General features: G+C 37.9%; 3 protein-coding genes across 7 annotated transcripts; all 3 read left to right on the top strand.

Moving 5' to 3' along the window:
- Positions 1 to 24,618: 24,618 nt before the first annotated feature.
- LCP1 (lymphocyte cytosolic protein 1) lies at positions 24,619 to 79,321 on the top strand. Its single transcript, XM_061171254.1, has 16 exons — positions 24,619 to 24,673; positions 43,536 to 43,623; positions 44,231 to 44,394; positions 44,563 to 44,692; positions 46,619 to 46,751; positions 49,035 to 49,116; positions 50,975 to 51,140; positions 52,485 to 52,627; positions 55,368 to 55,463; positions 60,929 to 61,124; positions 63,194 to 63,272; positions 63,854 to 63,968; positions 65,211 to 65,344; positions 72,699 to 72,822; positions 76,108 to 76,232; positions 78,987 to 79,321. The coding sequence occupies exons 2-16, from the start codon at positions 43,560 to 43,562 to the stop codon at positions 79,117 to 79,119; spliced, it is 1,884 nt and encodes a 627-aa protein (XP_061027237.1). The 5' UTR covers positions 24,619 to 24,673; positions 43,536 to 43,559; the 3' UTR covers positions 79,120 to 79,321.
- Positions 79,322 to 95,950: 16,629 nt separating this feature from the next.
- On the top strand, positions 95,951 to 138,041 carry CPB2 (carboxypeptidase B2). The gene is made up of 11 exons (XM_061170918.1): positions 95,951 to 96,060; positions 103,992 to 104,067; positions 105,685 to 105,809; positions 107,316 to 107,424; positions 110,783 to 110,884; positions 113,193 to 113,297; positions 122,521 to 122,631; positions 125,092 to 125,185; positions 130,795 to 130,997; positions 133,723 to 133,810; positions 137,793 to 138,041. Exons 1-11 carry the CDS (start codon positions 95,951 to 95,953, stop codon positions 137,975 to 137,977), a joined length of 1,308 nt encoding a protein of 435 aa, XP_061026901.1. The 3' UTR covers positions 137,978 to 138,041.
- A 748-nt stretch (positions 138,042 to 138,789) lies between these two features.
- Positions 138,790 to 225,801, top strand: ZC3H13 (zinc finger CCCH-type containing 13). Of its 5 annotated transcripts, none has more exons than XM_061170983.1 (20): positions 138,790 to 139,143; positions 145,118 to 145,240; positions 145,573 to 145,682; positions 148,363 to 148,474; positions 166,539 to 166,647; positions 175,696 to 175,835; positions 176,420 to 176,580; positions 181,862 to 182,059; positions 192,909 to 193,219; positions 195,876 to 196,340; positions 202,018 to 202,209; positions 206,252 to 206,335; positions 206,688 to 207,240; positions 211,665 to 211,768; positions 212,117 to 213,298; positions 213,972 to 214,490; positions 216,772 to 216,924; positions 218,658 to 218,858; positions 223,425 to 223,588; positions 224,998 to 225,801. In XM_061170983.1, the coding sequence occupies exons 2-20, from the start codon at positions 145,124 to 145,126 to the stop codon at positions 225,166 to 225,168; spliced, it is 5,046 nt and encodes a 1,681-aa protein (XP_061026966.1). In that variant the 5' UTR covers positions 138,790 to 139,143; positions 145,118 to 145,123; the 3' UTR covers positions 225,169 to 225,801. The 5 variants fall into 5 exon arrangements, with proteins under 5 accessions (XP_061026966.1, XP_061026967.1, XP_061026965.1 ...); XM_061170984.1 differs by having other exon boundaries at positions 145,115 to 145,240; positions 216,775 to 216,924; XM_061170982.1 differs by having other exon boundaries at positions 145,115 to 145,240.
- The last annotated feature ends 33,887 nt before the right edge of the window (positions 225,802 to 259,688 follow it).

The following is a 259,688-nucleotide window of genomic DNA, read 5'->3' as shown; positions in this document are numbered from 1 at the left end:
ATGGAAATGATGTACAAGTGCAGGCCGGATTTAGAAAGTACACATCACATTCAATTTGGATTCTTTTATTATTTTTATTTAATTTATTAATTTTTAAATTTGGGGGGGAAATATTGCTACCTCAATCTCCTTTTCTTTTTTAAAAATAATCATGTCTCTTTAAATAATACAACTCCCTCTGATTTTAAGGGTCTCCACCTGATATACAGTACAGTCAGCCTTTTTGTTTGTCGCATTAGCTGTGTGATGAAGCTTGTCAAACTGAACCACAGCACTTTTAGCAGATTGTATTAAGGATGCCACAGTAATGGTGAACGCCAAGGTTGTGTACATTCTGCGGTGTTTTTTTTTGTTTTTTTTTAATGTTGCTAAAATGAGATAAAAGCCTTATGCACAAGCAACCCTACCCACCCTGCAGGTAATGCTATTGATTTTCCTAACGAGTGGGGAGTACTTGGGGAATCTCAGATTTGCTATTGGTGAAAGGACACAGCTCTGTTGGAATGGTGTAGAAACTGTTGCTGGAAATCTTCACTATTTTCTATATACCGCTCTGTTTGTTTTCCTTTTAAGCAAGATGGAGGTTTACAAAATAGTTTGGTCAGTGTAGATTTACTTTAGCATTTTACTTTATGGAAATAACTGCAGTGATCTGTATTTTTGTGCTCATATTAGTTTTTAGGAGTTCTTTTAAAAAAATAGTTATTTTTGAGAGCATATTGAATAAACTGTTGAGTCCCCAGGGCAAACCAAGGCACAAAAAGCTTTTGAGAAAGAGGTATTTTCTTGATCTGAGTTTACCTGTTTTCTTATATATATACTGAGAAATGTCTTTACTCTTCACCAGTCACAGTGGCTTAAATGTATACTTTTATTTCATGTGTTTTCATGCTGCTGCATAGAGAACAATTTTATATTTCCTTAAATGTTAATAAAGATATTTTGAAGAAGCTGCTTTTCTTTTTACCTCTCCTATCTCATTGCAAAGGCAAAAACTTCGTTTCTGTTCTTAATTATTTTGGGGCCGGTTATTTAGTTTTTTCTTTTTGTCTTTCAGGATGATAGTCCTGGGATTTTTTTCAGAAAAATCATTGTTAATAAGGAAAGGTCATGCAACCTGCATCATAGAATTAAGAAAAATTCCCATAGTGAAAGAACAATGTCTATCTGTTATAAAAGCATATTCATGAATTCAGCCATTCATTCCAGAATGATTTATTGGAACCTGTGTGTAAGGCTCTTTGCTAGGTGCTAAACTTTAAACTTTATTAAAACAACATGTAATGATTCATTTGAGGCTTTATAATTTTAGACATTAAAATGAAATTTTAAATCTTTTCAAAGTCTTTATCTATAATTATGGCTACTTGAGGTTTTTAAATTTTTTAACATTTTTTTATTATGTTGCTCGGGTAGAATACTGTTATTTATTCACACTACCCTGAATACTTAGGAACAGTTCTGTATTTCCTTAGTTTCAGTGATTGTTTTAGACTGTCTGCGCCCAGCTGATACTAGATATCTGTGTATATTGTATGATTGTGTCCTTCACCAAAAAAGGGTAAATAATACTTGTTTCCTTAATGTTAGGTTGACTAAGCAACATTGCCTTTCATGCTGTGAGTGATGAAATGTCAATGGTGGTTACTTACCATGTGGAAGGCACTGGTCTAAGTGTTGATTTTATGTTTTATCTTACTCCACAGTTCTCATGTTAACTGAAAATTCTATTACCTGCATGATATGTTAATCAAAGGCAGCATAGCTCAGCTCGGCTGGGTTCAAATCCCTGGCCGCTACTTGATAGCTCTGTGCCCTTGGACCAGCTACTCAACCTATTAAAGCCCCTGTGGTTTCTTCACCTGTAAAACTGGGGTAAAATGGTACCTGACTCAGGATGTTGTGAGGATTTAGAGAGAGAATCTAGGTCAAGGACTTAGGTTCATGCTGGGTACAGATGAGTCCTCATTAGATGCTAGCTGTTAAAAACAAATAGCTCCGATTTCCTATCTGCGTTGTCCCTGCTTTATGTGATTATAGTTGATGTTAACCAAAGTTTTTGGAGGATTGAAGGGTGAATCCTGGGCATTTATCCATAAAGTATCACACTTGGTTTGCTAACGTCTCTGGTATGTTGGTGAAAGAGGTCTGCACCTCTCAGATTGTGAACAAATGCCGCGCATACTCCAGGGCAGGTCCCTACATTCTGTCACTGGTGCTTATACCCCTCTGGGCCGCACAGGAGCCATAGGACAGCTCATGCATGAAAATGTCCAAGTGCAGTGATGTGAGTAAAGAGACCTTGACCTGTGTCATTCACGTGAGTTGAGTCCGTGAGCTGCTGTCAGCATTGATTGAGCTGGACCGAATCCATGATGAATGTCAACCTGTGTCCCAAGGATGAAAGCTGCCTTGTTCTCGGTGTCCTCCAGGTCAGCTGGTGAGGCAAACAAGTGGAAAAGGCCAAAAGGCTGCAGTGTGACCCTCCTCGGAATTGGTAGAGGGAAAGATGTTCTGAAAGCATATAATTTTTCTCAGGTTTTTTCTAAAGTGCTCACTGGACTTTGGTAGAATAATCTACTGAGTCCTTGGGACCGGCTAGGATTTAGTCCTAAACTTACAAGGAGCATGTGCCATACCCATGAGGTGTAGGGGCTGCATGCCCTCTTTTGTTCAGTCCTCAAAAAAGACCTGTAGCATTTAGAACCATAGGTGAGCAGAAATGCTCTGTAATGACTTACTCTTCATTCTAAGGCAAATAGCAATTTATGATCTTAAACAGTAAATATGGTGGATTTGCTTTTCAAACTTATTCTGCTTTATGCTTACAGTCCTAAGTGTAATGAGGCCGAAATGGTGCCTGGGGATGGCAGGTGGGGAAGAGCACAGGTTGCCCGCCCATGTCATGGTGCTTTATATTCTCCGTGTTGGTGAAGAACTCACATTTCTTACACCACAACCGGACTAACAGAACCATCACTTTTGTTTCAGTGTCACACAGTGAGTTTAGTATGCTTTTGACAGTTCTTCAAGAGTTACAACAATCTCAATCCCCCCCCCCTTATGTTTTGATGTTGGAGATTATATCAGGATTGAACTTAGTAAATCCCAGGACACTGTTTCTTTTCTCACCCTGTTCCTTCATTTCCTCTGCCAGTTATTCCAGGTGAAGTAGTACCCTCCAATGGAAGAGATAATGGTGTCCAGCTCTGTTCAGGAGCCATGGGGAAGACAGATTATGGGGCTTTGCTCTTCCTTCCACCGCAATTCCAAGTAGAGCAACTACGCTTTTATCTGTTTGACATATTAATATGGCTCTGCTTAAGACTTGCTTTAAAGAAGAGGTTCGGTAACTACAAGAGATTTGCATGCAAACCACCAAATAGCATGAGAGTAAGTCTGTGCTCCTGCTTTTCATCAGATGGTACCTCGTCCTGAATCATGGAGACTTTGCATGCCATTGCTGGTGGGGTACCTTCCTTGCACCCACGAACCCCACACTACCCACCCACCCGAATCAGACCCATAAGGAGATACCTCTAGTCACCCCTTCTTTCAGTAGGAGCTAAGGAAACCAGACCATCCCCTTCTTCCCCAACACCCACTTCCCAAACCCAGACTCCTGGCATTGAAAAGGATTTGCACCCAGAGGATTTGTACCTTCTCGTATCACTTTGCCCAGGTGATCCCTTTTGGGAGGAGAAAAAGCATCTTATCCTCACGCTCTCTGCTTCTACTCAGTACATGGTTGTGAGGCACTTGATGTCCCCAGTGAATGGAAAAGGGACTTATGGGGTCAGTGAGGAGCTAAACTGATAGACCACAGTGACTGAAAGTGGAACCACAAGTATAACAAATCCGGCTTGTCACCATTTGCTTAGTAGGAATTATTTAGTTAGGAACCAGAACGGCCGGTTTTGCTAATCTTGTAGTGTAAGACGAGCTGTAATGAATTAGAGCAGCTGTGATTTTTAGACCCACACCTGAGGACTAGACTTGATCCAGAGTGGTTTTTTTTGTTTGTTTTTTTAAATATCCTCAAGGTTTTATTTATTTATTTATTTTTGGCTGCATTGGGTCTTCGGTGCTGCGTGCGGGCTTTCTCTAGTTGCGGCGAGTGGGGTCTACTCTTCGTTGCGGTGCGCAGGCTTCTTATTGTGGTAGCTTCTCTTGTTGTGGAGCACGGGCTCTAGGCGCGTGGGCTTCAGTAGTTGTGGCACATAGACTCAGTAGTTGTGGCTCGCGGGCTCTAGAGCGCAGCCTCAGTAGTTGTGGTGCACGGGCTTAGTTGCTCCGCGGCATGTGGAATCTTCCCGGACCAGGGCTCGAACCCGTGTCCCCTGCATTGTCAGGTGGATTCTTAACCACTGTGCCACCAGGGAAGTCCCCCTATTTTTCTTCTAGAAATCCTGATTTAAGCCCCTATCAGCTGTGTGTAAGAGTGTTTATTTCCCTTCATTCTAACTGATCCTGGGAATTAGTCAATTTTTTAAGCTTTGCTATTCTAATAGGTGGGAAATAACATCTTATTTTAATTAGCATTTGATTATTAATGAGCTTAAACATCTTTTCCTCTGTTTATTACTGAATGTTTTCTATTATAAATGACTTATTCTAGTCTCTTGCCTATTTTTACATTTTAGTATTTATTATTCCCCCTGGTGATTTTGAAAGGAATCTTTGTATAGGATAGATACCTAATATACCCAGTTTGTCTACCTCAGCTATTTAAGATGAGACATAAAGTGGTTACATATTTGGGCCCTAAAACCAAACAGGCGTGGTTTGAGTACTGTCTCCACCATTTACTAGTTGTAAGACTTTGGTCAAGTTTCTCAACCCTCTAACTATTAATGTCCACATCTGTAAAATTGGGACAGTAATGGTGCTTACCCTACATAGAATTGTTGTGAAAATTAAATGAGAATGTCCTCAAAAGTGCTTTAATATAGTGCTTGGAGTATTGAAAATGCTCAATAAATGTCAACTATCATTTTTTCCCAATGATAATTCCAGAATCTAATAGTATAAAGAAAAGGCTACACTCCTGACCATTATTATTATAATTACATATAACAGTGACTTTCTTTGTCACTAAATTAAACTGAAATGGAACTTGTGCCCTTCCCAAAAATTATATACATATATATATATATATATATATATATATATATTCATAAAGTTATTTTATGCTTGAGCATGTGTAGTTTGTTTAGTTGGTTAGAAATCGGTGCTAGGACTTTCAGTCTATGTGGCTATTAGTGCTGATGTGGACAGCCTTCTACCCACCTCAAGTACATAGAAATGTAAGATAAAATATGTATGAGATGAACAGAAAGGAAGATCCCAGGTGTTGATACAAAAAAATTTAATGGCAGTGAAGTAAGGTCGAGGTGAAGCCATGGTACTCCACGGGGGTATCCGACATGGAGTTTTAGGGGCAAGGCACTGGGATTGTACCACTGACACAGGAAGTAAAGATGAGCTCTCTAGTCTGAAGTGGGCAGAGAACTGAGTCAAAACACCCTGAATAAAGTTGAGAGCCTCAAAACTGAGACCCATCCTCTGGAGCTAGAAAATCTACACCTTAGCCAGTGAAGTGTCAAGGAAGTTGACCATAAGGCTGGGCAAGAAATATACAAATATTGGACAAAGTAGGCTCTCATGGACTTATTTTTTAAGGATGCAAGGAAATGATTCATCAAGATGACATGCCAACATGAGACTGTCTGCACCTAACAACGTAACTTCTAAATACATGAAACAAAAATGGACAAAATTACAAGGAGATGTTATTGATACATTCATTTCTAAAATGGGGATTTTTTAAAAACACGTCTCTTGGGCTTCCCTGGTGGCGCAGTGGTTGAGAATCTGCCTACCAATGCAGGGGACACGGGTTCAAGCCCTGGTCTGGGAAGATCCCACATGCCGTGGAGCAACTGGGCCCGTGAGCCACAACTGCTGAGCCTGCGCGTCTGGAGCCTGTGCTCCGCAACAAGAGAGTCCGCGATAGTGAGAGGCCCGCGCACAGCAATGAAGAGTGGCCCCCGCTCGCCGCAACTAGAGGAAGCCCTCGCACAGAAACAAAGACCCAACACGCTAAAAATAAATAAATAAATTTATTAAAAAAAAAAACAAAACACGTCTCTCAGTAACTAAGAGATCAAGCAAACAAAATATTACTAAGGATATAGAAAAGTTGAATAACCCAACTGATAAGTTTGATCTGATAGACGTATATAGATAACTGTATCCAATAACCAGAGAACACACATTCTCTTCAGTACACAAGAAATATTGACCAAGATTGATGCTTACTTGGCCATAAAGAAAATCTCAGCAAATTCTAAAAGAATATTTTGCAAGTGTCTTTGTCTGTTCTGGCTGCTATAACAAAATTACCATAGACTGGTGCCTAATAAACATTTATTTCTCACAGTTCTGGGAGCTAGGAAGTCTTAAGTTCAAGGCACCAGCAGATTCGATGTCTGGTGAGGCCCGTTTCCTGTTCGATAGATGGCTGTCTTCTGCTGTGTCCTTACATGATGGAAGGGGGAAGGGAGCTCTCTGGGATCTCTTTTAAAAGGGCACTAATCCCATTCATGAGAGCTCCACCCAAAGGCCTCACCTCCAGATACCATCACCCTGGGGATTAGGTTTTAACATATGAGTTTTGAAGGGACACAGACAGTCTATGGCAAAAGGTATCCTAGTTCGACTAGAGAGAAGATGGGTAGGTAAGGCTGCTAATGTAAGTCTGGGAGAGACTTAAACATCAGGATTTTGACAGGCAGAGAGCTACTGAAAGATTTGGAGCTGGGAATCCACGGGGATCTGCATTAAGAGATGTATCTAGAATTGAGGCCAACTTCCTCCCTTAATTTTCAAGAGCTAATGAAAAAGAACCAGCTCCAAGTAATTCATGAGTTCATGCAAAGTGAAGGCCAAATGATGTCACTGAAGCCTGCAGTTGTTCAAAGAAAGCAAAGTGGGAGAACTGAGCAGAACACAGTAGACAACATGGGCAGTGGACACAGAAGAACTCGCACGGCGGGGGATCAGCGCCATGTTCACGAGGCGATTTAATTCCAGAAAATCACCAGTATCCTCATTAAAATAACTTAATTTGGTTTTGTTGTTATTGTTGTTTTGAATTTAACCTGATTTTGGATTTATACTTAGGCTCTGATGGCATTAGCAGTTTATGCCAATTTTTATGTTTGCTCATGTAATAGAAATAAAGACAACTTTGGACGTTTGGGATAATTTTTCCAGATATTTATTCATGTTCGAGAAATTCTGGTCTAGCTGATGCCCCTCATTTTACAGTTATGTAAAACGAAGCACAGAATGGTGACTAATAATAATAGTAACTATAATAAAAATTATTAAATATGACTTACTTTGGTTCATATCTTGTATATTGGTCATTATGCTAAGTGCTCTCCATGCATCACTTCCTGTATACCTTGTAACTATGCTAGGCTGTGAGTGCTGTTTACTTTTCCCGTTGTGATGAAAAAACAGGCTTACAGGGATTCAGAAGTTTGTCCAAAGGCACAAAGACAATAAACCTAGGAACCAAGTTAGGAACCCAAACCTTTGTAACTCCAGAGCATGTGCTCTTAATCACCTAGCTATACCAGCTTCATCTGGCCACACAAGTTGAAACAGCCAAATTTCAATCCAGGATCTCTTGACTTGTGGTCTGGTATATTTTCCACCTCACCCCAGGCCTCCATTTCTTTGAGAGTATATAGGTGAAGCCACAGAGTAGTTCAAGATCCTATTGCAAGAAAAATGTTTAATTAGGCATATCTACTGTGTCAGAAGTTTAGAATATTTAATCATATTTTTAATTTCATTTGGGAAAATCTTTGACTTTTCATGGAGCCTCTGGAATGTTTTAATCAGATATTTGACACATCTTTTGTTTTCTCTGTCACCTGTAGCACAAGCCAAGTATTCAGGTTTTGGACCAGATATTGGTCTAATAAGTATTTGTTGGATGGATGAATGAAAATCTAGAACCTCTTTTGTACTTATGAACAGGTTAGATTTCAGAAGGCTGTTTTCAAGTACACTTGTATATAAGTCTATAATGACAAAAGTGGATTGAAGAAGTATTTCCCAAAAGTCCCCAGAAGTATTTCCAGTAAAGCTGGGTGTAAATCAACCAGTCCTGGAAAACTTTAAAATCAGGTCTATTTATCTCCTTTGATAATCAGTCTATCAAACATCTTTTCTATAACTGATTGTCTTGGTCTACTTTGAAAGTCTTTTGAGGCAGTTAACCCTTCTCTTTGATGATATCTACAACTGTTTTAGTTATACCTTGGTTGAGATCCTCACTTGATAAACCACAATATTAAATCAACCCTCCACCTACTCAGTACCTGCACCAGTGGAGATGAATGGGGTGGGGAAAAACCATATGGAATGCTTGTATTTTAAAATCCATGATCACTGTATTATTAATTATAAAGGAAATAGTACCTTTACAGAGGAGGACCCTGGCAGAGATCACATGCCCCATGATGTGATGCACTAAAAACATCACTTTTGTGATATTCTTGCCAAAAATATGTGCCTGATTTAAATTGTGAGGAAACAGACAAGCCCGAACTGAGGGACATTCTATGACTAGCCTTTTCTAAGGTGTCAAGGTAATGAAAGACAGACTGAAGAACTGTCCCAGATTACAGGAGACTAAGAAGACAACACAACTAAATAGAATATGAGATCATGGATTGGATGAAAAGAAAAAGAACATTCATAGGACAGTTGGCTAAAATTGAAAAAGGTCTAGTTTAGTGAAGAGTGGTGGATCAGTGATAACTTTCTGATAGGGACAGTTATACTGTGATTATATAAGATGTTAACATTTGGGGAAGTTGAGTGAAGTGCACATGGGAAGTCTTTGAACTATTTTTGCGTCTTTTTGTAGTTCTGAAATGATTTCAAGATGAAAAGTTAAGAAATGAAAAGAAAAATATTTTTAAACTGTAATCACTAGCCTTGGATGTTGCTCAGCCATCATACCCTCTGCCCCTAAAGCATTCACTCTTCCAACCTCCTCAACAGTTATTTCATACACTCTCCTTTCTCTTTAGCCCTTCCATAGCTTCCCCCAAATCCTTCACTGTGAATACAGAGGCAATCAGAAGAATTTCCACAGCCCAACCTCCCAGCACCTGTGACCATTTACTCAGCTCTGTCTCCTATCTTTGTGGATGAACCGTCCCTGCTCCTAGCCAAGGCTGAGCCCTACTGCTGTTCACTAGAGCTGATCTTCTCTTATCCATACGAGAAAATTGTCCCAGCTAATCTTCCCCCTGTCTCTTGCATTACTTTTATCTTTCTCTCTGCTGGATAATTCCTGGAATCATAGAAACATACTGTTATTTCTCCTGTCTTAAAAAAAAAAAAAATCTCTTGAGCCCACTTCCCCCTTGAACAAGCTTCCACAACATTTCTCTTCTTCCCTTTATAATAAATCTTTTGAAATTTGTTTATAGTTGCTATCTCCAATTCCTTCCCTCCCGTTCTTTTAGGGAACCTCTCCAATGGGACTTTTGCCCCACTCCTCCACCAGACTGCTCTTACATGACTGCTAACGGCCTCCATGTTTCTGTATCCAGTGGTCAGTAGCTGTCCATCCTTAAATGACCACCAGTGGCTTTTCAGAGGTTGAGCCTTCTCCCCAACTTGAGATATATCTTCCCTAGGCCTCCAAGTCATTACCATCACCTGATTTATCTCCTACCTCACTGAGAGTTCCTTCTTAGTATGCTTTGCTGGTCCCTCTTCATTTTCCTAACCTTTTATGTTGGAGTGCCCCCAAAGCTCAGAGCTTGGTCCATTTCTCTTCTTTATCTGTATTCACCCTCCAGGTCGTCTCATCCAGTCTCACAGTTTTAAATACCAAATATATGCTGATGACTTCAAATTTAAACCTACAGTGTGGACCTCCAGACACTATATCCAACTGCCTACTCCGCATCTCCTGATTGGATCCCCAGTAGGCTTAATGGGTCTAAAACTGAACTCTTGCTGTTCTCCACCCCCAAGCCTGCTTTCCTCTAGTCTCCTCCACATCAATTAATGCCAGCTTCATCCTTCCAGTGGCTCAGGCCAAAGGCCTTGGAGTCGTCCTTGCCTCTTCATTTTCTCATATGCCGCAAAGAATGTCAGCAAATCCTTCCAGCGCTACAATAAAAATATACACAGAATCTGATGCCTTCTTGCTATCTCCATTGCTAAGACCTTAGTCCAAGCCATCATTGTCTCTCACCTAGATTATTGAAACAGCCTCCCAACTGGTCTCACTGCCCCTGGCTTTGCTCTCTTTTGGTTCAATCATGACAGCAGTCAGAGGATCCTTTTAAAACATATGTCAAATCCTGTAACTCCTTTGATTAGACCACCTTCCCTGCAATGATTTCCTGTACCACTGATGGTAAAAGCCAGCCCTCTGTGTGATCAGGCCACCCTGACCTCATCTGCTACTGCTCTGCCCCTAGTTCTTGGATTTATCATGTTGCTCTTGAAAGTGACACATGCACCTTTCCCTCGGGACCTTTGCACTTGTTCCTTCTGCCTGGACTTTTCTTACCCCAGATATCTCAAGGCTTGCTCCACTTCCACTCCCTCACTGTCAGCCCTCACCTCCCTCATGTGTCTATGCAAATGTTTCTTTCTCAGTAAGGCCTTTCCTGGTCCCCTTATTTAGAATTTCAAATCCTCTTCACCCTTCTCCCTGCAAAAGGATGCACACATACTACACAAAAACAAACTTCTATTCCCCTTTCCTGATTTAATTTTTCCCCCTAAGACGTATCAGTATGTAATATAGAATATACTTATTTATATTGTATATTGTCTGTCTCTCTTAACTGGAATGTCAACTCCAAAAGGTCAGGAACTTTTGTCTGATTCATGCACTATTGTATCTCCAGTGCCTCTGATGGCACCTGGCACATAGTAAGTGCTCAATAAATATTTGTTGAATGAATGGATGGATGCATGAATCTGTACTGGAACCTCCACACAAGCCTTAGTGAAACAGGCTTTGAACCAATAGACTTATCCACGCCTTGCAACAACTTGGAGCAGTAATTTGCCACAGTATGTTATTACTCAAATTCTTAGCTTTCTTCCTCTAAATTAACATTAGACATCCAACATTTATCACACCAAAGATTTTTCCCTAGTTTCTTGCAGATGATGATGTTAATGATGATGATGATGATGATAATGATTACATAGGTAAAGCCTGTTTCAACATTTTGCATCGATTTGTTATCAACCTTTCAGTATCACCTTTACTGTCAAATCTTCATCCAATATGCACTAGTAATGGTCATTATTTTCTCATTCTTAAGTTTTAAATTTTTCTCTTTTTTCATTTCAATTATAATTGCATGCCTCTTCCTTTAGGTTATTTCAGCATTCTTAAGTCTTTTGCACTGATTGCATGTGCTAAGGTTAATCATATTTGTAAACCTGTGATGAGTTCCATGTTTCTGCGCAAACACAGCAAACTTGCCATAGACCAGAGGTTGTAAATTAATGACCTCTGGATGAATCAGTTACAGAGTAACCAATATGACAGTTAATATTTTTAAATTCATTGCCAGTATTTTTAAAAATCAGATGATTTCCAAAAAAAATCAGATTTTTGGTTTCTCTTGAACAATCAAATTTGCCTTCCTTCTGCTACTACCTTTAGACAAGACATACATTTTCCAGTGTGTGTCAGTTTCTGCCACCTACACTTGGCCCATTTAGCCCAGTTTAGTTACCTGCCTGGTCCCTGGAGGTATTTGAGATGGACTCAAACCATAGGCAGGGAAATGGCTTAGAGATTAAAACAACCCTGTGTGCTCACTGTTGCCACCTGCTACAGTAGGCAGAGTTGTATACTTACTCTGAAGCTTTGCTTCCTCTCTCTCAACACTTACAAAATGAAAATTTATAAATTCAGTAGCTTCAGTGACTCTACCACTGGAAGTAGTTTTGGAGAAGTTCATTCATTCTGGTACTTGTTTCTTTTTTATTCTTAATTTAAAAATATATATTTTTTGTTTATCTTTCATTTACCCTTCATTTCTTTCGATTTACATGGGAAGGAGCAATGAGATGAGAAAGGAGATGAGATGGCAAAGGATTCTTCTCCCTCCCATGTTCTCATTCCTCTGACTGGAGTCATAAAGGACTAGGAGGCCTCTGTAAGGCCCAAACCTCACTGTGTTGACAACTGACACAGCCCTCTGGAGTGGTAACAGGAACCACAAGTTCCTGTTAAACTACTCAGGTTAAAATGTGTAACCACTGGGGCATATATATTTGTCACATTTTCTGGCTACTCTATAATTCATTTAAAAGAAGACTTCTACTTGCTGGTTAACAAACACTCAGCCTTCATCTGTAAAAAGTACATGGTCAGGGACTTCCCTGGTGGCGCAGTGGTTAAGAATCCACCTGCCAGTGCAGGGGACACAGGTTCGATCCCTGGTCCGGGAAGATCCCACATGCTGTGGAGCAACTGAGCCCGTGTGCCACAACTACTGGGCACGCGTGCCACAACTACTGAAGCCCACGCGCCTAGAGCCTGTGCTCTGCAACAAGAGAAGCCACCGCAATGAGAAGCCCGTGCACCACAACAAAGAGTAGCCCCTGCTCACCCCAACTGGAGAAAGCCCGCGTGCAGCAACGAAGACCCAATGCAGCCAAAAATAAATAAATAAATTTTTAAAAATGAAGAAGTACGTGGCCAAAGGACAATGGGAAAAGTCACTGAAGTTCAATCCTGATTGCTTTGGATTAGAAGCAAAGAGGCAGGATATGAATTGTTGTGGGCTAGACTATGAACTACACAAGAACAGAGAGTGTGTCCGTCTTATCCACCACTGTCCTCTCAGTGTCTGGCTGAGCACCTTGCAGAAAGTAGGATGAATGAGGAAAATAGTGAATGAATTTGGATGTTGGGATCACTGAAGGCAGAAGCTGGGCACTTTCATGATCTTGCTGATGGAAACAGATCTTACACATTGGTGTAAATGGAAATGGATTCTAAATATTCCTATTTGGTTGAAGGGACTTCATTTTCAGCCATAATTTCCTTTCCCTGAATATGATTCTTCTCAAAATGGACAGAATTGAAAGTGTATGTGCCTTCTCTTTTGTTGATACTTAACCTTTACTGGGCACAGAAAAACAGGAATAAGATATAGTCCTTTATTAGCTCATCTAATTTAAAATAATATGAATGCTAAAATAATATTATCTAAATATATTCCAGTACATGCCAAAAATTGATCAAATTGGCTCTTCTTCTTTCTCCCTCTCTTAATGTTAGATGTCAGTCCTTGAACTTCTGATCACATGCTTCTAAGCGCTTCCCACTCCTAGAGAGTTGACTCCATCCCATGGCTTTAGTTATCTCCATGGTGATGAGGCTCAAATCTGTATCTTCTGCCTTGATCTAGCCTCACACTCCAGTTACACAGCTTGCATTTTGCACAGGTGAGCTCTCCTGAGCCTTTTCCGTGTGGCCCTAATCTCATTGTGGTCAGGTGGAGTTCATCCTTGTCCTCCCTAAATGCCACATGTCCATCCAGGAGATCACTCTTCCCTCAGCTGACTGACCTCAAAGTCATCCTTGACTCATCTTCTCATTTATTTTCTATAGACAGTTAGCCTCAGAAACATCTCTTAGGTTTGTCTCTTGCCCCAATGCCCACTGCCACCATCTAGACCCGACAGTTATTGCCTCATACCTTGTCAGTAGCCATGGCTTCCTAACCCTTCTCCCTGTTTCCAATCATTTCCCATCCGTCCCATTTCTCTGCCACCAGACTAATCTAAAATCGTCTATTTCATTGTTTTACTTTCTATTGTGTATGTTTCCTAAGATGCTGTTTACCTGGGTCTGTTTTGTGTCTTCCTTGGCACTTCATTGTACACCGTAAATACTTGCTTAATAAGTGAGTGATTGAAATCTGGAAACTGTCATATGAATTCACTGAAACTCTGCTGACTATCCTTTGGCCTAATACGCAGAGAATTAACGGGTGATTCATATCTCTATTTAAAGAATGGAGAACTTGACCAGAAATATTTTCATATTGCAGCTGCAGATAAACAGAAAAGACAAAAACTTTTCATCTGGGCCTCAGTTCCTTTACTTTAGAATAGAGTGAATGCCACTTATATCATGGGTTTTTTGGAGGTATTCAATGTGATGCATTACGGCCCCCAGCTCAGGGCAGTAGTAGATGTAAAATCAATTCCAATTGAATCTTACTAAAAAACAAGATTGATTGATGGAATGAATTTGAATCAATATAATGAAATATTTAGGTATTTTATATAAATCACAATTTACAAATTCAGATTCACCTAAAATTTGGCACTAACTAGGACCACGGTGTTGGGTGTGTTAGCATATATCATCTCGTTTAATTTTCAAAGTAACCCTATGATATAGGTGGTATTTTCTCTAATGTACATGTAAGTTCAGCTAAGGAAAGGGAAAATGCCTCACTCAAGATCTGTTAGCGTATGCTGGAATCAGGATTTGTCTCTAAAATTTTTAATTTCAGGTCTTTTGCTTTTCCTGTGTACCATCCTCAAAGAGTTTTCTTATTAGTTTTTAAATTTTTATTATTTTTAGGTTTGCATTGTTAAAAGGCTTATGACTTTACATTTTAATACTTGATTCACACTCTTTTTCTTTTATTGTTTTCTATATGCTTATTTAAAAATCCTTGTCCTTGTATTCTTGGTGGTTGGGAGTGTCTCAAACATGGTCTCAGCTGCAGCAGCAGCATGTCTATTTACAAAAGTTGAGAAAACATTGTATTTCCAGTGTAAGTTGAATGTAAGTAGTGTACATTTGAAGTTGAATGTAAGTAGCGTACATTTCAGCCTGCATCTGTTTTAATGACTCTGTTAGTGCAAATGGGTTATTAAATGTCAGTGAATATCTAGGGAGTTGTTATAAACCGAAGATGTGCAGATGCTCTACTTCTGAAATGGTCATAGACCACATACTGTGCTGGATTCAACTTTTTAATACTTAGAAATATTGCAGAGATAACATTTTTATGTCCTTGACATTTTGTGAAAATAAAATTTGCAGCTATGAACAGCCCTCTTCCTTTTATAATCTACCTGGCAATAATAGCTATAATTAGCTTTCATTGCACCATTATCAGAAAGGGAAAGTAAAATTAGCATTAAACATGTGTGAAAGTCGGTCTTTATATGGCAGCTGCATATATAAATTCTCTGGGAGAACTATCATGCTTAGAGAATGAATTTTAGAGGTATATTTAAAACATCTAATTACTTTTGCTCTTTGGTTTAACCTTTAAATGCCATATTGTTCATAGAATCAATTTGCCTTCTCAACTAACCAAATATTTATTGCATTTGTACTGTGAACAATGAATTGTGTTAGGTGCTAGGAGAGGGTGCAATTCCTGTCCTCCAGAAGCTGACATTTTAGTTGGGAGATGCCCACACTGTACATATGCTGGTCCCTCTATCTGAAATGCCCTTTATCACTCTCTTTCCCATCCTTTGCCTGACCAGCTTCTAAGCATTTTGGAGATTCAGCTACACATCTTCTAAGACGCCTTCCTGCCTGCTTCCCCACTCCCCTGTCATTGGTACACTGGGCATCTCTCTATCACAGTGTTTGTCACAGGGGATGATAATTGTTAGTGTGTTTGATAACCTCCCAGATTGTGAACTCCTCGAGTTTATGAGACTGAATCTTTTGGGTTTTTTTTCTGAGGGCTTGGAACATAGTATGTTCCTAATAAGAGCTTGATGAATGAACAAAGATGCTGCAAACACATAGATAGCTAGTCATAGAGATTAATTGACAAAGAAAGGTAGCATGCAGTCAATGTAAAGAATAGCTTATAAACAAACACTGTAGGTTTTAGGAGGAGAAGAAAGACTAGATTGATGGTCAAGGGAGGATTCTTGACTGGGGGCTCCTCCGTGGGCGTGTGGCATTTGCCACGCGGGGCCCTGTGCTCAGAAGGGCTCTGCACTTGGCTTAATGTTCTGCTGTCAGGGTCTGAAAATTCTTAATCATTTTTGAACAAAGAATCCCATTTTTTCATTTTGCCAGCAACCACCAGAAGCTGGGAGAAGGGCATGGAACAGATTGTCCCTCACAGCCCTCAGAAGGAACCAACCCTGCTGCCATCTTGATTTCGGACTTCTAGCCTCCAGAACCATGAGACCATACGTTTCTGTTATTTTAAACTACCCAATCTCTGGCACTTTGTTACAGTAGCCCTAGAGCACTAATACAGACCCTAAAAGAGCTCCCCATTGGTTGCTGGGTAAAGCCCAAAGTGCTTAACACAGCTAGAAGACCCACCACCATCTGGTCTCTGCTGCATTCTCCAGCCTTTCCTCTTTCTTTGCATCCTCCCCCACCCCACCCCCACCCCCAGCTGCCTTGCACTCTTGACTGCAGGAGTGCTCCGCTGTATCAGGTTCTAGATGTTGCTTGCTTTCTGTCACCTACGATCTTCACATGCCAGTCCCTTGTGGTCAGAGTACATTTCTGCCTTTCCATTCCATCTCATCCTTCAAGTCTCAGCTCAGTCCTCTTCATTTATTTATTCAACAGATCTTTTCGAAATGCCAGGTATAGTATTTAGAAGTTAACAAAACAAACACAGCCCTTGGCCTCATGGGATTCCCAGTCTCGCAGGAGAGACCAACGTCAAATGAGGCAACCGTGGACGAGCAACGCCTGCAGAATGTTGGAGGCCATTGAATAGGTGGACTGTGGACAGTGCCCAAGCACACACGACAGAGCCGGACCCCAAACCTGTGATGAGGGAAGGCAACACGCAGCAATTCAAAGCCCACCATAGACTCTCAGCAAAGCTCAGACCTCTGAGATACCACATATCTTTGAAGGCAGGGGTGCAGGATAGAGCTATCAAACAGAAGCGTTGGTAGAAAGCTTATATAAGGAGCACAAGATGTTCCTAACCCCATCCTGACCCCTACCTTGCTATAAAAAAGGGAGATTCATAGAAAAAGAAAGAGCTTTGGGTTATTTTAAAAAATGATAAAAGAAATAAAATGTTCAATAGAAGTTTTGAAGAAAAGGTTAAAAATCTTCCCTGACAGTAGAACAGGAAGGTCAAGAGGCAGAAAATTAGAAGATCAATTCGGGAAGCCCAACATCCAAATAAATCTAATCTCAAGGAAAAAGAACATTAAAAAAAATAAGGAAAGGAAATAAGAGAGAAAAACGGAGAGAAAACTTACCAGAACTGAAATATTTGAATTTCCAAATTAAGAGACCACTGAGTCCCTAGCACAGTGGATGGAAACAGGCCCACTTTAAGACATATCATAAAATTTTGGAATGTCAGGCATATAGTAAAAACCCTAAATATTTCCAGAAAGAAAAAGTGACATGCAAGGGACCATAAGTCAGGACCATAGGTCAGCAGATCTCTCAACAACAACACTGGAACAATTTCTTCAGAATTTTGAAAGAAAATGATTGTGTGGACTTCCAAGAATGAAGGTAGACTATGTATGTTTTCAGCTATAAAACGTCTCAAGAAGCTTCTATCCCATGCAGTCTTTCTCAGGAATCTACTGGAGGATATGCTTGTTAAGACAAGGAAGTAGACCAAGAAAGTGGAAGGTCTGTGGTCCAGAAACAGAAGATCCAACCCACAGGGAGAAGGGGATTCCTAGGATGATGGTGAAGGGAAGCTTCTAGATGGCAGCTGGAAAGCAGGACCAGGCAGCAGGATGGAGGACTCTGGGAAGGACCTCTCCAGGAGGAAAAGAGAGGAATGGATTCATTTCCTGGTTTTTCAAATTGCATTTTAGCTCTGTTGGAGAGTTTGGTACAGAATTAGTAATATGCACATAGAAACCTAACAAATGAAGAAAGCAAGATACGAAAAAGGAAGTATAAACATTGTGCTCTGCATAACTCAGCTATGAATATTTACATAGTCATTGTCAAAACTGCATGTTGGTTTAAAGGTATTATAACCTGTTTTAGAGGATGGTGGGAGGGCTGGTGTGTACACACTGGGGGAGGGAGAGGGTCAAATCTTCACCTCCCAAGTAAGAAGTTAAAAAAAAATTGAACCTGAACGATCAAGACATAGTATAAGCATAGCCTCTAGAAATATGAAGTAGCAGAAGAAATAGCTAAACTGTTGAAAATAATGGTTTCTGGGGAATGGGAATCAGAGGTAGAGAAGAAGTGTGTCAGGAGACCGGTGTTTCATTATAAACCCGGAGGTAACGTTTGACTTCTAAAACGATGCACATGTATTACTTTATTAAAAAATTCAAATGTGTGTCCACACAAAGTGTGTGCACAAACGTCCATAGCAACATTATTCATAATACCCAAATGGTGGAAACAACTCAGATGTTTATCAGTTAATGAATGGATAAATAAAATGTGGTGTATCTGTAGAGTGGCTATTATTCTCCCATAGGAAGGAATGAAGTACTCATACATGTTACAACATTAATGAGCCTTAAAAACATTCTGCTAAGTAAAAGAAGCTAGACACTAAAGACCACATATTGTACAGTTCCATTCATATGATATGTCCATAAACAAGAAATCTGTAGGGACAAAAAATGCAATAGTGGCTGAGGGTTTGGGAGGTTGGGGGTCAAATGGAGAGTAACTGCTGGTGCTTTCTTTTGAGGGGTGATGAAAATGTTCTGGAATTACATAGTATGATGGTTGCCCAACTCTGTCAGTATACTAAAAGCACTAAATTTCACTTTTAAAAGGTGAATTTTATGGTATGTGAATCATATCTCAATAAAGCCATTATTAAAAAAATAAAGGGGAAGTGGGTTGCCAGAGGATAGAGTTGGAAGATAATATTTTTATGAAATAATTCATTGCATCTTTTGAATTTTGAGCCATGTGCATATATTATTAATCAAGAAATTAATTTTTAAATTTAAATGAGTAGTATTTAAAACATGATGAAAGAGAATATCATAATCAACACTCATGTATCCAACACTTATTTTTGCCAAATCTCAACATTTTGCTGTGGACATAGTTGAATTCTTCTGTCTACCTTCCCACTACCTCCCTAACTTGCCAGAGTAACTGTGTTCTTGAATTGGTATTTATCATTTCTCAGACATATTTTTATTATAAACACACACATGTACAGACATATCCATAAACCACACTATAATAGTTCTTTAAAATGTATACAAATATACTAGTATTATTCTGCAACTTTTGCTTTACACCAACTTTATATTTTCAAAGTTTACTCTTACTTAGTCAATCTAGTTCTAGTTCACTCATTTTAACTTCTAGATACTGTACTGAACCACAGTTTATATATTCATTCTCCTGTTATTTTCATATTTTTGCTGTCAAGCAAAATTGCAGTAAACATTCATTCACTCATTCATGCCATTCCATAACTGGGCACTGGTACTGCTCCAAGAGCCAGTAAAGACCTGCCCAAAGTTGAGCTTATTTTTGGGAGGAGACAGTAAACTTGATCTTTAACATGTATGTTAGAAGGTGTTAAATCTGTGGAAGAACAGAGTGAGGATGATTGGAAACGACAGGAGTAGGAGTACAGTTTTAAATAGCTGGTCGTGGCAGGGGAAGTACAAGTCATCTGTTTCTGTGATACTGCTGCCTCGTAAACAACCCTGAATCTCAATTGTTTACAACAACGAACCTAGATGCCTGCATCAGCTGGGATGGCTCTGCTTCAGAACATGGGCGAGCTGGAGTTGGCCTGGGCTGTGGGTTGGTTTCAGGTTGGCTTCATGCATCTCCTCATTCCCTTTGAACAAAGATGTGATTTTCTCATGGTAAATGTACTCAGAAGTCCAGGAGACCAAGTTGAATCATGTAGGCATATTCAAGACCTCTGTTTGTGTCCTGTCTGCTAACATTCCAAAGCTCAAGCAAGTCGCATGAAATAAGCTCAGGTAGGAGGAGAACCACACTCCACCTGCCTGAGTGGGAGGTCCTGAGCCACCTCACAGCAAGGATGTCAGTGTATAATTCTATAGTGGAGAAGTAGTGTAGAATTGGAAACTATAATTTTTAAAAATTGAAGGAAGAAAATAAAAATAATACCTAATTCATAGGATTATTGTGAAGAATAAATAAAATAATGTATGTGAACAGTCTAGTCCAGAGCCTGGTATAAATCTTAAAAGACTAGTTAACACATATAGCATTTACTATGTGCCACACACTCTTCCAAGTTCTCTACATGTATCAGTTGACCTGACCCTCACAACAGCGTAGAAAACAGACACTGTTCTTATCCCCATTTTCTAGATGAAGGAACTTAGGCCAGTGAAATCAAATAATTTGCCCAAGGTCACACAACTAATACAGTAGTAGAGATGAGGTTTGATAACCAGACAAGTGGCCCAGCATCTTTACTCTTAATCACTCTGCTATGATCCCCCTGCATGCCTCCCAGACCCCAAGTCTGGGTTAATGCTGTGTGTTCTCACGGGCACCCAGCTTTCCTTTTGTCATGGTTCCGAGTACCACTGTGAGGTCACTTGTCTGCATCCTTGAATACAGTGGACATTCTGCAAAGGCGGAGATTGTGCTCACCTTAATTACTCTCATTCCCTGCCCATCAAATATCAGGGGGAGGGGATGGGCAGTAGAGTGAGGCAGAGGCATTTTCCCCTTTGAACAAAACCCACAGTGCATGAAGGGGAAGTGGGGAGCGTATAAGCCATTAAAGATGCTAGAAAAACACGAGCTAATTGATGGAGCAAGGTATCTAAGTAAGTAGAAGATATAAGATTAAGATTAAAATGAGGAACTATTGACCTTGAGAAGATAGAAGAACACCTTCTCTTTTAAGAGTGAAAGGGAAGGAAAAGATGGGTCTTTTAATTTTTTTAATATTCCATAGGAAAACAAGTTGTCCCATTTATTGAAGAACTGGTCCTCATTTATTTTAATGCTTCCTTATTGCCAAGTTCACACGTACACAGGGAATTGTTTTTGATCCATTCCCTTAACCAGTACATACTCTTTGTAGTATTTCTACTATAGCTCTGTAATATATTTTAATTCCTAGTACCCTTCTTGATATATTTCAAAACTGTATTTGGTTATTCTCATGCATTTATTCTTCCTTACATATTTTAGATTTAATATTTCAAGGGCCGTAGAATCTGTTGGCATTTTAATTGGAAATGAATTGAATTAATAGACTAAAATGGGGAAATTCAACATTTTCAAGAAAATGGCCATGTCTATCCATATATTTTTCTATTTTTTGGTCAATTATTTTATGTCCATGTATAAAATTTTATAACTTTTTCCATATAGGTTTTGCCTATATATGTATTACAAATGCTACTACTACTACACAAATTGAGCCAGATATCATTTTAGGTAATTTGCAAGTATTATTTAATTTAATCTGTACATTAACCCTCTGAGAAAAGTGGCAATTATTATTCCCATTGAAAAGATGGGTCTTGTGAGAGTTGAGGAGGCTAGAGAAGGAAGCTCACACCAGATGACTCGGATCATCTCGATAAACAAGGGGCAGGAATATTGGGCCAGGAAAGGATGCAGGCTGGTAGAGAGGGAGACAGAGGCAAGAGGAGAGAGTTTGGAATAAATGTCTAACTTTTGGGTTCTGTGATCTCTTTAATACCATGATAAATAGTATGGTGGACCCAGAAAAAAGCACATACACACAAAATCATGCATAAAGTGTTAGGGGTCCATGGACCCCAGGTTGAGAATACCTGTTCTCAGGAATTAATGAAATTGAATAAAATCATTTCTAAGAAGTAATTTGAAGGCAAACAGCTTGAATTTATAGCATTTCAAGTCTATGTTTCTGGCACTTTCTTCAGCAACATTCAGTAGCCGGGAAGTAGCAGCTGATGCAGTTTTAGGGATTGAGGCTGTGAGCTCCATAGCCGCCCAGGGTGGGATAAAGTAAGGAGGGCAGTAGGGGTAGAGGGAAGGCAAAGTACAGGCCAGTTAAGAGGCAGAGGTGGCAGTAGAGGCATGTGGATGGTGGGGTAGGAAGTGGGAGAGGTCCTCTCTGGGTGTAGGCCATCAGGGGGGCATGACCTATAGAGGACGTAAGAATAATAAAACCAAAGTCAGTCTGCTGTTTGTTATCATGATGCACAAGCAATTCTAAACACTGACAGTGATAAAGTATTCCTCTCCAAACAAGCGTTGGTCTAAGACCTAAACAATTGACTGCCGCCTGCCTCCGGGTAGCCTTGTGCCACTTGAGGCAGATAGAGAGATTACGATGGAGGGAGTGGTCCAGGATGTGGGTGAGGCAGTGGTGGGTGGCTGAGGTGGGGACCACAGCTGAGCGGGTGCTAGAGAGGAGGGTTCCTTCAGGTGGGTGTTTGCAAGCAGCACAATTCAATGGCTTTCATCTCCTAGAATCTAGATGTTGACTGGAATCCGACGAGCTTTTTTTTTTTTTTTGACTTGAATCCGCTGCTAGGCATAACTGCACGTTTCACCCTCTTCAGACATCAGCTCTGTTCACATCTGCATCTGCCTCAATGTTCCAGTGCCTTTTTCACCCCTTTTTACAGCAGATGGCATTTATTTACTTACATGCTTTTCTCCTCTACAGACTATGTGCTCCTTAAGAGCAGCGATTGTGTCTTACTCATTTCTGAATCACCAGTGCCTCCAGACAGGCACTCAAACACCTACTGAACCCATGCACAAGTGTATTTTGCTCTTGTTTTAGATTCCTCAGATGTCCAATGACCAGGCACCAGTAGACATCATGCTGCTGCTCTCCTCCCAGGTAAACGAAATGAGTCTCTGTTCTTCTTTAGAAGTGTTCCTGCCACACCTCCATTCCATCCTGAAACCACAGGGATGCAATTAGGGAGATCCACAGTATCTCGCATATTTTCATCCTTAAGACCATCAAGACAGTATCTGTGCTGCTGCAGAGTCCTGACTGATGATTATTCTCCCCAGAGTGAAAACCACCAGCATTTGGCTGCTTTGTAGTGTGATCAGCCCTGTCACAGTGATACACGGATGTGTCTCTGGTGTCCTGAAAGGACTTAGGTGCCTCTTGAACCCCACCCCCTGCAATGAATTACTTGGGAGTAATTATGCAATGGAGAAAACGGGGTCCAATTCACCCCCTCAGTCTTCCCTGGGGAGTCACAAGAGAGTTGACAGTTCTCTGTGAGGTGAACCACTTCTAGAACGGACTGAATCTCCACCATCTATTCCTATTCTTCTGCCCACCCTCTCCACCAAGATGGCCCCTGTAGGGTTCTGACCAAGACACTGCCACACTGCTGACTAATGAAGTAGAGAAACCAGAACAGCTTGGTCTGATGTTTGAGGTTGGAAGCAGGAACTTTCTAGAGGAGAAATCAAAGAAGCAAAAGGAGTATAAGAGCAGTCCCCCAACCATAGTACCCACTGGTGGGGTCCCAGGCCCCTCACAAATACGGAAGTGTATTGAACAATCAAGCATCTTCAACTCACCATCAGAGCTGGAGCATAGCCTCAGATTCTCATTCCTCAATAGCAGGCTGGCCGCTGGAGCTGCACACAGGCTCTGGGCAACACGGAGACAGACTATGTGTAATGTTTGGTCAACATTACTCAGGATACTATCCAACCTTCACATCCTCTGTTAGGCTGTGAGCGCTTGAGCACTTCCATTTGAAGATGAGAATTAGCCCTCAGGACGAGCATTCGGGGTTTGGGCATAGAACTGAGATATTTGAATTCTCTTGCTAATTTTATAAAACGTGCATTCAAAAAATAAGTGTGGTCTGTAGGAAGGAATTTAGCAGCATTGGACTCTAGCAGCTGCCTAAGTGATCCGCTGGTGCTCTTTGTAGGAAGCGTCTAAATAATTGAAATCTTTAATTGGGTTAAAGAGATCCCTAGTACATAGGTGCTCTATAAATAAAAGAATGAGTAAATAATATGGTGACCTTCCCTTTCGGGCCCTTCCCCTTAAAGAGATCATTTTGTTTTGTTTGCACCAATAAGATCACTGTTCAGGGACTCTTGAGAGGGGTTTGGTTTCACCTGGGGTGGGGCTTTCCCAAGGAACTCCCTTTTAGCTTATTTCAGGGGCACTGCCACCTCTTCCCTTGGCTCTTTCGTTAGAAATGAATAATTTGTTTATCTTTGCTGTAAGTAGCTAGGCACCAGAGCATTGCGTTGGCAATTAGGGGCAGAGCAAGAAGTCAAGGTAGCAGGCTGACCTTGCCTCCTTATCTGAAATCAACAGGTTTAAGTAGCCCAGTGCCTACAGGACAGCTAGAGGGGAAAGAAAGGGAAGGAGAGAGAAAAATGCTTATAAAGAGGAAGTGGTAAGAGGCTTCTGAATTTCAGTGTGACCTGTCAGGTGATTTTTGCAGGGGAGGGGACATGAGAAAAAAAAAAAAAAAAAAAAGACACGTTAAGTAAAAATGTCCTTATAAAGACAAAATCTATTTCTTTTCTGGCTGATGATTTGTCATTCTAGTCACTTCCTGCCTTGTGACCACACACCCGGGGTTGACAAAGTTGTTCTCCAGATCAGAAAGAAGGGGGTTTCTGGTCACATACCAGTACCACTGAGAACAGTTTTGCTACCAGGTAAATTTCCTTTGTCTTTTTGTCATTTCTAAATGCTTATGATGTTTTGCTTGTTGGGCGGCTCTGGTTCTGTGGATTGTGGATTTTGCCCCCAGGGGGCTAGAGATCTGAGCACCTGTCGCCCTTGTCCGCTATGAGCCGCGGCGCCGTTTAACTGCCCAGCGAAGCTCCAGCCACATCTCGTGGCCGCCCAGAGTGGGACCCTCCCCTCCGCTCTCTGGGGTGGCTTCTTCTCCAGTTATCTGCAGTTATCACCCCCCCCCCAAAAAACTATGATTTTTGTTTCCTTTTTAAACCAAACCGTGTTCTGATTTATTTCTATTGCTTTATTTCAGGGAGGCTATTTACTGTGATTTGATCTACTTTCAGATGTTCTCAGGAAAGTGGTTATTGATCGTTTAGATGGTGCTGCTTATTGGCCTAATAGGGATAGTTTAACTTTAGCTCCTGTGGTTCTGGTTTTCTAAAGAACTCCTATACAGTACTTTAGTGGATATACTAACATCTTGAGTCGTATGTTACTGAGTGTGATACTGGTTATTTGAGTGATTTTGGGTACCGACGGTTTTTAATGGGTGTGCTTAATAACCACGTGGAATTAGAGGCTGCCTCTTCTCCATTTATTCTCTAAAAATAAAAGCAATTTGTGTTGCTTAATTGTACTGTTTTGTAGAATTGTCTGAATTGTCTGATTTGATATCCTTAGGATCATACAAATGACCATTAAGTTATGGAAGAAAGGCTCCAGTCTATAATCGAAATTCTTATAAAGTTGATATGGGATATTTATTCCAGAAACTTTATTGAAACATAGACTTTGAAACTTGTAGCATCAGCCTTTATTAATTACCATTATTCAACAATATTTAGTACCATTGACAGATGATAAACATAAAAGCCACCCGGACTGGAAATGGATTCATTTATCCGCACACTTATCAAAACCCAATTTTTCTTAATCAAGTATAGCAACTTGTTTTCTAAAATTACCTCCTCAGGACAACTTAAAAAAAAAAAACTGTCGTTAAACAAAGGTGATTTATCCACACGTCTTGATTTTGAATTTACGTAATTTATCATAATTGGTTTCTAGTAAATAAAATGGTTTAAAGAACATCTACACAGGCAAATTTCAATGGAATTAACTGCTTACCTATAAATGTGAATTTCTGAAGTTGTAAAATGTGATCATCAATATTGTTTGACGCATCTCACCTGAATAGTTTTAAACTAGCAAAAATGTGGAGTTGAGGGAGCAGGACCTGGACCCCTAAAAATAACAGATTAAAAATATGCTATGTCTTATTTTAAGTAAAAATATTGGTGAGAATAAAATGAATTAGGATGCAAAGATATGTCAGTATTTTCCTTACATTGGGAGGAAATAAAAATGGAATCAAGTTTAGATTGTTAAAGCATCAACCTGATGTGTTATAAAATATCCATTTCTCTTCATTCTTGTTCACTCCCAGCAACATCAGGGAAGAATCTTCTGGGTCTTGCCCTTTGAACAAGCACTGCTGAGGTGGGACATTTCATTAGCTATCCCAGGGATGCTTTCTTTTGTCACATTTGAAATTTTGTCTCCTTCATAAATTGTGCCTTGAAACAATCGGTAATTTGGGAAACAATTTCCCTGTTTTAAGGCCATTTCTAATTATTTTGCTGAACCCTTTGGGGAATGGGAGGCCAACAAGTAACTTTCTCATTCAAATGTATCTATTTAAATTAGGACAGAACAAGTAGTAATAACACTTAATATTGATACGTACTTACTATGTAAGCCACTCTTCATGCATGACCTCATTTAATCCTCCCAACTACCTTTAGAGATGAGGAATGGACTTAGATGGTTGAAGGACACGGCCCAAGGTCACTGGGTGAGGGGCAAGGGCGGTAGGTAGCCAGGATTTCAGGCTCCATTCTTCCTCTCTGTAAGCGTCTGTCTATTCCAGAGCCTGTCTTCCCCACGAGCATCTTTTTCCCAGATGTACATCGTTATAGGCTTTTTGTTCTGAAGCTGACTGAAGAGATCTTAGCATTCATGATTTGAAGAGAGAAAGAAAGAAGACAACAATTTGCAATAAACCCAGGAACTTTTTTATAAATAAGAGGTATCATTGTGGGTTTCATATAATAATAGAATGAAGTGTTTTCTTTTAAGTAATGCATAATTTTACTCAAGAATTGTGTGCCTTCACAAACCTGCCGCAGCCACTTTCCCAACCTTGTTTCTTGTCACTTCCTTCTGCTCTAGCTGCCACCTCCAGCCCCTCCCCCTCCCCCCTCCACTTCCCCACATGCCAAGTGCACAAGCCCACAAACCACCAGAAAGTTCCATGCTCTTTCACTTCTTTTCGCTCCAACTGTCTTTCCAAGTGTTTTCTTCTTTATCTGTGAAACTTCTGGTCATTTTTTAAGGCTTATTTCAAGAAACCTGTCCTTTTGCAGGTCTTTCCTACTGGTTCTTGCCTCCACTGATTCTTCCGTGTGTGTTTGCTTAATGCTTTGAGTTTAGAGTAAGTAGAGCAGTAATCATATTGTTTTCCTTTCAAGTCCTTAATTTGCTGACAGCCTGAGCTCCTTCTCTGTCTCTCCTGGCATGTAGTAGGTGCTCATGATATTTATTGAATTTTTTCTCAGTTCCTTAGATATGCATAGAAGTCTTTTTTTAATTTCACTTGTTAACCTAATATTTACTGAGTTCCCCCAGTGACTGCTATGAACGGAGATATAACACTAGTACAGTATTTTGCTTTCTAACATGCTTCCTTTTTGTCAAAGCACTATTCTTCATTTTAGTCTCAAAGCACTAAATAGACATTGACTTCAAGGAATTTAAGAAATTGTCCAATGACCATAGCCAGCAGGCAAAATTAATCTTATTATTTTAGTTTAAATACATTAATTGAGCTAAAACTTAGCTACCCTTACCAAAATTATGTACCTGATAATAAGCATCTTGGATGACCAAGAGCCCAGGAACAGATACCGTTAACTTTTACTTATTCACTTTGCACCCTTCTCAGAAAATTCTCAAGTCAACTTCTCCTTGTTACCAAAAAAGTGAAGGCTCCTCTGCGTATACGGGAGAGATGGCAAATGAATTCTAAAATCAAGTTAGGTAAAATAAAACCAAGAAATTTTCTCCTAAGGTTATATTTATGAAGAGTCAAAACTTTATAAAGTAAAATTATAAAATCTGATGACTTTATGACTAATAGATTTTATAGCAAAGTGACATTATTTAGATTCATCTAATTGTCTTCTTAGGATATTTTTTGTTTGCTAGTTTTCCAACTCACAGATATCATCAAATGAAATGATTCTATTCCATCTGCGTATGAACCCTGCAGAAATAAACATTAGAATTAGAGTCCACCAAAATATAAAACTAATCAGTGTCAGCAGACTCCAAGAGTTTCAAGTTTCCCTGTTTTGCCAGATGGCAATGCACTTCTTAAATCAAAAGAGTTCATGTTTCACATTGTTTTCATTTTGAAGTGTAAGAAGTTACCACCCAATCAGATATTCATCTTCTAGGAGCATCTCCCTACAGCTGCTGTGACCACTGGGCTCCCCAGATGGCAATTCCCCGTTGCTTTCCTCAGTTGCCTCCTGATTGAACTTCCTTATGCTATTGACTGTTCCCGTTGTTTTGTGTGTCAATTTCAGTCATTACATCAGTTTTCCCAGCAATTTCATAGTCACTCCATCTTGTAAGATACTGTAAGCGGCAAATGGGGAACAAAGAATTTCAATTCATCATCCTAATAATAACAGCTTAGCCTTCTATACTACTATTTTGAATTGAGTGTTTTTCTAAGTGTTTTGACCATATTAATGCATTGAGTCATCACAACAGTCCTGTGAGGTAGGTATTGGTGTTATCTTCATGTTTGAAGGCAAGTTAATCCATTCAAGTATTTTATTACTTTAATTTTCTACAATTGAATCAATTTTATATTAACTACTGAATTCCAGGGGAAACCTCCTGGAATAAACAGGCATCAGGCCATGGTGTTTATTTGTACCTAGACCCTTGAAGTTGCATGCAGATAATAATAATTTATCCGAAATAAATGCATCTGTATCGTTAATGGCTTTTATTAAAGACTATTCTTTGTCAACATCATCATCATCAGTATTTACTCAGCCCCTCTGCCCTTGACTATTTGGTTTTTACCAACTTATAGGCCTGTGCATAGGTCACAAAACATGATTTCTACCCTCAAAAGCTTTGAAAAGTTCTCAGTCATAGAAGATTAGAATACTTGAGTCAAGTGGCATTCCCATTTTCTAACTGTTGTGATTGATAGACACGAATAAATTAAACGATTTAGTATTTATACCCAAGCACACATCTCTATAATTACATAGTAATGGCCAAATATAGGTGTCCTAAAAACTGTGAAAGAATGAAAGATTGTTTTAATTGTGAGCTGAAGAATAGAGGTAAAAAGTGACCCACTTAACTGAGTTAAAATAAGTTTTGCTCGACTTCAGAGCCACGCCTGCCTCAGCCCCACTTTAAGTTATAAGGAGGCTTGTTTCTCAAATATGGTTGGTTGTTTTTTCTGGCGGAAGGAAAAGCTAAGATATTAAATTGAGGAACTTGCAAAGAAAGCCACAGTTTTGTGGTTGCAGCATTGATTCTTGTTTTAGTCTAGCACCAGTTCCACGGACAGATGGACACACTTGCATGCTCCCTCCATCTCTTTGTGTGTCTCCCTCTCCCTCTCTCTCTCTCTCTCTCTCTCTCTCTCTCTCTCTCCCCCCACCTCTCTCTCTCTCTCTTTCACACACACACACACACACACACACACACACACACACACACATCCTCTTGACTGGCTGAGCTAAAATGGAAAAGAGATTACATTCTCCACAGGCAGAAAAGCCAAGATGCCAAATTTGGTCGGCAAATTAATGTTGCGTGTGAATTGCAATCTCGAAGATAATTTCTTTTCCTTTTTTCTCTGGTTGCACTTTCAAGAGGGAGGTGAATGAATGGACTAATTACTTTACAATTAAATAATACCCTGCATTTTGATTCCTCAGTCTGGTAGTTGTCTCCAGTATTTTTCCAAACTGTGTATCTGAATGAATGAAGTAAAGAGGCGCACAAATGCATCTGTGTAAAATTTGCATCCTCTTCCTTTTTGCCGTTCCTCAGGCAAAATTTAGAATTAGAACTGCATCTTTGTTAACCTCAGGTGTCACATTTTAAGATGTGGATCCTTTGCACCTCCTTGATGTCATGGGCTCACATTACCTTCACCAGGAGGGCCAGATTAAGAAAGAAGAGTGGGAAATACATTCCTTATGGAGAAAGCTACGTAATAGATGCAAAGAGAAAGTAAGAGAAAATGAGGAACATGTATGCAGTTTTGCATTATTGAGCCCCGTTTTCTTCATCTCAAAGATGTAAATGAACTTTCCCTTCATTTCCAATGCTTTATAACATTAAATTTTTTTTTCCCTTTGGAAAGATGGAATATCATGAGCACCTTTGATGACGTTTTTCAGATTTTTTTCCCTTCCCTCATTGTCTTTCAAGTTGAGATTTTTCATCAGAATATCCCTGATGCTCTGTTTCTTTCCTGTGACCACAGAGGAGGACGGTTGGGACTCTTAAGCTGTCTGGTGATTGAATATAATGTATATAATATAAAATGTATTAAATATCATATATAATGTCAGTTTTTAAAGCTTGTGGGTCTGAGTGTCTGCAGTTTCTGTGCATGAGACAAACAGGTATGGTATAAAGAAAAGAGCAAATATGGAGGCAAATTTGGATTCCTTTTCTAGCCTTTTACTAATCTTGGAGCCCAAGCAAGTCTCTTAAGCCTCCTGACGCTCAGTTAGTTCCCTCATCTCTGAAATAGGGAAAAGTACTATCTATCCGCTGGGTCTGCTCTTGGGTCCATTTCCCCTCCCGTTTCCCCATTTCATCAGTCTGTGTGTGTATCTCACTCTGCTATACTCACCATCGCTGCTGACTTATTGAGCCCTCACTATTTGCTAGGCATTGTGCTAAGCTCTTGACATACATTTGCTCTTATATTTCCACACAAAAGCTGCATGAGGTTGATGTTGTCATCTTCTTAGAATAGGTGATCAAACTGAGGTTCAGGGAGGGTTAAGTCCAAGGTTACAGAGCTAGTCAGAGCCGAGATTCACACCTTGCCTCTTTTCCATTTTAATATTCACAGTTTCTTAAACATGTAAACCATGTCTGTTTTCATTGCATTGTATTTCCTAACATGATCCACTGGCTACTTTCTAATAAGTCTAAATATTCTTTTCTGAGATTGAATATTCAATGATTATTCCTAATTTTCCATCAGGCGGAGATCCCAACTCTGCTTTTGATGGGTCTGCTGCTATACCAAACAAATAAATGCTTGAGGATATTATGGTACAGAGTTCTTAAGGGTTATGAAGCGTTTAGGCTATTTAGTTATTTAAAATTTTGACAAAAGAAATGTCATAGCATATCCCATTATTAAATTGGTATTGGTAAATATTTGCCAGCCAAACTGTGGCTTCCAAGAAAGTGTAGATAAATCTAGTCCATCAAATGAATACAAATTCCTGCCTCAGTTTATCTGTAACTGCTCATTTTGTTTTTTATGAGAATGAGCTTGTCCTTAGAAATTCTAAAAGAACTACCCCAAGGAGCCCATAGAAAATGAGGTCACATTATTGAGAGTAAATAGAAGCTTCTGTTGTCATTGCTAGTATACAGATGTCAGCTGCATGTTGTCTTAGTGTTTTTCCACCAGCTCAGACCACAGCAGAGAAAATGCCTGGAGAATTCCGGAGTGGGTAAGAGAGGCAGAGAAGAGGCCAGCAGACTCAGTCCCCAAGCATTGGTGTGCCTGAGAGCAAGGAGACACATAGCCCAATGGTCTTCATCACAGATACCCAAGATCTTTTTTCATTTCATGTCTCACAATGAATGTGCAGGCTTTTCTTAAGATTGCTGTACATTTTCCCACTCTGGCCACACTTCCTCAACTGTCAGAAGGTACTTTCCACGATAAGTATTTCAGGCAAGACTAAGCCCAGAGCCCCTTGACCACTCAGCATGAGATCAGCCAATACCGATGCTGTTGGCTTCTAGTTGGTATCATCTTCTAATTCCGCAATTGCTTTTGAAACTGACTTCAGGGACTCTGGAGGAGAGATGTGGTACAAGAGCCAGAGCAACCAAGCTAAGATCATTTGAAGATAAAGCATAGGTGTGAAATCTAGATTTACACCCACCCACACATGTAACATACATACAATTAAGTGTGAATTTTAGACAGTGACTCTATATAATATTTCATAAAGTTTATAGTGGAAATTGGGTTTGTTTCCCAAGATAATTTTGTAAAAGTTCTGGTTCTTTTTTATTTTCTCCTTCCTTCCTTCTTCCCTCCCTCCCTCCCTCCCTTCCTTCCTTCCTTCCTTCCCCAAGCACTGTTGCATGCAATTTAAACACTTTATCTAATTTCATTCTAACACAACTCTTATGGAGTGAGCACTGTGATTGCATTATTAATATCCCCTTTGTACATATGAAGAAACTGAGGCTCAGAAATTTTAAGTAACGTGTACTCAAGCACATAGCAAGAAGCTGTTGCATCAGAAAATCCAGCATCTTTTCACCATACCATGTTGCTTCCTAGTTCATTCTTTTTTATGTATATAGCAAGCTTAATTTCATAAAGGAAGATAAGATCGTTAACGTACAAATGAGGTTTGTGAGACGCCTATGATGCCTTTTCACGCTTGCTTAGACTGGGAGAAAGTGGGTCGTGTTCTAGCACAGGTGAAGCTGTAAACTAAGCCTGTGCTGTTCTTAAAACGAGTGGAAGAAACTCCTCCCCTTATTCTCTCCATCCACATATTGAAGATGTAAAGTACATTTCATGGACTGTGCATCTCAGGGGTTTTTTTAACCTTTAAGTTGTTTAAATGTTCATTGACTTGTGTTTTTTCCCATACTATGGTTACACCAAACTAAGATTCCGGAAGCTCCACTCCTCTTTTCTGACGAGTCACTGACTCACTTTGAGACTTTGGGGAGCAACTTCACTTTTCAGGACTCCCATTTTCCCGTTTTCTCACGTGGCAGCGCCATATTGTCTGAGGCTTCCCCAGTTCAGGGCAACGTAACCCTGGGCCAGTTACTTATATCTCAGTTCTCTCATCTATAAAGAGGAAATCATCATAACGCTCCATAGAGCTGTGGGGGAATGAAATGTGATAACGCGTATAAAACACTTAGCATTGGGTAACCACTCAGTAAACATTAGTTCGTCTTCCATTGTCCTTTAGCTATTGTTTTCTCTGGCTCCAACATAGATAAACTTTCTGTGGAGAGAATATGGGTTCATCATTCTACATGAATAAGGAAAAGACTGACTGATCTTTAAGCTGTCTCCTCCTCATCTGTGGAAACCCAGGTCACATGTCACTTCTCCCCGGGGCACCACGCGTGGCTCCCCAGGGGAGAGCTGTTTTCCCCATTCCTGTGGATCTAAAAAGTCTCCCTGTATTCTAGTGACTGGTGTCTCTCTCCCCTACTAAACACGCCAGGACCACATCTTATGTTTGCGTCGCCAGCATCTAACCCACGACCTAGCATATAGTAGGTACTTACTTGGCAGATGTTTAGTGAAAGAAGAAATGTACAAATAAATATATGAATCCGCTTAGTGGTGGACACTTAGAATTACCAGAGGATGAATTTCATAGCCCAGATAGTGATATGCAAATTACATTCAAGTGAACTCTAACACCCATTCCTAATTCTTTCCTGTGCGTTCCTGGTACATTGAGTTTGTGTATCTCAGCTGATTTTACCCTCCTTTCCGTCCTGCTCTGTCTCCACACCACAGCCCCGTTCCTCCCAGCAGGACTCAGCTCCAAGTCAGACACTGTACACTTAGGTAGAGAGACCTGAGCATCAGCCGCGGCCAGCAGGGTTTACAGAAACTGCCCAGCCCCAGGTTTTGTTACCTCAGCCAGAACCCTCTGGTGGCTGGAGGGTGGGGACCAGGGGGCATCCCCAGCCTAGTTCAAAGACTGCCAGGGGACACTTGCAAAGTCATTTTTCCTGCAAAGTGGTTTCATATAAACTTGATGCATCCACTTGCCTTGTTCTGTTGTTTGTATCTTTCAGTGGGAGGGATATGATAAGTATGTACACAAGAATATTATTGTTAAACTCCTCAAAGAAGGTGATAGTAGACTTCTTTTTTTTAATGTTTTTTTATTGTGGTAAAAGTCACATAATATAAAACATACTATTTTAACCATATCTAACTCTACAGTGGCACTAAGTACATTCACATGGTTGTACAACTCTCACCATCATCCATCTCCCGAATTTTTCACCTTCCTAAGCTGAAGCTCTGTCCCCTTTAAACACTAACTCCCCATTCCCCCCACCCCCTGGCCCTTGGCATCTACCAATGTGCTTTCTGACTCTATGAATTTGACTATTCTAGGTACCTCGTATAAGTGGAATCAAACAGTATTTGTCTGCACCTAATGTATATTGGAATGCATTTTTAAGGTTAACTTAATGTATGTCCTGCAAACAGATTGTACCTTCCTTTTTTTCCCCCTGTGCTCTACAGTAGGCCCTCACCAGCCATCTACTTCATACACAGTAGTGTACATACGTCAATCCCAATCTCCCAATCCATCCTACCCGCCCTCCCACCCTGGTGTCCATACGTTCGTTCTCGATAGTAGACTTCTGAAGCCCTGTATACCGTTGGTCTATGGGTTTGTTTGTTCATGGCTACAACTGACTTCCTACGTACTTATACTGCGTGCCAGCCAGGAGGCAGTGCTGTGAGATGATCTCATATAGTTTGTGATCTCATAATCTGCTGGAAGAAATGGAGATGTGGACATGGGGGTATGAACCAAAGCTCAGAGGAGGAAGGACTCACAGAGCCCCACCCAACCAACAGAGGACAGAATGTCTGAAACCTTGCTGATCTCAGAAGTCTAGGGGTATCATTTTCATATTCATCTATGAATTTGGTGCTTTGTCTTAAGAACATTGTGCCTCTGCGTGAGTTATTTTAATGTGGTTTGCTTTTTGGTTGCTAAGAAATATCAGAGGTCCTTCCTGCAAAGTCAGAAATGAATGTACAGATGAATACAGAGGACGTTCACCTTGCCTCGGTCATTGTAACCCTGAAGGTGCCAATAGGATATGTACGTAGTATTGGGCACGTGTTGTTTGTAGCCCAGACCTGGATGCTGCCTTCTCAATACCTCGATTAAGTTCTTCTTCACGTGTAGGAAACATACATGAAATTATATTCATAAGATATTTGAAATCATGGGGGAATTATACTTTACCCTATGTTGAGCAGGTCTTATTTAAAGAACAACATTCCCTCTTAGGTTTGAAAACTTATTATAAAGGAAAGAGGAGAAATAAGGAGCCTTGGACTCCAGTCCCAATGAGCTCGGTGACATTGGTCACATCCTCTAACCTGGGTGTTATTTCACTCCTCTGTGACAGGAAGAGAGTGGCCAGATAGAAAATCTGGTGCCTTTACCTCTACATTCTGTGACTCTGTTTTTCTTGTGTTATCATTTAAGGAACTTGACATAGATGCAGAAGATAGCAAAGGAAACTGTTAAAGATTTGGAGAAAAAAGAGCCTCCCAAAGCAGGTTAAAAGAATTTTTTTGAAGGCCCAGTGGCTATCAACAAGGCATGTGACAGAATTTTTATGAATTGAGCAGCTTCTGTAATTCCCTCTGAGAATAGCCCGAGAGAGGGAGCTTTAATCGTATCAGAAAAGATTTAGGTTACAGGGTTGGGATATAAGACACCAGAGAGGTTGTAGGGTTTCCTTATTTGGATATTTTTGAGAAAATAGTAGATGGCTCTCTTTCTGGGGCAGTTTGCATGCGGTCTTGCCTAGAAACTAGGAGTGAACTGGAGCAGCGGGACTTAAGATGTACGCAGTGACATCCCAGAACGCAGATCTCACGTGCCGTTCTGGAAACTTCCCTGCTCTGTGCTGAGCAGTCAAGCAGCTGAGCAGTGGGCATCTGCCTTGGTCAGTGAGGAGAATGCATGAGGACAGAGCTTTACCTGCTGCTGAGGTAAGAGCAGGAACAAGGTGGGGCTGGGAGATGCTGGGTCCACTTCCGAGGAGGTATCTCCCCGGAAGCTGCTTCAGGCCATGGTCACAGCTCCTGATGGCCCCTGACCCTATTTCTAGGCTCATTTGAAATACACCTTACCCTGGCTCTAACTTGTACATACACTTGTCAGCTAGTGAACAGACTTTTGGAACTTTGAACATGGAAGAGACTTCATCTCTCAATTTACAGATGAGGAAACTGAGACCCAGAGAGGCTAAGTGGAGTCTGATGTTACATAGACAGGCAGCATCCTGGGTCTCCCGACCCCCAGGCTCTCTCTTCCGCCCCCTGCTCATTATTTGATTCTGATTTCCTTGGAGATGTCCATGTGTATAAATGATCTGATTACTTGTATTGCATGGGCTGACTGAGTTGTTTGATATTTTACTTTTTGATAAACTTCTGTGCTAATTTCCTACTCTTATCTAATCTCTTCCCTGCCCCTCCTCCCACCGCTGCCCTGTGTTTAGCCTTTCCACTTGTTCATTTTTGATCTTCAGAACTCTCTTCACTCTATTAACCATTTCGCAGTAAGTGAGCTGTAATCTCTGTGTTGCATTTGAAACTTGACGTTTAACGGTGGGTGTCATGAAGCCTCAGTCTTCGTGGCCCCCTTGCTTGTAGCCCAGCAACTAGGGCAGTGCTTTGCACTTAGTCTTCTAGGTGGAGTGAATGAATGAATGACATCTGATATTGAGGTAATGGTGTCACAGTGGATAATCAACTAGCCCATAATAATATTCAGCTTTTTGAAAAGATTATTTTCAAATAATCTTTGGGGTCCCCTGAGCTGTCAGTAGGGGAAGTCTGGATCTTAAGTCCTTGTGGCTGCATGTGAAATGAAGGGTAGCTGTGGATCTTCTAGACATGAACGCCAGGAGTATCACTGGGAAGGAGAGAGAGGCCAAGGCAATGAGGGCCTCCCCAACCCCAGCGTGGAGCATCCCCTTTGCTTGCAAGAGGTTTGCTCTGTGTCCCATCCTTAATGGGGTTGGACAGCTTGGTAGAAAACAGACATCAGGGGGGTGCTGGGGGAGGAAGTGGGGAGCTGGACACTCCTTAGTTGGGGACAGAGTAGGGCTCTGTGTGCCATGCTAACACAGCTTCAGAAGCCCCTCAACTGAGTGATCAAACCACAGAGACCCCCAGAGAAACATCAGGTTCATCAGGTTTGGAGTAATCAGGGCTGCTGGCTTCCCCGGGGGGGTGTTTTCATCCCCTGAGATAGACAGCGAGCCTCTGAGCCTGTGCTGGGAATAGCCTTCCAAGACTGCAGAGAGAAGAATTCTGCTCTCTGCAGCAGCCTTGGGAGAATCAGTGTATCTGCAGGGAGAGAAAAGACAATCTAAGAGAGATTTTGACTTGACAAAAGAATTCATAAGAGCCCCCTTAAGTGGCCATCTGTATTTGAGGACATTTATAATTATTTGGTTCTTAAAAACAAAGGCACTTTTAAAATACATTTTGAGAATCGTCCCTTGTGTGAAAGTTTGGAATATCTGTATCCACAGAGAAATTGTATCCCCAGCATACATAGTAAGCTATCACCACCACCACCCCGCCCCTGCACAGTGTTCTACTTTGTAAAAGAAAGCGGACAGAATTAAGTGAAAGCAAAACTCCTTCCTTATCTAACTGTAGTATGATAGCTTTTAAAAAAATTTATGGGGATTTTATTTTGCTTCGGAATCCTAAGTATTTTATGTTTCACTTCTTTAATCATCAGAGTCTAACGCTAAAGATTACGGGATTAATGATGTTCTGGATGACATGTTGTTTTGGGTTACTCACTACTCAGTGAGGTGTTCGGAAGTTGTACAATTTTCCCCTGGATACGTACTGAACTTATGAGGTAAAGGTGGGAATCTGGGTCCTGAGTTTCCAGTTTTACTTTCCCCACTGTGTCAAGTTGCAGGAAAAGTAGGGCACATTCAAAAGAGTCCCTTGGCAATGTGATGCCATGTTACAGATGCCGCTCTGATCCTGGCAGTTATATAAGTGGGTGTCAATCTATCGAATCAAAATACCAACCCACACAGTATTACCTCCTTTCAGAAATGAAGCCAGCCCAGGAGCCATTTCACTTTGCCAGGTCACCTTTTATCAACTTTTCTACTTCTTTTCATTATCCGTTAGGAAACTCAGAGAAAATTCAGCTTACATTTTTACATTTATTTTAAAGAACGCATTTCCTTCTGTAAATTCTACAGCACTGTGTTCTATAGTAAACTCCTACAACTTGTTTCTACATTCAGATTTCAGGGAACTTGAGTCAGGTACTTTTATTATAAGAAGTCATTCTCAGAAATTCTCTTTCACTACCCATCTGGAAAATACCAGCCTCCTTGAAACAGAGACTCAGAACTGGCTGACCTAAAGGAATGAACAGATTTGGTGGCTTTTGCAGTTTGGGGTGGTGGTTATTTGATTTTCTTATGACTTTAAAAATAATCTTATAAAAAAGAACAACTGGTACTTTCTTTGGCCAAATGTCCTGGGATTTTATAATTATTGATTTAATAAATGTAAGTGCTTACAGAGAAACTAGCCAGACGTGACTTAGATGAATGATTTGAGATGTGTCTTCTTAGATTTCTGACTTGGGCAGTGATTCAGAAATGGGGTTCCAAAATTCACCACTGATTTGCAAAAAACCTTAAGATGGTTCTTGGCAAGTCATAGTTAGATGGTGCAGTCATTGAAAAGGGCCACACTTAGTGCAGGAGCAGTAGAGCAGAGCCCAAGAAACTGCTCATTCATGCCCTGAAAGGGACATGCCTTCCTCAGCCACTTCTTTTAAGCTCCAAATGGGAGCATCCAAAAGCCACAGCCCATCCCATTACTGCAGTGACCTCTCTAGAGTCAGCTGCCAATATGGTGCCAGTAATTTGCAAACAAACCCTTGTCAATTCTCCTTAAGAATCTTAGTCATATTATAACCCAAACCATCAAACATGCATGAATTAAGATGGGTGTTTTTTTCAGGTAAACGTATTAATAGACTGTGTAAAGTACCTAATATTTGATTCTAACCCCAGCCATGTCCTTCTTAGAAATGGTCTGATCTGCATGTTTTTCCATCAGTTACCTCCTCTTCCTGCTTCTCTGCTTTGTGAAAATGCTGTTGTTTGCACATTCAGTTTAATTAAAGAGTCTGTGCTCAGTTCTGGATCTTAATGGCCCTATTAATGGTCACTCCATCCTTTTCCTGCCTTGCTCTTTCAGCTCTGCATTTACAAACTCTAGCCTGGCAGTGCTTTGAGAACTTGTACATAGACAAAGCATTTCATCTCATTGGACCTTAAATCTCTTTATTTATAAAATGAGGGAGTTGTACTAAATTATTTCTTAGCTTGCTCTGTCTCTAAAGGTTGGGTTGTGTTTCCAGGACTTACAGCTCACTCTGATGGTAAAAGAGATTCTCTCTCCATATCTATTTGTGTTTGGGCGCAACAAACAACAAACGGTATCAGAGTAATTCAGGCTGGTGACGCCTTCTTCTCCAATTCACCTCTTAAATTAATTCAATCTATTCTCTTTTCCTTTAGCTGTTAAATCACTGGAGGGTTTTGGATTTTTTTAATTTGAAGGCTGTCTCACTATTTGGCTTCTCCCAGTTGATCCTCCGCTTTTATGTAAATCTCTTACAAAAATGTGGTTTACCAGATGCTCAAGGTTTTTCATCTTGTCCTACCTGCCATGGTTTAAAAATCACATGGTTTTAAAATAACCCTATTTTCCCTTCCTAGGTCTTTTATTTGAATGGGCCCTGCAATTTTTATCCTAAAATATTTCCTCTGCTTTTTTACTGTACCATGATCTTGAGATTTTCTTTCTTACCCAACACTGTAATTCTTTCCTTTCTTCCTTGGCCCTGCCCTTGATCCTTAAAATACAGTCTCATTCCCTGCCTTTACATATATTTCTCACCAGTATCTCACAGTGCTCTCAGATCTAAAACTCTTACGTCAAAGGATAGGCCAAGTTTAGGTTCAGAGATCCCATTCATTCTCTTGACCTTTAACATTGGTTCATGTTTTCACGGTAACTAGGGCAGTGTAGGCCCGCCCCACCTGAAATGAAGAACAGTGCCTGGCTTGTAGTAGGCTTTCATAAATATTTGTAAGTGAATCAATTTGTCTCATAATCCCGTGAACATCTGTGAACCAAGAAATAAGACCCCCACAAAATAAGAAAGGCAAGCCTTTACCAAAGGCCTTTAAAATATGTTGGGGGAGAGCCTTCTCTTAATGCATCCATGGCGTATTGGTAGAGGGTATAAAGAAGAGTCAAGCCAAATTAGTCACAAGAATTTAGTAAAGTATACAAAGTTATATACTGATTTCTTACGACAGAAGCCTTGATTTCTTTTTTTTAATAAATTTAGTTATTTATCTTTGGCTGCGTTGGGTCTTCGTTGCTGTGCGTGGGCGTTCTCCAGTTGCAGCGAGCGGGGGCTACTCTTCGTTGTGGTGTGCGGGCTTCTCATTGCGGTGGCTTCTCTTGTTGCGGAGCACAGGCTCTAGGTGCGCTGGCTTCAGTAGTTGTGGCACGTGGGCTCAGTAGTTGTGGCTCGCGGGCTCTAGAGCACAGGCTCAGTAGTTGTGGCGCACGGGCTTAGTTGCTCCGCGGTATGTGGGATCTTCCTGGATCAGGGCTCAAACCTGTGTCCCCTGCATTGGCAGGCGGATTCCTAACCACTGCACCACCAGGGAAGTCCCAAGCCTTGATTTCTTAACACATGAAAGCGAAAACTTCCTAAGCTAGAACACCTGGATAGACACTTCATATTATAGTTTTTTAAATCTCCCATAGGCTAGGCATATTATATACTTAATGAATAATTGCTGAATGAATAAATGAATGGGTGGACGGAATGAGTGTCTAACAGAAATGCAAAGCAGCATAAATAGACAGCATGGGAGAGGAGAAAAGATTTGAGAACTGGAATCTTGCTGCTCCTCTACCTGGCTGTGTGATCTGAAAGATGAATCTTCTCTGAGCTTCTGGTTCCTGCTGTATAAAGTAGGGCTACATGTACCTATGCCATCAGCCTTCCTTGAGGAACATTATAAGAAACATAAAACTTACGTTTACTACATCCCACAAGTGTCCTCTTCTCCAGGCCTAGGTGAAGATATTGCTCTCAGACCTCAGTTCTCCTGCCCTAAGAAAAGTGGTCTGTCTTATGTAAATAGAGTGAATAATGTAACTGATATGTCCTTTCTTCATTGAGCATCTAGAGAACTCAGAGCTAGATTTTCAGCGTACTTCTAGCAAAACGTTCAGTCCTAACCATGTGTTTGAAATATGAAAGCTCTTGCTTGCTGTCGTCTTATTTCGCCTCAGCTAATTACTCCTTCTCCCTGATCTCATGATTTTATTGGTTTACTTCTTAGGTTTGGTTAGATCTTTGTAACTGGGCTCAGATTGTTTTCGGAACAAGGCTTGATTTTAAAAAAAGAAAGAAAGGAAACAAACAAACAAAAAAACAAAGAAAGAAATGAAGGAAGGAAAGAAGAGAGGAGGGAAGGGGGGAGGGAGAGAGACAGAGAGAAACAGACAGACAAAAAAGGAAGGAAAGGAAGTGAAGGCAAGAAAGTCAGAAAGCCAGTAGCTGTCTCTGAGGGTTATTGTGATGTGTGAGACTGTGTCTCCTTACGCAGTTAAGCCCTCGACAGTTTCTACCTTCCATCAGAGAACCCAATGGACCAGTACATTTTTAGATATAAGGTAAATAATAATACAATAAATCTTTATTGATAATAAAAGGTATTTTAAAGGAATTGAAATAATAACAATATATGTAATTCCACGATTTTTAAATCATGCTCCCTGGAGTTCCCACCGTGCATAGATGACAAGGAGGTGGGATAGTGGAGGTAAGGTGATCTTCAGGGTCTTTTTCAACCAAAGGCTTTCAGAGTTGGTTTTTTTTTTAAATTGAAGTATAGTTGATTTACAATGTTGTATTAGTTTCAGATGTACAGCAAAATGATTCAGTTATACATATATAAATATCCATCCTTTTTCAGATTCTTTTCCATTATAGGTTATTACAAGATACTGAATATAGTTCCCTGTGCTATACAGTAGGTCCTTGTTGTTTATCTATTTTATATATAGTAGTATGTATCTGTTAATCCCAAACTCCTAATTTATCCCTCCCCAGAGTTATTTTTATTTGTTCACTGTTATTTACATGTAAGGTTTCTATTCACAGAGCGTTGCTTAGGAAAACAAAAGTTTGAAACTACTGATACATGTGATAAATGGTATGTGACAGGATAGTGAGTTGGTGGATAATGGATGAGGATTTGCAAATTTGAGCATAATGCATATTTGGCCAACAGGTTTAAGTGCTAAAACTGTTCCCTTTCTTGTGTGGTTGTTCGTTGTCACTGAGAACAAGTACAGCACTGTAAAATGATGTGCAAATATAGAAAAGGAAATCCATTTAAAACAACATCCAGTCACAAATTTTAAATATTTTTAAAAATCAGTAATTTCACGAAAATGCCCCAAATATAATTATACATAGAAGTACCCCTTCTCCCACACTCTCACCCCACTTATCCCTTCCCCATCAGGAAATCCCATAAGCTTTAATGGAGCTCCTATTTGAAACATGGGCGTGTGAATTAGCTAGAGACGAGAATATAATCCATTTTCTGTTGCATTCTCTTTCTACCCACTAGAGGGCAGCAGTAAGGCACAGGAAAAGGGAAAATACTCCATCATTAGCATTAAGTTTCTCAGCCAACACTAGCCTTTCTGAGAACACCTAAAAAGTCCCTCAAATTCCCATATATGAATTATTAGCGTGTCCGATTCCCTTCCTCTTTTCTTAAATATTTATAGAACTTTGATAACTCCCTTTGAAGTTATAAAATTTATCTGTTGGCTTGGCCAAACATATTCATTTGAAGTATGAACGTGAAGATATCTCTTAAAAAGACATTTATATAAAAGTTGTGTTTTAGTTGTATATTTCTGTGTTACAAACTACTCCAAAATGTGATTTTAAACAACCATCATTTTACCATCTCTCAGTTCTGTTGGTATCAGAATTCTGGGCAATTCTGCTTCATGTGATGTTGGCTGAGACTGTGTTCATCCGGGGGCTCAAGTGGGCTGGAATGTCCAAAATGGCCCACTCCGCTGGCTGGCAGTTGATGCTGGCTGTCAGCTGGGGGCACAGCAGGGACTGTTAACCAGAGCATCCAGTTTTCGTACTTCATGTGGCTTCTTCCTGTGGCTTAGACATCTCACAGCACAGCAGTTATGTTCCAAGAGGGAACAGCCCAAGGATGAGCATTCCAAAAGGAGGGAGCATTCCGAAAGGCAGGAAGCAGAAGTGTCCAGCCCCAGACATGGCTTCTCCAGCCTTCTAAATGGTCAAAGCAGTCGCAGGATCAGCCCAGATTCAAGGAGAGGGAAATAAGCTCCATCTCCTGATGCGAGGAGAGAATCAAAGGGAGGAGAAAAATTGGTGCAGACCATCTTTGGAGACCACCACATTGAGGGTTAAGAAAAAGGCTATTTCTTACATTTTGGGAAGATAATTATAAGTCATGATGGATGCAGAGGAATATTTCTTTACTTAACAAATGAGAATTGCTTCTCAGTGTTGTATTTTAAGAAGATACACATCAACCACTCCCTATGTTGTCCCCTCTCTGCAGATCTGTTGCCTAAAGCAATAAAAAATGGCCAGAGGATCAGTATCCGATGAAGAAATGATGGAGCTCAGAGAAGCTTTTGCCAAAGTTGGTAAGTAAACCTGATACCTCAAGTCACACAATTCTCTTCTTTTTTAGTAGCTTTAGGACAGATTCAGTGAATGGTAACATGAGCAAAATAGCAGAAGGGACAAGAATACAATGGTATTGGTTAGAGGAGCTGGGAAACATTTTTGAAAGCTGTTCTTCAAGACAATTACTTCTTTCTCTATCTAAACATGGAATATGGGCCCTTTGTCACCTGTAGCCTTTCCTGGTAATGGCCAACTAAGTCTCGTCTTTCATAGCTTGTCTGCTTTCTTTGGTTTCCTTTGTTTTCCTAGTATTCCATACTTTTTCTTACTCTGTAGCCCCAAACCTGTGATTTATTTTCCCATCTCTTTCTATGAGAGTCTCTTCAGATTCAGCTGCAGAACCTCTGTTTTGAAATGATGACTCTTGGATGTTGGAAGTGATGCTAATGCCCATATCCAATAGCAACAGGCCTCTTGTGAGATTCTGACTTTGCATGGGGTCAGGCCACAACCCCTGAATGACTGCCTCTCCTGCCCGCTCCCCTCCAATCCAGCCTACTCTCACCTTTCTTCATGCTGTGACCCAAATCGCCCCAAACCTTCAGCTCCCCGTTTGCCTTACAGATTCTGATGGCAATGGGTACATCAGCTGCAATGAGCTGAATGATTTGTTCAAGGCTGCCTGCTTGCCTCTGCCTGGGTACAGAGTGAGAGAAATTACAGAAAACCTGATGGCTACAGGTGACCTGGACCAGGATGGGAAGATCAGCTTTGATGAGTTTATCAAGGTGAGTATGACGCAGACTCCAAGGAGATGCATTTGAAATGTGGGAGTTCAATTCGGAAAACGTCCAGAAATACATTCCCACCCTCCTTGCTTCAACATTGCTTATTCTTTCCTTTATGGTTTTCTCAATCACAGATTGGGTTTCTAAAGATAAATTATGTTTTTGCAGGTTTTTCATGGCCTGAAAAGCACAGAGGTTGCCAAGACCTTTAGAAAAGCAATCAATAAGAAGGAAGGGATTTGTGCGATCGGGGGCACTTCAGAGCAATCTAGTGTTGGGACCCAACACTCCTATTCAGGTAGGTGTACCAGTGTGGGGCGGGGAAGCCGAGGTGGAGAGAGTGTTGGGCTGAGCTGAGGGCGGAGGGAGAGAGAACCATGTCAGAAGGATCCACGTCTTCTAGGGTTACAGATTCCAAACTCAGTATTCAAACCTAAGGGGTGCAAAGAAAGACAGATGTTAACATGAGTTTATTGACTACTGCCTATTTTCCTATGTATAAGTGGGCCAGCAGTTCTGGCTCCACATAGGGTCCGATACCAAATAATCGGATCAGCATTTAAAAAGTACATTGAAGGCTGCCAAAATTCCTTTGTAAATCTTCTGGACAAAAAGAGCTACTCAAGCTTCTACCTCCAAAATTCATGCTCCAAAATGCCTGCTGAGCGGTCCAAAAAAATTGTGTTTTCATTGATTTGGAGGAAAGTTGTATATTTATTCTGAAGTCTGCCATCCAGCAGCCTTCGTGGAAACTTCTCCAGAACAGTACAGTAATCCAATAATTCCCAAACTGAGGTCTTCAAAACATTAGTTGATCTTAAAGATCAGCTCATGGTTAAGTTCAATTCTTAATGGCGAAGAAAATTTCATAGCGTTTTACTATGTAAACGTGCATTAGGAATCTTCAAGACAATAATATGCTGTGTGATGTTTCCCAAACTTTTGTGACTTAGGATTCTTCTGAGGGACTCTTTTTTTCAGTGACATGCAATTTGGGAAACACGGTGCTGGGCTGTAAGGCATAACTTGAGGCTTTATGAAAATTTCTAAAATCAACTTCTGGCAGCTTTACTGATAGGAAAGAAATAACGTATCACAAATGATTTCATTTCATCGCAATTTCATTATACAGTTTTCCCCTGCTACCTGAAAGTAGAGTGTTCCTATGAAACCTTTCATAAGCTGAAATGGCGTAAAGCAAAGAAGCAGTTACCTTAGGACATATCTTGCTAACAGGTGCACAGAATAAGTTGAGATGAGACAGATGCTCACAGACACAGCTCAAAACAATGGCCGCTTGATGCTGAGGTGTGGAGTGTAGTTCCCGGGGAAGGAGCTGGGCAGGGCCACTCTCCCTGCTAGGGGTGCCCACCGCCTCTGTAAAACAAACACTGCAAAACAAACACGGAGAGCTATTTTTACTTTTAACCTTTTCTCGTAAAAGCAAAAATCCTCTTCGGATTTCTTTTGGTTAACGGAAACAGGTACCAATGTAGGTCTTTTGTAAAACTGAAGTGGCATACAGTAAGTTTCAAAAAGTGGGGTTACCTGTAATTGTATAAAGAAGCTCAGAGATATTGCAGAGATTGCCTGTGATCATCCCACATTTAAATCAGCAGAGCTAGAGCTAAGCATTAAACCACATTCACATTTAAATTGTATATAAATATAAATAAACATTTAATTATTTATATATATTTACATGTATAAAATACAGATATGTATATATTTACTTCTTTTTTTTAATATATGTCTTTATTTTTTTAATATTTATTTATTTGGTTGTGCCGGGTCTTAGTTGCGGCAGGTGGGCTCCTTAGTTGCGGCACGTGGGCTCCTTAGTTGTGGCATGCATGTGGGATCTAGTTCCCTGACCAGGTATCGAACCTGGGCCCCCTGCATTGGGAGCACAGAGTCTTAACCACTGTGCCACCAGGGAAGTCCCTATATATTTACTTCTAAATATAATATATTTGCATATATGTAGCTTCTAAATCTGCTTGCTATATATATGTTTTATGATTGGAGTGAACAGAGATTCTGTGCCTATTTCCCAAATCATGTGAGATTTTTAAATGTCAATAAATGTGAGATGATAGGATAATGGACAAGATCAGCCTCACAATGTCTCTCCTGGGCACAAGAATCTAAGATCCATGTGTATAATTTTGTTTGTATCAGATTTTCACTTTGCAAATAAGTCATTTTAATCATTTACTTGCAGAGGAAGAGAAGTATGCCTTTGTCAACTGGATAAACAAAGCCCTGGAAAATGACCCCGATTGTCGGCATGTCATCCCAATGAATCCAAACACCAATGATCTCTTCAGTGCTGTTGGAGATGGCATTGTCCTTTGGTAAATAACACTACCTTCTTGGCTTCTGAAGGTTTCCCTAGAATTTTCTGGAATACCAACAATTCACTGCGTTTATCTTTAGGCTCACTTCCTTTGGTACTCAGCTGGATCTGAAATGCTTTTCCAGACTTTCAGGTGGCAGGTTCAGGAGAGCAAACTGATTTCAAAAGCAGCTTATAATGAGAAATGTAAAACTACCATCACTTGGGTGGAGGAGAGGGATGCACAGTACAGCGACAAACATGAACATAGAGATATAGTAACACAAGGTCAAAATCAATTATTTTTGGAATATACGCCATTTTGCTTCATCTGAGCATGGCCCGCTGTGAGAGTACATAGAACTGAATGATAATAGCAGCATGATAATTGAAGCATCCAATGCAAATCCTCAAGCAAAAGAACTATTATGTTGAGCTATTATTATGAACTAAATATATGTTGTGTGGAAAAAAAAAAAGAAGAACTATTGAGTGGTGCACAAATGCTGCAGGCGCCTGGAAAAGGAGGGATGTATTCTATGCACGGGAGCCCTCTCAGCACGGTTGGGCAATTCAGGATGGTGCCTTTGAAAATGCCTCTGTGACTCTTGCTTTGGCAGCCTCTTCTGTCATTGTAAGATGTGGCGTGAATGAGGAGGCTTGAAAGGCCCAATCTCAGGTGGGCTCGGGAATTGAAGGGAAAGATGTGTGGGCAAGACTTTGAGCTTCCTACCCCTCCCCTGCTCTGACCAGAGCAATTCCACTTTCAGTATTTTGTTTATCAGAGCTCACCATGAGATTTCATTTTTAAAAAGTTCAACGGCTGAAAAAAGACATCAGAAACCTAGCCTGCATGTTCAGGTCCTGACTCTTTAGGTCCTGACTCTTTAAGACCACCCCCTGGTCTTCCTTCAGTCTCTTTCTAGTTGTACCTCCCAAGACCCCCATGACTCAGGCACCCAGCCCAGGGTACGAGTGAAGGGTTGTATGAATGATTGGATGCCTCAGCAGCCATACTCACTCTTCCCCATACACGCCCTGCTTACAACTTGCAACTCTGGCTTTGCCTTTTATTTTCCTTTTTAAGAATGTCCTTCCCCACCCTCTCCTCCTACACAAATCCATTTACTGTAAAATTTTCTGGTTCTTCCAACTCTTACTGATCTCTCCCTTCACTGAATTCTTAAAGCACATATTGTTTGTAGGACTTTGGGAGCCATTATCATGTTCTGCTTTGGACTGTTATGTAAATTTTCATATCCATATATTTTGTCTCTGTAATTTGACTCTAAGCTTTTCAAGGGCAAGGATATCGTATACTTTTTTAAGCCACCCCTCTCTCCTACTGTTTCCCAGAGCTTCTAGTTCACTAGAGTTTCATATATTTCAAATAATGATTTAGGGGTTTGTTTGGCCTAAATTGCAGTAAAGTGCCTTTTATTTCAATATATGTACACACATACACACACACAGAGAGCAAAGTTGTGGAAATACATCTTTATTTAAGCATCTATATGCTTAAAAATTGTTAGAAAAAAAGTTAATGTTGATTTCTCTTATTAAAAAAAGAAATAGTCACATTCAAGTTTATTATTCTTTGATTTTGTTGTTGTTCCTTTGGATTTTTTTCCCAACTTCCTTTCTTTAAATAAGATGGAAGTGACCTAAGGAAATTTATTTTTAATGACCCATTGGAGGTTAAACCAAAGCTAAGTGGGTAAAATAAGTTTTTCATAAATAATAGCTGCTTATTTTGGATGTCTGACCAATGTGTTAGATACTTAAGTGGGAGACATTTCTAAAGTACTGATAACGATAATGCCTACAGGAGAACGTAAAACATTTTATTATATGATCAGTTGAAGGTATAGAGTTTGACCAGCTGTCAAATAGAAATGTAGACATTATATAAGCTCAAAAGTGTATAGATAATCTTTTATATAGTGGAGCAATTTTCATGGCTGAGAAAGTGAAGTACTCATAGAGAATTTGCCTTGGCTATCCACCCACAATTTCCTAATGTGCTAAGGGAACCAGAATAATCTTCCAGCTTTTTAGGTGAGTGAATGAAGTAGGATTCTTATTTCCTGCCTCAATATACTGTATGACTTCAAGGAAAATTAACCTTTCCCACAGATAGTTTGAATCTAGTCGAAATTGCAAAAGTGATTTTATATCTGAACACTGGGTAGCACCAATGATGTTGCTGTCCTGTTTGCTTATGGCATTGCTAGAATTTAAATTCAGTGTCACTGGGCTCTTTTATTTAGAAGCCTGCTTTCTTTAATTGTTTCTCTTTCAGTAAAATGATCAACCTATCAGTGCCGGACACAATTGATGAAAGAGCAATCAACAAAAAGAAACTCACCCCTTTCACCATTCAGGTGTGTCTTCCCTGTGTTACCTTAATGTAGGATTGTGCTTTGAAGAAATGAGTCGCTGTGACTGCTGAGCCGGCCTTTTTCAGGTGCTCAGACATTATTTCCAAAGCCCAGGCTTTGGGCTGGTGATCTGTCATGACTAGTAGGGAGAGGGGGACACATTTCTATTTTGTCTTGTATTAATATAGTGGGGGGAGAGTGAGGGAAGTTAGTGAGTATTAGTAGTTGGGATAGACTTTGTTTGTTTTGGCCACGTATGAATAAAATTCACATTGGCTAAAATTTAACTCAAACTTTCCCTGGCAATTTATCTTGGAGCTGATGCCGACTACACAATATTTTATCTGAAAAGATCAGCCTTTCTAAGAAGTGAGGGGGTAAAAAACGGGAAGTGCTCTGGCAGCCTTCACGGTGGTATTGGCCACAGACACCAATGTGATAACTATAACTTGCTTTTATGCCTTCAGTTTGTTGATTAACTGGAACAGTGACCGGTGGTAAGTAAGCTGCATTTCTGTCTTATGTTCCAGCATTTTCACATTATTGTAATCTTCTTGCTCAGAAACCACATCTCACTTCTTAAATCATGAGCAATATATTATGTCCTGTTTGGATTTAAGCAACCCTGTGTTCTTCAAAAATGGAAGCCGTGATCAAAGCAAGAACTGTGATTAAATGTACATGAAGGCACTTAACGTCATATTTAATCTTGATGTTAAGTTTTAGTCTTGGCCGTAAGTGGACATGATATTTTTTACTTGTCATTTTGAGCTCTACATTAGGGTAAAAACCCAGTTTTCTTCTGATAGTCCCCTTCCCAATTCACTGATGGCCTACGTTTTTTAAATTTATCATAAGAACAAGTTCTGTACATCTTTGACTCTGATATCTCCTTCTTTGTGGACTCAAAAATAATAGTACAGTTGACCCTTGAACCATGGGGGGAAGGGGGTGTGTCAGCCCTCCGCTCGGTCCAAAATCCAAATATAATTTACAGTCTGCCCTTCCTGTACTTGGTTCCTCCATAACCACGGTTCTGCGTCCATGGTGTCAACCAACCGTGGATCATGTAGTACTGTAGTATTTACTATCGAAAAAACCCTACATATAAGTGGATCCGGCAGTTCAAACCCGTGCTGTTCAAGGGTCAACTGTAGAAAGACCCTGGACTGATAATTTCACTGACCCTATTCCAACTGTATATGAGTTACCTTACATACATTGTTGTTAGTTATAAGAACAAATGATCTGTATGTATGTGGATATGCGTGTGTGTGTTTGTGTATGTGTGTGTGTACTCAAGGTCCCTAGATATTATAGATACTCAATAAATTGTCCTAGTAAAAACCCCTCTGTCTTTTCCAAGAATTTCATTTGAATCTTTTTCATTCCTTCAATATCCAATCTGAATGTCAAAAAGATATTTTGTTACTCTCTTTCATGACCTTGATTTACATTAACAACTGGGTTATTGACAATAGCCAGTGACAAGACAGTGACTGCCCTCAAATGTGCCCCTTCATTGCTGGCTGATGGAGATGCTGAGAGTGGAGGCTCCATCACAGAGCAGTATGGAAAAAGAAGACTCGTTAGTTTCATCCTGACCAGGATGAGCCTTCAACTCAGGGCTCTGGCTTGATGGACTAAGCACTGCCTGAGCCCAGTGTCTGGGTTACTGGATTTTACTCCAGTAAAATCCAGGTGTTACTCCCTGCTTTTTTCCAATGTTAAAAATCTAGTGAAGACAATGCCTCTAGACCTATGAACTTTCTAGAAGCAAAACGTTGCTGCTGCCGATCAAGAATGATCATTTGGCATCTGCAAAGTCAAAAACAAAACTTGCATACTTTTTCTCCTTCAGGAGAATCTGAACCTGGCTCTGAACTCTGCCTCAGCCATCGGCTGCCACGTGGTTAATATCGGGGCTGAGGACTTAAAGGAGGGGAAGCCTTACCTGGTCCTGGGACTGCTGTGGCAGGTCATCAAGATTGGGTTATTTGCCGACATCGAACTCAGCAGAAACGAAGGTACCAGCAAAGCCTCCAACGTTAATAATGGCATGACTTTTTGTTAGTGCATGTGTTGGGGGCTGTGAGAGGAAGACGTCAGGAGTTGTCAAACTCAGAATCCTCAGTTTTTGAAACTACCGTTATATCCAATCCATTGTATTAATGTAACACATTCTATCCACACTGCCCAGACTTTTTAAAACAACAGAGCAAAAGCTTTTTTAAGACCACAGACTACTAATAATGCTTGTTTAGAACCTGTAGCTCAGTCTAGCTGTCTGGGACCCCAACCTCAAGAGCGTTTCTGGGTTCACTTTGCCTTTAGACACTTTGTAACAAATTAGGCTATTTTAAATTTGGATTTTACAAAGTGATTCACATTTATATACTGCAGTGATAGCACCCGAGTAGAAACTCAGTCTCTTTCTTACCAACATTATAGGAAATTACATTTAGAGTTTCAGAGTTCTCAGCTAAATATTGTAGCTGTCAGTCTTATTCCATCAGCTGTCAGCGTCCTAAGCATTTAAACAATTCAGCCTGTCCTTTAGACAGTAATAGGAGACCTTGATAAATATCATACAAAACACACTGCTACCTTTCATTTTTCCTGTACAGATCCTACTAATATGAAATCTGTAGCCAAATTCTAACCTTTTTTTAATATATATTTATATTTTATTTACATGTCCAAATCAAAGTAACCAGTGAAGAATCCTGGGGTACCATTTGAAAACAAGTATATTAAACAGAATATAAAGAAGAAAAAAGCAAATAAGGAACTCAGAACACATTAGAAAGAATATTGATTTGCAAATAATGACCTCAGCTAAATTTAAACCTTCTAGCTGAGCAAAAATGACTTAATTCATCTGGGAAACAGAGGAAAGAGTTAATTACACTTTTTGAGATGCTATAATTATGCAGGTAAGCATTTGAAATATAAAACACCTATGGGAATAAACAAGAGGACATTGTCATTATTACAAAATAGATTTCTTAAAAGCAGAAATGTCATATCATATCAAACGTGCTCTGACAGACCCAGCAGAGTATTCTGAGTCAATAGTCTTGGTTATTTCCATGGCTCTGTTCCTGTATTCTTAGGCATAGCACTGATATTCATTGGTGCCTGTCTTCTCCACCCGAAAAATGGGGATAATAAATAGGTTTACAATGCCTTACACCTCTTTTTAGGGAATAATAATAAAGTGTTTATTCCATGGGAAAGGCTATATGTCCCTCTATCCCAGAGAGATAACGTGGTATCTTTGACTTCCCAGCAGGGCTCAGTTTAATTTGTAAATAACCCCCCCAAATATCCCCTGCATTTATTTTTCTTCGGTTTTTGCGCTTCTTCAGCACTGGCCGCTCTTTTGAGAGAAGGGGAGAGTCTGGAGGATTTGATGAAACTCTCCCCTGAGGAGCTCCTGCTGAGATGGGCTAATTACCACCTGGAAAATTCAGGCTGCAACAAAATCAGCAACTTCAGCAGTGACATCAAGGTAGGAGGAGTGTACTTTGTACACGACTAACCACAAGGGTGAAGGGAATTTGGGCATTAACAGAGACGAGACAAAGATAAAGACAAAGGGCTTCATCTCTTCGGAAGTTCTGGTGTTAGTTAGAGTGGCCGGCGCTGTTTTGGAGCCCATGCTGTTCTCGAGTCCATTTGCAGCTCCAGCTCAGGGCCACGTACAGACCTGCCCAAGGCCCTAGCAACCGCACCGCATCAAACGAGATGGGTGTCCCCTGGAGTTTCAACATCAGAACGTAGAGGGATGAGGGTGAGATAGAGGAAGAGCAAGAGGTAAGACTGATTTTTAGGTAAAGAGAGTCTGTGTAGGATTCTAATGTCTTTCTGATTTTATCAACGGGAGCATCAGATGGGGATTCCTTTTAAAAAAATTAAACCAGGATTACTCTTCTAATTATCCTAATCATAGCAAACAGTATGTACTGCATGCCAGGCACTGTTCTAACTGCTTTATGCATGTATTGACTCATTTAATCCTCACAACAAATCTTTGAGATAAGGATTATTATTTGCTCATTTTGCAGATAAGGAAACCGAGGTAAAGAGAATATAAGTAACTTGTTCGAGTTCACATAGCTGGGGGAATGGGGTCAGGACTCAAACTGAGCAGTTGACCTCCATGGTACTTGACCACCATACATACTGCTCCTCTAAAACAATTCATAAATTTCTTGAAAGCTTATTATTTGTAGAAACCAGAGTGATGTTTAAAAGATAATGATTCTGGAAACCATCTGCAATGAGAATTAACCCCAGAAAATGTAGAAGACACAGTTAGTCCTACAACAGCGATCCAAAGGGGGAAAGGCTGAGGGAAGCATGCACTGTAGTTTTCAAGTCTGTGAAAAGTTCCATGCCAAGATGAAAGGAGCAGCTTGTTAACATTGATAACAGATGGACCGACACAGAAAGAGCTTAAGGAGCGGGAAGGAATGTCAGTCCCAGTAGGAAATGGTATGAGATGCTGGAATGCAACATGAGAAAAACATTTCAGTCTCCACTTTCTCAAAAGTTACAGACATTTTCTCCAAAGAGGAAGAGTCAGAGGAAAGGTCACATGACTCACCAAGTCAACCCAGGCTTGTAATTCTTGAGTGACAACTTCCCCCTGCTGTGGACTTAATGGCTTTTAGAACTCAAGGTCTGCCAGGCACAGTACCAATTAGAGTGAAGCTTCTAGATGGAAAGTCCCCCGTTCCTTAGGACATAAGCTAATAATGCCAAATTTATTTTTTCTAACTACACAACTTTCATTGCTTATTAACATTGTTCTTGCACCACCAGCCAAACTGGGATTAAACAGGAATTGGACAACATTATCTCCCTTTGTGCTCAACACTTAGGCTCTGCAATTATTTCAGCCAAAATTCTCAAACTTTTCAGATAAAATTAGGATGCTTGGTTGGAGCCATAAATTTACCTGATTTCCTATGACTGAAAGGCTGTGTTCTTTAGAATATGAGATAGGAACTGGCAGGCTGAGCACTTATACAGTGGTTGTGCCTGTTCTCCGGGAGTAGCTGCCTCACCACCAACGCCAGTGCTGTGACATGTAAGGCTGAGCACGTGGCAACTTTGGGAGGTGTCCTTAAATCACACAAAGTCAGCAAAGGAGGGGAGAACCCCCAAAGTACAATGAATGAGACAAGTTTCTTAGGGTCTGGTGAAATGAGGTGACTCTTAACAAAGCTAAACAGATGTGACACATGATGTGCAGATTTTATTCATGCCTAACCCTGCATGGAACTTTCACTGGCTTCGAAATACCTACAGCAAAAAGTAAGAGAAAGGAGAAGGTAGAGAGAAGAGGTGAAAATCAGTTTCCCAGGTGCAGCATCCATGGCCGGTGCTCTCTCTTCTCATCTTTCTAATGTCACAAGAGGTGAGCATACCTCTGCTATCCCTGGGCTCTACCCAGTTTTTAAAAACAAACAGAGCGACAGCTGATTTTTCAGTCTTCAAGAGAAATTAAGATGTCTTTAAATGATTTAAATAAATTACCTGAAAATCTGTATGCTTTCATTGAATGAGAATAAACTTATAATTTTAAGACTATGATTCAGAAAATTTTTTGTCAATAAGCCTATTTCCAGAATCTAAGAAAACATGAGAATTCAATATCCATAGCTACTCTGCAATAGCTAAACTAAACCACTTTTTCTAGCTTCTTGATAAATAGTAAATGCACTTACCTTAATATTGCTCCCTTTACATAAAGACTGCTTGTGAATGCTTCAATATTCTGTCTTCGAAATCTTTTTCTTTTGCTGATTGTCCATTTAAATGTGTTTTTAAACTCTGCCTTAAACTTCTGCTTCCTTTTTCTGTCACTTTTTTTTTTTTTAATTAAACCTTAGCTGGCTGACTTCTACAGCAATATAAAGGTATATATATTTTCCTGTATACAATTTAATACATGTAAACAATTATTTTTCTTCCCTAATATCAATAGAATAGCATTTGCCTTTTATGTATGTCCTGTATTTTTAACTGTTATACTCCTTTTAAAAAGAAAGGCAAATATAATATATAAAGAGACAAATAGAAAATTCAAATTAGTGAATGTTCCCAGCTTTATTAATTAAGTTGCATTGTTGAATGATAGTTGGATGAGAAATGAAATATGTTTGCTTTTGGGAAATTATTGTCGTGCTAAGTATGTAATTAGCTGTGCCATTTTGAAATTGTAATTTCCTCATTTCTCACAGGACTCAAAAGCTTATTACCACCTGCTTGAACAGGTGGCTCCAAAAGGAGATGAAGAAGGTATTCCTGCTGTTGTTATTGACATGTCAGGACTGAGGGTAAGGCCATGCCCCAAGTCGTGTTAGATGTGATGATTCCTCTGCATTGGCTGTTCCATTGCCCTGTGTGATGCTGGCTCCAGAGTTCCATGAGTGGACATCTCTGCTTAGAGCCATGTTAAATTGTTAAAAACTGTTAACAGTTTCGGGTTGTAACTGTGGAAAATTGAATCTGGAACTAAAATTAAGGAAAGAGAGGAATGATAATGAAATGCCATACACCATCGGAGGCACTTCTGCATGTTCCCATCATTTAATAGGCCCTACAACACCAAGAAGGATTATTTTTTCCATTTTTAGGTACCTGAATATTATTTCTAGAAATAGACAGGATATTTACACAAATAAATAAATTCCCACTATCACAGTGAAAAACAAAATGAGATTCAGAAGAGTTCATTAATATGTCCAAGATCATATGACAGATTATTGGAAGTCATGTGATCCGAGACTGGGGCTCTTTTCCTCTCTTAATAATAATAAGAGGAAACCCCACTTGCTAGGTTCTTCCTATGTGCCAGGTATTATGCTGGGCATGTTGCTTACACTGCCCCTAATCCTTGCAAACATCACTAAAGTAAGTGCTAATAACTCTGTTGTATAATTGAGAAAACTGAAGGTCAGAAAAGTTAATAATCACCTCATGGCCACAGAGCCAGTATGTGGCATAGCAAGGATTTAAGCCCAGGATGGCTCCAAAATCCACTCAGCCACAGCCCTGCCTCACTACACCATTGAGGGTAACGGGAGAAAGGGCTGGACAAGATCGTCTAAGTTTTTAGAGGTGTCTGGTATGAGGACTCATTGAAAACAAAGTGGACAACCTGGAAGAAATGGACAAATTCTTAGAAAGGTATAACCTTCCAAGACTGAACCAGGAAGAAACAGAAAATATGAACAGACCAATCACAAGTAATGAAATTGAAACTGTGATTAAAAATCTTCCAACAAACAAAAGTCCAGGACCAGATGGCTTCACAGGTGAATTCTATCAAACATTGAGAGAAGAGCTAACACCCATCCTTTTCAAACTCTTCCAAAAAAATGCAGAGGAAGGAACACTCCCAAACTCATTCTATGAGGCCACCATCACCCTGATACCAAAACCAGACAAAGATACTACAAAAAAAGACAATTACAGACCAATATCACTAATGAATATAGATGCAAAAATCCTCAACAAAATACTAGCAAACAGAATCCAACAACACATTAAAAGGATCATACACCATGATCAAGTGGGATTTATCCCAGGGATGCAAGGATTCTTCAATATACGCAAATCAATCAATGTGATACACCATATTAACAAATTGAAGAATAAAAACCATATGATCATCTCAATAGATGCAGAAAAAGCTTTTGACAAAATTCAACACCCATTTATGATAAAAACTCTCCAGAAAGTGGGCACAGAGGGAACCTATTTCAACATAATAAAGGCCATATACGACAAACCCACAGCAAACATCATTCTCAATGGTGAAAAACTGAAAGCATTTCCTCTAAGATCAGGAATGAGACAAGGATGTCCACTCTCACCACTATTATTCAACATAGTTTTGGAAGTCCTAGCCACAGCAATCAGAGAAGAAAAAGAAATAAAAGGAATACAAATTGGAAAAGAAGAAGTAAAATTGTCACTGTTTGCAGATGACATGATACTATGCATAGAGAATCCTAAAAATGCCACCAGAAAACTAGAGTTAACCAATGAATTTGGTAAAGTTGCAGGATACAAAATTAATGCACAGAAATCTCTTGCATTCCTATACACTAATGATGAAAAATCTGAAAGAGAAATTATGGAAACACTCCCATTTACCACTGCAACAAAAAGAATAAAATACCTAGGAACAAACCTACCTAGGGAGACAAAAGACCTGTATGCAGAAAACTATAAGACACTGATGAAAGAAATTAAAGATGATACCAACAGATGGAGAGATATACCATGTTCTTGGATTGGAAGAATCTATATTGTGAAAATGACTATACTACCCAAAGCAATCTACAGATTCAATGCAATCCCTATCAAATTACCAATGGCATTTTTAACGGAACTAGAACAAATCATCTTAAAATTTGTATGGAGACACAAAACACCCCGAATAGCCAAAGCAGTCTTGAGGGAAAAAAATGGAGCTGGAGGAATCAGACTCCCTGACTTCAGACTATACTACAAAGCTACAGTAATCAAGACAATATGGTACTGGCACAAAAACAGAAACATAGATCAATGGAACAAGATAGAAAGCCCAGAGATAAACCCAGGCACCTATGGTCAACTAATCTATGACAAAGGAGGCAAAGATATACAATGGAGAAAAGACAGTCTCTTCAATAAGTGGTGCTGGGAAAACTGGACAGCTACATGTAAAAGAATGAAATTAGAACACTCCCTAACACCAGACACAAAAATAAACTCAAAATGGATTCGAGACCAAAATGTAAGACCAGACACTATAAAACTCTTAGAGGAAAACATAGGAAGAACACTCTTTGACATAAATCACAGCAAGATCTTTTTTGATCCACCTCCTAGAGTCATGGAAATAAAAACAAAAATCAACAAATGGAACCTAATGAAACTTCAAAGCTTTTGCACAGCAAAGGAAACCATAAACAAGACGAAAAGACAACTCTCAGAATGGGAGAAAATATTTGCAAACGAATCAACGGACAAAGGATTAATCTCCAAAATATATAAACAGCTCATGCAGCTCAATATTAAAGAAACAAACAACCCAATCCAAAAATGGGCAGAAGACCTAAATAGACATTTCTCCAAAGAAGACATACAGATGGCCAAGAAGCACATGAAAAGATGCTCAACATCACTAATGATTAGAGAAATGCAAATCAAAACTACAATGAGGTATCACCTCACACCAGTTAGAATGGGCATCATCAGAAAAGCTACAAACAACAAATGCTGGCGAGGGTGTGGAGAAAGGGGAACCCTCCTGCACTGTTGGTGGGAATGTAAATTGATACAGCCACTATGGAGAACAGTATGGAGGTTCCTTAAAAAACTAAAAATAGAGTTACCATATGATCCAGCAATCTCACTACTGGGCATATACCCAGAGAAAACCATAATTCAAAAAGACACACGCACCCCAATGTTCACTGCAGCACTATTTACAATAGCCAGGTCATGGAAGCAACCTAAATGTCCATCGACAGACGAATGGATAAAGAAGTTGTGGTACATATATGCAATGGAATAGTACTCAGCCATAAAAAGGAACGAAATTGAGTCATTTGTTGAGGCATGGATGGATCTAGAGACTGTCATACAGAGTGAAGTAAGTCAGAAAGAGAAAAACAAATATCATATATTAACGCATGTATGTGGAACCTAGAAAAATGGTACAGATGAACCGGTTTGCAGGGCAGAAGTTGAGACACAGATGTAGAGAACAAACGTATGGACACCAAGGGGGGAAAACCGCGGTGGGGTGGGGATGGTGGTGTGCTGAATTGGGCGATTGGGATTGACATGTATACACTGATGTGTATAAAATTGATGACTAATAAGAACCTGCAGTATAAAAAAACAAACAAACAAAAAACAACTAATACTAAACTTTCTTTGGGTTATTTGTATGGAAATATGTTAATATAAATGTTTCAGACATTACATGCAATTTCTAAAAATCTTATATGTTCTGGTATAATGTTATAAGTCATAATTCTAGTTATTACTTTAAAATGTATATCTCACAAATAACTAAATTTCCTTGTCAATTGCATTATTATGAACTTTCATCAAATCTTTAACCATGGTCATTTTTAAGTCTTTTGTCATTTACGGACAGTTCTGGGTGTAATCTGATGCTTTTGCAAATATGTTCCTATAAAAGGGTTTCATCTTCAAGGAATTCGTGGAAAAGACTCTGACAAGTACAGGTTTCTGGTAACTGACTATACTGCTGAACTGAATGAAGAAGCATTTTCAGAACTCTAATGGAAAACTGATGAATTCATAAAAGTGCTAACAAAAGATCAAGATGAAAAAAAAATTAATTACATGGGACTGAGTAAACTGATGAAGATGATTATAATTTTTGTGACTTTCTGTTTGAGTAAAAAAGAAAAAATCCCACAAGGACTCAGAGGCAAAAAATATACAAATCAATTTTCACTGCAAAGTAAAGGAGCTGTTACAGTGGAGGATTACTGGACTGAATGTCAATATTATGACATAGTATGAGTGTGTTTCGTGTTTGGTAATTGCAATCATTGTTGCTTTTGTTGTGGTCATCCAAAAAAAAAAAATTTATTCTTACAGTTGTCTCATCTGTTGTTCAGCCACATTATCTGACACAGGTAGGATTTAGAGAGAATAATCTTAGAAAATCAGTATGGTTGAAATCCTCCAGAAAAAAAATCCTGTGGGTCAATCCAAAAGAAAATCTTGATGGAATGTTTTTATCTTATTTAGAAAAGCAACTTTGGGAAGAAAATAAAAGATTTTGACAAAAAAATAAATAGAACCATACAGTATAAAAAAAAAAAAGAAAAAGAAAACAAAGGGCACAACAAGGGTCTGATTAAAACTTCAGTTTTGCCAGCACTTTAGTATTGATATAGAGAAGTTGCCTTACCATTCTTGTGCCTCATTTCGTATCATTAGAGTTAAATCCAATGAGTTAATATTAAAGTTAACTCATTCCTGCATGAGAAGTAGAGCTCCTGAAATGTATAGTGTTATCTAGCAAAGCGTCGTATTAAGAGATAATTCTAGTTTTAATAAGTTCCAGTTGTCTGAAAATTTGTGGTTTCATACACTTTTAAGAGCATTAAAGGACAATGGACCATATTTCAACAAAACTTTAGTCTTCTGATAAGAGTCTGTTTACAAATGATTGGAGATTCTCTAGAACTATTTGAATAGACTTTTAATATATTAAGGGGGTGATCCTCAATCTGAAGTCTGCAAAAGCCAAATAGATATTACATATTTATCAATGATACTGTGTAGCTTAAATTTATTTTGTCTGAGCTGCAAGTTCACCAACTCAGTGTGGGTAAGGCGGTTAAACTAATCAGAATTTATTACTTAATAAATGAACATTTTTCATGAGGTCTATGCAAAAAGATAATAAAAAGGAAACCTAATGGTTGAAAATAATTAAGATGAACTTAAACGATAAAACTGTAGAATCTACTGAATCTCTTTAAAAGCAAGACAACCAACTATTCATCTGAAATGGTTCCGTTCTGTATAAAGATGGAAGGACTTGATTACTTAACTTTTGAGATTCCTTTTACTTGTGACTTTCTGATTTTGGTTCAGGCAAATACAAGTGATAATTTGCTGTTATTAAGTGTCTATCTGAGGTTGAATACTAAGGGTTTCAATAAGATTTCCATCTCTTTTTCATGTTATCCATGTCTACTTTGTGCCTAGAGAGGCTTTGACCCAGCCTTGAGACGTCCGTCCTTTTTCATTGCAGGAGAAGGATGACATCCAGAGGGCAGAGTGCATGTTGCAGCAGGCGGAGAGGCTGGGCTGCCGGCAGTTTGTCACAGCTACAGATGTTGTCCGAGGGAACCCCAAGTTGAACTTGGCTTTTATTGCCAACCTCTTTAACAAATACCCTGCCCTGCACAAACCAGAGAACCAGGACATCGACTGGGGGGCTCTTGAAGGTAACTGGAAATTGGTTGCTTAAATGTTCGGAAAAGCAGTCACAATTCTAATTCAAGGGCAATTCAAAATCACCTCCTAAGCATACATAAGCCCCTCACATGGAAGATTTGCAAACAGGTCATCAATTCTCTGGTACATAACAAAGAGAATAAATAGATTAATCAAGTCAATTACAGACAAACAGGAATAATCAAATACCATTATCTCACATCCATTATACATAGGCTTCATCCATTATCAGAATTAAATGTTTTAGGGAAGACAATGCATCTAATTATCAGATGAAATAAATCCTGAGTTCCAAAAACCTAACTTATGTACTTAATGGACTGAGTGTTAATTCCTAGAGGCAAGAAATTGCAGCCACTCATCATTTAAAAATGATATTTAACTTATGTTAAGAGGTACTGATATTTTTGTTTTGCTTCTTTGATTTGGATAATGGGGGCCACAAAATAATATTTTGAGGCAGAATCCATGACCATTATATTTAGGGGGTTAAAGCCCTAAGACTGGACAAAAAATCACACAGCTTTAGTCAAGTTCTAATAGGTGATAGTGCCGGAGATGTTTTTCTTTTTTTCATCATGAATTGTCCCGATATTGAGACAGAAAATCAATACAAAAGTAATAATAAATGAATATCACCAAAGAAAGAAAATCCAGATTTAAAGAATTGGTTGATCCTTTTCTGCAACGCTTTACTCTAGCTGGAAGTGCAAAATCAATCTGTGTTCCAACACTGCTGCATTTGTATGATTTGATAAACAGTGGTCAGGGGTCTGTGCATTCTGTTGACTACCAAATATATATATCAGGCCCTCTAATCACCCAATTCCAGCTGCCTCTAGATCATCCAGATTTGGGTCCATCACTATCGCTTGAAATTCAGCATATACAAGACAGAATTGATCATTTCCCCTTCCCCCATTGCCTCTCTACCCCCTGCCCCCATCCCATCCACTCTCCTTTAGAAATTCTCCATTTTCATTAATCATACCATTTTTTTTCTTCAGTTACCAAAACTCTGGGTTCCACTTTGATATCTTCCTCTCCTTCACCCCAAAATCTCTTGAATCAACAAATACTAATAATTCTTCCCACAGAATGACCTTTAGATTGTTATTTTTCCTTTCGGCTCTTCCGGACTCTTATTAAATCATACACCAACTATTTCACTAGGTCTTAGGGGCCTACTCCTCCATCCATCAAGCACTTGAATGTGCCCACGTGCTGGCGTCAAACACTATCCCCTCTGTGTGTTTAATTTAAATGCATATTGCCTTTCAGTAATTCTGCACACTGCTGCCAAGCACATCACAGTGCTGCTTTCATTATCTCTCTGCCTTGCTCAAGAATTTATTATAGTAATAAAAAAAAGAACCCATAATGACTGTCATTGTCTAATGTATCAACCAAAATGTGCTACCTGGCATCCAAAGATCCCTGATTCTGGTTCCAGCCACTAAACAGCCTTGTCTCTGTGGACTATACAACACAGATCCCTGAAAAATCAGTTCCGAATGGTTTTAAGACAGACCCTGCCTATCACTCCCTTTGTGTTTATATTTACACAATCTCCTACTTCCACTCCTTACTTATCCCCCCAAATCCTCTCCTCTTTCCTCTTCACTATCCAGATTTTACTAACCCTCTAAGGTAAAGCTCAAATTGCACTCCCTCCAAATTTAGCCCATAAAATTCTCTCCTTTATCTCAACTCAAATATAAATATCTACCTCATATGTTAGCCCTCTAGCTTGCATGATCCCTCTTTGATGCCTAAAATACTTGTTTTTCCAGAAAGGATGTAAGCCTTTGAGGGACAGCCCTGAAGGGTTTCCCCACACAGGATCTTGGGCACTACTAATAGACGCTCTAGAGATACTCATTGAATTGAAATGGAAAAAAAAATTAACACGGAATAGCAACCCTCATCCAAATCCATTAGGGTTTTTATTTTTTTCTACTTTCAGTGTTTATTACAGCCTCTTTAGTTAAACTTTGATCATTAAAAAAAAGGCATATTTTCTAGGTACGTGAAAGATAACTGGTCTTCATTCATTTAGGTGAGACAAGAGAAGAGCGGACATTTAGGAACTGGATGAATTCCTTGGGTGTAAACCCTCGAGTCAACCATTTGTACAGGTAAGAATATTGGGAGACTCTTCCTTAATATGAGGTACCAAGACCTGGAAAGATCCCCAAGATTTCAAATACCACTGTGGTGTGCAATTCTCTTTACAAAGTGTGTGCACCTCGGTGAGAAGGGGGAAATGCCTCATTGAGCAGCAGATGTTAAGAAACTCACTTCCATACACCAACCTTGCTGTGTATTTAGTACAAAAATCATAACCCAGCAGCAAAAGGACAAATGGAATCCCTGTTGTAAACCCAAGATCTGCTCAGAAGCAGGCCAAACAGTAAATGTTCACCTAAACACGTTGTATCTCCTATGCCATTTGTTAGAGCCGTATTTCTTTTTCTGGAGGCTGCGTGTTTCTGCTGAAGGGGCAAAGGTGGTCACACCTGGGGGAGACCTCCAGTAAATTCCCTCCCTTTCTCTGAGTCGAGGTTTCTTCACCTCTAAAGATGGAGCTACTGATGCCAGTGTTGCCAAGTTGCTGGGAATGTTCCTTGAGCTAATATATAAGGAATTGCCTGGCCCGCTGCAGGAGCTTCATAAATGCTGAGTATCTGAGAATTCTTTTGTGTTTGTTGTTGTTCAGTGACTTATCAGATGCCCTGGTCATCTTCCAGCTCTATGAAAAGATTAAAGTCCCTGTTGATTGGAACAGAGTAAACAAACCACCATACCCCAAACTGGGGGGCAATATGAAGAAGGTAAACAATGACTCTTTTTTTTTATTTGGTCACGTTGGGTCTTCGTTGCTGCGTGCGGGCTTTCTCTAGTTGCATCAAGTGGGGGCTACTCTTCATTGCGTTGCGTGGGCTTCTCATTGCAGTGGTTTCTCTTGTTGCGGAGCTCGGGCTTTAGGTGCACGGGCTTCAGTAGTTGTGGCACATGGGCTCAGTAGTTGTGGCTCGTGGGCTCTAGAGCGCAGGCTCAGTAGTTGTGGCGCACAGGCTTAGTTGCTCCGCGGCATGTGGCATCTTCCCGGACCAGGGCTCGAACCTGTGTCCCCTGCATTGGCAGGTGGATTCTTAACCACTGCGCCACCAGGGAAGTCCCAAACAATGACTCTTCTGATGTTCTGGTAGGCAGGTGAAGTCATAAGCCTGCAAGAGTACCTTGTGTATACTTTATCAGGAGGCCAAACTTAGATAACTGTTTATCCATGGATTAAATTAGAGTACTGCAATCAGAAACCTGAATGGTTTTATTAAAGTGAGTTCATTATTTCAGTTGATTACTTATTTATAATTCCATGTTGGATGTCTTTAAACTTTATGATGTAAAAATTCTAATTAAGATAATTAGAGCAAGCAGAGCTGCAGGGTTGCTTTTCCCCCAGCAAGATCATCATTCTAATTTTCTAAAGAATCGAAGCCTTGTACTAACTGTTTGACTTGTACAAATAGTATATCTAGTGTCAACGTAATGGGAACACATTGTTTTGTAAAAGCAGCCACGGGGTTGGCACGAACATTTCCCACCATTTCTCGTGCCTGGGATCCAATGATCCATGAGTCATAGCCACACGAATACCTGTCCCACATGTCGGTCCACCATGTGCGTGTAGGATGGAGAATTCAGATGTTCTATGTCAATCTCTATGAATTCAGCTATTTTAGGAATATTATAGACAGGTTACTTAGTATGGCTCTCTAGTTCTGTAGTGTGATATAGCCATGAAAATGTTCATCATAATAATTCATTTTGGTTTTGCACTTAAAGTACACTATGAATATTTTTTTGTTGGGAGTGAGGGGTTCGATTTAAGAAAAGATAGAAAATTATTTGACTAACTTAGAATCCTAGAATGGCAGAACCAGGCAAGGCTTGAGAGATCAATCAATCTTACCTTATTATTTCATTTTGTGTCTTTATTATCTTATTTTCTCGGGTATTTATCATCATAGAGATGATGACATTAGATTGTTTCCCTTCCTGCTCATTAACAGCTTGAGAACTGTAATTATGCAGTGGAACTGGGGAAGAATCAAGCGAAATTTTCTCTGGTTGGCATTGGTGGACAAGATCTCAATGAAGGAAACCGCACCCTGACATTGGCCTTGGTCTGGCAGTTAATGAGAAGGTAATGCAACTCAGGGGAATGGCATTTTATTGAATGTATTCTTTATCTAGAAAAATACTTGCAAATTTCAGGGATGTGATTTAATTTAATAAAACTATCTTTTAAGCTAAACTTAAAACCAAAGGAATGTTGGCGGGGCAGTCCTGTTTTTTTTTTTATTTCCGTTCAGTTCTGACATTTTTGTTTCAGGTACTTTGAAACTCTGTTATTAGGTTCGTCAGTGTTTTAGATTGTTATGTTCTCTTAATGAATCACCCTTTTTCATTATGGAGTGACCCTGTTTATGCCTGGTAATATTCTTTTCTCTAAAACCTATTTTTCCTGATATTAATACAGCCACTCCTGCTTCTTCTTGATTAGTTTAGCTTGGCACATTTTTTTTTCCATCCTTTAACTTTTAACTGATTTGTGTAAATACAGTCACTTATCTTTTAAAGGGACTTTCAGAATAAGGGGGGAAATATGCTATATTACCTACATATCTGTCATTTCAGGTGCTCTTCTTCCCATGGTGTAGATCCAGATTTCGATCTGATATCATTTGCCTTCTACTTGAAATATTTCTAGCAGTGTGCATCTGTTGGTGAGGACTTGTTTCAGCTTCTGTCTGTCTGAGAAAATCTTTATTATATTTTCATTTTTGAAAGGTATTTTATCTGAGTGTAGAATTCTAGGTTGATAGTTTTTTCTTTCACTATTTTGAAGATGTGTTCACTGTCTTCTAGCTTGCATCATTTCCAATGATAAATCTGTTGTCATTCCTGTCTTTGTTCCTCTGTATGTAATATGTCTTTTTTCCTCTGGCTTCTTTTAAGATTTTCTCTTTATCACTCATTTTAAGTAATTTGGTTATGATGCGCTTTGGTGTTTCTTGTGCTTGAGGTTTGTTGAGCTTCTTGAATCTGTGGGCTTACAGTTTTCATCAAGTTTGGAAAAATATTGGCCTCTATTTCTTCAAATATGACTCCTGTACCCACCCTCTAGTTTTTTGGGAACTCCAGGTACACATTTATTTGGTCATTTGAAGTTGTCCCAAAATTCACTGATGCTCAAATCATCTTTTTCCTTTACATTTCATTTTTTCCTCTCTCTGTTTCATTTGGGATAATTTCTATTGCCTTGTCTTAAATTCACCACTCTCTTCTTCTACAATGTCTACCATTAATTCCATTTGGTGTATACTTTTTTTATCTCAGACGTAATAGTTTTCATGTACAGAAATTTGATTTGGGTCTTTTTGACATCTCCTCTATTTCTTTCCTTAACCTTCTTGAACATATAGAATATAATTATAATGACTGTTATTTCTGGGTCTGTTTCTATTAACTTATTTTTATCTTCATTATGGGTCATATTTTTCTGCTTCTTTGCATGCCTACTGATTTCTCATAGTATGTGAGGCACTGTGAATTTTACCTTGCTGTGTGCTAGATATTTCTGTATTCCTTTAAATATTCTTGAATTTTGTCCGGGGATGCAGTTAAGTTACTTAAGCACAATTTGATCCTTTGGGGGCTTACTTAAAATCTTAATAATCTCGAGCTAATTTTGTCTCTCAATACTGAGGTAATCTCTTCTGAGTACTTTACCTGATGCTCCATATATCATGAGATTTTTCCACTCTGATTGGTGGGAACCAAATTTATGCCAGCCCTGTGTGAACTCCAAGGATTGTTCTGCCCATTCATTTCTGAAAGTTCTTTTCCCAGCCTCTGGTAATTTCCTCACGTGAATGCTCCAAGTAGCACTCAGCTGAACACTTGAGGCAAACCCTCTGAAGATCTCTGGAGCTTTCTTTCTAGATGACTGTCCTCTCCAGGCAGCTCTCTTCTCTCTGCTATTCTGCCCCACACATTCTAGCACCCTGGCTTCCTTGAGTTCTCAACCCTGTCCGCTTGGCTCAGGGTCACTGTCATGCTCTGTTTGAGTTCTCTCTCCCTGCACTGCAGCCTGGAAACTCTCCATGCAATAATCTGGGACAATCTTAGGGTTTTACCACATTTGTTTTCCTTCTCTCAGGGACCACTGTTTTGTGCTTCCTGTCATCCAATGTCTGAACAACATCGTTTCATATTTTTTCATTGTGTTTTATGTGTTTAAGGCAGAAAGGTAAACTGGTCCCTGTTATTCCATCATGACCAAAAGCAGAATTTCCTGCTACTTCCTTAACAGAGAACTTCAGATACCTTTTAGAGTCAAACATAAAATTGATTAATGTGAGAGTTATGTGGCTATATTATTTAAGCAATAGTAGAATATAATAAGATATACAAATAGAAAATAAATGGTGAGAAAAGTAAACAATTTTTGGTACAAAAGCATGAGCCTGGGAAGAATTCTAGACAGCAAATCTGTAAGCATGAACTGGCTTACTTTTACATGCTTTGCTCTTTCCCCCTTTACTGATAGCTCTGACCAGGCAGGAGTCTTCCGTTCCTTAATTAGAACCTATGTTAGTGTGACTTAATTCATTTTTCTACCTGGAAGGAAGCCCAAGAAACCATATGTCACATTACATTATGTCTAACAAGGTAATGGCAGAGACAAGGTTTGTCCCTAAGCACTGCCGCTTTATTCCCAGGCCACTGTCTGCAAATCCTAATATTTATAATGGTCCTTGGAGTAATCATGTCAGTGTCTCCAGGTGATGTAGGGTGATCAGAAATGATCATAATCAATTTAACTACCTGATTTACATTTGCTTTATCAAGTATGATGCTCCATTACTCCTTTCTCAACTGGGATCTCTGTAATGATTGAAGGCAGATGTCATAAGGCTTCTCTGGCACAGAAAACTCCAGAGCTAAAGAAACTTTAGCCTCTATTTTACTGCATGTATCTAGAACATCACTCAAAGTTCCTAAGGGCCGTTCTCACTGGTGTATTTTCAGAAACGATTTCTGAACTACTCTCTATTTTCTTTCACATGTGTTTTTAATTCTTAACAGACTGGCTTTTGGTACTGATTGCTTTAAAAACCAAAGCAACAGTCTTTTTAGTTGCAACAGTTAAATTGACTCATAGGTTTGAAGATGAAATTATCTTTGATATTTTCTATTTCAGTGACTTAAAAAGAAAACTCAGTCCAACTCTATTCTATTTTGAATTTCATAATATCGGAAAATCACCTTGTAATATGATCTTCGTTCTGGAAGTTTTATAAAAATGTGACCCAACATCATAGTTTAAGGCTAGTATATATATGATAAGGGCTAGTTTGCTGCTGTGTCTCTACCTGGTAAATAAGTCATATTTCTCATGAGTCTTTACTATATAAGAATTGTGCCTATAAGAAAATGGACAGAGAAATACATTACTGTGAAAGGCGATGAAATGACTGATAATTATGTAAATGCCACCAGAAGGGTATTTTTTTTTCTCTGTGTGCCACACATTAACAGATCTAATAAATTTAGAGCCAGTTCTAGCTGGACTTTATTTCATTGGATTTCACAGATGTGCTAATTTGGTCATTTATCTGGACAATAAATGGCATGTCATTTTTCCCTCTAAAAACAAATGAAAGCTTAAACCTCCCTTTCCCCTTCAGTAGCCTGGAAATCGTTCTCAGATTGGAAAGCTGGCAAATTGCACGTGTCTAAGTTTGGAGACAAAAGCCTGAGGCAAGTAGGCTGCCGGCAGACAGCCACAATAGTTAGACTCCAACAGACGAATCAAGAGTCTGAGGCAGGCAAAGGAGGGAATTCTCCCCAGATCAAACAGGCTGTGGATAGTGAACTGGGGATAGGTCCTTGAAAAACAAAACACTGAGGTATGTCCCTCTGGGTCACATGTTAAATAAATAACACAAGTGTTTGATGGCAGGAAAGCACACAAGTCATAATCACAGCCCCTCCAGCCCCACACCCCATCCATCGTCTGCTGTTGGATGAGGCCCTGGCTTAAGCTGGAGCTCACGGGGCCATTTCATTTTGACAGAGGGCTTCTCAGCACCGCGTGGTGTGCAAACACCAGGGATACTGGGATCTTGTCTGGAGGGTTCCATTTAATAATAGCACAGTCCCCCCAAAACATGTTTCATGATAAGGAGCGATTATCTCACAAGGAAAATCCCAGGAAGACACAAGCCAAATTGATTTTTGTTTTCAATTTTGAATCTACATTTGGTGCTTCATGGACTTTCTAGACTGGAGTCTCCAACCTAAATTTTTGCCGTTCTTCCCTTTGTTTTCCTGATGTCCTTACAAGCAGGTGTCTGATTCCGCTGAAACCTCCGCATCTCCCTTGAGGTGGCAGAAGGACAACTGTGTGCTCACTAGCACGGTGTGCCACCACGAGGGGCTGTTCTCAGACCCCTGAATGCAGTCAGCTGCCTCCAGGGTGTTCTGCGTCTAAGTTCCCCTGTCCCTTTGTGGCCTTTTGTATTTGCACGAATAGACTTTTGTATAAAGGTGAGCTTCTCCTCTGCACCATTTTCTTCCCTCACTCAAGGAGTGGCTTGAAGGCACCGCTCCTATCCACTGGAGAGAGTCAACAAAGCAGGCTGGGCCTCCTGGCAAAGGGAAGTGAGAGTTCGGTCCTGAGATGAGTGAGGCTGCTGGAAGATTAAACCTAGTCTGTTTCTCAGGTTATTTATGGACGTGACCTGATGAAACAAACACTAACCCACCATCTCTTAATGAGTGGACTAGGCAGAAATTCTTACATGGTATAGTAAATGCTGGTAACTTCATGCACATGCTGTTCGGAAACAAGCCGGTTATGACATAAATGATATGATCAAACCTCAGGCCTTTTTCCAAACTAGTAATATTTTGAAAATCTAACTGGAACTTATCCCATTTGTACTCGTTATTCCTTAGCATTTTGGTCCCATCTCTGGGCCCAGACTAAGCATTTCTCATCTTGACTTTCTCCTTGCTTTTCCTGGGAGAAAATCATTCTGTTCATTTCATCTACTACTCTACTCTTTCATTTGCTAGATGCGCAGTATGTACTGGGCACTCTGCTAACCCCTGAAAGCACTGAGATGAATATGGTCTATGGACTCTGCCCAAGGGCACGAGGTAGGCAGAGAGACATGCATATCAACTCCATCAAAAGCTCTGGGAAACAGGTTGGAAGCAAGTGTAGCAATAATGATTAATATACGGCATGGGTCAGAAAAATGATGCTTGAACTGGGACTTGTTCTCAGGATTAGAAATTCACTAGAGAGGAAGGCCATCCAAGGCAGAGTGCGCATCTGAGTCATGGAAGCAGGAGGCAGGAGGACGCGTGGTGCGGTCGGCGAGCTGCCGATGGTTCTGTGCAGCGGGAAGAACATGAGTGTGTGTGACCATAAAGCCTTGAAGAAGGAGGGGAAGGAGGAAATGAGAGAGGCGCTGAAAAGGGACACTCAGGTCAAATTGTGAAAGGACTCGTGTGCCATTCTAAGGAATTTGATCTGTGTTCTTTGGGCCTCGGAGAGTCACTTTAAATGACATGACCGGAACAGTAGTTTAGAAAAGGCAGAATGAAGAGGAACCAGCTGATGTGAGGGAGTCTGGGGAGGTGTCATTGAGAGGACTTGGATGCCAGATTGGTCCACATGATTTTATTGTTTTGATAAAGAAAAGTTGCAGAAACACATTTCCTCCCCATCGCCAATGATAGGAAAGCGCTTTCACCTGAAGGAAGCAGGGCATTGCTCCTGTTTCCGAGATTACACTTGGAAACCATGTGGGAGATTGTGGAAGAACTGTGTTTAGCACAGAAGCAGTAACTGGAGGAAGATACCCGATGGATTATGTAATAAGCAAAACCCTGGGCACCCAAGTGGAGGGTGACCTCATTTAGGGAGGCCCTCCAGACAGGACTCAATGGCAGGATACTTGAGTTTCATTTTGGACAACACACACTGAAATTCTGGTCTTTCGTGGGTAATTTGACTCTCCCCCCCTTACAAGACTGAACCGTGAGGCCAGCAGACCTGCCCACCTGCTCTACTGCTTGGCTCTCTCCCTGTGTTTACCCTTTGAGAGAGATTAGCTTGGGGAGTGGTGAGTCTTCTCTGCTCCATGGAATTTTAAGAGCTTGAAGCATCTTCTTAATGTTTCCCCTGCAAAACCCACTTCTCATAGCAGTATGTATCTAAGGCAATTCTTACCCTCAAACTAGAGATTAACTAGAGATTAATGTGTATTCCCAATATTTCTACTTCTGTGATACACAGAGGAAACTCATATTTTTTCTTTATTATGTTGGCTGCCTGAGCTTTGAAGTATAGCTGATTTACAATGTGGTGTTAGTTTCTGCTGTACAGCAAAGTGATTCAGTTATACATATATATATATATATATATACATTCTTTTTCATATTCTTTTCCATTATGGTTTATCACAGGATACTGAATATAGTTCCCTGTGCTATACAGTCGGACCTTGTTGTTTATCCATTCTATACATAATAGTTTGCATCTCCTAACCCCAAACTCCCAATCCATCCCTCAGCCACCCTCTTCCCCCTTGGCAACCACAAGTCTGTTCTCTATGTCTGAGAGTCTGTTTCTGTTTCATAGATACGTTCATTTGTGTCATATTTTAGATTCCGCACATAAGTGATATCATATGATATTTGTCTTTCTCTGTCTGACTTACTTCACTTAGTATGATAATCTCTAAGTCCATCCATGTTGCTGCAAATAGCATTATTTCATTCTTTTTATGGCTGAGTAATATTCCATTGTATATATGCCATGTCTTCTTTATCCATTCATCTGTCGATGGACATTTAGGTTGTTTCCATGTCTTGGCTAATGTGAATAGTGCTGCTATGAACATTGGGGTACATGTAGCTTTTTGAGTTATAGTTTTTTCTGGATATATGTGCTTGGGCTTTTCTGACATTGAATTGTTCCTTGATTTTCATAGTTCCTTTAAGAAAAGTGTCACTGGTTCAAATCCTTCATTTCATTTTCCTTTCCCTGCTTCTCTTCTGCTTTCTCTCTGTACAATGACCGTGGTATTTGCTCTGCAACTCACTCTAAGTATAAAGTTCTATTTTGTTATTCTAAAAGGGACTAATGTCATTACATATTCTTTTTTCCTCAGATGTAATGGTGTTCAGGCCATCTTCTGTGATAGGAAAAAAAAAAACTTTTCTATGCTGGCGACTCTCTGTGAATAGTGAATTCTTTTTTTAAAAATTTTTATTGGAGTATAGTTGATTTAAAATGTTGTGTTACTTTCTGCTGTACAGCAACGTGAATCACTTATACACATACATATACCCACTCTTTTTTAGATTATTTTCCCATATAGGTCATTACAGAGTATTGAATACAGTTCCCTGTGCTATACAATAGTGAATTCTTTAGCAACTTTTCTCCAGAAATCATTCTTGATTTTGTTCAGGTACACACTGAATATTCTTGAAGAACTTGGAGGTGGGCAGAAGGTCAACGATGACACTATTGTCAACTGGGTGAATGAAACATTAAAGGAAGCGGAGAAAAGTTCATCCATCTCCAGTTTCAAGGTAACATGCTTGTCTCCTGCTCGCGGCCACCTGAGCATTATGCTTATCTTTATTGCTTCCGCTCTGTTTTCAAGAGTGACCTTCAGTGTGAGGTCTTGGAGGCTCCCCCTCCCGTTTTGATTTTGCTTGAATGACCCATTATTGTTTTGACGTTCATAGGCCCTGTCATTGACAAATTTCTTGTCGTTTTCTCCCGTAATAATTAATTTTAAAAACCCAATCGTTTTTTACACGGGATTTTAGACGTTGTTCTTCCAAAGTAATGTAAAATATAATGTTTTTTAAATGTGCATAGCTCCATGGTTCAGATTGTTAACATAATGAGGGTGAAATGTAAAATGCTAAAAGATCTCCCATGGGATTTTTTTTTTTGGAAAAAAAAGCAGTTGTTTACTTGTATCCAAATCCCATTTTTATCAATAACAGCATGATATTTTATTACATTTCTTCACTCATGTTTTATACATTAGCTGGATCCTTCCTCAAGGGCCCTGCACACTTGATCGACAGTATAATGTCTGCGTCATATCTTAACTACATCTTCCTGACTTAAAGGTCAAGATGGCGGAGGGGGACCCCTTCAGAGTTATATTAACAGGGCGGGTGAGGCAGTTCGTCATGCTATCAATCCTCTGCTTCAAAATCAAGAAAAAAATGAAAATCTCTCCCCTCCCAGAAGGGGCAGAAGGTATATCTCTAGGCTGGGCTCTACCAGCAGTGCCCAGTCGCTGTGAGCTCAGCACAGGAAACGGCCAGCTCTGTCCCCACTCTGCTTACAATCCGTTTGGTCTGGAGGTAGAAGTGGAGGCTGGTGACAGATGTGAGCAAGTCCTTCCAGAAAGAGATTTGGGAAGGCAGTGGCGAACAGCACAGTAGAGGGGTGCTCGAGGATGGAGCACGGTCTGAGCACTAGGGGCTCCTTGTTTGTAACAGGGGGCTCGTCATTTCCTCTTCACAGACATTATGAAGACAGCTTTACCATTTTCCTGAGTCTTTTCTTATTTTGGCTGCTTCGGGCGGCACGCGGGATCTTAGTTCCCTGACCTGGGATCCCACCCGCGGCCCCTGCAGTGGAAGCGTGGAGTCTTAACCACTGAAGCACCAGGGAAGTCCCACCATTTTCCTGATTTTATAGTGAGGAAACTGCGGGCTCATTTAACTCCTGAGGTTACAGCTAGTAATTGCAGGTGGTGTCCATCAGGGAGGGGAAAGCACCTTTCACCTGCGAGGTGAGGTTATAGAGCGGAGAGTATCTATAGGTCACTTGATGACCATGGCTATGAAGTGAAGAGCCCCGGGCGTGCGTCTCTCTGTAAAACAGCTGCCACTTTACAGGAATGCATCCCATTTCGTTACCCAGCAGCTTCTGGGTGGTCCTGTGGGGATTCACTCTTGGGAATGTTTGGCAATTTTTTGCTCCTTGTGATGCTCTGGGCTAATTTTCTCCTGTCTTCTCACTGAGTCATTGCGGAATTGATTAGGTCAAAAGGACCACAAAAGGAAAATGTCAAATTAGCCCCACACTGCTTTTAAGTGAAATCCTTCAAAAACTGAGCACAGCGCACCCCGATTAACCATTGCAGAAACAGTCCTGGGCCCTCCTCACCTATGAATGCTGCCAGGTGCTGGCCATCTCGCTGCCTGTCAGCCCACCAAGACTGTGGGAAGAAAGTAGGAAAGAAGGTGAAACTCAAATCTCTCCATTTTGCTTCCGTTGTGCTTCTTTACCAAAAAATTCTATGGAGATAGAAGCTCAGGCTAATGGTGGAAATTAGATTATGATTATATGTATATTGATCTTAATTTTGTGGTGGTTCTTATATAACCCAGAAGTAAATAAAAATGGACCCATTCTATTTTTTAAAATAGTATTCTACCTCTACAGAGGGCCAGTGCTGGAGATCTAGCATCTTGCAGGGGTCCTGTGTCTTGTTTCTTTGTTAGAATTGGTTGTGATTTGGACCCGCAAGGTATGAGGTGTTTGAACTTGACTATGCTCAGATGGTGACACACAGTTGCCTCGGCATGTCTGTACTCACAGGTGCAGAGTTTTGTGCATTTACACCTTAAAAGCATTCACAGGGAGTTCCCTGGTGGCACAGTGGTTAAGAATCCGCCTGCAAACACAGGGGACACAGGCTTGATCCCTGGTCTGGGAAGATCCCACATGCCGCGGAGCAACTAAGCCCATGAGCCACAACTACTGAGCCTGCGCTCTAGAGCCCGCGAGCCACAACTACTGAGCCTGGAGCCACAACTACTGAGCCTGCGCGCCTAGAGCCTGTGCTCCGCAACAAGAGAAGTCACCACAATGAGAAAACCGCGCACCGCAACGAAGAGTAGCCCCCGCTCGCCGCAACTAGAGAAAGCCCGCGCTCAGCAATGAAGACCCAACGCAGCCAAAAAAAATAAATAAATAATGTTCCTTTTAAAAAAAAATCAGGTAGAACCTTTAAAAAGAAAAAAAAAGCGTTCACAGCTTTGCGTGTGTCCATCAAACTGTTTACAGACGCCAAAGAAAGAGCCCAGGATTTTAAGTCAGAATACCTGGGTTCAGATCCCAGCCCCACCACTTATTAGCAAGCCACTTAACCTCAGAAACTCCCTTTGCTTGCTGTAAATTAAGATTAGATGCCTCCATCCAAGGCTTGTGGCAATAAGTGAGATAACCTATAAAAAGTGCTGAGCAAACTGTGAGTCACCAATGGATATTAGTTGCAGTCATTGCATTTGATCACATAATTGCTGTCACTGTCTACCTGGACCTATGGACCCTTTTCTTTCCCTAAGGTCCCCAGGAGAGGAGCATTCACTGAATCCCATACAACTGAACCCGCATCACTCTCCCTGCCTGTCACCTCTGGGATGTCCCCTGAAAATGAAGCGGGGCTCCTCTTAATGTCTTTAGTCTCTCTTTTCTGATGGTTTCTTTTTCAAATCATCCCTTCCTCTACTAATAACCAGTACTTGAATGAAACATACTATATATCAACCTCTCTGCTTTTCTCTAGTTGCTCTAACTTCCTTCCATTCACTATTTGGGAATGACTCCCTGCCTGTTGGCAGACAATGGATTTCCTCCACTTAGTGAACCACCAGGAAGCTACTAGTGATGCCCCTACAGAAATGACCACTGGTTTGAAACACCATGTGCGACACTGTGGCATTTCCCACACCAGGATGTATATATTCGTATTGAAGAGGAAAGAACCACTCACTTTCCTTGAGCCAAATAGAAGTAACTTGGGAGCATATTGTTAAAACCCATGCTTTCTCTCTCTGCAGGACCCAAAGATTAGTACAAGTCTGCCCGTCCTGGATCTCATTGATGCCATTCAACCAGGTTCCATTAACTATGACCTCCTGAAGACAGAAAACCTGAATGATGAAGAGAAACTCAACAATGCAAAGTACGTAAATAAACCTGAGGTCGGGGAGGAAAGGATGAGCCGGCATCTGGGCAGCTGTGAACTCTAGTGCCTGTGCCTTCGTGCAAACACTTTTAGGTTCACTGTTGATGCTTTTTCTTCTCATGACGTACTGTGTCCCATCTTCATTATTTTCAGTACTGGGCAATAGCAGTTTAAGGCTCCAGGTGTTAGAGGGAACAAGACAAAAACGATTGATAACAATTGAAACAATTGACATTGAAAACAGTTGACTTCTGATTGATAAGCAAGCCTGTAATTTCATAAAACCAATTTTTCATAATCATAATCATAATCTATGGGAGGCTTCCTGAATAGAGCTTGTACACAGTGCGTGCAAATATAAACATTCTATTTGTGAATATCTGTGGATATGCATGGGCAGGGGTGGCGTTCAAGACCAGAGTCTTCACCAGCTTGAGGGCAACTGCCATTTGCTTTACTTGTAGAATGAGGGTCAGCAGAACCCAAATTTGGTCTGTTGTCAGCTTTTATAAATCAGGTTTTATTTACATAGTTTCTAGAGCTCCTTCCCTGATACAATAGCAGAGTTGAATAGTTGTGACAAAGCCCACAGAGTCTGAAATATTTGCTATCTGGTCTTTATGGAAAGCTTGCCTTCCTAGAGAGGTGCCTTTCTACCCTAAAGAGGTGCGTTTCTCAGAGCAGGCTGTATTAGTTCCTAGGGCTGTCATAACAAAATACCACAAACAAGGTGACTTCAAACAACAGAAATTTCTTCTCTCACTGTTGTGGAGGCTAGAAGTCCAAGATCAAGGTGTCGGCAGGGTTGGTTCCTCCTGAGGGCTTTGATGGAGAATCTGTCCCACACCTCCCTCATCCTTGGGCTTATAGATGCACCACTCCAGTCTCCACCCCTGTCTTCACGTGGCCTTCCCTGTGTTTCTGTGACTTCACGTAGCTGTCTTCTCTGTGTGTGTGTATGTCTGTATCTCTTCTCCCTCTCTTATAAGGACATCAATCGTACTGGATTAGGGCTCCAACCTACCCCAGCATGACCTCATCTTAACTAACTATACCTTAAATAACACTTTTTCCAAATAACATCACCATCTGAGGTACCAGGGGTTAGGGCTTCTGCATACGTTTTTGGGGGGGCAGTATTCAACCCATAACACAAGTCCAGGGTTAACGAATGACTAGTGCCCAGCAGCCCTGCTGTGTATCTAATCCCAGCAGCGCCCATCTCTCTGTGCCCAGTTTGGGAAAGTGGGGACGTGTGTTCCTGGTATGCTGATGTTTAGCACAATCTAATGGAGAGAAGAGAAGTAATTCAACAGCAGTTACAGTAGAGTGTGAGGGATGGTATGGAAGGAGGATCCCAGGGTGCTGTGGAGGGGGCAGGAAGGGAACTGAAGCTCTACCAAATAACATCTAAGCTGGGACGGATTGAAAGGACAAGTAAGAAGGAGCTGGACGGGTGAAAGAGCTAAGAAGAATATTCCAGCAGAGGGAAGAACATGGATGAAGACCCAGAAATTTAAAAAAAAAAAAAAAAGGCCTTGAACCTATAGATGTTCAAGAGGGATGTGATTAAGTTTAAGGAACTCTCCCAGGGTTTTACAATTATCAAGTGGTTCAACTGAAATTCAAAGTCTGACTTCAGAGCCCAGGCTCCTAAGCACTGTCCTGTAAGGGCAAGATACAAAATTACTTAGAAAAATGGGTAAAAAGAATTATATAGAATCCTAAAGGTGGCTATGGTGGCAGGATTGTGCATGGTTTGTTTGGTTTTTGAAGCTCTATTTTCTAACTTTTTAATAATTTTTCCTCTATTTTATAATGGAAAAATTAATTTTATTTCATTAATAATTAATATAGAGGAAGTGATTGAGAGATGGACAAAGAGAAAGAATGGGGATGCTCTGGCCCAATGCTCTTAAATTAATTTGATCAATAAAGTAAGAGTAAAGTTATTTCAGGAGAGCAAAGGGAGTAATGGGGCTTTGGGTGGAATGGAGAATCTCTGGAGTAGCCACTGCAAGAAGTTACTAGATAATGAATGAGGAGAAGAAAAGAACTGCCAGGTAATAGTGTGGGCTCATTTGAAAATAGACTACAACTAATAAAAATTATCTTCATATAACTATAAACAGAGCAAAAATATTCTGCTACACCTATGATAATCTTATGTGAAAAATGTGTAATATAAAACTCTGGTTATTCTACTATTATAGTATCATAAATAAATACACATACATGTAGGCGAGGATTAGAATGGAACAAGGAAGAAAGGACTTGATGGGTAAGGTCGAGGTATTACAGATGCATTTCCCCTTTTTTCTGCCTTATAAAAATGTTTCTGTAGTTGAAATGGTGTCTGCAGACTTTCCCTAGCACACACTCTTGTTCAGTTCTATGACTTTTTCTGCCACTGTACAGCCCAAGGGAATAAGCATGCTGTAGGCACCAAAAGTGGTGCTAGCTAGGAAGCTCTCTAAGGACAAATAATAAATTTGGTAATTATCACGAGGCTGGACAGCAAGTTTGACAGAGTCAGGAGCTTTGTCAGGCCAGCATTTGCCCTCAAATCTTGGGAGGAACCCAGTGATTGGCTCCAGCCATACCAGGAATGAGCTCTGTATAGTAGATAGTTTATAGTGCAGAGTAGAGAGTATATAGTATAGATTATATAGAATGACCATAACTATGATCCTCAGGGGTCCCCTTCATACTTGCTTAGGCTCCCCTCATTCTTCCTCTTTTCTCTTTTAGGTATGCCATCTCTATGGCCCGAAAAATTGGAGCAAGAGTATATGCCCTTCCAGAAGACTTGGTTGAAGTGAACCCCAAGATGGTCATGACAGTGTTTGCTTGCCTCATGGGGAAAGGAATGAAGAGGGTGTAAGGCCCAGCGGGCAGGACTGGAGGCGCACATGCGTTTCTGACTGCTCAGCACTGGGTGCTCCCAGGAAACACGGGGACAAGTCAAACCATTCCAACGTTTTCAACTTGGTGACATTATACAAGGTTCCAAACAAAATGTGTATCTGTTCAGCCAAGTAGCCTTCGTGTATTTAACAAAAAGTGCTTTATTCTTTGCAAAAGACCCAGTCTCTTACACATTTTTTTTTAATTATTGAATTGATTGCTTTGAAAATCTAGAGACAAAAAGAACTTATTTTCCAGGCACCCTTTCTGCTTTTGCCACTATAGTCAAGTATAGAAGCTGTAGTGTTGTTAATTTTAACATAATCTTTCAAACCAGCTTAAATCGGCTGCTTTCTTGTTTAGGGTGAGAACCAGGAGGGGAGAATCATCAAACCAGCCCTAAAACCGACTTCTGGAGGCCAGCGTTTGGTCTGTTACGAGCCTCCTTCGTGTAGCCCCTCTGCACCCTGTCTCCCTGTGACTTTGCTCTCCACGCTCTCAGAACTCTGCCTTCTCTGTGGCCAACCTCTGCCAGCCATCCTCCTCTTGGGGCCATTGGGATCATCTGACAAATCAGTCAGGCTGTTGGGATCTCCAAAAGTCTCTGGTAACCTGAAGACCTAAGACTCATCATCAGAGCCTTTTCTCAGAACTAGGGTCCCAAATGTCATCAGATTTTATTTTTTCAGCCAATAGGAAGCCCTCTGTTTTTAACCCTACGATTTGGGCTCTGACCAGATCTAACATCTTGAATACTGTGCCTTCAAATAGATTCTTACTTAACTCTTGGTGGAAGGTTCTATCCAATGAGGGTGTCATTGAGCAGCAAGACACTAGGGGGCAGTGCAGAGCCATAACAAAGCATCTGTTGTTGGGTGCTGCCTCTCCGTGTATTTAGCTCTGTGTGTTAGATCTAGTTATTGTGGTATGGCTGAATATCTGGTGACTGGGAACCATCTTGCTCTGATTTCATTTGCTCTTAGGTCATAGTGCACGTGATTGCTGCCAGGCCATAGGTTCGATGTTTACTTTTTTGGTACCCTCAAGCTCCCAGGGGCCATATGTGCCAATGACCAGTGACCCCCACCTAACCCCCGTACCCCAACACACACACACACACTCACACACACACACAAACACTCACATACACACATACCTAGCCACATGTCAAGCTGGGTAAGAACTGGCTGCATTGCTTTGCAAAGAGCTAATGACTGGATAGTTAAGGAATTCCAAAATAAAACCAGAGGAACAGTGTGAATTTGAGCAGTTCTAATAGACTATGCAATTTCCTTGAAAACTTGCCAAAGGCTAAATAGCAACAGAGCACTGGGCACCAACACTAGACCCCCTCTGTCGTGGTGGAAGGGCTCATCAATGAGGTATCTTCTTTAGGGGTGGTATGTAGTGGAACTTAGCCATTTTTCAAAGCAATTGAAATGCATCGCCCCAGACCTGCTCCTTGGCAGTGGGCTCAGGAAGCCGACATGTTGGCTTCTCCCGGCCCATAACCTGTGTTTCTGCTGCATCTGAATGCAAAGTGGCTGGCTTTGTCTTAATCTGCCCTTCATGTAGCCTCAGACAATTCTCCCCCATCTGCCTCCAGGAAGAATGTTACTGCCTTAAAGGACAATGAAGATAAAGTAATGCTCAAGTTCTCTCCAAATAAAATGTTCCCTGTATTGGACGTCTTCTGAAGGGTTCGTAAGAGTGTACTCTAACTTATTCATTCATTCAGCCAACACGCACTGAGGGCTGAAATGTGCCAGGCACTGTGCACGGTTTTGGGAAAACACCTGTAAATAAGGCAGGCATTGCGCTCAGCTGATCAGGAAAGACTGATGATAAACAACTCCACTGACAGCTGTGATGAGCGATTGATGCCGGCAGGGTGAGACAGGCTTACAACAGAGGAAGCCATCTAAGGAGAAATATTTTAGCTGAAAGCTGAAGAGTAAGTTGAAGGGAGTTGGACGAAGAGGAGGCTAAAATGAAAGGTTTAAGACACAAACTCTCAGACACACATTGAACCCAGTCATGAACAAAAGCCAGACTTGGGAATTGGTGTGAAACGGCTTCTAGAATGATTCGAGGAGGAATCTTTAGGGCTGGCGGTGCCTGGGGGTCTCCTCTCTAGCCTGGCTGGGCCTCACTTTGGCTGGCACGGGGTGGGAGGCAAGGTGTTTGCTGAGGAATTCTGCTGCAGCCGGCTCCCGCGGGTGGGCTGCTGGGAACAGAAAAGCATCTGTTTGGCAGGGTCACATCCTGCGCTGCACAGGTGTCACTCGCCCACACAGCTGCTGGGAAGCTGGGCTTTTGTGCTTAAGCTGTGCGTCCTGGCTTCACCAGCAGCAGCTCTTTGGAGATGGCTCCTTCCTGGCCTGACATTCCTACAGCTTCTACACTCAGGAGGTAGCGGCCTGCCCTACATATCAAGAGGTTACCAATATTAAGTGTGTTTTTGTGTGTATAAGACTGCACTGATAGGTCCTGACCAGAAAGACTGAACAGGTACAGGAAAGCAGAATACTATCAAGGGAAGAAAACTAAAACTCTTGGAGACGAGAAGGCTAAAGGAGTACAGCCATCTGAACACGATAATTTTTCTAAATTTAAAAGTTTGCTGTTACATTTTAGCCCATCCAAGTATGACATCAGAAAGTAAAATTGTACCAAAGGGTCTACAGTGGAAAGCAGGCCACCTTCCCACCCTCGTGTCTAGTGACGTGCTTTGAAGCCAGCTCATATTGGCTCCACCTGGCTCCAATGTTAAACCATTGTTATCTTGAAATTGGCCATGGTGGGCGTATTTACACCATAGAAATAATCAAACTCTACAAATAGGGGTTTTTATCCCCAGAGATCTGGTTTACCAACCCACCACTACCTCTGTCCCAAAACCTCAGTTCCCCCGTCAGTGACCACTGTTACCAACTTCTTTTGTATCTTTCTAGAAATAGTCTATGCACATGTTACACACACACACCTTTTTATTGCAAATATTAGCGTACCATACACTTCATTCTGCATCCCATTTTCTTCACACCAAACCTTGGAGACTGTTCCACGTTGCCAAATATAGACCTGCCTCAATCTTTTCAACAGGTGCACAGTATTCTGTTGAATGGATGTGCCAACCTGTATTTAACCAGTGGCCTATAAATGGATATTTAGGTTGTTTCAATCCTTTGCTACAGCATATAAAGCCACAATGAATATTATGTCCACTTCTTGTGCTCAGAATGTTCATTTTAATGTGACAGGTACTTCAGTTTCTGCTCTAGCAAAGGTATTAAACACTGTAGAGTCACACATCAGTCCTCCTCTGAAGTTTCCTTGAAGTATTTGACAAAGAGCCCTGAGCTGGGATGGGCCCTTGAGCCCCTCCCATCTTCTCCATTTCACGTCCAAAGTATGTTAATCCAGTGGGGAGATAATGGGCACATGCAAAATGTACTCAAAAGCAGGATGTGATAAATGCTATAACAAATTTGTCAATAAAGTATGGGAGCTCAGGGGAAAGATGAATTCTGAAGGAAGGGTTAGCAACATTTTGCAGAAGATCTGAGCCCCGACTAATGAGAAGTGGGCAGGAATCATGCCTCACCATGTTGATGTCTCCAGCAGTGCCAAGCACTTTCTCAATTATTAAGGAGAGCTGGGTAACTGAAAAATCGATTTGCGTTAGACATGAACAAATGTTTCCTGACTGTGGGAGATGCCAGAGAGAAGTCATTGTGAGAAAAGTTGTGAAAGAGACCTACCTGCAGAGTTTTTAGAAGGGGATGGATTCCTGTTTGTTTGGAAATTATGCCATTGGAGCCTGTCTTGAGACAATGCATAGGACTCGATGGGCTTTTCAAGTCTCAGCCAATCTAGTGATTTTATCCACCTAAACGCACACGCACAATCTAGTCTGTCCCTTGGAGCACAACGGTGGTCTCGATTATAAAAAGTATGGAAAGTCAGCCCACCTTGCAGCAGCCCATCTCAGACTGATGCTTAATGCACGAGAGACATTCCCCTGTGCTCCCAGTGTCCCTGGGCGGCTCCCGAGGCCCCACTTCCCTGCAGTTACTGTACCTGTTGTCATTCAGCAGCTGCCGAGATATCATCGACTTTGCCGTCTGTCCCCCACAACCCCCCAGTGTACCAGTGCACTTGGATGAAATGCTGGCAGGGCCCTCTTAGTGAGCTTGACATGGCACGTCTCTGCCGGCCTCACGATCCAGTAACCAGAGCTGATGCTGAGCACAAGTCAGCAGCGCCGACTGACCCTCTTGTGAAACCTAGTTCCTTTGACAGTTTCCTAATAAAATTCCAGGAATTAAACTCTCAGCTGCCAAGGACTGCTCTTTCCACGGTGTCCTCGCCCCCTATTTTCCAGAAGGCAGAGTTTACCAACTGAGGCTGTGTGTAGGTGACCAAAAAAAAAAAAAAAAGGAAAAGGAAAATTGTGTAAATGTTTTCTCATGTCGAAAGTCTACATATACTTAATAACCCACCTTAGGTCAGACACAAAAGCACGGGTAAGCTAGTCAGTACCCACCATCTCACCTTTAACAACTCAGAGAGAGGTCGGTGAAATGGCAGGGATTTTTGTATTATCTGGCATGTCAAAATTGGGGAGTCCCATTTCAATAAGTATTTTGGTTAATAAAGAGCTACCGTGTATAATTTTTGGAATAGTAATTTTTAGAGGATTAGAATGCATGCAAATATTTAATTCTAAAGCTCTGAGCAATACAACGTAAAAGTTAATGATTCAGCAGGCATTTTTGGATTGGACCAGACCACGGGCCCACTGTTAAGAGTCGGAATGTTCAAACCTCCTTGCTCTAAGTTTGGGGCTAAGACCAGGGGCACTTGGAAGCTGCTTAGAAATGCAGAATCTCAGCCTCACCCCAGACCTACTGAATCAGAATCTGCAGTTTAATGAGATCAGCACTTAATTCATGTGCACATTAAAGTTTGAGAAGCACTGTCCTAAAAGAAGATCTGCAGTTGATAGTCAGTTGCATTTGAACCAACTTTAAATTAGATTACACTTTGCCAGTAACAGTGCACTTGAGAGATTGAAAAAACCCTCCACTAACATTTCCTCATCATCATTGTTCATTTGAGGTAGCCAAAATGGGTCTGCCCTCCATCTGGGTATATCCCCCATCACCCAGCCTTGTCCTTTGCTGTCCCTCTCCCCCATGGCCCCTCTCTTCCCTGTGGCACCCACTGCCAGCCACAGGCCCCAAAAGCTTCATGTCCCTGGTCCTGCTGGGTAACTTAAGGTGTCTCTTGGCACTGCCTTCTCTTACCTGCTGCCCAGGGCTGCTGCTTTCATGCATCTGACCCAGTGGGTGCCACAGCACTTAAGTCTTCTCTCTTGTTCCTTCAATACCTCCATCAAACCTACTGACTTTTCTCCCACCATCTCTGGAACAACCTCTCTATGACTTCCAGTGACAGCTAGCTGACTTAGTAAACCAAACTGTCCCGGGGGAGGGGATTGTGGCCCTTCAGTGCCTACTCTTTTCTCCTCCAAAACATGCACTTTACAATGACTTTCCAGGGCTATAGCTTCATCATTGTTATCTTTGCCAATTTCCTAATGGCAAAGAGAGAGCAAAGTGCCTTCCAGATAAACAGCTATAATATGCAAAGGTCCAGAGGATGGAAGAAGATGGTTATCTTCGAGGAACTGAAAGACTAGTATGGCTGAAGGAAAGGGAAAATTGCCATATCATGAGAAACAGATGGGCTAGAGAAAGGTTTAGAGCTGATTCTCAGACTCAGGAGTGCTTGAGAATCACCTGGGGAAGTTCTTAAAACACAGACTTTCCAGATCCCACCTTGAGATTCAGTGCTTAGAGGGCTGGTTGGTCCAGGAGTCTGCATTTTCCACAAATACTCTCAGAGATTCTGGGACTCACAGGCCACCCCTGGAGAAGCACTAGTCCAACCCAGCTGTTCTCAGCCCTGGCTGCACAATGGAATCATCTCAGGAGATTCACAAGAAGCTGGTGTCTATGCCCCGCCCTCTGAGGTTTTGATATAATTGATCTGATGTGTGGCCAGGGCAGCTGGAGATTTAAAAGATGCACAGGTGACTCTAATTACCAGTCAAGTTTGAGAACCAATGGGATACAGCCTGGGGTGCTCTTCAAAGGGGCGGCCTGGGTGGAGCATCTTAAAAAGCGGATAGACCGATAAGAGGGAGTAATGGTTAGAAACGGGGAATGAAGGCATGGAAGTGTTTCAAGGACAAACCCTGCTTTCTTCACAATTTAACCATCCAGCCGACAAGCATTTGCCTCTCTGGGTGCCTAGTAACCCTCCTGGTGCCACGACTCCCTGGCTCAGTATTTGTAGCCAAAGCGAGGGCATGAGAACCTGGAATGGAGTTCTCTGCCTTCGAGCCTCAAATCCCCCTCTTCAATGACTCCCAAGATGGCATCATCTTTCCTCCCCTCCTCAGAAACACAGGGGGCTGGATACGCCAACCCTTTGTGCAAATTCTAAAACTGCTTCGCTCTGCATGAATAAACGTGAGAGAGAGTGTGTGGAGGGAAAACACATTTATCAATTATGTGTCCTCCAAACCTCCCAAGATTATGCAGCTTTAATGGCTGAAAGATTTTGAAAGGAAAACTTGTAAATTGAGCTGCACCTAAACTCATGACAAAATGCTATGAAATTGACTGACTCTCTCAGTGCTTACCTTACAGTAAGCCTGAGCTGCATATCCAAGTCCCGGCCAGTCCAGATCACGGTGGCGTTGCCCTTATCCTCAGCCCGCTCCGATCGAGAGAAGGCAAAGCAGCCACTATTCACAGGGGAGGTTATCTTTTTAGGCACCGTCTTAATAAAGGCAGAGGGTTACGGCTCTTGAAGAAACTCTTGCCATCTTATTTTTGCCACCTAATGTTCCAAATTGACTGGAGAGCAAATGTACAAATTAGCTGGTCCCCAGGGGGCATGATTCAGTGAGATCGATCCCCCAGGACCAGATTGGCTTCTGGGGCAGTGACTCATCCCCTAACTCTTTGGGAGTAGCAGAAGGAGAGGACAGCTGTCACCAAGGTCACCTGACCTGGGTAAGCCTCCGGGAAGAGAACACATTGGCCCCTCTCAGCTCCCTTCCTGGTTTATCTTTCTTTTTAATGAATGGGACATACTGAACACCTGTTTTGCCAGTCACTTTCAGCTGCTATCCCATTGAATTCCCACAACAGCTCTCAGAGGTAGGTTATCATTAACATCATTTTTCTGCAGGGGAAACTGCACCTCCGAGAAGCTAAGAGATTTGCCTGTGAGCCAGGGGGGAGTCCATCTGACCAAGCTGTTGTGTTCTTCTCTCTCTCTCTTCATGCAATAAATTCAACTTAAGAGTTCAGTTTGAGGAATTTTGCCTGTACACAGTGTAACTACCACCACAATCAAAACAGAGAATTTTCCCACCACTCCAAAAATTTCTCCTGTACCTCTTTGTAGGTTAATCCCTTCCTCCCCAGCCTCAGGCCCTGGCAACAACTAACCTATTTTCTGTATCTGTAATTTTGCCTTTTATTGTGTCATATAGATGTTCAGAGTATAAAAATACCTCCTACAAATCAGTAATAAGACAAACCATCTGATTAAAAATCAGGCAAACAATTGGAACACACATACACACACATATACTTATGGCCAATTAGCACAGAAAAGGTTCTCAACATTATTAGCCATCTCAGACATTTAAATGAAAGCCAAATTAGACACCACCATACACTTACTAGAATGGCTAAAATGAAAAAGACTGCATCAGATAACAAGGATGTGGACCAACTAGAACTTTAATATATTGTTGGTGGGCATATAAAATGATACAACCACCTTGAGAAAAAGGCACAGGAGTTGCTTATAAAACTAAATATCTCTATGACCTAGCAATTCCATTCCTAGATATCTACCCAAGAGAAACAAAAATGTTTGTCCATCAAAAAAGCCTTGTAAAAGTATATTCATAGCAGCTCTATTCATAGTGGTCCCAAACTGAAAACATCCCAGATGTTCATTAATAGGATAATGGATAAAAAAATAGTATTATATTACTCAGCAATAAATAGGAATGAATTGCTGGCATATGCAGCAACATGAAAGAATTTTAAAAACATACTGGGCTTCCCTGGTGGTGCAGTGGTTAAGAATCCGCCTGCCAGTACAGGGGAAACGGGTTCGCCCATGTGCCACAACTACTGAAGCCTGCATGTCTAGAGCTCGTGCTCTGCAACCAGAGAAGCCACCGCAATGAGAAGCCCGTGCACGGCAACAAAGAGTAACCCCCCTCACCGCAACTAGAGAAAGCCTGTGTGCAGCAACAAAGACCCAATGCAGCCAAAAATAAAAATTAAAGAAAATTAAAAAAAAAAAAACATGCTGAGTAAAAAATGCCTGACACAAAAGAGTACATGTTATATGCCGTAGACAAAATGTTTGTGTCCTCCACCCCATCTGCCCCTCATTTATTTGTTGGAACCTAATCCCCAATGTGATGATATTTGGAAGTGGGGCCCTTAGGAGGTGATTAAGTCGTGATGGTGGATCCCTCATGAATGGGATTAGTGCCCTTATAAAAGAGACCCCAGAGAGCTCTCCAGCTTTCTTTCCGCCATGTGAGGCTACAGTAAGAAGGGGGCCATCTTCGCACCAGGAAACAGGTCCTCACCAGATATTGAATCTGTGCCTTGATCTTGGACTCCTCACCTTCCAGAACTGTGAGAAATAAGTATTTGTTGTTTAAGCCACCCAGGCTATGGTATTTTTGTTTTAGTAGCCCGAACTGACTAGGATGACATGTGAAGTTCTAGATCAGGCAAAATTAATCTGTGGTAATAAAATCAGAGCAGCTGCTGTTGGAGTTGGAGGGACCTGATTGGAAGGGACATGCAGAAATTTTCTGGAGTGATGAAAATTTTCTATACCTGGATAGAAGTGTGGGATACTCAAGTATACATATTTTTGGAACTCATCTAGCTGTGTACTTAATACCTGTGCATTTCATTGTATGTATCTCAATTTTGAAAAGACACTGCCCACAGCTGCCTAGGACTGGTTTATAATAGCTGCTGGTCTGTAGGAGACAAAGGAGTAACTAAACCAGAAATAACTAAACCAGTAACTAAGTCAAGTCATCTGACTGGTGACTGGATCTTTGAAGGCCACAGTGTTATCATGGCATAGAAACTCTGAAAACCAGAGTAAGACAACGTTCTGGACTGGAAGCCCAGGGGCTGCTTGAAGCCTTGTGCAAAACGGAGAGAAGTGAGCGAAGAGGTAGAAAGATAGAAAAGGAAAACAAAAGGCTTCCCAATGAGCTTACAAACCCAGGTTCCAAAACACAGAAGAAATCAAATGCTGAGAAAGGCAGCCAATAAAACCAAAGCTCAGTGCATAAAATCACCCCAAATACAATTAAACTTCTAGAGCAGCCTGGCACGGACTTTATAAATAAGTGTTCTGAGGATTCTCAGCAAGAGCTCTGAAGAAACAATACTCTTAAAAAATGAAACAATAAAATATTTTAAATGATATTTTAAAATATGGATATGAAAACAACATGGATAAATGTGAAAAAGTGCCAGTTGCAAATGTTGGAAAATATTTATATAGTTATTGAAACAATAACAAAAAAATACCCACCTCAACTGACTATGTAGTCTAAACAAGACACAAAGAATGAATTAGTGTATTTGAAGATAATGCTGAGAAACGCACCCAGAACTCAGCATACAGAGACAAAGGTTATGGTTTTTAAAAACATGAAAGGACAGTTACAAGACATGGAGGGCAGATCAAGGATCTCCAAAGGGACTAGCAGAGATCCATCCAACAGCTGAGGAAACAATAAAGTGAGTTTCCAAAACTGAAGAAATATCTAAATCCTCAGATCAAAACTACATTCTGTGTACCAAGCAAGATAATTAAAAATAATTCCACATCTATACCAGAGTAATGGATCTGAGGAGCATCAAAAATAAAGATAATCCCTTAAAAGACATTGAATAGAAAGGACAGCTGACCTGCTGGGAAACAACAGTTCCTGGACGGCCAATTTCAACCACACAACAGTAGATGCCAAAACACAACAGAAGACCTGTCACATTAGAATATTACATTCAACTAAACTAGTCTTTGAAAGTGATGGCCAAATAAAGTTATTGTTAGATGTACAGAGCATAATAGAATTTACCACCGTTGGATCTTAACTAAAGGAGCCTTTAAAAGATTGCTTCAGCAAGAAGAAATGGTTTTAAATCCAGAGGGAAAACCATAGGATACAAAATAAATAGAGAGCACAAAAACTGATAAAGTTTGTCAATAAATTTTAACTGTTACTTTAAAATTACTTTTTGTAATTTTAAAGTTATTTTAAAGTTACTTTTTGTGTTAAAAAAGTTCACTTTGGTTAGTTTTTCCCCCTCTCCACTTCAGTGTGGTTATGTTATTTATTTGAAACACAATTACATTCATTTGGTTTGGTTTGTATTCATTTTATTTACTTGACTGGTTGTTTTGAGTATGTGAAAAATTAACACGGTTCTAAAATTCAGAGGTATTCAAAAAGTTTTACTCGAAGAAATGTCCCTCCCCCCATCTCTTCTACCCGGTTCTTATTCCCTCTTCTACCCCCTTCTTATTCCCACTGTTTTTCACTCACCTACTGGAGGTAACCTATCTCATTGATTTCTGGTCTATCTTTCCTGTGTTTCTTTCTCCACAAACGAGCAGAAACACATGTATTTTCTTTGTCTCCTTCTTTCTTATATAAAATGTATTGGGTTGGCCAGAAAGCTCGTTCGGGTTTTTCCATAAGATGTTATGGAATGGAAAAACATGAACAAGCTTTCTGGCCAACCCAGTAGTTTCAGTGGTGGTCACCTCGATCCATTAAATATGTTTCAATACCTTTGAATCCCAGAGAGAGATTTGAACTCTCAACCCTTTCCTTCTCAGAAGTCCACTGAAGGGAGGATGATTTATTTTGCAAATTTGCCTGCCCTGACCTCAAGGGCATTCAAATGCACTTACCAGTGGGAATGTAGGGAGGGGACCAGGGTCCCTCCACTTACAGAGGTTAGATGTGGCCTCACACCAGACAAAATGTTATATGGTGCTACCTTCAGAATGACGTGTGGTGGGCTTTGATTTAGACTGTTATGGCGTTATGGCTGTTATGGTGACCTTCCCTAAATAAACATGATTCACAATGACCTGATTTTTTTACTTCTCAAAAGAGCTCCCCACACATAGCATTCCTATTCTTTTATGGGTGGACCCATCATTCCACATGGACAAGGAAAACTCTCTTTGAATGGAGATCCTATAATCCTCCACATAAGCTCTCCTTCTCAGCCATAAATTTGAAAAACTCACCTTTTATGTCTTCATCTAAGTTAAAAATGTTGAAAAAGAGAAAAGCAAGGGAAGACCTAATGAGTTAGTACTCCACAGGAGACCTGCCTCAGCATGGGCTGAGATCCATGGGTCAACACACTATGGCTATGGTTCTTCAACAAACAAGACACATTTCCACTGTATTACTATCCTTTTATTCTTGGCCTCATCTTCCCTGAAGAGTTAAATATTTTCTAGATAGTCTACAATGAGAATAACAACTCTCATCATACTTTCTTTTTGAGGGTGGGAATGGAAGCGAAGTCGATTGAGCACGGAAACGACAGGGAACATGCCATTATATTTTAACCAGTGTGTAAAGAAGGCTCTTAAGTAATCAGCTATCTGGACCCTTCTCTTCAGAGAGTTTTGTTTTATAGCAAATCGCTGTGGGGATGAAGCTTTATAGCTTTGGAGTCCTTGTGGCCACCATCCTGTTCTGTGAGCAGCATGCCTTCGCATTTCAGAGGTAACCTGCTAGAATCCTAGATGGTGGTGGGTCGTTTCCCCCTTGCCCCTCATGGAATCCAGTCAGTGCATTGGACTGGGGAGCAAAACATTCAAGTCTGAAGGTCAGCTCTTTCTGAAACTTTCCATGTTGCCCTTCCAAATCGTAGATGTCAGTATAATAAGGATCTCACTAGATCTAGGGTCTTTTTTTCTTTTCTGGCTCTAGTTTTATTACTGAGAAAACTCTGGATGATATGTATATTCAGTAGTTATGAAAATTAAAGAAATACACTCTTGACTTTTTAAAATATGTAATTATTTACACCTTAACACTTCACGTGATTTATGTTTTTCTTGTCTTCGCATATACTATGCACTGACTATGGATAATTTATTTTTTTCTTGTACATAGAACATGGGAGGGAGAAGAGGATAAAGGTATCAAACAGGAGGTTTGGGTTGTGATGGGTGTTCAGCATGGAATAGGAAAGGAAGAATAGTTGTGTTATAAAGAACACACACATGAACATATCTAGTTCTTATTTTGCTTGGTAGAGTGAATCCCTTAGGATTTTCTACTATAAATCACTTGACAAAATACAAACAAACTCATGCCCTAGCATATATAAAACATGGTGTAAATAGTTTTGAGGCTATATGTATTATTGTAATTGATTAGTCAACTTTTAGGCTTTTCAAAATTGATATTATTTCCTTTGGAATTATCTTTTTTTCCTGTTGTTTTTTTCTATGATCCTTTTCTCCTCCAGTTGCCTCTGAGATGTATTCCTCTCCTCAGTGAATGGCAAAGAGGGAAGGGACATACCAGGGGCAGGGAAAATTCTGCCAAAGAAACTGAGTCATAAAGAGCCATAGGACAGCATTTAAGAAAATAGAGTTTGGGAATTTCCTGGCGGTCCAGTGGTTAGGACTCGGCACTTTCACTGCCGAGGGCCCGAGTTCAATTCCCAGTCGGGGAACTAAGATCCCACAAGCTGCACAGCGCGGCCACAAAAAAAAGTTTGACTTGTGAGTCGGAAGCTGTGTTTGCCCATCATTACTGAACTAAGTATAGTTGGTTGATTCTTTTTTGTTGAATATAATCGCCAAGTATCAAGTAACAAATTTCATCACCAAATGATTGTTACTGAAATTGACATGGGAGTCAAATTGCTAGGAGAATTGGTGACTTATGTCTCTATGTATTGTCAATAAATCAGATGGCTATAATTTCTAAGGTTCTTGCTAGTTCTAATATCCAATTACTTGGCAGTTGGCTTTAATTAAGGGTAAAGGAGAGGGAAGGAGAAAAACTGCTCTCAACAAGTCCAACCTGGACACTGTAGGCAATGGCAGTGTCATTGCCAGAGAGGGAAAGGGGAGGAAGTGAGCGATTATTTAGCATCTGTGTTGTCCCAGGCACTGGGATAGGCACTTAGAAATGTTAACCTGTTAAGTGCCCACAATCCTCCATTCGTTTTTACTGACATTTTACAGAGGAGGAAAATAAGCCTCAGGGAAAATAACACTGGCTCCAAATCAAACAACAAATGTTGAGTTTGTATTCAACCCCATTTTCACCTCATTTCTACTCTTTTCACTGCCTCTAAAAATTATAGAAATTAGGAAGAGAGCCAATTTGAAGGGAGGTCAGATTTAGTCACAGTGAATTGGCAGAGACAGGCAGTCTGGAAGGTAGCCTGGAAGAGAGGCCGGGGCTACAAGTCCGGTCTAAAGGTCCTCACTACGGCAGGTCTAAAGGTGGCCTCAGCAGCAGCCAGGCACAAGCATCGTCACAGCTGGCTGTGGCAGAGGTTAGCAGGCTCACCTACAGACCACCATCTGCATCTAGTAAACTAAAATCCTTGATAAGACAACCACTAGCAAGATATACCAAAGCTTGACCATGTTGCTGCAAAACGAATAAGCTTATAACAGTTCAGTGGGACTAGACATTACGCAAATAAAGGAAATACACAGAAAGAAAATAGTAAGAAATGAATGAGAAAAATTCCCTCATGCATGGCTCTTCTTACTATGTTTTGCTTCAGCATATGCTTTGAAGTCTGATCGATACCTATGCTTGAAGAGAGGGGTGAGACTATGACTATATTTTAATCAAATAATATCATGTTGGAAATATTTAATACTTTGTACCTATCGTAATGGTCCCCATGTACTGGGGGAGGGGAACTGCAGCTTTGTGGGCAGATGCATATCTGATTCCTGGGTCCCATTCCTCCACTAGAAATAAAATCGTAAACTCTGCTTTCTGTGAGTAAAAATAATTTTTTTTTTTTACCAAATGTTTCTGAGCATTGTTTTTCCACAAATTGCCTATTACCCAGGCTAAAAGAAAAATCTAATTTTATTCAGGGCGACAGACTTTGATGAATTATTTCTGGGGGTAAAAAATATAACCCCTCCTAAAAAGAGCTAAGGGTCTGGCTTTTTTTTTTTTTTTTTAAATTATTAGCACCTTTAATTATTACTTATTTATTTATTTTTGGCTGTGCTGGGTCTTCGTTTCTGTGCGAGGGCTTTCTCCAGTTGCGGCAAGTGGGGGCCACTCTTCATCGCGGTGCGCGGGCCTCTCACTATCGCGGCCTCTCTTGTTGCGGAGCACAGGCTCCAGACGCGCAGGCTCAGGAATTGTGGCTCACGGGCCCAGTTGCTCCGCGGCATGTGGGCTCTTCCCAGACCAGGGCTCGAACCCGTGTCCCCTGCATTGGCAGGCAGATTCTCAACCACTGCGCCACCAGGGAAGCCTGGTCTGGCTTTTTTTAAAGCTGCTCTTTGTTATTGTTTTCTTGTCATGATCATTTTCCTAACAGCACTTTGTGTTCAGACAATCAATAGCTGATCTGCAGTTGCATTTTGATAAATCTCATCAGTAAAATGCTCTGGAATGAAAACAAAAAAAGTTTTAAAGGCATAAATACCATATGTCAAAGAGAAAGACAGCCCAAAAAAAAAAAAAAAAGTCTCCATGTTCACTTGATTTTAAAGGCCAAACACTATAAAGGGTAAAAATAAAATACTAGCAAGAATCTTGTAAACAGTCATTAATTGCATTGTGCTCTGATTACCTGTGTGGCCAGTCAGCTGAGGCTATTTATTTGGAAAGAAGATGAAATAGGAAGAAAAGAAGGAAAAGGAGTTGGAGAGTGGAGGAGGCTTGAGGAGAGTGGGGGAGGCCTTTGAATTATTAATAGACCACAGGAAGTGTTCCTTTTGTTGACTTCATATACTGTCTGCCACCTGGAGACCAGCTTGTTCTCTTTCACTTAGCTCCTACTGATATATTATTTTCATCTTAGAGAACAGGGCACTAGTGGCTTTAAAATGCTGTAATGCATAAAACAAAATTGCAGCCTTGGGCTATATTCCATTGTTCAGAGCCATCTCACCAGCTTTTTAAATTCAAAAATAATCTTTCAGAGCTATGGCAAGTGTGAATCATCCCTGTAAACCATAGCAGGGAACAGACCTTGAGGAGCACAGTCCTATTCTTAGAGGGGAAGCAGCAGAGGAAATGTTGCCTAGGTATTAAAAGCTCAGGAGCTGGAGAGTTGAGTTGAAACCTCAGGTCTGCTACTTACGAGTCATGCAGTCTTGAACAATTTGAGCCCTCCTTGAGCCTCGTTTTACTTTTTGTGTAAAGTGACCTGTTATTTCACTGTGCTTGTATTTTTAACTTTATTTTTGGTGCAAGCCTTTTTGTTTCCTAAATGGTTATTGGTTACATCTGTAACTGTATCCCTTCAGAGTCATCATCAAAACACATCTTTACAAAACAGAAATAGATACAGATATAGAAAACAAACTTATGGTTGGGGGGGAAGGGGGGAGGGATAAATTGGGAAATTGGGATTGACATATACACACTACTATATATAAAATAGATAACTAATAAGGACCTACTGTATAGCACAGGGAAGTCTACTCAATACTCCGTAATGACCTATATGGAAAAAGAATCTAAAAAAGAGTGGATATATGTATATATATATAACTGATTCACTTTGCTGTACACCTGAAACGAACACAACATTGTAAATCAACTTTACTCCAATAAAAATTAAAACAAACAAAAAAACCCACGCCTTTATTTTTCATCTCCCATTGCCCCAATATATTCTATGTGGCAGAGTAATCTTTCCCCGCCCTTGCACGGAAAGTTAGAAAATTCTATGGCTTTTTAGCCCACTCTTAAGTAATTGGTAGCCCTTGGGTCATGTTGAAATGCAAACCTCAATTCAGAAACTGGAATGTACTCCAACCAAGGCATTATTCAAATATCTCAATCTTTGTAGGAAAACAACTCCTCACCCCTCTCCACACACACACACCTGACTCCTTTTCTCATTAGTCCTTTTCATGGGTTTTAACTTCTTAGAGATTTCTGAGATTCCCTTGCTGGGGAATTCTGCAGACCGGGATAGAAGCAGCTGTTTCTAGGCAGCCACTTGTGACTCCCATCTTTCATTCTAAGAATTTTGCCTTCTGTATTTTTATTTCTCTGGTTAATGACTCTATCCTCCTCACCCTAGAATAAAAGGAGTGTGAGAGCAAGAAAAAAAAAAAAAAAAAAAAAAGAATTTTGCCTTCACCTCCAGGTTCTTGCTGCTGTGAACTCTCCACCCCTTTAGGTGGCGCTATTGGACGGCATCTGAGCCATAACGAATACATAACATGAAGTGCCTTTTCTTCTGGTATTAATGGCTAATCTAGTCAACTGGAGGCCAGCCCATGCAGGTTTAGCTTTCTCAGGAGCAAGTCAGGCACCGGTGCTTGTGTCAGTAAACTTGAGGAAACATGCTTAGACTCACCCATCCTCCTCCCCACTAGGCTGAGTTGAAGGAAGTAACATCCCCAAACTTCATCCCCTTTGGGAGAGTGGGGATTCACAGAATCGCAACAATTTGATGCAAAGAAATATACTCACAAATTCTCCCCCTGTCTCCCCTCTGACCACTTTTCACGTCCTCTCTCTGACTACGGGGGCACGGAGCCAGGAAACTGATTTGAAAAAATGGTAAGCTCGACATAAGGTGATCTTGTTATCGAATGAGATGTGAGGCCCCCCCTCTTGGGGCCCCGGCTGAACCGAAGTCCCCCTGGCTGGGTCAGGGAGCTCTTTCCGTTTCAAGTTTGTGCTGCCAATGATGAAACTGTTTGGTGCGAGCAAGACAGGCTTTTACTCAATGGCCAGAGAATGGAGAAGGGGAGCTCGAGCTCTAAAGGCATCTTCTCCCAGAAGGGAGGGCAGTAAGGGAATTTTAAGGGTTAGGGGGCAGAGAGGTCATCAGGGCTCGAGGAAGGGGGCGGAGACTTCCGGGGGCGGAGACTTCCAGGGGCAGCCAGGCATGCGCAGTCTTCCATGGTCCTTTGCACACGGCACAAATTGTGCCAGCTGAGTACAAATCCCCCTCTTAGGGCGGAGATCTAAGCATGGTGATGAAGCAAAGCGCATTCTCTGACACCTCCAGGTTTCATCTACGTAGGTGTGTTCCTGTGGTCAAGTCAGAGCCGGTTCGGGGCGGTTGACCGTTGTATATCTCTCAAAGTACAGCTGCAAAACATCTCTGCCGAACACCAGGTACTTTTGAAACAAACACAGAGATAAATCAAGTTCAGGAAAGCAGTGACCTTTAGCCTATTTTGCCCTCTATCTAGGATCTAACTGGTTCAGTCTGGTTTTGTTGTGGGCCTTTGCAGCATCCTGTTGATAAAACCCAACTAGCCTGTGTGGTTAAAACTAGTTTCTATGCCTGGGCTGCATAGCGTCTGACTGACCCCATCTCATTATTTGATTCTGTTGTGTTGGCACTTTTGTCAAACTTGAGATAGGAAGAGTCCAGCTCACCACAATTTGAACTTGGACATATTAATATATTTTATGGTAAATTTATATCCCCATAATTTTACTCCTCCACATTTCCTAATTTATTTTTTATATTTCCTTAATTTTCTTTTCTCCTTAAGAAAGAGACCCATTTAGATAACACATTTTTTACCTTTACATTTTCTTTCTCCTTCTGTTGACTAACTCTGTTACTTTCTTGTCTTCTAATACATTTGAAAAATGCCCAAGCATCTTATCTTCTAGTCAACACAAAATTTCCTTTATGTGGAATTGAAATTCAGCCTCTATTTTTTTAACTTTTTATTTTATATTGGAGTATAATTGATTAGCAATGCTGTGTTAGTTTCAGGTGTACAGCAAAGTGATTCAGTTATACATATACATGTATCTATTCTTTTTCAAATTCCTTTCCCATTTAGGTTGTTACATAATATTGAGCAGCGTTCCCTGTGCTATACAGTAGGTCCTTGTTGATTATTCATTTTTTTAAATAGATCTTTGTTGGAGTATAATTGCTTCACAATACCGTGTTAGCTTCTGTTGCACAACAAAGCGAATCAGCCATATGCATACACATGTCCCCATATACCCTTCCTCTTGAACCTCCCTCCCATCCTCCGTATCCCACCCCTCTAAGTCATCGCAAAGTACCGAGCCGATCTCTCTGTGCTGTGCTGCAGCTTCCCACCAGCCAACTATTTTACATTCGGTAGTATATATACATCAATGCTACTCTCACTTCGTGCCAGCTTCACCCTCCCACCCCATGTCATCAAGTCCATTCTCTATGCCTACCTCTATGCCCTGCCACTAGGTTTATCAGTACCATTTTTTTTTTCTTTTTAGATTCCATATATATGCGTTAGCATATGGTATTTGTTTTTCTCTTTCTGACTTAACTTCCCTCTGTATGACAGACTCTAGGTCCATCCACCTCACTACAAATAACTCAATTTCGTTTCTTTTTATGGCTGAGTAATATTCCATTGTATATATGTGCCACATCTTCTTTATCCATTCATCTGTCGATGGACACTTAGATTGGTTCCATGTCCTGGCTATTGTAAATAGTGCTGCAATGAACATTGTGGTACGTGTCTCTTTTTGAATTATGGTTTTCTCAGGGTATATGCCCAGTAGTGGGATTGCTGGGTCATAGGGTAGTTCTATTTTTAGGTTTTTAAGGAACCTCCATACTGTTTTCCATAGTGGTTGTATCAATTTACATTCCCACCAACAGTGCAGGAGGGTTCCCTTTTCACCACACCCTTTCCAGCATTTATTGTTTCTAGCTTTTTTGATAATGGCCATTCTGACTGGTGTGAGGTGATACCTCATTGTGGTTTTGATTTGCATTTCTATAATAATTAGTGATGTTGAGCATCTTTTCATGTGCCTCTTGGCCATCTGTATGTCTTCCTTGGTGAAATGTCTATTTAGGTCTTCTGCCCATTTTTTAACTGGATTGTTTGTTTTTTTGATATTGAGCTCCATGAGCTGTTTGTATATTTTGGAGATTAATCCTTTGTCTGTTGTTTCATTTGCAAATACTTTCTCCCATTCTGAGGGTTGTCTTTTTGTCTTGTTTATGGTTTCCTTTGCTGTGCAAAAGGTTTTAGGTTTAATTAAGTCCCATTTGTTTATTTTTGCTTTTATTTCTGTTACTCTAGGAGGTGAGTCAAAAAAGATCTTGCTGTGGTTTATGTCAGAGTGTTATTCCTATGTTTCCTCTAAAAGTTTTATATTGTCTGGTCTTACATTTAAGGCTTTATTTAATCCATTTGGAGTTTACTTTTGTGTATGGTGTTAGGTAGTGTTCTAATTTCATTCTTTTACATGTAGCTGTCCAGTTTTCCCAGCACCACTTATTGAAGAGGCTGTCTTTTCTCCATTGTATGTTCTTGCCTCCTTTGTCATAAATTAGGTGCCCCTATGTGCGTGGGTTTATCTCTGGGCATTCTATCCTGTACCATTGATCTATATTTCTGTTTTTGTGCCAGTACCACACTGTCTTGATTACTGTAACTCTGTGGTATAGTTTGAAGTCAGGGAGCCTGACTCCTCCAACTCCATTTTCTTTCTCAAGATTGCTTTGGCTATTTAGGGTCTTTTGTGTTTCCATATGAATTGTAAGATTTTTTGCTCTAATTCTGTGAAGAAATGCCATTGGTAGTTTGATAGGGATTGCATTGAATCTGTAGATTGCTTTGGGTAGTATAGTCATTTTCACAAAATTGATTCTTCCAGTCCAAAAACATGGTATATTTCTCCATCTGTTTATGTCATCTTTGATTTCTTTCATCAGTGTTTTATAGTTTTCTGAGTACAAGTCTTTCGCCTCCTTAGGCAGGTTTATTCCTAGGTATTTTATTCTTTTTGTTGTAATGATAAGTGGAGTGTTTCCTTAATTTCTCTTTCTGATTTTTTCTTGTTGCTGTATAGGAATGCCAGAGATTTCTGTGCATTAATTTTGTATCCTGCAACTTTACCAAATTCATTGATTAGCTCTAGTAGTTTTCTGGTGGCATCTTTAGGATTTTCTATGTATAGCATCATGTCATCGGCAAATAGTGACAGCTTTACTTCTTCTTTTCCAATTTGTATTCCTTTTCTTTCTTTTTCTTCTCTGATTGCTGTGGCTAACACTTCCAAAACTATGTTGAATAAGAGTGGTGAGAGTGGACATCTTTGTCTTGTTCCTGATCCCAGTGGAAATGCTTTCAGTTTTTCACCATTGAGTATGATGCTTGCTGTGGGTTTGTCATATATGGCCTTATTATGTTGAGGTAGGTTCCCTCTATGCCCATTTTCTGGAGAGTTTTTATCATAAGTGGGTGTTGAATTTTCTCAAAAGCTTTTTCTGCATCTATTGAGATGATCATATGGTTTTTCTCCTTCAATTTGTTAATATGTTGTAGCACATTGATTGATTTGCGTATATTGAAGAATCCTTGCATCCCTGGGATAAATCCCACTTGATCGTGGTGTATGATCCTTTTAATGTGTTGTTGGATTCTGTTTGCTAGTATTTTGTTCAGGATTTTTGCATCTCTGTTCATCAGTGATATTGGTCTATAATTTTCTTTTTTTGTGATATCTTTTTCTGGTTTTTGTATCAGGGTGATGGCGGCTTCATAGAATGAATTTTGGAGTGTTTCTCCCTCAGCAATTTTCTGGAAGAATTTGAGAACGATCGGTGTTAGCTCTTCTCTAAATGTTCGATAGAATTTGCCTGTGAAGCCATCTGGTCCTGGACTTTTGTTTGTTGGAAAATTTTTAATTACGGTTTCAATTTCGTTACTCATGTTAGGTCTGTTTATATTTTCTAATTCTTCCTGGTTCAGTCTTGGAAAATAGTACCTTTCCAAGAATTTGTCTATTTCTTCGTGGTTGTCCATTTTATTGGCATATAGTTGTTTGTAGTAGTCTCTTATAATCCCTTATAATCCTTTGTATTTCTGCAGTGTCAGTTGTGATTTCTCATTTTTCATTTCTAATTTTATTGAGTTACGTCCTCTCCCTTTTTTTCTTCATGAGTCTTGCTAAGGGTTTATCAATTTTGTTTATCTTCTCAAAGAACCAGCTTTTAGTTTTATTGGTCTTTGCTATTGTTTTCTTTGTTTCTATTTAATTTATTTCTGCTCTGATCTTTATGATTTCTTTCCTTCTACTGACTTTGAGTTTTCTTTGTTCTTCTTCCTCTAGTTGTTTTAAGTGTAGGGTAGATTGTTTATTTGAGATTTTTCTTGTTTCTTGAGGTGAGATTGAATTGCTATAAACTTCCCTCTTAGAACTGCTTTTGCTGTGTCCCATAGGTTTTGGGTCGTCGTGTTTTCATTGTCATTTGTTCTGTGTGTTTTTTAATTTCTTCTTTGATTTCTTCAGTGATCTCTTGGTTATTTAGTAGCACACTGTTTAGCCTCCATGTAGTTGTGTTTTATACAGTTTTTTCCTGTAATTGATTTCCAACCTCGTAGTGTTGTGGTCAGAAAAGAAGCTTGATACAATTTCAATTTTCTTGAATTTTCTGAGGCTTGATTTGTGACCCAAGATGTGATCTATCCTGGAGAATATTCCATGTGCACTTGAGAAGAAAGTGTAATCTGCTGTTTTTGAATGGAATGTCCTATAAATATCAATTAAATCTATCTGGTCTATTGTGTCATTTAAAGCTTGTGTTTCCTTATTTTCTGTTTGGATGATCTGTCCACTGGTGTAAGTGGGGTGTTAAAGACCCCTGCTATTATTGTGTTACTGTCGATTTCCTGTTTTATAGCTGTTAGCAGTTGCCTTATGTATTGAGGTGCTCCTATGTTGGGTACATATATATTTATAATTGTTATATCTTCTTCTTGGATTGATCCCTTGATCATTAAGTAGTGTCCTTCCTTGTCTCTTGTAACATTCTTTATTTTAAAGTCTATTTTATCTGGTATGATTATTGCTACTCCAGCTTTCTTTTGATTTCCATTTGCATGGAATATCTTTTTCCATCCCTTCACTTTCAGTCTGTATGTGTCCCTAGGTCTGAAGTGGGTCTCTTGTAGACAGCATATAGATGGGTCTTGTTTTTGTATCCATTCAACGAGCCTGTGTCTTTTGGTTGGAGCATTTAATCCATTCACGTTTAAGGTAATTATCAATATGTATGTTCCTATTACCATTTTCTTAATTGTTTTGGGTTTGTTTTTGTACGTCCTTATCTTCTCTTGTGTTTCCCACTTAGAGAAGCTCCTTTAGCGTTTGTTGTAGAGCTGGTTTGGTGGTGCTGAATTCTCTTAGCTTTTGCTTGTCTGTAAAGCTTTTGATTTCTCCATCGAATCTGAATGAGATCCTTGCTCGGTCGAGTAATCTTGGTTGTAAGTTCTTCCCTTTCATCACTTTAAGTATATCATGCCACTCCTTTCTGGCTTGTAGAGTTTCTGCTGAGAAATCAGCTGTTAACCTTATGGGAGTTCCCTTGTATGTTATTTGTCGTTTTTCCCTTGCTGCTTTCAATAATTTTTCTTTGTCTTTAGTTTTTACCAATCTGATTACTATGTGTCTCGGCGTGTTTCTCCTTGGGTTTATCCTGTGTGGGACTCTGTGTGCTTCCTGGACTTGGGTGGTTATTTCTGTTCCCATATTAGGGAAGTTTTCGACTCTAATCTCTTCAAATGTTTTCTCGGGTCCTTTCTCTCTCTCTTCTCCTTCTGGGACCCCTATAATACGAATATTGTTGCATTTAATGTTGTCCCAGAGGTCTCTTAGGCTGTCTTCATTTATTTTCATTCTTTTTTCTTTATTCTGTTCCACAGCAGTGAATTCCACCATTCTGTCTTCCAGGTCACTTATCCGTTCTTCTGCCTCAGTTATTCTGCTATTGATTCCTTCTAGTGTATTTTTCGTTTCAGTTACTGTATTGTTCATCTCTGTTTGTTTTTTCTTTAATTCTTCTAGGTTTTTGTTAAACATTTCTTGCATCTTCTCGATCTTTGCCTCCATTCTTTTTCTGAGGTCCTGGATCATCTTCACTATCATTACTCTGAATTCTTTTTCTGGAAGGTTGCCTATCTCCACTTCATTTAGTTGTTTTTCTGGGGTTTTATCTTGTGCCTTCATCTGGTACATAGTCCTCTGCCTTTTCATCTTGTCTATCTTTCTGTGAATGTGGGTTTTGTTCCACAGGCTGCAGGATTGTAGTTCTTCTTGTGTCTGCTGTCTGCTCTCTCGTGGATGAGGCTGTTTTCTCCTGCTTTTAACACTTATAAGTTTCCTTTTTCTTTCTAACTTATTTTTTTACAAAAATGAGATAATATTTCTTACAATTCTCTGCTCACTTCTTGCTTCTCTCTCTTAATGCATCATGTAAATCTCCCCCAAGTTAACTATTTTAACTAACTCTTTCTTTATAATGGCTACAAAACATTCTAGAATGTGGAGACATCACCAACATTCAACAATGCTGTTACTGATAAGTGCTCATGTGGTTTCCAGTTATTGTTACTATGAATCATCTTGTGATACATATCCTTGGACATATGTCATTTATCACTGGTTGAATAGTTTACGCTTAAATGTACCAATGATTGGCACCAAATCTCTGAATCTATTGTTTCTGGGAGCTTCTCTTTCTCTCTTTTGATAATCAAGTCTCCATAGGCTTATTTCCAGAGTTTAGAATCTTTTAATCAGGCTTTCCAAAATAAACCATCCTCCACCCTGGCGTCAAAATTATTCTTATAAATCACAAGTCAAATGATGTCACTTTCTTAACTCCTAATTGCCTACTAGATAAAGGCCAAATTTCTCAGCGTGCATTGGAAAACGTCTCTAGGGGAGAACTAACATAAGTTTCCAAACTCACTTCTGTTTGACTACCATTCTTCTCTTGCCCTAAACACCTAAATCCTACACTTGGCCAAAATAAACAGCTTGCCGTTTTCCCAACAATGCCCTTTTGTCTCCTGCCAGTCTGCCGTTACACTGCTTACTTACCCAGTTACCTCTTCCATGAAGCCTTTGCTCATAATGACAAGCAGAAATTATCATAACCTTTTGTGCTTCTGGAGTTCTCAGTACATGTTTTTGTTTTATTTTTTAAATAAAATTTTATTTGAAATATTTTTAGATTTACAGAAAAGTTGCAAAGATATTACAGAGAGTTTCTCTATACCGTGCACCCAGTTTCGCCTGTTGTTAGCATTTTATATTATCATGGTATATTTGTTAAAACTAAGAAACCAACATTGGTACACTACTCTTAACAAAACTGCAGGCTTTCTATAGATTACACCAGTTTTTCCACGATTCTGTTCCAAGACCCAATCCAGGATACAGTGTTTCATCATATTGCGGATGTTCAATTTCTTGAGTGACATTCTTTTATATACATTGTCCAGTGTTCTATTTGTTTCAGGCAGGAGGGTAAACTTGGTCCCTGTTTCTCCATCTTGACTGGAAGCAAAATCTAAGGTTATTTTAAAATCTGTGGTGAGATCCTCTTTTCTTTCAACATTTTGTTTCCTTTTTACAATTTCCTAGAAGCCCCTCCCAATATAATTTATCTTATTTTCACTTTTTATTTAATATCAAAATCCTGTTTTATTTTTTTCCCCCAGTGGCCAGGTTTTATCTGCTCTTCCTAGAACCTCCAGGCAAGTTCAAATTCTACAGAATACTACTACAGCATACGAGGTAACTTCTCCCTCATTTATCTTCTTATTGTTTATATTTTATACAAGTCTGGTGTGCCATGTTCTCTCCTATATGTCGTCTGACTTATATACAGCTGGTATAAACCCCTCTCCTTGTAGCCTTCTCCTCCTTCCCATAATCACATGATTTTACTGGTTCCCCAAATCAAACTTTCTTCATTTGTGCTATTGGCTTTTCAGCCAATTACATGACAGTACCTAGGCATTGAAAGTGTGAACTTACTGGTTCATTCCTGGGTTTCAGCACCCAAAAAAAGGGGGGGGGGTACTTACAAAGATGCTACAGTAACAGAAATCCAGTAGATCTTTGTTTAAAAAGCAATAATACTTAACCAAGGTGTAAGCATAAAAAACACAAAGAAAAATTTATTAAAATTTTCATGCCTGGGACTCAACTCCCCAGAAAATAGAAAACTGATACATTACAAAATATCCTGATAGAATACTGATGGTTGTTGGGTTAGGGCTCTCTGAGAAGCAGAGGTCAAAACTATATTAGAGATGTGAGAGACTTGTTAGGGGGGCTGCTTGTGAAGGATGAAGAGGAGGGAGCTGGAGGTGGCAGGGAGTACCCACAGACCATCGAGCAGCTCTGACATGTGTGCAGAAAGGAGAGTTGTGTGTGGACAACCTCTAGACCGCAGGGCAGTCCGTATGAAGGTTTGGCTGGACCATGATAAGTCCTTAAGCCAAAGACATCTGTAAGAGGAAACCCTAATCTAGCAGGAACGGGGCTGCAATAATACACCCGCAGTGCTCTGTCATTGGCTGGCTGCAGCCCTGGAGAAGCCAGGGAGGAATCAAGAGGGACAACAGCGGGGAAGGTTAGTGAACTAAGCCTCTCCCAACAGAAGAGCTGTCCGGCGCGTCCTCACAGCCACTACACCGTGGACAGAGGAAATACTGCCAGAGGAAGCATCCGAGATTCAGGACTTAGATCTTGTTCTGCCACTTCTTGGTGTGTGATTTTAGGCGACTTAGCTTCGAGCCTTAATTTCTTCATCTGAACAATGAAAATAATAACACCTGCTTAGTTTATGGCAAAATGTTATTATAATGATCAAAGGCAATGAGTGTGAAAGTGCTTTAAAAAAAGCTCAGTAAAATAGAAAAGAAATGTAAATATTATGTATAGGAAGACATTTCCCAAAGGCAATTAGATTAAAGAAAAGGGACACTAACATCATAATAGTATCAAGGATATGGAATTTTTATTTAAAAAAAGCAACATTTAATCGACTTTCTTTCTAGACCAACTTTCATTTCTCTTTAAACATTTGACATACACATCCAGTTCTACAGTTGGGCCATAAATATATTCATTCATGAATTCATTCATTAGTTCATTGCCTCGCCAAATATTTATTGAGTACCTAGTAAGTTCCAGGCCCTCTTTAGCTACTGGGGTTACAGAAAAGAATAAAACAAGCCCCCTGTAAAAGAAATGTTTACACTACCACATGTGTAAATGGGGACCAGTGACCAGGAAAGTCTTTTTTATTTCCCTTATAAAAACCCTTTTATGGCTTTAGCTACAGATGAGAATGATGTGAAAAACTGTCTTTGTTTTTATCAATTTTCCCCCTTGAAACTGCAGATTGTCCTCTGGCAGCCAGTAACAGCTGAATTTATTGCGAAGGGAAAAGAAGTCCATTTTTTTGTGAATGCGTCTGATGTAAGCAACGTGAAAGCCCATTTAAATGAGAGCAGAATTCCGTTCAGGTAGGCATGATTCCATATTTACTGAGCAGCTATTCTAAGCACCTATGATGCATTTTACTAGTGGATGGTGTCATTGCTTCCTGGAAAAATAAATACTTACATTAAACATGGCAACATGGAAATCTCTGGAACGGATTGGTGATGAAGCCCAAGGGGCTAGCTCTGTGACCCTGGACAAGCGGTTTACCTCTTGTGACCTTGGTCCCTTATCTGAAAAGGACTCTTACCGTTCCTCCCGGTTCCTTCCTTCTTATAGTTCCTCTACTCTGTGCCTGGACTCGGGGAGCAAAATTGTCATTCACTTTAGTAGGCTTTGTGGTATCTCTTGAAAAAGCAGCTGCTGAAGGAGATTTTGCTTCCTTCACAAGGTCAGTGAACATTCTGGAATGTCTGGCCCTAAACTAAAATTTGCATTAGGTATGATTTCTGTTCAGAGTTCATGCCTTCTTCCTTTTGGAGTCTCCTTTCTGTATCCATTGCCCAAGTGCCAGTGTCCCTCTGCTGCCCTGACACTTCCTGGAGGCCATGCTCTCTTCTGTGTATCAATGGGCAACCTTTGGATAATACACTATGATTATTATTAATAATATGTTATTGGTGTTTTCTGCCTTCCAGGAAAGGTGCTGAGCCTTTCTATACATTGTATCATTTAATCTTTATTTAATCCTGTGAGGTAAATACTATCCTCATTGTGTGTATGAAAAAAATTTTCAGATTTTCAAAGGAATTTCTCAAGGTCAGCCAGCTAGAATGTGGCAGAGCTAGGAGTCATACTCAGACCTTTCTGATGTCAAAGCCTTGGCTTTTAGCCCCTGACCTAAGTAAAAGTAAAGAAAGCTTTATTAGAATGACAGCTAACTTTCAATTGTTCATCCCAGGTGACAGAATGGCTTCAGTCTGTCTTAATTAAGATGTTTGTGCCTAGTTAACTGTGTGATCCTTTGCAAGAGAAATTAAATGAGATCACTTTCCTGTACCTTCCCTATTCCTGTGCTCTTATTTCTCTAGAGATTTGACCAACTTTGGCCTTGCAGAACCTATACATGCGTATATATACCTATACATGCATCTGGTGTAGGTCAGTGACTCACAGGGAAAAATAAAAAGAAAAGGCTTTCTGCTTCTCCTCGGTCCTTAACTGAAAACAGAATAATACAGTGTTCCTCTGGATTGAAAAACATTGTCCATTAACCTGTATGTTCACCTAAAACACACTAATGAGTCACATTCGAGAAATGTTCATAATGTTGGAGAAGGGGTGAGATTTTGGAGGCCCTGAAAACATACCCCATAGGAGCCACTATCCCTCCAATGCCCATGAGGCTTTACCCAGAGGGCTTGTGTATTTCAGCTTATCATAATGTTAGCTGGTGGTGTTTTCACCTTGTGCTTATTAGATTTCTTAGTTACTTTTCCCCCTTGCTCACCTGTTGTGCCTGCAATGGGCCATGCAGGAAAATCAGAGCCCTCTTTGGAAACCAGCTCACGCCCTGTTTCATAACCCAGGGTCTTGTTGGAAAATGTGGAAGATCTTATCCGGCAGCAGACTTCCAATGACACCATCAGCCCCCGGGCCTCCTCCTCCTACTATGAACAGTATCACTCACTAAATGAGGTAAGCTGTCACGTTTCTCTTGAAAATTCCTATTTTCGTTTAACGAGCGTTGCCATTTCAGCCATGGGAAATTATTAGAGAATCATAATTGGTGGAAGAGGGTGAAAAAAAAATCACAATTAGGTTGATTATACAGAAGTAATTCATCCTTTTGTAGATATCTTCCCTGGGAAGATTGTGTCATATTTTGGAAATTGCCTCTAAGCAGCCTGTTTGTCCATAGCTAAGAGTATCTCTGTTAGGAGTAACACTGCATTCTAAGGAACAACAGGAAATTGAAAATAGGGCCTTTCTATTGACACTGCCACAAAAAAATTAACAGTCCAATTAATCATGTCTCCTTAGACCATTATCCTAATTGTACTCTTACTGAATAATCGCCATATTATCTCACTGAATTAAAGGCATTTAGTCACTTATATTTAGTACGCAATAAAGTGTTTAAGTGCATTTTATTCCTCTCAGAAGGAACCTATTTAAATAATAATAGTAATAATAATAATGTTGATAATGCCTGTGTTTTAATATTTAAGAAATGGGTTTTTTTCCTATTAGTACTTATAGGTTCTGATTTTTCTAGAGGGAACCTAAGCAAGATATCCACGTTCAGTTGGCCTCAGTAAGCTTTCGCATCATACTCTAAGAGCCATTTCCCCATATTTGTTAGTTGAACCCCTTGGAGCACTTTCTTTTCAATATAATATACTCCAAGTAGTACAAATCCCTTGATACCTTCTAGTCTTTCATAGGAGTCTGCTGCTATATTCCTTAATATAAGTATTTTTATCATCTTTGGCTAGGTGCCCAGAAACTGTTAAGAGCCATATCCATATTTTTAAGACATCTAAGGCTTAAGTAATAAGAAAGTTTTCTATTGAATCTTCAAAAGCATCTGTCCTTTTCCAGTTAGTTAAACCAGAACTCAGTGTGCTTCTAGAATCGATGTACCTGGCTGGTTGACGGGGATCTTAAAATTGCAGCCCTCTCCTTTCTCTCTCCTACCTTGCCTCTGTCTATTCTACCTAGACCACCTCCCTCCAGCCTCCTACATCAGCCCTGCATGAGTAAACTTGAGGTCCAGAGTGGAGAGGCTGGGTAGGCACAGTTTGCAAATGGAGAACCTAACTGTGTCAATGCTGTGTTGGGTTTGGTGGAAAGAGTGGAATGCCTTAAACAGAGGTATTTAAAAATATTTTTCTGGGAATTCCCTGGCAGTCCAGTGGTTAGGACTCTGTGCTTTCACTGCCGAGGACCCACATTCAATCCCTGGCTGCGGAACTAATATCCTACAAGCCGCACGGTGTAGCCTAAATAAATAAATAAAGGATATGAACATTAAAAAAATTTTTTTTTCTGGTATATTTTAAATACTTTGTTCAAAGGGCTTATTTTTTTCTTACCCTCATCCCAGGAAAGAGTTGGAAAGACATGGGAGGAAAAAAGTATCAGTTTGCCATACACTGTTATTAGTCGGTCATAACAAAATGACATATACTGAGTGGCTTAAACAACAGAAGTTTACTCTCTCACAGTTCTGGAGGCTGGAAGTCCAAGGTCAAGGTGTCAGCAGGGCTGGTTTCTTCTGAGGCCTCTCTCCTTGACCTGCAGATGGCTACCTCCTTGCTGTGTCCTCACACGGCCATTTCTGTGTGTGTGCACATCCCTGGCGTCTCTCTGTCCATGCTAATCTCCACTTCTTATAAGAACACCAGTCAGGTTGGATTAGGGTCCACACCAACAGCCTCATTTCAACTTAATTACCTCTTTAAAGGCCCTATCTCCAAATGCAGTCACATGCTAAGGTACTGGAGGTTAAGGCTTCAACATATGAATTTGAGGGGGAACACAATTCATCTCATTACAATGACGTTCCAGAAAACAGTTTGGACCTCTCCTCGCTCCCACGCCCAATCCTTTCTAAGAGGTTTGTAGGAACCATGGCAATCTTGCTCCCCGGAAATCCTGCCAAGTCCTTTCTTCCCCTTCAACACTGATCTCTCCTTCAGTCCTCACCACACGTTCGCTTGAGGGGCAAGAGGGGTTTCTTTTGTCATTGACTCTCACTAGGAAATTTTAAGTGATCCCCTGCAGGGGAGAAAAACAAATGACTGAAAAACATCACTTAAAACAAATGGCAAAAGAAGAGAGTTATTCAAAGGATGTGACCATCATTACCGCAGATTGTGAAATGAATAAAGTTTTCCGTAAAGCTGCCTTTATATAACACAGCCTCCCTGTTGGAGGAAATCTACTGAACCATCAATGCTGTAACACAAAATAGTTTGATGTAGTAGTTCTCTCAGGTGTATGCATGCCTTAAAGGAGTAACACAGTAAACAGAGGCCCAGTGAGGAGATCCCTGATGGTTAAATTTCCGGCACCTCAGACACTGACAGCAGTGGTACTTGGCAGCAGGTAGGCCTTCCAGGAGCATCTGAACTCTCGGCACGAGACAACCACTCCCACACACCACTCACCCTAGTTATGTTCCTCTAAGAGGATCCAAGGGTAAATGGTGCTCCCGTTCCCATCAGCTAGGATTGCTATTTGAAATTACCTCTAGAAAAGTTCCCAGAGATAAGGCCATGGGTTGGTCATTCCCACTGCAGAAGGTGTAAAAGTTTAAAAATGGCCCCTGAGAAGTTGGTCTACATTAAAACATGGCCAGGCTCCATCATTCAATGCCTGCTTTCAGGTGGGCACTAGCCTAAAGTCAGACCCAGAAATTTTTGTTTTTTCTTTCTATTATAATCTTGACAGAATCACAGGCCACTAGACTTCCACCCAGGAGAGAGGTCCAGAATCAAACTCCTTCCCTGGGTAGAAGAGAAGTTTTTTTTTCTCCAGATTGTTTTCCCCTTTGCTTCTCATCATTTCACAGATTTTGTTGTGAGTCCACAGGTCTTCAGTAAGAAATAATGGCACCTCGATTGATCCTGTTCAAAGACAGTGCCCAGAACTTCCTTAGGTTACTCTTGAAAAGTGAATATTTAAAAAAAAATCTCATATAGAAATGAACTCTTGAATGGTAAAGAGGATTTCATACACAGAGGCAGGGATTCAATGTGATGAGCCTTTAAAAATAACTTAAGGAGCGCTGCTTTGAAGATTATCTTTTCCTACTTTGTCGTAAGTTTCTTAGTACTTTTTCCCTAAACCTTGATATTTTTCAAAACTTTAGCTTTATTGATTTTTCTAAACAGCAGAAGAAACACCCTGCCTCAAGTGTTTTCGTTCCTCATTCTCTCCACATACAAGTGTTTTCGAGGGATTGCCCTTCCTCGAAGAAGTGGTCTGTTTCCTTTGTCAGGAAAATGCTTTGAACTTGCTCTGTGACTGCTGGTTTCTGCTCTGATAGATCTATTCTTGGATAGAAGTTATGACTGAGTGGTATCCTGATATGGTTGAAAAAATCCACATTGGATCCTCATATGAGAAGTACCCACTTTATGTTTTAAAGGTATGTTGTGGGAAGAGTCGTTGACCTTTCAACTTTGGGGGATGTGTTAATTCTCCAGCAGTGCTTGTTATTACTTGGATTTTTTTTTTTTTTGAGTTCTGGAAATATGTGTATTATAAGTGTTCCTCAACTTTAATATCCAGCTATTTAGAGATTGGTTATTACCTTTAAATGTTTTTCCTTTACTAATGTAGTGTTGGTCTAAGAGTATCAACTCTGTGATATAGATAAGCCATTTAACCTTCCTGGGCTTTAATGCCTACCTTCATAAAATGAGGGGAGTGGTCTAGATTAAATTTCAAATCCTGTTTTATTAACACCACCACCTCCGACTAACTGACTTAGGCAAAAAAAAAAAGAGTAGGGGAATCTGTGATTGAACAAATATTGACATTGATACAGTTTTTAGAACCAAAGAAAGAGTTGAACAGCAAAACTTAGGAAAGGATAGGAACCAGGGCAATGCTGGGATTTTGGGCAGCACGGCTGATATGATAGCTTTTGCTTCAGTCACCACCTGTCTGGTTCTTTATTTTCAGTTGAATAAATTGGCCTTAGTAAAGTCAGTGAATGTGGCCGCAGGAAGAATATTGGGAGCCATGAAACCAAACTAATTCCTGCCTGTTAATTTCTAATTTTGCAGTTCTGTTTTTTTAACCACTCTTTCCCCTAAAGAAAAAAAAATAAAAAATAAAATAAAATAAATTAAAAAGAAGCTCTGGAAAAAATTTAATCATTGGAAAAATACATCCGATTTAGGAACATTTAATTTATACATAGTTTCCCAACATTATCTAAATTGTGATAGGTGGGCCTCTTCGATCATCCAAAGATAAGATTTTGACTCAGGATTTCTGGGTTTTCATCTGTTCTGACAAGAACTTGCAGTGCAAACTCAAGGCAGACGTAGGAAAATTGGGTCCTCTTGGCAGCCGAGTTGGTCAACCAGACTGGATCCATGTAGTCATGGCCTACCCACCCATGCCATTTACTTTCAGCCGTGTTGTGTGTCCTCTTTGGAACTTGTGTTTCCGGGACCTAATGTACATGTCGGAAAACCATGCTTTCCGCATGCATCACTCCCAATCGTACTCAACAAAGGATGTGCACATCACGTGAGTCTCTGGGATTCCTCCATCTTCCCAGGGTCAGGACCGGCACCAAGAGAATTTGCTCAGCACAGTTAAACAGAAGGTCGAGTAAGGCAACTAGTGCAGACAACTCAGGATTTTCTTTTACACTGAGTAGATTAAATCCGCTGGGTCGTTCTCCTCTTTGTACAATTTGACCCTTTGTGGCCAAGGCCATTTGACTTTCTCACTTGCCTTCTTATTGGATATCACTAGCTCCGGGTTAGTTAAGAAGACCCTCCCTGAGTGGCGTAGATGGCAATTTAGAAATCGAACTCTCTCCTTTTCTTGTTTTGGAATTCCAACCCCACACATTTGTTTGATTTTGCAACACTCTTCTCCCTTCCCTCCATACTCTAAAATGTGTGTCTAACTAATGTTTAAAAGCAAATGAATTACGATTCATTTTGTTTGGAGGTGTTTTTGAGAATTCTTCTAAAGACATCAAAGCCTATCATGGAGGAAAGGTTGGGAGTTCTTATTCCAGAAAGCTGGAAGCTCCACTAGTCCCCCAGGTGGTAAATCAGAATGAGGCCTCTGTCCCCAGACCTGTTGGTAATAAATTGGTGTGAACCTAGATGTGTGCTTATTTTTGTGTGAAATAGGGAAATAATCTACACATTAAGAGTGTGCACCCGGGGAAAATGGTGAGGGAATCCAAGTTTATCTTGGACCACTGGCTTCCCTCTCCCAAGCCTTTCTCTGTCCCACCTCTCCCACAGAAAGCTGCGCACCCAACACATAACCACTTAATTCTAACTAGAGTGTGAAGGTATGGCCTGAAACACTAGTTCTCTGGTGTCTACTTCTACACCCACCTCATGCAGCTCTGGTATCGCAAGGGGATTGTGAGGGAATAAAAAGAGCTTTACACAAGACTAAATCAACCATACTTCAATAAAAAATTTTAAACATTTAAAAAAATAAAAGTTAAAGAAAAAAGAGTTTTAAATCGAGTCCTGGCTTCAGACCTCAGTCCCAACCCTCACTAGCTATGTGACCTTAGCTATTATCCTTTAATCACACCAGCTTTTAATTTCCCTTGAGAATTCTCAGAGGAATGCAGAGAATAATGTGTATTTCATGGATTTGCTGAAAGGATTAAGTAGAAGCACTATATATATGGAAGTTATTATCCTGAAGCCTCTTAGTACTGTTTTTTTATTTTCTCTGTGCAGGTTTCTAGAAAAGAACAAAGGGCCAAAAATGCCATGTGGATTGACTGTGGAATCCATGCCAGAGAGTGGATCTCTCCTGCTTTCTGCTTGTGGTTCATAGGCTCTGTAAGTATTCACATTCTCTTAAGCCAGAGTTTCCCGATATGTGGCCTAAGACCACTTGCATCAGAATCAACTGGCCTGTTTATTACATGCATTTTCCCAGGTCACATCCTAGAATTCGTGACTTAAAATGTCTGGAGGTGAGACTTGGGAATCTACAATCTTCACAATCTTCTCAGGTGACTTTTATGCATGTTAAGTTTGAGAACCAAGACTTTAAGCATTTAAATTACGCTAAAGATTGTCTGTCTTATCCTTTCTACATTTCTGGCTGGTGCTAAACACCGGAACATAATTAAGAAATAGTATGCCGTTGTGGTATGTTTCCTAAGTAAAAGAAAGAACTGAAGCAATTATCGGAATTGAGTACCAATGAATTTTTTTCTTTTGATTTGAATTATGCAGATATCTTTTGCCATATTCTGCCCTTAGAAATTGAACATAAAGCAACATTACAGAGCAGATCGTATTTTCCCATATATCATAATAGGGAATTTTGTCCCCGAAGGCGGCCTTGGCATCAAAAAATCCATATATGAGACAAAGAGTACACCATAAAAGTAAAAATTATAATGACTGTAAACCTCTATAATAAATGAAAACCGTAAAAATTATGCTTCAGATCCTATAAAATGGGCATATATGTCCTCTACACTGATTCATACAAAGAGCTATTGCCACCGGAAAAATAACTTCAAGTATGTGTCCTTCTGATAATGGTTTTTGTCGTCTCTGTAGCCACACAAATGTCTCTGTATCTATCTGGACAAATAAATCTCTACTTACCTTTATTTGCCTTACCATCTTCTCTTCCCACCAATGGAAATGCAGAATCCCCGAGCCTACTGAAAAGTTCCCAACCGCCAGACCCTAAACACAGCCATTTGATGATCTGGAACCTTCCCCAACCTGGATAGTTTTGTTTCTTTTTAGATAATGAAGGGGGCAGCACTTAGTGGAGAGAGAAACATGCAAAGCGAGAGGGGAAGAATATTTCTTTTTCATTCTGTCAAACCGAACCTGAAAAGGACTGGGAAGAAACTCCGGTTCGTAGGGACTCTAATGCATGTCGGTACAGTTGTCCCTAGCTGCCGTCCCTCCTACCCTGACATCTCTTCCCTCCGGTTACATGTTACCCTCTCCCTCCACCCATCTGCTGAATCTTTGTAAGATTAAGTTTGTTATTCCACAAATATGATAAATTGCCGATGAGGTTCTTTTTTCTCCTCCAACTCTTGCCACGGTTCTGAATGAATGAAAAGTCCGTATGTGATGCGGGTCCCTAACAGCCGAGAAACCTGCAGGCGGGGGCAGGGGACCGATGCCTCAGCCGAACGCCCCCCCCCGCCCCCGCCCCAGGCTGAGAGAAGGGGCTTCTGTCCGAGGACGCTGTCCTCCGGAACTGCCCCACCCCACCGAGCAGCCCCCTGCGTCCCCCAGCCCGGTCCCCCTTCAGCCTCCTTCAGCATCCGAGGCGGGCACGTGTGGCTCCGAGGGGACGCCACCCGGGCTGCGGCCATCGGGGGCTTCCCTACCGAAGGGGCTGCGGCCCGGCCCCAAGGCCATGTCCACGCTGCCCTGGGAGCCCCGGGAATGCCGGGTTAGGACGGTAGCAGCATTGGATGACTTTCTCAAAGAGGGCAGAGGAATTTTCCCTCCACGGGCCACAAGGGGCAGGGCTGGGAGAAGAAATAGACTCGCACCTTAGCTCATGCAAATAATGATTTTCTAGCTCAAGAAGAGACTATTGGTGGAGTGGAAATGGGAGGTAAGAATGGGGAGGAAATCTGAGTAAGCCAGCTGGCTTCTAAGCCAAAAGGATTCCTCTTTGTTTATCTTTGAGACAGTCCGACCCTGAGAACAGCTTTAAAAGGGAAATTAGTGCTGAGACAGTAATTAGTGCTGAGAGCGTCTTCAGCCAGCAGGCGCTCCGTAGCTACGGAGCACAGGGGGCTTGGGGCAGTTCCTGTCACCCGTTTGTACAAAATAGGGCCGGGAGATTCAAGAGGATGTATGTGTATGGCTTCCTCATCCCACTTGGCTTTTTGTCAGACCCGATTCTTGGCTTAGGTTTCCAGAAGCCATCGGCAAACATACACACGCATGCTGGAGCTGCCACATTTATCCCTTTGCCTGCAGCCTACTTTGGGCAAAAAAAGTGCCTTACTGACTGTAGCCATTACAGTAGCCAGTGTATTTTGACAGGTGCCTATCCTTTAAAAAAAAAAAAGTTCTCGTGTTTTTGTTTTTTTTTTTTTTTTTTAAATTGCTGGCCTACTCTGAAATCCCTGGCAGATCACCGGGCCATTGGATTTTTTCCATTATGTTCATTACCATGTACCTCAGATCTCTCTCTCTCTCTGTGTTACAGTTTCTCGTCTTGGACTTTCTTTTACTATTACTATAATTTTTTTTTTGCTTTAAAATGAGTGTGATGCCATATCCAGTCGATTTTATTCTCTCACCATGTACTCTGTAAGAGGTGTGGGTATTTATTTGGTCGGCATGCGAGCAAGTGCTGAAGTAACATGATCAGTATACACGGAAGGTTTTTAGGAAGTATGGGAAAAAAATGTTGTATTGGCCATGATGGTGACATGGTATAGTCAAGCTGCCTTTTCAGAGGTCCTATCTGTTCAGTGTTAAGTGATTTTTAAAAATAATAACCTGCTTTTCTGACTAGCTTAAAGATAGATTTGAAAATGGTTTTGGATGCAATTAGGTTATGCTATTTGGACAATAAACTCACCTTGACCTAAAAAAAAAAAAAAGTTCATATGTGAGATTCATCTAACAAATTATCTTCTCAGCTCCTTGAACTCTTTTACATGACTAAACCTAACCTTAACTCTGTTTTAGTAAATTTCTCCTATGGCCATTATCTGGAGCTCAGAAAGAATTCTCTCTCTGATCCTAGATCCAGAATATGACCATGAACAGTGACCAGGAAGGCCAGGGGGAGCCTCTGAAGACACTGACTTCTGAATTTCCTCTCATTCCTCACACTTGCTATGTATGCTTCCCCCCCCCTCCCCCCTTTAGTAAATTTCCAGTCCTTGGATATATCTGCTTCCTTCTAATTCATCAGATCCTTTCCAAGAATCTCTTCCTTCCCTAACTAGTATGAATCCCATCACAAACCACCCTTCACCCGTATCCTGAATTTCTTGCTACCTTGATCTGCCCTTTAGGAATTCCAACCCCAAACACCCCACAGAATTAACCAGCCTTCTTCTGAGCCGCCGTGCACATCCCAATTTTACTATTATAACATTGAATTGTTGTTCTTTCCTTTCCAACTTCACACTTTTCTTAGCTTTTTAAGGGCAATGATTATCTCTAAAGTCAATTTTTTTGGTTCTTATAACACTGAATTGTTATAACATTGAATTGTTGTTCTTTCCTTTCCAACTTAACACTTTTCTTAGCTTTTTAAGGGCAATGATTATCTCTAAAGTCACTTTTTTTTGGTTCCCCGTAACTGTGTATTTTTTGGTCCACATAATCAGTGCTCAACATCCACTTCTTGTATTTGAAATTTAAATTAATGCTGCAGGTTCAGGCTGAAATACAACTCTGGGGTCCAGAGAGAACTTAAACAGTGCCTACTACTGGGCTACTTTCTTGCCATTGGGGAAGGTCTAAATTATCCATCCATACTTAGAGATTGGAGGAAACTGGGACTGATAGCTCTTTGCTGTATTTCTAATTGTCATGAGAAAAACAGTTTATTTCAAAATCTTCCATTCGTAGTGTCTTATATGCCTTAATGTACTAATTTATTCTCTGTCGAATGGTTATTGGTTAATTTGTTGGCAGGCATTGTTGCTGTTGTCTAGGATTGTAAGAAAGACAAAGCCTCAGCATCCCCCAGGCAAAGAGAGCTGAGTAATCATCTGTCACAGGTCCAGCTGATAGGAATTAGTCGAGCCTTTATCTCCTGCCTTCTAAGTACTCACTTGCTCTTGTGCTCTCCTCTGGCACCCTCCGTCCTCATCTTTCTTCTTGCTTTTTGCTTTTGTTTTAAAAAGTAAGACAGTGATTTCAATTATGTTACTTATCTTACTGGTGAGTCATTCCTTCAACAAGTATTTATGTATTGTCTTTGTGTGTCAGGCATAATTTCTGTAGCGACCAGCCTCATGAAGAGTGATTCATTCACTAGATATAAAACCATAACTGTAAGTATATTTATAGAATACTGTGAGAACTCACCAGATAACACATGCTTGGAGAGCCCCATGATACACAGATCAAAAATTAATAGTAAAGATTTAGATCCATGAACATGATCAACTTGGTTGAAAATGTTATTTTAAAAAATCATGTCTTGGGCTTTCCTGGTGGCGCAGTGGTTGAGAATCTGCCTGCCAATGCAGGGGACACGGGTTCGAGCCCTGGTCTGGGAAGATCCCACATGCCGCGGAGCAACTAGGCCCGTGCACCACAACTACTGAGCCTGCGCGTCTGGAGCCTGTGCTCCGCAACAAGAGAGGCCGCGATAGTGAGAGGCCCGCGCACCGCGATGAAGAGTGGCCCCCGCTTGCCGCAACTAGAGAAAGCCCTCGCACAGAAATGAAGACCCAACACAGCCATAAATAAATAAATTTAAAATTACCTTTCTAAAAAAAAAAAATCATGTCTTTAAACAGTTGATATACTGTCAGAATTACGAGGCTTCTAAAGTTCTAAAATTTACGTTATTTCAGTGACATGATTAGATATCTAGATGGCCTACTTTTGAAGTATGAATAACTGGATAAATGTCAAATCTGAAAATATTTTTATAAGTAATGTTTTACAAAGTTAATTAAGAACATTTCTTTGATTTCTCTGTATCTATGTAACCCTGTCCCCCACCCCTGCCTTTTTTTATTGAAGGATAGTTGATTTACAGTGTTATGTTAGTTTCAGGTGTACAGCAAATAGATTCATATATATATATATATATATATATATATATATATGTTCTTTTTCAAATTCTTTTCCATCATAGATTATTAGAAAATATTGAGTATAGTTCCCTGTGCTCTACAGTAGCTTCCTGCTGGCTATCTATTTTATATATAGTAGTGTATATGTGTTAATCCCAAACTCCTAATTTATCCCTCCCCTCATTTCCCCTTTGGTAACCGTAAGTTTGTTTCCTATGTCTGTGTATGTAACCCTACCCTTAGTCCCCACATGCCTGAGGGAAGCACAGGTTTGCCCAGTTACCAAGTACAACCTGATCTTTCCCTTAGCCAATCAGGAAAATACCTCAGGTCGTGAGGATTCTGCAACATTACCTGGCTAATCCACTCAGGTCGGTCTTCCATCGGGGTCCACTTCTCCTCTTACAGGCATTAAGAAGTCCCCTTATTGCATTTTCCCTCTATCCTTCCTTTTTCTAAGCCTCTCCCCTGAGATCATGGTCTCATCCTGCTGTTGCTCCTTAGATTGTCACCAATTCCCACTTGCTCTGGACCCTCATCTTCTTTTATAAATTTATTTATTTTTGGCTGTGTTGGGTCTTCGTTTCTGTGCTAGGGCTTTCTCTAGTTGCGGCAAGCGGGGGCCACTCTTCATCGCGGTGCACGGGCCTCTCACTGTCGCGGCCTCTCGTTGCGGAGCACAGGCTCCAGACGCGCAGGCTCAGTAGTTGTGGCTCACAGGCTCCAGACGCGCAGGCTCAGTAGTTGTGGCGCACGGGCTTAGTTGCTCCACGGCATGTGGAATCCTCCCAGACCTGGGCTCAAACCCGTGTGCCCTGAATCGGCAGGCAGACTCTCAACCACTGCGCCACCAGGGAAGCCCCCTCATCTTCTTTAATTGTGGACCTAAACAGGCTCACCACCAGTCCAGATGGTGCCTTCGTGCAGAATCAAACAGCTAGCTATCCATATGCAAAAGAATGAATTCAGACTCCTACCTCACACTATATGCAAATATTAACTCAAAATGGGTCAGACACCTAAATTTAAAAACTAAAATTATAAAATTCTTAGAGGAAAACATAGAAGTGGTAAATCTTTGTGACTTTGGATTAGGCAATGAGTTATTAGATATGACACCAAAAGCACAAGCAACCAAAGAAAAAAAAGAGATAAATGGGACTTCACCAAAATTAAAAACCTTTGTGCTTTTCCAGGGACACTATCAAGAAAGTTAAAAGACAACTCACAGAATGGGAGAAAATTTTTGCAAATCATATATATGATCAGGGACTCATATCCAAAATATATAAGTAACTTTTACAAATAAACAGTAAGAATACAAATAAAAGACAATTTTAAATGGGCAAAATATCTGAAAGGATAATTCTCCAAAGAAGATATACAAATAGCCAATAAGCATTATGAAAAGATGCTCAACATCATTAGTCATTAGGGAAATATGAATCAAAACCACCATGAGATACCACTTCATACCCACCAGGATGGCTAAAATTTTAAAAAGACAGATAATAGCAAATATTGGTAAGAGTGTGGAAAAATTGGAACTCTCATCCATTGCTGTTGGGATCATAAAATGGTACAGACACTTTAGAAAACAGTTTGGCAGTTCCTCAAAAGTTTAAGCATAGAGTTACCATTTGACCCTGCAATGCCACTCCTAGATGTATAGCCAAGAGACTTGAACACGTATGTTTACAAATGTTCAAAGCAACATTATTCATAAGTCAAAAAGTGGAAACAATCCAAACGTCCATCAACTTATGAGTGGATAAATAAAATGTGGTATATCCTTACAATGGAATACCATTCAACAATGAAAAGGAATGAAGTACTGATTTATGCTACAACATGGATAAATCTTGAAAACATTATGCTAAGTGATAGAAGCCAGACACAAAAGGCCATATATTTTATTATTCCACTTACATGAAATGTCCAGAATGGGCAGATCCACAGAGACAGAAAGTTGATTAGTGGTTGCCAGGCTGGGGGAAGAGGGGAAAGGAGAAGGGGGGTAATTCCTAATGGCTAAGGGGTTTTTGGTTTTTGGTGTTGGTGGGCGGGGTGATAAAAATATTCTACAATCACATAGTGGTGATGGTTGCATAACTCTGTGATATAAAATCCACTGAATTGTGCACTTAAAAATGGTGAATTTTCTGGCATGTGAATTATATCTCAATAAAGCTGTTAAAAGCTAGGCACCCCTTCCTCTGGGATTTCAGCTGCAACCACACATGAAGGTAGGGCTTGACACACAGAGTATAGGCTATATTTCAGCCCTCACTCACCCATTCTGTTTGGAGCCCTGCTTCTGAGACAAGAAATTCTCAGACTAACATTGATCATCTCTCAGAGACTAACTTTTTGCTGAAAGACTCCCATCCAACCATTGCTAAAGTAGGAAAGAAATAAAGAGAGTGAAAAGGACAAAAAAATCAACCATAGCACAACTATTAAAATGTCAGCAAACACTGTAGAAATAAAAATGATAAATGCTTTATTATTTGAAAGAAAATAAGATCTCCTAATCTTTTTTTTCTGATAATGAATGCCACATTATTACTGAAAAATGACTCTAACATAAATTTGCAAATTTGTAGCATAAAAATGTATTTAACTAGTTGCTCAACTATTTAAAAGATTGCCTCTTTCATTCTATAAAATTACTTCCTTTTCATTAAGTTTTTGTTTCTGACCTATAGTAGATTAAAAAGTAACTTGTACTTTTGCTTTCCTTTCTCCCATATTTAATAAGTGGTTATCTATGGTAAATAATTTAAATTTGGCTATTATGGTTGTTCTAGGAAAATATGGATATAATATTTTAAATATTTAAAGAAAAGATGGTAAAATTTTAGCTATAGCAAAGGTAAGATTTAAAATACATTTTTCTTAGATATTAACCCCCTATTGGTCATATCATTTGCAAATATTTTCTCACATTCAGTAGGTTGTCTTCTAGTTTTGTCGATGGTTTCCTTTTTTTTTTTGTGAACCACTACACTATATTGTACACCTGTAACTTATATAAAATAGTACAGCAACTATACTTCAATTTTTAAAAAAGACATTTTCTTTTTATCAACAATGAAAAAATATTTAACAAAGTCTTCTGAGTAAAGTTTAAATCAACAACTAATTGTGAACTAATCCACAAATTAAAATGAAACAATGTTGCCACAAATGAAGAATTTATACCAAAGCTTAGTCCTAGGTGAAATGATCTAACTGGCTGAAATTTGTCTTTGTGGTTCTGCTACGTCTATATTTGGTCATCTTGGAGTGAACTTCTCAGTCGTTGGAATGTGGATGTCCTTGGATCATGTTAAAATATGTGACCCTAAGCTGGGTATGAGTCTAAAGCACAGCAGAGCAGGGTCAGATGATATCTGTTACGAAACTCATAGCCAGTACCTAGGAAGAGCTACCACTGGCTTTAAAGCCAAATGATCTGATGCTTGGGAAACAAACTCGATTCTAGCAAAAATTTAGCTCACAACTTATAAGGACAATGCAGAAAATATTATCTAGACATGTGTGGGAATAAGACAAGGTTAGTCTAAGCTTTGATTGAGACGGATTATTGTGAAAAGAGTGGAAATATATCTAGGTTTTTGTTTCCTTAAATCTTTGTAGTGGGCTTTAGGCTTTAATAAAGAATTCTTTTTGTTTCTTGAAGGAAGTTTTAGAAAATAGATGGTTGTATTTTCTGCCTCCATAAATAGGAAGACCAATTGTCCCATGTCCAGGGCATTTACCACCACTTAGCAACATAGTACCCTAAGTTCAGACTTTTCAAGGAATTAATACTCTTCCTGAAAGTTGAATCTGCAAATCTAAACATCTCAAAAATTTTTTTAATAAAAAAATAGACTAAGTTTAGTGGATGTTAACTAGATGGATATTAACTAGACTTATTGTGGTGATCACTTCAGTATATAGACAAATTTTGAATCATTATATTATATACCTTAAATTAATACAGTTGACCCTTGAACAGTGCAGGGGTGAGGGGTGCCAACCCTCCCTACACTTCAAAATCCATGTATAACTTTACAGTCAGCCCTCCATAGCCACAGTTCTGCACCTGTGGATTCAATGAGCTGCAGATCATGTAGTACTATAAAAATCTGAAAAAAATCTGCATACAAGTGGACCCACACAGTTCAAACCTGTTTTGTTCAAGGATTATATGTCAATTATATCTCAGTTAAAGAAGAAGACACAGACTAAGTTTAGAAGGACATAAAAGATATATCATCAAATATACTTGGTTTAATTTGTAGGTAACTCGTTTCCATGGGAAAGAAAATCTGCCTACCAGTCTTCTGAGGCACATGGATTTCTATGTTATGCCGGTGGTTAACGTGGATGGTTATGACTACACATGGAAAAAGGTAGGTGAAGGTAAAGAAAACAAAACAGGGGATACAGGATACGTAGGCTGAATTATTTATAGAATCCTGGACCCTGGCATAATGGTTTTATTATGAAAAAAATTTTTAATTCATTATGGAAAAGTTCAAACATATATGAGTGGGAATAATTGTATGGTAAACTCCTATGTACCCATCACACAGCCAATCAACTCATAGCCAATCTTTTTTCATCTCTATCCCCAACTCCCTTCTATCTTACCCATATTATTTTGAAGCAAATCTCAGATACCATATCATTTCATCAATAAATATTTCAGTATGCCTCTCTAAAAGAGGTCTTAAAAAAAATAACAGTACAATTATACCTAAAAATCAACAATAATTATTTACTAGCCTAAGATTTCCAAGCAGTGTTTAAATTTCCAATTGTATCGTAACTTTTTAAAAAGTTTATTTCTTTGGTTCAGGATCCAAATGAGGCTAATATATTGTGATTGGTTTATAGCTTTTATTTTTATTTTAATCTGTAGATTCTCTCTCCATCTCTCTTTTTCTCTATTTCCTTGCAATTTTTTTGTTGAAGAAAAGAGCTTCTTGTTGTCTGGATTTGCTAATTGCTTTGCCATGTTCCTTTGTCCTCTGTATTTTCTAAAACTTGATATTTGGATTCTAGAAGCTTTATAAGATTCAGGTTTGACGTTTTTGGCAAGACTACTTCATTGTGATAGTGTGTTCTCCCAACAGGAGGTGCACAATGTCTGGCTGTATCTCTTTTTGTGATGTTAGCTACCTTGATGCGCAGTGCCTACATCCATTCATTCTTACTAGGAATCGTTTGAATGGTATTTTGATTGTAAAATCATGAATTGCAAGAATTAGAACAGCATTCTAACCGAACGTGCATTGTAGCAGAATTGCATTCTAACCAATACGCGAATTTAATCCTAGTACCCTTTAGCTCAATCATGAACATAAGTATGAATATCATGGTCTGTCTCATCTATACTGGAAACCATTACTGTTTCTAATCCATCAACATCATGATTCATGTAAAATTACTCAAGCAATATGAAGTACAGTCCTTTCTAATTTAATGAGGGGCACATAAAAACATAGTTGAACATATATGAAAAACCTACTTGAATAGCACATACAAACACTAAGGGGAATGAGAATAATTGCAGTGATTAGATACATAAGGAATTATACAGGAATTATTTTATGTAGAGGGTAATTTAAGCAGAAGAGATAGGAATAGTGAAGGAGATTGATGAAAAAGTCATCTCAGGGAAGAGGAATACTGTGAGCAAAAGTTTGTCCGTAGGAGTGAGCAAACCCTGAACTAAGTAAATGAGAAATACCTAGTACACTACCTAACACAAAATTGGTATTCAATAAATGGTCACATTTGTAGGTTGCTATTACAATAAATTTATGCCGTCACTGGAATCACAGTGGAATTCAGCCACCTTTTAGATATTCTTACTCCCCAACTGTCCTTTGTATCTTAACTCTGCCAATTAGTCCCTGAAGTATGAGAACTTGATTTCCTCAGAACAACTGTTGCTACCAGAATCACAGGGCTGGGGTTGGAAGCAGACTGGGAGGTTTGGCAGAAGTGTTGGTGGAATAGGGAAAAGTGTGCCATGTCATCCCAACCCAGAACTTAAACAAAGTCTGTGCAACTGTTTACATGATCGAATTCCCAGATTACCGCAAGAACCCAATGGGGTATTTGCTTTACGTTTAAAAACCAGAGTTGAATCGGTACAATCAAAGGAGCCTTCAGGCTAGAGGTGTCTTCACAGCTCTGCCTCCTATAGATTTTAAGTGAGTGTTGAATTCAATCTAAAGAGAGCATTGAAACTCATGACTCAACAATTTTGTATTATAATCATCAAGCTTGCTAAAAGACTTGATCTTAATTATTCCCACCACAAAAAAGAGATGATAATTTATGTGACATGATAGAGGTGCTATCCCAAAAATGGCAATCATATTACAATATGTAAATGTATCAAATCAACATGTTGAACACCTTAAATTTATACAATGTTATATGTCAAATACATTTCAATTAAAAAAAAACCTCATGACTCATAGTTTTAATTTTAGTTGAAACACCAAGTTATTTTACTTTTCGCAGAAGGAACTTAAAATGACAATGCATAAAATTAAAGGAAACAAGGCCAAATAAGAAGGCCAGTAAGCAGCCTAGCAAAACCAAATGAAATTTTTTTTTTTGTATAGGTCAAAGCTCATGAAATATCACCATTTCAGTTGATTCAAGTTTGAGTGAACCCAGCTGAGACCTGGATAGAACAGGGGCTATGTAAGAAGTACTGTGAAGACAGTGACAGGATAAAGAGATGGGGTTGAAGGAGAGAAACACAATACTGTCCACTTAGGCTTTAAAAGTCATGTCTTTCCTGAACTGCAAACACGGCTGCCCTGGTTACCTGTGTTTTGTTTATTTAGAATCGAATGTGGAGAAAGAACCGTTCTTTTCATGAAAACAATTCTTGCATCGGAACAGACCTGAACAGGAACTTTGCCTCCAAACACTGGTGTGGTAGGTTGTTTGCTTTATTTCTAGCAAATGTCTCTTCATTTAAAAGGTGGTATTCCTAAAAGCCCGTTAATTCAAACTGATTAGAGGGGAGGCCTATCTGAATCAGAAGATAATTTAAATAAGAAACTTTTTGGTTACACGTAGTGCTATGAAGTTTGACTCAAATCAGCAAAACGCCCTTACCCTGTTCCTCCCTGCCATATCCATACCTTTAAAAGAAGGAAGTTGGACTAGTTCTCTAAGGTTCCTTCTAGCTTCAAAATTCTAAAATTCTATTTCTCTAAAATCATAAGGAAGTGACCACTAAATTTCCTACTTTCATAAACAAATAACATTCATTATGAGGATATCAAAGGCAAGGGTTGGGTGGGTACCTCTTATTTTCAATTGCTTTGGAAAATATTGACTTCTATAGTGCTGCAAAACATTTTGTGGGGTTTTTTTTCCCTTTGGCTTATGGGATCTTAGTTCCCCAACCAGGGATTGAACCCATGCCCCCTGCAGTGGAAGCGTGGAGTCCTAACCACTGGCCCATCCGGGAATTCCAAGAACATTTTGTTTTGTATTCACTATTCACTTTCTTAAGTTCTTTCTTTCATGAATATCGTAAAGAGAAACTTGTGTCCAGCACTGTGGGAGCTCCTTGTTCCTTGATTCCAATGAGTTAAGAGACTCGGTGAACACTGATTTAGGCGTTGGGGATATTGTCTGCTCTCAGGGAGGTAGGTGTTAGTTCACCACCCCCTCACTATGTTTCATAGTTAACTACATTTAAGAAACAACTACAAAGCCACACTAAACTTAACGACGAGCTGGAATCACCCGTATTTTTGGAGGTGGGAGCATGTGACGACAAGGGAGCACAGCTATTGAAACCACAGATACGTCCTCTTCCTCCCATTCCTTTACTCTACACAGTCCTAGGTACATGATCTTCTGTATTTCCTTTTAAAAAAAGAAGTGAAAAGTCATGATTTTGAACATTTCATCATTATCCCAGAGTAGCTATGAAAACTTTTCGGTAGAGTACCTACCTTTTTTCTTCATTTCCTCCTTCCTCTAAGTCAGAAACCCCATGAGGGCAGGGACCACTATCCATTACCTAGTGCAGTACCTGACACACCGAGGGGTCTCTGAAAGCTATTCAAATGAACACGTGCATGAAATTAGTTGTTTTAAGAGAGCTACAGATACAGTAAGTAAACCAAGGAGAGAACAGTTGATCCTGCCTCAGGCTCAAGGGACTCACTTAGTGGTTTCTTCCGTTGTTAAGGTTGTTCAATAAAAGTGCCCACTGAGGTGTAAAGACTGCCACAGCAGTGATAATTGGGCAGGGAGCCAGAGAAACAGCAGCTGATATAAAAGACCTCTGAATACATAGAGCTGACAGTTGCTAAGTGCTGAGCAGTTTATGTATTCCATCCCCTGAGTTTCATTATCTACGCATCATGGATGAAGAAACCCAGACTTTAAAAGGTTAAGTCCCTTGCTGAAGAGCACAGAGCTAGGAAGTGGCAGAGCTGGGCTATAAAGCCAGGCTGACTAACTCCAAATTTGTTGAAATTCTTCTACGCCTGACAATCACTCTTCAGTTATAAGTTCCCTTTTGGAACTTCTTTCATCCGCAAGCTCTTTTGCTGCTCTATTTTACTTAATGTTTTTCGTGGTAAAACTAGCGTTACCTAATTTGAATAGCCAAGTACTCAAGATGTATTCTGTTATTGCCATTAAGAAATATCTCAGGTCCCGATTAGGCCTGGTTTTGTATTATTACATATCACAAGAGTTAAAAGCAGAAACAGAAGCAGCAAGCATATGGATAAGAGAGAGTTTCACATAAAACAAAAAATAACAGTGAGGAACCCTTTTTCTGCCAAGTGCCCCAGCACCTCTTCAGTAATATGTGAGTAAGACAGTGCGAAAAAAGAATTAAATCTAATCTTTTCCTTGTCCCTACACCTAGAATGTGCCTTTAAGATACTTTGTAAAGGATCTAAAAGAGCACCTCACTTATTAATAGGAAGCGATATATCAAGCCTACTTATTCATTTTATGTTCATTTTACCTTTCCTCTGTATTAAAATTGTGTGTGTGTGTGTGTGTGTGTGCTGGAGATGGGAATAGGTGTAGGGGTATCTTAGTCTGCTAGGGCTGCCGTAAAACAATATCACAGACTGGAAGGCTCAAACAAGAGACATTTATTTCCTGCAGTTCTGGAGGCTGTAAGTCCAAGATCAAGGTTATCAGCAGGGTGGGTTTCTCCTGAGGCCTCTCTCCTTGGCTTGCGGATGGCCGCATTCTTGCTGTGTCCTCACATGGCCTTTTCTCTGTGTGCAGGCATCCCTGGTGTCTCTCTCTTCTTATAAGGACAAGAGCCATAGTGGATCATGGCCTTACCTTTATGACTTCATTAAACCTTTATTAACCTCCTTAAAGGCCCTATCTCCAAATATAGCACATTGTACGTTAGGGCTTCAACATATGAATTGGGGGTGGGGGTAGAATTCAGTCCATAACAGGGGGTATTTATGAGGACCTCTGATCTCAAACTTCCTAAAACAGCTCCACTCATTTTCTGAAATATTAAGTTAAACTACACAGTTTTTGCAACTGGCATGGGGTGGAAAAATCTTTTATTTCTTTTCCTAGAGACCATACGGTCTTTCAATTTTTTAAAAAATTGTCATAAAACATATATAACATAAAATTGCCACTTTAACCATTTTTAAGTACAGTTCAATGGCATTAAGTACATTCACGATCTTGTGCAACCATCACTACCTACCATCCATTCCCAAAACTTTTCATCATCTCAAACAGAAACTCTGTAACCATTGAGCAATATCGCCTTATTCACCACCCATAGGAGCCCCTGGTAGTTTCAAATCTACTTTTTGTCTCTATGAGTGTGCCTACTCTAGATATTTTTTTGATCTCATTGCCTATAGATCAAAGAATGGTTGAGTGTGAAGGGACCTGGAAGACCAAGCACCTCTTGGTACGGATGAAGAACTTAGGCTGAAAGAGATGAAGTAGCTTGCCCAGATTAACATGCCTATTTAATGGCAAAACAGAATCTCAAACACAAGTCTCCTGACTCCGCATGGCTCTTTCGACCAAAAGTTTGAAATCTCTAGAATCACAGTCACAAAATGAGAATCTGAGGCTACCCTGTCCAGTACAGTAGCCACTAGCCACATGTGGCCATTGAGCACTTGAAATGTGGCTTGTCTGAACTGAGGTGTGCAATGAGTATAAAATACACACCAGACTTCAAAGACTTAGTATGAAAAAGCAACACAAAATATCTCATGAATAATTTTTTTATTGATTACATTTGAAATGATAAACTCTGTACATATGGGGTTAAATAAATTAAAAGTATTCAAACATAACTAAACTATCAAAAATGTTTTGTTCAATAACATTATTGCTTAAAAATTAACACAAATATTTGGAAAGGCCTTGGATGTTCAGCACAGCATTTTCTTGGGGGCGGGGGGAATGTTTGACAAACATTAAGGCTGTTTCTGTTGCAATAAAAGGAAGAAAATAGAGCAAGCTTAAGTAAGAAAGGCAGGCTCTATGTATAAAATAGATAACTTATAAGAACCTGCTGTATAAAAAAAAATTTTTTTTAAAACAAGGCAAAAAATAAATAAATAAATGAAAAAATAAAAGTACTGAAGGGAAAAAAAAAAAGAGAGAAAGGCAGGCTCTGTAAGGATAATAAGGATCATGGAGTAGCCCATGGAACCCAAGGACTGGGATGCAGGCAGACCTCGGAAACAGACTAGAACTGGGCCTGGAGCGCTATAGGGAGGTCAGTGGCTCCTTTCTCTCCCCATCTCATCGCTGCAATGCACACTGGCCTTCTCTGTGTCCCAATCCATGTGACGATAATGATGATGATAATGCTGATAAACAAGTTACTAAACACTCAGTATATGCCAGCACTGGGAAAAGCATTTTATAATTTATCCATTTAGTAGATAAGGAAATTGAGGTATAGATAGGTTTAAAAAAATCAAGATTGACTTGCCTCCTAGGGCATGCCCAATAATTCTACTCTTTCTTAACCATTCTAGAAGATTGATTGAAATGCAAGTGAGTGATAAACAGCTTAAATGCCAAAATAGAAAACTAGAACTTTTTAAAATTACTGTTGAGTCTTAACAATTAGCAGTGCCTTACTGGCATTTTAAAAAATAAAACAGAAGTATATTTGAAACGAAAATTTCCAACATGTTAAGAGTTGACGGTGTCAGATGCCCATCTTGTGCCACAAGTGTTTTTTTTAAATGTAAAATACCCATTGAGTGAAAAGAATTTGTCTTGCTTGGTTGCTTTGGGAAGCCAGAGAGCATATGGGTATTCAGATTTCCTGCTGGGCCACAAAAGTTCTGTTGATATTACATAGAATGGGGATTCCAAACAGTCCTTATAATGGAAGTCTAAAAGTAGTGTCCAATTTGAGGCCTCATCTTTCATTACCGTTATTCATTCCTATAAAGGACTAATTTAGATTACATCAACTTTTGACTCATAGGTTAAAAAAAATTACCCAAGCCATATAGCTATTAAATGGCAAAGACAAAATTGAAATCAAGTGATGGGGTGATTAACAATATGATACATAGCCTCTTATTGTAAAGAATGGTTACCACCAATGGTGCCCAATTTGAGTCTCCTAAAATAAGAGCATTTACTTCACAGGTTTGCCATAAAGATTAAATGAGATATCGCCTGTAAGTCTTAGCAGAGTTCCTGACAGATAGCTTGTGTTCTTTGGATGTCAGCTGGTGATGTTATTATTGTTATCTTCTTTGTGTTCAAGAGAGCAGCTTGACTGAAACTAGAATCTGCATCTTGATTTCAAGTTATCAGTGGAGGGATTCCGAATGGCAAAAGACAAGTGAGGGACCCAAATTGGGGCTAATAAATGGTTTCCAGGAGGGAAGAATCTTTCTGGGTCAGAGGTGGCTCCCTGGGGCTCTACCGCTGTGAATTAGGTACAGAGGAGAGAAGTGATGGGAGTCAGGCTACCATCCGAAGTGATGTTTTGTATAATTTCTCAAAGGAATGAACACATATTAGTCTAGCGCCAAATATTGCCATTCCATTTTACTTACTAAACCACTTTAGCAAGTTAGAAGTAGCACTGAAGGCAGACTTACATATTCTGAGTTCTCAAATGAGACTTTTATGGGCTGTATTAATTAGTGATTTTTAAGCTACACATATCAGAAAAACCAAACTTACAACGATGAAAGAAAATGGGGTTTATTTTTCTCTTGTAACCACAAGTTTGGAGGCAGAGCTGGCATTTCTGAGACTCTCTTAGCCACTTTCTCGAGGCTGTGAGATGGCTGCCCTCAGGCAGCAACTATTGGATGGCTTGCCATGAGGGCATGTAAATATTTGAATTCAAAATAAACATAAACAACATTTAGGGGACATTAGAAATATGTTCTTTACAGAGCTCGAGTGAATCCATTTATCTAAAAATGTTACACCCTATATATTAGGAGAATACATGGTCAGGGAGATCACAAATTACAATAGGTTGTGTATCTACTTATGAATCCACTCCATCAATTTCACTACAGGGGAAGGTGCCTCGAGTTTCTCATGCTCGGAAACCTACTGTGGACTTTACCCTGAGTCGGAACCAGAAGTGAAGGCAGTGGCTGATTTCTTGAGAAGAAATATCAACCACATTAAAGCTTACGTCAGCATGCATTCATACTCCCAGAAGATAGTGTTTCCGTATTCCTATAGCAGAAGCAAAAGCAAAGACCACGAGGAACTAGTAAGTGCTGCTTAATTAATTTTCTCATTAGCATTTCAGAAGTAAAATAATACGTAGTTCAAGAATCAAAAACTGTGGGGAAAAATGTTCTGTAGAGGACAAAGGGGGATAGGTGCTTTATATCTTGATCTAACATTTCTGAGAGTCACCCTAGGTCAGGGTTCATTGAGAGATTGTAAAGAACTGAGCCTTATTTTGAGGACATGAACTTCCGCCTAGCAGAGGGGCTCTCTAGGAAAATGTCAGACAAGCTCTTGGGACGTCAGGAGGGAACCAGTCTACCTTGACCTGATCTACATATGAAGCCATATGAACAAGGGCAAGGACAAAACTTTCTGGAATTATTGGTCTGTTTGTAGGTGCTAGCTTTCTACAACAGCCCGCCACAGATCAAGTCTTAACACAATACTTATCGATTTGATACTAGCATTGGGAATTGTTTATACACTGACCTTCCTAACTTGCAGGGGTTTGGTCCTATTAAAAGCAACTCCAATTTCAGCATTGAGGCAAGACCTCCCTCCTTTTGTGGAATGCAGTGGATGATACAGTGAGTTCAAAGAGGACTTGTACAGTCTGCTATCCCCTCATCACTTTTTGGTCCCAGATATTCTATGCTTGGGTTAATGGCAAAGGATGCAAGGGTTCTTGATGGATTGTGGCTAGGTTTGGACAAATCCTCATCCCAGATGCTCTCTAGACAATGGAAGTGCTATGGCAACAGTCCACTTCTTGCCCAAGGTCTGATCTTTATGTAGTGGTTTGTTTCTTATTGACTTGTTTTGCTCTGGTTCTCTTAACAGAATAAACCATAGCCACATTAGGGGCTAGCAATTCCTAATGACAAATATAAAGTTATTTGCAGTTGCTAAGAATAACTCATTTAGAACAGAAACATCCTTGATACTTATGATTCCTTTTTCCTCTCAAGGGAAAACTTTTAAGGAAAGCTCCTTTATTGGTGTTATCTTTGAAGAAGTGAGAGGATATTCATCATGATCTGGAAATAGATTTAGTGTGATTTTGAATTATTTTTGGATCACTATCATCACAAGTGTTTGTTGAGAGTTATTATGTGTAAAATACTGTGTTGATGGACATTGAAAGAAGCATCAGGTAGGACCCTGCCCTTTAAGAGAATATGATATGGTTAGGGAGCTCAGCCATTAGCAATTGTTACAGATAGCTGTACTCTAAGGTATAGTAACTACTAAGTAAGTGGCACAGATGGTACAACTCACTTCTGACTGGGATAGCTAGGGGTGGCCTCATTAATTCATTCAGAATGAAACAGATAAGTGAAGGGATAAAGTCCCTGTCCCGAGGGCTTATAATCTATTAAGATGTGACATACTGTAAAGAAAAAGGAATGATAAAGTGCCAATGAAGTGAAGGAACAGGCACAATTTCAGCCAGATACTGAAAGATAGGATTTCTGTAAGTGGACCCGGAGGGGAAGACTTTCTAAGCTGAGGCCAAGGTTCTCCCCACAGGAAGTATGTTCAGGGGAATGTAGGGGCAAAAAAAGGAAGTTGATCCCTCAGAAAGTAGATGAGGTCAGCCTGTGAAGAAGAGGTCACCTAGTCTGTCAGAATAAATTTACATTTTATTCTGTAGATCAGGGGGTTCCATTAAAACTTTTGTTTTGAGCAGAGGAATGGCACAACATCATATCCACTGATATTCCTCAGGTCCTTCAAGGGAGGGATCATGAATACCATGGTGCTAGTGCCAATTTCAGAAAAGATCTGCATAAGCTAGAAACAAAAATAGTGGAACAGGGGACTTAGTTACTACCCTGCAGCACACCAGGGATATAAATTTTTTTATTTGATGAGTCTTTGGGAGGTATTAGACATTTTACACGAAAAGGAAATAGAGTTTGTGAGAAGGATGAGGAGGGAATCATACATTGCTGACATATGTGTATTGTTTAGAGAAGCTGGGTTTAAAGTTTGGTGAAAGTTTTGTCTAGTTGTTTGCCTTTGAAATATAGTTATACTTTGTTTTACAGTATAACTTGGTTACATACACTTTGTTTTACAAAATAAATGAATTCCTAAAAAAGGCATATGAGAATTATTTTTTCTTCAACTTAAATAAAATGTCAATATATTGGAAGAGTCTGTGTCTAAAGCCACCCAACTGTGATTTCCATAAAGAGAAAAAGATTTTTAAAAGTTAATTTATTCTTCTCAATTTATCTCTTGGATACATGCAGATTTTTCATATATACAATTCTCCCCACACCCTGGCTCTATTGAGATATAATTGACTTATAACATTATGTAAGTACAAGGTGTACAATGTGACGATTTGATACATATATATATTGTGAAATGATTACCACAATAAAGTTAATTAACACGTTCGTCACCTCACATAATTAGTTTCTTCTTTCGTGGTGAGAACACTGAAGATCTACTCTCTTAGCAACTTTCAAGTATATAATACAGTATTGTTAACTATAGTCACCAGGCTGTATTTTCGATCCTCAGAACTTATTCATCTTATAACTGGAAGTTTGTATCCTTTGACCAGCATCTCCACATTCTCCTCCCTCCGCCACCCCCAGCCCCTGGCAACAACCATTCTGCTCTCTATTTCTTCATATATACAATTTGATTGAATAAATATATGATTGGGTTTTTTTTTTAAAGAAACTTCTACCTGTCTTGTTTTAAAGCTGTACATTAACTGAAATTCCATATCCTATTGATTTCAGTCTCTAGTGGCCAGTGAAGCAGTCCATGCTATTGAGAATACTAATAAAAATACGAGATATACACATGGCAGTGGTTCAGAAAGTTTATGTAAGTATTTCTTCTTAAGATCTTAGGGGACTGTGAGGTACTAAAGAAATTTGTGTTTGGTTTTTCTGTGTGGATTTAATTTTTCTGAGTGGAATCTTTAAACATGGTCCCATGTAAAACAATTGGATTATAACAGTTAGAATTGGAAGCATAATAGCTATGACAGTACTGAACAAGGCTATATTAATACATAAATATACTAAAAAGAAACCAAAATGATACTTAAGAAATTATGCTCAGTGCTATAGAGTAGGGATTATAGAATTGGTATCACACTCATTGAGTGAAGCAGAAAAAGTCATAAAGGGTCAAAAGAATGTTTAAGATGCCCAGGGCCACCATGTAAGGTTGTGCAGGTTGAACACTGTACAAATCTAGGAATGCCATTTACATTAGATGCTTTTTAGTGGCAACCTGTGTCCAAGAGTATAGCTCATGGCACACTACAGTTCAATGTCCTTTGTTTGTATCACACTGATGGGAACATGTGTGTGGCAAGCTCTTAACAAATATTTTAAATTAATTTCTGCTGGGAGATATGTATTGACGGACTCCTTTGTATCCACAGTGGGATAACAGACAATTTTGCTCTTTTTGAAACTGGAGGGGGAGATGGGAGAAGAGAAACAGAAAATAAGCATGTAACAAGGTGTCAGCAAACTATAACCCATAGGCCAAATCCAGCCCACTGCTTGTTTTTGGATAGCCTGTAAGCTAAGAATGGTTTTTCCATTTCTTAAATGGTTGAAGAAAACCAAAAGAAGAATAAAATTTTGTGACATGCGAAAATTACATAAAATTCAAATTTCAGTGTCCACAAATAAAGCTTTATTCAAACACAGCCACACTCATTCATTTGCATATTGTCTATATAGCTTTCAGGACAGTGGAGTTGAGTTGTTCTGACATAGACTATGTGGCCCTCAAAGCCTAAGATATTAATTATCTGGTCCTTTACAGAAAAAGTTCGCCAATCTCCGATGTAAACAATTAAATAGTAAAATATAGTGTAATCCCACTGATAAGTGAACAACATAATATAAGCGTATAGGTTTGAAAATGACTGCCTGAGAGAGAGGCAACTTAGCTCAGGTGGCCTGGGAAGTTCTTTCTCAGTAGGTGACATGTCTGGGAGACCTACCCAGTAAGTGGCTGCCAAACAAAGGTGTGGGAAAAAACCAGGGAGAGGAAATGGCATGTGAAAAGGCTTTGAGATAATATGTTCCAAGTCCCAGAGTTTCCTTTAACAGGTATGATTCACAGGGGGATAAAACCACATTCATATTAATAATCACATCCATATTATTTTCAATAAATTACTTGAGCACCAAAGGCTCTATTAGTAGAAAGTCCAGAATGTTCCTCTTCCTCCTCAATCATCCCAAATTATCTCAGGACAAACTGAGGCCAGATTGGTCCACATGGTATCTCTGTCTCTTGCTGTCACTGGTCTATCTCTGCCTTTGCCGACCCAGGTCCTTGCTCTGGGTCACAACTTCCTTTCATAATTCAGAGCTTTCTTGATTCCCATCCTCTCTCTCCTATTGTTCCCCAAAGCATGACCATAGTGCCTCAGGGCTGGAGGCGCTTCTAGAGCAACTTCCTGTTTTGACAAAATCATTCCATCTCCAGGCATGCATTCATTCAATACAAATCTGTGTGTGTGTGTGTGTGTGTGTGTGTGTGCGCGTGCGTGTACATAAGTATAAAAAAAATCTGGAAGAATAAATGCCAAATATTAATAATAGCTATCAGAAATATTTGCTGAATGAATAACAACTAATCCATTGTTGATGGCTATTTTTCAATACTTCAGTATAAACAGTGCTTCAGTAAACACCTTTGTCATTAATTCAAGTATAGGTATTGTAAGGAGGAAAAATGATCACTTTGCATATTATATGATTGTCTACCTGGAAAACACAAAAATATTAGTAACAAAGAGTTGAGTAAGGTGGCTGACTATGAACTAAATATATACGAATCTATAACTTACTTATATACCAAAAACAATCAGGAAGAAAGTAAAATGGAAAAAAGATCCTACTGCCCCCCCAATATACATGTATACACATGCAGATGTGTACATATAGATACATACATACATATATAGATTCACTGTTAAATGTATATATGTGCACACACAAATCCATAGGATCTCTATGAAAAACCTAGAAAACTTTACTGGTGTACATAAATGAAGACAAATAAAAGGAGAAACCCACTATGTTTTTGAGTGGAAAAGCAATACAAAAAAAAGTGCCAGTCATTCTAAATTAGTTTGTATATTTAATGCAGTCCCAATGAACACTTAAATGACTTTGAACTTCATTTGAAAGAATACATTTGGTAGAAGAGCTTGTAAAATTCTGAAAAATAAGATTAATAAGAGAGAATTTGCTCCAAGTATTAAAACACGTTATAAACCTGTCGTAGTTGCAGTTCTTTTTTTTTAAAATTATACTAATCATAAAGACACAAAGAAGCAATTATGGATAAACAAGAAGGTTCATTGTAAAGGAACTGAGCCTGGAAGTTACATCAATAGAAGGGAATAGTGAGTACAGAAAGACACTCAGATATATAAGATCTAGTATCTCATAAAGAAGGCATTTCAAACAGTTAAGAATGTTAGATTGTTCAATTAATAGGGTTGGAAAAACTGGTGAGTTAGTTAGAAAAAAATTGTAATTAGATTACTAACATTTCTTTCTCCAAAATAAATTCCGGATACATAAAATATTTTAATATAAAAACACTGCCATAAACCAAGTTGAAGGCTAAATTACCAAATAAGAAAAAAAAATTCTCCACATATTACACAGGGCTAATAACACTAATGCTGCTTTTATAAGTAATCTATACAATGAATCAAGAAGAAAAATGAGCAAAGACAATTGATAAAAATATAAAGATGGTCAATAAAGATACCAAAAAAATGTTCAACTCACTGATAATCAAACATAAAGACGATTTGATATTATTTTTCACCCACAAAATTGCCAGAAATGTATAATTCACATGGATGGTATGGGAATGGAGCATGGGCATATTCATACCCTGCTAATGGAGGTATAAATTAGTTCAATTCTTTTGAAGGCTATTTGGCAACATGCAGCACAACTGTGAAAAGTACATACCCTTAGACTAGCAAATCTGTTTCTGGGAGAAAACATTCTAAAGAAAGAAGCAATTATGTATACACAAGGATGTTCATTGTAAAGTTGTTTATATTAGAAAAAATTAAAGCTCTCCAAATAAATAATTATTAAAATTAATTACATCCAGCTTTACAGAGCAATGCTATGAGATCATTAAAAATGATAAGGTAGGGCTTCCCTGGTGGCACAGTGGTCAAGAATCCACCTGCCAATGCAGAGGTCATGGGTTCGAGCCCTGGTCCGGGAAGATCCCACATGCCACGGAGCAACTAAGCCCATACGCCACAACTACTGAGACCATGTGCCACAACTACTGAAGCCCGCGTGCCTAGAGCCCATGCTCCGCAACAAGAGAAGCCACCGCAATGAGAAGCCCGCGCACCGCAACTAGAGAAAGCCCGCGCGCAGCAACGAAGGCCCAATGCAGCCAAAAATTAAAGAAAAAAAAATGATAAGGTAGATTTGAACTCATTAATACATAAAGCTGGCCAGGATAGATTATGTTTAGGAATGTTCCTGAATAGCTTGTATAAAATGATCTTATTTATGTAGGAAAAAAATTATGTTAAAGTATGCACTGAAAAAGAAAGCACTAGAATATAAATGGTGACCATCACTCCTTGGTAGGGTTATATGGGTAATTTTTATTTTCTTCCTTAACCTGCTTTCCTTCAATCTCTATTTTCTTCCACAAACTTAGATTATTTAATAATCAGAAAAAAGCAAAGCTATTTTCATTTTTAGGAAAAAAAAAATCCCATCTTGTTAGTTAACTTGAAACATCTGTATTTCAAAAAGTAATTTCTTTTTTCTTTTTGTAGATCTAGCTCCTGGAGGTTCGGATGACTGGATCCATGACTTGGGCATCAAATATTCGTTTACAATTGAACTTCGAGATACAGGCAGATACGGATTCTTGCTGCCAGAGAGTTACATCAAACCCACTTGTACAGAAGCTTTCGCTGCTGTCTCTAAAATAGCTTGGCATGTCATCAGGAATGTTTAATGCCCTTGATTTTTTCACTCTTTTCCCATATTTTAATTTACTGATTCCAGCCAAACCAAATCTTTGTACCAGTTTCTCTTTAAGTTTTATCAGTTTTCATAAAAGGTTTTCCCATTCCTTGGTTTTGTCAAAGAACAAAATAAATGCTACCTTAAAATTAAGGCAGACAAGGGTTCACATTTGTTTTTCCTTTTTTTTTTTTTTTTGAGAGGCTAGGTACTGATTTTTTTCTTTGATTCGCGACATTTGACTAGACATCTCAAGCAATTGTAATAACTACTTTCATGCAGAGCATTGCATCCTGAACAACAAAAGGAAAGGCTGTCACAAGTACATTAAAGATTTCTGCTCCAAATTTACAGTAAGTTTCTGCTAACGCCTTTAAAAACACACCCGTGCATGCCGTTTGCTCCACGGTAATAGGCGATGGCCGAGAAAGCAGAGGCGTGGGAAAAACAGGACAAAATACCGCCTGTCACTCCAGTTCAGCTGCTCAATAAAAACGTTGAGCGAATGAATGCAGTTATCTTCGACAACAAACGTGGCATTTTTGCATATTCACAACAGCTGTCTATTGTAAGAAATTATGTAATAAAAGGAGAAAACGCTTTCTCTTAAATTCACTGTTAATTGGGAATTTTGTCTCTCCCGGGTTCCCGGTTTCTTCTCCAGGGCTCGCTCGTTAGGCACAGGTTTTTCGATTTCGACCGCACGCCTAGGAGGCGACGTTACGCCCAGGGGGCGTGTCCACAAAGGGGCGGTGTATGCGCGCTGACGACTAATCTGGCAGCCGGAAGCTGCCTCGGTCTACAGAGGAACAGGGCAAACTCTTGACTTCCGGCGGCATTTTGAGGCGATCCTCCTAGCGGCCTGACAGTGTTTTCCTTGTCTTTTCTTACTCTCCAGTCTCTCTTCGTTCCTTTTTTTCCTACGTCCCAGGCTCGCTTGACCCTGGCGAAGCGGCGGGCGGGTTCCGCTCCCTAGCCATCCCGGAGTCCCTCGGTAGCCGAGGACCGGTTCCCGGGAGCCGCGCGCGCACCTCCTTCTCGCTGTCGTCTTCCCGGGGCCAGGCGCGGGGAGTGAGAGTCGCCTCCCCCGCTCCTTGGAGCGGCGGCGGCGGCGGTGCCACCTCCGGACTGCGCTTGCGAAAGGAGCTCGGCGAGGAGGTAAGTTTGAACTCCGTGAATTGGCGTGGGTACCGGGGGAAAGGCGTTGGGTGGGCCCGGGATGGGGAGGCCCCGCTTGTCCTCCATCCCTGCTTGGGTCACGCCGGAATTTTGAGCTCTCCTTGAGCATCCCACCCGTAACTCTGCAATAGATCCCTGTGCTCCTGACTGGTTTCTCGCCCTGGTTCTGATGCTGGCGAGTTTACCTAAGGGGGCAAGTGGATTCAGAATGGAGGCTTTGCTGGGTCACTACCATTTGATGTGAGCTGGGGAACTCTTGCGCGGTATTCGCATTGGTATGAGATGGAAGGGTGCCGGAGTATGGTCTTAGGTTGAGAAGCTCCCTCTTTACACATTCCAGACCCGTTAGGGAAAGGTATCTTACTTTTGGTTATATTTGGTCTTGGTTATTTCCCGGCAGTGATTACGACGCAGGTCCTCGGAGTTGAGGAATGCTACTTTATCTTCACAGTCCCTAGGTAGTTAACTTTTGGCAGCTGTCAGAAACCCGGAAAGGTGGAATGAAAGGAGAGGCTCTGGTGTTTGGCATTGTCTCTTTCTAAATAGCTTAAAATAATTTATGTGGCTGGAAAATTGTTCAGAGTCGATATCACGTGAATGATATGGGTAGGATCTTGTTTGTGGAGCGTAGTGTCAAGGCATTCGGTTATATTCCGAGGTTTTCAGATAATTTGAACTACTTTGAAAATTATGGGCGTACGCAACCTCTTCAGGTTTTTGATTTTTTTGAAGAAATAATTTAAAAGTTTGGAAAAATCTTCACACCTCAAGTTTTCAAAGTTTTGCCAAAAATACTGTTGCAGTAAGTCCAAATGCTTATGCAGTACAATCCATGCGTATGTATGTGGTGCCGGTTATCGGAGTCTGGTTCTGCAGTGTTTGAAATTACTGACTTTAGAACCTAAGCGACAATGTTTTGGACAGTTTTGTGGACATATCTCTAGATTTTCGAATAATTTAGAATTTAATGAAGTATTTCGATTATAACATGACAATTTCAAAAAGAGACTAAGAATGTAGGTGCAGGTATGTAGCAATTTGTGTCTGTAAAAATAGTTGTATTGTGAAACTAAGACTTTTACTGTGGGGATCTGGGAGGATCTAGTTTTATCAGGTGCATGCCTCTTACGCGCTTCCTAACTATTGGTGATTCGAAATGAACATTGATTGCATATTTTAAGATATGCAAATTTATCTAATTTTCATATTTGTAAATTAAAACTAAAATCCCACAGGTGGATGCTATTTTACTTTCTGTACAAGTTATCAAACATTTAATAAGTTATCGGTGTTAATTTGTATTGTAATATGCACTGACATTTACATATAGAAAGCAGTTGTTTAACATTTATTTATAGAATTGGTTTTCAGTAAATTTTAGTCTTTCCTACCTCCCCCAAACCCCACTCTGCTTTTCATATAGAGTTGAGTTGGAGCTTTTTCAGCAGATATTTAGAAGCAGTTGAAATGTTAACTGGTGTTGGTATATATAAAGTGTCTTCTATTCTTTTTTTGGTCGTTTGTATGTTGCAGTTCTGTTTACTTCGCTTTATAGTAGTTGCCAGCATGGGATATTCTCCCTGCATAGTCTTTTTAACAAAATGTATTTTCTGCACAATGCTATAATATTGCCTTCCTCATACCTGTGTAGTCAGTTTAGTTCTGACGATTCTGTTCTGACAGAATTGAAACAATTGAAATTGTTTTAGTCTGTCTACATATAAGCAATCGGCAAGATTGTTCAAGAAAGTTCTTTTTTTTCTTAAAATAAATTATGTTAAGAAAAAATTCTCTCACACTATGCAACAAATAAACTTAACTGTTTTTCTTTCAAAACAAAGAAGTATAAATATGAAGAGGTCTTATTTTTAATATAACACTTTTAATTTTAGAATGCCAGTGGATATTTATTCTCCTACCAGTTAGTACCAGTAATTATGTAGCTTTAATTGCTTAGTTATTTGACAGTTTCCTAATATTATGGTGCTACTTATCCAGATTAAAGTGTTTTATGCTTTCATTTATGCTACCGGAAAATGAGATCTCAAAAAGATGTAATTGTGGATTGCAGTGAGAATACTAGAACTAATATGTTTTATTGACAAGATTTTAGTAATCAGGATTCAGAAATAATTTAAAAAGAGGCCCCTGTGTTTCTCCCTTCTCAGTCATATTTATAGCATGAAGCTATGAGTACATTGTGATATTTGTAAGTTTCCGGGGGAAGGAGGACATTTCCCATTTATTAAGACTTTTTGTTGTGTCTTAATAGATTTAAACTATGTGTCCCATGTTTTTCATTTTCTTTACGCCGCGTGGCTTGTGGGATCTTAGTTCCTCTGACCAGGGATCGAACCTGGGCCCTTGGCAGTGAGAGCTCAGAGTCCTAACCGCTGGACCGCCAGGGAATTCCCTTCATTTTCTTTTTCAGTTGAAAAAGTATTATAACTTCTGATATTTGTTTACTCTACAAATGGAGAGGAGAAATAGGAGAATAACTCAGCAGACTTTTACCACTGTCACTCTGGCTTTGCTAATGCTCGTGTTTGGGAAAGACATGATAATGTGAGTGGGAGTGTGATGGTTACTTAAAACTAAAGAATAAATTGAAAACTGAGGGAAAGCCTTCAAAGTCTCTGAGATAGGGAAGACTTTAATATTTACATTTTTATCTTATTGTTTCTAATTTTTCTCATATATTTTGAAGCATTTACTTCTTATTGAAGCCTGTTCAGATATTAATTGAAAAGTTTTCCTCTTCTCAGTCAAATCTACATTTTATTCTTTTGTGGTTTATCTTTCTCTTTGGGCCCAAATTTTTAGAGTGAAAATTCTAATCGTCATATTAGATGGTAACATAGTTTTAAATTAATTAATATATATGAGCAAATGTTTTTCTGGTGTACTGTAGGTTATGTGTATATATTTAGACAAATGGGATTTAAAATATTATATTTTGTGTTTGCAAGCGTAAGGCATTTTATCTGTGCAAAAATCATAAATGTTTCATAATAATATTTAGATAATTTGTTGACTACTGATAGAAGTTCCTAGATAGATGATCAGAAGAATTTCTGTTTCTGTCAATTAGAAAAGTTCAATTTCTACTTTTTCTTTTTTTGCCTCAGGGTTTTTTTTCTTTCTTCTTCTTTTTTTCCTGTCTAGGCCTCCCTGTAACCTAGACCTGGTCCTGAAACTCAGTGTCATTTTAGGCCAAGGTCTGACACTGTTGGACTCTCTAAGAAAAGAGGAGAATACGTCTTTACTTCATTGCTGTTCTTCCCTAAGTTGGAAGACTCAACAGTAGCAGAAGTAAAACTCCTGGGATAATCACTATGTAGGTGAATCTTGTAGTTCTTGATGTCACCTGTAAAGGCTACTTTGTCTCTGTTGGAAGGAACTTTTTTAGTGTCAAGAATACAAGTAAAGGGATAAGATTGGATCATTAGTCCTCACTTGATTGTCTGTCGGAGTCCAAACCCTTTGAAGTCTTCAAAGCTTATGTTAGGGATCTAGGATGGGAGAGAAGCTGTGAGATCATGCTTTCCAGCAGTAGGTCAGAGGAGGAGAGGAGTGCTGATCCAAGCAACAGGTTATAGGTGGGGAAGAGAAACAGTAGAGTTAATAATACCCGGAGCCCTCAGAAAGACAAGAAAAGAGATAATATATGACCAGTGTTTCAAGTATAATAATAAATAGCTTGTTGCCCCAATTGTGGAAAACACTACTGTTGATTTTTTTTGGAGGAGGGAGGGTGTGTTGGGAGTAGGGGCATGTTGGGGATAGAGATTTTGGGGGCAGACCATTTCCACTGATAGTGGAAGGAAAAATGTAAGCTTAGGGTTACTTGTCTTGATGCAGTGTGGTGGGATGGTGTGCCTGTTTCCCAAGTTGTAGATAACTAATAATAACTAATAAGAAACTTTTAGAACACATTCATTTTTAAGTTTATTAATAAATGTTTTTAAAATTGAATTAATGAATGAGGATTTCAATGTACACCTGTATGTTTTTATAGTAACAGATAATGAGACTTTAAAAATTTGTTTTTGTTCTAACTTTTTCCATACATTTTGTTACATGTTTACTTCTTATCGAATCTTAGTTATAAATTATAAAAAAAGTGTTTTTCTCAGTTAATCAAAGCTCTATGTTTTCTAGATCTTTCTCAGCTCCACTTATCACTTATCTTGGTTTATCACTTGGCTTATCTCCACTTATCACTTATCTTTTATTTATGTTCAGTAAGTCAAATGTACATGTGGAATTTACCAACTTTCCTTTATAAATTAACATTTGGGCTGAGAATGAGCTCAAGAAAAGTTAAATCAAAGATTATATTACAATACTCACTCTAGTGTGGAGGGTGGACCTCATAGTTCCTTACTTGATAAACAGTTGATACATAAGTGATTTTATGTTGCACAAATTCTTGTTCACTTATGTGACACTCTGTAATTTTTAAAAATTTGTAATTACTTTAAAGTTACTTTTTTTTGAATCACTAAAAATTGATTGTAATCGTAATTAATGATTACATTGTATATTATAAAATAAGAATATACATTTTTCCAATTTAAAACTACCATATTGTATCATATCATATTTTCCTTTTGGTTCCAAATTACCTGTTAATTTGTCAAATGTCCATATTCTTTGGACCTTTTCAAAGTGTGACTTGACAAGAAGTATCTAACCGGACCAAACATTGTAATTTTTTTTTTAAAGTTTTGATTCTGTACTACCATGATTTAATTTCCTTTTAAGTGATAGGACCTTACTTTGAAACCACATTAAAGAGCATTTGTGAACTTTATAGAGACCAGTTCTTTACCAAATGGAACTTTTACTTCTTTAGTTGACATCATTCATTCTAGTAACTTTTGACTACTAACAAAATTTCAGCTAATATTTAGTGTATAAAGTGTGATATGGTTTAGTTCCTTTTTCTTTCTCTTAGGCAGTTCCTACCCACTTCCCACAGTAGTGTACTCTCTAGATTATTCTAGGTCTAGAATTTAACATTGCTTTCTAACATATATCATAGTGCTGTTATCTGATATTTTCATTTCTAGTTGAATCACCTGATTGTATATTTTAGTTTCTAATGTTTTATTTACTTTTGTAAAATATTTTTATAATTCATCTTTCTTTTCTTGTTAATAATAATGGTAAATAGCCTGTTTATTTCTTTTAGCACCTTTGACTTTTATGTCAATTCAATGCAGTATAGATTATCAAAACACCTTCACTTTTTCTAGTTCTACAGCCTGTCATATTTTGAAAGAAGGTCATTTATCAACATTGAGGGTTTTGTTTTTTGTTTTTGTTTTTTGTATTATTGCAAAATAAATTTCCTGATTATGCTGTTCTTCTTTGGCTTCTGTAAGACAAAGAAAATATTTAAATAGTATTTTTCTCCCAAGCTGATTTTTGGAACATAGCTGATGTTATCACTTAAACTGTGTAAAACATAATTTCTACTCTGACTAAAATTCTTACCTGATTTTATTTTTGGCAAAGCTTTCTTTAACCGTTAACTAGTTGATGGAGAATGATAGCACAACTTTCTTTAAAAGACAGTTGTTAAATTTTGAAACATCTTTTATAAGGAACTTAGAAACTAAACATTTTATAGTGTGTTTTCTGAAATTGAATGTACTATGGAAACTTAACTGTGTGAGTAGAATCTTACTCACTCTGTAGAAGAGGTAAAATTCTAGCCAAAAGATTCAAAATTGTTGAATCACTAATAAGGTATGTCTTAGAAGATAGTTTCTGTTTACCTCTGTTTACTTGTGACCTCTTCTATGGCTTTTTTCTTCTGAGAAAAATCCCCTGTAATTTTGCAGTGTTATCTTATCTACCATTTTATCTACTTGTAAGTTATTGGCTCAGTTATTTAAAACTGAAGAATTTTACAGTTTGCCTCTCTCTTTTTTGGTTAAAGTAGTACAAAATGTCAAAAATTAGAAGGAAGGTCACAGTGGAAAATACCAAGACCATATCTGATAGCACATCCCGAAGACCCAGTGTATTTGAGAGGCTTGGACCCAGCACTGGCAGTACAGCAGAGGTGAGTTGTCACTAGTACAGTCACAGGGGTTCTCTTGAATTTCTGTTCTTCAACTTCTTATTTATATCACAAAGGTGAATAGGTTGTTGTATTGTAGGAATATTGGTTTAGTAAATTTTTAAAAATGTGTTTCATAAAAAAGGAGTGAGATGGGCATTAGGGTTTATGGGCTTTTTTTTTTTTCTTGATGTTTTTATTATTTGGGGAGTAATATATCTCAGGTTAGTTGGAATTTTGATAGCATTTATTTTAATTTTGTCCCACTAGCATCTTTTTTTCCAGAAATAAATATGACTAAATATGAAATTTACATAGTAATATCTGTCTCTTAGACACAGTGCCGTAACTGGCTGAAGACTGGCAACTGCCTCTATGGAAACACATGTAGATTCGTACATGGCCCTTCACCCCGTGGTAAAGGTTATAGCAGCAATTATAGAAGGTAAATTGAGAACTTTGAATTGTTCATATACTATTAGAGGATGGCTTTTGTAATTTATCTAGTATAAAAATCTGAAATACTACCATATATTTGGTCAGATTTTCTATTTTGGTGGTAGTCTTATCAATAGCAAAGGTCGACAGGATCTTTTTAGTTGTTAATTGCAAGATTAATAAAGATGTTTGCTTTAAAATTAATTTGCTCAAAAATTTGTTTTTGTAATATATGTATGGCTTACTTTCATGCCCTGCCCCCCAATTATATATTAAAGTGCTGTTTAAGACGGCAGAATTTCATGGATTTGCTTTTAGTGAGGAGAGACTACTTTCAACTCTTAAAATAGTAAAATTTAAATAAGTATAATTTTAGCTTTTTAAGATGTTCTAAATTCAAATCTTAATTACAAAAGATAATCTAATGCAAGCTCTGTAGGTTAAAATGCATTTGCCAAATCTCTTATCACAATATATTGAGGTAAATGAAAGTATGTATTTATATGTGGATAAATGTACTACCTATTTAGAGTATCATTTTTCCTTTAATAAAGGCAAGGCTAAATTAGACTTTCCTAATAAAAATCTTTTATTTTTCTTTTGGCTCCCTCATGATGATTTTGTTATGGTGTTTAAAGATGTAACATACAAAAAAAAAAAGATGTAACATACATAAAGATTGTCACAAAAGCAGTTTAAACTTGATTGGTAAACAACTGATTTACCTAGTCCTAAAATTGAATGTGCTGATTGCTTTGGCTTCAGCAACAGTGTAAAAACTGAACATTAGCATTTGGAGATTTCCTTTTTAATTGGGTGAATTTTTGTGTATGTGTATAGATTTTGAAGTTTAACAGAACTTAAAATTCAAAACCTTAACATTAGCTGACTTTCTGTTCACTTAAATGTTGTACATTGTTAGGTTACTTGTGATGCTGAATACTCTGTTTTATTTGTATTTAGATTGTCATCTGTCCCTTCTGTCAATGTGGGAAAGTTAGTCTTTATAAGTTTAATACCTGTATAAACAAACACATACCTGGAGAAACTGTTTCAATAATTTTAATGTTTTGCTTATATTATTACTGTACTTTTAATACATGCTTTACTTCATCTGTGACATTAACATACTCAAAATTTTTATACAAGAGATGGTTGTGAGGAAAATGGGCAGAGAAATTTGTCTAAAATGGAAAAAAGTAGTGTCATTGCTAGATTTAGAATAAAGGATTTTTTGTTATAATTTTGCTATTTTGTGCATTTTTTCCCCCAATAACTTCCTTTGTATTTGTGTATTTTCCCTTTTTTTTGTAAGGAAGAAAAATATAGTTCATAATGTGATTCAGAGATGGAAAGAAAAGTAATGTATTTCAGAAATGCTTACTTAGTCACAAATCATTTAAGTCACTGAGCATTCACTGTATGTAGAGCATTCTGTTAGGTAGTGTTTAGGATAGAAACAAGTTTATAATAAACTGTCTTATTATATAAAGGAGATTAGGGCACATAAAATTTACATGTGCATCATAATTATAATTTAAAGCATTTAAGTGCTGGTTCTTAATAAGAAGTTCCATTTACCAGTTCAGCTTTAACTGTTAAAACATTTAATATAGATCTATAAAATGTGCATGTAAATGTTAATGAGATCCTTTAAAGTGAATTGACTGAAATTATTTTTTCACTAATCATGTGATTTGTGTTAATGATTGATAAAGGACTTGATTTGATTGAACAGCTATTACTTGAAATAGATGTGAATATTTTTGTAATTTGTTTATATCTTTTAAAAACATTATACATATTTTTTTTTGGTGGCTAAAGAGGGACATATCATTCCTTAACAACTATTGCCCTCTTTTAATGGTGCTCTAGGAATAGTCTGTAAAGGCAGTGTGTTTTCTACCTCTGCTTTATTTTTCTCACTTAGTGATGGTGTGAAAATAATTGAACAGCCATTTATCAAATTGCTAGTATAAATTATGAAGCTTTACCAGTGTTAAGTATAAATATGTATATTTTTCCTTAATTAAAAACAAGAGTATAAAAGCAGAGTATAAACTCACTGTTGAAAATCTTGCTTTGAATTTTTCAACTACTTTCTATTCTGAAATAATTTCAAATTTAAGAAGAGTTGTAAGAATAACATTCAAAATTCCTGTATTTGCTTTCATTCTTGAGATGCGTAAAATATTTTCACAGTTATTGATGTCGCATCCAACCATATACATGTATAGATGATAATACTGTTATTTCTAGATTAATTTTGCAGTGCTGTGGTTTAAAACTTTACCTTCCTACTTTTTGCTTTCACATACAACTAATATATTTATGTGATTCATAGGAAGACAAATTAAGCTATTAATTACAAATTCCTTTCTCTCAGCTCACCTATAGTTTCTTATTAATATCACCAGTACCTGCCACCCCATGGAGTTTTAATGTATGCATTTTGATTGGTACTGGGAGAAAACTTGTAAGTGATGCTCATATATTTTTATATATTAATATATAAGCTGAAATTTATTAATTGTTTTTCTGAAGTTTAGGAGCCATGGATAGTAGAAAAACTATATTGAGATTTGTGAGGTTATTTCTGTAAATATATTCTTATAAAATGTTATATAAATATAGATTTTTGTTGTTTTGTTTTGTTTTTTGTTTTGTTTTTGTTTTTTGGTTCAAAGGTCACCAGAAAGACCTACAGGGGATCTTAGAGAAAGAATGAAGAACAAGCGCCAAGATGTGGACACTGAGTCCCAGAAACGAAATACAGAGGAGTCATCCTCACCTGTTAGGGTAGGAATGAATTTCCCAAAACAAAGTTAAATTTCAGTAGTGATTTATTATTTATGTTCTATTTTAAATATTATCTTGTGTGCTAAATATATGGTAAATGTGTAATATTGCATTACAATGTTCTATATGGATAATGTAATTTAGAGGGAAAAAGTCCTCTGGAAAAGCTCATAATTCTTAACCGTTGTAGTTCTTGGTGGTAGTTAAAATGAAGGGACCTGGTTGGCAGAGCTCAAGCTGAACTTCATAGGGTTTCTGTGCCATGGTGGACATCACGAGTATTTAAATGTATTCTTAAGTTTTCAGAATTCAGCCAGCCATCGTTTCCTGCCTGCTTCCAAGAAGGGTTGAAGTGCCTTGCAGTAGAACACTTTTAAATTAAAACAGTGAAGGCAAGGCATGGTGGTGACAGAAACTGAACTAGAAAGCACATATGATCACAGAATTTAGTGGTGAAACCAAAAGAGAAGCACAATTTATGATGTAGTTTATTGATTAAAAGAAAACATAGATGTTTGTCAGGAATGGAAATTTCCCAGATCTAATTTTTTTTTTTTTAAAGAAATGTATCGTGCTCTTGTGTGTGCATTTGCAACGAATTTATTGAGATACAGTTCATCCATTTAAAGTGTACACTTGGGCAGCTTTTCACATATTCAGTCATGCTTCCATCACCACAGTCTATTTTAGAACAATTTCATCACCCCAGAAAGAATACCCATAACCTTTAGCGGTCATTTCCCTAGCCCCTCAGTTGACCAGCAGCCCTGGGCGAACACTATTCCAGTTACTGTCACTGTAGATTTGCCTATTCTGGATATTTATATAAATGGAGTCATACAATATGTGAGTTTTTTTGTCACTAGCTTCTTTCACTTAGCATAGTGTTTTCAAGGTTCGTGAAAGATTAGGGGATATATCAGTATTTCACTTCTTGTTTTTGCCAAGTAATATTCCATTGTATTGAGATATCACATTCTGTTTATCCATTCATCAGTCGATGAATGTTCGGATTGTTTCCACGTTTTGGCTCTTATGAATAATGCTGCTATGAACATTTGTATACAAGTTTTTGTGTGGCCATATGTTTTTATTTCTCTTGAGTTTATATCTGGGAGTGGGATTGCTCAGTCATATGGTAACTATGTTGAACCTTTTGAGGAACTGCTAGGATGTTTTCCAAAGCAGCTGCACCATTTTAAATTCTTTACATCAGTGTGTGAGATTTCCAATATGCCACATCTTTGCCAAAATTTGCTGTTATCTAACTTTTTGATTATACCTATCCTATTGGTAATCTCATTGTAGTTTTGACTTGCATTTCCCTGATTGCTAGTGATGTTGAACATCTTCTCGTGTGCTTATTGGCCATTTGTATGTGTTCTTTGGAGAAATGTCTATTCAGATCCTTTGTCCATTTTTAGATTGGGTTGTCTTTTTATCGTTGATTTGTAAGAATTCTTTATGTATTTTGGATCCAAGTCCCTTATATATATGATTTGCAAAAATTTTCTCCTATTCTGTGGGTTGTCTTTTCATGTTCTTGATGGTGTCCTTTAAAAAACAAATGTTTTAAATTTGATGAAATCCAATTTATCTGTATTTTTGTTGTGCTTTTGGTGTCACATTTAAGAAACTGTTGTCTAAGTCAAGGTCAGAAAGATTTATGCCTATGTTTTCTTCAAAGAATCTTAGAGCTTTAGCTCTTGCATTTAAATCTTTGATCCATTTTGAGTTAATTTTTATTTATGGTGTGAGGTAAGGGTCCAACCTCATTCTTTTGCATATGGATATCTAGTTGTCTCATTATAACCTTTTTACGAAAGTTACTGAATTGTATAAGCAGCAACCTCTTTGATAATTTTAGATACATAGAAGCTTTCTTTTGGCTATTTTGATCCTTGAAGAAAAGCTGTGTCACAGTTTTACATTATAGTTTGTAAAGACATCTTTGGGGACTTAAAGTAATGCAGTTTTAAGTATGTAGCTTTCTAATGTCTGATATGATACATAAAACCGTTTTAGAAATCTCAAATGGTAATTCTCAGCTGGCAGTATGTATCAAAATCCTTTTGGAGGAGAAATGGTCTTTTTCAAAATACACACGCAGGTACTTTACCCTTAATCTACTGAATTAGAATTTCTGGGTAGGGGCCGAGCATGTGTATTGCATTTTGAAATAACTTTTTATTTCAGAATAATGAATGGACTCCATGGTTTGCTGGTATATGTTTAACAACCGCTCAGAAAAAAAGAAAGCCATACTTTGTAGGATTTACCAATTTCTTTGGTGTAAATACTCCCATCATGGTCAGTTTCAAGCTACTAAAATGGTATAACTGAATACAGAGTTGGGAAGTGTGGGAATACACACACACAATAAATGTAATTAACCACAAGAGTAAAGTATACTAAAATATTTGGGAAGTGAGTTTTGAATAATTAGTACTGTTGTTTTTAATATTACTTATTTAATTGTTAGTTTTTATAATTTAATTTTTAGTTACAGTTTGTGCAGTTCCTAAAAATTTAACAGTTAGCTCTTGTGAGTCAGTGTGAACTGGCTCCAGCATACCACTAGGTGGACTGTACTTAATGTAAAGGGCAGACATCTGGAATTCATATTCTGAACACATTACTTTAGGAATTGTTATTTAATGCTACTGTCAGTTTCCTTATCTGTAAAATGGAGGTGATAGCTATATTATCGTGTTGCTGTGAAGAAAATATATGTAAAACAAGCATCATGACTGACTCTTCCAATGTGGCAGCTTAAAAAATGGTATGTACTGGTATTAGAATAGCTCTTAGCCTTTTTTCTCAAATATAAATTGGTTTTAGGCTCTTAATAGGAGATGAATATCGGCATTGGAGATTGAGGTTTTTAACAGATATCTAAGTGTTAGTAGTTGTTGATTGTAAAGGTTTATATGTTCAGCATATCATTTTAGTAGACAGCAAAGTTGGTATTTTGTTAAGACATTTAAAGCCTGATTCTTGCTTTCCATAGATGAGATAGCCCTCAAAGGCACTTAGCTTCATGCACACCTAAGGGATAAAGTCTCAAGATTAAAGAGTAGTCAGGTTTTAGGGAATTCACTATCCAAACTTAGAGAAAACTGTTAATAAGTTAGGATACCAGGTATTAATTATTTTGAGTGCTATATCTGGCACGAAAACAGGTGCTGATCATTTCTATGGGAAAATCAGATGTAGTTTATGTAGGGGGCAAGTATCGCATAGATAACATAGCATGGCTAAGATAGGATGTGTGTGATTTTCCGCAAACTAATTCCACCGTTTCTCTGCTATTGACCTCAACTCCAATGTGTCTGAGGTTGATAAACCCTGAACTTGTGGAGAGACAAATTCATAAATAGGTAAACTGTAATGCTATAGACTGTGGTAGTATGTCAGAGAGAGATGAGCAAAGCTCACAGTGGAGGGAATAAATAACTTCCTGGGGAACCAGAGGAAAATGACATTTGCACTGGATGTTGAAGGATAGATGGGATGAAGGAGGGAATGGGTGAGAGTCTAGGAAGAGGAAGAAAACCAACACAATAACAATAAGGAGTTTTAAAGGACTAGTGTGTTTGAGAACCTGTGAAGCTGTGCGCCTAGAGTGAAAGAATTAATGGCATGTGTATGTGAGATGAGGGCTGAAGAGATCTATCTTGTTTACCAATTCACCTCCAGACCCTGGAACTAGTAAGTTCACTTACTGAATAAATGAAAAGTGATTCTGATGTGCAGCCATTGTTGAGAACTCCTGATGGTCTCAGGTCTGTGCTGTCCAGTGGGGCTGTTGAGCACTTGAGATGTAGCTAGTCTGAATTGAGACGTGCTGTAAATGTAAAATACATACTGAATTTCAAGGACATAGTATGAAAAAAAGAAAGTCAAATATCTCATTAATAATTTTTTATGTTGGTCATATGTTGCATTGGCAATATTTTGGACATATTGGCTGGTCTAGGTGATCAGAACCATGCTTAACATAATGGAACTGAATTTAACATGGTGAGAGGCTAATTTGAGGTAGTTGTCAGTAGGATTTGGTGACCAAAAGAATGAGTGGAGGGAAGGTGTTCAGCCTAACTACAGGCTTTCCATGCTATTAACTAAGATGGAAAGGCCCCTTTTGTACGCTAGACTCATAGCATCACGGACTACTAACTTTTGGCACTGTTTTCTGTATTTGCACAGACACTAATATGCTATTTTAGAACATTTGTGAAATAATAAACATATTTTTATAATACTGGATACTTTCCACCAGTCTGTAGAACTTTTCAAATGCAGTAATTGAATTGTGTTTTCTTCTTCTATAACAGAGACTTGTTATTTTACATAATTCGAGCACAAAATTAAAATAGCTTTGAAAGCAAAATTAGACCTGTGAATATAGAGTCAGGAGGAACACTCAAGCATTTGTTGATGATTAGGGCATGCATGTGCTATAGGGGATCTCTGTCTCTTAAGAGAAGCTTTGTGGCCACATTCAAGAAAGTATAAAATAATTCATCATTGTGGGAGGATATCTAATAGTTGAGGATTTAGAGATGCACTGTAAGCATCCCTTGCTCACCTGAAATCTTACCTTAGAGCAGATGGGCAATGGTCTGAGTTTATTTGTATGAACTGATCTTTTAAAACATTTTTTTTCTTTTTTAAGTTATAAAATACATTATACATTTACCATTTTAAACATTTTTAAGTGTACAGTTCTGTGGCATTAAGTATATTCACATTGTTATGCAATCTTTACCACCATCCATCTCCAGTATTTTTCATCATCTTTGTTTTTAAAGTCTTAATCTTTTTTGTCAATCTGCTTTCTCATATATGAAATTAAAACCATTGGAATAATGTTTCAACTGATCTGTGTAATATATTTAAAAATATTTTTTCTTAATCTGTCATTTTAATGACCTTCTCTGGTTCCAATAATAAGTCATTTTCAGAAGTTTTTCTTTTGAGACTTCAGAATGATGTTCCCTTTTCCTTGTCCAGTATTTTTTCAAAGGTCATTTTTATCATTTCCTACCCCACCTCAACCTGATGACTTATCTTCAGAGAATCTATTTAGACTTGATATTTATCCTCGCCTCCACTCTGGATCTATTTAAGATGACTACTATGCAAATTACTTTTTCAGATCTCAGTCTTTAGCTGAATCTCAAGTTGATTATCCAACTTCCAGCCTCTTTCAGATATTTTATAGGCTACCATTGATTTTGACTTTGCACACTACAATTGATTTTGACCTACCCTTAGTGCTTGGTTCTCTGGTATTCTGAATTGAGAACTAATTTCTAGCATGAAGCTTTCTGTCTCTGGGAACTGTACCTCCCAGAATGTATACATAATTATTAGTTTTGCTTCATAGTCCCCTACCCAGTTCTATTCCTGTCCCTCATTTCCCTCCCCCCACCACCTAAAAAAATTCCCTTGTTCTTTTTCTACATCTTGATATTTCTGGCTAGATGAGGAAAAAGTTTCACTGATAAGGAAGGAGATAGGACTATATGTGTTATAAAAAGCTGCCTCATGCAATGGAGGACTTTAACTTAGAAGGCCTTATTAACAGTTTTATAACTATCCTGAGTAAGTCTCTTGCACCAATATGTCACAAGTTATAGTGAGAACCAAGTGAGGACGTACATGTGAAAATTCTTTGGAAAGAATAAAACACAGTAAATGTAAAACAGCAAGAGTAGAGAGTCACCAAATTAAAAATTTGAGAAGTGAGTATAGGATTAAGTAGAACAGATGAGTGTTGTTTACCCATTTCAAAGGAAAAGGTTTAGAAGAGAAGGGGAAGGGTGTAAGTGGAGATACAATATATACCACCTGGTAGGAATTTGATAATGTATATATAGTACATGATTGATTACGGTGATTTTTAAATGTAGATTAAAATGTTCACTTTATATAAAAAATATATCTTTAGCCTTGTATGATCTGCAAATGTATAATATTTTTTGATAGTATTAAAAGGCGTTCCAGTTGCCAAACCTTGACACGTAAAACAACCATTTATTTTGTTCATGGATTCTGTCAGGAAATCAGAAAGGGCACAGTAGGCATGGCTTATCTCTTCCTTTATGTCTGGAACCTCAGCTAAAGTACTAAGATGCTGGAGGCAGGAATCATTTGAAGATTTTTTCACTCCCATGTCTGGTTGTTGATGCTGGAAGTCAGCTGGAGGCCTCAGTTTCTCTCTATGTGGACCTCTTTGTATGGGTAGCACGGCTTTTTCTCTGATGGCTAGGAGATAGAGAGAGAGTGCACTAAAATCTGGTACTAGGTGTGCTTGTTCCTACTGGGGTGGTGTTTTTTTTAGGCCCTCTCAGCTGACAGAGCAACGAAATATATGTGTATACTAATTGGTGTATATGCATATATCTATAAATATTACAAGCAACCGTCTTTATCTGTATTGAGCTAAACATGAGTTCTTATTGATGTCTCTTAACTCTAATTCAGTACCACTATTATTCTTTTGTTCTTTTGTTCTTTTTTCTTTTTTTTTTCCCCTCAAATGTCCCTTCCTTAGCTTGTGGGAGGTCTTTATATTAGATCCTGAGCTCTGTTTAAAAGTTTACTTTACAAAATGTGTTCATTTTAAGTGTACCATTTGAGTCTTGACAAATGTACACACCTGTCTAACCACCACCACAATGAAGATACAGAACATTTCCATCAACCCAGAACATATCTTCATGTCTTTTTAGAGTCAGTTCCCTCTCAAGCCAGGCTCCTGACAACCTCTGATCTGTCACTATAATGGAATCAGATATTATATATTCTTGGGTCTTGGTTCTTTTAGCACAATAGTTTTGAAATGCAGCCATGTTGTAGTATGTGTCAACAGTTTGTTCCTTTTATTGTGGGTTAGTGTTTTATTATATGGATATGTCAAAATTTGTTATCCATTCCCCAGTTGATGGACATGAGAGTTGTTTTCTGGTTATTATGGCTATTGGCCATATGGTTTTCTGGTTATTTTGGCTATTATGAATAAAGCTGCTATGAACATTTGTGTACAAGTCTTTGTGTGGACATATGTTTTCTGTGGGTAAATACCTAGAGGTGGAATTGCTGAGTCATATGTTATGTGTATGTTATGTGTCTTTTAACTTTATAAGAAACTGCCAAGTAGTTTTCCCTAGTGGTTATTCCATTTTACATCCTCAACCCACAGTGTATGAGAGTTTCAGTTGCTCTACATTCTTGCCAACACTTGGCATTGCTCTACTGGGTATATAATGGTTTTAATTTGCATTTCCTTTTTTTTAATTAATTAATTTATTTTTGGCTGCGTTGGGTCTTCGTTGCTGCGTGCAGGCTTTCTCTAGTTGCGGCGAGCGGGGGCTACTGTTTGTTGCGGTGTGCGGGCTTCTCATTGCGGTGGCTTCTCTTGTTGCTGAGCACGGGCTCTAGGCGCGAGGGCTTCCGTAGTTGTGGCGTGCAGGCTCAGTAGTTGTGGCTTGCGGCTCTAGAGTGCAGGCTCAGTAGTTGTGGCGCATGGGCTTAGTTGCTGCATGGCATGTGGGATCTTCCTGGCAGGGCTCGAACCGTGTCCTCTGCATTGGCAGGCAGATTCTTAACCACTGAGCCACCAGGGAGGTCTCTTAATTTTCATTTCTTGATGATTAGTGATGTTGAGCATCTTTTCATGTGTTTATTGGCCTTTTATTTATTTTTTGTGAAGTGTCTGTTTATGTCTTTAGCTTATAAGTTGGGCTGTTTGTCTTATTACAGATTTGTGGCTCTTATATGTTCTGAATACCACCAGTCGTTTGTAGGATATGTGTATTGCAAATATATTTTCCCAGTATGTGACTTGCCTTTTCATTTTCTTTGTGGTGTCTTTTTTTTTTTTTTTTTGCTGCACCGTGCAGCATGCGGGATCTTAGTTCCCCGACCAGGGATCAAACCCATGCCCCCTGCAGTGGAAGCACGGAGTCTTAACCACTGGACTGCCAGGCAAGTCCCTGTGGTGTCTTTAAAGATATCCTTTAATTTTGATGAAGTCCAATTATATCCTGCCTGTATTGACACAGCTTCAGTAGTCCTTGATAGTTTCTTTGTTTCTGTTAAGATGTTCCCAGCTTATTGTATATATTTTATATCCTCTACTTGGAGTCAGCCATTTTCCCCTACCTACAGCCCTGGTTCTTTTATTGGGAGATGGTATTTCAGGACCACTACTTGGAAACCACTAGATTAGTCGTTTTTAGGGCTTTTCATTGTATTTCACCTAGGAAATACATATGTATCTTCTCTTTAAAAACATGCAAACAAACATGAGTTCAAATAGTTCAAATTTAGAATTGCAAGACTTTTACCTAATTCTTTGATTTTATAGTTGTATCACTTTCTCTTATGCTGAAAATTTTAGTCCCTGTTGACATTCATTTGCATTATCTTACATTTAATAGTTCCAGAATAATAATTAACAATAGTATTAATAATATGATTACCTCGAACAGTTTAAGATGTCTTTGTAGTTCTTAGGATATATCCCGTGAGGGAAATATCTGTGATATATGTTTCTTAGGAAGAGATAGTCAAATTATTGTATTTTTTAAAAATTAATTTTTATTGGAGTGTAGTTGATTTTCAGTGTTGTGTTAGTTTCTGCTCTATAGCAAAGTGCAAATTATTGTATTTTAAGTCACTTGAACAGTTGTCTATGTGGTTAAACCACAAAATTGATGAAGTTGGGTTGATTCATTTCATTTTGATTTTAGTTTTAGGGGTTTTTTAAAAATATAATTTTGTTTTCTAAGTATATAAAACATTCTCATGGTTTCAAAGTTATGAGACTGATGCCTGCTGGGCTAATGAGGTACCTTATGGTTTCAAAGTTAAATCTACAGAACAGGTTACATTCAGGAAAGTCTACCTTTTATCTCTTGATCACTCTACTTTTTTCCCTATAGATAACCTAAAAACTAAATTATTGGATTATCCCGCTACTTTAAAATATATATACACGACTATTTGCAGGTGACATGATAGAAAACCCTAAAGACTCCACCAGAAAAACTTTTAGACTAATAAATGAATTCAGTAAAGTTGCAGGCTGTGAGATTAATATACAGAAATCTGTGGCATTTCTATACACTAATAATGATCTATCAGAAAGAAAAATTAAGAACAATCTATTTACAGCTGCCTCACAAAGAATAAAATACATAGAAATAAATTTAGCCAGGGAGGTGAAAGACCTATACCCTGAAAACTGTAAGACATTGAGGAAAGGGATTGAAGATGACACAAATAAATGGAAAGAAATACCATACTCATGGATTGGAAGAATTAGGATTGTTAAAATATCCGTGCTACCCAAAGCAACTACAGATTTGTTGATTCTTTCAGAATTTCTACATAGACAATCATGTCATCTGTGAACAAAGACACTTATTTCTTCCTTCTCAATCTGTATACTTTTTATGTCCTTTTCTTGTTTTATTGCATTAGCTAGGACTTCCATTATGATGGTGAAAAGGAATGGTGAGAGGGGACATCCTTGTTTTGTTCCTGAGGTTAGCAAGAAAGTTTCTCACCATTAATTATGATATTAACTATAGGTTTTGTATAGATGTTCTTTATCAAGTTGAGGAAGTTCTCTGTTTCTAGTCTGTTAAGAGTTTTTATCATGAATGAGTGTTGTATTTTGTCAAATACTTTTTCTTTGACTATTGATATGGTCATGTCATCTTTTTCTTTTTTAGTCTGTTGATGCGATGAATTACCTTAATTGACTTTTGAATGTTGAACCACCATTGCATATCTGGTATAAATCCCACTTGGTTGTGGTGTATAATTATTTTTATATATTGTTGGATTCATTTGCTTATATTTTGCTGATGTGTTCAGGAGTTTTGCATCAATGCCCATGAGAGATCTTGGTCCTTTTTTTTTTGTTTTTTTTCTTGTAGTGTCTTCATCTGGTTTTGGTATTAGATATTTAGGTATTAATGCTGGTCTCAGAATAGGTATTCCTTCTGCTTCTGTCTTCTGGAAAAGATTGTAGAGAATTGGTATAAGTTCTTTCTTAAATGTTTGATAGAATTCACACATGAACCCATATGGACCTGGTGCTTTATGTTTTGAAAGGTTATTAATTATTGATTCAATTTCTTCAGTAGATGTAAGTCTGTTCAGATTGTCTATTCTTGATGTGTGAGTTTTGGCAGATTGTGTCTCTCAAGTAATTAGTCCATTTCATCTAGATTATCAAATTTGTGGGCATAACATTATTCATAGTATTCCTTTGTTATCCTTTAAATGTCCTTGGAATCTGTAGTGATGTCTCTTCTTTTGTTTCTGATATTGGTAATTTTTGTTTTCTCTCTTTTTTTCTTAGTTAGCCTGCGTAGAAGCTTGATCTTTTCAAAGAACCGGCTTTTGGTTTTGTTGGTTTTTCTCTGTTGATTTCCTGTTTTCAGTTTCATTGATTTCTGCTCTAATTTCTGTTATTTTTCTTCAGCTTACTTTAGATTTCAGTTGCTCTTCTTTTTCAAGTTTTCTAAGGTGGAAACTTAGATTATTGATTTTAGAGCTTTCTTCATTTCTACTATATGAATTCAGTGCTATAAATTTTTCTCTAAACACTGTTTTCACTGCATCCCACAAATTTTGATAAATTGTATTTTATTTTCATTTAGTTTGAAATTTGAGATTTCTTCTTTGACCCATGTGTTAAGTAGAAGTGTGTCGTTTAATCTCCACATATTTTGGGATTACCCAGCTATCTTTCCGTTATTAATTTCCAGTTTAATTCCATTGTGGTCTGAGATTAGACATTATATGATTTTTGTTCTTTTAAAAGTGTGTTTTATGGTCCAGAATATGGTCCATAAAATGGTCCAGAATGTTCCATGTGAGCTTGAGAAGAATGTGTTTTCTACTGTCATCAGATGAAGTAGTCTGTCGATGTGAGTTATATCCAGTAGATTGAAGGTGCTTTTGATTTCAACTGTTTTCTTGCTAATTTTCTCCCTGCTGGATCTGTACATTTCTGATAGAGGGGTGTTAGAGTCTCCAAATGTATTAGTGGATCATGTATGTCTCCTTGCAGTAATATCAGTTTTTACTTCATATATTTTGACGCTGTTGTTAGGTGCATATATACTAAGGATTGTTATGTCTTTTTGAAGAATTGTCCCCTTTATCATTATGTAATGCCCTTTTGTCCTTGCTAACTTTCCTTATTCTGAAGTCTGCCTGTCTGAAATTAACATATCTACTCCCACTCTCTTTAGCATAGTATATCTTTCTCCATCCCCTTCCTTTTAATTTATATGTGCCTTTATTTTTATAGTTGGTTTCTCATAGACAACATATAGCTAGCTGGGTCTTGTTTTTTGATCCACTCTGACAATCTCTGTGTTTTAATTGGTGTGTTTAGTCTATTGATGTTTAAAGTAATTATTGATACAGTTGTATTAATATCTACTGTAATTGTTACTGTTTTCTATTTGTTATACCATTGTTCTTTGTTCCTATTTTTTGTCTTCCACTCTTTTTGTGCCTTTTATGGTTTGAATTGAGCGTTTTATACTATTACATGTTCTCTCCTTTCTTAACATATCAATTATACTTGTTATTTTTCCTTTTTTAGTGGTTGCCCTAGAGTTTGCAATTACATTTACGATTAATTCAAGTCTACCTTCAAATAATACTATAGCACTTCACAGGTAGTCCAAGTACCTTATAATAACAAAATATTCCTAATTCTTTGCTCTGGAATATCTTAAGTGGTATCAGGATTTTCTGCTCTTGAAAGGTTTGGTAGAATTCCCATGTGAAACCACCTGAGTCTGATACTATTTTATGAAGAAGTTGTGTAAGTAATTTATTTTTCCAGTGGAAATTAGTAGACTTTTGACTTTAAGTCAGTTTTGTTAATTTTTTTTCTAGAATATTATGTACTTTGTCTAGGTTTTTAAACTAGTTTGCATAGAGTTGTGCAAAGAAATCACGTTTTTCAGTTTTCTCTGTTCTAATGGCTATTTTCACATTGTCATATAGGATTTTGAATACTTGTGCTTTTTCCCTTTTTCCTTCATTAGTTTAGTCAGTGGTTTATTTGCATCAGCTTTTGGATTTATATATTAGTTCTTTCTCTTTTCAACACATTATTTCTCTTTATTAATTCCTTCCCTGGTTTATTGTATTCCTTTTCTTTTTTGAATTGGTGGAACATTTATTTATTTATTTTCATATACACACACGTATTAATGCTATAAGCATTTTTCTGATAACTGCTTTAGCTGAATTCCATGGATCTCATATATCATGCTTTCATTGTCATTATTTTTAAGGAATTCTCATCTTTAGGTTTGTATTTCACCTGTGGTCCAATAATTGCTTAATGGCATGTTTAAAATTTTTCAGATTGAAGAGCCTTTTGTTTGTTTTATGTGTGTATTCTTTTGATTTTTTTAAAAATAACTTCTATATTATTGCTTTTTGATTTCTTTTTCTCAGATTTGGTAAGATTTTCTTTGTGGCCTAAGATATGGTCAGTTTTTCTGAGTGTTCTGTATATGCTTAAAAAGAAGGTATATCCTCTATTTTTTGGCTTTCAGGTTCTAAAGTATATCTGAAACATCTGTTGTTTTGATCTCCTGTAGTTTTCTTATCTTTGTCTACTTGATCTATCTTGGTTTGAGAATGTCTTTTAAAGTATCTTGTTAGTAGTATGCTTCTGTCTAGTTCACTCCCTGTCTCCTGTAGCTGTGCTCTTCAGTGCTGTATTAGTCGGTACATAGATACAGAAATATTAATAATTGTTCTCTCTTCATTGTAATTTTTAAAATGTGGTGCTTGGAGATGACCTGATTTTTGTTATCTGTTAACTGTTTTTTGAAGTTTATAATCTTATTTGTTTATTTGTGACTCTGCTTATTCTGAGACAAGCTAGTATAATTTTTGTGACCACTTCATAAAAGAAAATCTCTGATAACCCTATTATGGGATTTTTCTTCAGTATAGTATAAACAAAATAAACTACAGTTTCCTAAGTGTAGATCTAAGTTTCTTTACCGTCTGTGTTTCTATAGTGTTGAAAGGATCTGAAATTGCACATCTGTGAATCATTTTAAAATTTCAAAATGTCAGTTATATCTGTCCTAAAAGCTATATACTGAGCTAAGTTGTTGGGCTAATATTCAGGCCAAAAAACCACAATAAGCATTGTTCATTATTTAAAAGTTTTTAGCCTTGATCAGAAGTGTCCAGTTGAAAAGTTTTGAAAACATTAAGGTGAGAACCATAATCTTTTAAAAATTAATAATAGCTTTTTGAATTGTTAATAGCTTTGATATAATATGTGATAGTAAATGACAGGAGAAAACTTTGGATTAACATTAACTTTAACTCGAGCTGCTGAAAGAAGAGTTTTACGTGCTTTCTCAAGAACGTAAACAGCAGCAAAACAAAGACAGAATTGAAACCAAGGATTGAGCAGCAAGTGTGAAAGCCGGTAGTGACTTTAAGACTTTTACAGGTATTAGAGCTGCTCAGACACTAAGCCTTGGGCCCATCTGTGAAGAGAGAACTGGTGACTTGGAAGATGGAGTTGAAGAGTTTATCCAGAATGCAGCACATAAAAACAAGGTTATAGAAAATATTGAAGAGGTTCACAGATGTGGGGGAAAAACTTAGAAAACCTAATGTACATCTAATTGGAATCCCAGGAAAAAAAATAGAAAATGGGAAAGGCAATATTGAAAGAAATAGTGGCTGAGAATTTTCCATAATTAATGAGATATAAGCCTGCAGAAAGCACAATACATATCAAGTAGATATTATATCATAACTGCAAAACATGAGAGGCATAGAGAGAATATTGGAAACACCCAGAGATAAAAGGCAGATCTTTCTACAAAGGAATGATAGACTGATACCATCAGTAACAATAATGGAAGCCAAAATACAGTGGAATGATATTTTCAAAGCTGAGGTGAATGTATGAACCCATAGTTATGAGCCCAGAAAAACTGCTTTTCAAGAATGAGGATATAATAAAGAAGCTTTCTGGTAAAATTAAGAGTGTTGACTACCAGGAGACCTTCATTACTTAGAGAATGTCTAAAAGGATATACATCAGGAAGATGGAAAATGACCTTAGAAGGAAGGTCCAAAATGCAACAGTAAAGGTGAACAGAGAAAACGTTTACTAGGTCGGAAAGTGTATTTTTTTTTATGGCCTATGCAGTTGTCAAAAGTGTGGCATTGTACTCTGAGGAGGTGAAGTGTAGTACCAAAGGTATAGTATAAATTACTTTGAACTCCCCAGAATCCATTCAGTTTTTTTCATTTTGAAGCTGCATGTTGGTTTGGGGAATTGACCCCAGATTCACTGCTAGACCCTCACTAGTCGAATCTGGTCATAATAATCCCATTCTCCTTGCTAATTCTGTTGATTCAGGAACCAGGCCTAATTCATTTAGCCTGTGGGTATTATCTTGATATCAGTTATTGATTCAGATGTGGCCATGTGACTGAAGTTGGCCTACTCAGACTGAAAGAAAAAAATTATTATTTTGTGATTGGAGAGAGGCACACACTGGGTGAACCTAGATTGCTTGTCATCGTGGTAAAAGAAATATGCCTTAATGTGAAGTCAACAGTAGGAATAGCAGAGCTGTAAGAAAGGAAAAAAACAATAAGAAAATTTGGTCTCCAGTGATTTCAGTGTGTTACTACATCACCCAGCCCTGAAGTTTACCCTATTTCTAGACTTCATTTTATGTGAGATTGTAATTTAAATTTATATAGCTTATAAGATTATAATTTCTTATTTAAACTCTACCCAAAACTCCCCCCCGCAAACAAGTTCATTAATGCAAGAATAATTTCAGTTCTGTACTAGGAGAGGTAGGAGCTATATGCTCTATGCTGCTCTGGCAGGACTAGATTAATTTTAGTTATCACATTTTATTGAAGCAACATTGGCAAATTAGTATGCTCAGAGAAGATGACAGAGTAGTGAGGGGTATGAAAATTGTGAAATGTTCATGTATGATCAGTGTGTAGAGTATCTTTGGCCTGATATAAGAAGATACTGAAGAGATTTAGTGACAGTGTTGAAATATTTAAATAGCTATCACGTGGAAGAATTATTAGATTTGTTTTGCACGATTCTAGAGGTCAGAACTAGTTCCAATCAATAGAAATTCTGGAGGGGTATAAAAGAGTTGTGATCTGTATAAGAAATAATTTTCTAATATTTAGAACTTTCTGAAAATGGGGGCAAAGAATGCAACAGTGGAGAGCTATCAGTGGAGACCTTGGGAGTAAATCTTTTTTTCCCTGAAATTATTCTATTAGAGGACTTATATAACTATACAATAGTTAGGAAAAAAATTTCAGCATGGGGTAGGAAATTGAATTATATTACTTCGAAGACCCCTAACATTTTATTATTATGGTTGCTAATCCAGTTATTATAATATTGGTTTTCAATTCTTTTTGCCTCAACACTTCTTTTTAGATCATATTCTTGGTAATGCCTCCTTACTAGCTAAAAATAAAATTTATAATATAATCTGTCCATACATATAATGTTTAAGAAATAAATATGAATGTAATATAAAGTAGAAATAAAGTGAAAGTAAAGTTCACAATTATTTATTGCATTGCTGAAATGTAAGAGACTTTTAAAACCAAACATTTTTCCTAAGTTAGGCATAGACTTATTTGGCAGCAAAACCTGATTTTAATTGATATGAAGCTTATTATACATTCTTTACCCAGTTGGTGAATTCATATGTTTTGCTGCAAAAATATCAGTATATTTGATTATAGGTTGCTGCTCCAGACCCTACTGGCATTGTTACTTAATATATTTTGAAATCCAAATAATTCTGAATTCATAAAATATCTCATCCCATGGGTACTGGCTAAAATATTGTGGTTCTTTCACAAGTATTTCAACATGTACATGTTCCAGAATGATTAATTTAGAATACGTAATAATCAAATGGTTGTACCTCTAATTAATATGTTTGCGTATAAGAGCAGTAAGATGATAGTCCATTCTATTCAAGAAATTACAGGAAGGTGAAAGAGCAGACCATGCTGTACTACATGGGACAAGTAATACCAGACCCTTTATATTTGAATATGATCAGAGAAAGAGGGAAATAATTTTATTTTACAAGGAATAACATGCCTAAACAAGTTATACACTGTTGAAGTGGAAAAATGAGGAAATACAACATTTAAAAAAATGACATGAGCCTTAGGTGTTATCAAAATAATTTCCTCTATTATGATTTGAGGTGGGATAGTGACAAAGTATTAGGAAAAAATATATCTCCTAACGTGAAATTCCACCACATATTGAAGCCTGCATTCAATCTCTAGTACTTAATAATAGAAGTTATATGTGATCTCTGGGGGCAGTATTAGAGTCATATTGGAAAACAATAGGTAATACAAAAATTATATAATTTCAATATGTAGGGTAAATATTATGAAATACTTAAATAAATTATTAATGAAATTTATTGAGATTATTATATCTGTTTCTAAATCTGTTAAAAATATTCTGTTACAAATTTGCAGATTATTTTGTTTTCCAGTACCAGAATTACTGCTCTGAAACCCTTTTCAACTACATTTGTAGTTGGTATTACAACTACATATAGACAAATGTAGTCTGATACCTTATAGAGCAAAAAACCCAGAATATATTATTCAGTAATTTGGAGATAACTTTCTATGAAAATTTTTTGATATAGCACATACTAATGTATATTTATAGTGGGTATAATCTACAGAACATTCAAAAGTTACCTGGGATATAGAATAGCTCTTCATTGATATTCCACAAAATGTGTTTTAAGAATAAAAATAGATGTGTTCCTTTTTCTCCTTTGTCTTATGTACAAATAGGAGTGCATTTCTTTTTTCTTTCTCTTTTTTTGACCTTTTACCGTTTTGTCATGGCTGATACAATTATATAATCTTTTAATGATATTTGTCAGCCTCTGTTGTCGTACCAGCCACTATATATGTCATTTAGCAATAATACTTACAACATGACTTCATACCTAAATAAGTAAAATTTAGGGGCAGTTATATGCTAGAGTTCTTTAAAAAGAAGACAAAGAGAAATTAATTTGTGTTTTAAGCAGCCAAATTTTATGTCTGGTAATGCCCAGAAAGAACTCTCAGCACTTAATGTCCTTGTGTGTTAGTGTCTTTCTTTGTCGGGAGTTAGTGTTAATAAAAATGAGACATGGTGGGGGGAAGATAACAATTCCATGACACTGGTTATTTTCTTACCACTTAGTAAAATGTGGTTTAGAGTCTTCATCTTATGTAACAGGATATTTAATTAAATTTTATGAGCTGAATTACTATTGTCCTGCTTTGTCTATAGGCTACTGTTATACCTGGAATAAAATGTTAAACTTCTTGGTTTTTAGCTGCAATGTAAAGATAACTTTTCTAACTATTTTAGTTACCATTTTGGTTTCATCAAAATAGGGAAAATCCCCTCTTTTAAAGCATTTATAAAATTATTAAATGAGTTTGGATTTATCTTTAGGTGTAGGTAAATGCTTTTACATTAGTATATGACAAGTCTTAGATCAGCAATCATATTTGAGAATCTACTGTGAACGGTGTAACCTTTTTTAAGTCATTTTAAAATATAGTCACTTACAATTGCTCCAGTTGTACTTTATCCGTTTTAAACTTTACCCCTGTAATTTTCACGTAGAAACTGAGTATGTAGTATACTACCAAATGCTTATTAAAGTACTCGATTTTCATTGTAGCTTTTAAAATCTTAGTTGCTTCAAACATTTACCAAGTTGCCGTTCTTTAGTAAAATAGATAATAGTACAGTCTTTTCATCGTGATGCTCTAGAACGTGTTACTTCCTCTACTTAGTGGATGTGTGATTATTTGCAAGAGTGATTCTTTAATGAAACAAAGATGAAGTTAGAAATATTCTGTATTATAGTAACTACCTCATGTAGTTTTTATAAATATAATAACCCATATGTATGTATGTACTTTTTAGAAAGAATCTTCAAGAGGGAGACATAGGGAAAAGGAAGACATAAAAATCACTAAGGAGAGAACTCCAGAAAGTGAAGAAGAAAATGTAGAATGGGAAACTAATAGAGATGGTGAGTTTCAAAAATCTTTGTTTATATAGTCAATTTATTGATTATTCACTTTGTAGACTTCCTGTGGGCTTCAAAACACTTTCCAGCTATAGTTTCAGAATTGTCTAATTGACTTGTGTCTATCTTATTGAGTTATAAGGCAGAAAATGGCATATAGTAGCAGAACAAAAGCAGAGAAAGCTATTCTCCCTAGAACTTACTATATAGCATCACAGTCCTTTGGAATTTTATGACATTTGTAAATCTTTAAGTTCCTCAGTACCAAGGTTTAAAAGAATCTAAATTTATGTTTATTGTTTTGCATAAAATATTAAAAGTGAGATTCTTAAACCTTAAAGACCTAGGAAAATTATTTCTTAAGAATTGTTGGATTTCATCTTTCAAGAAATTGAAATCAGATGATAATTGAGACCTGGGATTTGTTCATAAGAAATTAACAAAATTATCTTTGAGTCATTGTCTCTAACAAGTAAGCATTTACTTTCCACACCATGAATGTTCTCTCTTCTCTACTTCTGTGATCTTCTGGAATGTGAGCACTGTAGCCTCACACTACCAAATACAGAGAGGGGGAACTCACATTTGTTGAATGTGTTGGGTGTACTGGGCATTTTAGTATAACATATAATTACCTCATTAAATCAGTAGCTTTGTTACTCTACTTATAGATGACAAAACTAAAGAGTTTAAGGATGTAAGCAACTTCCTCATCGGATAGCTGAAAACTTAGACCAGGGGCTAGAAAATTATAGCTTGTGGGCCTGCCACCAGTTTTTGCAATAAAGTTTTACTGGAGAACAGCCATGTCTGTTGGTTACATATTTTCTGTGGCTGCTTTTGAACTACAATAGATGAGTTGAGTACTATGACAGCCAAGAGCCTGCAAGCCTAAAATGTTTACTACTATATTTAAGAACTATCTCTGAAAACTTCCAGACTAATACTTGAAAAGTACCTTAAATGGCTGTCCAGTAATTTGAACGTCAGTACTTTTTAAGGAAATCCATTCCATCTTTATACAATATTGTCTGTTAAAACGTTGCTTCTAAGAACAAGTAGGAAACTTCTCTATGATTACTTCATGGGACTTCATAAATAAATCTAATACCTCCTACAAAATAGCAGTAAATAAAATATTACAAGCCTTAACTGTTCAAGGATGAATGGCTAACTTTTCCTAAATTCTAAGGGATTAACTCTTAACACACTCAACATTTTTTTTTCATTTTATTTTTGTATAAAATACCTTCTGAAATATATTGGCTGCTTATTTTTCAAAATAGAAACTTCTATTCCCATTACAATAATGCATGCTAATTGTTGACCATTTTAAAGGTTCAGAAAAGCCTAAGTTAGTTTGCTCCTTTTCTTCATAGTAGCTCTTTCAGACCCTCTCCTTAAATCTCCAACTCCTTAAATCTCAAACCTTCCAGCCCCTTTCTCCTGCTTGCTGTTTACAACACAGAGATGATGGAATTCTTTATCCACAAACTCTTTCAACTTCCTGCCACCACACCTATAAACTAGTCTTTCATTCACATCTGAACTTTTTTACTTCCCTCTTTTTCTTTACAAGGGGCCTCCCTCCTGCTGCATAAGGTTCTATTGCCCTGATTTCCTCCCACCTCTGCAGTCTTGTTCATTTATTTTGCATTCTCTTTTACAGCTTTAACATCCATCTTGGCACATTTTCTCTTTTCCCCATATTATTTTGAGCCATCACCCTGCTTATTCCTACTTTACAACCAAATTCTACTTTTTCACCTCATATTTATTCAGTCTTCTCACCCTTGTCTTCACTAAAACTGTTCTTTAAGGTCACAGTAACCTCCTCTTTGCTAAATAAAAGGAGACATACTTGTCTCCTTCTTCTATAACCTTTCTGCAGCATGTGACACATCCCAGAGCCCCTGTCTTCTTGAAACACTTTCCCCTTGGCTTCCATCTGTCATTTGTCAGGTTTTCTGTTCTCCTGTTGAAGCCCTTTGGTCTTACATAGAGGCTCCTTGTATGCTCTCTATCCCTTAAATGTTGATTCCCAAGGCTTTGCTCAGACTATCATCTTTAAAAAACAAAAGTGATTTTACTACAAGAGGCTTTTTATGTGAAATTCTTTTAAAAGGTGAGTAAATGTCTCTTATAGTAGTTTTACATACAAAATACATTGCTATTTCTTACTCTTTCTCTTGAGGTTCTGATTGTTGTGTATCTCTATGGTTTTTCTGTTTTAAGGAATACTGAAGCATGGAGTTAGACTGAGCTCATTTAATATGTTTACCTTCTGCATTTTCAATCTAAAGTGAATAGCAGTTTTAGCTAGACTCAGAAGAAGTTGATCTGTATGAGTAGTTGTCAAACTTTTCAGTCTCAGGACACTTTTCACTCTTTTTATGGACCCCAAAGAACTTTTGTTTTGTGGATTATCTGTTTCAGTAGTCTCCGTATTAGAAATTGGTTCCGAGAACATTTTTAAATATTTATTAATTTATTTAACAATGACAGCAGTAAACCTAACGTATACCTTTATGGAAAATAGCTATGCTTTGCAAAGCAAAAATAGAAATTGGAGGAGGTGGCAATGTTTTACATGTTTTTGCACATTTTTGGGTTTTTTTTTGGCTACACCGCTAGGCTTGCGGGATCAGTTCCCCAACCAGGGATTGAACCTGGGCCACGGCAGAGAACGCGCCAAATCCTAACCACAAGACCACCAGGAAACTCCCTGAAAATCTTTTTAACTTCTTAAAGTAAACTCTTAACTGGCTTAACGAAAGACCTCTAGATTTTCATATCTGCTTCCGCATACTGATACCACGTATCATGTGACTTCTGGAAAACTCCACTATATACTCAAGAGAGAGTGAGTAAACCGGCAAATAACGTAGTATTATAGAAATATTTTTGATCTCCTGGAACTCTAGAAATTGTCTTGGGAATCCTTAGGAGTCCTCAGACTACTCTTTGAGAACCACTTGTCTCTAGAAGCAGCTTCTAAAATTTTTAGTTGTTTCCCCTTTACCAAGACTTCTTTTTTTCTCATTTTCCATTCTTCTGACCAGATGAAATCATGCTCCCAGGGCATCATTAACATCTGTGTATTAATGACTCCAATATCTGGAGCTCTTAATTGAGGCATCTACCAACTGGATGTCTCCATCTGAGTCCCATATCTTAAGAGCACCACTTTCCTACTGGTTTCCCAAAAGCCTGAGAGTCATTGTTTCATTTTTTGTTTTTTTTTTTAATTAGTTATCTACTTTATACATATTAGTGTATATATCTCAATCCCAGTCTCCCAATTCATCCCATCCCTGCTTTCCCCCCTTGGTGTCCATACGTTTGTCTCTACATCTGTGTCTCTGTTTCTTCCTTGCAAACCAGTTCATCTGTACCATTTTTCTAGATCCCACATATAAGCGTTGATATTTTTTTTTTTTAATATTTGTTTTTCTCTTTCTGACTTACTTCACTCTGTATGACAGTCTCTAGGTCCATCCACGTCCCTACAAATGACCCAATTTCATACCTTTTTATGGCTGAGTAATATTCCATTGTATATATGTTTATCCATTCATCTATTGATGGGCATTTAGGTTGCTTCCATGACCTGGCTATTGTAAATAGTGCTGCAGTGAACACTGGGGTGCATGTGTCTTTTTGAATTATGGTTTATCCATTCATCTGTCTTGTTTATCCATTCATCTGTTGATGGGCATTTAGGTTGCTTCCATGACCTGGCTATTGTAAATAGTGCTGCAATGAACACTGGGGTGCATGTGTCTTTTTGAATTATGGTTTTCTCTAGGTATATACCCAGTAGTGGGATTGCTGGGTCATATGGTAATTCTATTTTTAGTTTTTTAAGGAACCTCCATACTGTTCTCCATAGTGGCTGTATCAATTTACATTCTCACCAACAGTGCAAGAGGGTTCCCTTTTCTGAGAGTCATTGTTGATCCTACTTTTTCCCCTCAACCCAGACATTTATGGAATTCTGAACATTTCTATCTACTGAATGTCTTTCAGAACCATCTGTTTCTCTAAATTACTACTAATATTCTAGTTCTTAAGATATTTGTTGCCTATAAATATATTTTACTAAATAACCTTCTAACCTCATGCCTTGAGATTAGCCTTGTCTCCTAAATCATTCTTCACTTAAAGGCAGAATACTCTTCACAAAAATTTTTTTTACTGAAGTATAATAATATGTTCAGAAGAGTGCATGATTCACGTGTACAGCTTACTGAATTTTCATGAACAGAACAGCCTTGTATAACCAGCACCCATCAATAAATAGAAAATTATTAGTATCCCATAAGCCCCCTTGTACTCCCTTTCCAGTTACTGCCTCCCAGCCCCCATCTCCCAAAGATAACTGCTGTCCTGATTTTCTGCCACCATGGATTAGTTTTGTCTGTTTTTGAGCCCTATATAAGTAGAACCTATAGCATGTACTCTTTTTGTGCTTAGCTTCTTTTTATTTTTTAACAAATTTATTTATTTATTTAATTTTTGGCTGCGTTGGGTCTTTGTTGCTGTGTGTGGGCTTTCTCTAGTTGCGGCGAGCGGGGACTACTCTTCATTGTGGCGTGCGGGCTTCTCATTGCGGTGGCTTCTCTTGTTGCGGAGCACAGGCTCCAGGCGCGCGGGCTTCAGCAGTTGTGGCTCGTGGGCTCTAGAGCGCAGGCTCAGTAGTTGTGGTGCACGGGCGTAGTTGCTCTGCGGCATGTGGGATCTTCCCAGACCAGGTCTCGAACCCGTGTCCCCTGAATTGGCAAGTGGATTCTTAACCACTGTGCCACCAGGGAAGTCCCTGCTTAGCTTCTTTTGCTTGCAATATGTCTGCGAGATTATTGCGTATAGTTATAGTTCATTAATTCTTACTGGTACGTAGTATTTCACTGAATATACCATAATTTATTCATTCTACTGTGGATAAACATTTGAGTAATTTCTAGTTTTGGGCTGTTATGAATAAGTTGCTATTACTATTCCTAATCATATCTTTGGTAAACATGTACCCATTTCCCTTGAGTTTATGCTTGGGAGTAGGATTGCTGGGCCATGGAGTTTTCATATATTCATCTTTAGTAGATAATGTCAAGTCAAAAATGATTCTCCTTTCTCTGTTGTTTTTTGCCTTTTTCATCTTAGCCATTCTGGAGGTGTGTGGTAGTATCTTTTTGTGGTTTTAGTGTGCATTTCCCTAATGAGTAATGAAATTGAGAACTTTTTCACATTTATTGGCCATTGTACAACCTGTTTTATAAACTCTATTCTCGACTTTTGCCTACTGTTTTATTGTGTTACTGTTTTTTTTAACTGTTGAGTATTCTTTATATATTCTGAATATGAGATCTTCATCAGATATATGTATTGCAAATATCTCTCTCATTCTCTGAGTTAGAGTGAGCTTTTAAAAGAATAAATTGGTTCATTTCATTCCCCTATTTAAAATTCTCTGATTTCCCATTGCCTTGAGGATCAAGTACAAATTCTTTTGTACCTACAAAACTTTTCATTATCCAATTGCTTTCTGTGTTTCCAGCTCCCCACTCCCAAGTCTTTGTTTTTATTTGGTTCCCTAAACTTATCATATTTGTTTACCATAAGGACCAGTGTAGTAATATAAAAAGCAAAAGTATCATTTCAGTAGAGGAGAAAATGTATGAACATATTTTGGCAATCTTGGTGGTATGTACATCCTCCTAAAATAAAGCATAAAATCCAGAAGCTATAAAAGATTTGATTATATAAGGATTTAAATTTTTTGTGTAACTAAACACGGAAGTGATCTATTAAAAATAGATCACTATAGGAAAGTATTTGACATGTGTAATGTGTAACCATATGATAAAAGCACTGTATAAACCTATAATGAAGTTCCACAAATATATAAGAAAAAGATAGTCCAGTTGGAAAATGGGGGAAAAAAAACAAAAATTGGTTATGAAATTCATAGAGGAAATAGAAATGGACAATAAATGCTCGGCCTTACTACAGGGAAATGCCAGTGAAAATAGAGATAGCATTCTTCACCCATCAGATTGGCAGAAATGAAAAATACGAGTAGTATCAAGTGGAAGTTTACATTGGTAAAGCTGTTTTGGAGTATAATTTGGCAATATTAAAAATAAAAATCATACTTATCTTTTGTCCAGCGAATCTAGTTTGTTCTAAAAAAATACTTGCTCCTGTGAACTAAGGTAGGTATCAAAATGTTCATTGAAGTCTTGTTTATAATAGCAAACTATTGAAAACAAAGTAAATGTCAGAAGGAAAACGGTTAAACTATGATATGTTCATATCATGAAATGCTTTGCAGATGTTAAAATGAAGGTGTTTTACCTTTGTTTATGACATGGAAAAATCTATGTGGCAATGTGTGTAGAAGAGTATAAATATAAAGGCTTATTTTTATATCTATTGAATATGATTACTTGCATACAGTAGATTGCTGGAAGTAAAATTGTCGTATTAAAGGGTATGAATGTTCTTAAAGCTTTTACCCATAACTGCCAAATTATTTTCCAGGCTAGAAATATTAGTTTACATTGCTACCTCCAAAGAATGAACATGCCTGTTATCTGTACCTTTGCCAGTACCAAATATTATAATTAGGAAAAAAATGGCTCTTTAATACATGAAAAAGGCTTATTTATATATCACTTGCATTTCTTTTTGTGTTTATATCTGTTCATGTCCTTTGCCCATTCTTTTAATTAGTAAGAGTTCTTTATATATAAAGAATGTCAACCTTATGTACTGCATGTATTTTTGTTATATGTTCTTAAAAAATCTCTGCCTGTTAAATGTGCCATTCTAATTATATTTAATATTTTCCTGATGACTTATAACAGCTGATTCGTATAGATGATTCCTAGGTAATTGTAATGATAACCTTAAGCTGTAAGATACGAGAGACATTTTCTAAACTTATTAAATGGTTTCAGACTCCTTTTTTAAAAAAATTTTTATTGGAGTATAGTTGATTTACAATGTTGTGTTAGTTTCAGGTGTACAGCAAAGTGATTCAGTTGTACATATACCTATATCCACTCTTTTTTTTTTTTTTTTTAGGATTCTTTTTCCATGTAAGCCATTACAGAGTATTGAGTAGAGTTCCCTGTGCTATACAGCAGATTATTAGTTATCTATTTTATATATAATAGTGTGTATATGTCAGTCCCGATCTCCCAATTTATCCCTCCCCTCCTCAGACTCTATTTTTGAGTCCTATCCTAATGTTTTGTGCTTTCTGATTTTTCTTCTTTTGTCATACTATCAGTTGCATTATGCCTACTTCATAGCCCATCTCTTATAGATTGGGAAAACATCTTACGTTTGATTATAACAGATATGCATAAAGTTAGAATAAGTAGTTTCTGAGTAAAGACTTGAGAGCTTTCCCTCTAAGCAAAATATATTAGCTATAGTACCTTGACTTCGACATATATTTTAACTGCTCAGGTCTATCCCTACCCCCACTTCCCCCTTGGTTGAGTGGTTAGGGATTAAAGACCGAAAGCCAATTTGTCATTTTTTTACATGTGTTCTGTATGGGTGATATTTCCAGATAGCAGTTTTTAGATGAGCAGAACATTATTGATAATACCTTCAGAAACACTGTAAATCATTCTTCTCATTAATTACCCTTTCCTTTGTTTTACCCTTTGTATTTAGTAATGAAATTTTGTCTGTTAATAATTTAAGAACACAACAACCGGATCATCGAACCCTACTATTCACTGATGTAAAGTGTCTCAACGGAGTGTAAAATCGTTAACTAGAGATAGCCACTATTCATTTAATTAAATTCGGTATCTTTAATTATTTTATCTAGTAAAAACTACATGCCCATAAATATTAGTAATTGCTTGCTGACTGAAAAGCATGATTTAGTCAATGTTATGTATTTACTGAGAAATGATCATCATACACCAATATAAGATGAGTAATCAAGTTTTGTGACACAAATAGTAAGATATATAATTACCCTCTTAGTTCCCAAGCATGAATGGATAGTTTTCATTCTAATGTATTTACCTGTACATGACAATGATATCCGTTTTTTTTGTGCTGTAAGCAATCAAGTAGGACTCCTTATCTTTATTGTTTTTTAGTTTTCATTTTATTTCTCTACCCCAGCTTAAGAAGTGATGATCTTAAGTGCTAAAAGTATGGCTTGAGAAGGCACCTCAGTTTATAATCAGTCAAGCCCAGTGTGTTCATGTGTTAGAATAGAAGTCAGTGAAATTTCCTCCTCCAGGCTTTTGGCATTATTAGCAAATAGGTAGCAGTGCCAGGAGCCTCTGAAAACTACATGTTGTAATGAAATAGTTCTGCACACCACTCTTCCCCCGCCCAAACCAACCCTCGGATTCTTTTCATTGGAAAGGATGAATAGAAATAGATACATGCTATCAGATCCATTGAAGAGATGGACAGTTCTAGTCTAAGAAATTAGTACAAATCACTTATAATGAAAATGTTATAGATCCTTCAGAAATTAGCTCATGTACACATTAGTATTAAAATTATTTAACTTTATTTTTAGATACAAATCAGTTAGGATATTAATTTTAAAAAAAGCAACAAAACTATGGAAACAGTATTGCACACCTAATGTGACCTTAATTTAATACTAACAAGTCTTTAAGAAAATGAAGAAGATAATGAATCATATCATATGCAGCATGAAATATTGAAGGCTTTGGTGTCTTTAATGCTTAGAATTTATAGCTGAGTGTTTTAATTGTATCTTTTAAAAATTCCATCTCCTAACCAAAAACCCAAACAGCCCAAAATCACTTCCAGAAAACCCAGGAACCTTAAAAATGTTTGTTTTCATAAAGAAATTAGCCATATTGATTTTAATTCTTTATAGAAACAGTATATGTTTCTTTTATCTTTTTGAAGTATGTTGTTCTTGTTAAAGAATCTACCATTTTAATTTGTATAAAAAATAGTTGAAAACTTTTCTCTGATTTTTGGTATAGATAATTATAATAGTTTCTGACAAGTAATGGAATTTTTATTTTAAAGATTCTGACAATGGAGATATTAATTATGATTATGTTCATGAGTTGTCATTGGAAATGAAGCGTCAAAAGATACAGAGGGAATTAATGAAGCTGGAACAAGAAAACATGGAGAAAAGAGAAGAAATTATTATTAAAAAGGAGGTATGCTATTTATTGAAATATGTTAGTAATTAACATCAAAATGAGTATTGATCAGAGAACTCATTAGCTGCTTGCTACATCTTAAGTTGTATTAGGATATCGATGCTTCACATATGTTAATTAATCTTCACATTTCTCTATTAGATAAATAGGACATATATTTGTTATTGAATAGATAAACAAAACTGAATGTCTGTTGCCTGGAGTCACCAGCTAATGTAAAATGGGACTTGAATCTATATACATCTGGTTTTTAGGCCCATGCTATTTCTAGAATACTTGTTTCTTTTTTAAAGAGTAGAAAGATACAATATATTTGAATATAATTTGTGTTTTTTCTGAGGAGATTTTGAAATTTCATAATTTTAGTTTGCTTTATTGATATTAGTGTTATGTTGGGGCAGTTAGTATTGGTTAACAGCATAGGTTCAGGAGCCAGACTAATATTAATATGTGGTGGCTATGATAACACTTAATACTTCATCTGAAGTTTGGTATAATTTAAAAACACGTGCTTTGTTGTCTGATTATAACAACCATGATTGGAAGAGTTTCTGAATTGAGTTACTGAATTCTTTTGGAAGGTTTCACCAGAAGTGGTTAGATCAAAGTTATCTCCATCACCTTCTCTAAGAAAGTCTAGCAAATCTCCAAAGCGAAAATCAAGCCCTAAGTCGTCATCTTCAACTAGCAAGAAAGACAGGAAGACAACTGCAGTATCCTCTCCCTTGCTGGACCAGCAGAGGTCAGTAGGGTGATAAATAGTGCCAGAATGAAATAGCTTTTTCTGAAGTGATATTCAAAAGAATTACTTGGTAGATTACATAAAGATACTTTTAATACATTCAGTATTTAATGTAAACTTTTTTCTTCTAAGAAAAAAGTGTGAAAAGTTTCCGTTTAAAAGAAAATTATAGAGAACAATAAAGCAAAGGTCTGTGTCACATCTATATATGCTTCAGAGCTTTTTATTTTTTAAGAAATAAACAGCTATATTTCTGGTCCTTCCCTCTTGAATTTGTTGTTTATGATACCTATGCATGTGTGTTTATACTTCCATAATATGTATTATCTTACAATATATAGTATTACTTTCATCTATTTAATTTTAATATAGATATAACTTTTCTTCTGCAACTTACTTTTTCACTTAGCATTTTTTTACATTTATCTATATTGATATATGTAGCTGTAGTTCTTTCATATTAGTATTTATGTATTTATCTACTTTTCTTTTGTTGAACATTTAAGTTGATTCCAGGTTTTAGCTATTACAAATTATGAACAATGAACATTCTTCTTGTCTCCTTGTGTACATGATCAAGAGATTAAATTCTTTATAGTATGTATGAAGGAGGAATATATTATTTAGAATTATTGTAGGAGTCAATTGAAAGAATAAAGATAGAAATAAATTACACTGAGGGGTTGAGAATAAGGCAGGAGATACCTTTTCATTTAATGTCACTATGGACTATTTAAATTTTATTAAAGGACATACATTAATTTATTATTTAAGAAAAAGGCTGAACTAAAAACCTCTTCCCAGTATTTGACCAGTTGGCCACTGTCTATTTGAACCCATAATGAAACTCAAAGTTGTCTCCTTCTAGATTCCATTTACTTTTTACCTAGTTTATTATATCATCCTACAAACTCTATTTACTTTATCTAGTGTCCATTCTGCCACACATATAAACATTTTCATTCAGCTGCCCTAACCCTTCACTTTACAGATGTTGTGAGAGAAATCTTAAAATAACAATTCCAATTAATTTATTATGCCATTGAAAAACTCAGTAGTTTTCCATTCTGTTGACTGAAATTCAGATTTTTTAGAATAGCATTCATACTTTGATCTTTCCACTCTTGTCCATATTTTCGTCCAGCCTTCTTCCTACACTCATCACCTTCAGTCCTTCAGTGTCTAGCTCAAATTCTGTCTTTCCATTAAGTTTTCCCATTTCTCCTTACTGAACATAATTTCTGTTCCCTTTATATATCAGATTTTATTTATACCTCTCACTTAATACTAATTGCTATTTGCATTATATTTTAGCTGTGGCACACATGTTTTACAACCTCTATTAAATTTAAGCTCCTTGAAGATTGCAATCTTCATGGTTCACTGTTCTATCTCCCCACAGCACCTACTCTGCAAAGAGCTTTGTATTGTAATAAGGCACTCTGTAAAGTTGACTTGATTCTCTCCTTTGCTCCTAAGATTGAATAAAGGGATATGAAAGAAGTTGAACTATAGAGTGATATGATTTACCCCACTTGCTCTTTATTCTTTTGACTAACCAATTATATAACTTTCCCTCAATTCCATTCATTTCTCAAAAAACCGCCAGCATACCAGAAATACTCCTTTTCATTTTCTAATCCTTTCTAAATATTTATAAAATCTTCAAAACTTAATCTCTTCATAGAAAGTTTCTATAACTATTTAGATGAAGGGTTAGTTTCATCCTGTTCGTTTTCATGTAGTCTTCTCTTACTGCTTTGTTAGTAACCACTTATCCTTTGATGAATATTGAGCATGAATAATTACTCACATTGATTTAACTACTATATTTCTGTATTATAAGATATTGACTTTAAGATGCACCATTAATTTAATAATAGAAGCAGAAGGATCTGGAGAACAATACATTAAAGGTACAAAGAAAGCATTGAATTGGGTATAGCATTTCTGTAGTCGTGCAGTTTACATTGCCTAGAGTGGGTCAGATCATCAACTTTTAGTTACATTGTGGATCATACTATAAACTGTTTGAATACATTCAACAAGTTAAGGATTGAAATTTCAGTTAAAATTCAGTGGAATGTTGCAGCCAATGCCAGTAAATCAACTGAGGTGACAGTCAGGTAAACAAACTCTTTGGTTTTACGTGGTTATCATATTGAGTAGGCAGAGATAATCACAGACAAATTAAGACTCACACTTCTCCTTGAAAATTGGCAGTTTTCTTAGACATTTATTGTGAGAGAGAGCCTGATGGAAAGCTTTAAGCTGAGATATGTGAGTATGTCAAAAGCTATTCAAAAGAAATAAGTTTTGGGGAGAGAGAGAGAAAGGCTCTAAAAGTGATAGAAGTAGATAATTGAGCTGTGTGCCACAAATAGGAAGTGGGCTCTTTGCCACTAAAGGATAATCATTTGACTTAAAAAAAAATGTTGAAAGATCTTGTTGACTTCAGCATGCACAAAATCAATTTTGGCCCATTCTGTTGGAAGTTACTTGCAAACTCTGTATCTGTAACACAACTATGTTTTACTACTACATATATTTTTTAAGGTATTTGAAGAAATTCTGCACTTTAGTGAGTGTACTGGCATAATCCTGGTTGTTATAATAGCTTAATCCCAGAATGTGAATTTAACACAACAGAAGTTTATTTCTCACTCAAGAAAGAAGTGGGTGTTTCTGATTAATAGGTGACTCTTATATACATGCAGCTTCAGTACCTAGGCTCTTTCTGACCATGGCTTCACTTTCTTATGTTTTTGAGGACACCAAAAAATGCAATATGTGAAGAAAAAAATTAGAGTATTGCACTTATTTAGTTATATAGTTTACAGTTACCTGGAGTATGAGAGTCTTATTAGTTAGGCCTGGAAGTGGTGTACATCACTTCCACTCACATTCTTTTGGCCAGAGCTCGGTCATTTGGCCACACCTAACTTCAAAAAAGTCTAGACAGTATGGTTCAGCAGTATGGCCAGGACAAAAGTGTAGTAAACGCCTAGCTAGTTTCTGTCACAGGCAATAATGTGAAAATACAGTTTGTGTCAAGAACTTCTCTATCATTTTATCTTGAAAATGGTTTTTAAAGTAATTTTTGATACTATCTGTACCAACTATTGATTAGTGTGTGTCTTTTAAGTGGAAAAATATTTAGAAATGTAGACATTTATCACTTATCCGTTAAATACATTAAAAATTTGAGTCACTTCATAAATATGCAGTGAGATATGTAACTAATAATCGTTTTGGCAGAAGACAAAGATGAAAAGTAGATTTGGTCATATTTTAATAATTTCTGACTTGCTAGATGGTTGACCCTATCTATGACAATAAAAAGTAGGGATAAGGACTAAGAGAGGTAAATTTTCTGAATGCCCGCTATGAGTCAGTTGCTTTTATCTGTTTTTAATCTTACCAGCAATTTTGAGGAAGATACTATCCATTACCTTTTTTACAGCTAAGGCATCTTGGGATTAGAGAACTCTAGGTCACAGGAAGTAAGTTCTAGGATTTTGGCTTAAGTTGTCATTTATAAATATCAATAGCTAGTGAAATAAGTAGCTGGTGAAAACTTACCAGATGTGTGAAGAGAAAGGGCTACTTAAAAACTCAGTACCAGACTGAACATTCAATACTGCAGAAAACAGGAACAAATTTAAATAAGAAATTAATTCAAAATTTTAATATGATTTGAGAAGATATTGATTGATCTGTTGAGAGCAGTTGATCGTGAAAATAAAAGCAATCTGTGAACAAAGATATTTTGGATGAAAAATGATTTTTAAAACTGGAAATAGCAGAATAAAGAGATTGCCAAATTTAATATTAGTAGAATGAGTGCAACTTAAAAGAAAATTTACTGAATTTGAAAACACATTTAAGATATTTCCAATATTTTAAGATATTGGAAAGCAAAAGGAGAGATGGAATAATGGAAAACAATGGAGGAGGGATCTAGGAGATGCAGTAACTATAATAAAGCAAACCAGAGAGACTCGGGTCATATGGAGAATTGATGAAATAAAAATAGAAAAAAAAATGAGTAGAAGACTAAGGTTTCAGATTGAAGCAGCACACTGAGTGATGGAAAAGGTTAAAAAAAAGAGAACCTTCGCTTATCTTGATGAAATTTTTAGTTTGCAAGGAATAATATAATAATGCATACAGGCAGAAAAGCTGGGTAACCTGCATAGGAAAAGAAATTGACTCTCTTTGGACTTTTCATCCAAAACACTAAATGCCACAAAATATTGTAACAATATTTATAGACCTCTGTGGGAAAAGGATATGACACCAAAATGCTCAAACTGTTGTCAGGGTATGAAGTAAAGACAGACAATTTGTAATGTGTAAGGGCTCAAAGTTATAGCATTTAGATAAAATGTTTTTAAATGCCAAATTTAAGAGGATAGTCTAGACCCAAAAAAACAATCCCAGGTAGATTAACTGTGAAAGACAAAATTCTAAAATTTACAGGATCATCTCTGTAATCTAAGAGTTGGAAAAGATTTAAATGAATGTTTAAGATTTAAAACAAAGATTTAAAAGAATATTTACTAACAGTGCTTAAGATTTCATTTATAGTTGATGTAATTGTTCTTTATAATGCTGAAAACATGGAAGCCACCTGAAAAACTTATCAGTGTGAAATTGTTTAAAGAAGTTATGGAGCATATCTATTAAAGGAAATTCTGTACAGTCCATAAGAATAATTATCAAAATCCACTTTTTTGTTATTGAAAAATACCCATGCTATATTTAGTACAAAAAATTTTACAAAATATTGTATTATGACTGTGCGTATGGGGTGGCAGGGAGGGAAGAAGGGAAAGAGACATGGAAAAAGTGTGGACATATATCCAAGGTGTTAACATTGGCTATCCTTGAGTAATGGAATTATAGGTGATTTTTACTTTGTCATCTACTTTTCTATAATAAACTTTAAAAAAAAAAATTCAGTTCATGCAGTTGTTTTATTTTATGATATTTTCCTTCCCGAAAGAATCTCTTCCTACTTCACCTCTTATCTTTTCTCAGAAATATACCCTTTAAAATTATATAATAAGCAGTGTTAATGAAGTAGGTAGCAAGTAAATCTTTGCTCATTTCTGTGTTATTTTTTTTTTGATATTGATTACTAGTATATAAAATAGTAAATGGCAAGTTATTGAAAGGAATGCTACCATTTTTTAAAAGTGCTTTGTTAAAATGAAAATAATATTTATTTGACCTTCTAAAAGTCTTTAGACTTCTGATAGCTTTGTGTTACCTTCAGGAATTCAAAAAGCAACCAAAGTAAGAAGAAAGGACCTCGTACTCCTAGCCCACCCCCTCCTATACAGGAAGATATTGCTCTGGGGAAAAAATATAAAGAAAAATATAAAGTAAAAGACAGGATAGAAGAAAAACCAAGAGATGGAAAGGACAGAGGACGAGATTTTGAAAGACAAAGAGAAAAAAGAGACAAGCCAAGGTAAGTAGGATTGTATATTTTTAATAATCTTACTTTCCTAGAATCTAAAATAATATTCAGAAGCTTTTAGGTGTTACTACAATGGATTATTTAGTGTTTTTAAACTATGTATAAGTATTTAATAGTTACCATATTGAAATATGAATACTTCAATCAATGTTAATATGTTTATAAAACATAATATAAATCATTATGATTTAAAAAACAAAATTTCTTAATTTTAACCATTTTTAAATGTCAATTTGGTAGTGTTTTTTATATATATATACTATATATATGCATATACAGTATATTCACAGTGACATGACATAGATCTCCAGAACCTTTTCATCTTACAAATCTGAACCTCTATAACCCTTAAACAACTCCTTTCACTCCCCCACCTATCCCCCGGCTCCCCAGTCCACAGTAACCATCGTTCTACTTTCTGTTTCTTTGATTTTGACTCCTTTAGATACCTCATATAAATGAAATCATTTTGTCTTTTTGTGACTGGCTTATTTTACTTAGCATAAGGTCTTCAAGGTTCATCCATGTTGTGGCATGTAACAGGATTACTTTCCTTTTTAACGCTGAATAATATTCCATTGTCTATATACCACGTTTTGTTTATCCGTTCATTTGCTGATGAACGTATGGGTTGCTTCCACCTCTTGGCTGTTGTGAATAGTGCTGTTATGAACATGGGTGTGCAAATCTCTTCAAGACCCTTCTTTCAGTTTGTTTGGCAATGTACTCAGAAGTGGGATTGCTGGATCATATGGTAGTTTAATTTTTAATTCTTTGAGGAACTTTCATACAGTTTTCCATACCAGCTGCTGTACACCATTAACAGTTTACAAGAGTTCCAATTTCTTCACATCCTCACCAACACTTATTTTCTGTGTTTTGGATAGTAGCCATCCTAACTGGTATGAGTTGATACTGTGGTTTTGATTTGCGTTTTGCTGATGACTGATGATGTTGAACATCTTTTCATTGCTTTTTGGCCACTTGTATATCATCTTTGGAGTGATGTCTATTTAAATCCTTTATACATTTTTTAATTGAGTCCATTTGATTTTTGTTGTTGAATTATAGGAATCCATTATAATTATGGATGTTAACCCCTTATCAGATATATGATTTGCAAATATTTTCTCCCTTTTCATAGGTGGCCTTTTCATTCTCTTGATAGTGTTTTTTGATGCACAGAAGTTTTTAAAGTATGAGGTAGTCCCATTTGTCAATTTTATGTTTGTTGCCTGCACTTTTGGTGTCATATCCAAGAATCATTGCCAACTCCAATGTCATGAAGATTTTTCCCCTATGTTTTTTTGTAGGAGTTTTAAAGTCTTAGATCTTATATTTCAGTCTTTAATGCCTTTTGTGTTAATTTTTTGTATGTGGTGTAAGGTAAAGGTCCAACTTCATTTTTTGCATGTAGAAAACCACTTTTCCCAGCACCATTTTTTGAAGGAACTCTCCTTTCCCTATTGAATGTTCTTGGCACCCTTGAAGATCATTTGACCATATATGCAAGGATTTATTTCTGGGCTCTGTTTTACTCCATTGGTCTGCTTGTCTGTCTTTCTGCTAGTACCACAGTGTTTTGATTACTGTGGCTTTATAATACATTTTGAAATCAGGAAGCATGAATCCTCTTTGTTATTACTTTTTGAAATTATTTTGGCTATTTGAGGTCCCTTGAAATTCCATATAAATTTGGGATGAATTTTTATATTTCTGCAAAAACTATCTTTGGGGTTTTGATAGGGATTGCATTGAATCTGTAGGTCTCTTTGGATGATATGGACATCTTAACTGTATTAAATCTTCCAGTCCTTGAGCATGGAATGTCTTTCTGTTTATTTGTGTCTTAATTTCTTTCAGCAGTTTTTTGTAGTTTTCAGTATACAAGTCTTTGACCTCCTTGGTTAGGTTTATTCCTAAGTTTTTTACATTAAGTAATTTTTATGCTTTATTTTGTTCTTTTTTATGCTATTGTAGATGGAATTGTTTTTTAAAACTTCCTTTTCAGATTGTTCATTGTTGTATAGAAACACAACTGATTTTGTGTGCTGATTTTGCATCCTGCAACTTTGCTGAATTCATTTATCAGTTCTAACAGTTTGTTTTGCTTTGTGGAATGTATAGGATTTTCTACATATAAGATCATGCCATCTGTAAGTAGAGATAATTACTTTTTTCTTTCCAACTTGGATGCCTTTTTAAAATTTTTTTTGACTAATTGCCCTGGCTAGAACTTCCAATACTGTGTTGAATAGAAGTGGTGAGAGTGGGCATCCTTGCCTTGTCCCTTAGAGGAAAAGCTTTCAGTCTTTCACCATTGAGAATGATGTTTGCTATGGACTTTTCTTAAATGCCTTTTTTATGTTGCGATCATTCAGGATAAATTATCCATCCAGTAAGTAGCTGATAATAGTTTTATGATATGTAAGTTCAACAAAACCCAGTCTTTTCCCCCAAAAAGATTTTGGTGATAAGCTTAGCCCTTTCTTTGTCTTGGTAAGAGATCATCTTGTCTAACTTATTTAGATGAATCAGTTTTTTTTTCTCTCCTCCCTGTGGTGACTTAGAAGAACCAGAATGATTCTGTCAGCTGTTGCTAGGACCTAGCAACATTATTATGTCTTATTGGAGCAATAAAAAATGGTTAACTGGAGCATCCATAATTCTTGAACATATTTTCCTAAAATACACTCTTTATCTTATTCAATCTGGTAGGTTTGTTTTTGAAAATGACATGTAAATCAGATATAAATTATGTTAAATGTTCTTGCTGATTTACATTTTAAGAAGTCTTCATTCTTCTCTAATGGTTCTTGGTGCTCTTGTTGTGTTATTTTGACCCAAAAATCTTTGAGAGGTGATTCTTAACTTATATCCCTGGGTAGTTCACCACTGAAATGGTAACACACTTTGTATTATGAAGAATTGAATATTACAGAGGTTGATTCTTCATTTTCCATTTTTTTCTCCCTGGCTATCTCTACCAGGAGCAGTAAGGTATACCTAGGATTCACTTGTTGCTCAGTGTACAGAAAAATCTAAACTTGGTTTATTTCTTCTGTCTAAGGAAACTAAGCAGCAGATTACTGAAGGACTGCATGGGTACCTGATTGTCGCTGGAGTTCTAAAGCCATATTTGACAAGGTTGAAAGGGGGCATTTTGATTTAGGAGGAGTTGATTTGATTTCCAGGTGTTTTTTTTTTAAAGGCAGATTCATTAATTTAATTTATCTCCATTACTGTGAATAAAGAATAATTCTAAAGCCAAACAGTATATTTAAGAATCTTTGTCACTGCTTTCAGATTCTGGGGTATGTAATTAAAGGTGAGTATCTAAATTCCTTTTGGAGAAAATTGCCATTTAACATTAATTTAGATGTTATAATGGGTTTATTGGGAGTATTTTGGTTATCAGGATGTGCTGTGCTTAAGTGAAAGTATGCTAATACATTTATTATTTATTAGGTTACTGAATACCTAGTGTGTGGTGGACACTGCTTTAAACATTGGTGATGCAGCAGTGCACAAAAATCTTGTCAGAAACTTTGTTACTACAGGTGGAAGTAATACAGTAATCATGTGTGTATAAAATAATATTTTTCCAAACGTGGATTGTTTTTCTCCCTTCAAGTAAAGTAAGACTTACTAGGCCTATTGGATATAGGGGATTGCTTACATTTCTTAAAGGGTGGTTCCCAAATGCATATGCATACATGTGAGACAAATGATGTAACAAAGCCACATGATCCTATGACTTTAAGTCCTTTTCCCTGTCTTCTGTGTCTCAGTTCTTCAACTTTCTATACCAGGAGCTACTAACCTGGATTTTAGAGGTCTGATTTGTGAGTTAAAATTTGCCCGTGTATGTTTTCGTGAGGGGGGAGAGTGTCCATATCCTCTCAGAAAAATTCATGATTTCCCCATTCTCCAAAAATTCTTAAGAGTTATTAATTATTCTTTAGGCCTTTGCTACTAATCTGGCATCGAGGATTTCAGTACTCTCATCCCAGACCTTTATTGGCCATGTCAACCTAGTTAAGAATATACTCTCTTCCCAGAATATTTGTTAATTTGAATAACACTAAATTCTGTTATGTAGTTGCTTTTGAAGCGAATAGTTTCCAGGCCATAGTTCTTAAAGGAATTCTGTATCAGTGTCTTCCGATTTTACTGGTAGACTTTACTCAGCAATGATTTATTTATGCAAAATTGATCAAAACCTGCATACCACTTGTTTATCCAAAAAAAAAAAAGTGCCTTGTGGATTTATTTTATTACTCTGCTTTTAGAGAATGTAGCAATTTCCCGTAATATTTTTAAAAATAAACTTTCTATGACCTGTTCGGTACAGAAAACAGCAAAATCTTGATTACTTGGAACTCAACTAAACCATTTATATTCTGTAATTTGTTTTAGAAGAGATGAGCTCACAGGAAAATTAAGTTTGAGTTAGGTATTTAGTCAGAAAATCACTTGTGAAGGGAATATTTTGTATCAGTATTCCTAACCTACTGTATCTAGATAATCCTAAACTGGATATTTCAGCAGTGTTTCAGTGGACCTCTAATATCATCTTTATCAATGAAAATCTATATTCTATATTCTTTGCTGAATTAGGAACGACCAGTATATTAGTGTAGTTTAAGAACAAGGGCCTAAGGAAACACAGAAACTTTTTGGATAGTAGTTAACCAGAGGAGTTAGCTAACAAGTGCATATAGTTCATTCTGCTGGTTAAATATGGTTTTATGATAGGTAGTATGTTTTAATCAAAATACTAATCAAAATGCAGAATTTTGTGGTTTAATAAGATAGTATTAAGAGCATAGTAAGTTATTGTATTTTTTTCTAAATCACTTTATTATAATTACCTGAATACGTCTTGATAGGAGTATAAATGCCTGCATGAGTCTTCCTCAGATTTTAAAGACAGATGTAATCATTCAAAACTTACTGACTTTGACATCAGCTTAGTAGAATAAGCAAATTACCACCAAATTGACAGTCTTATTTTCTTTCAGTGATTGCACACATCTGAATAATTAAAATCAGAATGTTTCAGATGTTTGACAAAGACTATATTACCTATTGGATTAATTCTTTAATTTATTCATTATCTACCATTCATGTTCAAATACCATGGTCTGGACTGGTGAATCTTGTTCTGTGGCTGTGAAGGACAGGACAGGGAGGAATCCACGTGTGCACTAAGCATTTCTATAGACTGAATTGATAGTTTCTTTCTTTCTTTCTTTATTTTTGGCTGTGTTGGGTCTTCGTTTCTGTGCGAGGGCTTTCTCTAGTTGCGGCAAGCGGGGGCCACTCTTCATCGCGGGGCGCGGGCCTCTCACTATCGCGGCCTCTCTTGTTGCGGAGCACGGGCTCCAGACGCGCAGGCTCAGTAGTTGTGGCTCACGGGCTTAGTTGCTCCGCGGCATGTGGGATCTTCCCAGACCAGGGCTCGAACCCGTGTCCCCTGCATTGGCAGGCAGATTCTTAACCACTGCGCCACCAGGGAAGCCCGATAGTTTCTTGAGTAAATGTGTACCAGTGTTACTCAGTTATATATAGAGGATGGAAGAATTACATGTTAAAGTTACATTAACATTATTGTTATGGAGCATTTCACAACATAAAAATAGAATAGTATAATGACCCTCATATCCATCGTTTCATCTGTACCCCTATCCACCTCCCCCATCCAGTGTTATTTTGAAGCAAACCCCAGACTTCTTATTTCATTTCATCTGTATATATTTTAGTATATATCTCTAAAAGAGAAGGACACTTAAAAATATACAATCACTATCTATGCCTATATCTATCTATCTATATATATATATATATATATACACAATATGTATATATAACTGAATCACTTTGCTGTACACCAGAAACTCACACAATGTTGTAACTCAACCATACTTAAAAAAAAAAAAAGTACAATCACTATACCAGTACCCCATCTAAAAGGAAGAAAGGAGAATAATGTAATTCTAAAATTCAGACTTTAAAAGCATTGATGAATTTGTAATATCTTTTATAATATTTTCCCAATTAGTGGACATTAGCACAAATAATATCATGAAGGATATGCAAATCTTTTAATATTAATGTGGAACCTTTGTATTCAGATTGGGAATTGCTTGTCTGAGGCATTGTCTTTTTTCTGCATTTAATTGAGCCCTGTCCATAGACCTAAAAAGTATTTTTACATGAATACTAATTTAGGCTAGGGATATAAAATTAAGACACTTAAAGAAATATGTAATATAGCTGAACATAATTATATAATATACTGAATTCATGGTAGACGTGTTAAAAATGAAATCATTTTATAAATATCAAAATAACTGCATTGGGGGGCAAAAAAGCCATTTACATTTAGTCCAATTGATCAAGGCTTGGACTTCCTTTTATAGGTGTGATATTGGGGAAATCTGTTGAACTCAGAAAAGCTCCTGTTTTGCAGCCAAAATCTAGAGTGGTATTTATGTTCCTAAAAATTGTGCTCCTAACCCTTTGTCTATCATGCTTGTTGGAATTAGAGACTTGAGAGGAAAATTGTTCTTCGGGGAGGTTTTCAGTAGCAGGAGGTGGTTGGGAAGTTTAGCCCTGTTTAATAATTGGTCCAATCAGAAATACATAGCACGGCATACAAAGGCCAAAAATTTAATCTGGTAAAAATGTGGGACTGTGTGGTATGTAGTGAGACTAATGAAATAACAGATGCCCAGCCACACTATCAAAATCCGTCTCTGTCTGGCTGTGGTTTGGTGTTATCTGGTGGTAATTTTCTACTGACAGTTAAATGACCTGTGACTGGATCGAACTTCCAGGACAGTGGCAGCGATTTCAAGAATCTCCCTTATTTGACATCCATTTTCTTGGCCTGAGCTGAGGAGATTTTGGGTCTGAGAAGTCGGACTAGGGACTTGAGAACCGTTCTTTACCTCCCTCTTTCCCAAGACTGGATTGCTTGCTGTTTCTTGGCAGGGGCTGGGCCTCTCCATCTCCTCATCACCCCATCCTGTCCCGGGAGAAAGTGATAAGCTTAACTTGTTCCACCAGGTAGAAGATAGGAGCCAGCTGTCTTAATATTTGTTATGCTGGTGTATATTGTTTCTGGGCTTTATTGCATTTGGAATACCAACTCTCTTAGAGCTTAAAAACAATCTCCCCATGTGCCAGGGATACTGGATATTTGTCTCTTCTGACTCTTGGTCACAACGATAGGTACAGTTTTTAGCTCACTCAAGTCATGGGATTGAACAAGTTCATGTAAGGCTCTTGAACCAGATTCTGAAAAATTATTATAATTAAATGGCACATAATTCTGGACTTGAATATCATTGAAGGATGTGCTAATAATGCTTATCTTAACATTCTTCTCCATTCTTAGACTGAGGTTTTTGAAATTAATTCATTTCTACATAAATGCAAAAATGAAATTGAACAAAAATTATTAGTACTTGGCTTAGATTTACTTGTATTATGTACTTCTTACTAGTTTGCTTGAATCAAATCTGTTTTTCAAGTACCACTTATTTATGGAGGAGACATCTTTCAAAAGATTCCCACAACAAAAGTATTCTCCTAGTTTCTGTAGATCATTCGGTTAGAAATGATTCCCCTTCTGAGGAGTATTTATCACCTGCTGCAAAGGGAGAGCAAGCTACTAGGTCTAAAACAAATCATCACACAGAAGCATTTTCTTTCTGTCTTTCATAGTTATTTAGGGAAGTTGCTCAATTTCTGAATGACACTTCCCTGCCCAAAACTCTCCAGTGATTTCTTTTATACTTAGAATAAAATCTGAACTTTTAACATGACCTAGAAGACTCCATATCCTCTGTCCCCTGCCTGCTTTCTGACCCTCTCTCATGAACTTTTCATTCTCCCATGAATCGTAGTTATACTTGTTTTCTTTCTGTTCTTTTTATATATCACCATCCCTCCTGCCTCCTTTGTGGTTGCTGAGTCCTCAGCGTGAAAAGCTCTTCCCTTAAATTTTCAGCTCTTGGCTCAAAAGCCATCTTCTTAGTAAAGGCCCTTTCTTTACCAAGCACCTAATGTAGTCCCCCGTTGTACTTTTTTTGGACCTAACAGTTTACACTTCATTACTCTGTTGTATAGACTTGTATGTTGCATTAACTAGCTGAAATTGGCTTTCTTTGTTGTTGGTGGGCTACTCCTGGACTCTGCAACTAAGATAGACTGTTTTTCAGTCCTCTCTGTCTCAGTTACCTCATAGGGTTGTCGTCATGAAGACCAAATGAGTTAATATACGTAAAGCACTTAAAACAATGCTGTGGACATAGTAGCAGCATATGTTACCTGCTATTGTTAATGTTATTATAATCATCATTATTATTTTGTTAGTGATTTTGTCTGTCTTCTTCATTTCTGTATCCTCAGTGTCAAAAATAATGCTTAGCATAAAAGGTACTCACTTAACATTTGTCCAGTGAATCAAAATGACTCTTTTCCTTCCTTCCTCCCTCACTTCCTTCCTCCCTCCCTCCCTTCCTTCCTCCCTCCCTTCCTCCCTTCCTTCCGGCATCCCGTTGGAGGTTAGGGCCTCAACATATAAATTTGGGGTGGAGGGTGGACACAAACATTCATTTGATAATGGATGATTAAATCAACAAACTTTTTTTTTCCCTGAAGGATAAGTAGGAAGAAAAATATGGTTAAAATGCTGAAGCCGTAACGTGACAACACATTGGTGCTCTGTCCTTACTATGATAGCTTGATTACGTAAGCTTGAACCGAAATTTTTTCTTCCATGTTATAGACACCAAATTGGAATAGACATGTGATTAGACTGTAATGTGTTTTTAAAAGATAGTTTTATGAACTTTTAAGTTTTGTGAACAAATCACCAAAGGGTATTGTAGACATTCCTGGAACAATTTTGAGTATACCCCAGAAATAAACTCAAAACTAACCAAAATGTCATGTCAGTTCAGTGGAGAGCCACATTCTTCATTTTTTTCAGTTTAGGTATTTCCAAACTGACTAGAACCTAATGAAATTGAAATTGGAAAGCACCAAACGATAGTCAAATCAGAATTTCTCAGTCTTGCAGTGATTTTTCTGTTCAGTATTTGAATAGCCATTGGTCATAAATGGTTTTCCAAATTTGGGCAAGACCCATTGAGCATTTGTACTCATATCTGTTAGTAAATAAATTTCAGTTTAGACTCAATTAAGTTATGGTGGTTTATGTCTTATTTTTTTTATGTGAGAAAGGAGTAACAATTTTTATTAAAAGCATGAAAGTACTGCAGAATCATAAATAACTATAACGTTTAGGATAATGTGGTGTTCTAGTTAGCTAACTTTTATTTTTTAAGTCAACTGTTATCCAAAAGGTGATTTTGTTTATTTGCTTAATTTCTTGTTTTGCAAAATTCTTTCCTATATATCTGACCACTTTCCTGACTCAGTAACATGTATTTTATATATTTAAACCTTTTATTGATAAAAGTTCTACTAAGGCATCATTTATAAACAGCATAGTTTAGAGCAGCGATTCTCAACCAGGGTTGATTTTACCTCTCTGGGCACATTTGGAGATACCTGGAGTAGTTTTTTATCGGCATGAATGGGGGTGGGAGGGAGATGGTACTGGCTTCTAGTGGATAGGGGCCAGGGATGCTGCTTGACATCCTACAATGTACAGGACAGCCTGCCACCACAAAGAATTACTGAATACAAAATGTCAATAGTGTCAAGATTGAGGAATCCTGGTTTAGGATTAATAATGATTTTGCCAACATTGTGGAAGTTAAAAAAATATTTATCATAGGCAGTGAAGGTAATTCTAAAATATTTTGCCAGGAACTCATAATTTTTTTGAACAAACATCTGTCCTCAAAATGATTACTTTGAGAAATGTGATACTTATCTGAGCATGTGATGTCTGAAGTGTTGTTTTTTAAACATTAGTCCTGTTTCTTTTTAGTTATTGCCCAAACGTGTGTATTCTAGCTCTCCGTCACACACAACTTTTGCATATTCATTGTAGACACAGCCCAAGACATAACAGATTATAGGAGTGATTCAGATGTGCTTCATGAGTTTATAAGTTATTGCTCTGGCAGCAGTCAAAGAAGATGATTTGAAGGGAGCAGAGGAAGCCTCAGTGAAACCAAAGCTTATGAACTAAATTTCAGTTTGTACTGCCCAAGAGTGAAGGCAGGTTATTTAAGATAAAGACAGTATAGACAGTATGTCCTTTCCTTAACTCCAGCTTTCTTTCCCTATCCTAAATGTCAGCCCAGGCAGTGCAAACTTTTGTTTGGCGTAGCTGGTGATAGCTTTTCCCTTCTCCCACAGCCCTGAATAATAGGCGTTCTTACACCCACTTTCTATCTAGATCTTACTAGTATGTTTTCTCTTTAGCTCTTTGTGGGTTCCCTCCTCCAATACCTATTTACACTGTCAGAGATTATCTCTGGTAAGAGTGAGTTCCATACTTTATGTGAGAGTAAGAACCATCTGTGCTCAGGGAGAATGTTACCTGGAAAAGGGAGTGTGCCTTGGAGCCAAAGCTCAGGAGAAGGGCAGTGTATGTCTCATCTAGAACTGTTGTCTCAAGCTGACTTCAAAATCAGTCAGATCTTTAAAAATCAACTTGTTAATGATTTTACATCATTGTGAATTAAAATTTATCTTGGAATTATTACTTACACTTTTAGCTTTCACTTTTACATTTTTTACATTCAGGTTTTTTTGTTTGTTTGTTTCTTTGTTTTTAAAGAAGATTTTCCTTTGGCTAGAAATGAAAGCTCTTGAACACATTTTTTTATTGTTGTTGCTTTCTTTATAGGTCCACTTCCCCAGCAGGACAGCATCATTCTCCTATATCTTCTAGACATCACTCATCTTCCTCACAATCAGGATCATCTATTCAAAGACATTCTCCTTCTCCTCGCCGAAAAAGAACTCCTTCACCATCTTATCAGAGGACAGTAACTCCACCTTTACGCCGCTCTGCTTCTCCCTATCCTTCACACTCTCTGTCTTCTCCTCAGAGAAAGCAAAGTCCCCCACGACATCGGTCTCCAATGAGAGAAAAAGGGAGGCATGATCATGAACGAACTTCACAGTCTCATGATCGGCGTCATGAAAGGAGGGAAGGTAAATACTCTATTGTGGTTTTTTTTTTTTAGAGTTCTTTAAGTGAATATTTTCTTTATTAAAAAAAATGGACGTTCAGATTTATTGTTAAAATAAGGGACAGAAGAGAACTGTGTTATATTATGTCTCTGTAACACATGGATGATAGCTCTTGAGGGCAATAGGAGGTGCTGAAGGACATGGAAGTGTAAGCTACTAAATAGTTGTAAGTGGGCATTTATATGTATGCTAAGTTGGTCCTTTCTTTAGTTATGATGTTTTACTTGAGTACTTCCAAGTTCTAGAAATTTGGAATGGTATGATTCTTAGAGCATCAGTCTAATTGCTTAGCTAATTCTTTAAAAACAACAGAGGTGAAGGAAAGAAAAGCAAACCAGGGAGCAGAGTTGGAACATATCAGAAATATTTTGACAAAGAGGTGAGGGCTGGGGGAATGTTCAGAAAGTCAGTGTAAACCAAGTGATCAGTATTCCAGGTCTAACTCAACAAAGAAGTCAAGCAAAGCAGTTTTCCTTTCTAGATCCCTGAGAATTATGTTAACTTTGAATTTGCTATTCCCTGTTCACACTGAGATGTTATTATCATCAAAACTTGGCAATACAATCTAATAGCTGTCATCTCTTTCTGTATTTCTTATCTAAGCTCCTTGTCCTTGTTTCTTTAACTTAACGAGTCTTTTTCCTAACATCTCCTGAGTTAGTTTTTTAACATAATGAGTACTTAGGAAATACAATACTTGCTGACTTACAACAACATTTCTGTTTAATATGCATTTTAAAAGCATCGTACAGCATGCTTTTGCACCCTACACAAGACTGACAAAAAGTCACAATTTGAGTATCGTATAGCAGTCGCCTATGAAACATGTCGAAGTTAGTTTTTCTCTTCCAATCAACAGTGCAAGTTATTTTATTCAAGAAATGATGGATGCATAGGTAGGGACTGGAGAGAGCACCTATTTTAAAGAATTATTCCTTGTGTACATGATTTTGGAACCAGATCAGCATAGCAGTATTTATGGAACATTGGTAAGATGGGAAAATCCTCTTACACCTATCTATGAACAGCTAGAGTTGACTAGGAATATAGTATATATTTCGTGACTACTTACTGAATGAAAACTATTATTTCAAAACATAATTTATTAAACACACTAATGAAGGGGAAATTTAGTATGCAGTTGAGTCTCATAGGAATGCTTTTTTGTAGTAAGAGGGGTTTATGTTATAGGAGGAATCCTTTTAATAATAAACCATACATTTTTAGGTTCTTTGTAAGGAGGATGTTTCTTTAACCTTCCATACAAGAGATGTAGTAGGTGTTTATTCCTCTCTATTTAGAGGTCATTTTTTGAAATAAGAATAATTTTAGTGAAAGGATGGGGAGGTAGGTAAAGAACAAAATATAGTAACTAGATGTATTCGTAAAGACAGCTGGGGGTATCATAAAAAGAGAATCTAATACTAAGTGAACAAACTTCTAGGCACAGTTGGTACTGGAGGAGCACTGGAAGGGATAGATGTGCACAAGAAGAGATGGGGATGTTGTCAGATTCTTGCCTAGCGCTTCTGTCCTTATATGGCATTTATGGATGTAGGCATATGGGCAAAGTTATGTTGCAGGGGAGATAAGTTATTGATGAGAATCTAGGGGGTCTTGTGGATACCGGGCGGAGAAAGTCTGTGGACCTAGCCATAGGTAAATTTATAATGTCCTCGACCAAGAGCTGCTACAGTTGCTAAAATAGCCTCGGATCTTGGGGCTATTCCAGAGTGTAAGAGCAATTTATGAAGGAATCTGATAAAAAGTACAGGGTTTGTTCTTTGAGGGTCTCTTGTTAATTCTTTCAGTTCATATCAGATTTATGCTGTAATCAATTTATACTTTTCTAGGCATCTCTAAAGAATAGTTTCTAATATTTGGAAATTCCTATGATGTACGGGGCTGACTAAACCATTTAAGCTCTGGGCCTCTCTTCCTTCGTTTATACAATGACAAGGTTAGATTAAATAACTATTGAGGTTCATTCCAGCTGTTTTAAAACTGAAATTATTTTTTTTAATTTTTCTATAAAATGTTAGAAAATGCCTTAAGTAGAAAAATCTTTAGAGACAGGAGTGTGATTTCATTAAATAGCTCAAAAAAATAAATAAATAAATAAAAGAGAGAGAGAGAGAGAAAGGGTGAATGACAGTATGTGTTTACCAGCCAGCATACTAATTGTAGGCTAGTCTCAAGTACTTAAGTACATTGGAGGTAGTCACGTGTGCTCTAGTCTGGCCTAATGCTTGGTAGAGATGATTAAAGTCACTTGTGCCTCTGGATCTAAAAGTGATTTCTAAAAAGTAGGCTATCATTGATAGATCAACTTACTTGTTTCAGTTGTTTAAGATTTGTAAGTATGGGTACGTTGATGTGAGAAGATCGTGTTCAAAGTTTATCCAATCAAGACAATCCAGGTGTTAATAAAATTACCTTTGGAATTTTAGCTTACAGATAGTTTTATTTTTCTCATTTGCCCATGTTTTCTCCTTTTATTTTTTGTAAAGAGTATGAATTACCATTGTATTAAAAATTTTAAAGCTCTGTATTAAATACATCATCTGGTTTCCTAAAATTTTGTGAATTACAGTGTATTTCCAAAATTGCATTACAGAGACTAGAGGAAAAAGGGATAGAGAAAAGGACACAAGAGAAGAACGAGAGTATGAACAGGATCAGAGCTCTTCTAGAGACCACAGAGATGACAGAGAACCTCGAGATGGTCGGGATCGGAGAGATGCCAGAGATACTAGAGACCGAAGGGAACTAAGAGACTCCAGAGACATTCGGGACTCCAGGGAGATGCGAGATTACAGCAGAGATAACAAAGAGAGCCGCGATCCCAGAGATTCTCGGTCTACTCGTGATGCCCACGACTACAGGGACCGTGAAAGTCGAGATGCTCATCGAAAGGAGGATGCGTATCAGGAAGAATCCCGAAGTTATGGCAGAAACCATTTGAGAGAAGAAAGTTCTCGCACTGAAATAAGAAATGAGTCCAGAAATGAGTCTCGAAGTGAAATTAGGAATGATCGGATGGGCAGAAGTAGGGGAAGAGGTCCAGAGTTACCTGAAAAGGGTAAGGTTTTTGACTTGTCAGTGAACTGTATGTTGTATGTTCATAGAGAAATTATTAACCTCCTAAGATTTGTTTTCTAAAGATATTATTTCTGACGTTCATTATCACTTTGTCAAAGTAATTTTCAATTAATTGAATTTGTGATTTTCCCTATAAGTTCCGAATAGGAATTATTAGCTACAGTAGCAGAAGATAGATGGGGCCTGACTTAGACCTCCTGGTTGAATTATGTCCAGTCATGCCTACCATCTTGTTTAATGTGGAACACTAAGAAAACTGCTATCAGGCAAAAAAGTAGCATCAAAAAGAAATAATTTCTAATAAACAGGTATATAGATAAAATCATTAAAATGGGATTAAATGGTGGGCTTTCAAAATTGGTGGTGTCAGAAGTGACTGACTTGTGTATTCATTAGTACTTGTGCTTGCTTCAGAACCACCTCAAAACATCACATATCCGGATCTTGAGCCATTTTTCTTATCTTTCTCTAAAAAGCATTTGCCGTCACCATTATCATCAATAACTACCTACCTATATGTTTTTGACTGTCTCCAAACTGCCTTAACTGAGTTAGCTTTGACCTCTCTCTTCCTCCACCCACTTCGCTCCCCTTCCCCAAAACACTGCTGCAGAATTCTGACCACTCTTACTCTTTCCATAGGCCTGTTGATTTATCCTGGTCAGTATTACAGTTTCATGTTAAGATGAAGGCCCCTCACCTTCTCCTTCATAGTTGTCTTGGCTTTTCTTGGCCCTTTGCTTTTTCATATACATTTAAAAAATGAGTTGTCTTTTTTTCTTTTTAATTTCATGGAAAACTGTTGGATTTTTATTTCACGTACATTAGATTTATTGATTTGTAACCTTTTCTGTTAAGGTCTTGTACATGTTTTGTTCCTGGGTACCCTCTATTTTTGTTGCCATTGTAAATGGTACTTAAAAAATTCTCTCTTTTTAATAATGCATTCACATGGTTCAGAATTTCAAAGCTGCAAAAGGATGTATAGTGAAAGCCTCCCTTGTATCCCTGACCTGGTTCCTTCTTTTGCCAATTTTGTATGTATCCATCTGAAGAATATTCTACACGAGCAGATGTATATGTCTATTCATTTTCTCCTCTGGTTTTACAAATATAATTTAAAAAAATATTTTTATTTTAAAAAACACACAACTATATACTCTATACCCTGCTGTTTTCACTTAAAAAATATCTTGGGGACTTCCCTGGTGGCACGGTGGTTAAGAATCCGCCTGCCAATGCAGAGGACACAGGTTTGAGCCCTGGTCCAGGAAGATCCCACATGCCATGGAGCAACTAAGCGCATGCGCCACAACTACTGAGCCTGCGCTCTGGAACTTGCGAGCCACAGCTACTGAGCCCATTTGCCACAACTACTGAAGCCCGCACACCTAGAGCCCATGCTCTGCAACAAGAGAAGCCACCTCAATGAGAAGCCCACGCACCACAACAGAGTGTAGCCCCCGCTCGCCGCAACTAGAGAAAGCCTGTGCGCAGCAACAGAGACCCAACACAGCCAAAAATAAATAAATAAATAAATAAATTTGTTTTAAAAAAAAATCTTGGAGATGGTTCCATATCAGTCAACTTGGTAAATAGCCACCTCATTTTGAAAGGGTGCATAGTGTATGTTGTAGGATATACCATAAAGTTAATACATCCTATATATTTAGGTGTTCTAATCTTTTTTTTGTTTTTGAATACTGCTTAAGTGAATAACTGTGTACAGGTACACCAAATAATATATTTTAAAACATTTTTTCTGATGCTTATTGCTGGTGTATGGAAATGGTAATTAATATTTTTATACTAATCTTACATTGTGATGTTGCTGTATTTTCTTAGTAGATCTAATTAGATTCTCTTAAACATTTATGTATGGGAACAGATTTGGCTCTTCCTTTCTGAGTATTATTTATTTACTGTCAAGTAACCTGCTGAGCAGCTGTTTCAATGAACTGTTTACTACAAGTGATATAATGGGCTTCTTTGCTTTGTTTCAGATTTTAAAGGATTACTGCTGGCATTTCACCATTAAGCATGGTGTTTGTAAATTTTTAGCAGATGCTTTTTATTGTGTTAAGGATGTCTCCTAATTTTCCAAACTTAGCTGACAGCTTCTATCATGACTGCTTTTCTGTATCTTGAGATCATATAGTCAGTCTCTTTTACCTTGTTACTTATGTTAATGTATTTTTTAAAATTTAGAACTATTCTTGCATTTCTAAGATAAATACACATTTCATTTTTTAAAAAAGTTCTCAAATAGGTGTGTTAAAATTTAATTTTGAATTAAGCATCTTTGTTTTTAATTGAGATTGGCATATAATCAGTGGTATGATGGTAAATACTTAACAACTTACTCTTCAGGATAAAAGCCCTGGCTTGTAGCTAATGCCAATTTCCATGGTATAAATTACTCCTACCATAGCAGATTTTGAGCTACTAACGTCACTCAGTGTGGACATGGGAAGAGGTGCACACAGTTGGCTCTTTGGAGCCAGTGTTAACCGGTTCCACCATACCACTGCATAGCTTTTGTTTTTTATATTGTCTTTGTTTGGTTTGGAGATCAGAGTTATAGTAGCCAAATGTGTTGGAAAGTGTTGCTTCTTTTTTTCTCTTATTTGGAACAATTTATGTATAAATGATGTTATCTTTTTTATATATATATAAATTTATTTATTTTTATTTTTGGCTGCGTCGTTGCTGCACACGGGCTTTCTCTAGTTGCAGCGAGCAGGGGCTACTCTGTTGCGGTGCGCAGGCTTCTCGTTGCGGTGGCTTCTCTTGTTGCGGAGCATGGGCTCTAGGCGTGCGGGCTTCAGTAGTTGTGGCTCGCGGGTTTTAGAGCACAGGCTCAGTAGTTATGGCACACGGGCTTAGTTGCTCCACGGCATGTGGGATCTTCCCAGACGAGGGCTCGAACCCGTGTTCTATGCCTTGGCAGGCGGATTCTCAACCACTGTGCCACCAGTGAAGCCCTAGTTATCTGTTTCTTGACAGTTTGATAATATTTATCTGTTCTAAACACTTTCTGAATTTTAGTATGATTTCTTCTTTGACTCATGAGTTGTATAGAAATAGGATTTTAAATTTCCAGTCATGCTTTTAAAAATAAATCCCCTACCCCAATTTTAATTGTCATCGGAGAAGATTGAAGTCAGCCTTTTGGCATTTGTTTTTGTTGAGACTTATTTTGTGGCTCATCAATCAGTTTTCATGTATTCTGCATATGCTTTTAATGGTTGCACAGTATGAAAGGTGTATCTCTAAGATCAAGTTTGTTAACCATGCTTTCAAATCTACATTTAATTTTTTTTCTAGTCTGCTTTTTCTATCATTACAGAGATGTGAGTTAAATCTTCCACTGTCATTTTGAATTTGTTGATTTTGTGTAATTTGATCAATTTTTGCTTTGAATATTTTGAGGCTTTGCTAGTAGGTACACATAAGGCAAATTATTCCTTTTATCATTACAGAATGATCCTCTTTATCCCAAATGGTGTTTTTTGGTCTAAAAATATTATCCCACTCACAGATTTCTTTTGGTTAGTATTTGTATGATATAGCTTATTCTATCCTTTCAACCTTTCTATTTAAATAGCATATAGTTAGACATATGTTAGACGTATGTTGAATCTTCTCACTGTGTCTTCCTTGATTCTTAACTTTCAGATTTTCCATCTCTGTATCTTTCTTTCGTTTTCTGAGTTGCATCCTCAGATGTAACTTTTTTACTAATTTTCTCTTAGCAGCATCTGTTCTGACAATTTAACCTTTTCATTCCTCGATGTTATATGTAGACCATTTGTAGTCTTTTTTAAAAATGTTTTAAATTTCTTCTTTCTGGTCTTTAATTATTAAAATATTCTTTACAGATATTTTGATTATTAAAATACCCCCATTAAAATATTTAGACTTATGCTATAATTCTTTCAGTGCTCAAAGTCTATTATATGTAAGGTGTGTGTGTAGCTCTATGCAGTTTTTTAAACCACTTTATTGAGGTGCGTTGACATACAGAAAGCTGTACACCGTTAATATGTACAACTTGCTGAGCTGGGAGACACGTAGACACCCTTGAAACCACCTCCACAGTCTGTGCCATTAACATGTAAATGTTTCTTCTCACGCTCTTTATTACTTGTGTGTGTGTGTGTGTGTGTGTGTGTGTGATGAGAATGCTATTAACATACAATCTACCCTCTTACCAAATTTTTGAGTTTCCAGTACAGTATTATTAACTATAGACACTGTGCTGTACAGTAGATCTCTAGGACTTACTCATCTTGTACAACTGAAACTTTGTACCCTTTGACTAATACCTCCCTGTTCCCCAGAGCCCCTTGGCAACACCATTCTACTCTTTGCTTCTATAAGTTTGACTGTGTTAGATTCCACATATAAGTGATACGATGTAGCATTTGTCCTTCTGTGTCTGACTCATCTCACTCAGCATAATATCCTCCAGGTTCCTCAGTGTTGTTGCAACTGGCAGGATTTCCTTCTTTATAAAGGCTGAATCCATTTTATGTATATACCACTTTTTTTTAACCACATTTTTTTCCCATTCATCTGTCATTGGGCATTTAGGTTGCTTCCATGTCTTGGCTATTGTAAATAATGCTGCAGTGAACATGGGAGTAAAGATATCTCTTTCAGATCCTGATTTCAGTTCCTCTGGCTCTATATCCAGAAGTGGAATTGCTGGATCATATAGTAGTTCTGTAATTTTTTGAGGAACCTCCATACTATTTTCCACAGTGTCTGTGTAGCCTTGTATTACCATCGCCACAATCAAGATACTCAGCTGTATCATCACAAGACTCCCTGTGTTACCTCTTTATAGCCACACTCAAATCCCCTCCCCTATCCTTGACCCCTGGCAACCACTAATATGTCCATCATTTTATAATTGTTATTTCACAAATGTTACATAAATGGAATCCTGCTGTATGTATGCTGTTGAGATTGGCTTTTTCGCTCAGCATGATTTCCTTGAGGTTCATCCAAGTTGTTGTGTGTATCAGCAGTTTGCTCCTTGTAATATTCCATGGTCTGGATGTACCACAGTTTGTTTAGCCTTCACCCATTGAAAGACATTTGGGTACTTTCCAGTTTGGGGCTATAACTACTGTGAACATTCTAAAATGTTACTACTGTGAACATTCATTTCCCAATTTTTTAATGAAAAATTTCAGGTACCACCTACTGTCAACAAAGTACCTTGGATCTGTATTGGAATGTTTTCACTATAAACTGTAGTCAATGCGATATATCCATATCCTTAATTATTTTTATGATACTTCTGTGATTTAGATATGAATTAATAGTTTTTATTTTTTGTTTCGTTGTTTTTTGGCTTAATTGAAATGAGTCTCTTTGCTTTATGATTCCATTACATGTCCTTTCTTATAGATAGGGAAAACTGGGACTTAGCTTACCCAAGTCAGTCATTAGACACTTTGGGTGTTCTGATCCAACATTTAATATCCTTTTTGACAATGAATACCACACTTTGAAATACAAAGAAAACCACCAAAACCAAAAAAACCCCACATATCTTTATATGTTTTTGGGAGGAAAGATTGTGACTGACAACTTGTTGAATAAAGTGTACGTGTTAAATATTTGTGTGAATATCCTTTGTTTAGGAAGTCGAGGCACAAGAGGTTCTCAAATTGATAGTCACAGTAGTACTAGCAACTATCATGACAGCTGGGAAACTCGAAGTAGCTATCCTGAAAGAGACAGATATCCTGAAAGAGACAACAGAGATCAAGCAAGAGATTCTTCCTTTGAGAGAAGACATGGAGAGAGAGACCGTCGTGACAACAGAGAGAGAGGTTTGTTGAATGAAATATTATTAAATAGTGACCAACATCGATTGGGAGAATTGATTTTTTTTTTCAACCATTATCAATTTACTTTTTAACATAAAGTATCTTTTAAGACTTTTGCTTGTTGACACATTTTAAATTATTATACTTATTCATATAATCTTCCTTTTTTACTTAGTTTAGGAGAGATTATGTAAATAGCTAGCTACCAGTACCTACTTGGTAACAGAGCAGATACTGAATTAGTAGGTACTTGCATACTGCAAGAGTTAAGGTGCCTTGCTGTATGTCTCTTACCTTAACCAAACAGCTCACAACGTTTTAAAGAATATAGATGCTTGGGTGACATTTCAGGTATTTCTGATTCAGGAGGTAAAGTTTCTCATCTGAGTATCCTGGCCACTCACTCACTAGCTGTGATACACAGTCTTGTAAGGACTGCCAGGGAGAAACAAGAAAAAACTGATGAAGATAGGGCTGGGGGTTGTTTGGAGAAATGTTTTATTCGTGTTCCTTTCTGAGAGTATGTAATACTTGGTTTAGCTCATTTTAAATTCTTGTATATTTTAAGCTAAAAATGTTCTGTTACTCTACTAGATGATCTCTTAAATCAGTTTTTTTTAAAAAAAATAAATTTATTTATTTATTTATTTTTGGCTGCGTTGGGTCTTCGTTGCTACGTGCGGGCTCTCCCTAGTTGTGGCGAGCGGGGACTACTCTTCGTTGCAGTACGGGGGCTTCTCATTGCGGTGGCTTCTCTTGTTGCGGAGCACGGGCTCTAGGCGCATGGGCTTCAGTAGTTGTGGCACGTGGGCTCAGTAGTTGTGTCTCACGGGCTCCAGAGCTCAGGCTCAGTAGTTGTGGTGCACGGGCTTAGTTGTTCCGTGGCATGTGGGATCTTCCCGGACCAGGGATTGAACCCATGTCCCCCTGCATTGGCAGGCAGATTCTTAACCACTGCGCCACCAGGGAAGTCCCTTAAATCAGTTTTGAAGCAAGATACTAGAAGGCATTTAAGAAGGGTTATAAGTACTTTCTTTAACAAGCTTTTATTCTGTACAGATTAGGGCCTTTAAACATTTATGACCTTATGAAGGTCTTACTAACCTTGCCTGGTTACTAAAGTAAGGTTTGCTGTAATGCTGAGATTAATATAGTACAAGACTTGATGGAGTAGGGAATTGAGTATTGATGCTTCACAGTGGACTGAATTAAATCAAATATTCTTTATAATATTAAGTCAGAGAATGTATATTTTAAATCCTTTTATCTTTCAATATCTGTGAGTTTAGGTATGATAAGAGAATCTGTGTTTCATATTTTAGGAGATTTGGGCTAAGAGAAGGGTAGTGATTTTTCCAGTGTTAGAGAAGCAAGTTCTAAAGCTAAAAGTCAAACTCAGGTCTTCTGACTATAAGTCTTATTCCCTTTTTATTTTATTTTACTGTAACTACTTCAATAAATATCAGTTGTATGATTGAAAGAGAAATATATTTTTGATAATGATATATTCTATAAATGTTTATTGAGTACCCATGCACTTTGCTAGGTTTTTGGAGTACAACACTTGTGCTTGTAGAACTTTATAAAGGGGACGATATCCCCCCTGAAAAAAGAAAAGTGATTGTTGGGTGCTGTCAAGGAAACATACAAGGGATCCAGATAGAAATAAAGGATGAGAGGGACCTACTTTATTCAGATAGTGTGCTTATGAAAAATTTGCGATGACATTTATGCAGAGGCATAAATGCAAGGGAAGAAGCTAGCATTGCAAGTATTGGAGGGTAAAAACATTCCATGCAGAGGAAAGAACGTGTGCCGATTCCCTGAGATAGGAAATAGCTTAGTATGTCCTAGAGTTTGAAATAAGATCATTGTGACTCGAGTGTGGTGAGCAAAGGGAGATAGATAAAGGTTGAAGGTAGAGATGTGTTCAGGACCTTGTTCTGTGCTCAGGAATTTAAATCTTCCCATTAGTTCTTCACAGCCTAATTAGGGTACAAATAGACAGTTAAATATGATAAATACTACTACTATATAAAGTTCTGTGAGAAGACAAAGATGCAGACAGAATACTGAGGCAATCTATAAAAGCTTCCTAAAGAAGAGACATCTGAATTAGGGCCTGAAAGATAAATTGGAGTTGGCTAGAAGGAACCATGGAAGAAACACTGCAGGGAGAGGGTGCAGCATGTGCAGATACACAGGACTAAAAGAAACATATGCTTTGGAGTAGTGAAGAATTATGAGGTTGGAGTAGAGGTGTGCTATAATTGGTAGGGAAGGAAAGAAGCTAGGAAGAAGGATGGGTGAGAGACTATAGACCACGTTGTAAATGGCCTAGAAAGTCAGGCTAAAAATTTTGGATTTATTTGCCTTTTCATTGCCTAGGAGATAGGTGCTTTTAAGCAGTTTTTTTGTTTGTTTGTTTAGCGGCTGGGGAAAAATACAGAGTTTTCCTCAAAAAAAGAAGAAGAAAAAAGGTATTAAGGAGTCTGGCAAAAGACTGAAGACAAGGATACCCACCAGTTAGACCATTGATAACATGGGCATCTAAGAAGAGCTGATTAAAGTCTAAGTTAACAATATTAATTTTAGGGATTGAGAGAGGAAATAGAATAAAGAAATATTTTGAGAGTGAAATTGATGGTACTTGAATATGACGGGACTTGGAAAACTCAGAGGTTTCCAGCTGTCATGAATGGGTATACCATTCGTTAAAATAAGGAAATACATGAAGAGAAGCACGCTTTTGAAGAACACATTTTTGGGGAAAGATAGGGAAGATAGTTGAGATGTGTTAAAGTGGTGTTCCTTTCCATTTTCTCTGAAGTAAGTAACCTTGTCATTGTGGTGGGAAAATAGAGTTTTTATTTGTCAAAAAAAGCTTGCCTGAGTAAAGGAGTCTGTTCCCTAACACTGCTATAATCAGGAATTTCAAGTATGAATTGCTATAAGTTGCAGTATTGAATTTGTTTCAGGTTGTTTTGTAATCATTGTGACATTAGTATGATCCCCAAACCAAGAATTCAGAGAGTCTAAGACATAAGTGTACAGCCTTCCAGAAATCTAGAGTGCAGTACAATAGAACCATTTTAAATTTAAACTGGTTTCAGCAAAAGTAAAAAAGGATTTAAGAAAATTGACTTCTAGTCCTGATGTCCCGAGTATCTACCATCTCTGTGACTTTGACAAATCAACTTCTGACCATAAATTCTAAGAAGAAAAGGGGTAAAGGGGCTGGACAAGGTTTAGCTTTGTTTTGTTTTAGCTTTAAAATTCTGTGAATTTTCATATCTTGATCTAATAAATATGGATAATTCTTATCTTTTTCATCTGTGATAAGAAAGGAAATTCAAATTATTAGATTGAACCCTTCACTAAAAATATCCTAAAATTATTCTGCTTAATAAGTTGATGTCAGAGTTTTCACTTACAAACCTGTTGGCCATATTGTAGTATGCCTTTTATGACTAACTAGTAAACAATACTGTATAGTGTGAAAATAGAGACATCTCAGTAGCCTAGATCATAGCACAGTGACCTACTTTCAAAAATGGCTATCTCTGTGGAAGAGTTCATGCCATTTTCTTAGACATCTTTTGATCCCAGACTAATTTCTCAACTGGGCATACTAGGTAGCATGCATTCAGTTTGTGTTTATATGATTCATGTATTTAAAAAAAAATATATATATATATATATAAAAATGTGATGAGTTATCATTTAACATTTTAAGAAAACAACGCTTCATCTGAGTAATCAGTTATATGATTAAATAAAATTTTTAGTCGATTAGTTGTTAGTTATTAATTATAAATATATATCACTAATATGAAACACTTTTTACATTTGATTATTTCAAGATTGCTAAGCATCAGTACCCTTAATATTCTAGTTTATGATAAATTGATGTTGCAGCAACAAATATTGACAGATGTTTTGTTCTACTATATTTTCCTCACATAATAGCTGCACTTTGATGTGTATATATTTCGGCCTGAAATTAGAGGTGTGACTTACGAGGGAAATTTTTTTTTTCCTTCAGCTCCTATCTTCTACACCTCCTGCTGCCCCTATCCTTTGCCACCAGTGTTCTCAGGTCCTGCTGGGGGGACAGAGAAGATCAGAGGTGAAGGGTAGAGATGGCAGAAAGTGGGGTTGGAGCAGTGGGCTGGAGGTAGGGTAGGGAGCATGCAGAGAAAGATCAAAGGTGGATCAGTGGGAGGCGGGAGGGGGGTTGATGGGGAGCAGAAAACATGGTAGTTAGAGGGCAAATAAAAATTACCTTTAAGAAAAAGAAATATTTTTAAACATCTAGTGGTGATTATTTGGATGATTAAATTAAAAGTAAATACAGTACCTGATTTATATTTGTTGCCAGTGTGACCCTATACACAGATAAAATGTAAGATTTGCCATACTGTCTTACCAATAGGTTATCTGTGAAATTAATCACTGACAAAACTTGGTTTTCATTGTAGATCAAAGACCAAGCTCACCAATTCGACATCAGGGAAGGAATGACGAGCTTGAGCGTGATGAAAGAAGAGAGGAACGAAGAGTAGACAGAACGGATGATAGAAGAGACGACAGGACTAGGGAAAGAGATCGGGAAAGAGAGCGGGAGCGGGAGAGAGAGAGGGAACGGGAGAGGGATCGGGAGAGAGAGAAAGAAAGAGAACTAGAAAGAGAGCGTGCTAGGGAACGGGAGAGGGAGAGAGAGAGAGAGAAAGAGAGAGACCGGGAAAGAGAGAGAGATCGGGACCATGATCGAGAGAGGGAAAGAGAGAGGGAGCGAGACAGGGAAAAAGAGCGGGAGCGGGAGAGAGAAGAAAGGGAGAGGGAGAGAGAGCGGGAGAGGGAGAGAGAGCGAGAGCGAGAACAACGAGAAAGAGCGAGAGAGAGGGAGAAAGAACGAGAACGCCAGAGGGAGTGGGACGACAAAGACAAAGGACGAGAGGACCGCAGAGAAAAGCGGGAAGATATCCGAGAAGACAGGAATCCAAGAGATGGACACGAGGAGAGAAAATCAAAGTAAGTGATTGTGAGCCAGTTTTTTACATGTCAGTGAGGAATTCAGAAAGTTCCATTTAATGCTTCTCAGGGGCCCCTGATATCCTCTTAATTCTTTTTCCTCTCTACATTTTCCTGTATTTTAGTTTTATTATATGTATTTGGTGTTCAACATCTTTTGAATTGTCTAGGAAAAAATAAGTTTTCTCATTCTACTATTTCTGTATCCAAGGGATATAGTTAATAATTCTTGTTTACTGTTTGATTACAGCCATTTTTTTAAAAATTAATTAAGTTATTTATTTTTGGCTGGCTTGGGTCTTTGTTGCTATGCGCAGGCTTTCTCTAGTTGCGGTGTGCGGGGGCTACTCTTAGTTGTGGTGCGCGGGCTTCTCATTGCGGTGGCTTCTCTTGTTGCGGCTCACAGGCTCTAGGCGCGTGGGCTTCAGTAGCTGTGGCGCACGGGCTTAGTTGCTCCGCAGCATGTGGGATCTTCCCGGACTAGGGCTCGAACCCGTGTCCCCTGCATTGGCAGGCAGATTCTTAACCACTGTGCCACCAGAGAAGCCCAATTACAGCCATTTTTGATGGTACGTTGGTTTATTTGACTGCTACAGACTTGGTTTTAACAGGAATCCAACCTAAAAGTGGTAGAATCAGTGGGTTTATGTCCCATCATATCCACTTTATAACTAGTTAATGGAGTTGGCTTTTCACCAAGACATAATGCTTGTGCTATTCCTGATAATCCTTTATGAGTTTTGTGTACGTATAAGTCTAGAGTCACTACCCCCAGGCTGCAGAAGCATTCACAGTGTCTGAGAACTGAGGAAATTCTGGAACCACTGCATGGCTAGAAGAGAGATAGAGAGGTATCCTCTCTTGGGTTGTGGAGTTATAGTAGGTTATTGGAATAAAAAGATGTGTCCTTATTATCTTATATATCTGAGGGCATCTTCTCTTTTCTCCTTTCTTTTCTCTCTCTCTCTTTTTTTTTTTTTTTTTTAATACCAATAAGAATTTATTTGCTCTGGTATCTGGGAAGTCCAGGGTTAGTTTTTATTTGTTTTGATGTGACTATATCCAGATTCTCAAACAAAGCATAGAGTGGTGTATCTCCACTGTTTTTTTTCTGTATTAGTTTTAGACTCAGAACAGAAGGCTTTTACCCAAATGATGGCTAGGATGACCCCAGGGTTATACCTATCAGCTCAGTAGCCCTCTCTGTGCTGGGGCTTTCATCAGTAGAGGAGTTAGATAAGAGAGCTAAGCCAATCACTATAGCCATGAGAAATCTGGACTCTGGTCAATTTTGAGGTTTTATAGACATAAAACCAAACATATCAAAATTAAGTGTTTTTTTTTTTTTAAAATACCAACTAGAATAGAGGGTATATTTAAGTTTGTTAAGACAAACTGGGAATAATTTATGTATCTTCAATTTCTTTGCCTCTACCTCTACCTCATTTGCCTCATGGTGAATACAGTCTCTGCTTTAGGCTTTTTTCATCATTGCTATTATGGATTTTGGTTATAAACCAACAACGTAGCACAGAAATGGAGGCTTCTTCCATTAGGTCTTGCCTTCCCTTCAGTCTGCAGCCAACGTTTTCTGTAGTTCACTCTCTCGCTTCCCTCTCCCCACATTAAAAAAAAAAAAAAATCTCACATTAACATAAAATTGATAATACCTTTAACACATGCAGGCACACAGTACATATTATTTCTCTTCTCTCCTCTGACCTCTTTAACTCTCTATCTTCTAAGATTAAAATTCTGAAATCTTTGTTATTTATTTATTATTATTTAATCCTATGCTTTGATTATATTTTACATGCTTCTGATCTCAGCTTACAGTAGCCAAAATTTCTTCTAGTTTTTCGTGGCTAGACATTCCAAGCATTGACAAGGGCCCCAGAAATTTAGGAGTTAACAGCTCTATAAAATAACTAGTTATATGAGGTTAACATCTTGATGTTTTCATCAATTATATTGTCATCTCAGTAGTTGAACTTATCCAGCACTTTTCTTTTTAACCATGGTTATGAGGAAGGTTTGTTGAATTGCCGTAGTATTTATTTTACTCTAATTTTGTTTCTGTAGATACTTCCTTGAAATTAAATTTCGTTTTTTTGCATGTTTTATATTTTCTTATGTTATCAATTATCTCTTGCTGTGTATCAAACCACATGAGAAGTTAGAAGTTTAAAGCAACCACCATTTATTTGGTCATGATTCTGTGGGTTAGCAATTTTGTTTCGGCTCAGCAGAGTGGCTCTCCTCCTGGTCTCACTTGGGATCACTCATGTTTCTCCAGTCAGTCTGGCAGTTCAGCTGGGTCTGAATGACCCACAATGGCCTCACTCACATGTCTGGCAATTGGTGCTGGCTGTTGCTTAGGGCATCTTCTTTTCTCTTCCATATGACCTCTCATCCTCCAGTAGTCTAAACTCTGCTTTTGCATATGATAGTAGAAACATACCAATAAAGCAAAAGCAGAAGCTGCAAGGCCTCTTGAGTCCTAAATGTCCAAACTTAAACTGTCATTTTCTCACCACATCTTCCTGTCATAGTAAGTCACTGGGCCAGCCCAGATTCAAAGAATGGGGACAGAGACTGCCTAATGATGGCAGGAGCTTTTGATAAGGAATTGCACAAGCTTGGGCCTGTGAGTTGTCATACTACATCTGGGGTCTCCTTTTCCACCTGGTTGCTCATCTATATCAATGAGCTGTCAAGGAGATAATGTGCTCATGTACTGCAGTGTTTCTCAACTTTTGGCCATAGTATTTACAAACATTGTTTTGTTAGCTTAAAAAAAAAAAAAAAAGTGGTCAAAATTTAACAAAAATATAGGAAAACACTAGAATAACTTAAGTATCCAGAGATATAAATCACTAGTCATTTAAAGTTTAACTGAAGACCAAGAAATATAGTGAACATATGAATTATTTTATTAATTTGTCATCAAGCAGAAGATTTAGTTCTAAGAGATGAGAAGAAATCGATTTTTACAGTGTACCCACAACATGACTGGCACTGGGTTTATGACATAACTAACTTATTCCTCATTGCAATTTTATGAGACGGACCCCCGTTTTTTCGGCTGTTTTCAGATGAGAAAGCTAAGAATGACTTCAAGGAATTTACCTAAGGTTGCATAATAAGTAACATGACTAGAAGTTGAACTCAAGTCTTTTTTGACTCCAAAGCCAATACTAGATTTTCTCATTTGGCTTCCCAACATAAGGTATTTCTATACCATAAAAAGGTAAAACTAATGAATAAGTTTCAGTAAGGGTACATTGATTCCTCTGCTATATGTTACCACTTTGCAGTAGTTAAATCTGGTGAATTTCAGTGAATGATTCTACATCTACATGAAAAAAAAAAGAGGTGGTGCCATGTATTTTAAGTCCACAGTTGTAAGTCTTAACAAATGAAGAATTTTATTAAAGATGCTGAATACCCTTAGTATGATATAGATAGCTCTGAGAGTATTGGTTTTTTTTTTTTTGGTTTTAATTGTGTTCTCTTTATTTTTTGCCAGTGTTACCTTTATTTATTTATTTTTAATTTTTATTAGAGTATAGTTGATTTACAATGTTGTGTTTCAGGTGTACAGCAAAGTGAGTCAGTTATACATATACATATATCCACTCTTTTTTTTTTTAAAGTTCTTTTCCCATATAGGTCATTACAGAGTACTGAGTAGAGTTCCCTGTGCTATACAGCAGGCTCTTATTAGTTGTCTATTTTATATATAGTAGTGTGTATATCTCAATCCCAATGTCCCAATTTATCCCTCCCCACCCTTATCCCCTGGTAACCATAAGTTTGTTTTCTACAAACTCTACTTCCATTTTGTAAATAAGTTCATTTGAGTGTTGTCTTTACTTAGATCTCTAATTGTGATGGGACATTTAAAGTTCTAGATGAAGCAGGAATACACACTTTATTTATTTTTTGAGACCTAAAATTCATAATTTATTGATTACTGGATATTCATTCATTTATATAATAGAAAATTACCATAGAATTTCCATCACTACCATTTTCTCATTCTATTTTTTTTCTGTTTCTTTCTTGCCATACTCCGTCACTCTTTTTTTTTTTCTTTTAACATCTTTATTGGAGTATAATTGCTTTACAATGGTGTGTTAGTTTCTGCTGTATAACAGAGTGAATCAGCTATACGTATACATATATCCCCATATCCCCTCCCTCTTGTGTCTCCCTCCCACCCTCCCTATCCCACCCCTCTAGGTGGTCACAAAGCACCGAGCTGATCTCCCTGTGCTATGCAGCTGCTTCCCACTAGCTTCTGATAGTATTATAATCCTACAATTATACATTCTAGTTACAGCAAAAAATGATAGTAAAAATGTGGTAAAGAAATCTTTTTTATCCCCTGGAATTTTATAAATTACATTTGTCCAATTTAGGAAGCGCTATAGAAATGAAGGGAGTCCTAGCCCTCGTCAGTCACCTAAGCGCCGGCGAGAACATTCTCCTGACAGTGACGCCTACAACAGTGGAGATGATAAAAGTAAGCAGGATCTGTTTTCCACGTCTCTATAGTCATATTCATTTGTAACCACGAGACCATTCTTTCACATCAATAGGAAATGATGAATTAGGATTTAAAATGTTTTCTTGCTCTACTGCCTCTGAATATCTCCCATTGTGACTAAAGTATGTGTTAGAAATACAGTCATTGTACCATAATGGCACTGTTATTTCCTACTAGTTGTAGTAAAGCCATATTTTTATTTTTACTGAAGTTGTTATTTTTAAACTTTTAAAATGAAAAGGGAGAGATTGGTTTATTATTTATAGGTAGCATGCAATATTGTTAACATGGTGAAAGTGTGATTACTTTTATCTTTTTGTATAGATGAAAAACACAGACTCTTGAGCCAGGTTGTTCGACCTCAAGAATCTCGTTCTCTTAGTCCATCCCACCTTACAGAAGACAGACAGGGTAGGTGGAAAGAGGAAGATCGTAAACCAGAAAGAAAAGAAAGTTCAAGGCGCTATGAAGAGCAGGAGTTCAAAGAGAAAGTTTCTTCTGTAGATAAGCAGAGAGAACAGACAGAAATCATGGAGAGCTCAAGAACTCGTTCACAAGACATGATAGGACACCACCCATCTGAAGATCGAGATACATCTGATCGAGCTCATGATGAAAACAAGAAAAAAGCAAAAATTCAAAAGAAACCTATTAAGAAAAAGAAAGAAGATGATGTTGGAATGGACAGGGGTAACACAGAGACAACGTCTGAAGATGGTCAAGTATTTTCACCAAAAAAAGGACAGAAGAAGAAAAGCGTTGAAAAAAAGCGTAAAAGGTCCAAAGGTGATTCTGACATTTCTGATGAAGAAGCAGTCCAGCAGAGTAAGAAGAAGAGAGGCCCACGGACTCCCCCTATCACAACCAAGGAGGAATTGGTTGAAATGCCCAATGATAAGGATGGCACTATGGAGGATCCTCAGAAGAAAGAAGATACAGCGTTCAGTGACTGGTCTGATGAGGACGTGCCTGACCGCGCAGAGGTGACAGAACCAGAGCACGCTGCCACAGCTGCTACTCCTGGAAGGACTCCTTCCCCGTCTTCTCTTCCTCCTCCTCCTCCTCCTCTTGCCACGACGACGACTCCTGCTGCCACCAGCTTCAACACACTGACCACCACCTTTTCCACCTCTTCCACCCCAGCCAACACCACCAACACTTTTACCAATGAAGACTCACATAGAAAATGCCACAGAACACGAGTGGAAAAGGTAGAGGCGCCTCATGTTACTATAGAGGATGCACCACATCGCAAGCCAGTGGATCAAAAGAGGAGTAGCAGCCTTGGCAGCAATCGGAGTAATCGTAGTCATACATCTGGCCGTCTCCGCTCCCCGTCCAATGATTCTGCACATCGAAGTGGGGATGACCAAAGTGGTCGAAAGAGAGTACTGCATAGTGGCTCAAGAGACAGAGAAAAAACAAAAAGTCTAGAAATCACAGGAGAGAGAAAATCTAGGATTGATCAGCTAAAGCGTGGGGAACCCAGTCGAAGTACTTCTTCAGGTAATAAAAATGAATTATAATCTAACCACTGTTTCCTATGTTAGTATATTTGTATATTTTGTACAGTTTTATGTTTTGTTCAAATCATAATTTTAAAGTAAATGCTAAATTGGTTACTTTATATGCTGCCTTAAATTTCAAGGAACCTAAAAGCTTAACCATCCCACCAAAATGTTACCTGTTATCACATTACTAGCAGCATTATAGTAGAGGTACATTCAATGAAGTCAGTTTAATATCAGGATTTTAGTAGTATATCTTGGTGGAAGCACTTACGTATTCAAGTCCTCTCTTGATGCCTAAAATTTTAACCTGCTGGCTCTTCTTCCTGCAACCAGTACTTTCTCTTTTGACCACAGAAAATAAGGTAGGGGGATAGGAAGAGGTCAGGTAATGAAATGATCATTTCTGTTACTGCTTAAACACTTTATGTATTTATTTCTTTGAAGATATTTTGTGGTTATAGTGGAAATAAACAAGGAAACATGCTTTTTACATATTCTAATTAACACTTTGAGAGGTGGAATTTTTCATTAAGATGGGTCCTTTGGATAATTTAAAATAAATATAGAAAAAGATAAATTGTCAGTTTTAAAGGACCTTAAAAATGAAGCCTTTTATTTCCATTTTATCACGTGTTAATAACTCTTTGTATATGGTGTATTTATTTTAGATCGCCAGGATTCAAGAAGCCATAGTTCAAGAAGAAGTTCTCCTGAGTCAGATCGACAGGTCCATTCAAGATCAGGGTCGTTTGATAGCAGAGATAGGCTTCAAGAGCGTGATCGTTATGATCATGAGAGAGAGCGGGAGAGAGAGAGGAGAGATGCACGGCAGAGAGAATGGGAGCGAGATGCCGATAAAGATTGGCCCCGGAACAGGGACCGAGATCGACTACGGGAACGGGAGAGAGAACGAGACAAAAGGAGAGACTTGGACAGGGAAAGGGAGAGGTTAATCTCTGATTCCATGGAAAGGGACAGGGACAGGGACAGAGACAGAAGTTTTGAGAGTCCTCAAATAGAGTCCGTAAAACGCAGTGAAGCAAAACTGGAGAGTGAACATGAAAGAGACCTAGAAGGCACTTCCCGGGACTCTTTAGCTTTGGATAAAGAAAGAATGGATAAAGATCTAGGATCTCTGCAGGGATTTGAAGATACAAATAAAGCTGAGAGAACAGAGAGTATGGAAGGTGAGTGTCACGCCTTTTTGTCTGTTTCAGTGCTCCATTCCTTTTCAGATTTCATAGCAAACAAATATTTCCTTTTGAAAGGTCATCTGATATGCATATTGACTCCATTGTTTTAGGGAAAATAGAGTTTATAAGGAAAAGCCCTATGATACTTAAAAAATGTGTTCCACTCATTAGTACTATCAAGGTAGACTTGGTTCAAATAAGCCTAAATGAAATAAATGATTACAGTCGTCCCTCAGTCCCTCAGTATCTGCAGGAATGGGTTCCAGAGCCCTCCACAGATAGTAAAATCTGGGGATGCTCAGATCCCTTATTAAAATGACTTCCCGCTCCTAGAATGAGGGACCCCGAGGAGGCCACATCCACCCTTTTGCCCACTCAGAGCCAACCTCAGCTGTATGGACATCTACTCTCCAATCCTTCACCCCTGATAATGCTATACAAGCTGACTTATGCCTCTGCACTCTGAATGGGCTTCCTTCTCTAGCCTTCTCTGTACTTGCTCTTCCCATTGCCTGATAGACCTTTTCCCTTTTATCTTCTCTTACTCAAACTGCAAGTCCCAGTTTATGCATTATTTCCTCTACGAAGCCTTCTCTGCTAAAGGTGCTTACTCTTTCAAATCGCCATAGCACCTTGTTTATACATCTTTAATAGCATCCCTGTGCCATATTATAATTATTTTTCCATAGTTTTCTCACCACTATACTGTACTCCTTTGTTAGGCACCATAACTTTTCATTTCTTTATCATCAAGACTCTAGCAAGGATGCAATAAATGGCTGATGAATGAAAATATATTCTGCCTGTGCATACATGTTCTGCATCTTATTCTTTGGTGAATTATAGCCCAGGTTAATAATAGTAATGGGCCCCCTGAAAATTCTGGAAATTCTGCCTCCACGAACTGTCCAATTCTAATACTGGTGCTTACACCATTGTTCTGACATAACCTCTCTACTTCAAGCCCCCAAGAAACTTCTGGGATACTTAGTACATAAGCAGTAATAGTTCATATTCTTCTTATTTGCTGTGTTGTAGCACTAGTCCCAGAATAAAATTCACATTCTTTTAAAACTATAAACATCCTTACATCTTTTGGTTATTTGGTTAGATATATTCCAATATGCCAACTGTTACATATTTTTTCTACTTGACAAAAACATTTCTGCCTCAGTGGTCTTCACATTTTTATCTCAAATTTGAATTTAAATGGCATCAATTTGTGAGCCATAGTACTCTTGGAGGTACAACCTTGGGGTATAATTGAATATAATTGTAACCAGTCATTGTAATCTCTTTCTTGTGATTGGAGTTCGTGCCCTTCATCCCTAAAATATACCATTCATTGGTTGTGATCACAGATAACACAGCATAGAAATTTAGAGGTGAATTACCTATTGTGAAATGGAAAATTTTATCCACTTAAAGTAGGACAATGAGTTTGATAAAGCTTGAAAAGTTAAAAATCCTATTATTTGCATTTATGTTTAGATGTATATCTGTGTAATGAAGTTATTAAAATTGTTTACTTTAGAAGTGAATGGCGGGGGTATGAGGAGATTACTACAGAATTTAATAGAGTAGAAAATTATTAGAATGACTAGAAACATCTCATAGTATATTATATTTTATTTGCTGTAAGTTTTATAAAGCATGCTGTTGCATTTTGAAAACTAGTGTTGTAAACTCAGTAAAGTGTATGGATAACACCTGATTAGAAATATTGTGTACTGTGTAGTTTTATGATAATTCAAGTTCACAACTAAGTCACCAGGAGACAAAGCTTTAGCCTAGGTAGTTGAGAAAAGTTGGTAAATAAAGAAATGGAAGGTACGCTAGTGGTTAAAGTTTCAAATAAATTTTACTAATTAGTTTGCAAGTTCTTTAAAATTAATGAGTTTATTTTGATAAAGAAATTAATGCATCCTTTTGAAATTAGATTTCTCTGGACTTAAAGTTTTATTATAAAAAATTAACAACATAATATCAACATTAACATGTTAGTGGTAGATTTTATTTCTCATATTTTAATTGTAATTTTATAACCTATTTTGATATTGCTGTCCATATTGTGTTCTTGCCATTAAAACTAAATTTAATTTTTAAGTTTTCTTTTGGCGTTATCAAGTGTTTTGAATAATTAAGAAATATAGTTTTCAAATAAAAAAATGCTTTTCAACTTTTTTTAGTGTGCACAGCTTCTCCTCTTTGGTTTCACTTAGATATCCCTTTCCCTTAACACTCTCTTTGGCATGAAATTAATTTTTCTGTTTAGCAGGAGATGACGAATCCAAGTTAGATGATGTGCATTCGTTAGGATCTGGTGCTGGAGAAGGATATGAGCCAATTAGTGATGATGAACTAGATGAAATTCTGGCAGGTGATGCTGAAAAGAGGGAGGACCAACAGGATGAGGAGAAGATGCCAGGTAATCATTTGCAGAGGTGGTTGAATGTAAGAAATATTTAATTATGGTATTGTGATATTCTTTGTTCCCTTTCATGCTGTAAGGATTGATAAAATGCAGTTAGAATTTTCCCATTTCTGTTTTAATTAACATTGAAGGGCCAATAAAATGAAAATTATAGTTAATATGCTCTGCTCATTTTTAAGTAGACATTGCCTATAAATTGGAAAGGGCATTATTTAAAATAGCACAATTGTAAGATTTCCTATCAAACAGTGATTGTCTAGCAGTGTTCTAGATGGTAGGTGTATGGTACAGAGCGTCACAACTGTGCTGCCACAAACCAACTTTTGAAATGACCATTCAGAAATTTACAAAGGTTGAGGTTATATTTGAACACTGTTTATATACTTCTCTCTCTCAATTTTCTAAATTCAGTAATTATTTCCATTTATAGTACTTTATTCATTGCCAGAACTTACTCCAGTGACTGTACCATGAAGCAGCCCCCTTCAGTGTTCTTGTTGAATCATCCCAATTAGTCTAATTGTTACTAACAATTTTTTTTAATCATAGTGAGGGTCTTTGCTTTGGGTATACAGAATATTAAATTCTTATTTTGACTTAATTTGCTCTTATATTTTTCAGTTTTTTCTACTCATGTATAATGTATATATGAGTGTTATCTTTATTATTATCAGCTATTAGGTATTTCTGAATAGAACATTATTTTGTTAATTTCCTAAACTGTGACTTATCAGTGGATAGATTATTCTCAATTTTAATCATAGCCACTGCCTGATTCTTAAAGTTATTTCGTAATGAATCATTTGTTTTTAAAAGGTAAACTGTGTCTGTGTATGCATGCACACATGCAAACTAAATACACTCCTAGATTTAATTAACCCTTGAAATGATTCTGGTACCAAGCTTCAAAATGTCAGACCTAATCTTAGTGAAATAATGGAGTTCTTTCATTGAGGATCTCTCAAGCAATTTAAATGCATTATTTGTAGGAATGGGTTTGCTTAGGTGTTTGTTTGCTTGCCTTTTTTTTTGGTTTTGGGGTTTTTTATTGAAGTATAATTGACATACATTAGTTTCAGGTACACAACCTAATGATTTGACATTTGTATACATTGCAACATGATCACCACATTAAGTCCAGTTACCATCTGTCACCATGCAAAGTCACCACATTAAGTCTAGTTACCATCTGTCACCATGCAAAGTGACAAAATTTTTCTTCTTGTGATGAGAACTTTTCAGATATACTTTCTAGCAACTTTTAATGTTGAAATACAATATTATTGACTATAGTTACCATGCTATACATTACATCCCCATGATTTATTTATAATTGCAAGTTCGTACCTCTTGATACCCTTCACACATTTTGTCTAAACTTCACATTCCTTCCCCTCTGGAAGCCACCAATCTCTGTATCTATGAGTTTGGTTTTCTTTTTGTTTGATTCTTTTCGTTTTAGATTCCACATATAAATGAAATGGGGGCGGAGGCACTCGCCTGTGACCTCTTTGCCTCTTTTCTTTTGGTGAGAAAGTTATTTGTAGAGGTCCTTAAGATTCTAAATATTAGTTTTTATAGAAAATCTTTTGTTTTAAGAATATGCCTTTTTTGATTTATATTACTTGTTATTTAATGCTTTCTGTGGCTTGGAATCTGTATTTCTCTACAGATAACAAGAATGTATTTCTTGGTGTAATAAAATTCTGTTCTTTAACTTTTTGTAGATCCATTAGATGTGATAGATGTGGACTGGTCTGGTCTTATGCCAAAGCATCCAAAAGAACCACGAGAGCCTGGGGCTGCACTCTTAAAATTCACGCCTGGAGCCGTTATGCTGAGAATTGGGATCTCTAAAAAGCTGGCTGGTTCTGAACTCTTTACTAAAGTCAGAGAAACATGTCAGAGACTTTTAGAAAAACCCAAAGGTAATTCCGTCCCACTTTGACTATATAATGTTTAATATAAATATTAAGGTGCCTTTGAAAAGGATTCTGTTCTGTTCTCATGTAGCAGTTACAGTATAAGAACTTTTTTTTTTTTTTTTTTTTTTATTTATGGCTGTGTTGGGTCTTCGTTTCCGTGCGAGGGCTTTCTCCAGTTGCGGCAAGTGGGGGCCACTCCTCATCGCGGCGCGCGGGCCTCTCACTATCGCAGCCTCTCCCGTGCGGAGCACAGGCTCCAGACGCGCAGGCTCAGTAGTTGTGGCTCACAGGCCTAGTTGCTCCGCGGCATGTGGGATCTTCCCAGACCAGGGCTCGAACCCGTGTCCCCTGCATTAGCATGCAGACTCCCAACCACTGCGCCACCAGGGAAGCCCCTTTTTTTTTTTTTTTTTTTGAGGACTCACTTATTTTCAGTGTTTAATCCTCATGGTCAAAGTTTGTTTTAATTTATTTTGAGAAAAATTTAAGCCTACAGAAAAGTTGTAAACATAGCACAATGATCTTACTGTATCAAAGTTACTTTTTAACAGGTAAGTTCTAATGTCAAAGTGCTCAGTGGTTTACCCAGGGCTAAATGAAGTAGAGCCTGGGGAAGTGAACTAGATATTGTTCATATCTAAGCAAATTGGTTATCTTGGCAACCCTTTCCCCTGGGAAATGGGGAATTCTACTCAAATGCAGATGTTTAGGTTGAGCCTTTAACAAAGTGGTTAAGAGCTTAGTCTCTGGGCCAGATGGCCTGGATTCCAACAGGCACATCACTTACTAGCTGTTATTTAATTTATGTGTTACTGTTATCATCTACAAGCTGGGAATAATTACACCACCAAGTCATATGATTGTTAGGAGGAGCAAATGAGTTATTACAAGTAAAACACTTAGAATAGTTTCTGACATACAGTGATGTTCAGTAAATATGAACTGCTATTTAGTTTAAAATATTTTATCACATTGATATTAGACCTTACTGCTACAGGTTTTCATTATTCCAGAACACTTTTAGTTTATAGGGTCCTTTTTTTTCTGTTTCTCTGGTACCTAGCTTATGTTTTGGCAGCTTATTAATACTTTATTAATGGGGAGGAGGAGTGTAAAAAAGGAGGAAAAGAGGTAAAAGGTGAAAGCACTAAGATTATTTAATGTTATGTCACGTTCATTAGAGTAAAAGAGTTTAGGAAAAAGAATTGAGCTTCTACTAATATAAAATTGAAAAAAAATTGTTTTACATGTTTCATGATCCATCTTCTTTCTTCAACTGTTAGCATAAGCAGTAAGACTCTTGATTTTAATATGGCTCAGTATACATAGAATGTATGTGTAAGAAACATAAATTATAATGTTGAATATGTGTTAACCTGACAGATGACCAATGTCTTGAGTTCTTGCCCCACTCTTCCTACTTTTATTGGTTCTGTGATCTTAAGCAAGTAACTCTTGTGGGCATAAAATGATGTAATGAAATCCCTAAGGTCTTATCCACATCTACAGCTATTTGCCCCTGTGACTCTTTTTTTTTTATTTTTTTATTTTTTATTTTAAGGAATTTATAAAATTAACCACACATCAAAATGTGTCAGGAAAGAAAAGTTGTCAGAGAAGAGTTTGTTCTAAAATAAAATCTCTTGCATTCAGAAGTCAGCAGATTAGAAAAGCAGTATTGAGTTCAATAGTCTTCATTATTTTTCTAGATCATTTTTTTCGCCAAACTATACAGTCAAAAATTTGGAAAAAATATCAATATGATTTTTCTTCTGCAGTACATCTTTCCTATAGCCTACTTCACAACATTCCCTTGGATGTATAAGCAGTCCCCATAGAAAATAAAGATCCAACTCTGCTCTGTACTTTTCAATTTTATAAGGCAACTGTTTCAATCCACATACAATAAGAGAAAATAGGAAGAAAAATATTTCCCCCTTAGTTTAAACCTTGCTTGGAAAATGGGCAGGGGTACCAATCATAAATTATGAATAAACTTTAAAATGCAGATGGTAATTCTGTCAGGGTCTATCCAAATCTTCCTAAAGGTTCTCTCTCTCAAACTAGGGGCTAACCTTTTTCCATATTCACTTTTTGAATAGGAAAAGCAAGGATTACTCATAGTGTGATGGAAAATCTTTGAGAAGTGCCTTATACTTTAATTTTCAATTCATCCTTTTTTGGGTTTTTTTTTTTTTTTTAACATCTTTATTGGAGTATAATTGCTTTACAATGGTGTGTTAGTTTCTGCTTTATAACAAAGTGAATCAGTTATACATATACATATGTTCCCATATCTCTTCCCTCTTGCGTCTCCCTCCCTCCCACCCTCCCTATCCCACCCTCCCTGTCCCACCCCTCTAGATGGTCACAAAGCACCGTCCCTGTGCTATGCGACTGCTTCCCACTAGCTATCTATTTTATGTTTGGTAGTGTATATATGTCCATGCCACTCTCTCACTTTGTCACAGCTTACCCTTCCCCCTCTCCATATCCTCAAGTCCATTCTCTAGTAGGTCTGTGTCTTTATTCCCGTCTTGCCCCTAGGTTCTTCATTGCCCCTGTGACTCTTGATAATGGCATTTCAAGTTAAAATCTATTGCGTAGTTAGCAAAATCAGACTATAGTTTGTCCCTGACTAATGATCACTTACTTTAAACAATGAAAACATACACTGTAAAGAAGAATTTGACTGTTCCTTACCAAGTGGTCCTGTTTTTTGGTGGTATGATAGCTTTGTTAGAGAACTAATATATGATACTGAATATAAGTTCCCTAAGGAATAGGACTTTGTTTTGTTTACTGCTGTATTGTCTAACGATCTATTCTTACTAATTATGCCATTACCTTGAAAAGTACCTGACACATAGTAGGTATTCAATAAATATTTGTGAAATAACTGATAGTGATTTTTTTCTAATCCATTTGGTCTGTTTCTGTGCCCTAGTGCTGAAGAAAGTATATCTCCACTCCCTATGTAATTTTTAAATTCTAAGGCTTAAAACAGAAAACTTGAATGTGTACTGAAATTTAAATTGCTTTTGTCCAGGTTTTCTGATTATAGTATGATTAAGTTCTTTGAAGCTAAACTTTCCCAGTTATTCTAGTTCCTTTGGTTTACTTGTACTTATATACATGTTTAATCTGTATCGTGTTATTTGGTGCCAGTCAATTCAAACCCAGGAAGAGACTAAGTTTAGCCATGTTATACGTTCTAGGGAGGTTTGCAAGTGTGTTTTATAGTCTACTGTTGTGAAAGCAGAAAAGATTTAAATAAAAAGTAATTTGTCCTAATGAGCAATTGTCAAGGAAGTGCATGGACTCAATGGAGATTTCTTTATTTGTATCTATAGTAGAATGGTGGTGAATGTTTGGTGCTTTTTTTTTAATAGTGTGCATTATATGACTGTGTCGTTGGTTGGCTGAAACATGGGTATGGCTGAATTACCTGAGGAACTGCCTTTTCCCCCAACTAAGGTATCCTAGTTCCAACTGTGGAGAGTCTGTAGGTCTGGTGGTAGAGCCCTGGCACTGTATTTTTTAAAACTCCTCAGATGATTCTGATAGACATCAAAGTTTGTGAACTATTTTTGAGTTTTTATTTACATTTATTTTTGCTTTTGTTATCAACCTATTCACTAGGTGTATAACGTACTGACTAGGTATATTACATGAGACAGGTTTCTTGTTAATTATCTAATCTCACTATTTATGCTCTGCAGTTCAGGAAATGAAATATGTAATGCAATTCCATTAATTCTCAAATGTCTGTTTTGTTTTTACCTAGGTGTTATTTACTATTTCCCTTTGTGGGCTCTAGCAATAACCTGTTTGATCATGTTGCTATAGAAACACTACCTGATACCATTCATACTCTTGGCCAACTCCTGGAACGTTAACTTTGAAGTTACTACTCTTTCTGTTATTTATTTAGATTAATGACTGACCCTATTCTGTAAATTTTGATTTCTTGTCTGTTTTTAACTCAATCTCTATTTTTATTGTGTTTTCTCCCTACTTTGCATGTTATGACTTAAAACTAAGTGATTTTGATACATTGTCCCAGGTTTTTACAGTGACCAAATATTGGATAAAATTTGCAGATTATCTAACAAACACCTAATCACTTTCCTAAGTTTTTTAGGGTTCACAGAATGTAGTCACATTACTACATTTGAATCTTGCCATAATAAAGTCCTGAATCTAGAACTTTTAGTAGTTGATGGTACGCAATATATTGAATTTGACTTTACTGATTCTTAACTTGAACTTTTTTCCCATAGTTAGTAATCTGTGTCTAAATTCTGTCTCCCAATTCTGCTTTTCTTATATCTTAAAGTGGCTATCAGAGTATTTATTTTTGTTCGAGCCTAGCACCAAAACTACATTTTGGAGTTCTCTCACAGAGAATCTATTGCCTTTAATATGAAATAGTTTTCGCCACTGTTGGTAACTTTGATAAGGTATAGATAAACTTAGTATAGATAGACTTTGTGGAATATTCATCTAAGCAGTTGATAACACTTCTATTTTCAGAAACCTTAATGTGTGTTTATTTTTTATTGAAAGATGCAGAAAATCTTTTTGAACATGAATTGGGGGCTCTCAACATGGCTGCATTACTACGAAAAGAGGAAAGAGCAAGTCTTCTTAGTAATCTTGGACCATGCTGTAAAGCATTATGCTTCAGGCGGGATTCTGCAATCCGAAAGCAGCTTGTTAAAAATGAGAAGGTACTGTTTCCTTAGAAAAATTGGAACATGTTTGTTGAGTAGTATGGATGACATATTCGTCATTTGATTGCTTTATGGTGAAATTAAGGTCTCATTATCTGCTTTTATGAGTTTGGTTTCCCAGTCTTTTACACATGTAAAAGAAAGAATTTTATTAGAATTTATAGTACTTTTTATTTTACTTTAATAGTTTTGAATAACATTTGTTTTGAATAACAAATTGTTACTGGTACTGGAAAAAAATTTTAAATAGTCTATTCCTGTGAAATATTTTTCATTTGCATAGTTTCTTTAGATAATGAAATAATATACTAGAAACTTATTTAAATTGAAGGTCAAGGAAAAAAATTTCCCAGATACAGAGTGGTGAGGAGATTATATAGTGTTTATGAGAATATACCAAATTGAAGAGAGGAAATAAACACAAGTGATTATATGTAAACGTTTACTTGAAGAATAAAGGAAATTGAAACTCAGCTTATTTTTTGTTTGGTTCAGGTAAGGAACCCCAGTTGAGAAAGACAACAGAGGAATTTTTTTTGAATGATGAAACTTCTGATTGCGGTCATGGTTACTTGAATATATACAGGAGTGAAAACTCACAGAACTACACATAAAAAGCCAGTTTTACTGTATCATATTTTTTATAATGCAAATGTGGTCAAGGCATCACTCTTCCTTTAAAGATCCTAGAAGAGAAATAGCAGAATGCTGGAGATATTCAAATCTTTATTTCATTATACACATGATTGGAGAACATTTAACAAAATGTTATGACAATAACTTTCAAAACTGCTAATGTAGCTTTAAGTTCCAATAATAGAGATCTACATCTTAGAACAAAGGAGGTAGTAGTTTCTCAGTAGACTGCACTGATCAGCTGTCTTCTGGAGAATTTGTTCAGTTCTGGAGCCTACATCTTACGGCATATCAACAGACCAGTAAGGAGTATGGAATGTTTGGTGCTTCTCTTCAGAGAATTGATTGTCATGTGAAAGTAAGACTGAATTAGTGTGTAGCTCCATAGAAGAGATTTTATTTCAAAACTTGGAAGAAATAGTACCGTTCAACAATAGAATGTGCAGTGTGTTTTTCGTTGTTTTGTTTTGTCATTGGAAACGATGAAGTAAAAACTACTTGATTACCTGTCAGGGATTGTTGAGAAGATTGCTACTTTAAGCAAGAAGTTAGACTAGGCGCCCTCTAAAGATTGCTTTCTTTTCTAAGATTCCTTGGGTCTGCAAACATTTCTTAATTTTGCTTTTAACTATCCAATACAGCTTATTTAATATTCATTGCAAACTAATTAATTTTTCTTATAACTGATATTTTTGTTAGCAGTTAACCTGTCTTTTCTACTGTCAACTAATAATGTACATGTTTAATTTGTTTTTGTTTTCTCCAAATAGGGCACCGTAAAACAAGCTTATACAAATGCTCCAATGGTAGACAATGAACTCTTACGACTGAGTCTTCGATTATTTAAGCGGAAGACTACTTGCCACGCCTCAGGACCTGAAAAGACTGAGGATAATAAACTCTCACAGTCCAGTATCCAACAGGAACTGTGTGTTTCTTAAGACTGAAGTCCAGGCACATTTTCGGTACTATTTCCCTTCATCAGTGCATATTCTTTTTCAAAGTTCTTTGGTTTGACAAGTGTTATTAGTGACAAAGTCAGAAAAGACATCATCAGCCATGCTAAAAGAGTGACACACTTTAAGTAAGTTAAAGACACTAGTTTGGCTAACAAGATTTTACAAAAATTTTTACACAGTACTTGATTGATTGATACTCATGCAAAATAATGTGAAAGCATCTAGATTTAGTAGTTTATTCTGTACCTTTTGTTAAAACAGAAGACTTTGAAAACGGTCGTCCCTGCTCTTCCAGGCTACACAGATTTTTTTATGACATGGAGCCACTGATTTATGTACTGGATCATCCTTATAGAAACTGCGATTTTTCTCCAGAAACAGTGTGTTCACCAAATGAACACACACGCCATGCACTGCTGTGCTGCACAGGACACAGAAAGGGGGGCTGGGCCTGCATGCTGTGTGTAGGCAGGAGCAAGCCACAATCCTGTTCTCCTTTCTAAAATTGTAACAAAACTACTTCATGGCTCTTTGGTTTTTTTAATATATGTGCATTGTTACAATGTATATTGGATATATTTCGAGTCTGAATGGTTTTGTTTGTTATCAGAGACTGTCGACTATTTTTATTTTTAATAAATGTACCTTCCCTTTTCTTGTTGTAGATTTACTTTGCTCTTCATTAATCTTACTCCTGATGTTCTAAAACATTTGTCATCAACATTACATGTGTCATACTTCAGATATTTTACTGCTGAAGTTATTATTGGACAGCTGTGAATAATGCAATAATAGTTGTTGAGGATGTACTTCAAATATAGCTCAGTAATACTTGAAACAAACCAAGAGTTAACCAACCTATGCACTAGCTTTAAAAATCCTACCATCATACTTTTCAGAGCTATAACCTTTGATTACATTAACCTGCCTCCAGATACAGAGTGGTGAGGAGATTATATAGTGTTTATGAGGAGAATATACCAAATTGAAGAGAGGAAATAAATACAAGTGATTTTACGTAAGCATTTACTGGAAGAATAAAGGAAATTGAAACAGATTATTTTCTGTTTGGTTCAGGTAAGGAACCCCAGTTGAGAAAGACAACAGAGGAATTTTTTTTCAATGATGATGACACTTCTGATTGTGGTCATGGTTACTTGAATATATACATGAGTGAAAGCTCACAGAACTATACATAAAAAGCCAGTTTTACTGTATCACAACTTACAAGATTTTTTTTATAATGCAAATGTGGTCAAGGCATCACTCTTCCTTTAAAGATCCTAGAAGAAAAATAATATATAAAACAATTTACTTTTTATAAATTATATCTGCTGTATTTTGTATGTACATATTTATCTCATGAAGTGGACTCTTAGAAGGATTTGAAATGGACTCCAAACTGCAGAATTTGTGGGCAGACAGTAATAATAATAATGAAGGAAGCCAATGAAAATTGTAATTTGATGATTGCCTTTCACAGGTTTGTGTTAAAACTGTAATCCTGTTACCTGTCTCAGTAGTTGTGTATCCTTTTCCTACAGGTAACCTAATGTTACTGGTTGAAAGGTTATATTCATTTCAAGAAACATTCACTGTGCACTTAATTTTTACAAAATACTTACCCAGCAAAGGAAATAGTCTTATTTCCAAATGACCTGGAAAGCATGTATAAGAAAATTACCTTCTTGGTTTTTGTTTTGCTACTTGTAAACAAAAAGATTCAGGTGTGTTTCCTCTTCCAATTGGTAAATGTTTTGAATAAAGAAAAAAAAGATAAAATTCTTTAATGACCTGGAGAATGAATAACCTTTAGAAAACTACTTCCTGTTTTAGTGGATAATATCATTCTCTGTAGCATAAAGATTTAAAATCGTAGAACCTCTAATATTAGTTCCAAGAATTGTGGAGTATAACAGAAATAATGGTTTTCCTGTTTTGTGCACTGACTTTAGGAATATTTCACAAGTTATTTCTTTACAGAAATGAAAACTCTGTAGGTAGGTTTGCCATATAGTCAGATCCGTTGCCATTTTAGTTTTGAATATCTTTTTGTTAGGTTGTAAAAGAAAATGTTAAAACTGTTTGTTTGCTTAGTCACAGTATTCAGAGCTTTATGCTCCCAGTGGGAATGTCCTGTTAAGTCTCATAATTTTAAAAAATTCAAACATTCTGTGTATTGCTAATCATATACCCATAAAGTTCTTCTAAAGCAAATCTTTTTGTTGAATTTTCCATAAAAGCTCTTGGACCATAAAGTCTCAAACCAGTATTCCTGGAAACATCTTCCGATCTATAAATTGTTAGTACAGTTAATGGTCTTCTGTCTCATAACTGATGATGAAGTTTGTCCATTTGCCATAACTGCACAAGTGGACTCCAGCTGCTAGTGATAAGGGGTTGTCTGTCTAGAGAAGAGGCAGAGTTATGTCTGCCATCCAAAGTACATAAAATGGGAGTTAACAGATACTTATATTTTGTTGAGTCAGTTTGATTTTTTTTTGTTTTTGGCAGATGTCCTCACTATTTAGTAAAGTCTTACACTAAACTTATAATAGTTGGTAACTTCTTCACAAAAATTTGTAACTATACTCAAGTAGTACCTTAATATGTTAAAACCTGACCCATCACTTCTCTTTATTCTGATCAGTAACTGCAGGTTATTGTCCCCATCCTTCCCCATGACCACTTATGAGACTTTTCCTTATTAATTTGAAAATCTGTGGCATCAGCAGAACATCCCACATTATTCCTTACTGTAAGATTAAGGTAAATAGTATCTATATTGTCAATGATGCTTTTAAATCTCAGAAAGAAGAGCCAGCATCTGAACCTCAGTTTGTTATTTTAAAAGGTGTATGGGTTCCAGCACAAGATAGCTACATAGGAGGATCCTAAACTCACCACCTCCCATGGCCACACTGAATCTACAGCTACATATGGAACAATTTCCTCTGGACAAAACCCAAAACTAGCTGAGAGACTCCTACAAGGAAGAACCCACATCTAAGCTAGTAGGAGAGGCTGAGACAAAAATCTCACCATAAACCCCACTCTCAGTATGGAGACCCCCAATCAAGAGGGAACTTGCAACCCTGAGGTTCTCCCTGAGGAGCGAAGGGTTTGAACCCCACATTTTGCACCCCAACTTTTAAAACTTGCCACTGAGAGACAAGCCCCGCAAACAACAACATAAAGAGACCCACACTGAGATATGTTGTAAAGTTCAAGTTAAAGACAAGGAGAGTATCTTAAAAGCAGCAAGAAAAAAAACAACTTGATACCTATAAAGGAACTCCTGTATGATTATCAGCACATTTTATCAACAGAAACTTCATAGATGAGAAGGGAGTGGCATGATATAGTCAAACTGCTGAAAGGAAAAAACTGCCAATCAAGAATTCTCTACCTGACAAAGTTGTCCCTCATAATTAAAGGAGAGAGAGAGTTTCCTAGACAAGAAAAGCTAATGTTGTTAATCACCACTGGACTGGCCTTACAAGAAATGTTAAAGGGACTTCTTTAATCTGAAATGAAGGGGTGCTAACTACTAACAGGAAAACATATGAGAGTACAAATCTCACTGGTAAAGGTAAATGTATGGTAAAATTCAGAAAAATCTAATGTAACAGTGATGGGTTAATTACTTATAAGGCTAGTATGAAGGTTAAAAGACAAAATTACTAAAAATAACTATAGCCATAATGATTTGTTAATGGATATACAAGATAAAAAAACAAATTTTAACACTAAAATAAAATGGTGGGGATTAAATGTAGAGCTTTAGGTTGAGTTGATACTTATGTTTTTATCCACTTAAAATGGACTGTGATAAATAAGTGTTGTAAGCCTCATGGTAACCACAAAGCAAAACCCTATAATAGATTCACAGAAGATAAACCTGAGCATACCACCACAGAAAATCATCAAATTACAAAGAGAGAAGAGGAAAAAAAGGAATTACAAGACAGCCAGAAAACAATTTAACAAAATGGCAATAAGTACATACCTATCAATAATTAGATTATACGTAAATAGACTAAATTCTCAAATCAAAAGACATTGAGTGGCTGAAAGGATTAAAAAAACCAAGACTCATCTAATATGCTGCCTACAAGAGATTCACTTCAGATGTGTGGACACACACAGACTGAAAGTGAAGGAATAGCAAAAGATATTCCATGCAAATGGAAACCAAAACAAAGAGTAGCTATACTTAACATCAAACAAAATAGACTAAGACAAAAACTGTAGTAAGAAGCAAAGATGGTCACTGTATAATGATAAAGGGGTCAATCCAACAAGAGGATATAATATTTCACAATATTTATGTACCTGACAGAGAACCTAAATAAAGCAAATATTAACAAACCTACAGAGAGAAATTGACAGTAATACAATAATAGTAGGGGACTTTAATATCCCATTGCCATCAGTGGATAGATCATACAGATAAAAATTAATGAGGAAACATTGACCTTAAAAGGACATATTATACCAGATGGACTTAGAAACATATACAGAACATTCCATCCAAAAGTAACATTCTTCTGAAGTACACTTGGAATATTTCCAGGATAGATCATATGTTAGGCCACAAAAAATCTTAATAAATTTAAGAAAATCAAAATCATATCAATCATCTTTTCTGACTTACAATGGTATGACTAGAAATCAGTTGTAAGAAAACTAGAAAATTCACAAGTATGTGTAGGGAGGCTACTGGATGACCAATGGGTCAGAGAAGAAATCAAAAGAGAAAATTTAAAAACCTTGAGACAAATGAAAATGGAAATACAACATACCAAAAGTTATGGGATATAGATAAGCAGTTCTAAGAAGGACATTCATGGCAATAAATCCCTACATTAAGAAACAAGAAAGACCTCAAATATACAACCTAAATTTATACCTCAAAGAACTAGAAAGAGGACAACAAACAAACCCCAGAATTAGTAGAAGGAAGGAAATAACAAAGATCAGAGCAGAAATAAATGAAATATAAATTTAAAAGCCAATAGAAAAGATCAATGAAACTAAGAGCTGGAGGGTTTTTTTTTTGAAAAAAATAAAATTGACAAACCTTTGGCAAGACTCACCAAGAAAAAAGAGAAGATTCAAATAAATAAAGTCAGAAATGAAAAAGATGTTACAACTGATACCACAGAAGTACAAAGGATCATAAGAAACTACTACAATTATTCAGCAGCAAATTGGACAACCTATAGGAAATGGACAAATTCCTAAAAACATACAATTTTCCAAGACTGAGTCATGAAGAAACAGAAAATCTGAACAGACTCATACTAGTAAAGACATTGAATCATTAAGTAAAACCCTCCCAATGAAGTCCAAAAGTCCATGATCAGAAGTTTTCACTGATGAATTCTACCAAACATTTAAAGCATTACTACAAATCCTTCTCAAACTCTTCCAAAAAAATACAAGAAGCAACACTTCCGAATGCATTTTATGAGGCCAGCATTACCCTGATACCAAAACCAAAATAGGACACCACAAGAAAATTACAAGCCAATATCCCTGATGAACATAGTTGTAAAAATCCTCAGCAAAATATTAGAAAAACAAATTTAACAATATATAAAAGGATCATACACCTTGACCAAGTCAGATTTATTCTAGGGATGCAAGGATGGTTCAACATCAGAAAATCAATCATTGTGATGCACCTCATTAACAAAATGAAGGATAAAAAAGTATATGATAATCTCAATAGATGCAGAAAAAGGATTTGACAAAATTCAACATCCATTCATGATAAAAACTCTCAACAAAGTTGGTATAGAGAGAACATAACATACTAAAGGCCATATATGATGTGCCCACAGCTATCATACTCAATGGTGAAAAACTGAAAGCTTTTCCTCTAAGATCAGGAACAAGACAAGAATGCCCACTCTCACCACTTTTATTCAACATAGTATTGGAAGTCCCAACCAGATCAGTTAGTCAAGAAAAAGAAAGAAAAGTCATCCAAATCAGAAAGAAGTAAAACTCACTATTTGCAGATGACATGATACTATATAGAGAAAACCCTAAACTCCATCAAAAAACTATTAGAACTAATAAATGAATTCAGTAAAGTTGCAAGATACAAAATCAGTATGCAATAATCTGTTGTGTTTCTATACACTAACAACAAACTAACAGAGAAACTAAGGAAAGCAATCCCATTTATAATTGCATCAAAAAGAATAAAATACTTAGTAATAAATTTAACCAAGGAGGTGACAGACCTGTACACTGAAAACTATAAGATAATGATGAAAGAGATTGAAGATATAAATAAATGGGAAGATAATCCACGTTCATGAGTTAGAAGAATTAGTGTAAAAATGTCTATTCTACCCAAAGGAATCTACAGATTCAGTGCAATCCCTATCAAAATTCCGATGGCACTTTTCACAGAAATAGAACAAACAATCCTAAAATGTGCATGGAACCACAAATGACCCCAAATACCAAAGCAAATCTTGGGAAAAAAATAGTAAAGCTGTAGGCATCATACTCTCTGGTTTCTAACTATATTATTGTACAAATCTATGGAAATTAAAACAGCATGGTATTGGTATAAAAACAGACATGTAGATCAATGGAACAGAATAGAGAGACCATAAATAAACCCATGCATATATGGTCAATTAATATATGACAAAGGAGTCAAGAATATACAATGCGGAAAGGACAGTCTCCTCAATAAATGAGGCTGGGAAAACCAGACAGCCACATGCAAAAGAATGAAACTGGACCATTATCTTACACCATAAAACAATTTAACTCAAAATGGATTAAAGACTTGAATGTGAAACCAGAAACCATAAAACACATAGAGGAAAAAATAGGCAGTAAGGTCCTTGACATCAGTTGGCAGTGATTTTTTGGAACAACAAAGCAAAGACAAAAAAAGCAAAAAACAAAAAACAAGAATAAACAAGTGGGACTATATCAGACCAAAAGCTTCTGCACAGCAAAGGAAACCATCAACAACATGAAAAGGAAACCTACCAAATGGAGAAAATATTTGCAGATCATATATCTGGTAAGAGGTTAACAACCAAAACATATAAAGAACTCACAGGACTCAAACCAAAAATCTCACACAGAAAAAAAACCCCAAACAATCCCATTATAAAATGGGCAGAGGATCTGAACAGACATTTTTCCAAAGACGACACACAGATGGCCAACAGGTACATGAAAAGGTGTTCAACATCACTAATCATCAGGGGAATGCAAGTCAAAACCACATGATATTACCTCACACCTGTTAGAATGGCTGTTCTCAAAAAGACAAGAAACAACAATTGTTGGTGAAGATGTGGAGAAAAGGAAGCCATTTTGCACTGTTGGTGGGAATGTAAATTGGTGCAGCCACTATGGAAAACAGTATGAAGGTTCCTCAAAAAACTAAAAATAAAATTACCATATGATCCAGCAATTACACTTCTAATTATTTATCCAAAAAAAATAAAAACACACACAACTAACTGTTGAACAGCCATCAACAGGAAGACACTGGAACTCACCAAAAAAGATACCCCACATCCAAAGACAAAGGAGAAGCCACAGTGAGACGGTAGGAGGGGCGCAATCACAATAAAATCAAATCCCATAACTGCTGGGTGGGTGACTCACAGACTGGAGAACACTTATACCACAGAAGTCCACCCACTGGAGTGAAGGTTCTGAGCCCCACGTCAGGCTTCCCAACCTGGGGGTCCGGCAACGGGAGGAGGAATTCCTAGAGAATCAGACTATGAAGCCTAGCGGGATTTGATTGCAGAACTTCGACAGGACTGGGGAAAACAGAGACTCCACTCTTGGAGGGCACAAAGTAGTGTGTGCATCGGGACCCAGGGGAAGGAGCAGTGACCCCATGGGAGACAACCAGACCTACCTGCTAGTGTTGGAGGGTCTCCTGCAGAGGCGGGGGGTGGCTGTGTCTCGCCGTGAGGACAAGGACACTGGCAGCAGAAGTTCTGGGGAGTACTCCTTGGCGTAAGCCCTCCCAGAGTCCGCCATTAGCGCCACCAAAGAGCCCAGGTAGGCTCCAGTGTTGGGTCGCCTCAGGCCAAACAACCAACAGGGAGGGAACCCAGCCCCACCTGTCAGCAGACAAGTGGATTAAAGTTTTACTGAGCTCTGCCCACCAGAGTAACAGCCAGCTCTACCCAGCACCAGTCCCTCCCATCAGGAAATTTACTCAAGCCTCTTAGATAGCCTCATCCACCAGAGGTCAGACAGCAGAAGCAAGAAGAACTACAATCCTGCAGCCTGTGGAACAAAACCCACATTCACAGAAAGATAGACAAGATGAAAAGGCAGAGGGCTATGTCCCAGATGAAGGAACAAGATAAAACCCCAGAAAAACAACTAAATGGAGTGGAGATAGGCAACCTTCCAGAAAAAGAATTCAGAATAATGATAGTGAAGATGATCCAGGACCTCGGAAAAAGAATGGAGGCAAAGATCGAGGAGATGCAAGAAATGTTTAACAAAGACCTAGAAGAAATAAAGAACAAACAAACATAGATGAACAATACAATAACTGAAATGAAAACTACACTAGAAGGAATCAATAGCAGAACAACTGAGGCAGAAGAATGGATAAGTGACCTGGAAGACAGAATGGTGGAATTCACTGCTGTGGAACAGAATAAAGAAGAAAGAATGAAAAGAAATGAAGATAGCCTAAGAGACCTCTGGGACAACATTAAATGCAACAACATTCGCATTATAGGGGTCCCAGAAGGAGAAGAGAGAGAGAAAGGACCAGCGAAAATATCTGAAGAGATTAGAGTTGAAAACTTCCCTAACTTGGGAAAGGAAATAGCCACCCAAGTCCAGGAAGCGCAGCGAGTACCATACAGGATAAACCCAAGGAGAAAGAGGCCAAGACACATAGTAATCAAATTGGCAAAAATTACAGACAAAGAAAAATTATTGAAAGCAGCAAGGGAAAAATGACAAATAACATACAAAGGAACTCCTATAAGGTTAACAGCAGATTTCTCAGCAGAAACTCTACAAGCCAGAAGGGAGTGGCATGACAAATTTAAAGTGATGAAAGGGAAGAACCTACAACCAAGATTACTTGACCCGGCAAGGATCTCTTTCAGATTCGATGGAGAAATCAAAAGCTTTACAGACAAGCAAAAGCTAAGAGAATTCAGCACCACCAAACCAGCTCTACAACAAATGCTAAAGGAACTTCTCTAAGTGGGAAACACAAGAGAAGAAAAGGACCTACAAAAACAAACCCAAAACAATTAAGAAAATTGTCATAGGAACATACATATTGATAATTACCTTAAACATGAATGGATTATATGCTCCAACCAAAAGACACAGGCTCATTGAATGGATACAAAAACAAGACCCATCTATATGCTGTCTACAAGAGACCCACTTCAGACCTAGGGACACATACAGACTGAAAGTGAGGGGATGGAAAAAGATATTCCATGCAAATGGAAATCAAAAGAAAGCTGGAGTAGCAATACTCATATCAGATAAAGGAGACTTTAAAATAAAGAATCTTACAAAAGACAAGGAAGGACACTACATAATGATCAAGGGATCAATCCAAGAAGATATAACAATTATAAATATATATGTACCCAACATAGGAGCACCTCAATACATAAGGCAACTGCTAACAGCTATAAAAGAGGAAATCAACAGTAACACAATAATAGTGGGGGACTTTAACCCCTCACTTACACCAATGGGCAGATCATCCAAACAGAAAATTACTAAGGAAACACAAGCTTTAAATGACACAATAGACCAGATAGATTTAATTGATATTTATAGGACATTCCATCCAAAAACAGCAGATTACACTTTCTTCTCAAGTGCACACAGAACATTCTCCAGGATAGATCACATCTTGGGTCACAAATCAAGCCTCAGTAAATTTACGAAAATTGAAATCATATCAAGCATCTTATCTGACAACACTGCTATGAGATTAGGAATCAATTACAGGGAAAAAAACGTAAAAAACACAAACACATGGAGGCTAAACAATACATTACTAAATAACCAAGAGATCACTGAAGAAGTCAAAGAGGAAATCAGAAAATACCTAGAGACAAATGACAATGAAAACACGATGATCCAAGACCTATGGGATGCAGCAAAAGCAGTTCTAATAGGGAAGTTTATAGCAATACAAGCCTACCTCAAGAAACAACAAACATCTCAAACAATCTAACCTTACACCTAAAGGAACTAGAGAAAGAAGAACAAACGAAATCCAAAGTTAGTAGAAGGAAAGAGATCATAAAGATCAGAGCAGAAATAAATGAAATAGAAACAAAGAAAATAATAGCAAAGATAAATAAAACTAAAAGCTGGTTCTTTGAGAAGATAAACAAAATTGAAAAACTCTTAGCCAGACTCATCAAGAAAAAGAGGGAGAGGACTCAAATCAATAAAATTAGAAATGAAAAAGGAGAAGTTACAACAGACACCTCAGAAATACAAAGCATCCTAACAGACTACAAGCAACTATATGCCAATAAAATGGACAACCTGAAAGAAATGGACAAATTCTTAGAAAGGTATATATAACCTTCCAAGACTGAACCAGGAAGAAATAGAAAATATGAACAGACCAATCACAAGTAATGAAATTGAAACTGTGATAAAAAATCTTCCAACAAACAAAAGTCCAGGACCAGATAGCTTCACAGGGAAATTCTATCAAACATTTAGAGAAAAGCTAACACCCATCCTTCTCAAACTCTTCCAAAAAATTGCAGAGGAAGGAACATTCCCAAACTCATTCTATGAGGCCACCATCACCCTGATACCAAAACCAGACAAAGATACTGCAAAAAAAAGAAAATTACAGACCAATATCACTGATGAATATAGATGCAAAAATCCTCAACAAAATACTAGCAAACAGAATCCAACAACACATTTAAAGGATCATACACCATGATCAAGTGGGATTTGTCGCAGGGATGCAAAGATTCTTCAATATATGCAAATCAATCAATGTGATACAACATATTAACAAATTGAAGAATAAAAACCATATGATCGGGGGGAGCTTCAAGATGGCGGAGGAGTAAGACGTGGAGATCACCTTCCTCCAGACAAATACATCAGAAATACATCTACGTGTGGAACAACTCCTACAGAACACCTACTGAATGCTGGCAGAAGACCTCAGACCTCCCAAAAGGCAAGAAACTCCCCATGTACCTGGATAGGGCAAAAGAAAAAAGAAAAAACAGAGACAAAAGAATAGGGACGGGACCTGCACCACTGGGAGGGAGCTGTGAAGGAGGAAAGGTCTCCACACACTAGGAAGCCCCTTCGCGGGCGGAGACGGCGAGTGGGCAGGGGGGAAGCTTCGGAGCCACGGAGGAGAGCGCAGCCACAGGGGTGCAGAGGGCAAAGCAGAGAGATTCCCGCACAGAGGATCGGTGCCGACCAACACTCACCAGCCCGAGAGGCTTGTCTGCTCACCCGCCGGGGCGGGCGGGGGCTGGGAGCTGAGGCTCGGGCTTCGGTCGGATCGCAGGGAGAGGACTGGGGGTGGCTGCGTGAACACAGCCTGAAGGGGCTAGTGCACCACAGCTAGCCGGGAGGGAGTGCAGGGAAAAGTCTGGAGCTGCCAGAGAGGCAAGAGACTTTTTCTTGCCTCTTTGTTTCTGGGTGCGCGAGGAGAGGAGACTAAGAGCGCCGCTTAAACGAGCTCCAGAGACGGGCGCGAGCCGCGGCTATCAGCGCGGACCCCAGAGACGGGCATGAGACGCTAAGGCTGCTGCTGCCGCCAACAAGAAGCCTGTGTGCAAGCACAGATCACTCTCCACACCGCCCCTCCCAGGAGCCGGTGCAGCCCGCCACTGCCAGGGTCCCATGATCCAGGGACAACTTCCCCGGGAGAACGCACAGCGCGCCTCAGGCTGGTGCAACGTCACGCCGGCCTCTGCCGCCGCAGCCTCGCCCCGCATCTGTACCCCTCCCTCCCCCCGCCCGAGTGAGCCAGAGCCCCCGAAGTAGCTGCTCCTTTAACCCCGTTCTGTCTGAGGGAAGAACAGACGCCCTCAGGCGACCTACACGCAGAGGCGGGGTCAAATCCAAAGCTGAACCCCGGGAGCTGTGCGAACAAAGAAGAGAAAGGGAAATCTCTCCCAGCAGCCTCAGAAGCAGCAGATTAAATCTCCATGATCAACTTGATGTGCCTGCATCTGTGGAATCCCTGAATAGACAACGAATCATCCCAAATTGAGGAGGTGGACTATGGGAGCAAAGATGTATTTTTTTTTCCCTTTTTCTCTTTTTGTGAGTGTGTATGTATATGCTTCTGTGTGTGATTTTGTCTGTATAGCTTTGCTTTTACCATTTGTCCTAGGGCTCTGTCTGTCCGGTTTTTGGTTTGATTATTTGTTTTACTTTTCTTCCTTTATCTTCTTTCTTTTCTTTCTTTCTTTCTTTTTCTTTCTTTCTTTCTTTTCTCCTTCCTTCCTTCCTTCCTTTCCTCCTTCCTTCCTTCCTTCCTTCCTTTCTTTCTATTTTTTCTCCCTTTTATTCTGAGCCATGTGGTGACAGGCTCTTGGTGCTCCAGCCAGGCGTCAGGGCTGTGCCTCTTAGGTGAGAGAGCCAAGTTCAGAACACTGGTCCACAAGACACCTCCCAGCTCCAAGTAACATCAAATGGCAAAAATCTCCCAGAGATCTCCATCTCAACGCCAAGACCCAGCTTCACTCAACGACCAGCAAGCTACAGTGCTGGACACCCTATGCCACACAACTAGCAAGACAGGAACACAACCCCATCCATTAGCACAGAGGCTGCCTAAAATCATAAGGCCACAGACACCCCAAAACACACCACCAGACATGGACCTGCCCACCAGATAGACAAGATCCAGCCTCATCCACCAGAACACAGGCACTAGTCCCCTCCACCAGGAAGCCTACACAAACCACTGAACCAACCTTAGCCACTGGGGACAGATACCCAAAAATAAGGGGAACTACGAACCTGCAGCCTACGAAAAGGAGACTCCAAACACAGTAAGTCAAGAAAAATGAGAAGACAGAAAAACACAGAGCAGATGAAGGAGCAAGGCAAAAAAGCACCAGACCTAACAAATGAAGAGGAAATAGGCAGTCTACCTGAAAAAGAATTCAGAATAATGATAGTAAAGATGATCCAAAATCTTGGAAGTAGAATAGAGAAAATACAAGAAACGTTTAACAAGGACCTAGAAGAACTAAAGAACAAACAAACAGTAATGAACAACACAATAAATGAAACTAAAAATTCTCTAGAAGGGATCAATAGCAGAATAACTGAGCAGAAGAACAGGTAAGTGACCTGGAAGATAAAATAGTGGAAATAACTCCTGCAGAGCAGAATAAAGAAAAAAGAATGAAAAGAATTGAGGACAATCTGAGACATCTGGGACAACATTAAACACACCAACATTCGAATTATAGGGGTCCCAGAAGAAGAAGAGAAAAAGAAAGAGTCTGAGAAAATATTTGAAGAGATTATAGTTGAAAACTTCCCTAATATGGGGAAGGAGATATTCAATCAAGTCCACGAAGGGCAGAGAGTCCCATACTGGATAAATTCAAGGAGAAACATACCAAGACACATATTAATCAAACTATCAAAAATTAAATATAAAGAAAAAATGTTAAAAGCAGCAAGGGAAAAACAACAAATAACACACAAGGGAATCCCCATAAGGTTAACAGCTGATCTTTCAGCAGAAAATCTGCAAGCCAGAAGGGAGTGGCAGGACATATTTAAAGTGATAAAGGAGAAAAACCTACAACCAAGATTACTCTACCCAGCAAGTATCTCATTCAGATTTGATGGAGAAATTAAAACCTTTACAGACAAGCAAAAGCTAAGAGAATTCAGCACCACCAAACCAGCTTTAAAACAAATGCTAAAGGAACTTCTCTAGGCAGGAAACACAGACAAGGAAAAGACCTACAAAAACAAACCCAAAATAATTAAGAAAATGGTAATAAGAACATACATATCGATAATTACCTTAAATGTAAATGGATTAAATGCTCCAACCAAAAGACAGAGACTGGCTGAATGGATACAAAAACAAGACCTGTATATATGCTGTCTACAAGAGACACACTTCAGACCTAGGGAAACATACAGACTGAAAGTGAGGGGATGGAAAAGATATTCCATGCAAATGGAAATCAAAAGAAACCTGGAGTAGCAATTCTCATATCAGATAGAATAGACTTTAAAATAAAGACTATAACAACAGACAAAGAAGGACACTACATAATGATCAAGGGATCGATCCAACAAGAAGATATAACAGTTGTAAATATTTATGCACCCAACATAGGAGCACCTCAATACATAAGGCAAATACTAACAGCCATAAAAGGGGAAATCGACAGTAACACAATCATACTAGGGGACTTTAACACCCCACTTTCACCAATGGACAGATATCCAAAATGAAAATAAATAAGGAAACACAAGCTTTAAATGATACATTAAACAAGATGGACTTAATTGATATTTATAGGAAATTCCATCCAAAAACAACAGAATAAACATTCTTCTCAAGTGCTCATGGAACATTCTCCAGGATAGATCATATCTTGGGTCACAAATCAAGCCTTGGTAAATTTAAGAAAATTGAAATCATATCAAGTATCTTTTCCGACCACAACACTATGAGACTAGATATCAATTACAGGAAAAAATCTGTAAAAGATACAAACACATGGAGACTAAACAATACACTACTTAATAACCAAGAGATCACTGAAGAAATCAAAGAGGAAATCAAAAAATACCTAGAAACAAATGACAATGAAAACACGATGACCCAAAATCTATGGGATGCAGCAAAAGCAGTTCTAAGAGGGAACTTTATAGCAATACAATCCTACCTTAATAAACAAGAAACATCTCAAATAAACAACCTAACCTTACACCTAAAGCAATTAGAGAAAGAAGAACAAAAAAACCCCAAAGTTAGCAGAAGGAAAGAAATCATAAAGATCAGATCAGAAATAAATGAAAAAGAAATGAAGGAAACGATAGCAAAGATAAATAAAACTAAAAGCTGGTTCTTTGAGAACATAAACAAAATTGATAAACCATTAGCCAGACTCATCAAGAAAAACAGGGAGAAGACACAAATCAATAGAATTAGAAATGAAAAAGGAGAAGTAACAACTGACACTGCAGAAATACAAAGGATCATGAGAGATAACTACAAGCAACTCTATGCCAATAAAATGGACAACCTGGAAGAAATGGACAAATTCTTAGAAATGCACAACCTTCCGAGACTGAACCAGGAAGAAATAGAAAATATGAAAAGACCAATCACAAGTAATGAAATTGAAACTGTGATTAAAAATCTTCCAACAAACAAAAGCCCAGGACCAGACGGCTTCACAGCCAAATTCTATCAAACACTTAGAGAAGGGCTAACACCTATCCTTCTCAAACTATCCCAAAATATAGCAGAGGGAGGAACACTCCGAAACTCATACTACGAGGCCACCATCGCCCTGACACCAAAACCAGACAAAGATGTGACAAAGAAAGAAAACTACAGGCCAATATCAATGATGAACATAGATGCAAAAATCCTCAACAAAATACTAGCAAACAGAATCCAACAGCACATTAAAAGGATCATACACCATGATCAAGTGGAGTTTATTCCAGGAATGCAAGGATTCTTCAAATTATATGCAAATCATTCAATGTGAAACACCATATTAACAAATTGAAGGAGAAAAACCATATGATCAGTTCAATAGATGCAGAGAAAGCTTTTGACAAAATTCAACACCCATTTATGATAAAAACCCTCCAGAAAGTAGGCATAGAGGGAACCTACCTCAACATAATTAAGGCCATATATGACAAACCCACAGCAAACATCATTCTCAATGGTGAAAAACTGAAAGCATTTACTCTAAGATCAGGAACGAGACAAGAATGTCCACTCTCACCACTATAATTCAACATAGTTTTGGAAGTCCTAGCCATGGCAATCAGAGAAGAAAAAGAAATACAAATTGGCAAAGAAGAAATAAAACTGTCACCGTTGGCAGATGACATGATACTATACATAGAGAATCCTAAAAATGCCACCAGAAAACTACTAGAGCTGATCAATGAATTTGGTAAAGTTGCAGGATACAAAATTAATGCACAGAAATCTCTTGCATTCCTATACACTAATGATGAAAAATCTGAAAGAGAAATTATGGAAACACTCCCATTTACCATTGCAACAAAAAGAATAAAATATCTAGGAATAAACCTACCTGGGAGGCAAAAGACCTGTATGCAGCAAATTATAAGACACACTGATGAAAGAAATTAAAGATGATACAAATAGATGGAGAGATATACCATGTTCTTGGATTGGAAGAATCAACATTGTGAAAATGACTCTACTACCCAAAGCAATCTACAGATTCAATGCAATCCCTATCAAACTACCACTGGCATTTTTCACAGAACTTGAAAAAAAATTTCACAATTTGTATGGAAACACAAAAGACCCCAAATAGCCAAAGCAATCTTGAGAAAAAAAATGGAGCGGGAAGAATCAGGCTCCCTCTCTTCAGACTGTACTATAAAGCTATAGTAATCAAGACAGTATGGTACTGGCACAAAAACAGAAATATAGATCAATGGAACAGGATAGAAAGCCCAGAGATAAACCCACACACATATGGTCACCTTATCTTTGATAAAGGAGGCAAGAATATAAGGTGGAGAAGAGACAGTCTCTTCAATAAGTGGTGCTGGGAAAATTGGACAGATACATGTAAAAGAATAAAATTAGAACACTCCCTAACACCAGACACAAAAATAAACTCAAAATGGATTAGAGATCTAAATGTAAGGCCAGACACTATCAAACTCTTAGAGGAAAACATAGGCAGAACACTCTATGACATAAATTACAGCAAGATCCTTTTTGACCCACCATCTAGAGAAATGGAAATAAAAACAAAAATAAACAAATGAGACCTCATGAAACTTCAAAGCTTTTGCACAGCAAAGGAAACCATAAACAAGACGAAAAGACAACCCTCAGAATGGAAGAAAATATTTGCAAATGAAGCAACTGACAAAGGATTAATCTCCAAAATTTACAAGCAGCTCATGCAGCTCAATATCAAAAAACCAAACAACCCAATCCAAAAATGGGCAGAAGACCTAAACAGACATTTCTCCAAAGAAGATATACAGATTGCCAACAAACACATGAAAGGATGCTCAACATCACTAGTCATTAGAGAAATGCAAATGAAAACTACCTGGGGTATCACCTCACACCGGTCAGAATGGCCATCATCAAAAAATGTACAAACGATAAATGCTGGAGAGGGTGTGGAGAAAAGGGAACCCTCTTGCACTGTTAGTGGGAATGTAAATTGATACAGCCACTATGGCGAACAGTGTGAAGGTTCCTTAAAAAACTAAAAATAGAACTACCATACGACCCAGCAATCCCACTACTGGGCATATACCCTGAGAAAACCATAATTCAAAAAGAGGCATGTACCACAATGTTCATTGCAGCTCTATTTACAATAGCCAGGACATGGAAGCAACCTAAGTGTCCATCAACAGATGAATGGATAAAGAAGATGTGGCACACATATACAATGGAATATTACTCAGCCATAAAAAGAAACGAAATTGAGTTATTTGTAGTGAGGTGGATGGAGTTAGAGTCTGTCATACAGAGTGAAGTAAGTCAGAAAGAGAAAAACAAATACTGTATGCTAACACATATATATGGAATCTAAGAAGAAAAAAAAATGGTCATGAAGAACCTAGGGGCAAGACGAGAATAAAGACACAGATCTACTAGAGAATGGACTTGAGGATATGGGGAGGGGGAAGGGTAAGCTGTGATAAAGTGAGAGAGTGGCATGGACATATATACACTTCCAAACGTAAAATAGATAGCTAGTGGGAAGCAGCCGCATAGCATAGGGAGATCAGCTCGGTGCTTTGTGACCACCTAGAGGGGTGGGATAGGGAGGGTGGGAGGGAGACGCAAGACGGAGGAGATATGGGGATATATGTATATGTATAGCTGATTCACTTTGTTATAAAGCAGAAACTAACACACCATTGTAAAGCAGTTATACTCCAATAAAGATGTTTAAAAAAAAAACCATATGATCATCTCCATAGATGCAGAAAAAGTTTTTGACAAAATTCCACACCATTTATGATAAAAACTCTCCAGAAAGTGGGCATAGAGGGAACCTACCTCCACATAATAAAGGCCATATACGACAAACCCACAGCAAACATCATTCTCAATGGTGAAAAACTGAAAGCATTTACTCTAAGATCAGGAACGAGACAAGAATGTCCACTCTCACCACTATTATTCAACATAGTTTTGGAAGTCCTAGCCACGGCAATCAGAGAAGAAAAAGAAATACAAATTGGAAAAGAAGAAATAAAACTGTCACCGTTGGCAGATGACATGATACTATACGTAGAGAATCCTAAAAATGCCACCAGAAAACTACTAGAGCTGATCAATGAATTTGGTAAAGTTGCAGGATACAAAATTAATGCACAGAAATCTCTTGCATTCCTATACACTAATGATGAAAAATCTGAAAGAGAAATTATGGAAACACTCCCATTTACCATTGCAACAAAAAGAATAAAATATCTAGGAATAAACCTACCTAGGGAGACAAAAGACCTGTATGCAGAAAACTATAAGACAGTAATGAAAGAAATTAAAGACAATACCAACAGATGGAGAGATATACCATGTTCTTGGATTGGAAGAATCAATATTGTGAAAATGACTCTACTACCCAAAGCAATCTACAGATTCAATGCAATCCCTATCAAATTACCAATGGCATTTTTTACGGAACTAGAACAAATCATCTTAAAATTTGTATGAAGACACAAAAGACCCCGAATAGCCAAAGCAGACTTGAGGGAAAAAAACGGAGCTGCGGGAATCAGACTCCCTGACTTCAGACTATACTACAACGCTACAGTAATCAAGACAATATGGTACTGGCACAAAAACAGAAACATAGATCAATGGAACAACATAGAAAGCCCAGAGATAAACCCACACACCTATGGCCAACGAATCTATGACAAAGGTGGCAAAGATATACAATGCAGTAAAGACAGTCTCTTCAATAAGTGGTGCTGGGAACACTGGACAGCTACATGTAAAAGAATGAAATTAGAACACTCCCTAACACCAGACACAAAAATAAACTCAAAATGGATTCGAGACCAAAATTTAAGACCAGACACTATAAAACTCTTAGAGGAAAACATAGGAAGAACACTCTTTGACATAAATCACAGCAAGATCTTTTTTGATCCACCTCCTAGAGTCATGGAAATAAAAACAAAAATAAACAAATGGGACCTACTGAAACTTCAAAGCTTTTGCACAGCAAAGGAAACCATAAACAAGACGAAAAGACAACCCTCAGAATGGGAGAAAATATTCCCAAACGAATCAACGGACAAAGGATTAATCTCCATAATATATAAACAGCTCAATATTAAAGAAACAAACAACCCAATCCAAAAATGGGCAGAAGGCCTAAATAGACATTTCTCCAAAGAAGAAGCAATGGCCAAGAAGATGGCCAAGAAGCACATGAAAAGCTGCTCAACATCACTAATTATTAGAGAAATGCAAATCAAAACTACAATGAGGTATCAGCTCACACCAGTTAGAATGGGCATCATCAGAAAATCTACAAACAACCCATGCCGGAGAGGGTGTGGAGAAAAGGGAACCCTCTTGCACTGTTGGTGGGAATGTAAATTGATACAGCCACTATGGAGAACAGTATGGAGGTTCCTTAAAAAACTAAAAATAGAATTACCATATGACCCAGCAATCCCACTACTGGGCACATACCCAGAGAAAACCATAATTCAAAAAGACACATGCACCCCAATGTTCATGGCAGCACTATTTACAATAGCCAGGTCATGGAAGCAACCTAAATGCCCATCGACAGACGAATGGATAAAGAAGTAGTGGTACATATATACAATGGAATATTACTCAGCCATAAAAAGGAATGAAACTGGGTCATTTGTCGAGACGTGGATGAATCTAGAGACTGTCAAACAGAGTGAAGTAAGTCAGAAAGAGAAAAACAAATATCGTTTATTAACACATGTATGTGGAACCTAGAAAAATGGTACAGATGAACCGATTTGCAGGGCAGAAGTTGAGACACAGATGTAGAGAACAAACGTATGGACACCAAGGGGGGAAAACCGCGGTGGGGTGGGGATGGTGGTGTGCTGAATTGGGCGATTGGGTTTGACATGTATACACTGATGTGTATAAAATTGATGACTAATAAGAACCTGCAGTATAAAAAAACAAACAAAAAACGCAACTAATACTAAACTTTCTTTGGGTTATTTGTATGGAAATATGTTAATATAAATGTTTCAGAAATTACATGAAATTTCTAAAAATCTTATATGTTCTGGCATAATGTTATAAGTCATAATTCTAGTTATTATTTTAAAATGTATATCTCAGAAATAACTAAATTTCCTTGTCAATTGCATTATTATGAACTTTCATCAAATCTTTAACCGTGGTCATTTTTAAGTCTTTTGTCATTCACAGACAGTTCTGGGTGTACTCTGATGCTTTCGCAAAAATGTTCCTATAAAAGGGTTTCATCTTCAAGGAATTCATGGAAAAGACTCTGACAAGTACAGGTTTCTGGTAACTGACTATACTGCTGAACTGAATGAATAAGCATTTTCAGAACTCTAATGGAAGACTGATGAATTCATAAAAGTGCTAACAAAAGATCAAGATGAAAAAAAAAATTACATGTGACTGAGTGAACTGATGAGGATGATTATAATTTTTGTGACTTTCTGATTGAATAAAAAAAAAAAATCCCACAAGGACTCAGAGGCAAAAAATATACAAATCAATTTTCACTGCAAAGTAAAGGAGCTGTTACAGTGGAGGATTACTGGACTGAATGTCAATATTATGACATAGTACGAGTGTGTTTCGTGTTTGGTAATTGCAATCATTTTTGCTGTTGCTGTGGTCATCCATTTACAATGCTTGGTGTCAGTTTGTTTATTTCTCGTAAAAATAAAATACACTGTGTGTGGCAGGGGGAAAAAAAAAACGGAGCTGGAGGAATCAGACTCCCTGACTTCAGACTATACTACAACGCTACAGTAATCAAGACAGTATGGTACTGGCACAAAAACAGAAATATAGATCAATGGAACAGGATAGAAAGCCCAGAGAAAACCCACACACATATGGTCACCTTATCTTCGATAAAGGAGGCAAGAATATACAGTGGAGAAGAGACAGTCTCTTCAATAAGTGGTGCTGGGAACACTGGACAGCTACATGTAAAAGAATGAAATTAGAACACTCCCTAACACCAGACACAAAAATAAACTCAAAATGGATTAGAGACCTAAATGTAAGACTGGGCACTATAAAACTCTTAGAGGAAAACATAGGAAGAACACTCTTTGACATAAATCACAGCAAGATCTTTTTCGACCCACCTCCTAGAGTCATGGAAATAAAAACAAAAATAAACAAATGGGACCTACTGAAACTTCAAAGCTTTTGCACAGCAAAGGAAACCATAAACAAGATGAAAAGACAACGCTCAGAATGGGAGAAAGTATTTGCAAACGAACCAACGGACAAAGGATTAATCTCCAAAATATATAAACAGCTCATGCAGCTCAATATTAAAAAACCAAACAACCCAATCCAAAAATGGGCAGAAGGCTTAAATAGACATTTCTCCAAAGAAGACATACAGATGGCCAAGAAGCACATGAAAAGCTGCTCAACATCACTAATTATTAGAGAAATGCAAATCAAAACTACTATAAGGTATCACCTCACAGCAGTCAGAATGGGCATCATCAGAAAATCTACAAACAACCCATGCTGGAGAGGGTGTGGAGAAAAGGGAACCCTCTTGCACTGTTGGTGGGAATGTAAATTGATACAGCCACTACGGGGAACAGTATGGAGGTTCCCTAAAAAACTAAGAATAGAATTACCATATGACCCAGCAATCCCACTACTGGGCATATACCCAGAGAAAACCATAATTCAAAAAGACACTTGCACCCCAATGTTCACTGCAGCACTATTTACAATAGACAGGTCATGGAAGTAACCTAAATGCCCATCGGCAGATGAATGGATAAAGAAGTTGTGGTACATATATACAATGGAATATTACTCAGCCATAAAAAGGAACGAAATTGAGTCATTTGTTGAGACATGGATGGATCTAGAGACTGTCATACAGAGTGAAGTAAGTCAGAAAGAGAAAAACAAATATTGTATATTAATGCATGTATGTGGAACCTAGAAAAATGGTACAGATGAACCGGTTTGCAGGGCAGTAATTGAGACACAGATGCAGAGAACAAATGTATGGACACCAAGGGGGGAAAGCGGCGGGGGTCAGGGGTGGTGGTGGTGTGATGAATTGGGAGATTGGGATTGACATATATACACTAATATGTATAAAATGGATAACTAATAAGAACCTGTTGTATAAAAAAATAAATTAAATAAAATTCAAAATAACAAAAACAAAAACACTAACTCAAAGAGATATCGGCACCACCATGTTTATTGCAGTATTATTTACAATATGCAAGACATGGAAGCAACATATGTGTCCACTGGTAAATGAACGGATAATGAAAGTGTGGTATGTATATAAATATACACACAATGGAATATTACTCAGCCATAAAAAAATAATGAAATCTTGCCATTTGCAAGAACATGGGATAGACCTTGAGGGCATTATGCTAAGTGAAATAAGTCAGTCAGATAAGCACAAATACTGTATGGTCTCACTCATGTGTGGAATCTAAAAAAAAACAAAAACAAAAAATTCTTAGATACAGAAAATAGATTGGTGGTTGCAGGAAGTGGAGGATAGGGGGTGGGTGAAATGGGTTGTCAAAAGGTACAAACTTCCAGTCGTAAAATAAATAAGTCCTGGGGATGTAAAGTACAGCATGATGAGTATAGTTAATAACATTGTCCTTACATATTTGAAAGGTGCTGAGAGAGTAGATCTTAAAGTTTCTCATTATAAGAAAAAAATTGTTATTACATGTGGTGATGGATATTCACAAGACTTACTGTGGTGATCACTTCACAGTATACACAAATATTGAATCATTAGGCTGTATACCTGAAACTAATATAATGTTATGTCAATTATATCTCAAGAAAAAAAATTCCTACATGCAGGAAAAAAAAAAAGTGTATGAACCCCTCCCACTTTCAAGGGGTGTTTCCTTTATTTCCCTAGCTAAAATTATATAGCCATCTTTCTAAATATTGTATTTAAATTTGAACTTGGACTTGCCTTTTTTTTTTTTTAACATCTTTATTGGAGTATAATTGCTTTACAATGGTGTGTTAGTTTCTGCTTTATAACAAAGTGAATCAGTTATACATATACATATGCTCCCATATCTCTTCCCTCTTGCATCTCCCTCCCTCCCACCCTCCCCATCCCACCCCTCTAGGTGGTCACAAAGCACTGACCTGATCTCCCTGTGCTATGTGGTTGCTTCCCACTAGCTATCTATTTTACGTTTGGTAGTGTATATATGTCCATGCCACTCTCTCACTTTGTCCCAGCTTACCCTTCCCCCTCCCCATATCCTCAAGTCCATTCTCTAGTAGGTCTGTGTCTTTATTCCCGTCTTGCCACTAGGTTCTTCATGACCTTTTTTTTTTTTTTCCTTAGATTCCATATATATGTGTTAGCATAAGGTATTTGTTTTTCTCTTTCTGACTTACTTCACTCTGTATGACAGACTCTAACTCCATCCACCTCACTACAAATAACTCAATTTTGTTTCTTTTTATGGCTGAGTAATATTCCATTGTATATATGTGCCACATCTTCTTTATCCATTCATCCGATGATGGACACTTAGGTTGCTTCCATGTCCTGGCTATTGTAAATAGAGCTGCAATGAACATTGTGGTACATGCCTCTTTTTGAATTATGGTTTTCTCAGGGTATATGCCCAGTAGTGGGATTGCTGGGTCGTATGGTAGTTCTATTTTTAGTTTTTTAAGGAACCTCCATACTGTTCTCCATAGTGGCTGTATCAATTTACATTCCCACCAACAGTGCAAGAGGGTTCCCTTTTCTCCACACCCTCTCCAGCATTTATTGTTTCTAGATTTTTTGATGATGGCCATTCTGACCGGTGTGAGATGATATCTCATTGTAGTTTTGATTTGCATTTCTCTAATGATTAATGATGTTGAGCATTCTTTCATGTGTTTGTTGGCAATCTGTATATCTTCTTTGGAGAAATGTGTATTTAGGTCTTCTGCCCATTTTTGGATTGGGTTGTTTGTTTTTTTGTTATTGAGCTGCATGAGCTGCTTGTAAATTTTGGAGATTAATCCTTTGTCAGTTGCTTCATTTGCAAATATTTTCTCCCATTCTGAGGGTTGTCTTTTGGTCTTGTTTATGGTTTCCTTTGTTGTGCAAAAGCTTTGAAGTTTCATTAGGTCCCATTTGTTTATTTTTGTTTTTATTTCCATTTTTCTAGGAGCTGGGTCAAAAAAGATCTTGCTGTGATTTATGTCATAGAGTGTTCTGCCTATGTGTTCCTCTAAGAGTTTGATAGTGTCTGGCCTTACATTTAGGTCTTTAATCCATTTTGAGTTTCTTGCCTTATTATCAGTTCTCTTTAAAAATTTCTAAACTATATAATAAACTGCATTTATTCATTAGTTTTTTTAATCTATTTGAGTATTTTGAAAGCAATGGCATACTCTAGGGGAAACCTGTACCTGGAAATGTGAAATAAGATTTTTAAAAATAACCTACGTGGATCTATAGATATAACTTCCCAACTTTATTGAACTGTTTCTTCTTTCATATTTCCTATCATATTGTCTTGATATGCATTTTTGTGGACTTAGTCATTTTGAATAATTCAGACACATTCTTTTCCGAACTAACGCTCTTTTGGTTGTGTTAGAAATATAAGTGGAGTAGCTTTGGCAAAGATGGGGAAGTAAAGAGACATATGAATAAAATAATTGTAAACTGCAATAATTGCAATGAAAGGAAAAACCAGAGTCAGTTCCAGTCACCTGGAAAATAATGGAGTGAAGGTTGGGGTAGGGTATTAGTTTAGATTGATGGTCGGAGAAGGTTTTATGTATATAATGAGACCTAAAACCTAAAAAGCAGCTAGCAGGACAAGGAATGGGAAGAGAATTTCAGGCAGAGGGATTGCAATGTGCAAAGCCCTGAACTAGGAAAAGAGCTTTGGTCCATTACAAGAACTGAAATCCTACTGTAGCTCATCCTTGGATGGAGTGGGGGGAATTGGGTGGGGGAAATCCTAGAGGGAGGGTCTAGGACAGTGCTATTCAACAGAATTTTCTACAGTAATGGAAATGTTCTGTATATGCACTGCCCAATATAATAGCTTTATGTGGCTACTGAGTATTTGAAATGTAGCCAGTGTGTTTTTTTAAACTTTTATGCAACATTAACTAAATTTAAACAAGTATGTGTGACTAGTGGCTACCATTTTGGACAGTATTAAAGTGTTTCCCAAAGCGGTACACAAGACCTTTTTGTTGCAACTTTTATATTTAATGTTTGTTATTTCTATTTTGGGCAAGTGGTACAGATTTTTTTTAATTAACTGTAGCAATATGACATTTCCTTTTAGGATAAATGGCTGAACAAATTAAGTAGAACAGGTGGTATGGAGATAGGACAAAAATTATTGGTGCTCAAATAACTGAAGTTTAGAAAGTGCAGGCTACATACGAAATTAGTATTTTATCTCAAGGCGAACATTGAGAGGGATAATGGAATTGTATAGGGCTCTGCCTCCTCTTTCTCTGAACCAGACCATGTCCACGAGGACTTCCACAGCCAGTCTTGCTCTTCTGCATCTCCTAAATGGTTGTTACAAATAAGGGACACAGCTTTTGCTTTTCAGAGGGGAACGTTTCATGTCCAGAAAGAGTAGTTTTTGCTGAGATCTGGTGCTGTCAGGTCCCTGTTGGCTCACCGCACTGCCTCCTTTCACTTTTTCCCCACACTTCTGCTCAATCTCAGCCCTTTTGGAAGCCCTTACGTCTGCTTTGGCATTTGAAGATCATATCGGTCTCCTAATTTGATGGGAAATAGAACTTGAGGAGTATTTTTACAATCACTTTGTTGCTTCAGTACAACTTATAGGAGGAAAATCGGGATCAATATTGATTTATGCCACCATGTTCCTACTGAAGTCCTCTCCAAACCAAAACTGAATCCAATGGGCACTTTAATTCTCAGCTCATACAGTTCCATCAGGATGCATTCTGTCTTAGATGAACACCAATAATAAATACTTGGAATTATTACATCAATATAGACCAAATAAATGAAGGTAAGTTCATTTTATTGATGTCATTCTGATAGGTGGGAATTATATTTCCTCTCTTTGTCCACATTTCCTTTATCATAATTAACACATGGCCAACTCTAGAAGCAAAGGAGGCTGGGAAATTGAGTATTTCAATTTTCTAGCCCTTATATTAGAAATGACCAGAGGAGATGAGGGTTGGATATAGATGTTAGGTTTGCCAAAAATAGTGTCTTCCGCAATTTCAGTAGTAAGGAGGAACACGGACACAGGTTCAGTCCTGTTGATACCAACCTCTTAAAACTTAACAATAGTCCAGAGACCTGGGTTCTAATCCTACTTCTGCCACAAACTGGCAATGGGACCTTGAGCTAGCCATTGTCCCTTGGCTTTCCCATCTATCAAGTAAGCAGGTGCTAGAGAATCATAAGATTTAGACAGAAAGCTGACATACAATGGCTCAGAGACAGGCCAAAGATGTGTCAGTTGGCTTGTCAGGAACTAAGAGCACAGGATAGGAAAAGGTCTCATTGCTTAGCAATGAGAGCGAGGAATAGGACAAGATTTTGGCTATGAAAATTCTCCAATGCTTCTCAATCTTCCTACATCACAAACGTTAATTCAGGTTGTGGCTTCTGAAAAAAAAAACAAGTTATGGCTTCTGGGTCAGATTTTCCTCCTGACATTAATATAGATTAAATATATCTTAGCTAGCTAGCTAGACAGACAGACAGACAGATGCTCTATCTACCTATCTACTTCTCCAAGTAATAATTTAGGGAACAGAATGGGAGAAAAATATTTGCAAACGATGCGACTACAAGGGGCTTAATTTCCAAAATATACAAACAGCTCACACAACTCAACAACAAAAAAACCCAGACAACCCAATCCAAAAATGGGCTGAAGACCTACACAGACATTTCTCCAAAGAAGAAATACAGATGGCCAATAAGCACATGAAAAGATGCTCAATGTTGCTAATTATTAGAGAAATGCAAATCAAAACTACAACGAGGTACCACCTTACACCAGTCCGAATGGCCATCATTAAAAAGTCTACAAATAATAAATCCTGGAGAGCGCGTGGAAAAAAGGGAACCCTCCTACACTCTTGGTGGGAATGCAAATTGGTACAGCCACTATGAAAACCAATATGGAGGTTCCTCAAAAAACTAAAAATAGAATTACCATATGATCCAGCAGTCCCACTCCTGGACATACATCCAGAAAAACCTAATTTGAAAAGATACATGCACCCCATTGTTCATAGCAGCACTATTCACAATAGCCAAGACATGGAAACAACCTAAATGTCCACTGACAGATGAATGGATAAAGAAGATATGGTACATATATACAGTGGAATACTACTCAGCCATAAAAAAAAGAATGAAATAATGCCATTTGCAGCAACATGGGTGTACCTGGAGATTATCATACTAAGTGAAGTAAGTCAGAAAGAGAAAGAAAAATACCATATGATATCACTTATATGTGGGATCTAAAATATGAAATAAATTAACCTATCTACGAAACAGAAATAGAATCATGGACATAGAGAACAGATTTGTGGTTGCTGAGGGGGTGGGGCTTGGGGGAGGGATGGAGTGGGAGGTTGGTGTTAGCAGATATAAGCTTTTATATATAGAATGGATAAACAACAACATCCTACTGTAGAGCACAGAGAATTATACTCAATATCCTATGATAAACCGTAATGGAGAATATTTTTAAAAGAATGTACATATATGTATAACTGAATCACTTTGCTGTACAGCAGTAATTAACTCAACATTGTAAATCAACTATACTTCAATAAAAAAATAAAAAATAAAAAATAAATAATTAAGGGAACTCTTCTTGAACATGGGCTGGACTTGATGACTCATTTCTAACAAATGGAGAAGCATGGATGGTGAAGGTGAGTGACTACAAGCCTAGGTTATAAAAGGCATTTTGGCTTCTTATTTGCTCTCTTGGATCACTTGCCCTGGGGAAGCCAGCTGCCATGTCACAAGAACATTTCCAACCACTCTTTGGAGAAGTCCATGTGGTGAGAAACAAAGGAAGGTTTTCTGTCAATAGCCATTTGAGTGTTCCATCTTGGAAACAGATCCTCCAGCCCCAGTCAAGCCTTCAAAAGCCTTCTTTCTAATTCCTTAGCTTAGTTCAGTGTTGTTAAACTGGATTTGTTCCTTCATCAGAAGAGGTAAAAGATATGTCATTTAAATCACACCTTTTACATTTGTCTGTTTACATATTATCTGCAAAATAAGCTGTATCTAGAGATAGCTGGGATTTGAAGATTACTGGAATATAATTTGCAGATCTTTCAACCTGCATCCTTTAATCATTCCACATAAACTCTAATTATCAGCAGAATTCTTCTGTAGGTGCAGCTATATCCAAGAAAACATTGGACCAAATAACAAAAGTCTATTCAAATTAAATGAGATAAGCATTTAAAATTGCTGTGTAAACTGTAATTTACTATACAAATGCAAGATACCTGCAGCTATCATTTTCATCTAACCAATTCTTTATAGAATAATGTTATGGGCTGAATTGTGTCCCCCTCACCAAATTCATATTTTGAAATCCCAATACCTCAGAAGGTAACATATTTGGAGATGAGGTCTTTAAAGAGGTGATTAAGTTATAATGAAACAGGATGGGACCCTAATCCAATATGACTGATGTCCTTATGAGGAAGAGACACCAGGGGTGTGTATACACCAAGGAGCGACCATGTGAAGAGACAGCAAGAGAGACAACCATCTGCAAACCAAGGCGAGAGGAATTCAACCCGGCCAGCACCTTGACCTTGGACTTCCAGCGTCCAGAACTGCGAAAAAATAAATTTCTATTTTTAACCCACTCTGTGGTGCCATGTTATGGCAGCCCTAGCAAATGGATACAGCTGGTCCCTTCTCCATCCTGTACATCCTTATAGCCACAGTTCAAGTATAGGAGGTTCACATCATTATCTTTAAAATACTCAAAGAATAAAGTTTTTTATTAAACATTGCAAATTGCATCCAATAACAACCATTAAGTATACCATACAACAATCTATCTACAATTAATTGAGCCCAACAGTAGTTCATTCTTGCATAACCAACAAATTAGGGCAAAACACCCTGCCATTTATACAGGATTCCTAGCACTTGCAGGCAGGCAACGGGGAATTCCACTTTATTTAACGTGTGATAAGAAGCATTGGGAGAACTATATGAAAATGAATATGAAGGATGATTCTGATTTAAAAGCACATTAAGTTTGGAAACTAAACAAAAACATTAAAACGACACAAAAACATCCGTTAATACTAAATCCTCGGTCTCATTTCTTGATTTGGACCATGCTGCTTATTATTCAGACACCCCCATTCAGATCCATTCTCCACACTGCCACCAGAATAATCTTTCTAAGTTACCCTAAAATACAGATGTGATCGACCTGTTTTCTAGCTGGGGTCTTGGCACTGTCAAATAATAACCTTAAGCAAGTCAGTTAGTCTCTCTGAGTGTCACTTTCTCAAGCTATAAAGTAAGGGAGTTGGGTTGTAGGCTGTTTTAAGTTTCCAGGAATTTCTCTGTCACTCCTCCGCTTAAAAATCTGTGAATGCTTCCTGTTTTCCATGGAACAAAATCTAAACACATGCTTGGTCTGTAAAGGCCCTTCACAGTCTCACCCCAATCTACCTTCTAGCTGCATCTCCCTCCCATCACGACCTCCAATGGCTCTGTGTGCTTGTTCATCCTCTGTGAGACTCTGAGCATCTTGGATGTTGTGTCTTAATCCACCTTTGTGTGTCCGATGTAGGACACTGACAGGGCTCAGAACAAGCTACCCCAGGGCTTACCTGGTGGTCCACAGGTAAGGGAAGATCCCACATGCTGCGCGGCAACTAAGCCCACGCGCCACAACTACTGAGCCCGTGCGCCGCAACTACTGACCCCATGTGCTGCAACTACTGAAGCCCGCGCGCCTAGAGCCCGTGCTCTGCAACAAGAGGAGCCACCGCAATGAGAAGCCCACGCACCGCAACGAAGAGTAGCCTCCGCCCGCCACAACTAGAGAAAGCCCACGTGCAGCTTTCATCGAGGACCCAGCACAGCCAAAGAACAAGCTACCCCAAAATATGGCACCTTGGTGTGCTATTTTAAGCTGAAGGAATTTGAGAAAAACAGCAGCAGAAAGATCTCTGACCTTCCCCCACTCTTTTCCCTTGAAATAGGTCACAAGAGCCTCATGTGAGAGGTGTCCTCCCTTATCTCCAAGATGGTGGGATGCTGAGAAGCAGGTCTTGCAGAGTTTCCCCCAGTTTATTACATTTAGCTGCTACCCCCTTTGTCCCATCGTATTTCTCCACAACCTTCCACTCTTCACCAAACCTAGCAGAAAAACACTCAAGTTTAACTGCTGTTTCGAGTCTTCATTTTCTTATGAAAGCTCCTGTGTCATATAAATTTATATCAAATAAATCTGAATGCTCTTCTCCTGTTAATCTATCAGTTTAATTTTCAGACCTAGCCAGGGATCCTAAAAGGATTGAGGAAAACTTTTTCCTCCCCTACATCCCAGTGCCAGACATAGAAATACTTTCTTAATAAATGTTGGACGTTGCTTCTGCCCTGAATACCACCTGCCTACTTATCACTCCAGTGCCTCCTTTATTATTTATCAAATTTGTATTTATCCTTTAGATACAGTTCAAATGCCACTTCGGTGAATTTTTTCTTTTCCTGTTCCAAATTAAACACTCTCTCCTCTCTGCACTTTTTTTTTTGTCTACCATAGCACATCTCCACTGTACATTATTAGAGTCCCTATTATGGCACTTCTGCAGTTATATTCTAGTTGGTTGGATATGTGCCCAGATTGTTTTCCAGATTAGGAACAACTTGTATTCAGAGACCATTTTTTGCTTTTGATTTTTTTTTTTTGACCACACCGCTCAGCATGTGGGATCTTAGCTCCCCGATCAGGGATCGAACCCGTGCCCCCTGAAGTGGAAGCATGGAGTCCTAACCACTGGAACTCCAGGGAATTCCCCCCAGAGACCATTTTAAACTGAACATTTTAGTCCCCATTCCCATGTCGTTCCAGTGCTTTTTCACTTGAACATAGTGTTAAATTAATTTAACAAGGAGGCCATTAGACTGAGGCGGCTCTAACGCCTTAGCAGCCTATGCAGGCAAACCAAAGCATAAGCCTGAAATGCTTCAAGGTTAAGAAATCAAAACCTAAGGACATATCATATGATACCACTTATATGTGGCATCTAAAATATGACACAAATGAACTTATCTACGAAACAGAAATAGACTCACAGAGAACAGACTGATAGGTTCCAAAGGGGAGAGGAGATGGGGGAGGGATGGATTAGGAGTTTGGGGTTAGCAGGTGCAAACTATTATTTATAGAATGGATAAACAACAGGGTCCTACTGTATAGCACAGGGAACTATATTCAATATCCTGTGATAAACCATAATGGAAAAGAATATATGTAACAATCACTTTGCTGTACAGCAGAAATTAACACAACATTGTAAATCAACTATACTTCAATAAAATAAATTTAAAAAAAAAGAACAGCAAAAACAAAAACAAACAAACCTAAGGACAACCAATCACAAACAGCCAATGAAGCTTTCCTAGATGAGGCAACTGCTTAAGTTACAGCCAATCAAATAAGTTCCTTGCTTTGCTTCTACCTCTTCTCTATAAAAGTCATGTTGCAGCTCCCCTTGGAGAAGCGGCTCCTAACCACTTCCGGTTTGGTGCTGCCCAATTTGAAACTCTTAAGATTCTTTTTTTTTAATTTATTTTTTTATTGAAGTACAATTGAATTACAATGCTGTGTTAATTACTACCGTACAGCAAAGTGACTCAGTTATACATATATATTCTTTTTCATATTCTTTTCCATTGTGGTTTATCACAGGATATTGAATATCATTCCCTGTGCTATACAGTAGGATCTTGTTGTTTATCCATTCTATATATAATAGTTTGCATCTGCCAACCCCAAACTCCCAATTCATCCCTCTCCCACCCCCCTCCCCCTTGGCAACCACCAGTCTATTCTCAATGTTCCTGATTCTGTTTCTGAAACTCTTAAGATTCTTAACATGCTTCAGTTTATCTTTTAACAATAGTGAACACAGATGTTTACTGAATCCAGTTGTGGTAGGTTAAAATTTTCTACCCTGTCATACAATTTTTTTCCTTTGGATTTATTCCTTTAAGTAAGGACAGGAGTTTTGTGATAGAACCATTATACTTGGTCAGGTTCTAGTTAATTCCACTTAAAATTTTCATCCTTTTAGTGTAGGGTTTTTTTTTTTTCATATTAACATGCAAATATAGGTCATAGAGATTTCTTAGGCCTCATTAATTTTTACTCTCTAGTTCCCAGACTTTAGTTCTCTGCATTATTTTTCCATGTCATTTTCATCTGTAAGTGATGGGGAAAAAGGATAAAATGATTAAAAATAATAATTATTTTAAAATGAAAACTGGGATACAGTTTTTACATTTGTGGCAGCAATCCCATTTCAATTATTATCTTCATTCTTGCTCTGTCTCAGGCCCCCCCTGTGGATAAATGCCAATTTTTTCCATCTGCCCTGCTGTCTCATGTGTAATATTTATAAATTCATTACAACTGTTCCAAACCATCAAGGGCAATTGAAGGCAGCAATAAACCTTGTCAAAACTGTTACTATGGTTAACCAGCTGCCTAGGACATTCACCATCATGGATTTAGCTTCAGGAAGTTAACTAGCAAACCTGGTTACAACCACTAGTGAGCAGCTTTGAAGAGATTATTGCTTAATTAATCTTTGTATTGTGCTAATGAAAATGTTAAATAGGTTCATTCTTGAATTGGATGGTTCAGACAGAATGTGAATTCCCTAAAGGGCAAATGTGGACAGATTTCCTATTAAAGTCAGCTGTCCAACCAAGAAGCTCTTTTAGTCATTTTGAAGTTAAAAGGGCTAGTAGATAGTTTCATAATAAGTCGATGACATTTCTAGTGGCTACATGTGAGATATTACCACCACCTCTCCTGAAGATCTTTGCCTGTTCCTTTGGAAAAGAATCTCATTATTACAATTCTTAAATAGATACTGGCTTTCATTTTCCATCGGACTCCACAGGAAAAGGCATAAATTAAACTTGGAGCACTTATCTTTAACAAGCAGACTTCGGTGGGGATGGGAAAATAGCACATGCCGGTGGTGTCATTGTTCAATCAGGAATCCATTAGGTTAGAAAAATTCTATCCAAAACTTTATATAATTAAACCAGAGGAAGGTCCTGTTGGATAGGGTTTTTGTTTTGTTTTTTTCATGAGGGGAGTTCTGTTTACTTTGCACTGGCCTGTCACGTGGCGTTCACGTGTGGACAGGAGCAGCCCCGTTGGTCACGGCTTGTAGGTGCGCTCCATGGACACTGGTAACTAGTTAATCCCTAGTGTGTGTCCCAGGACTGCTGTGCTGGCTTTCTTTCCCCTGCGAAGTGTGAATGAAATAAACATTCATTCATGGAAACATGATAGGACCCTGCCTCGAGGGTCGGGTGTGTGCAGGGAAGGAGACTATAAGCACAGGTTAGGGTTGGGATGCCTATTTTTCAAGGGGCTGGTAATTGCTGGCCATTAATACCATTCTCCCATTTCCCCCACCCACACTCCAAAAACCATCTGTGTGGGCACTTCTTTCCTCTTCGTCCGTGTGGGAAGAGAAAATTCCTCTGTGTATGATACAGCGGATGGGTAGGAGGCACTTCCTTGATCTTGAACGTGTTTTGTATTCATAAATTGAGAGTTACTTCAATTATGAAAATGTTGTTTTCCTGCTGTTGGTACATAATGTAGGGTAAAGCCTTTTTGGTATTTTAACTGCGAGAAGAGCTTAGATACTGGGAATTGAAATAAACCTGCTGAGCGTAAGTAATAGCAGGTTTTAATGACTAACAATGAGTTTATAA

Source organism: Eubalaena glacialis, chromosome 16, assembly GCF_028564815.1.
Source record: "Eubalaena glacialis isolate mEubGla1 chromosome 16, mEubGla1.1.hap2.+ XY, whole genome shotgun sequence".
NCBI lineage: Eukaryota > Metazoa > Chordata > Mammalia > Artiodactyla > Balaenidae > Eubalaena > Eubalaena glacialis.
The sequence above is the reverse complement of the archived record's forward strand: the minus strand, read 5'-3'. Positions and strand labels throughout refer to the sequence as shown.

Excerpts from the sequence above, each read along its gene's own strand:
- LCP1 (XM_061171254.1), top strand. The coding sequence starts at position 43,560 with ATGGCCAGAGGATCAGTATCCGATGAAGAAATGATGGAGCTCAGAGAA. Across the intron at positions 52,628-55,367 it reads ACTTCAGCAGTGACATCAAG|GACTCAAAAGCTTATTACCA; the intron begins GTAGGAGGAGTG and ends CATTTCTCACAG. Across the intron at positions 63,273-63,853 it reads CGAGTCAACCATTTGTACAG|TGACTTATCAGATGCCCTGG; the intron begins GTAAGAATATTG and ends GTTGTTGTTCAG.
- CPB2 (XM_061170918.1), top strand. The coding sequence starts at position 95,951 with ATGCAAAGAAATATACTCACAAATTCTCCCCCTGTCTCCCCTCTGACC. Across the intron at positions 110,885-113,192 it reads ACCCACTTTATGTTTTAAAG|GTTTCTAGAAAAGAACAAAG; the intron begins GTATGTTGTGGG and ends TTCTCTGTGCAG. Across the intron at positions 122,632-125,091 it reads ATGACTACACATGGAAAAAG|AATCGAATGTGGAGAAAGAA; the intron begins GTAGGTGAAGGT and ends TTGTTTATTTAG.
- ZC3H13 (XM_061170983.1), top strand. The coding sequence starts at position 145,124 with ATGTCAAAAATTAGAAGGAAGGTCACAGTGGAAAATACCAAGACCATA. Across the intron at positions 196,341-202,017 it reads TCCAGAGTTACCTGAAAAGG|GAAGTCGAGGCACAAGAGGT; the intron begins GTAAGGTTTTTG and ends TCCTTTGTTTAG. Across the intron at positions 207,241-211,664 it reads CACGAGGAGAGAAAATCAAA|GAAGCGCTATAGAAATGAAG; the intron begins GTAAGTGATTGT and ends TGTCCAATTTAG.